The 288358-nt window shown below is 41.0% G+C and overlaps 1 protein-coding gene across 1 annotated transcript; it reads left to right on the plus strand.

Annotated features, from left to right (window-relative positions):
- Positions 1-26391: 26391 nt before the first annotated feature.
- On the plus strand, positions 26392-201984 carry LOC310965456 (metabotropic glutamate receptor 4-like; the record flags this gene model as incomplete). The annotated part of the gene is made up of 10 exons (XM_083939061.1): positions 26392-26952; positions 91378-91594; positions 140445-140580; positions 140770-140924; positions 141230-141370; positions 154308-154508; positions 171578-171714; positions 172999-173934; positions 182320-182566; positions 201935-201984. The coding sequence occupies 10 exons, from the start codon at positions 26392-26394 to the stop codon at positions 201982-201984; spliced, it is 2781 nt and encodes a 926-aa protein (XP_083795187.1).
- Positions 201985-288358: the final 86374 nt, after the last annotated feature.

Here is a 288358-nt window from a genome sequence, read left to right on the forward strand (position 1 = left end):
AGAACAAGAGAAACATGAGTTTGGCAGATTCGTCTCGGTGTCCAGGCTAACATGTTAATGTTGTTGGCTTGAAACCTTGAAACCCCAAATGCTAGTGTGTTTTTGATTATAAAGCAGTTTGAGGTGCTAAATAAAAAAAGTGAAAATATCAAAATGATCAGTCCAAAGGGAAATGTACAGAGGCTAGTATTCAGAAACTGTGTCTTTAAACGAGCCGTCAGAAATTCTGTATGGTTGTGATGTCACAAATTGACTATATATGGGTACAAAGTGACGCTGTAGTGCCGTTACAATCATTCCCTAACTGCAGTGATTGTGCAGACACGCCCAGAGAGCACAGATGCTGAGGACCTGTAAACCGTAACGAATCAGAGCAGACTGGGAGGGGATCTTAAAGAGAGAGGCACTTAAACAGAGCGTTTCAGACAGAATGTCAATACAGGTGTATTCAGACAGTGTGAGAAAAATAATGACATATGAACATTAAAGCATGTTCTAGCAAAATATGTTCTTTTAGACCCAAAATACAAATATGATACTGAAAATGAGCATAATATGGGACCTTTAATGTTTACTGTGTCTGTGGTTTCAGAAAATTGTAACCCTTCAAAATATATTTAAAAATACATGGTTGTCACATAAAAAAGTAAGACATCATCTTTGTTTCCCTTTTCATGGCAGCCTGGTAATCCTTGTGGAGATATAACTCCTGTGCTGTCAAAAACAAGGTTTCCTTTTTGTGATGATTGTCTTTATATCCTCAGTTGAAATTTGGATTTGAGGTTGTCATGTTTCTTTATTGTGTTAATTTTAAAATTCTGCAGCCCCCCCAAGACTTTGACAGTGATTGAACAGACAAAAACGAAGAAGGTGAAATTTTGGAGCATATATGTTATTGTTTTTCCATGTGTCCTTGACAACATTTAGCATTCACTGCAGATAATACATTTAGCTGCTATGATGGCACAGCAGTTTCAGGGCCATAGTTCATGTTTACATGCATATTGAAAATATCATTGTAATGTGATCAAGCCAGTAATGTGAGTAAGGTAAGGCTTTTGTACATTGTGCTGTAATTGTTGACATGGTCTTAGCAAGAGGAGGCATAGCTTCAGTAAGATGTGGAGTGTTCAGCTATTACTGGCATTCACAGAGTGAGACCATTCAAGACATATTATTTACCTTGATGGGAAGTTTGATCAATGTGTGCCTGGCGTTCTCTCATGACACGCAGACGTGCTCGTTGGTATACAGAATCATATAAAACAGCTTAAATGCACTGTTTTTTCACTTGGACTCTAAGTAAGATTGGTTACCTCTGTATATTGTACCTCTGTGTTTAATTCCCATGATGGAAGAAGCCATTAAATAGTTTTTTACGTTGGCTGACATTGTGAGATAGGGCACGACCTTGGCAGAGGTCTATGGGCTCCGAGTGCCACTCTCGTCATTATATTTTTTGTATTAACATTTATAAATAGTTTGATGGTATTTTTTTTTTAGATACATTAGCTGTGTGACTCTTAGATTTAAATATCTTAATTCATCCTTATCATAGCATGGATTGTCAAAAAAATGTCGTACAGACATTAATGATCTCCAGAGGATGAATCTGGCTGCCTTTTTAGGATTTACATTTTATTGAAATATTTAGTTTTAAACAGACATAACACTAAAAACGGACATTAAACAAGGACAGCAAAGACAGCATACAGTTGATGAAATGGCGTCTAATTTGCATTTCTATTTTGCAACATAGCAAAAGTTCACTTAAAATGTGCTTGACAGTTGATGGAAACATGGCTTTAGTCTTGTTTTATTAAAACATCATAAGATACATCATTTATTATGCAGTTAGTTCTATAGCAGGCTACACAGTCCTGTCACATTATTCAAGTCAGCTCTAACTCCAGTGAAGCAGAAATTTCTATCACCAGGAAGAAATGTAGAACTGTCTGTTCAGGACAGTGTGAGCTTGGTCAACGTTTCTCTGTATTCTCTGTATGTGAACAGCCTGGTGTCCCATACAGTAAACTAAGAGTATGTCTGGATTTATATCTTTCATTCATTCTGTCATAAAAATTTGATATGAAATATTTTGAGGTAATGTCATTTGAAGAGTGCATTTTGTTTTTACATCACACTATTTGTGTGCATGAAATATGTATTCTTGTACTCTGTTAGTTCACTTCAAACTGTTTTGTTCATTTTGCACTAAAGTTCTTAATACAATAAGAAAATATTTGTCATCCATCAAGTATTTAACTCGCACAGTGAGTGTACAAAAATAAGCATTACCACCCTGAAAAAACGGACTATTTGGTGTAGTAAAATGTATTAAATTAATACAAGTTATTTATACATAGTAAAATTAAAATTCAGTGCGAACTAGAACATTTTAAGTACTGTGTTTTCCAGACTATAAGTCATACTTTTTTTCATGGTTTGGCTGGTCCTGCGTGATACTCAGGTGCAACTTTTATATTAAAGTATCTAATTTCACAGCTGTGAGAGGGCGCTCTAGGCTTGTGTGCCATAAAGGCGACAGAATGTAAAGTCGTATCCTCTTGTTAAAGAGTTTCTCATCCCCAGGCTGAAAATCCGTGTTTTACTTCCCTCTCTGGTTGAAATCAGTCAAGCCTGTTTCACCTTTGACCAAATCGAACCTTCAAACTCAACAGTGAAGTCACAGGGTCCTGTAGTACGCCTGTACATCACTGCAGCAGCAAGGTGAGGAGATAAACCACTGGAGGTGTAAAACCAAGCCCCCACCACAGCAACTTCCTGGTTGATCCAATACGGAAGTGCCAAAAATTGCGGTTCTCCGAGTGTCCACTAGGAGTAGTTTGCACAATAGAGCAGTTTCTCATGGACCCTCATGTTAAACACTTAGGGGCCCGCACTTATATTATAGGTCAGCCAGACAGAAGTATATCCCTCCCCCCAACATCACATCAATGCCCTTTTTTGGTAAAAGGAAATGAGACGGAGTCAAAGTCTGACAAGATGGCGACTCCTGAAGGCGAGTACGATTGGATCAAGTTGAGGGAACGGACCCTGACGGGTATGCTACATCCATTTTTTATACAGTCTATGATTTTATCAATAACAATGCATTTTTCTCACCCATAACGCATCATAAACACCAAGTATGATATATAACTGTGTTGGTCTTGATATCATCTTTCAGAAAATATATTATTAAAAATGTTCCCATTGTGACGTATAAGTCTTGTTGACGAGACTATATCAGATTGGAAGTACACAGACTGCACGTTATTTTGACGCACTAACAGACACCGTAGACAGCGATATGCTGGCTGTAATGAAAATACTCATTTTAAGCATCATTGTAATGCAAAAAACAGGAGTGTGTTAGTTAGTATTTATACAACTAATTGACTGAACAAAAGTAAAGTAAAAGTACTAAAATCTACTTATTAACATTCATTTCCTTTCTATGACAAATGTTTTAGACTTTACGTAGTTAATTTAGATAAATATAACTTAAATGTTGAACAGAGATAAGTAACATTTACTCAGTTTCTCCACAAATGTTACACTTCACATTGTTGAGTGATTTTATTAAGTAAATCCTACAAGTATATACAACTATTTTTTCAGTGTGGTTGTTTAATATAGAATATTTATATAATGAATTACCAGAAAACATGCTATATCCTGATTTTATTAAATAAATGGCAATGGTTTCAGAAATCTGTTATAAAAGGTGTTATTCTACAAGGTTGTGGTAATAGAGTCCTTAGTGTGACTATGTTTTCACGTATTTAAAAATGTACATAAATTATTTGCAATCACTCTCACATTGTGCTGAAAGACCATTTCAAGTTTTTCTGGAACACATTATACCCTTATATCATGTACCATGAATTTATGCATATCTCATCAGCCACACTTCGTTGCATGAGAAGCACTTTTCATACCCACAAGCATTATTGTTCTGCATGTGGATGCAGGGCTTGAGTTGATATGCTTGTCTAGTTAAACGCAGATGCTCGTCACAGCAAATTGGATGGCAAGTTTAATAAGTGGCTCTAACTTTTTAAAACTGTATTGATTTCCAGACAGTCATTTTCTTGTTCCCTGTCAGATACAGACAATATAGTACCATCTTCCAAATTAATTCTCTGCTAAATCTTTGTCGGACATAATGGGCTATGGATGGAAAAAGAAAAGTAATCACAAATTGGTTTCTAAGGTTGTGTCAGTTAATTAACACCTGATTAAGCGGTCAGTGGAAAAGTCCACATCCTGCTGTGAGATGAGGCTGCGAGCACCATCAAAGGAAGGTCCATTAACCAAAATGGTTTTAAGGAAGAGCACAAATTATTAGAAATGTGTCAGAGGGGCACTCTGAAAGCTGTAATACAAAACAATGTCACACAGTTCCAAGTTACTTTAACAAACACAAATGATAAAAAAATATATATATGGAGAATTGATGCCTGCCCATTTAGTTTTACACAACTAAAACAAATACTTAATCAAAAACACTGCCATGTTGTCACGTCATGTTAAGACGTGATTTGTGCAGGAAATGAGTTGTCATATTTGTCTCTGGTGGAAGAAAAAAAAATCTCATTAGCTGTCAAGATTTGCACTCTATAAAATTGTCAGTGACATCCTTTTCTCCTGCCCCTGAAGACTTGTTACAGTGTTCAGGGCAACTTGTGAAGTCAAGGCAGGGTAGACTGATGTTTGAATTGTGACATGAATGCAGAGTGAGAGTCTGTATTATTTTCTGGAAGAGACATCTTTCTCCTGTGACAATGTCCCTTTCTTTTTAATTCAGATCAGCTCATTTGAGATTGCATTGTTGTGCTGTCCTCCTAAGTGTCACATAGCAATTACATTCTTGTAAAGACCTGCGATAGTCCACGGAGTTCAGACAAGTGTGCATTCTTCTCACTTGTGGGCTGAAATGTTGGGAATTTCTGATTATTGGTTTTTCTTTGTTCCTGTCTCTTCTTCTGAAAGATGCAATGGGATTGCTTGGGTTGGCCTTGTGTTTGTCTGAATATCCCTACCGTCAGTCACAACAGTATTACTCTCTGAATCTGAATCTTTATTCAAATCTTTACCAGGGTACAGAAACACTTATTCTGGCATTTCTTCCACGACAGAAATGTTGTAAAATCCTGATTATCAATCCAAAACAGTAGATCACACTGTGATAGTACGTGCTTTATTGGCCAGCAAAAGACAAGTGTTAGAAATGAATAGATCAAAATTTCGTTAGTCTTCACATAGATTTTATAGAATAATGAAAAAAACTCATCAAGCCTCAGTTGTGCTTACTTTAATATTTAAGTTTAATACAACACTGATTTGGTATCAGAAAAGATCTTGGTACAGCATGTATGCATTGACACAGTCTTATCTAAATTTCAAAGTACAGAACAATAATTTCCCATCATGCAGAATCGCACGTAATCACGCCACCTTGGAGGAGACATAACAATGTTGTGTGTAATCTGTTCATACTGTTTGAGTCAGGAATATCTACAAGGTCCTCATCTTATCTTAACCTCGAGACACTCAGCGTCTATGGCATGAATACGGCCATAGATAATACCACACACCCATATATTTATCTATTGTAAATGCATTTTTTCCCAATTGTTAAAAAAAAAGCTTCATGGGCAATTTACCAGGTATTAACTGCACAATCGGACAAGCCTCAAAACGGATATTCTCTGACCCAAAGTGCAACCAAGATTTTATGCAAATAACCTGTAAAGTCGTTGTTATCACACAGTACAGGGGTCTTTAGCAAAGATTTGTTAATCCCCTATTCAAGCAAAACCATCCTCTTATCCAATCGCATGTCCCCACAGAACCAATAATGTCAGCTTACATTAATGGCCTGCACTAAATCTGTGTGTTTTCTTTACACAGCAACTTCCAGGATTTTCTGATGCAACTCTCACAATCCATTTTACAAAGCTTGAATTGGGTGTGTTGCTGTCACATTTCACGTAAAAATGTGTGGAACATTTCTGAGTCCTTACTGACAAGCTCAATCAAAGATTCCCATAGCTGTTTCAATGCGACAAAGACATCAGCTATGACTTAGAAACAGCTGCCAGTTACTATTTTGCTGCATGTGTGGAAATAAAACTGGTGAACAGAAGGCTTTCCAGCATACACACTGACCATACATTACATGGTGCATGCCCATGGGCCCACCCACAGCTTTGGAAGACGACCCTGCGTTGCCAACATCTGCTGCAGGTCCCATAGGACCTGGGGGCTGTTGACCGCTAATCTGCACCTCTGAGTGTGTTTGTCTTTGGTTTCACTTCATGAGTTTAAAGGATAATGAGAGCATAACGAGTTCATAAAAAGCACAAAAATTAACATTTTTCTCAATGCAAAAAAACCCTGTCTTTCTCTTTTTTTCTTTTTTAACTTGACCAATAGTTATCCCGAAGGTGTCTGAAAAGCACATTTAGGTTAAAGAACAGGTGTTCACACTCATGAGCTGCAGTATAATTTAATAAATTATGCATAAAAAAGAGTCCTCACATGCAGTGTGTCCACAGTAGTGTAGTTTCTACACTCTGTCCTACAGTAGTGTAGTTTCAACACATTTTTAAAATGCAGCGCAGCAATGGGCTGAAGTCCTGATTAAGATAGTCTAATGGGGATCATGGTGCCTCTTTGCATCAATGGGATAGTGGTGTTGAATTGTGAAAAACCATCCTAATTTATTGGATTATATCATTGTTTCTTTGACATTTGTTCAAACTTCTCTGGTGGGCTCACAGAGCATCATTATAGAGTTGATGTTTTCTCTTCAGTTTCACTGCTTTTTAGGGCTATTGCACTATTAAAAACGCACAATACATAAAATCACCAAAAATGAAAAAGCAGCCAGATTATCAAAATTTTGAATGGATTGGAGACGCCATCATGCAAAAATGTGTGTTGTTCATTTTACTTTTACTCATAGCTGAATTCATTTATTTGGTCACAAAGGGGCAAAATATATTTTGGCTACATAGACTTCAAGCAGACTGCAACTAGTTACAACTTTCACCAACGTGTAATTATTTAATTAACTGATTAACTAATTTGATTTATAAAATATTTAAGAAAACCTTTATTTGTGAAAATACAGAACAAACAAACACCATTTGCACAACCAAAGAAGAACATCAGAATAAGCAGCTATCACAACACCTAAAGAAACAAAACAACAAAACAAGAGACTAATCACAAAACAAAAGTAGGGCTGCAGACATTTATATATTCTTAAACAAAACAAGAAAAGCTAGTAATTTAAGGGCTTTCTTATCTTTATTTATCTTAACATTGCGGTCCTCTTTTCACAATATTTTAAGTGAGTTTTGTGTTTCTGGTGAAACAGCGCCCCCTGGATGAAACGTGTAGTTGCTGCCAGACAATTAAAGCCAAACATGTCAAACCTGACAGAAGGCCACTAGGTGGAATAAGCATGCCTTAATTCAAACATACAAATGGTAGGATGAAACAAAACAGACAGGGCTGCTTAGAAACAGTAAACAGTCACGACTCGGGATAAAGAAAGTCTGCTACTACAGGTAGAAGAAGAGGAAAGAGGTGAACTTGTTAACAAAATATAAACAATAGACTCCCGTATTTTAGAAGAACTGAAACAGACAATCATGAGACTATACAACTTTTTTGCGCCATGAAGGATGTTAGACTTCACCCAGAAATAGTCGGTGAGTGAAATGCTCCCCTCAGTTGCCCTTTGTTTGTTGGATTAACCGATGACAGAACAGTGGCACCGTCTATGAACTGGGCGGTTTTTAATGCTGTTGAGGCTATATCGCTTAATTCTGGGGTTCCTTTGGGCTGGATTTGTGCCTCCATAGCAACTAGTAGTCTCGCTTTGACACAACCTCCTCCAGCGATGTAATAGGTGACTTACTAACGTTGTATAGACACAGGAAATGGCTCCTTGCAGGATGAAGTAGTGGTCAAGCCATGTGTTAGTGTGTGCAGGTTAGAGATGTGTTGATCCAGTTTTTTCCGATCTAATCCAACCTGGGCTGAGTGTACCCGTTGATACCAATCCGATACTGTAGAATGAATGAATCGTACACCTGGGCATCAGGCTTGACATAAACATTTAGTCTTGTTAAAAAACCTAAACAATTAACACAGATGCAAATTTACTTAATATTATTTATTAACAAATAAAGTGTACATTAGCAGCAAAAAAACCCACTTCCATGTAAGGTGCACTACAAACAGATATTTTAAAATGTAATATAAAACCCTAACTGGTGCTGCAAACATATAATTGATGTAACTAGAACGCTGTAACTGTATTGTTGTGTAGGATATTAATAAAAAAGAAAAGACTGGATCAGCCTCATTCATCCAATATCCGATCCAGCTAATTAGTCAATATCAGATCCAGGTATCGGATTGGTGCATCTCTAATGCAGGTCATACAGATGATCTGGTAGTTACATCTTGCATTTTAGTTTTAATCAGAGGTGATTCTAGAGTCTTTTGGGGCCTATAGGCAAAAATTCAAAGGGGGCCCCTCGAACCAGTATTCATCACCATTATGTTATAAATATTCTAACACCAACAAAAAAAATGTGAAATGTAAACATTTCAAAAGTGGTTTTATCCTTCCATTTGTCCCTGAAATCCAAGTATCTCCACAGTCAGTTATAAGTAAAAGGGTGGGTCGGGACACTGTTGGATATAGTGAAGCTCTGTGGGACAGCCTCAGCTCATAACTATTAAAATAGATGAGCAAGGCTACTGAAAGATTTTGATTTTTTCTGCTATATTTCAGAAAAGATGGTTTAGTGAGTGTCTGTTGTCTTGTTTTTGGTTGTTTCTTATAGTATTTTTAAAGGTGTGTTTGACATTATGAAAACGAGGAGTTGTTTGTTTGCTTGTTCTCTGTTGTCTCACAAAAGCTCACCCATGATCTGCTCTTGTCACGGGTTTCAGGCCTAGTGTTTTCCAATTAAGTAATAGATGCAGACACTCTGTAGTTAAACAAGTTCCTTGCTCTGTATGTTGGGAGACAATAACAACAAAAGGGAGGCCCTCTGGTTCGGGTTATACTCTCTGGAGTCCCTGTGTTTTATGCATTTCATATCAGCTGCAGGAAATTAAAAGAATATGGTTTTGTAAAGGTGACAGCTCTGCTTTTATAAAACTTTGATTTGTCGTGCTTTTTTTTCTTTACCCAACAATTTATGTAAAATGGTTTGATAACAGACCTGATAAGATGCAGATTTGAGGTTGGACAGAAGCACAAACCTCAACTACAGCTTTAAAACTCAGGGATTTGCTGTCTTTGCAACTGTACACAGCCTTGTTCCCATTATCTTGAAAAATCTAACAAAGATTATACTTCCAAACCACTCAGTCTTTCTGATATGCCCTACTTTTCCATAGGTTGCAGCTTCAAGAGATTCTGTTGGAAATAGGCCTCTCAGGGGTACAGGTTTGATAAGACATAAATTCCTTAATCCTGACAGGCAGGCAGGTCTAGCTCAACAGATACAGTAAATCAATCAATGTCTGAGAAGTAGCAGCCTTCTGTATCGACTGTGACCTCCCCCTCCCCCCTTACACAGACACTTTCTAGGACACTTCAGTGATGGCTTGGCTCGTTATACGTTATAGTTTGCATGCTAAAAAAACAAGTTTGAAAAAAAAGTGTATTTGACCCAGAAGATGAAGTATGCTAGGCATCATTACCAGGCGCCGCTTAGAGTCAACAGGAGGCTGGAGATGGTTCCCCTCATGCCATCTTTTCACTGGACCATTAACCAGTTTCACAGAAGGGAGCGGGTGAGTGAGAGAGAGCAGCACTCAGCCACGCCAGAGGCTCTGAGACACCAGTACGTTTGGATATATTTGAACTTGTAGATTCAAGATTCAAGTCTGCCCTCTGAATCATATTCAATCCAGGCCCCGAGGTGTGCATGTGATGATAGGTAGGACCTGAAAGCTTTATAGGGAGGAAACCTGGTAGCGGTGATGAATACCAAGTAGAGATGGTGCTTTTTTTTCTCAAAAGAAGAGCCCAAACAAGAGAAGGAGCCTCAGTGAATAAGGGATATGACTGTAAAGAAGAAGGGTGGGAACTGAGGAATATTGGGGGGGGGGGGGGGGTGTATTTGATCATTATAGCAAGATGTTAGTCATTGAATCAGTCAAGTCAGTAAATGGGAAGTCAGCCATTTTTAATATGATCCTCTGACTTCCCCTCATAGCGTCCTTATCCTTTTTAAGCAGTATGAGATTTCTTCCTCCACTCTTCCAGGGCCGAAGAATTAAGGCTTGTTCTCACATTTCAGTCCATTTATCTCCTGCTAGGTGCAGCTCAGTGATCTGAGCTTCTCCGTTAGCCTGCACAGAAGCATCCAGTGCAAGTAAACAAAACATTTAGGGATGGCCTATTTCTTCTTGCCCACTCTGTCGTCCAACCTTGTCTTTCAAATGACTTATGGTATCTTCAAAACACCACAGTACATCCGCCGTGTTTGAAAAAAATCACAGTTTTGACCTTCGTGTTAATAAGCCTTGTTTGCGTGTCTTAAAAATTCTGTAGCTGGCCCAGAAATAGAGCGGCTTTTACCACATATTTCAGCTTTCTAAATCAATCACAAATACTTCTGCATTTTTTCGGTTTCTGTAATTAATGCGCCTCAGAGCTGAAATATTCAAGCCCCTTGCTCCCATCTCTTGTTCTATCCAACAGTGACAAAACACATCAGATGTCAAGGGAAAGATATCACGCTTTTCCCACTAGACACCTCCAATAACAACAATACGGCAGATCCCATCAATTTTTATTAAGCTGTTTGATTACTTCTTGAGGAGTTCACATGTGGCCACATTTCTATTTATCTGCTCATCATTTTTTTTTATCTTAAGCTGCAATGACTAGCAGTAATAATTGTAATTTCTTAAGAAAAAAGTAACACTTTTCTGGTTCCAGCTTCTTCAATGTAAATATATTGTGCTTTCCTTACTTTTGGACAGTGAACTGAATATCTTCCACTTGACATTTGAAGATGTCATCTTGGTCTTTGGGAAACGCTGATCGACATTTTAACAATTTTCTGACATTTTATAGACCAAACAACCATTCAATTAATCATTAAAATAAGCGTCAGATTAATCGACAATAAAACTAATCATTAGTTGCTGCTCTATTTTTATCCTACCACTGCGAAACAGCAGAATCCAATGACTAATTGATTAGTGTACAAACAGAAAAATTAATCTGCCCACATTTTGATTAACACTTATCGATGAAGAAATCCAAAAGGGAAAGCTTCAAAGGGGAAACTAACTATTTTTACATAATTGTAATGTAATATCTTTGGTTTTCGGACTGATGATTGGACAAGTACAACACCAGGGCTTTTTGGAAAATTGTGAGGAGCCTATGAGATATTTAATAAATATCATAAGTTGTATCCCTACAGTCCTTTAAGAGACTTAGAGACTTAGACTTCTCTTTATCGATCCTTTGTGATGACTCCCGCAAGGAAATTGAGATTCCAGCAGCTTACAAAAACACAAGGGAGGTATAAAAAATATACAGTAAAGGATTACCAGTTAACCCTTAGTAAATAAATACAGATAGTATAAAAAAAACAAAACAATAAACAGCAAGCAATGAACTCTTAGTAAAATATATGAGGTAGATGTAAGAATACAGGTAAAAAAAAAAATCACAGAAAGTTAAATTGGATAAGTTAAATGTAGAGGAAATGTTTAAGATAAAATATGTATGACTGTATATGACAGAAATGAGCAGTAAGATTTAATTATTGAACTTAAGTGGTGGATAAAGTTATTGCACAAAAAAGAAGAAGATAGGAGTCCACGTATGTAAGAGTAGATTATTAATTGCACAGTGTGTGGCTCCCACTCCTTCCCTTCTGTCCTCTTTATTTCCTCCTCCCCCTGAATGAGGAGTTGTAGAGGATGATGGCCTGAGGGACAAAGGAGTTCTTGAGCCTCCTCCAGCACTCAGGCTCCTCTGGGTGCTGATGACAGTGTGCATGGGGTGGCTAGCAATGTCCATAATGTCCAGCAGTTTGTCCAGTGTCCTCCTCTCTGCCACCGTCACCAGCAAGTCTAGTTTCATGCCGTGTTAAAGGCACTGGAGAAGTCCAGGAAGAGAATCCTCGCTGTGCCGCTTCCCTTATCCAGATAGGAGTGGACTCGGTGCAGCATGTAGAGGATGGCATCCTCCACACCAACATCTGGCTGCTACGCAAGCTGCAGGTGGTCCTGGGCGTGTTGTACCTGGGGTCTGAGGAGGCTGAGGAAGAGCCGCTCCAACTTCTTCATCAGGTGTGAAGTGATTGCCACCGGTCGGAAGTCATTCAGCTCGCTGGGCCTGTTCTTCTTGGGAACAGGAATGATGCAGGATGTGTTCCAAAGGGTAGGCACTCTCCCTAGCTTCAGACTAAGGTTGAAGAACCATTGTAGTGGTTCCCCCAGTTCTGCAGCACATGTCCTCAGTAGTCTCTGACACACTTTATCCAGGCCTGTGGCTTTCCTGGGCCGGAGGTTCCTCAGCTGTCCTCTGAGCTGGTCTGTGGTGATGTGAGGCAGGGATTGTGTTGAGGTGGAGGAGGAGGGGGGTGTTGTGGTGGTGTCGGGGGGAGGTGTGAAGAGGGAAGAAGGAGAGATGGCTGCAGTGAGGGTGGGGGGTGGGGGGGGGGGGCAGGGACTGGTTAAACCTGTTGAAGAAGTTATTCAGCTCATGCACCTTCTCCATTGTCCTCCCTGTAGCTCTGGTCTTTGTGTTGTGACCATGTTCATCACACCTTCCCAGACCTCCCTCATGTTGTTCTCCCTTAGCTTCTGCTCCACCTTTCTCCTGTAGCTGTCCTTAGCTTCCCTCACACAGTCCTTTTGCTGTGCTGCCTTCATGGCCTCCCTGTCCCTGCTCCTGAAGGCAGCCTTCTTCTTGTTGAGGACAGTCTTAACTTCCTGTATTACCCATGGCTTTTTTTTGGGTAACAGCGGACAGTCTTGACAGGGGAGACCACGTCCGCGCAGAAGTTCAGGTGTGTCATCCCCTCTATGTCCTCGGTCGATCAGCACATCCCAGACTGTGGTGTTGTAAAAGTCTCTCAGGGTCCTTTCCATCTCCGGAGACCACCTCCTGATGGTGCAAGTTGTCACAGGCTGTTTTTGGACAAGAGGGGTATACAGTGGCTGAAGGTGAACGAGGTTGTGATCAGACTTCCCCTGTGGGAGTACGGGAGTCGCTCTGTATGAATCCCTTACATTAGCATACAGGAGATCAATTGTCCTATTGTATCTGGTGGGGTCTACAACCTGGTGAAAAACAGCCAATGTAGAATCCAAAGTTGCATGATTAAAGTCCCCAGAGATGATCATAAATACCTCAGGGTGCTGTGTCTTGTACCTTGCAGTAACTTAGTGGATCTTGTCACAGACAGTCGCTGCGTCCGCTCTCGGAGGGATGTAAACACAGACTGTGATCACGTGACTGAACTCCCTCGGCAGATAATATGGCCGCAGGCTAACAGCTAACAGCTCGAGGTCCCGGCAACATGAGACTTTCTTTACGGAGATGTGAAATATCCATAGGATATATATAACACATACAATCTCTTCACAAGAAGAGTAAAAAAAGTAGAAAGAAAGAGGTAAAAATAAGGTAGAAGAGGTAAAACTGGAGAGCTACTGGAGAGGCAGCCGTCTCCTACAGCGCCATGCAGTATTGGAATTTAAGGTGAATTCAGATCTACAGAGACACATAACACCAAGACAAAATATTGAAATAATATTACGCAGTAAGCTTGGCCATTATTAATTTCTTCATACCTTCCAGTTTTATATACAGTATCTATTGAAAGAAAATCTTACTTTCTTGGTTTCTAAATACCCTGGAATAGTGTAGTACTTTTTTGCTGCTCAAGCCTATATGTCCAGGATTTATCAACACACCAAGAAATTAGGACATCTGTTACAATGCACTTCAACTTAAGTAGTAAACTTGTTGTAGTACCTAGACATAATTAGCTGTCATCTGCATTTAATTTCAAATTGGAAATTATCCTTGAATTATAATGAAAAGTCATAAATCAGATTGTGCCGAGGAGTGCTGTAGAAATTTTCTAAAATTGATACTAATGTACCGATTATTATTGCAACAGAAACACATATTTTGCTGATTTCCCTCAGGTTTGTAAAGATGGTCATACAGAGAAAAATATGAATAAGGAACAAATTGATTTTGATTAGTTGTAGACTAGCTCCTCAGCAATATTTATATATATGTATATAAATAAATATATATATATATATATATATATATATATACTTATTTTGAACCACACAAGTGTTGTAAATAAGAGCAAACATAAGTCAGTTTGTGGTCAGTTAATGTGACAATTGTGTTGAAGCTTAAGCTGTAATTTGTATGTATGGCCAGTTATAGTGAAATGTTCAAAAGTGCTGGGAAACACTGTTTAGCTGCTGCAAGGCATGTCTGAGATTCTGCAACTTAAAAAAATTTACATACATAATATATAAGAGCAGAAACCCTGCATTCAGGCTGCCAAGATCTTTGTGAATGGAGACTTCTTTCTTATGTGAATTCTGACACAAACTGGTATCAAGATTGCTCTTTGTCTGCATAGTGTGACAGCTGGCAATAAAAACTCTGTTCATCAAGGTTTTTTTGTATGATGCACAGAGGCGTATAAAGGCCTGAAGATGTACTCATGCATATAATTATGCACATCCTGTAGCAGCAATTGTGCAGTGATGGAAATGTTTATACTTTAGACAGTACAAGAACAATATAGACCTATGTAAAATATTTTGTAACATTTGCATGATTATGAGCTTTGCATTGATGATCTTAAATTGTTGAACTATATAGCATAATGATTTTGATAATCATTTACTCGTTCCGGTCATTTTTAAAACAAAAAAACACCCTCTAGTTTTTGTTTCTCCAATGTCAGGATTTGCTACTTTTCTCTGTTTTATATCATTGTACACTGAGTGTCTTTGGCTTTTGGACTTATGGGTAAACTAAATTTCCATCAATCAAAAAGGGAAAACTGAAGACCGACTCTACGGTTCAGGACACCACGCCAGTTAGCACAGTAAGAACAAAACTCAGTTTTAAAAAAACAATTGACAAGCAGCCTAGAACTGATTCTGTTAAAGAGCTCAATGGCTAAAAAGAACCTCACTTGATGATATAACAAGTTTGTTTTCGATGTCACATCCTCTTGACTTTAGACATTTGTTTACTGTCCTCCCTTCCTTCTTGTTCACTAACTGATCTGCCAATCAATCTCTCACTGACGCTGATTTGACACACTATGAATCATCCAAAAAACAGCCAACAAGGCCTGACACCTGCCAAAGGTGCGGGACACACTGTGCAAACTAGGTTGGTAGTGATTCAATCTCAGCCTGACTTGGACCAACTGTGGACTTGGTGTAACCTTGCCTGAATACACAAGACCATTAATCTAGATATCGAGAAAATAAATGGCAGGCTAATCAATTATAGACATAAAAGTTCAGTGCAGCCTAAATAATTTACTAGTTTTACTTTATTCAACTATAGACACTAACTGTAGATTGGTACAGGGATGCAGTGTATAATACTGCACAATATATTGAAAATGTGTCAGCTTAGAGCAACAATACAGTAAAATTGCTGTTAAAACTAAACTTTGAATGTTTACTATTAGAGCGGTGTCAACATTTCAGGCCGGGAATAGCTTGAATGACATGCTGAAAATCGGTGAAAGGCTCAGTTGAGTGTATTGCAAAAATTGCAAAGATTGTATTGCAGTTTACTGGTTTTGCTGCTCAAAAAAATAAGTATTATCCCCAGACTAGGGCTTGGGGTTATGACCAAAATCTCATATCAGGATACTAGGGGTGGAACGGTTTATTAAAAAAATCCGTCCCCTTTGGTACGCTTGTCACGGTTTGGCACACGTGTTTACCGTTCGGTTTATGAGGTGCAACGTAGCGTAAGCCTTCATGCCCGCTGTCCTTTCTCATATCCATCTCAGCGCTACGTCTCAGCGCGTCAAATACTGGCGAGCTGTGAGACTTGCTCCACGCGCACCTACCACAACACTACTCACGCTCCTGCTACACTCTTCTTCGTGGGTTTCTGAATCCTCTTGGCAACAGCTCGCTAAGCATCGCTCTTTTGTTGTTCTCAATCGTTTCTGTCTGGTTAAATCCATGGTTAAATCACCACATCAATGTCTCTTTCTACTGTGAAAAAAAAGAAAGGTTGTCACAGAAAACCACCAGTTCCCCCGAGAATGGACAGAGAAGTTTTTGTTTCTGTCGCTGAGAAGCCTGTGTTTACTCTGCAGCCATATCTTAGTGTAAAGAGGAGAAGTTAATAAGGCATTTTTTTAAAAGAAATCATGCTGCATTTATGTTACGTTCATTTGTTTCAGTCCAGTTTTTGATGAATAAACTAATGTTTCATATGTGCTTGTAAGCCTGGTAAAGTAACTAGTAACTGAAGCAATCAGATAAATGTAATAATATTTCCACTGATTTGTTGTGGAGTAGAAGTATAACGTATCATGTAAATAAAATACTCAAGTAAAGGACAAGAGCCTCAAACTTCTACTTTGGTCCAATAATTGAGTGTAAACCTCTGGTTTACAGATTTGTTCATTCAATAAGGATCGATTTTTGACAAGCTTGTTGCACTTTGAGGTCATGACTAATATTTACATTGATAAAATAAAGATAATATATGTACACCAATGTCGCTGCATTGTTTTACAATATCCATTAATGTGATGCTCAGATTTTTCCAGCCCCTCATTTTGGATCATTTTCGTCAACCGGCCTCAAATCCAAATGAATTGAACAGCCTTTATTCAGTGAGTTCAGTGATCGCTGTTTGTGCGTATTTTAGTGAAAGAAAACCTATTTTCTTAATTTTTTCTAAGATTTGATAATGTAAAAGTGTTTATATTCTTACCTAGAAGGCAAACAATTGTTTACCTTTTTGCCAAATAAATATATAAACGCGTAAATGTAGCAATGTCTCTCCTACTGTTTCAAAATCTCACTTCACTTTCATCTAAGATTGTTACAGTAATCCCTAATGGATATAGGTCACACACGAGTCCAGTGCTGCACGGTCCCGCAGCCCTTTTCTGATATGGGACTATTATTAAAAGAATGTGTTGTCATAACATAAATGTGTATTGTTTGTATCTTTCTTTGACAATAGCTGATGGTATATTTAGAACTGTAGTTTCCCGGTGCTGTGTCAGACTGTCGGACTAACCGCGCAGCCATAATAAGCCCATCATTTATTAATTCAACTAAAACACTGCAGCCTATGCATGTCTTGGTGATGTTTTCTGGCGATTTTAATGAAGAGAGAAACACATTCTATGACTGCCTATAATAAAGCACGGAGCGACTCACCTCATCTTCACACACCCCTCAGCCTGTAAAGTGCATGATTTATGAGACCACAAGATAAATGATAGAGCAAACTATGAAACAATAGATGTTTTCTATCGTCATACGATACATATCATTATATCACACAGCCCTACCCAAGAGCACTTACAAATGTGAACAAAGAGCAGCATTAACAGTTTGATCCATTCTTGTTGATGCATCCTTTTCAGGCTCATTTCAATCGTTTTTTCTCTTTTGCTAGAAACATAGTGGCAACCTCTTCTAAGCTCTCCAGTCCTTGTGTGCAGCTTATCCCCCCTGTCTCCATTTGTTTTCCTCAGGGCAGCCTCCCTTTACACTACCTTCCTATTGATCTGCTGTACAGTATCAACATGCTGGAGTGTCAATTAGAAAGTCCCTCCTGCCCATCTGTAAGAGGAGAGCTAGAGTTTCTTCCGCTGGCTTTGCCATTCAGCAGCTGCTCAGGTCTCAGAAGCTGAAGGGGGGGGGGGGGGGGGGGGGTAATCGGCTGAAAATAAATATACATTAGTTTCAAATGTATTCTTGTTTGTATGTCTAATGTTACTTTTGCAATACTGATTGTTGCTGCAGAATTTCTAAATTCAAGGTGTAGGGGCTGTTCTGCACAACACACTCTTCACTTCAAAGAAAGCAAACTTTAAGTTCTTTTAGGTGAAGTGCATTTGTAAGGGCAGGCAGGTTGAGGAGAGTGGAAGCAAGGCATATATTTATGAATGAATATATATTTCTTGCGGAAAAAATTATCTCTTTGTAGCATTGTTACTCTTAGCATCCCAAAGTCTAGTGCAGAGTATATAGTATGTTCTCACATCTTTCTGAATCACACCTTCCCCATTGACTTAGCTGCTTATGTTCTGTTAAAACACAAGTTGTCTTTATACCTCCTCAAACATTTTGCATGTTGCAACTCTTCCTAAATATGAAAATGGCCTGTTGTTGACAGATGTGAGATCAGGCACAATTGAAAACGACACCCAATATTTTTTATTTCACATGAAAATAGTAAGGATAGATGATCCTACATACATCCAGATTTTTTCAGATTTATTATTGTTAACAGACAGGTTCTGTTCTTATCAGAATTAAGGTGTCATTGTAGATTCAGCTGTCGCTGTAGCTTGCATTACCATGTATCACGCTTATTTGCCTGAAGGTTATTGTATGGCCTTTTGGAATTAATGCATAGTCTATTCTGAAACTTTCTGCTTAAAACGTGCTTTGGCACCTGAGGAAAGGTTGTTCTCCCGATGTGATTCTCTAGTAATTCTTGCAGCTGTCTTTGACATTTTTGTTGTTTTTCTCAAGTCTGTGTTGTACATGTTTATGAACAATGCCATAATACTTGTTTTCTCTTTGAGCAATGTGTTCATCGCGGTGCCTCAAAAGCCACCCCAAAACCAAGGTTGGTTTACAGTGTGTCAGACTTGGAAATTGTAATATGAGCCCCAGAATCAAGTTAGAGTTTCATGCAGTATCTTACTGCTGAGCTCTTGAAATAAGATATACAGTGAAAACAACCGGATTTCATGCTAATAGTCTACTCTCAATTCTGTTACTACATGATTACATGTCATGTTGAAGAAAGCTATGAAAGGTAGCCTGTCTTAACCCTGATGCTTACTTAAAATGTGAGTCTTAGGTTTGAACAGAGTTTTTATGAAATGATTTATTCAGTGGATATAATCAGCACTCACCTAAAGCATTGCAATGTATAAAGCCCCTTTCACACATGCACTGCAAACCTGAAATTATTTTGACATTTTCTAGTGGGTTTCTATGTCAGAAATCCGGTTCAGCCGGATTGGGCATCAAACAGAGCTTACCCTCCCAGCCTAGTACAAAAACTGTGAAAAAAAAGTGAAATTCCGTTGTAAAATCATCTCAGGGTCTTTTTAGACAAAGTCTGTCATCAAATAAGCCATCGAGACAATTTTTGTTCGTGTATGAATTATTGACGTAGATTTTCCGGAGAGACACCAACAGCCTGTCACGGCTAACACGGATAAGCTCTGGCTCCAAAGCTGTTATTTGCTCCAAATAACACCAAACCTCTGCAGTAGCATGATAAGAGTCCTGACACATTAACCAAAGCACCAACAACATAGTATTTGAACACAGAGTGTATTAAAAGAGTGTTTTGAAAGACTTACCTACTGGCCCCAGCTGCTCCATTCAAGTCAATTACCAAATGCAATCCAAAAGGAAAAAGCTCATTGATGATTTATTCCACCAAAACACGTAAACGTTGTGGTTTGTGGCAGACACAATAATCCAACTGCCTAAGCATCTCGATCAGCATCTCAATGTCCAGATTTAAAACAATAAGCCACTGGTTTATCAGAGCATGTTCATCGTACCTCAATGGCAGCCTATGGAAAGTTTCTGGGTTGTAAGCTTTCATTTTTATTTTGCAGCTGGTAAAGATACAAACACGAACCATTCTATCTCTCTTCACTTCAAGTTTCAGGCTAGTCGGCTTTACCCGTGCCTGTACTCACTGTGTGTTTTTACGGCAACAACACACGCCCCCCTGCCCCCTGATCATTGATCCCTGATCCCTGAGATCTGCAAAATGTTTTGGTGCTGCTTTTACCATCTATTATTAACTTATATTTCACTAAACTGCCACAAACCCCAATGTTTATGTGTTTTGCTGGAATAAATCATTAGTGGGCTCCTTCCTTTTGGATTGTAATTGTAATCGACTTGAATGGAGCAGCTGGGGCCACCTCTCCCAGAACCATCACCATATCGTGGTGGAGAGGTTTGTGTGTCCCTGTGAACCTGAGGGCTGTGTTGTCTGGAGCCTAGTGCTCCTGGTAGGGTCTCCCATGGCAGAGTGGTCTCAGGCAAGGGGCCGGACTAAGAATTGTTCACAAAGACGAGGATGAGGAAGAGGAAGAGGAAGAGGAAAAGAGACCCTGCCCGGAGGAAGCCTGGGGCCCCCTTCTGGAGCCAGGCCCAGACCGAGGGCTCGCTAGCGAGCGCCTGGTGGCTGGGTTTGCAACGGAGCCTGGCCGGGCACAGCCCAAAAAAGTCAGACACCTGGAGAGCCGTGATTTGGAGGAACGGCCTCCCTGATCTAAATCTGAGTGGTTGTCTGTTATTAGACTTCTGTGCTGGTCACGGGTGTCTATAACTAACACCATGTTCGAACATAAGGATGCTCATAAGTGTATGTGGTACCAGAAAACCCTAGGCCAAAGGTCGATGATCAATTTTGTGATCGTATCATCTGATCTGAGGCCGTATGTTTTGGACACTCGAGTGAAGAGAGGGGCAGAGCTGTCAACTGATCACCATCTGGTGATGAGTTGGGTCAGAGGATGAGGGAAGATTCTGGACGGATCAGGTAAGCCCAAACGAGTACTGCGGGTGAACTGGGAATGTCTGGAGGAGGCCCCTGTCCGAGAGATCTTCCACTCACACCTCCGGCGGTGCTTTTCTGGCATCCCTGTGGAGGTTGGGGGCATTGAACTGGAGTGGGCAATGTTCAAAGCTTCCATTGCTGATATTGCAGCGGTGAGCTGTGGCCTCAAGGTCTTAGGTGACTCAAGGGGCGCTAACCCTCGAACACCATGGACACTGGTGGTCAAGGAAGCTGTCCGACTGAAGAAGGAGGCCTTCTGAGTTATGTTATCCAAATGCAGAAGATTCCGGAGGCAGTTGCAAGGTACCGACAGGCCAGAAGGGCTGCAGCCTCTGCTATGTCAGAGGCAAAGCAGCGGGTGTGGGAGTAGTTCGGAGAAGTCATGGAGAAGGGCGGCACCAAGGTGCTTTTGGAAAACCATTCGAAATCTAAGGAGGGAGAAACGGGGAACCGTCCAAGCTGTTTACAGTAAGGACGGGACGCTGATGACCTCAGCTGATGAGGTAATCGGGCGGTGGAAGGAGCACTTTGAGGAATTCCTTAATCCGACTAACATGCCCTCTTTTGTAGAGGCAGAGCTGGAGGCTGATGGGGAATCATTGTCAATATCTCTGGCGGAAGTCACTGAGGTAGTCAAACAACTCCACAGTGGCAAAGCCCCAGGGATTGATGAGATTCGTCCAGAAATGCTGAAAGCTTTGGGTTTGGAGAGGCTGTCTTGGTTGACACGTCTCTTCAACATTGCGTGGAAGTCTGGTACAGTGCCAAGGGAGTGGCTGACCGGGGTGGTGGTTCCCCTATTTAAAAAGGGGGACCAGAGGGTGTGTGCCAATTACAGGGGTATCACACTACTCAGCCTCCCTGGTAAAGTCTACTCCAAGGTGCATGAAAGGAGGGTTCATCCTATTGTCGAACCTCAGATTGAAAAGGAACAATGCGGATTCCGTCCTGGATGTGGAACAACGGACCAGCTCTTCACTCTCTCAAGGATCCTGGAGGGGGCCTGGGAGTATGCCCATCCAATCTACATGTGCTTTGTGGATCTGGAGAAGGCATATGACCGGGTCCCTCGGGAAATACTGTGGGAGGTGCTGTGGGACTATGGGGTGAGGGGGTCACTTCTGTGGGCCATCCAATCTCTGTACACCCAAAGCGAGAGTTGTGTCCGGATCCTCGGCAGTAAGTCAAATTCGTTCCCAGTGGGGGTTGGCCTTTCATGGACAGGATATCGAGGCGTAGTCGTGGTGGGAAAGGGGTTGCAGTTCGGTGGGCTGAGGATCTTGTCACTGCTTTTTGCAGATGATGTGGTCCTGATGGCATCGTCGGTCAGTGACCTTCAGCGCTCACTGCATCGGTTCGCAGCGTTTGAGTGGGAAATGGCTGGGATGAGGATCAGCACCTCTAAATCCAAGGCCGTGGCTCTCAGCAGGAAACCAGTGGATTGCTTACTCCAGGTAGGGAATGAGTCCTTACCCCAAGTGAAGGAGTTCAAGTACCTCAGGAACATGTTCACGACTGAGGGGACGATGAAGTGTGAGTTTGGCCGGAGAATCGGAGCAGCGGGGGCGGTGTTGCAATCGCTCTACCGCATCGTGACGAAAACAGAGCTGAGCCGGATGGCAAAGCTCTCGATCTACCGGTCAATCTTCGTTCCTACCCTCACCTATGGTCATGAAAGCTTGGTCATGGCCAAAAGAATGAGGTCGCGGGTACAAGCGGCCGAAATGGGTTTTCTCAGGAGGGTGGCTGGAGTCTCCCTTAGAGATAGGGTGAGAAGTTCAGCCATCCGTGAGGAACTTGGAGTAGAGCCGCTGCTTCTTTTGCGTTGAAAGGAGCCAGTTGAGGTGGTTCGGGCATCTAGTAAGGATGCCCCCTGGGCGCCTCCCTAGGGAGGTGTTCCAGGTGCGTCTAGCTGTAAGGAGGCCTCGGGGAAGACCCAGGACCAGGTGGAGAGATTATATCTTCACAGTGGCCTGGGAACGCCTCTGGATCCCCCAGTTAGAGCTGGTTAATGTGGCCCAGGAAAGGGAAGTTTGGGGTCCCCTGCTAGAGCTGCCGCCCCCGCGACCCGACCCCTGATAAGCGGTTGAAGATGAGATGATGAGATGAGCTGGGACCAGTAGGTAAGTCTTTCAAAACACTCTTTTAATACACTCCATGTTCACATATTACGTTGCTGGTGCTTCAGTTAATGTGTCAGGACTCTTATCATGCTACTGCAGAGGTTTGGTTTTATTTGGAGCAGTATTAGTGGTTAAAAAAGACGTTTTATTGCGTCTAACTCGCTGCCCCGAGCTTATCCGTGTTAGCCGCGACAGGCTGTTAGCCACTCTCTGGAAACGTTAATAGTTCATACACGAAAAAAATTTGCCTCGCTGCCGTATTTGATGACAGAATTTGCCAAAAAAGACCCTGGGAGGAGTTTATACCGGAATTTCACTTTAATCTCAGAGTGAGCCCATATGTGATAACTACTGTCAATTTTCCAGTTCATTCACACTCACTGAAAGCCAATGGGTGTGTTGACGACGTTTCTATAATGCTGTGGCCAACAGCGCCAGGAAAAAAACCTCCAAAGGTGAAGAAGAAGGGTGATTTACACAAGGCGGCAACAAGAATGTCTAACTGGAGAAGGAATTTCTGTTGCTAAGGACTGATGCCAAATTTCTCAAATTAAAAAATCGCGAGAGACTCGGTTGTTTGTGACCAGATTAAGAACTGGCTCTGTCAGCGTGGTGTAACAATCGTCATGTCCTCCCTCCCTGCATGTGTAAAAGACAAACATGAGAAACAACGGAGAACATGTCCAGACTTGATTCCTCATTATATTATTACAGTACACCAGGTTTATATGTGAAAACATCTTAAGATTAAAGATTAAATTGCCTACATCCTGGTCAAAGAGCAAACACAATCTGCCTGAAACAAGACAAAACAAGCTGATAAACATAATAATACTCGATGCAATCTTGTGAGGTATAAGAGTTTTTTTCTTCAGCTGCACTTCAGGTACTTCTTCAGAGTGACCTACTGTTTTTCAATCTGACATATAAGCTCTCTTGTTTGATGACATACAGCTTTCTTAAAATCGACAGTCTTGCAGACCAGATTTTGAACTTTACAGTTTTTACAGCTGTAGTTTTTTCTTTTGCCTATGTATACTGAGATATGTTGGCAGCTCTCTGCCTTCTCCTTCAATGTGTGCTCTGACATTCGATATGCTAGTGCATTGTTTGAAATTGGTTGCATTAGCTAAGGTGAGTTGGCTGGCTTTCCAGCTGTCATCTGCTCTACAGAAGTATATGTGAACCTGCAGTGAATCAACTCTGAAAAATTTACTTCTCACTCAGTCGGAGATAGTTGGGTGTATTCAAAGGACCTTGTCACTTCCAATATGCTTCCAATGAATCACAGCTGCTGCTGATCCAGGGCTTCAACCCACTCCGCTGGAAAACCAATGTCTACAGCTCTATTCTGTTACTGTGTGCAGGGAGATTGTTCCTTCAGAGCCTATTTCAGCTTCAGGGATGAGCAGGGTGTAGATATGTTCATACAAGATAGCTTGTAGTGGCACATTTTGTGTCTATAAAGCATGCATGTATAGTATGTGTCAGAGAGAGAAAAAAGAGAAGGTAGAGAATAAGTGTATAGATGTGCGTGACAAGATGCAGGTTAGAAACCCAAAATCCAGCTTTAAATCTTCATTATGCACCTCACCAGCATATTTATAACACTTGATTCGCTACAGTATCTGCTTCTAATAACTTTTATAGCAGTGAAACAGTAAACAGAGCTACATTAAAATGAATGTAGTTAGTTAGCGGAAATAGTTAGCTGAGCTCAATTTTTTGATCTACTGATGGTTCCACCAAAGTAAAATCATCAGATTAATTCCTTATGAAAATGATAATTACTTGCAGCCCTAGTGAGGTAAATCTGTCATCAGAGAGGTAAAAAATGTTTTCAGTGTATTAAAGATCTGTTTCTATATGTGACCAGTAAATGTAAAATATTGAAAATCCCTTCATGGGCAAAATTACAGGCACCAGTGATCAGGATGATAGTTCAGTCATCCTCAAAATGTACAGTATCTAGTGCTGTGTTAGTGGCTGCTTAGAATCAGAAGTCAGCTTGGTTACTGCAGTTATTTCTTTAAGTGAGTATTTTTCTTTTCGCCAACTTTTGGATATGAAAGCTTCCCTCCGTCTTCAATAGCCTAATAACAATTTCAAACAAATTTCTTGACTTAGACCATACCCCCTATTGGTTTGTTGTACCTTTCTAACCTGCAAGGCACATACTTAGACAAGCTTAAGAGCCCCTGGGACCCACATATGAATCCCATTATAATATATGTAATTCCTCTTGCATGTAGTAAGCAAAAATACCTGGGAACTGCTGGAGAGGTCAATTTGGCACAAAGAGATATCAGCTTTATCTCTAGCATATTTAGTCTCTTGAACTTCCCTTGTAAATGCCTCATGTTTCGTATGATTTGTCAGGCTTTAAGTAGTAATGTGGCAGCAATGGTGATACATTTTCTGGAAAAAAAAGAGTACAAACACAGAACAGCAACCAAACTACTACTGCTAATGTCAACCAATAGCTCTGGAACCATGAAGCAGCCAGTGCTTTTCCAATTTAATGTAAAATCAGTTTGATATAAAATCAACAGCAAAAATGTGAAACTTAATCGTCAAAGAAGGCCACACAATTGTGATAGCGGTTGAGTCCCTCTGCTGACAAGGCTGATAGATGAATATAAAGCGTAGGGATCTGACTCTCAACCCTGTCAACCTTGGGAGTCCATGGCAACCTTTTGAATTCAAACTGGTAGACGTAGGCAGAGTATAAGAGAAATAAATTAGTTTGGAAGCAGAAAAGTCTCTTCAGTCCACATAATGCTGCACTAAAAAGGTTAAGCAAAAAAGGAGGTATTGAAAAGCTCATACCAATACAAATCCCTTTTGCCTTTTTTTCTGTTTTCTCTGTGCACTGTCTCACAACTCTTCTTTTTTTGATCTTTCAGGAATCCACTCTGAAGCCCGTGGACCTAAGCAAGCCTGGGGGCTCTGACAGATACCAAATCCCTGCCCAAGGGAACAGGAGATTAAAAACTTCTGATTGAGGTGGAGAGGAAAGAGACGCAGAGGGAGGGGGGGAGGGTGAAGAGAAAAAGCTCATCGTTCACCTTTGTTCTTACTAATGCCCCCAATGAAGGATCTCCATAGGCAAGTCTGTGAATAACAACAGACACAAGAGCAGCTGCCCACCACTTTGGTCAGATGATGGAGTAAAGGAGTGAAAGAGGAGAAGAGAACAGGATTACATCCTGTGAAATAGCCACACTCCTATTTTACATTAATTGAATGCCTGGGAGAGAGGAGAGACATGAGAGGAAACCTTTTCTGTGCGAACTGCTTCAAGAGGTATTCCAATTAACACTCTGGCCATCATAAAATAATACCTGGCTTTTGTGTTTTCTGATTGCTGGGTTTGGTTAGACCGTGTAGATGTGTGCTCGTGCTGTGGCCATGTTTCAACCCCTGGCATTTAGACCAGATCGGACCAGCCGAATTCTGCCGCTGCTGCTGCTGCTGCTGCTGCTGCTTCTAACCAGCTCCCTCAAGGCTGCTCAGGCTGCCAAACCCAAAGGAGCAGGACTCACACATTTGAACTCCATCCGCATTGACGGCGATATCTCCTTAGGTGGGCTCTTCCCAGTACACGCTAGGGGCCACGATGGCAAGCCATGTGGGGAGCTGAAGAAGGAGAAGGGCATACACAGACTGGAGGCCATGCTCTTTGCCCTTGACCGCATCAATAATGACAATAATTTGCTGCCTAACATCACACTGGGGGCCCGTATCCTGGACACCTGTTCCAGGGACACTCACGCCTTAGAGCAGTCTCTGACCTTCGTGCAGGCTTTGATCGAGAAGGACGGGACAGATGTCAAATGTCTGGGAGGGGGTGCACCGATCATCACCAAACCCGAGAGGGTGGTGGGCGTCATTGGAGCTTCCTCCAGCTCCGTATCCATCATGGTGGCCAACATACTTCGCCTGTTTAAGGTAAGACATCAGCACAGTCCACTTAGTATCTATGAAATGCACAGAACAATGAACATGAGCTGTGTCTGCTGTCGTATAATGCTTATACCTGTGATTTGTGATGTTTTTGCTTTATTGATCCTCTTATGTATGTGTTTGAATAATTTATAACATTTGCTAAAAAACAACAGCATGGAGCTTCTGAACAGTGAGGGAACAATAAGTGTTAGAGATCTGCTGCCACACAATGGACACTTTAGAGAGAAGATAACATTGGTAAATCTCATCACACTGACTGTTGCCCTGAAGGAGTTGGTTGCTAAGCAGTGAGAGGTATTGCCTGTCACAAAACAGAAGTGATTAATAGGATACTACTTGATTTAATCCCCCCCCCCCATAGCCTCCCAATCAGTCTGTGCTATACATTTGCTTACATTGTGGAAAATATGTTCTGCTGATATACATTCGAATATTTGATGAATTATTTAACACATATTTAGTTTTCTATCCAGCCAGCCACAGCAAGCACAATGGCTCTTTCTACTTTACTGAAAGTGTGATTGCTATTTACTGCTCGACTCACTGCAAAATAGTACACCCTTTTCTGACTTAGAATGACTTTTTGTGAAGTATTGTCATGTGCTTGAAATTGTTTCATGGGCAATTGCACATCTTAGTACATATATTACCTAAATCACCTTCATTGGGACCGATGAAGCAGTGGCTTATTAAAGTTCTGTTGGTTGAATAATCAGACTTTTGTTGTCACTGCACAGAATGGGCAATGAAAAATTGTAAAGGCCTTTTTGCTACCAAAAAATGAATGTATTAATTAAAAAAACAAATAAAAAAAGGTTTATCAATCAATAATGAAATTATCATGAGTTGCTTTTATAGGTGATGGAAAGGAAAGGCAGAGCAAAGCAATGCATGCCTGCATGTTTTTTCATCCTCGTTTCTGCTCGCCCCTGTGGTCCTCTCGGCTCCGATGCTGAATGCTAGACTAGTCTTGAAGTAGACTCTGGCAATGCTTCCTCTACAGCCTTCCAGTGCATTCAACACTATGCCAGTGCCATGCTGGCAAGATGCTCTGCATAACTGAGCTATGATTAGAGTATGCACTTTATATTTCATTGACTGTGGGAGCCTGGTGTTTTCACACCACTGATGATGATCATGTTACATGTGAGTACAGTGAGTCTTGAGGTTAAACATGAAACTTCGCATGTGGGCTTTTACCCTGTAGGAGTTTAGTGTGGGGTGGCTTGTCTGTAGGTGTGCTGCACTGTAGTATAACTGGGCCGAGGCCATGAATACTACAGCACTGGTCATAATTATTGGTAATGTGTTGAATATTTTTACGAACTAAAAAAATATAAATTGATAAAAGTAGGAACCACTTCACTAAATAAAATCAGTATCAAATATTTAAGCCCAAATTGGTGAATTAGCTACAGCCCGGTGAGGTGGATATGAGGCTTTTATTTTGTTTTTTTGATGCTTTTAAGTTAAACTTATACTTAACAGCAACAGCCTGTAGTTTATGTATGATTTGAAAAGCTCCCTGATTCCAGAGTGTTACAAACCACATGGGATGTATCCTGCTTGTGGAGGCCCCCAGTGTTAACAGAAGTGAATCCAGTGTGACAGAACATTTTTTATATGTTCTAACGTATGTGTGTTATTCTTTTCTTCATCTGATTCATGCCTCTATTCATGGGTGTGCTTTATATATACCCGTTGATAAATACATAGAGCATGCAAAGCCCTGTGCATAAACTCTATATTTATTTTACTCTTACACATAAAACATGTGTATATGCACGCTCACACAGGTAGGAGTCGGTATGGGCCACCATAATGAGCCTCCAGCAGCGCGTTCTCGAGCTCACTCTCACATGGAAACCTTAAATCCTTCGTCATTAGCACAGTGCTCATTCCCTCTTCATTAATGCATATAAGAGATGTCCTTGCATATTTAATTTAGATTTCTCTGATCTTCTTTTTCTCTATCCTCAATGTATATATTAGCATTCCCCTCTTCTGCCTTTTAACATTCAGGAGATTAAGGAAGCAGCTTCAGTGGGACTGCAGGTTGAGTAGGTCATCATGGGGAAATTTTACCTGTTCAACTTCTGTTATTATCACTTGTGTTTCTGAGCAATTGTATTGAAAATCAAACACTTTCCAAGTAAGTCACCAATCAATCAACATCCACTCTGATTGAATAACGATCATTACAACAATCAAAAAAGAAAGAGAAAAGGCTGCTGACGTGATGTAGAGCAGTCTGATCAGTTGTATAGATTAAACAGTAAACCTTTAATGGAGAGTGGTGTGTGGTCATTTAGGCAGGGTCTTGATTTATGGCTTCCCAGGGATCCCCAGGTCAGTCAGATGCCAGCTGATTTTCCTGGTCCTGTCCTGATGGACCTACTGATGGCCCTGGAAGATAACCAGCTTAACTTTACGACCCTCTCATAACACGTTCTGTGCCATCAAGGCATCATTTGCTGCATGATCTAGTATGCAGAGAGAAGAGGAATAACCACGTCTACTAGCACTGCGGCTAGACATAAATGTTTGCTTTAAATGGAGGCAATGCATGCACACAAGTACAAACTCAGCATACTGATGAAGACAACCACACTCTTAGGCATGTAGACATGCACATTACTGTATGCTTGTACAAGCACACACACGCTTACCGTGTGCAATACTGTACCACTAAATCTCACATATCATGTATATAAACATCTCAGCCACAAAAACACAAGCGATAACAAAAGCGATCAAGCACATTTGCACGCTAACCACGCTAACCACTAACCCAGAGGCAGTAGCCACCCTGTTGTAGTTAGCAGGTTTACAGAAAAGTGTTTCCTCAGCACTCAGCTGCATACAGATGTGGTTCAGAGCATCTTGATGAATATTTTACTCTTATCTTATGTAATGGTAACACCGGGACCAGGAGCTGCACCTCAAGGACATTTTAGTTTAGAAGTGGGAGCAGATGTAACGAGCAGCCGGGAAAAAGATAATTAACAGACACGATATGTCAAATGATAACATTATTCATTTACGCAGAATGTGCGTTCATAAAGTAGACATGGATCACCTACAACACAGATACTCCCAAATCTGCCTTTTTGACGAATATATCAGCAGGAGATTCTTACAGAGGTTTTCTTTTCAACTGAACAATAGCAAAAGTTTAAGCCTTTTTTCATTGAAAAGAAAATTTATTTTCCTTAATTTTGTTTGTTTCAATCTATGGGGTGCACATGAGTTGCACAATAGAGAGGCAGCGACCTAGGAATAAGAAGCCCAGAGTGTTCTAGCCTTTAATGCTCTCTGGAAAGCATTTTGGTGGCTCCTTGTTCTGACATTACAATTTACTGCTGGCTGGATAAGACATCTCGCATTCACTGAAGTAGCTATTTTCAGTAGTAAAGAGGGCCATGGAAGAGTAAAAAAAAAAAAGAAGATCCATTTAAAGGAAGAACAGGCCTTCATCCTCCCACTCATTCTGACATCTTCCCCTCACTCTTAGTTCATGGTCTTGTTTTTAGGTGACCAACTGAATTATTGTTTATGCACCTTCACATTATGTAGGAACCGTCTTAACTGTCTTGCAATGGCAAATCATCCATTTGTGGTTTATAAAGCCCTCATTTTACATCTATTCCTGATCTGCACTGTTACTCCACAGGTCTCACAAGGCATTGTTGTACTTAGTATTCGGCATTTAGATTAGTATCAACACTCTTGGATTAAGTGCTTCAACAAAGAATAAAGCAAATTATGTTTAGTGCTGCATCAACACCTTATATTATGACTAGTTTATTAGAGACTGCCCTGAGCTCACATCTATGAACCTTATTTTCTCATGAAGTCATGTGGGGTTATGTTCATGATAACATTGCCTGTAAGTGAATGTAAATTATGAACAGTGTTGAATAATACATTTTTAAAGAAAATTAGCTATTCTGAATATAATGGCTGGTATTCCAAGTACTGTGATCTAATACAGGGGACCAAGACAGCTCAGATTTAATTAGGGATTATTGCTGTAGTTTTTTGGCAAATATACAGCATCTTGATAGATGTAGTGAAAGAAAAGACACAACGTACTTTTTAAAAATCAAATTCACAGTGTAAAGTTGCTATTGTTTGATTTTACTGACGCTTTTGCTACTACCATGACTCATCTCTGAGCTATCAGTGACGATCCCAGTCCAAGTATATGCATAAAGAGGAATTCTGACCACATGGCATACTGTGAGGATGGCAGATATCATTAGCAGTTGACAGTTTCTTTCATGATGCCTTGAATGAGTGAGCTCCATTCTGCAGCTGTTTTGTGGTCAAAGATCCACCACATCCCTCGTTCCCAGAGGTGCTCACCATCTGCTTTGTTGAAATCTCTGTCAGTGAGTTAATGGTTATCTCCCCCCAGTTGATCCTCTGCTCCTGGTAAAACTCAAGCTTCAGACCTATTTTGTAAAATATGTAAATGTTTGGTTAGTATGACCTGTTAATGCACTACAAAACCTCAAACATCTTTTCTCTATTTGGCAACAGTTGGGGACCTTACAGCTGCTTTCAGGTCTAGAAAATAAAGAATACATTTGTATAGTTTGTCTTTGATGCTGAAATCCAAGTCTGGCCTCTGTATTGAAGAGCTATCTATTGATTGTTAAAAGTTTAAAAATGGACCTCCCAAAGGCAGTTGTTGTTTACATGATTCTGTATAAAAACAAAACAAATAGAAAACATTATTGCTAGAGTATTGATTGATCTGTCTCCTAATGCATGCTCGGGATGACATCACCATGTTACGTTTCAATTAACTATCAAAATGCCTTTACACTGATGCAAAAATGATGCATCTCCAAAACAAAAAAAAAATACATACATAAGTTATGGAGTGTTAAGAAATATTTTGTTCATGTTTAACCATTAAGGAATATTTTTGGATCAATATTTTTTAGCCACTATAGGCTTACACACATTCAGAAGGAAACAATAACCTCAGCAGAGATATGGAAAACTTAATCAGATCTACTAATTTAAATGGACACGTTTAGAATTTGAACTCTAATCAGAGGTTAAATAATTAAAATAGGGTTTGCTTCAGAATTGTGTTTTATTTCTGTCCATGTTCACCTGCAAATATAAAAGGAATTTAGAGTTTTACAGTCCTTGAGATCTAGCATAAGTGGTTCTATTTTATATTGCACTTATTCATTTCATCTTTATGTTTTTATCACTGCTTGGTTGACTAGTGGCCCTGTTAATTGCATTCCATCATTGTGGTTGTCCACACTTTTAGAGACTGTGGATAAACCTGACAAGTGGCACAAGCGATAAAATTGTTTCTTTTATGGTAGTCAATCATTTAATATCTGTTAGATTTATTTTTATTTTTACCTTGTTGTGGCCCTTGTACAGTGTTTGCTTAAAACAAAAAAAACGGGTTCATGTCATGAAATTTCATGCTTCATCTTGTTCTGAATGATATTTATTCCCCTTATAAACCTTCCAGTCACACAGTAGAATGACGGCCCCATGTCACAATTGATTTAGGTGCTCATTTAGGGGAATGACAGCTAAATCAAGATAAACTAGTATCAGTTCATCGATGCATTTCACTTTTACCAAACCCACATCGTTCAGTGAACCAGTAACAAAACGGTTGTTCACATTGACTGCTTCCATGAAGCCCTTATTTTCTTCCTCAAAGTAGATTCACTTTAATGTGAGAAGGCGACATGTTTATGAATGTGAGTCATATACTACACAGTTCAGTGGCATTGCTATTATTGTTAGATGTTCATATAGGTTTCAGTATAAGCACCATGAGCATATATCACATTATTTATTAGACAGGAAGCTGGACTGTATCAGTCAGTATTGGTTCAAAATGCTGCAGCACAAATGGAAAGATAGTATAGAGCATTGTTACTTGTGTAATTTGTATTGAGTAATATTGTGTATTGTGTAATTTTGAAAAGAGAGTCATTTTGCCCAAAGTACTGTAAGTCATTGTGGGAGCTGCAGATAATAATCCTGCTCAGTTCAGGAAGGTGATCATTTTCCATTTTCTGTATTTTCCTTTGCCATGTTTTTCCCTGCCCTCTCTGTACTCCAACTACTCCATTAACAGAATGCTGACGGTCTGATTGTGCAGCTGTTAAGCCAACACTTTGTTCTCCGCTCTTTGATATTTAATATACAGTAATAGTATCGATGGGTCTCGTTTTTTGATTTTGATCAGTTAAAAATGATAACACTTGGTAACCTGTTGTTCCACCAGTGTTTTTTCAGCAGCATCCATGTCATTTCATTCTGCTCATGCACACACTGGCTGCACCTACAGTGTAAGGCTCTGTCTGTCTCAAGACATGAGAGGGGAATTTTGTGGAAAAATCCTAAATAAGGCACCCTGAAATTTCAGCTTTTCATAGAATGGCTCGGATTAGATGGATTGATATACGGCAGAGAGATTTCTGCAGGTCTAGCAGACCTGTGAAGGTGTTTGATACCCAGTATTGGTACTGGCTTTTGATTCATGCCCTTAGTTCCCAATCTTTTAGGATTGTGACTCATTAAATTGTAGCAATGTCTAGATGCGATCCTTGGTCTCCAGTTACAGTTACATACATCCTGTGACCAGTTAAAAGCAAATGTTTTTTTTCTTGTGTTTTGGTAATAATAATAATTTGAGTGCTGACAAAATTTAAATGAGACACAAAGGAAAGAATATAGGAATGTTTACAAATGATTAACAGTATTTTTGTTGTGGGCCGGTAGTAGTTTTTAAAGTTTAAAGCCCAGATTGAAAACCACAATTTGAGTTATTTTTCTCTCCTGAATTATGAAGTTCAGGTTCATATAGATCAGTGTAAACAGCCTCATGGTAACCTTGACTCATATTTGATTCAGAATCAATTAATAAATAGTTAAAGTATCCCTTTAAGTGACCAGAATCTCTTTTTTACAAGGATATGGTATATACATAACCATACACCCTATACATCGTATAAACAGCCATGCTAATTTTTCTTTTATTATAATTTGGAGTGCTATTTAGCCTCCTTCTCGGAACCCAGTACATCCTCTTAAAGACAGTAATATTGTCTGAGATCGTCAGCGGTCACAGGGGTCTCTTAGAATTAACGATTCGATCTCTGGATGTAGTTGGAACATTAACAGGGAACAAAACCTTCATACTAGGAGGATATGGATATTTGTCTTGTGTACCACAGGAGACAAAACGCCTCAATAGGCCGATAACGATATACATTAATGTACACATAGACATTTTTCCGTGTGAGCAAAATACATACTAAGCCGAACATAATTTGCCATTGCTATCCTGCAATTTATCTGCAATAGGCCAAGGGCGAGAAATTGTTCAGGCCGACATATCGGTCCAGCTCTGACACATGACACACTAAGTATACATTTTCGTAACATGTTGTGTTAAATATGTTTCATGAATGGTGTATGCCATCCCCACACAGTAAAATGTGAATTAGAATACATTTTTTTAATGTTGAAAAGTATTGTTACAACCATTCTGCTTTGATGTAATGGACAAACCAATGGAGTACAATCTCACTGCTATCTTAGTGCTTAATGTCCCACTTGTGTTATTTTGCTTTTAGATGAGTAAGTGTTGAGTCATTGACTCATTTGTCTGAGAATAAGGCCGCAAGACTTATTTAATAACAACTGTAAGCATATATGACAATTATGCCTCTGAGGTTTTACGAACATAAAATATTGGATGTGATTTAAATTATTTTTAAATCGGGAACAATTCCTGATGACATTTCTTGTGATCTTTTGTGATAGGTGTTTTCTTTTTCTGCAGTCTGTTTGTTTTGTTCACTTTAAAGGAGACAAATTGCTGGTGGCAGGTTTTGGCCTCCCCTTGTAGGATTTCTGTATGCTGTAGATTATGTGTTCCCTTATAATTATATTGTTTTTCTCTCTTGTGATCTCATCTTACCATATCCCAATGACTGATTCTCCATGCACATCAAGCCTATCAACATTTCTGTATCATCAAGAGTTAACAAACGTCCATCCAGAATCCAAATCTAGACCTTCTACCATCTGTCAGCTTTCTTCACATACAGACACACTTGTGTGTGTCTGTATGTGTGCGTGGGCGGGTTTGAACACATATGTGCACGTTTGTCTTACAGGCTGTGTATTTACAAATTTATCTGTGTAAATCGGTTTAGTAATATGAACATTCTTCCATTTCAATGGACACATGTTACTGTTAAAACAAACAGCATGAAAACTGCCTGTATTCCCTCATGGCTCATCTTGCTGCCAACAGAAAGCAAAGTTACAATGTTGATTAGTTTGGATTTTTCTTTAGTAACAGCTCTAGCGGTGTATATTTACTGTATGTTGGTGTAGTGTAGTGTAAGTCACTCACTTCTGTTTCACAATTCTTCAGTCTGTGGGGTTGAATCCAAAATTAATCCACTCATTACTTCTCAGATGGTTGGGTGTCATGATTATCTGAACCATTTTTTCGATTACTGAAAGGGCAACAGGGCATGCAGTCGATACATTTTACATGCACCCCTGCTGGTGGACAAGGCATTGCCTTTAAATATAGATTGAATATTTAAATTAACATCACATTTATACCATAGGTTAAGTTATTTCATAAAAGCAAAGTTCACATGGAGCCTTGAAACTAAGTATCTGTATCGCTTTCAGTGGCACAATGCAACTTTGGGTCGACATCTGTGCACAAAGACACTACAAAAGAAATGACTGCTTTACAGCATACGTCAAGTGTGCCCCCCCATTTCCTCAAATTCGAATGCCAGAGCCCAGCTGTCTAGTGTAGCGTGTGTACTGTTGGCTGGTACAGGGTGTGTGGACTGTGTATACTGTGTTGATGTCATGGCTGAAATTTAAACTAAACCGAAGAAAGCAGAGGTTTTGTCGTAGGAAAAAGGGATAGTGACAAAATCCAAAGGCTGATGAGGATCAATATTGGCCCATTATATCCATTTGACATTCCATGCTAAAAATATAGGCCACTCTACTTGGGATGAAGACATTCCACTCTCTGGTAATTCTGGCTTTGGCTTTGAAAGACTGCGCTGCGTGTATCCTTGGCTTGTCAAAAAATGCACATGTGACCCCTGATCATGTAACCACGACCACTTTTCCGACAGTAGTCATGTAGTCAAATCCTACATGTTGTTGCTTTTACACTTAATAAAATAAACATGATAACACATTTATTTTCACTCAAAAATCACTTTTGTCTGTTTTATGTATGAAACCATTCTTTTATAGGGACAGGGAATTTTTAGATTTTTGTTTTGTTTCTTTCTTACATATAACAAGTTAAAAAACAAAAAAAACAAACAAACAAGAATATCAAATAAAATGCACAGTACACAAAACGATAAAAAACCCCTCAAAATATACATTTTCATACAAACAAATAATAAATATTACATACACTGAAACCGTGAGATAAAATGTATCATATATGCATATCAAACAACTTTCTGAATGCTATTATGTACAACCAAAATATCTACCCAGTGTCAATCATATACCTAACGTTCATCCTACCAACCTTTCCTCATCCCTGTACCTCTTAAAAAAAAATTCCAAGAAATTGATATTCACATACTTTTTATTGAGGTGCAAACATGTTTTTTTCTAATTTAATTTTCCTCTTAAATTCTGCCTGTCTGAGAACATCTTTTGTATGTTACCTAGAATTAAATTGTTTCTTGTTTTGTACATTACATTTGCAGTCTTGAATCCATGTACATCAGAGCATGTGACTTTAAAAACAGTGTGTTGGTGTATGTGCGATACCCTAAATCCTAAAATGAATGGCTGGATGAATGGTTTTTGTTCAGCCTAAGAGACTCATTATTTTGTTTTTGACAGTTTCAATGAGCTGATAGAGAAAGAAGCGGACATATTTCTCCACTGATCATAACTTCAGTAGGCTGATTGGTCAGAGCGAGTCGTCAGAAGAAGCGACATCCTGCACAGCAAAGCTCTCGTCATTGCAATTTTTTCTTATTCACTTGGCCCGGATTTTAAAACATCCCTGCAAAGCCATGCTGTACGCTAGGGCTGCCATACACTGCGCCGTACAAATTACTAAGTGTAGACATTCCTCTGTTTGGTTGCTGATGAAAGGATTCAGCAAGTGTTGCATTGAAGATGATGTCACAGTAGTTTCATGCCGCAACACTATGGCGATCAGCTGAGAATTCCGCCTATACTGAGGGGGAAATTATCCCCAGTGGAAAATGAAATAGAGAAAAGTACTGGTACCAAAAAAAATTGTCAAGCAGAGCCGTACTTTACTGTCGAAATTAATTTTAACAGCAGAGCACTGCATTCTCTCTCGGCTTGTTTTCGAAGTGCCAGTAAACATAACACACTATCCCTCTTACTCAGTTTTTTTCTCACCATCTACGATACATGCATCATACACAGAGATCCCATGTTTGTCTCCAAGCAATGTTGAGAAACGAGGTAGAAGTAGACAAAGCTGGCTGTGGCATAAACAGATTACAACACTTCAGTGTAGTGGTGTAGAAAGGACACGCAAAAAAGACTACTTCACTGATGCAGAAAATAATCGGCAGACAAATTTGTAATGAAAAATATCATTAGTTACCATAGCAGAATGCCATTTTACAGAGATATATAATTTGCGCAAAAAAACCCACTTCCATACTATATTTAACTTTTTCTTCACTGAAAAATGTCATTCGATTGAATGCAGATGGTACCATTCATAGTGTGTCAATGCCCTGCCTGAAGCCATGGTGATCTCTGGCATGTGCTAATCTGGCTGTAAAAAATTGGAATTGTATTGATTTGATATTGAGCTTCACCAGCTTGATTAAATATTTTCATGGACAGATTTACAGATCAGTGAACTATGTGATTGCATCATAAGGTCTGTCCTAATATTATTGAATAAAAACTATGAAACTCAGGCAGTGTGTGAGTTGTCACACCTTATCATGAGAAACACATCAAATGCTTTGGATGTGGAAACATGTGGATGTAGCCAAACTTCTGATTGCAGATGTCAATTTATCATGAAAGGACCGTGTCAAACTTTGCCCTCATATATCTGTTGACAGCCAAAAGTTCAATGTGGTTTATTATTGGACAAGATGATGTATTGATCTTTGATGGTCAGGGCCAGTCCTTATCATACGCACAACACCTATACAGCTGATTACAAATGCATACAGATCACTGCTGTAATAGGTGTCAGATAGGGAAAAGGCCAGGCTGTCACCACAGAACATGATCAGCTGTCTGTTGTAAGTCTATGAGCACTTCTCATCAAGCAGCTTGGCTGAGCAGCACAGATCGATTGTCATTATGCTGTAATGTAGGATTGACCAGGGTGGAGAGAGAAGGTATATCCTGTTATGGCATTTTATTTTTTCACACTGATGTATGGTTCACCACATCGGACATATCATATCTTCTATAGACATAAAACAACCCAGTGTTCCTCTGCAGGCTGCTGGAATACAATTGAGTGAGTAATTATTTAGGCAAGCTTGTTTTCAAGACACTTTGGACAACAGGTAATTTGGTTTGACCTATAGTGATTGTCAGTCTGACACTGAAGTCGACAAATGCCAAACAGTGCAGAGAAACAGCAAACAAACTCGCTTGTGTGTTTTACCTAGTGTGCAATGAGAGAAAGTGGGTGCTTGCGTTTGTGCTTAAGTGCCTCCAACCTATGTGTGAAATCTGGACGTCTATTTGTGCAAAGGCCACGGGATATGTCGGGAATTGTGGAAGAGTGTTTTTTCAACCCCCCACCATCCAATTTTGTTTGTAGTTTTCACAGACTGAAGACAGTTTGCAGTGAGGCATGAGAGGGACCATTACACACGTGTCTAGCACGCTCTAGATGATAGAGAGATCTGGGAACCCATCCTCCAATGGAAACTGCCTCTGGCCGAGAGGCTGCATGTAGTAAATACAGGCCACAGCCAAGATCTGTCAGGCTCTGCTGGAATAACATACACAGGTGAAAGCAACCCTGAGATAGCCCTGTGTCACACGCAAGTGTTTATTATTTTATGAAATGGATAGTGTTCAAATACAAAAGTTGTCTTTATAAAGGTTGTATGGACACACCAGGAAACACATTTTATATAATATTAGCAGGGCTACAAATGAGAAGCCTGGCATCGCCAGACTATTTGTCGGAAACATCTCTTCATTTTTGATTTCTAAGGGGCGTTTTCAACGATGCAGACCAAAATGCCTCTGGATGTAATCAGATCTACAACCAATTAGAGTAAAGAAACGTGACTTAAAAACAAACCACAGTAACAAAATAGCATAGCACTGAGCGACCCATGCAAGATGGGCCGGTGTTTGGTCCATTTTGAGGCTTGAAAAATCATTAGCCAGGTCACAAACTTTCTCAAATTAAAGCTAAGCCGTACACTAAAATGTGTTTCTGAAAACATTTTAGGTGAGAAATGGGCAATACAGAAACATAATTTTGAATTCAGATTTGATCAGTGTTGCCTTTTTTGACAGTTCAAGTTTCTGGTGCCTGGTAAGCTGTGCTGGACTAAGAATGCCAGTTAGGTTCAGTAAATACATTAAGAGTGATGCTCCTCTGTCAGTCATCGTCCTAAACGTGCCCCACATGAGATTAACAATTGTAGTTGATCTGGTGAGGACCAGGTCTGGTGGAAATCTGTCAGAATTGGATGCAGGCCAGAGCAAATAAAACAAGAGCTCCACAGATTTGTCTGGTTCCCAGGCTTACAAAGAGAGAGAGAGCATTGAGAAAATATTTTGTCCATAGAGTCAGCTTTAAAACCTTCTCTCTCATCCATTTTAAATATTTGATGATTAAAATAATTATTTTTGAAAATGTTTCTAAGTTAGCATGGACTTGCTTCAGTTACTTTTTACATCTATTTGGAGATGGCAACATGCAAGTTTCAACTTTTTAAAATACTAACACATTATAAATATAGTGAAGGCGTTGACATATTGTGAGTGTTGAGAAGAAGAGAGAAGACCTGTTATGACAATTTCCTGGGTTTCGCTTACTTTTCTGGTGATGTAAAATGCCAGGCTCATATTCTGTGTGATAGAAAAGCATCAATGAAACAACTAGGGGAATTCGGACTGCTTGCGGGTGTTAAGTAGTTACATAGCAAATCTGTCTAATCAATTCTGACCAATATCTTTTCAGCTGCTTCAGTAGAGGCAAAATCTGTCCTGTGTGGCATCTTGATGCATGATGATGTCCATTTTTTTAAATTTACACTATGATGACAATTGAATTAACAATCAATCGAGCTAATGCCTAATGAAAAAAATAAAGATGAATGTACCGCTTTATCTGTACCTGCACTAATCTGAAGAACATGCAGACACAACAGTTAATAATTTGTGATGTCATTCACAACAGTTCAGTTCACAACACCTTCTATCTATCTCTTAATTATTAGGTCTCAATAAACTTTATGAGAGGTAGCCAAATTGAAGAGATGATTATATGTTAATTTTTCCAATAATAAAATCTCCTCAGTTTGCTGCAGGCACAACCTAATGGTTGAGCTTGTATTAAAAACCAATTAGGACAAAAAACATTCCATGGCAGAATGACCAGTTATAAGAATTATGGTTTATTTGTCATTTTTTATAAACTGAACCAATCTAACATTTAAGTAAATATGAAACAGGAGTCATTTTAAATTACACATAAAGAATGCATTTGCTCTCATGATGAACTAATGACGAAAAAAAATGCATATTCCAACTTTACAGTCACATTTTCTACAAAGGTATTATCATTTACCTGGCAAAACAACGATTCCAACTGGCATTCCAATGGTATGGCAGGTTTACTTCTCCATTTAGTGGCAATATTATGAACCTTGAATATGCAATGTCAGTGCAGCTGTTGTCTATGAACAGAATCAACTTATTTTCCAACAAGCTGTTCCCTCTTCATCATTCGCTGCTTTTCTTGCTTTTTCAACCATGACGACTGTCGCAGCTCAGCTGTCACTCTGAGAGATGTGGTGTTGCGCTACATCATGTATTTACAATAACGTGTACACTATTGGACAAGACACAGCAACAGACCAGCTACAGTCCAGCCTGCTGTTGACAGCTCAGTCTCAGTCTGATAGAACAGCTGTACACTCGCCCCTTGTCTCGTCTTTAATTAAAAAAAAACCCAACTCAGACATCAACTTCACCAGAGGGTGAGAAACAGGAGGAGTAGTGTGTGTTTGGAGTCAACTATCAGGGACTACAACTTATGTGCACTGTATCCCTCAATTGGTTTGGTTTAATTGTAAAATGGCAAATGCAAAACTTGCAGTTAGGGGCATTTTCACATCTTTAGTTTGTTTGCTCTGTCAGAAACAGTTGATGAGTAAACTTGCTTAAGTCTGGAGCAATGATAAGCAATCATTTTTATGTTGTATGTTGAATGTCATGAGGTTTTTCTTTTGTTTTGACAGAGCATTCAGTTACTGTGTGGTTGATGTTTGGTGTCTATTTGCTCCTAAGGATGGAGCTTAAGAGCCAAACACCCAGGCAAATACATACTTAAACTGGGTCCAGGTTGAAATTTCATTCATTGTTATTGACGCCAAAAATATTCTAATTAATTGTTCATATTGGACATAGTGTAGATTATAGAATAATATCTTTGTTGAGTCCAAAAAAATCTTTCAATTTTTTGATTAGGTATGTCCCACATAAGAACTTTTAAGACTAATTATTTTCTAAAGCATGAAGAAAGCTGCACATTTCAGCTGGCATCAACTAAACCAATTATTGTGGAATGGAAAATCACCATATTTCTTAGCGTCAGCATGTAGTCAAGAACGAAGCTACAACACAAGATGTTTTTGATCTTATTGTTGTACATATTTGATTAGAAGAAAATGGGAAGACCACATATAAAAGCTGAAACAAAGTGAGCACCATAATCCAAAAGATGGCGGAAAGTTAGCCACCAGGACCTCACCTAGATCAGGCTGTCCCTTCCAAGATAGATTACAGTGCAAGAGGAGGGCTCATCAGGGAAACCAAGAGGCCACAGCAACCTCAAAACAAGGGCAAGACTATATGGTAGAGTCTGCCCTCTCTGTGTGTTTAAAAAATCATTTTGAGTGTCTTGTTTGATCTTGGCTGAATGGTAAGATTGTAAATGTATGCAGGTCCAGTCTTAATTTGTACAAGAAGACATTTTCCATCTCAATAAAACAATGAGGGAGCATGTTCCATAGCTCCATAGCTAACATTTTGTATTACTAAATACAAGATTGTCATGAAGCCCATCAATGCACTGTGACTCTGTCGGTGCACCACAAAAGATCGTCATCAACATCACCGAACACCCTTCAAATCCACAGAATATAGTTCCTAATGGTAAGCAGGATGATGAGAGTGTCATGCTGCGTGCTTCTCTTCAGGAGGGACAAAAGTTCAGGTCAGAATGCAGGGAAGAACAAACTGCTCCAAATACAAACATACCCTAAGCGGTGAAAAAAATGCTGCTTCCATCTGCAGAAATTTAACACTGAATAAGGATTTACTTTTCTAACCTCACAACAAACTTAAACACCAAAATAATGGACTGTAGTGCCCTCTAAAATTATAATTTCGGTTTATTACAGTTTAGATCTTATTGTCATCATTTCTGTCAGTTATGATAAAATTCTAATGTCCAATTTAATTGCAGAGATCTGGTAGTATAGCGACTAGGGTTGTCAATACTTGGAAAATAATCAATAAAATTAGTATCGGATTAGATACTAACTTGCAAAAGTATTGATACTTTTGCCGTCAACAGTGCAGCCTCCACGTTACGTCACACAGCAGCTCTGCAGACAGAAGAAAAGCTTGTCTCTGAGGACATGGACGCTGGTTTATCACGTTAACAACACTGAGCTGACTGAACACAAATAGCACTCATGCTGGAGGACCTTCACCACCAGTTTTAGTAGAAAATGAACAAAGCAAAAGTGCCGTTTGGAATTTTTAGCATAAGAAGCTAACGACCAGAGAAAGGCTAAGGATATAAACAAGCTGCTAGCAGCTAGCGTCTAATAATAAACATTAACGTTAAAGGTGGAGCTGAGCACCTAACATCATCAGTTCTGCCCGTCAAACTTTAAGACACGTTAATTTAATAGGAAGACACAATAGTGTGTCTGAAAAGTCAACCAGCAACGAGACAGAAACAGTGGCAGCTGCTATACCAACTTTGTTTATTCAGCAGTGATAATATGGAGCCAAGTCACCAGAAACACAGAAGATAAACAGGACTGTAACTATATACATAAGCATGGACCATATCTCTGTTTACACTGTGGAGAAACCTGACTAACAACAACTTATTCATAAACTGAATCCAAGGTTTCACCTCCTTCATGGAATCATTTAATGTCCACAGAAATCCCTGGGCTATACAACACATTACAATAAAACCCACACACATACACACACAAGTATTTTGATAAAACTTTAACACTTTCAGTTCACTGTATTTTCTAGTAGTTCTTCTAGTTTTCTATTGCTACTTTATGTCGTTTATTCTTACTCCTCACCTGTGAGCCCCCAGCCGCTCCTCCTTTACCTCCTCCGGCCTCTTCTCCATCTCCTCCATCTTCTCCTCCTCTACCTCCTTCCGCCTCCTCTCCTCTCCATCCTCCTGCATCTCCTTCTGCATCTCTAATATCCGTCACCTGACAAAATATATTGATACATGACAATTATCATCAACAATCATCAATTTTGATGATACGGTTACAGAGGAAAAAACTTAGTTTCACAATTATCAAGAGATGGATGTATAAAATCAAATTTGTAATCTGAGGTTTTATTTTATTTTTTAAATCATTGCATTGTTGAGGCTCTACACTTATAATAATAATAATAATAATAATAATACTAATTATAATTATTATTAGTAATATTACTAATATTATTTTCATTATCATTATTATAAATGCCCTTATTTGATAAGCTTGCTGCCAAAGGGCACTTCCCTTCTTCCTACCATTGCCCTTGCTCAGGCCAAACCCATCTTTGAACTCGGCCCTCATTTTGATCTCAACTACACACTTGTGAAGTATTGTGACTGTATCTTGCATGGTTATCAGACGAGGGGTGTAAAGTGTGCTGACCAAAATTAACTTAGTCTGGTTTGATTGTTAATAAAGCAAAATAAATAAATAAATAAATAAATAAATAAATAAATAATCACCCAACTTCATCCCAACTCTTTGCCACATGAATTCTGAACTGGTATACAATATGTCAAATGTTAGCCAGGAATTCCCCAGGTCAAAAGTGACTCATTTTATTCACAAATAACAGAGAACAGAGAGCAAAAAACAGAACAAAACAAAACAAAACAATTTCACAAAGAACTGTCTTTTTCTCATATAAGGAGAAGCACTAGGCCCATTAAAGGTTTGATAACAACAAGTTTACACAGCTGTAGCATTGAACTTGTGTTTGTGTATCTATTTGTGTGTGTGTTCATCTGCTGGACAGCTCAATAGTTTGATCCATTGCACCACATAAATGGGAAAGCCGCTGCCGCTGCTGCTGCTGCTGCTGCTGCTGCTGCTGCTGCTGCTGCTGCTGCTGCTGCTGCTGCTGCTGCTGCTGCTGCCGCTGCTGCGTGCGCGTGTGTGTGTGCGCGCGCACGTGTGCATGTGTTGTTTGGAACTTCTGGTCCCCATGTTAGGAAAAGTTTTGATGAAATCACGTTAACACTGCTGTAGTATTGAATTTCTGTGTGTGTGTTTATGTTTAAGAGAGAGAGCAAGCCAGAAATTAAGAAACCTCAGAATGCCCCTAAAAACGTGATCATGGGGCCCCAAGGGTATAAAAAAGTAACACATATGAAGTACTGTACAGTAGACTGACTGATTGATTTACCAGTTTAGGCTAATATTGTAACATTATTTTCATTCAATCCATTTTATTTCTATTTACGCCTCAAACACACACTCACACTCACAGCACTGTTACATATAAATGTACTGATAATGGCAATATTATGCTTTTTATTTAGTCATGTTGGCACAACGTGGTGATTACAGTATGCATTTAAAAACAGTTCATTCCACATTAAAAATAGCAATCTTGCAATCTCTGCACTAATTACTGTCTTTAAAAATGCTCCCAAAATTTTCAAAGCATTTTTTTTATTCCCTACAGTGAGTGTGATCCATTGCCCCATTGGTGGGTCTAGCTTCTGTGCTTATGTGTATGTGTATGTGTATGTGTATGTGTATGTGTATGTGTGCACATGCATGAGTGTGCATGTGCGTTTATCTGCAGGAGAGCACAACAGTGTGACCCATTGCCCCTTTGTACCACCAGGTCAAAAGTGAACAGGAAAAGACCACAGAGGCTGTAAAGTTGAATTAAACAAAATTAACTGAAAGTAGTGATCATTCATTTAATTTACAAAGAGCGTAATATGGAACAATTTTTGGGGTAATTTGGTTGATATAACTGATACAGAAACATTTAATGACAGGTAAGTTTTGACTCGAGCACAACAGGAGGGTTAGAACATGACACAGACACAAGCCAAATGTTAGTCTGACTTTGAACAGGTGAGTTTGTGATCTTTGATAGATGTGGATATAAATAGTGTACAAATATGCTATCTTTTAGACTCAGAAGTGAAGCTGTTAAATCTGAAGTATGTTTGTTTTAAAATCCCCATACTCATCCGTAACCTCCCCTTCTTGATACCACAGTCATTAAGGCTAGTATCTAAAACTAATATTTTTTAATTAATATATTATTAATTATGTTATGTGGTGTTATGTGTTGGCTTCTATATTTGTTCAAACAGTGCGTGAGTGTTTGATTTTAGTGTCAATATGGCATCACAAGGTTCTTCCTCTGGCAGATGGTGTTATGAGAGATGACAGATTTAATTTCTGACAAAAAAATGTTGTGCTGGAACCATTCCCTTTAAACATGCTTATCAGCTGAGACTATTGCTATTGCTCTGTTATGCCTGATTTTATAGTCGTTTCATATAATAATTCAAAGATAATAAACAGTTTAATCCTCAAGCAATCATTATTGTGCACAAGGTCTTACATTCGTCCAGCTCTTTTTGTTCATTTAAATTATAATTAATAATTGATAAAAATCTTTTAAATGAAAATGTCGCCTCTTGCCGTCGCTTCCATCGTTTATCACAACATGGTACGCTTCAACAACATCTGATAAAGTATAAACAACTATGGTATCAACAAAAACAAGATCCGACTTGTAATAAAATGTTATAAAATGTAATATGTTTTAAAGTAATGGAAATTGCAGATCCTACACAGCCTCAGTAATTTCTTTGAGTACAGTGGGATTCATTATCTGTGAAATTGAGAGAAAAAAATCATATGAAGCCTAAACTGTGAGGAAGCCTTGAGATTTGACTTGGACCAGCACATTGTGACTCATAATACATCTCTGCTCATCTCTATCAACTGCATTAAAAACATTTTTTTTATGAATTTAAAATATAACTTACCCTTTATGATGAAACATTGTTGAACGTAGTATAAAAGTATTAACATTTTAAGTGCTGACATATTCAACAATCCTCCATCCCACACACTTGGCTTCAAACTACATTGCATCAGAAGAATTTCACTGAAAATTAATAAGTAATCAAAATAATTAGCCTTTTCATGAAGCAAACAAAGGCCAGAGGTCCAAGCTGCTCTCCATCTGAATCAAGCATGCTGAGAAACGTTTGATACAATCCACCGTTTTTCTCTTCTTAAAGGCACAAAGAAAATCCCAAAAATAAATCTAGATATTCAAAACATTCAAATAATACTCAAAACAAAGTCAAGAGCATCTCTGTTTTGAACACACAACTTTTAAAACCTGTTTGTTTTCCAACTCAAATCAAGAATCAGGAAACTTAAACTACTAAGCCTTTATTTGACCATTATTAAATCCCTTTGGATAGAATAAACCATTTGGTCTAAATCTGACCCTAAATAAAGTTGGTTTACCTGACAAACATTAAAGGATACATCTGCCGATATTCTTTTTTAATTTTATTGTCAACAACCATGACCAAAACCAACAACAAACTTTGTAGCCAAAGCCTGATGGGGCTTATCCCTCTCTACCAGATACCTCCATTTTTATTGAACACACTCACACACACACACACACACACACACACACACACACAAACACACACACACACACACACACACACACACACACTGTTCCGCTGTGACAAATTCCTCCGTTACAATGAACATGACACTGTAGTTTATTTAGAGTCCATCCCACACAAACCATCCTGCTGTTGTAAATACCAACTAGTGCACCAAATGTGGATTAATCCACGGACAAAATAGTTATGAATAGTTAATGAACTATTTACTCTGTTTTAGTAACGTGTGCTAGAATTTGAGTAATTGTTGACAATAAGAAATGTGTGATATAATAATGCCAGCCTTATCGTTTTAATTGTAATTATTTCACATAACAAATGAGTGAATGGGTGGTGTCCAGTTGCATTTGCTACACAATCCAATTAGAAGTGGCGGAGTGTAGTGTTCACATAATTTGTGTGTGGAAGTCTCTGCTGATTTCTTAAATGTGTGTGTGTGTGTGTGTGTTGCCTTTTGAGGATAGACAGAGCTCATACCATTTTCTTTACACTCGGAGGGACAGAACACACATTTGTTTTTCCTTTATGGCTGCCATAAATGTTTTATTGATTATCAAGCAATGTCACAAAGAGGGATATTTCTTATAATTTCAAGAAACATATGAAAGCAATGCAAACATTTCCCTTAAGTGGAAATTCAAATTTAGCACACATGGAATACAAACTAAGATTGGTCAGCTTCACTGGCATCACAGAGCCTCACTAAACCTACAACCCAACCCAACCCAACCCTGCTCTCACAGATGTGAGCTGTTAACTCGTTCCGTTTACTCGTTCTCCATGTTCCTCTTCAATTTACCACCATAAGGACAAGAGATGGAAACCCCCGAATAGCTAGAAGGAGACATGTTTATCACTGTCTTGCAGATACACGCACCAGTGAATTAAATATCTGTGTGATATGATGCAGAGGAAGGAGATTTTCCTGTAGTCGCTGCTAACACTGGCTACCTCTGACACAAGTGAACATTATCTGAGGTGGGATTGCTTTCTATCCCTTACAGTCCTCAAAGCCTTTATACCTTATGTCATTGAAATACAGGCCTTAATGTCACAGGAGAACTTTTTGTGTTTTGCTGACGGGTATGGCTCCTACTTTTCCTAATGTTGCTGTTTTTTTACACATTATATAGCATTGGTAGCCGATGGTGTCGTTGAAAATGTTCTCTTCTGTGTGTGAAATTAAGACTTTATATGTTTGATGATAATTGAATTGTCAGGAATACGTGTAGCATATAATTGTATTTTTGACGTTTTGCAGGGAGGGCTTATATTTAAAAAATTGAGCTCAGAGGTGAACAAGATGCAGTTAATTAAGCGTCCCCTCCTTGCAGCATGTATCTGAACCTGTGGGAAAAAGAAGATGAGGGATTTAACTTTTTAAGAATAGAAAATCACTCCTCTCAACTTCTGCATCATTGCCTTCATTTTTCTTCCTCATTTTTGTGGCTTCAATAGCGACCTTTTCATTGTCTTTATCTGAAAATGTGTCAGTTTCCCTTTCCCTTTAAATCGACAACCCCCTCACCATTTCTATTTCATAGTGTTTTTCATGTTTTAGTTGATAGGGCTCTTGGTAGCTGAATGAGTTCACTCCCATTCTGTTATCCTCACTTTTCTTCTGCTGACAATGTCCCTTTAGCTCAGGAGTGTCCGAGGGGCCAGGCGGTGAAGCGGCTGTCTGATGCAGGCTGCCGTATTACAGAGATTGATAGCATTTGTTGAACCATAGCTTCTGCCGTGCAATAATAAAAGTCTGATGCGTGAGCGAGGGCATTATTCGAAATACACCACTAAGAGAAGAGGAGTGATTATATTTAAAAGGAAGATGAAACTGATCATACCCCTCTATAACTGATGAGTTTTGGAGAGTTCTTCATAGTTATTCTAATTAATCTGCCCTACTTTGAAAGGTTCCACTTCCATCACGCATATTCATCTTCTGTGGCCTTTATCAGGGAGCAATGCAATTTTCTCCCCTCTACCACATACCACAGGCACAGAAACCAAACCCTGATGGCGATTATAGAACGCAGTCTTTCAAAGGAACTCCAGTGGGTATTCATGAAAAATGCATGAGTGCCGACTGCACATGGATGCTCCCTTAAGCTGAGGCTCGGAAAATATGACAATGACAAACAATGGTCTGGTATTTCAGTGTTACTACAAGGAAGAGAAGTATCCGAACGAATGTGGGGGTGTGTTGCATGGTTATATGTATATTAGAGACTCCGTGGGGCTGGTCAGAGTCCCTTAAGCCCAGACTGCTGTATGCAGACACCTCAGAGGTACTTTACCTGCTGCAACTCCAACTCTCAGTACAGTAACACCAAAAATGTACAAGAAGAAACACTCAGACTGCCTCTTGTTCTAGTTTCCAAGCTTAATCAGGGATTGTTTGAAATTAACATTGTGAGATAAGACAAAAGACCAATAAAACCACTCAAAGAGAATATTATTATTTCTTTGAACATGGCTATCCATGTAGTCCTTAGATAACTTGGATAAAGAAAGAAGATAGAGCAAATCATCAATATATAATCACTGGTGGCGCATGTTGCTTTGTATTCCGCAATGAAGCTCAGCCGATTAACACTATAATTGGAACACTTCAGGAAATAAGACCTTTCGATCTTGAACCTTTACCCCTATTCTCCAAAACAAGGGCCTGTAAATCAAATTAAGTGATTGAAGTATGAAATAAGGCAATAAATTATTTCTTGTAATGTCTTCCTGTAATGCTGTTTTGTGGTCACAGTTATCAAAAGGGTGACGGCATGGGAGGCTGATAAGCTTGAGTCATGCTCACATGAAAGACACAAACAGCTAACAGGCCGATGTTAAGCCCGTTTCCCCTCTAATGCTGATAGTCACGGTCTATTTTAACCAGACCTCGCAGAGCTGATATCCTTGCTGTTACGTGTTTGGTCCCATAATGATACAAGCAGTAGTTACAGGAAGTAGGGAAAGACGGCTGGAAGGTGAGAGAGGAGATGCTGTTACAGACATTATCCTTGAAATAAATGGAATAAGACAGATATTCTTAGCTATTTTACAGAAAATCAAGAGAACAATTGAGTAAAATTAACTCAAAATAATAAAAGGAGGGAGAGGATATGAAAAGTTATTATTATAAATGGAATCAAATGCAACATTACATTTTTTTTTGCCAGATGTCAGAAAATGCATATTTTACCAAAGGGAGAACAACACAACTGTTGGGCATGGGTCTTTAATCAGCTTGCAAAAAAGTGTCATGCATATAATGTTTTCCTTTTTTATCAGTAGTACCTCATTTTCAATTTTTTTTAAAGCCTCCTTGGTAATGGAATTTGAGCCGCCCTTTTTGTGTGACTCATCTCTGTCTCTTGAAAGGAAAGAAGGTCACATTAAATGGGGATTTGCATAAGGCTATCTGCACAACTATGAATTCCCACGCTATTATGGCAGATTTGAAAAGGCACATAAATACTTTTGGAGAAATATCAAAATGATTGAGGAATCTGTTGCAAGACAGTATCCTGTCTTGTCTTTTGTATGTCTTGTTGGAATGCACACCATTTTATTACGTGGGAGAAGAGATGATGTCATTGCAACAGCTTCAGGGATTTGCTTTCAAAATATCTACTCTGTAACAAATTGATGCTCAAGTAAAACCAAAAGACAAATTTCTACCTCGAAAATAAATCTTCTTGAAGCCTTAGCCCTTCGTTGTAACTGTCAAAATCTGTAAGGCTTCCCATCACTGAGACTAACAGAAGTAATGTTTTATGTTACAGCAGGGGACACCGCAACAAAATAGAAAGTTCTCACTTGCCAATATTTATGTTTGCTCTAGCTTGTCGAGCTAAGTGTTTGCACCCCAATTTTACACACAGACTACAATATTGTACAAAGATTTACATCCCAGGTGGCCCTGTTCCCGATATTGGACATATTTGTAATATTGGACAGCACATAAAAGATACTGATCTATTTAAGCTTGTGTGATTCCATGTAGGCAGGCCATTGATAAGAGCTGTCTAATTGAAACAGCAAGTTGAGAAAGGGATCGATGGTTACATTGGTGCAGAGCGCTCTCCTTGTGCGAGTCGTATTATTAGATTTCATACAATCTGATAACCCTTTTGCTTTTGATTGATCTTTTCCATTTCAAACAGTCAGACCTCGGATCAATGGTTCTGCCCTGCAGCCACCACTGTCAAAGCAGAAAGCTGGCCTGAAAAAGCAGGACATGGCCATTCTCCAAGACCCTCATTCCAGTAAAAGTGTGTCTTGTTATGACGTTCTAGGACACATAGCTTTTGTAAACAATCCTTGTAGTACACATCATAAACACTATTTACACCGAAGCATCAAGTAAAAGCTAAGCCTGTACAGTTTTATTTTGTTTTTTTCTTGATATGCATCTGTCAAAAATCATTATGAAGCAGTGATGATTTCATAGAGCCTGTCAGATGAGAATCTAAAAGAGGCTTTCACTCTTAGGGTGATCTGATCTTTCCAGTGTGTTTCTAAAGAAGTGGGATTTTACAGTAAAGGGAGGAGAATATGTAACCAGAGCTAAGTGCCCCTCTCTAATTCTCTCAGCCCCAATCTCTTGAGATAGCCTACTGGAGCTGGTGGGCGTAGCTATATGAACGGAAGAGCTGAATGAACTGTAATGAGATTAGTAACTATAGTACACAGGACCAACCATTTTATGGGGCTGCATGGCTAGTATTAAATATCCTTCTTAAGCTTGTCCTGCTGCTGAGCTTAGTCTCAGTGTATGTAGTGTATGAAAACATAATGTATTAAAGACGAAGCAACACAGCATAAATACAGTATGTCTTTCTAAAGGCTTTAAAAGAAAGCTTAAGCATCCACAGACCTTGTGTACGATCACAGTTATTTACACATTGCGAAACCATTACACTGAAATATACCCAGATGGTGCAGAATAGACAGGAAGAGCACAAAAAGATGGATAAATACATTTGTAGTATTTTTGCAGTTGATGCCTCTCTCCAACTACAGACGCCTGTGGTTTGGTTCATTTGGTCCAGGCCAAGAAAAAAACATAGATTGTGGATTTTCTTTGGTGATGCCATCCTGCACAATAGCTGGTCCACCTTAAAGAGTGGTAGTGAGCCAGAGTTTGTTGATTAGAGTTGTTGCTAGCTTCGGGGCTAACTCTCTTTGCTTTAATCTGCCGGTAGCAGCAAAGACACAGACTTGACTTGAGGAGAACTTTATTCAGTAACATTTGTTCACCAACAATAAACTGTACACACACTGCACAGCTGCGTTCACAATGTCACCACTAAGTAACTTCATACTCTCTCTCATACATGGCCTCTCCATCACTGTGTGTGTGTGTGTGTGTGTGTGTGTGTGTGTGTGTGTGTGTGTGTGTGTGTGTGTGTGTGTGTGTGTGTGTGTGTGTGTGTGTGTGTGTGTGTGTGTGTTTGTGTGTCTGTCTGTCTGTCTGCCTGTCTGTTTGTCTGTTTGTCTTTCACCATGTGTTCTGGCAGGTGCTCATTAAAAAGTAAGTGAATCACACAGTGACCACACAGCAACTATTAATTATCACCTCCACCAGGAAGGTTATGTTCTCAGCTCTGCTTGTCTCTTTCTTTGTCTGTTTCAGCACGATTATGTAAAAACTACTGAAAATGTCATGAAACCTGAAATCATTACATTTCGGAGTGGATCCGAATTACGCGGTGATTCACGCACGTGTTATTTTTTTTTTTAACATAACTGAAAAAATGTACATTCATGTGGTGTAGGAATAATTGGATTTGTGACACCAGAGAACACAAACGCATAAAAAAGTGCTGCATGACTTTCCATCAGTCTTTAGAATTGAACTTACCCACGTGGGTCCATGTAGTGTTGATGATGCTGAATGATCACAAGTCTGGTCACAGAATCTGTCAAATCAATGAGCTGAACTTTAGGTCTAAAAGTGACCCAAGAGTAATTTCCAAAACGTATAAAGTTGCATCCCCCCCCCCCCCCTCCAAAAAAACAAAAAAAAACAACAACCACTAAACAGAAATACAGCTTGTTACTAGTTCTACAAGTCGTAGCATTCCTGCCTCCCTGACATTTGGGTTTTATACTAAAAAGACTTTGGTTCTCACATTGCATGCTTTTTACCCTTGAATTCATCCTCATGAAAAATTAATGCGTTCTCATACACAAGCAGAGAAAGATCACCAGCTGATGAGGGGAATCCAAGCAACATGCACTCCCCAGTGGACATCCATATTTAAAAAAAAGTGAAAGCAGAAGCAAAAATAACACTGTTACGCTCATTCTTCTCATTTTACCGCGTTAAATCCGAGCATACACACACCAAAATAAATACTATTTATATAAACAACTTAATCTTGTGAACACTTTAGGCTGGAGAAACTGTCATGAACTCTTTTTGTGGTCGTTAGTGACACCATGAAGGAGGCCTACTCATCACAAATTATATTGTTTACCCTCTAATCAGGATCAACTTCCACAAGGACCTTTTAGTGTTTCTCTGAACACCTACACAAATCATTCAGACAGGCCGGCCAGAAGAAATCCTCCCATGGTTCTTCTTGTTGCTACTGTGCCTCATTTAAACCCTTCTCCAGGTCATGGTATCTAAATTAATGAAAAAGCCATAGGAAGGCTTTCGCTGGCTACAATTTAGACTTCACTGCCACTCTCTGCTACAATGCTCATTGTGATAATTGTTCCTCTAGTAACGATAAAGGATGGGAAATCCAAGGTGGGCTAAGATTCTGATTTAATTTGTTTGGTAAAGTATGACTAAATTTGGTACTTGGAATTATTAGCCTTTATAACTTGAAAAAGTTTGCCTAAAGCTATTATTGATTAATATATTTTTCATAAGATGGCTTCTCCACTTGTAGCATGATAATTGCTCACCCCGACTTCTATGATCTGCGGTGCAATCACTAATGAGCTTAGGATAATCACAAGTTCCTGGCAGGAACAGCACTCATTAATGAACAAACTCTGAGCTGATTTAGAATATGAAATTCAATATGAGGATATCTACACCCTATCTTGAGGTCTGGATGTATAGTTCTTTTTGTTACAGCTGACCACCATCGCAGATCCTCCTCCACCGCCTTCGAAATATTAGAGAGAGGAGAGACAATCAGAGAGATTGGAGGGCAGGATCAGCCAGATTGAAGAGAAGGCGAAAGACAGTGTGGGGAAGAAGGTCAAAAACAGCAAGACTGAGAAGCGGTCTCCATAATTAGGTAGATAATTTAGGTTGTATTAATCACTCGTACAACATTGTAGCAGAGTCTTGGAAGCATCTCCTGAATTATGCAGTTGAAGGACCAATGTAAAACGGCAATGCCTTTTGTTAATGATTTGAAAAGATGAAATGTTGTTATGAGAGTTAGTCAGTCAATTGAAACTATTTTCACAATTGTGTAATCGTTAATGTAATTTCAACCAAAATGACAAACGTTAACTAGTTCCTGCTCCTCAAATATGATTTATTTTTCTTTGCTGATGGGCAACACAACACAAGGAACTTCATTAATCTCTCAATTTGCAAGCAATTTAAAGGCGCTACCTTGGGTTTTGACGTTTTTCTGTATTCCAATATTTTATTGATGTAATCCTGTTGGCCAGTAAGGGTCAGGAGAAACAAACTGTAAACACAGCATTGACATTAATACCTTTTAAAGTTGGCAAACAGTGGTCATTTTACAAATCCAACAGTTACAAAGCAACATAGGGATTTATTTAAAGTTGTGTTTCAGACTACAAGATTTACTTTTTTACTTTTTTTTTTTTAAATTTCCAACTCCAGAGTAGGAGTTTTTCTTGCTATTTATCCCCCCCTTTCTGTCAGGAAAACAAGGACATCTTTATGAAAAAGTTTTTGCTATCTTTTTCTGATTGCAGTCAACAAGGCAATTATTGTATGATACTGATGTTAAGATGACACATTCCTTTCCTTAACCACATTTTAATATATGTTAAGGTTTCCAAATCCGTATTTGTGCTAATAAATTAATACTTTGTAGACATGACTGAATCCATTGCAACGTGTCAGATTTAATATCCATTCCTTACATTATCATTATGAATGGAATAGATACATTTTAACTTTCCTCTGCCCGTCAGATCTAATTAGCCATGGGTAACTCTCTGAGTGGATTCAATTTTACCCCCTTCTTCTTTTTCTTCTTCTTCTTCTTCTTCTTCTTCTTCTTCTTCTTCTTCCTGTCAGCGAGTGTCTCACCAGCCCCCTGTGACTATGTCCGTGCTATAAAGCTGGCTATCATGCTGTTATAATTATTTATCAAACCAATCCACCATGTGCCAGGCCGCCCAAGCCTACTGATCAAGGAGCACATGCCAGAAACAGAGTGCCCAGAGGCACCATCTCAGGGCAGAGGGTTGTTGTGACACATTTCCAAAACCACCCTTCACTAAACTGTCTGTAGTAGAACCTAACGCCTGTGGGAAAGATTTCTCTATATAGGTCTGCTTCTATATGTTTTCAATCCTCGTAATTTGGTCCAAGTCTCAAAAGTCTCCATTAATTTTTTCTTGATCAAGTCACAGGTTATGTCAAGTCAAGTCACTTACCTGTAGTATCCAGTCTAATAATATTATTGGCCAGTTTATCTAACCTATTCAAAAAGTATGACAATAAATTGAATTTGTATCTAGTTTCAATCTAGTTTCTATTTAGTGAAATATCAAACAATAACCAAATAACTTCATAAAAACATATTTATTTCTTAATTTTAACAGTTATAATACTGACAGACTTCAACGTTATCAAACAAAAACATTTAAGCTTATTTATTTATTAATTTCTTCTCAATCAAAATGCCAAAATTTTATTCTGGTGATGGGTTGATTAGTGATATCAATCGTTATCATTACGTAAGCTAACATCAGCCCTCACAGATAATAATGTCAACACTGACAATGTTGAACATTTTTAATATTTTATCTTTAAACTGAATAATGTAAAATAACCACACACAAGTAATTCGAGTCATCATGTCTAAGGTCAACTTGCAAGTCTGAATCCAAATAACCAAGTCTCAAGTCCTTATCTCTACTATGATGGTCTATTCTGTTCTGGTCTGCCTGTCCGTCTATACGGAGAAGGATCCCTCCTCTGTTTCTTTTGCTGAGGTTTCTTACATATTTTTTCCAGATAAGATTTTTTTGGGGGAAGTCGAAGATCTAAAGACAGAGAGTGTTTTATACAGTATATAATTTAGAGTCCCTTGGGACAAATGTGTGATATTGGGCTAGATAAATTAAATTAACTTGACCGCCACTGATATGGAAGGCCTCTGCTGTGTGCAGTATTTAGTTTTTAGTCTTCGTCTCATGATGAGAGTTTTAAAATCATATACTCAGAGACAGTGCAACTATTTTGAATTGACAGTCTTCTCATAATCAAAAGAACAGAGGGCATCGATAACTCACACATCTTGACAAGTTCATGCAGGCTGAACAGAAGAGACTGTACGTCATACTGAATGTGTTAATTACTTTGTGAATTCTGACTTGAAGCGTGATAGAGGGATCTCATTAGAAATAAGCCACACCTTTCTAAAGGGGAAAAGCAGGATTTCATGGGAGAAGCTCACAACTCTGAGACTTCCATTTTCAATGACTTGCTGTGACCAATAGCATTTTCCCCAGCTGTTACAATTCTCTAGCATATTCTTGGGGCTGGGGAGACTATCTGACTTTCTTGCCAATAAAATGTCTGCTGCCACTGGGAAAGAGCAGGAACTGTCAATTGGTTTCACCTTATCTACCTTAAACATGCCTCTACTGACTTCATGCCTCTTCCCATTTCTTTTTTATTGCAGTTTTCATTGTTTTCTTTTACCCCATCCTCCTGCTGCACTTGCACGTAACAAAATTAGTCAATTACTGAAAAATTATTATCCAACTGAGACATTTAACAGAGACATCAGACAAAGTTAAAACAAGTTACTTTCCTTTAGTTCTTTCATTCAAGTTCAGCAAGTTCATTAAACAGTTGTCCGGTTTTATAATTTGTGATTTTTGTGATTAATTTAAACATCAAAACTTTATTTAAGAAGCCTTTGATTTGATTCAGTCTCTTCACTGCAAATTAATTTGTGTAATATAAACAGCTTTGTAGATAATTGAGCATGCATTCAATATTTGGCAGGGACTCTCTCTCTCTTTTTCTCTCTTCATTTTGCGAGATGAGAGGTGGCCAGGGGAAGTAAAACCGATGGCCCCTGAGTGCTCCTCAAACTCACAACTGCACAACTGTGGAAATATAGATGTCAAAGGCTGGAAAGGGAATTGCTCTCATAGAGTCTGATTGAAAGCTCATGTTAGGTAGGCTGAAGCAATCAAAGGACTTGTGTATTTCAAGTTGAAGGAGGTCATGTTGAGAGCATGATAAATCCAGCATTCTGATCTACCATTCAAAGGCAGCTGTTTCTATTGTTGGTGCTGCTTGCTGGTGTTTTGCACACTGAAATATTGTCTCTTCATCTGCTTTGATGTGCAACAGTTATTTCAGATGTCAGAAGAGAGGCTAGGCATTGTTGCTTAGATGGTATCTAATTTTATTACCTGTCATATACACTATGAGCCTGTTACATTGTAGAGACACTAATCTAATATTATGGAGAAAGAATATTTAGTTGCAAATGTTATTTTTTTGGTTGAGGCAAACTAAATACACTGAGGTTCCATGCTGGCAAGTTTGTCAGGGAAACAACCCAGTAAATGAGAAGATGTCTGTTGGCTCGTAATGCTGCCAAAATACCAATTAGCAAAAGCACAGAGCACCTGCCTGCTCACAGAAAGAAAAACAACACTTGCTAAAAATATTGTGCTTCTGCCTTGTATATACACATATATAAACAGTATCAGACATTCATGATGTGATAGGGATAGTTAAGATTTATTGAAGTGGAGTCGTATGAGGTACATAACCATAGCATATTACCTATTGGTGGTGACGCATTTACCTACAGTCTATGGTTTGAAGAAGCAGGGAGGAGTCCTGGCACAGAGGCCAAAAGTAGGGCTGTGGACAGGGCCACGCAGCAAAACCTATTGTAGCGACCTAGAAAACAAACATCCTAAAAATATCAGTCATATCGACATTGAGTGTATGCTATATTTAGAATATTTTCTACCTTGCCATTAAACAGCTCTTTCTGATGGGGAACTGAAGCAGTTTATATTATATATCTCTCTCTTTAAGGCCACCGGACTCCTTTGACAAAAACAGAAGTTTCACCTTGCGGAACACAGGAGTTGCTGATCTTCCGCTGCTTCGATCTGTTAGTTTGTTTGTAAGTTCCTAATCCTAACCCTTTTAAAACCCCAAAGTAACACATACCATGAACAAACTAACCGATCAAGGCGGCAGTAGACCAGCAACTCCTATGTTGTGCAAGGTTTGTCAAAGGAGTCTAGTGGCTCTGAAGAGAGAGTAGATGCACAAAACAGTTATAGTTCCCCCTCAGAAAGGGCTGTCTGATGGTCAGGTAAAGCAGGCCAAGCAGTTAAAATATTCTTAATATAATGTACACTAAAACCAATAATTATCTTTTTTGGTGGTAAAAATAAGTTTTGCTGTCCACAGCTGTACATTGCTTAGCTGTTGGGACTCCTGCCTCCTTCTTCAAACTGGGGGTCAATCAACCATAATTCAAAAGTTCTGAATTATCCCTTTCTGTATCCCTAAAGTTTCTTCAAACAATATCAATCCCAGATCATCTGGTAAAACAGTGACTGCTGTGAAAGTGCAGCTGGCAACAAGGGAAAGACCTTGCAATGGCGTGGAAAGACAGCTGACAGGAGGGAATAGGGTGAGCTACCCGTGGTGGCGGGATCCAGCACAAGCGATGTATGGGTCCCACCCTAATCTGCTACGAAAAAATTTGAAGAAGAAAACACCCCTAGAGCCTGCCAGAGCGGGGGCGGAAGATGGCTCATCAGCAGATAACACGGTAACAAACACAGGAATGAAAGACTACGAGATTGATGATCAGCACACCGGAGGCTCCGACAGCTACAGCAGGACACACGCCCCAGAACTGCATATGTATAGGCATATATATATGCATAGGCAAGCGGTCTACTCCATCAATTCCCACCAAGTCCAGAAGGCAGACAGAAATGGGCAGCGTAGTCAAGGGGAGGAGGCAGCTGAAAAAGCAATGGAGGAAGGCCACAGAGGAGGAGAAGGAGGTCATAAACCTGCTGCAGGAAGAGATCCAGAACAGGCTTGCAACACTTAGGAAAGCTGAAAACCTCCTGAAGAAAAGCTGAAGGTAGGAGCAAACAAGATTACGCTTCTACAAAGACCCCTTCAAATTTGTGAAGAGCCTCTTCACGAAGGAGAAGAGCGGAAGTCTCACAGTGTCAAAGGCCAACCTGGAAGAACATCTGAAAAAGTCCTGTACAGATGAGCAACACCAGGAAGAGGCTACACTTCCATCTGACATTCCACCACTCAGTCCACCAGAGTACGAGCTAGACATCAGTCCACCCAGGTGGAGTGAAGTGGGCCAAACCGTGTGTAGAGCAAGGGCTGTGTCAGCCCCAGGCCCCAACAGAGTTCCATACAGGCTCTACAAAAATGCGCCAGATGTCCTGCGATGCCTCTGGAAACTGATGAAAGTTGTGTGGCAAAGAAGGAGATTCCAACATCCTAGCGGCGAGCCGGAGGGATCCTCATTCCCAAGGAAAATTACTCATCAGAAATCAGCCAGTTCCGCCAGATCAGCCTTCTAAATGTCGAGGGAAAAATTTTCTGTGATGTGATGTGTGGAACACGCTAGTGTCATCTGGCATCAGATTCAGGTTGCCAAGAAGGAGGGGAAAGATCTCCATGTCGTGTTCCTTGATCCTGCGAATGCCTTTGGCTCAGTCCCTCTCAACCTCCTGTGGACAGCCTTTGGGAATCATGGCCGGCTGCACCATCTCCCCGCTGGCCTTCACCCTAGCCATGGAGGTCATCATACGGGCCTCTCGATGGGTGGTTGGCAGACAGCAAATAAGATTTGGGCTGAGGCTGCCGCCAGTCAGAGTCTACATGGATGACCTCACAACATTGACCACGACCAAGGCTTGCACAGTACGGCCGCTAGGAAAATTCCAGGACAACATCGAGTTGGCTCGCATGAAGATCAAGCCTAGGAGCATCTCCATTGTCAAGAGGAAGCTGTCAGACCACCGCTTCCACATTGGCGAGGAAGCCATTCCAACGGTCTCCAAGAAACCTGTGAAGAGCCTAGGTCGCTGGTATGATGCGTCCCTCAAAGACAAAGAGCAGGTATAGCAGCTCAGGAAGGAGGTAGCCAGTGGTTCTGGAGAACATTGACAGAACCCTGCTTCCGGGCAAGCTGAAGCTCTGGTGCATGCAGTATGGACTACTCTGATGTCTTCTATGGCCACTAACCCTCTATGAAGTTCCAATCTCAAAGGTGGAAAAGCTGGAGAGACTGGTTAACTCATATGCAAGGAAGTGGCTTGGCCTTCCCTGTCTGAGCAGCATTGGGCATTTACGGCAAAGGGATGTTACACCTGCCCATTTCCAGTCTGACAGAGGAGTATAAGTGCGCCAAAGTCCGACTGGAGATGATGTTGCTGGACTTGAGCGATCCATTTGTAGCCCAAGTGGCACCCATCCTACCCACCGGAAGAAAGTGGACCCCGTTGGCTGCAACTGAGCAGGCTGAGGCAGCACTCAGACACCGTGGGCCGAGTTCAGGAGGGGAGGAGTGGTCTTGGTCTCAGGGCCAGTACACCGGCCTGGAGTAAGGCTAATCTGGCTGAGAGACGCAAGCTGGTGGTCCAGGAGGTACAGCGGGAAGAGGAAGCAGGAAGGTGTGCACAAGCTGTGACGCAGACAAAGCAAGGGCAGTGGATGGCATGGGAAGGAGTGGAGAAGAGGAAGATCTCCTGGAAAGATCTGTGGGGGATGGAGACTTCAGGGCGAGCTTTACAATCAGGGCGGCCTCTGATGTATTGCCCTCTCCTGCAAACCTAAGCCAGTGGTATGGGGAAGACCCCACGTGCCCCCTATGTCCAAGTCCGGCAGCACTGTGGCACATCTTGCTGGGATGCAGGACCAGCCTCACCCAGAGACTCACCAAGGTGTCTTGCACCGGTGCTGGAGGGTCAAAGCAGAGGCGTGAATGCCCTTCCTCCCCCGTCGTCCCGTTGGCAGCCAACACCAATTGTCCGAGAGGGACAGGCCAGCCTCGCCACCATAACAGCTGGGGAGAGCACAAGACTGGAAGCTGCTGGTAGACCTGGAAAAGAAACTCTGCTTCCCACCTGAGATCGCTTCCACCAACTTGCGACCGGACCTTGTGTTGTGGTCACCCTCGCTCAAGCTCGTTTACATCATAGAGCTCACGGTGCCCTGGGAAGGTGCAGTGGAGGAGGCCTATGAGCGGAAGAAGCTGAGGTATGCTGACCTCGCAGCAGAGGCTCAACAACAAGGCTGGAAGGAGATGGGACGCCCAGTGGAAGTAGGCTGCAGAGGGTTTGTAGCCAGCTCAACATCCAGATTACTCAGGGAGATGGCAGTCAAGGACCTCTCTCAGGCTGCTGAGAAAAGCAGCCAGTGGCTGTGGATGAAAAGAAAGGATCCGACCTGGGCCTTCAAGTTAGCTGATGGCATCTAGGGAGTGAACCTGGGACGCTGAGTCTCACTGCTGAACCCTCTGGAGGTATCGTGGGTCAATCAGTGAAACACCAGTGAAAGAGGGCACCCACTTGACAACCCGAAGGATGCCATAGCTCACTTGACTTCCACAGAGTCCCTTCGGTGCCTTAAGTGTGAATGTATTGAGGGATAGCAACATCTAGTCCTATACAACAGATCTTATGAAACAAATGAAAATGGAGAATGTGAAACTCTGCTGCTCTGTGGGGGCATATTCACCTCATTAACTACATTCATAAAGTTGATCTTATTCTAAAGCTTTTAGATAACTAGTGCAACTTTTCTGTGTTAGTTCACTTTTATTGTTGTTATAAACAGCTGCAACATGCAGGTATTTTATCATTAGACATTTTATAAACCCACAGCACATTCCTTTCTCTGCACCAGATAATAGCCTGACAAGGTAAGTGACAAGCTAGTGAACATAGTGTAGCATTTAACAAGTCAAGAGCCAGATATTTCCCTCAGGAGATAATGGAGAGCAACATGGAGTTGAAAGGAGAATGAATATTGGACTTAACATTTATCAGGTGGACAGAAACATGACTCCAGATAAATGCTAATGTTGCTTTGTGTCTGCTGGATTTGTAAATGGGCGATATTTGCTCACAAGTTCGCCATATATACCCCTTGAGGTGTTCCAATACCCCGTCAACCCAAAAAAAGGAAAAAAATCAATCAATCATTCAATGAATGCTGGTTTAACTTTTTTTTTAAAATACTGAACATCAAGACATAATCTATCCATACTTTAATGCAAACAACACACTTTCTGTATATCTTTACTTTACACCCTTTATTTGTTTTCTTTTCCTTAATTATTCCACCTATCGACAACTGTTCCAGATCAGTGCGCACCCAGTGCTAATCATAACAATTAAGCAGAAAGATTTTTAGCTCCAAGCCACTATATCACCCACATTAACCCCAGCACTGCTTTCAACTACAGGCACATTTTAAATAATTAAGGAACTCCAAGATCATCAATAATTGAGTCGTTTATTCATTAAACAACAAAAGGAAAGCAGCGGGGACAGAGTCGGTAAAGGAGACTATGCGATTTATCCCGCGCTGACAGCGAAGCCTGATCTTTAGGCTGAAGATTGGACTAAACAAGTTTATGAATTACAATGTGGGAGTTATGTATTTTGCGGTCTGCAGACAGGTTCTCCAGTAGGATGACAGATGTGTGGTATGGATAATTGGGCTGGCGATAACTGTCATCTGGGCACTTAATGAAGATAATCTGCTTTTGGTTTGACAGCTCAGTTAGGGCTATCCAGCTTTTACTCCCTCTATATACATTTAAAAAAATGTAACAGATCTAACTGTCAATTAGAGTTTAAAAAATATAAAGTTTGATATCTTAGTTTTCTTCTTTTGCTCATCCCAATGTTCACATTGCCCAGAACTGAAGCTTTTCTTTGTATTTTTGAGTGTTTTATTATGTGAAAAAATACTAGTTTCAATACTCTTAACCTCCCTCACATACTCCTGTTCACAATCAAGACAAAGGCTGGCCAGGATCTGGATTTTTTATAGTAGACCTATAAAAAAAAAAAGTACCCCTCCATTAGTTTCTCCTAGGCTTTGCAAACTGTTGGGATATTGTTAACAAATGCAGAGCTGCTGCCATCAGCACCTTGAATACTAATGAAAATCATGGGAAGAATTTTTATTATTTCACTCCCAATTTATTCACTATTAACAGCTAGCAGCTACCCATCCCATGAAAAGAAGAAGATAATAAATAAAGAAAGCAGCCTTTTATACGCAAAGCTTTGCTTGCACCTGCCTACACAAAGTGATACTTACATTTGAGGGGAATACTGGGCAATGTTGTTTAGCTGAATTAATTAATTAGCGATGCATTCAGTGATGAACTTCATGATGACAGTTTTTCAAAAGACCCTACTTAGAAGTATGAGTGGAGGTGTAGAAATGGCAGCAGTCTGCCCACCATGTTTTTTTGTGTAGTCAAATTCAAAACAGGAACTTCACAACTGTTTTCTGAAATGAAAAATGTTCAGCCCCAAACCATGTTTCAATGCAAATGTCACCGTACGGTTATTTGCGGTAGTATCACACATATTATAAGCTATATTTCTTACAGGCCAAAACTTCTAACAAGGTCATTGTAATTGTGATTGATCTCAGTGACCAGAAAGAGAAAAACAATAATTTTCGTGATTATAACCATACAGGATTTCAGTTGCACACCCTAATAATGACAAACAGACCCACTGGCTGTTCTTATGAAATTCACATGAGGTTATTTATTTTCATTGTTTGACTCTTACAAGAGTGCTCCTCATTGAGACAGTGTGTGGTATATGCAATGTTTTTGTTTTGTTGTTGTCTATTACCTCCTATAGAAGACCTTTGCCTTGGACACTGGATAGGCCACGTTTGGTATCAGCCAATTATTTTCTCTATTAAGGCAAGCCACTACATGCAGAGAGGATGCATTTTTAATATATATATAATATATTTGCACTAATATATGTTACAATTAAACTTCCCCAGTTGATTATTTAAATCGAGACAATTATTTCTTGGTATTAAACGTTTTCTGAAATGTTTATTTGAATATGCAAACTAGGCATTGGCTTATTAAATAGGCACAATTTGCATATAAAAACAAATCTGAACATTGGGAGAAGCCAAGTTAAAACTTCTTGTTTTATTTTGTTTACATTTTAATTCAAGGTTTTTACAGAGATGATTTTGGATATCTCTTTTTTATGATAAAACAGCCATAAAACAAAGTCCTATTCCTCATGTTTCAAGAGGAAAATGTTATATAAATTAGGCAATGAATGATATATTACAAACCCGCCTGTACAAACCTTTACAATATAGATAGGAATAGATAGTGCTAGATAAAATTCCAAACCACTATTTACAGACAAAATATATAATTAAATCCTTCACATCTGACGTAAATGGATCAAATGTAGTAAAATAAACACCTAAATGTGTATTTTGGTTGTTTTCTTTCCACTGGTCTGAAAGATGACATGTTATAGAAGCAAAATACCCCAAAATCACAAAATTGACCAAAAATAACAAGAAATGTTTCCTGTAGTTTCTGGCTTTAATGGATTAATTGTTTGGTCTAGTATACATGTCAGAAGACGTGAGACATGCACATTGCCATTTATGCAAGCCAAAGGTGAAGTCTTCAGGTGTCTTGTTCAAAAACCAAAGATATTCAGTTTGCAATGACATAAAACAGAGAATAGCAGCACACTCACATTGGAAAAGGTGAAACAAAGAAATGTTTTGTATTTTTACACATAATAGTAACCTTTTAACAATAAAATCTATTGCACCTTTGGTGTTGACTAGTAGAGACTTTTGGTCATCATAGTATACTTACATAATGGGAGAAATACAAGCTTTAAGTATGTCGTGAGGAATCATAGTGAAATCTTACTTACGTGTGACATTTCCAGAAGCTAATTGATGTAAATAAAAAGGAAAAACCAACAGACTTTTTTTCAAACGTACGGTATGTGAACTTTGTTTAGATTTAATCATGCCTTGCATTCATCAATAAACTCTAAATAAAGACACAATTTAAAAAGTCACACAGAACAGTAAACAGCAGACTAGAGCAATGATTTGTAAGCAATCATGCATGTCCAGTAATTTTAGAGAGGGCCATAATAGGTTATTGACCAACAGTGAAGTGAGACTGATGTTGCTGTGAACGCATTTATAATGATAGACTCTCCATGTCAAATTCACCACCTCTCATTGCTAGTTTTATTTCACAAGACAAGTATGAAATTATCATAAAAATATCTATAAGCCGGTGCTTGCTGTTTGCATATGTGCTGTGTATAAATAAGTCAGTGCATGTACTTTATAGAGTCTACGCAGCAGAGACATTTTGAGCATGTTGGGCCTTTTTGCCCTTTTTATGTTTGAAGCAAAGGATGACTGTGGCATTTTAATGTTTGTTCAGGAACACGTCGCCACAACATGAAAGTAAAATCACACAGAAATTTAAATAAACCCTCAAATGCAGCCGCTCCATTTGAATTCCCATCCGGTTGATGGATAACTGCAAGTTGAAATTAACTCTGGAGTGATACCAATATAAGCACACACAAAAGGAGAACATAACCTCATAACAAAAAGAGCCACAGCCAGTACCCATAAAGCTCTACTATAGATTCACTCAGGATTGTGTTCAAAGTTATGTGGATTAAAGGATGATAAACACGCAACTGTCCTTTTTTAACGGTCAGTGAATGGGACACACTGCAGCTTTGTGGTCAAGGCAAAACATCTTGCCCCTTCCTGTCACTCTAATCTCAACAGTGCAATAACCTTGATGGTTAGGTATTGATGATATCGCCGGGTCTTTATGAGGACTTTCTGTGCCTTTCTTATTAAGTGCCATTTATTAGTTTGTGGGTTTTCTATCTTGAGGTGTTTTCTCTGCACACTGCAAAGAAAAAGAGCTGGCAGAAGGATGTTCCCACTATCCATCTTTTTTTGATTTTATAACCATGATTAATGATATCTGCCAATTGTTGTGGTATATCAGTCACTTTTATTTAAGTTTGGAGTATCTTCACACTATACAATTTAATATCTAGTTGGAAATCAGTGGGTCTTTAGAAGCCAAAGAGGAGTCTTGAGGATTTATCTTCAAAGTTGTGCTCCCACTGTCAAGTCTTAGTTTTGTCTTTTATCCAGCCCAAACATCCCTAAAATGTCTTACTCATTAGCTACCTGCTGGACATATTGGCAGAGGGTGTGTGTATGTGTGTGTGTGTGTGTGTGTGTGTGTGTGTGTGTGTGTGTGTGTGTGTGTGTGTGTGTGTGTGTGTGTGTGTGTGTATGTGTGTGTGTGTGTGTGTGTGTGAGTGTGTGTGTGTGTCTGTGCGAATGCGTGTGTGTGTGTGTGTGTGTGTGTGTGTGTGTGTGTCTACCACTGTATGGTTTCAAATGGTCGGTTGTCATGTGCTGCTGCATGTGTCAGTCGACTTGTGAATCTCTGCTACTGCCGTGTTGGGTTGGGTGTTATATTTTATGCTTGTGGCTATTTTTCATCATGCAAGGCCCATGTTGATGTCTTACCGGTTGCATCAGTGTTAGTGACAGACGATCAGCCATGCACAGCAGAGGAATCCCCTGATGTGCTGTATGTTATGGAACAGGACACAAGAATGTGGCTTGTGTCCATTTTTGTACTCTGACGGCTCGGATTGTTTTGATTTGTAGAAGAAATACTGGAAGCGATTGAAGCTTTGCTGCATGCTGTTCCTGTCTTTTACTCTGGCAAATAAAATTACGTACTGGCTCTGGTAGGGGTCGACATGTGAACAGTTAAGGATCTGGCCACTGCACAAGTGTTAACATCACCTTTTTAATTGTTCATTAATTTTTTTTTCTCATGGGTAAAGTGTATGCGGCTCACCTTTTATAGACCTTTCTCATAGCGTTGGATTTTGACTTGTCCTACAGAAAAGGCACAGATGTAATTGATAACATTAATGGCTAGTTTAGTTTCAGGACCCTGGCACAGTGCACACTCATTGGGATGGTTTCCTGTGACACTTAAACATGATCATTGTTAATGTTAGTAGTTCCATCTGTGCGTCCACTGTTAAGACACATGGTTAAGACAATATGGATGCCATGAAAAGGGTAATGTTTAAATACCACTGAATTTATAGCAATGACATTATTTCAAAATTTATTTTCAAAATCATGTCTCTAAATCGAATTTCCCTCTTTTTTTAGATGATTTTAAGTTGTGCATTTTCAAAAATTAAGTTTGTTTGGTTACAAAAATTCAGAATATACTTCAGCAGTCCAATACTTTACAAACTGTATGTTTTTTGAGTTTATTGAATAAAAATTCAAGGCACGTTTCAAAATCAGTTTTCTGAAAATTGACTAGAATTAATAAAAAATCGTGTTTATTTGCATATAGAGCAGAGAAGTGAGAAGTCCAATCACAAGTGGTCATTCAAGAAGCATGTAATCTCTATTAACATATTCTGCAAAGGAATGTAGAACCTGTAGGCAAAGGGACAAGATTTGGGTAGCGGAAGCAGTCTGGTTTCCGTTTGTAGTGAGTAGTATTTACCAATCACCTTTGAGCAGGATTTGATGATTTGATTTTATGTAGTAATACCCATGTATAAGCAGTAGGCACTATTTTACAGTGGAGGACATGCTGAGATCAACAAATCGACTACTCTGTCGTCACTTGATTAGCATAGATGTATGGAAAAGATTGGTGAGTAGTTAATTTAATGTTTATCAGACCACAGTTGCAAGTGCACAACCATCACTACTAGTGCTTATCCGCTGCATGAAAGCATGGTAAAAAACAAGCTAACTAAAAAACTGGCTTTTTTAGCTAGCATGCTAAAGTATGCCAATCCCAGCTAACTTAATCGAGAACAAGAGCAAAACAGCATAACCAATCGGTTTTAACAGACTATTCTCCGGTTGAGCTCACCAATAAACACTAACACTGAATCCATCAGCATCTTAGTGTGTTATTCACTGTTGTAGACAAATATGCTCAGGCACCTTAATGTTCTCAGTGGTTCTGAAATTATGCATACATCAGTATCCAAGGGCTGTACAAAAGGTTGTTTCATTACTGTTCTTTGTTCTTTGTAGGGCTGCCCTTGAAACATTTTTTTCCAGGTCGACCAGTAGTCATTATTCAGGTCCATTAATTAACGGATCCTCTGGCCTAAAAATATTTGCACGTCACACACTGAGCCAGACACGTGTTAATTACGCTGTCAGCATTCCATCGCCAATAGGCACAACCCTATTGAGTATCTATTATTAGTCTAGGCTGCTATTAATGAAAAGTACACTCTCAATCAATGCATCAATCAATCAATCAATCAGTCAATCAATCAATCAATCAATCAATCAATCAATCGTTCACAGCAAAACGGGACCAGGAGTGACACCTTTCCCAGGAATTTTGGTTCTTGATTAATAATGAATTTGTTAAACAACTAGCAGAGGAAAAATATAACATCTTGTTGATTTTCACAACTTAATGACATCTTATTAACTTGTATCACCAACACAATAACTTTAAATTAGCTTACAAAGTTACCACATGCACAAAGCATGTCGCCTTTTAACAACACCGCCAGACAATAAAAGTAACTCGTGAATTTGTCCTGAAAAAAAAGCAAGGGGGACATTTGGTTAATGTATTAAAACAAAAACACAGCAAAACTTAACTTCCTTAAAGTGTAAAACCAACACAATAACACAATCACCCTGTTAAACTATGTTTATAATAAAACATGTAAACAAACAATATAAACATAAATTGGCACAAAGCTAACTTAATCACTTCATAAAAAGATATTAGTGTAAAAACTAAATAAACAGACCAATGTATATGCCTGCCACACTTTGCAGTTGTGCATAAATGCGGCTCTGAACAAGATCCACTCTGTCAAGCCATTACTGCTGCCAGGTTCAACAAACTCTGAGTCTAACCCTGAACTCTGAGTTGATCTACTCTGAGATAGGAAACTCTGAGTTTTCGGTTCCAGAACAGCAGATTTGTGTTAGGTTGATCAACTCAGAGTAGTTTGACCTGGAGTTAAGCGCATGCACCACAAGTAAAAAAAAGACAGCATCAATGGAGCCCTGATTCGACGAGTCACCATGGCAACGGGGAAGCGGAGGGCTACGCTACAACTGCAACTGTAAATATTAATGCGCTCATACGGTGAGTTTGAGCAGGTTTACACCGCTGCAGCAGCAAAAGAGAGGGAGAGGGCGTGGGAGGACATTGCTGCTCCGGTCAATGCGTAAGTTTAAATGTAGTCCAGTTGCAATCACAGTAATATCACAGGGGAAACTGCTTGAGGGGTAGTCTATTAATTTATTTCATTTAAGTGCAACCCCGCGGGGGAGAAGCGCACTTGGCAGCAGCTTAAGATGAAACATAAAAACATTGTTCAAACAGGTAAAACATTGGCACAATCTCATGGTGACGCCTCATTTTGAGCATGTTTTACATTGTAAAGTAAATATTACCGTAAGTGGCTGTTTTATATGTTGTATAAAAAAACTCCCATTTCCAAAAAACGCAGCGCAACATACAATATCTGCTGGGATGTGAGAGCATGACTTTGGTTGTTAATGTTGGAAATGTAAGGATGGATGAGGTTGTGTATGTAAATGATGGACTGTGACATGAAACGGTGTTGTGCCGTATTCAGCACCCCTGCCGTGAAATGCACCCCCTCGCATTATAGGTGATATTCTGGATCAGAAGGCTGTTGTTTGGACCTATAGGAGTAGTTTATATACCGGTAACCCAATTAAAAGCTCACACTTTTGAACGTATGAATTGCAAGAAAAGCTGGGATTATATTTAGGAAATGTTGAGTCAAATACATTCAACTTGCTCAAAAGATCCATTTCATTCATTTTGTAATTATGGCTGCAGTATATTAAGGACGTTAATTCTCTGTGCGGTAATGCGTCACCTTCATCCACGGGATCGTTATCAAAAGGACATGCCATGGTAGTGAAATAGTCACCACCTAATATAACATCTAATGACTGATGTTTGCAATGATTTTCTAAAAAAACAGACGACAGAACTATACTACGCCAAAACTCGCCCGCTGACTGAATGAATGAGGAAATAAAATGCCGTGTTCGGCTGAAAGAGGGCGGAGACAGAGAGAAACTGGAGGTTTTCTGAGAAAAACCTGGTCCCGACCAGGTTAGTTTCAGAGAGCATGTTACTATGGTAACTGACCGAGAGGTTAAGTTACCTCTTTTTGTGAAACAGGCTAGAGTTACCCCTCTTTCTCTGGTTTGAGTTACCTCCCTTTGTGAAACAGAAAACTCAGAGTTTCCCTCATTTCAGGGTTAACAGACTCAGAGTTTTCCCTAAACCGGCTTTGTGAAACGGACCCCTGCTCTCACTGACAAACAAAAGCAACAGAAAGCAAACTAACATGGACTGCTGCTGTCACTTCCTGTGTCTGTCTTTTCAAAATAAAGTCGCACATGGCCAAACTGTAGAGGATTTGATTTATTTTGACATGGCACAGTTCCTTATAAAGTTTATCAGGGTTTTTTTTTTTTAACACGCGACCAAGGACATCTGATCCGACCAATGACCTTTCTGGTCGACTAACATTTGATCGACTATAAGGGGGCAGCCCTAGTTCTTGTATTCTTATTTATGCATACATGCTGTACCTCTGTAGGCTCTTGGAGTTGTTCTTTATTCATTGTAGTGAAGAATAAGTATTAAGTACAAGTTTTCCACATCATTCACTACCAAGCCGGTTTGTAACAGGTAGACTACCAACAACGGTATCTTTACTTCACCTGTCAAACTGACTCTAGTTTAGATAACAGACACTCTGCTCTCCTGCTGTTATTAAAGAGACCTGAACTAACCACAGATAGTTGCCCTGTTCATGGACTCATGGCATCACTGCAAATGAATATAGGGGAAAACAGTGATGAAAGAGATTGAATATAGTTCAAATTTTATAGCAGGTGTTGCATAATTGATTATCGTTCCATAATCGCAGACATGATGATTTAAATTTGGCAGATGATTTAAGTAAACTAAACGGGTCAAAAAGGTGGCTGGCCCCGTCGGCAGAAATCTCTTTTCCTTTTTCCTTGCTATGTTATTGCGAAGGTGTGTGTGTGATGCATTGCAGCCGGGACTTAATAACCCCCTCCGAGGTTTGAATTACATACTTCCCTCTGAGCTGTTGGAGGCAGAGCCATATCAGACTGTGATGGATAGTTTAAGAATGCTTTCAATGATGGATCTGCAGGACTGGACAAGGTCTGACTGTCACACACTAAGCTACCAAAACAAGGGGCTGGAGTTACATCCTCTGTGGTCCGATTGGAGACATCCTGCTGCCTCAAGAACTTTGAGCATACCGCCTTGTGTTGTGTGTTCCATAAGTGATTACAGATAGAGATGATGCTGCACATTCCCGGGTTATCAGTCCTCATCTGCACCATATAGAGAGTTGTTTTGGGCTCTCTAAAACAGCAGTCAGCCCTCTAATTTTTCATCAATAGACTCGGTTATGTTTTTTCTTTTTTTTTTTTTTTTTACAAACTTCAGTAGCTTGAATAAAAGGTCACTGGAGGTGCCATATTTGGTGCACACAGAGAGGAGAGCAGAGAGATAGAGACCCAGATAGCAGGGAGTCAATTCCTCACACACTGTCATAAAGTCTTTAACAGATGGGGGGTGCTATGTTTAGAGCAGAGGAGAAGTGCTTCAAAGGACCGTGGAGCATCTTAGATATCCAAAGGGACCTGAGAGAACCTATGTGACAGAGTTTGGTTTTCTTTTGGAAGCATGGGGTTAGTTATTGTGATTTAAATGTGTTTTTTGCATTGAATGTATCAGGATGAGAACAGAAGGTAGGACCTTTGTTAATGCAATAAGATTTTCAACATGCAAGCTGGGTTGGATACTGAAAAAAACTGACATTGCAAGGCTAGATATATGAAGACCTTTGTGCTCTTGTAAAGGGTAATTTAATCAAACTGTGAACATGTTCTCATCTTGTTTCATTTTAATTAATTCATTCATTAATTTATTTCATATTTATGTATTACCCGAGCCTTTTCAAGCCGACTTGAACCGCTCTACCTTCTGAACCACAGCTGCCTTAGTATGTTGTACTGAAGTGGCACTGCAACTTGACTTAAAGTGTAATTGCGGCATAAAATCATCCGATGGTCTTTTTCGACACTTGCATACATCAAATAAGCCATCGAGACATTTCAATTATTGGATAACATCATTAGAAAATTGAAAAAAGTATTTGCTTCTAACAGTGACGCATGAAATCGTACAAAGTACAATTCTAGTGAAATACAGTCCGGACACAGCTCCTGACCTTCCGCTGGAAACCAACACAGACACACAGGCCGCCAAGCTCACCATAGACATTGGCCAGCAGGATGCCCGGCAGAGAAGATCCATGAATCACAGTCGGTGTTAAATTCCTTCACCCTTTCCTCTGTGCCTCTCTCTGATGTAAATGTTGGGGATATTGCGCTGTTTAAAATATACATTTTGAATGTTACTGCTGATTATATTGAATAGCATATTGTGTTTTTTTATTAATTCATCAAAACAGTGTTCCAGCCCTGATGTTCATCATGTAAAAGGGTTTACATTGGTATATTTCAACATAGGTAGCTTTTCTTAAGACAAATTAATAACATTTGGTCACCATGAAAAGACCAAATAAGGGATCCAGACATTTTCCAGATTGACATAAAAGAAAAACAGGCCAAAAGCAAACTTCAAAGAACTATTGTGCTGATTATGGTGTAAATCCATATGCCATCATCTGTCATTCTTCCATTTCAAAAAGTCTATGTAAATATCCAACGTAAGAACATTTTTTACAAGTTCTTGTGCAGGAGAAATTAAAGTACCTGCATTTAGTCGCTTTTAACTCAATTCAATTCAATTCAATTTTATTTATAGTGCCAAATCATAACAAAAGTTATCTCAGGCGATTTACAGAGTAGGCATAGACCCAACAATTCCCCCGTAGAGTACGGTGGCAACGAAAACCTTCCCTATAACAGGCAGGAACGTCGGACAGACCCAGCTCTGTGGAGGACGGACATCTGTCTTGACTGGTTAGGGAGGAAGAAAAGTAGAGAGAAAGACAGAAAAGACAAAAGCAGACAAAAGCCAGAGAGACAGACACACTTCCAGAGATGCAAGCAGCCAAAGAGCAACAGCAACCATAACAATATCTATAGTAATGTGAATATGACTTATATGTTATGGCAGTTAATACAGCAGAATAGTAGGAACACACACATCAAAGGCAACAGAACATGAAAATGATAATAATTATGACAAACATGATCAATGATGAGGAGGGCCAAAAGCAGCTACGATACAGCAAGACATACCACTGTTTTTATGGCTACACATTTTATAATTTATAAGACTAGTTACAGTATAATTTACTAATATTTATGGAAGTAACAGGAAGCGTCATGCAGGACCACGGCAGCAGGCACCACCACGATCAGCAGAGACCTACACACAGGACCACGGCAGCAGGCACCACCACCATCAGCAGAGACCTGCACACAGGACCACGGCAGCAGGCACCACCACCATCAGCCGAGACCTACACACAGGACCACGGCAGAAGGCACCACCACCATCAGCAGAGACCTGCACACATGACCACAGAACCACAGCAGCAGGCACCACCACCATCAGCCGAGACCTGCACACAGGACAACGGAAGCAGGCACCACCACCATCAGCCAAGACCTACACACAGGACCACGGCAGCAGGCACCACCACCATCAGCAGAGACCTGCACACAGGACCACAGGACCAGGGCAGCAGGCCTCACCAACATCAGCAGAGACCTGCACACAGGACAACGGAAGCAGGCACCACCACCATCAGCAGAGACATGCACACAGGACCACGGCAGCAGGCACCACCACCATCAGCAGAGACCTGCACACAGGACCAGGGCAGCAGGCCTCACCAACATCAGCAGAGACCTGCACACAGGACCACGGCAGCAGGCACCACCACCATCAGCAGAGACCTGCACACAGGACCACAGGACCAGGGCAGCAGTCCTCACCAACATCAGCAGAGACCTGCACACAGGACAAGGGAAGCAGGCACCACCACCATCAGCAGAGACCTGCACACAGGACCTCGGCAGCAGGCACCACCACCATCAGCAGAGACCTACACACAGGACCACGGCAATAGGCACCACCACCATCAGCAGAGACCTGCGAGACGACAAAGCACTAACAACTGCGGGGAAGAAGTTGAATTAGTAACATGCATTGATGAGACATGAATGACACAGACAGAGAGGAGAGAAGGTATTAGGAAAAGTATTATCCCCCGGCAGACTAGGCTTATAGCAGCATCATTAAGCTGAACAAACTCAGCTTTAAAAATAACAACATAGTTGAGGGCTCGTAAGACGTAGCTGTAAGCTTTATCAAAAAGGAAAGTTTGAAGTTTACTCTTAAATATGGAGACAGTGTCTGTCTTCCAAATAACACTTGGGAGTTGGTTCCACAGGAGAGGAGCTTGGTAGCTGAAGGCTCTGCCTCCCCTTCTATTTTTGGAGACTCTAGGAACGACAAGTAGCCCTGCATTATCAGAGCGCAGCAATCTAGTCGGGTGATACGGTACTATGCGCTCTTTAAGATACGATGGAGCCTGACCAATAGGAGATTTGTAGGTGAAGGAGAAGGATTTTAAATTCTATTCTAGATTTTACAGGTAGCCAGTGCAAAGAAGCTAATACAGGAGAAATATGTTCTCTTCGGTTTGTTTTAGTGAGTACACGAGCTGCAGCATTTTGGACCAACTGGAGACTCTTAACATACTAGGTATCGGAGTTGCAGTCGTCCAGCCTAGAAGTAACAAATGCATGGACTACTTTTTCTGCATCTTTCTGAGACACAATGTTCCTAATTTTTGCAATATTACGCAGGTGAAAATATGCAGTCCTTGTCGTTAGTTTTATGTGAGAATCGAAGGACACATCCTGATCAAAAATAACACCCAGATTCCTTACTGTGGTGCTGGAGGACAACACAACATCATCAGTTTCTTCTGGTTTGATCGAAAAATATAATTGTGTATAATCAGCATAACAATGAAAGTTTATGGAGTGCTTCCTTATAATATTTCCTAAGGGAAGCATATATAAGGTGAATAGAATCGGTCCAAGGAAAGAACCCTGTGGGACTCCGTGACTAACTTCAGTGTGAATTGAGGATTTGTCATTAACATGTACAAACTGAGATCTACCTGATAAATAAGACTTAAACCAGCTCAGTGCGGCTCCTTTAATGCCGATCAGATGCTCTAGTCTCTGTAGCAGGATGTGATGGTCAATAGTGTCGAAGGCAGCACTAAGATCTAGTAAAACAAGCACAGAGACAAGTCCTTTGTCTGAAGCTATTAGAAGCTGTCTCAGTGCTATGATTCGCTCTAAATCCTGACTGGAAGTCCTCAAATAACTCATTATTATGTAAAAAGTCAAACAGCTGATTGGCGACTAATATCTTGAGGATATTAGAGAGAAAAGGAAGGTTAGATATAGGTCTTTAGTTAGCTGGTATCTCAGGATCAAGACTGGGCTTTTTAAGAAGAGGTTTAATCACAGCTACTGTAAAAGACTGTGGTACATAACCTTCTGATAAAGACATTTTAATCATATTTAAAACAGGAGTGCTCACTAAAGGTAACACTTCTTTAAGTAACCTAGTTGGAATAGAGTCTAGGAGACAAGTAGAGGGCTTCGATGCCGAAATAGTAGAGGTTAATTTGTTAAGGTCTACTGTAGAAAAGCAGTCCAAGAATATATCAGGTCGTACAGTTGGTTCCTGGGTTCCTGGGTTTGAAGAAAAATTGGTGCCAAGCGAGTTTTGTCTCTAATAGTTATAATTTTGTCATTAAAGAAGGTCATGAAGTCATTACTACTGAGGGTTATAGGAATACAAGGCTCAATAGAGCTGTGGCTGAAAAGAAATCTCTAGGATTGTTCTTATTCTCCTCTATTAAAGATGAGTAATAGGCTGCTCTGGCATTACAGAGGGCCTTCCTATATGTTTTTAGACTCTCTTGCCAAACTAAGTGAGAGTCCTCCAATTTAGTAGAACGCCACTTACTTTCCAATTTTCGCGATATGTGTTTTAGTTCACGGGTTTGTGAGTTATACCATGGAGCTAACTTCCTGTGTTTCATTATCTTCTTTTTTAAAGGAACAACTGAGTTGAATGTTGTTCGTAGTGAGCCTGCAACACTGTCAACAAGGTGATCAATTTCAGGGAGACAAACGTTAGTGCAGGAGTCTTCAATATTAGGATAAGGATATAAGTAAATGCAGATGGAATCGCTTCCTTAAATTTAGTTATAGCACTATCAGATAAACATCTAGTGTAGAAACTTTTGCCCAGAGGTGAGTAGTCCTGTAATACGAATTCAAAAGTTATTAAATAATCGTCTGATAAAATAGTATTCTGTGAAAAGTCTATTAAGTCATTGATTTTCACACCATGAGCCAAAACAAGGTCGAGGGTGTGATTAAAACAGTGGGTAGGTTTATGTACACTCTGAGTAAAACCAATTGAATCTAGTAGAGAGATAAACATAGTACTAAGGCTATTATTAACAACATCCACATGAATATTAAAATCTCCTACAATGATTACTTTATCAGATTTAAGGACTAAATTTGACAGAAACTCTGAGAATTCAGATAGAAATTTAGAGTACGGACCAGGAGCACGGTACATTATAACAAGTATAATTGGCTGCACAGTTTTCCGGGCTGAATGTGAAAGACTTTCAAATTAATTATAATTTAGTTTAGGTTTAGGGTTTATTAATAGGCCTGAGTCCTAAATAGCTGCAACGCCTCCTCCTCGACCACTGCCTCGAGGAATATGAGTATTAATATGACTGGGTGGAGTGAATTCATTTAGGCTAACATATTCTTCATGACAGCCAGGTTTCAGTCAGACAGAGAACATCAATATGGTTATCTGATATCAAATCATTTATTAATACAGCTTTAGATGACAGAGGTCTGATGTTTAAAAGTCCACATTTTATTTTCTGATTTATTTGCATTATCGTAGATTTGGTGTTGATTTGTATCAAGTTTTTCTGTATAGCTCCTCTAGTGTTCATTTTTTATTTAATTAATGTAGATGATCGTGAGGCACACAGCGTTTGTATGGGATACTGAGCTGTAAAGTGATCCACAGAGCGCGCAGAGAGGTGTGTAAGACTGCAGCTATGCTTGCTGTGCGTCTGTGGTAAGGGCAGTGCAGAGAGGTGTGTTAAACTGGGACTCTGCATCCTGATCCCAACACTGGGTTTTTGTCAGGAGGTGGTGGAAATGCTGGACTCGACAGTCAGGTCAATGTTGACAGAGAAACGTCTTGACCCCTCCTTGTTAGGGTGCAGGCCGTCGTGTCTAAAAAGCCTGGGTCTGTTAAAGAAAGCCGTAAAGTTGTCCACAAATGCAATACTTTTCCCCAGGCAGTATCCTTTAAGCCACAGGTGCAGCTGGCGGCTGCTTGAGGACCTCGGACTGGTGTTTCTTTGAGTCGTTGGTGCCGGCTTGCAGCACCAGCGTGGAGGCCGACCTGTGTTGTGAACACAGCTGACGCGGGCTCCAGGGTGGCAGAAAGTCTGGCCGCAGCGCACCTTCACATGCCTGACCATCGAGGTTCCGACAACCAGCACGGAGGGAATGCGCTGCCTCTCGGCTGCTCCTAACCGGGGCGGACCGGGGGGGTTGCTTTGGGCGAGCATACCCTGGCTCCTGGGTCGGCGAGAGCCACGACCGGCTGTGTGGACGAATCCCAGAGACAAGCTGGAGCGCTCACCGAGCGGGCAGGGGGGGGGGGGGGTCCTGCAGGCTTAGGACGTCAAACCTGTTATCCAGTGGTAGATCCGGAGGCGGAGGAGGGAGAGATGGGTGCCCCTGTTCACCACTGACCAGGGAACTCCTGTTCATGACTAATTTTTAAGCTGAACTATATACAGTAGGCTGTAATACTGAGACATTATCACTGACTACCATAAACAGAAACAACTTTCACTTATAGAATGCAAAAAAAAAACCTATATTAAATATTACTGCACTGTGACAACTTGGTTTATCCATCATTATTGTTCGGGTTAATTGACTTCCATCTTTATATGAAGAATTGACAGCTCATTTAGAAGAGTATGGGGTTCTTCAACAGGCTTAAATAACCATTCTCCAAATTCAGTTTTCCCTGCAGCACAAAGCAGAGTCCAAATCAGCCAGAGTTTTTAGTTCACAAGCTCATGTGAGGAACATTTATTTGTAATAAATTTTCGGTCAAACTCAAAGCTATGCTCAGTAATACTATAAGGTCTCATCAATTCTAGACCAAATCGAAGGGATGAAAATTTGAAGAGTTAATCTGAGCATGCACAAAAAGGCCCAAAAGTAATATCTGGGAAGTCCATCGACAGAAAACACACCAAGGTAGCTTTTTACTGCTGACCTTTTGCTAGTGGTGGAAGGAATACTCTATTTTATCAAGTAAAAGTATCTATACCACAGTGTAAAATACTGAAATCCTGCCTTCAAAATCTTGGTTAAGTAAAGTACAAAAGTACTTGTTCACATAAAAATATGTGAGTACCAGAAGTACTCATTATGCCGGATGGATAATTTCAGAACAGTAGCTGGATTATTGTAAGCATCACTATTATTGTTGGGTTAATGCAACTTCTTTTATATACTGTCAGATATCTTAATCTATAATATTACATCATAAATTATAAATCTATTTATATTTTGTATTAATAATGTGAACCTGCAAAGTAACTAATGTTGTCAAATAAATATGAGTAAAAAGTACAATATTGGCTTCCAAAATGTAGTGAAGTAGAAATATAAAGTAACATAAAAAACTCAAGTTCTAGTACCCCAAAGTTTTATATAAGAATTGTACTTAAATAAATGTTTTTAGTTACATTTCACCATTGCCTTTTGATTTGATTAAACTGGTCTTTTCATTGTACCATCCACAGGTATGTTGATATTGATATTTGACCAAACATCAACCATACCTCTGTTATAAAGGTGATCATTTGGAGAAAATCACATTCATTTATTTATTCTGACTTATCCTGGCAGCTATACTGTATTTCTAACATCACTGAGTTAGATGGGTTTTTTTTTCCAGGTTTGAGGACAAACATCTTGAGGCAACCTCCTGATCATGCTTTATCTGTAATGTCAGCAGCAAGTTCAGCTCGGTTCACAAATCTTTTTTGAACTGAAGAGTCACCATCACTCGAGTAGAGCTGAAGTAGGCAGTGGAGGTTTCTTAGGTTTCCCAGAGTGATCTGCGTGATTAAAGGAGGTCAGGATGATGTCAGTCCCAGTGATAGAGCAAAGCAGGATGAGCTCAATATTATTGGCTTTGTCTTCTTCCCTCAATTCAATCGAATGTCAAAATATTAGAGATGTCAGATCTGAGAGATGGACATATTGTGAAAAGGTCCAAAACATGCCATGAGATTTTATCTGCAGCCCCTTGGGGCTGAACATTTGACAGCTGACAGCACGGCTATTTCTGACTTCACTGGAATTAGGCAGCATTATGTAGGCTCACAGTTTACCATTTAGGCTCAATTAACTGTTGACCTAAACCCATTAGAACTATGCAGTGCATCAAAATAAACACAACGGTAGAGAATAAATGAGGCACTGCCTTTTGAAAGTCTAAGAAAATAATAGAGATAGTGAATTTAGTTTTACTACTATAAAGGCAGTTTATATATTATTGGATCGGTCTGAATCATAGCCAAATGTCTCCATTGTGTTCAGTGCTTCGTTGTTCATTCCCAGAGCAGTGAGAATTTGCTTTGTTATATCATTATGCAGGAATTGGTTTTCTATTCAGGAGGCTCAGCTATTTGCTGCTCCACTTACCCTGACAGTTACAAAGTGAAACTTTAATCTCCCCTCAGTGTCAACAGCAGCTGATAGCAATTAAGGAGAACGCCTGGATACTGAAGTGGTGTGTTTGACTCAAAGAGTTCACCCGTATCCCTCAATGCAAAATTTAAACAGCTTCTTTTTGTCTGCAGCCGCTGCCCAGACCCAAATTTCTTTTCAGGCCTCAAATTGAATTAAGAAGCCATGTGAATGAAATTATTGACTGCGTTTCTCTTGTCTGTGTCTGTGCAGATGCTAGGCATGCATGAAAACAATATTTTAGTTATTGTTGTTTTCATTGCCGATTCTATTCCCGTAGTAAGTGGCCATTATATAGTTAAACACCATAAATGAGATGCTGCAATTTCAGTAAATTGAATTTGCATGAAGTTGTTGCATAAAACTGCAGGCATTATCTCTGTCTGAATGTAGTAAGGACACTGCCATTTTGCCCAATGACACTAAGGTATAATGCAGGCTTTGCTGTTCTTTAGCCAACACACAAAGATCCTGCTGTGTGAGAGCGAGGGGCTTATCCCAATGCTACAGCTGCTGTTCTATAGCTCTCTGAAACAGAGCTAAACAAAGCCAAAACCGACTGTTCATGGCCTGCAAAAGCAGACCTTAAACTGTTTAGACTTTGGAGACGGGAAGATGTTTTAATGTATGATTATTATGACTGTTTGAGTCTACATTTACTCTTGTAGACAACAGGCAGAGCTGCTAAATATTGATGATGTAGGTGTAAATGCTTTTACGTATTGGACAATATTTTCATGTCGCTCAGTGAAAATGATAGATAATCTGATGAGGAAACTGGAGAACAGTCTCACCTCAGAGAAATTTTAGGCTGATTTTCATTTTGTTATAGACCAAAACATGTTGAGTAATGGGATTCCCTGGAATACTTAATAAAAATGCTATATCTTAGCCATTACATAATGAATGGTTAAACTGATTTAATCAGCTAGTCTCATTGAGATCAAGAACTTATTGAGACTAAAAGACTACTACAGAGAGAAAGAAACAAAGATAGCCAAACACAATAAATGGGCATAAAGCATCAGTGACATCATTTGATAAAGTTCAAAGTTTGAAATTGGCATTTAACTTTTAAAATAATCTGTTAGGCTTGGTTGCCACCAACTGCCGATGCGCTGCGATTGGCTGTGAAGCATCAGGGGGAACTGCCTACTTCCTTTCTGTGCCCAGGCTAATCTATTACGCCATTGATATAGGACGCACAGTGGAGCTCCACCAGCGGCTCGCAAAAAAAAATAAAACACACACCATAAACAATATAAAAGACACGTTGTGTGCAATATAAACAATCTGATAAATTATAAAATATGAGTCTTCTGCTTGCCCAGTCTTTTAAATTCCCTGCCCCTTTTCCTGCTGTTCTGCAATTCCCCTGATTTTTACATGAGGAAATAGATCAAACACTGTATATATTTTGGGTGCGATTTATATGGTGCAATATAATGGAAAACAGTTGAGTTCAGTATTTACCTGTTAAACAGTCCTGAGATGTGATTTGGTGAGCAGTGGTTTTAAATTTGAGAATACAAGTGATATACTGAGGAAGTTTTTTCAGGAAAACTTCATAAATAAATACATATAATTGAGAGTTGTAATCTTGCTGTTGATATTGAAGAGCAGCCTACTTTTTCATTCAGTACACAGTGACGATTACCACATTTTTCTCCTATAATGAAATGCAAAGCACAATGATAAACTGTACAGCCTGCAGCATGAGAATAAAAATATCTCCAAAGTCAAGCACAAACATTTTCCTGTCCTCAAGACAGAAACATGCTTTATTCTGATATAAGAAATGTCAGAAGTGTTTTTGTTACTGCTGCAACACTAAAATTCAGTCTAAAATGTAAAAAGATGTGTCAATTACAATTAAGGCTGCAACTCTCGATTGATTTTGTAGAAGTACTACATGCAGAATCTAATGAATTAATTAATCACCTTATTAGTACTATTCCTTGTTAAAGGGGGGGACCACGCCAATATCTACAGGATTTTTACTAAACTTTGACAGAGGTTTAAAGTAGAAGAATACCTTTAGCAATTTCTCTTATCAGTTATTTAATCAATTAAGTTTATCAATCTCAATCTGAAAACGCTTGTTCTAATAAAACAGTGACCTCAAGACTCTTTGCAAAACAGAATGAAAGATCACAGACAACAACTTGGGTTTTGGGCATCTCAGCATATCACCAAATCTCACCAAATACTCAGCTGTGAAGAGAGGGAAACCAAGAGGAAGGAGGTGTATTTCACATCTCAAGGATTTGTCAGAGGCCAAAGAGTGGACCGGCTGCCCAACAGGGCGGCACACGACAGTCTCTCGATAGAGGACGCTTCACCTTAGCAATGGATGTTCAGTGTCATGGGTTACTTTTGTTGTTAACCCCTATTCTTCAACTTTTAAGCCAAAAAGTCCTTCTTGATTCTTCAACGGGGACAGCTTGAGTTAGGTGGATGAGAGTTGGTCTCTTCTTGCGAGCTCTTGGTTAATACTGGATTTTGATATAAACTTTAAAGGGTAACTTTGCGCTGTTGACTAAAGTTTAATTTAAGAGAATTTAGCTTGTTCTCAAAAACACGAGTACTAAGTTAAAACGACGTTTAACTGATTAATAAAATGTTAATATTCAAATAAAACACTTCACTTCTTTGAAACGAAGTCAGGCAAAAAAGTTACTTGTAAAAGATAACGACCAAATTAAACTAGATGTTACAAAATAAAAGACTGTACAATAAAGAAAACAAGACAAGACTAAAAAAGACGCAGAAAACAAAAACTCAACACAGAGACTAGTAGAAGGGTAAGGGACTAACAAGACTGAGACTAAGACCAGAAGAGAAAAGAGAGTGAGGAGACAGCCTGGATCTGCTATATTTAAGTCCTGTGTCCACTGTGGCCTTGATAATGATTCATTTTCCCGCTTAAAGTGGGAGAAAAACTCTCCTTCATTGTCCCCAAAGAAAGAGATCGGTTTTGAGTAAGCAAATCAGACCAAATGTATGACTTGACCAGTGAACAAGCACAGTAACGCATAATGTTAACTTTCTCTTAGTTCATAATCCTGTGGAAGTATTTGTCAGTGACACAATTACATAAACACATTTATTTAAATAATCATTTGGTGATAGTGACATAATATATTTTGATAATGTGTTGTGTGACTAACATCTAATATGATAATATGCAGTATAATCACATGACACATGCATACAGACGGGGATAAACTTATTAAATATAATCCTTGGTTGATTTCTTTATGTCAGTAGTTATAGTATCATTTAATATCACATTTATATAAATGCTATTTTTGATTGTAGAAAAGTCATATCATCATCATATAAGAGTCTGTGAGCTGTGCTCAGGGTCATAACAAGTGTCAATTTTTCTGTGAGAGGAATCTAGGGGGAGTCTTGAGTTAGAGTCAGGGTGCAATAAAAGTTATCTCTTGAGAAGGGGGGTGGTCTTTTGTACTTGTACTAATATTTGACAATGTATGTTTGTCTTTCATAAATTAGCCTCTCAAGGTGTTTTATTTCACAACCTTGACGTCGTTTTCTTCACTCTATAATGAGCTCCAGGTCTTCTCAAAGGTGAAAGGGTCATGAGAATGATAAAGCACAGTAGACCATAGCTGGGCCAAGGAGAGGGCCAAGGCACAGACAGGCCAGAGAGAGAGGGAGAGAGGCCCAAAACACATGCCAAGTTTCCCATTTGGCATGAGGGGTCTCTTATACTGTATATCAGACGGGCATTTATGGGCGTCATCACAAATAGTGTCCCCTTACTTTGATGACGACAAAGGGCAATATGTTTTAGAATTTGCAGATTGTTTTCTCAATAAATAAATAAATTATTTGGATTAACTACTGATTTTCCATTAAAAGTGGGGTGGAGTTTTTCTTTTTGTTAACAAATTAACAAGGACTAACACATTGAATGCAATTCCTTCCATATAAAAAATTGGCAAAGCTCCATTGCTGCATAGCTTCACATTTAAGAAAAATCTGTAAGTCAGTGTAATAATGTGAAACCAATGGTAGGACTTTGTGACATATGTGTGTGCACATGCATCCCTAAATGCTGGCCTTCTTTTTCTTCTTTTCATATTTTATTGAGTAATTAACAGGATTTGTTTTGTTTTGAAATTGATATGTAATGTGAAACTTGCAAATTGGAATACAGTTATTGGTTTTGTAGTAAGTATATCCCCTATCATATGGCTGGGTCATGAAGAAACAGCTTGGTTGAGCACATGCTGTTTTGAAAACGGCATTCTTCTGAAATGAGACTACCAAGTAGTATGAGTATGAGGATAAATTGCATTTACCTATCCATGTTTTCCGTATACAACTTGATTGAAGCAGATGCTCTGCCTTTTGGACCACACTGCAGGTTGCAGGATCTGTCAGGTGCCTGAATTACAGATGTATATATAGTCAGCTGTTTTGCATGCCAGCATAATTTGCACAGAAAAATACTGCACCTACACCTCAGGTCCCAGTATTATCATCATTAAGTTGCTCCTCATCTCAGGATGCTCAACAAAGCAAGCAGTTGAGATAAATGTGGCGCCAGACAATAACTAAAACATCTTAAATGATGCTGTAAAACATCATGGCACGCAACACTATATTTCTATGCTAAATTATCATATTCTGAAAGGCTTCAAGATCTTAAGACATTTGAAAATGTCAATATTAAATGTCTTTATATCAGTAGGGCAACATTTTTAATTAGAAATCAGACATTTCAGAATGAGATGTCAAAACATGGAGAGTTCGGATGGGACTAGTGCACAAAACTGTTCATTTTAATATCTATGTATAAGAGATTTAGTGTAAATATTACCTTGTCATATGAGTTATTTGTTTTCCAGTGAAGTAGTCTTGAGACTCAAAAGTTATAACAAGCAGGTGCTGCAGTAGCAATTTTAATGGATATTTTAGCACATGGTAAGTGACACTAACTGAAATATAGTGGTGCAAGTTCCATCACATGCACTATTTTATGCCTCCTCAAGCATTATGTTTTCAGGTTGTCCGTCCCATTCTTGTGAATGCGATATCTCAGGAACCCCTGGAGGGATTTTCTTGTAGCAAGAAATGCCCACTTGGACTCACAGATGATCTGATAAGTTTCTTGGTAGTCTTGTTCAAAACTCAAGATTTCTACACTGACTTTCCACACAAATGTCTAATAGGATAAAATGATGAAATGATGAAATATTATATCCTAAAGGTCAAAGGTCAACCATTACTCAGGAACAACAACTCCTGGACATGCTTTATTGTATATTAGCATATATATATATATATATATATATATATATATATATATATATATATATATATATATATATATATGGATGTGCTGTGCAGCCAGGTTTAAGATGTTTGCGAAGCATTCACATTTCACCAAAAATACATCTTATAAATTCCTTCAAAGTCTTCACTACATATATTATGTAAGTTTGGACAGCATGGATATAAACTTTAACTTGACTGGTTGGCAGAGGCATACAACTGCAAGGCAGCAATTCTAGTTCAATATAAACTATAATCTAGCTTAATATGAGTATTTTCCCAATGCACTCACAAGCTCAGGTGATACAGTAGATTGATAAGTGAGATCATGCAATAGTTTGGTCGTGGAGGCTTTTCACATCTCTCTCAGCGAACAGCAACTTGTTACCTTTACAGAAACTGTTACAGAAAATATGCTATTCTGGGCTCCAAAGTGTACCTGATAAAAGTCATAACAATTAAACAGCTTTGCAGACAACATGCTGGGTCTCTTATCTGAGAAAGTCACATGCCAGGCAGTGGAACCAAGTTGTTCACTCTCTCACCCATGAATCATTTTTTGTTGAAAGATCTCCTTTAAATGATGCACTTTTGTTAATTTCAGAGGCAAGGTAGATAACAAGATGCTAGACCATAATCTGTGCATCATGTTGTGCATACTTAAGACTTATCCCATATTCAGCAGGCTGCCCTACCTGGTTTCTGTCAATATCATTTGATGAAACCCTTGATCATTTGGTGCAGTGCGGGTCCAGTATGATAATCTAATATGGGAGGGAATAATAAAAGGGCAGCTGGATGAAGAGGAGAGCAACAGACCCAGAAACACGTCCTTAATGAGTAGAGCCATTTTTGAACATACAACAATAACACAGACAACTCATGTGTTAATTTAACTGAACAAAGCATTTTAAGTATCTAAAGTGTTCACACTGATGATTATAGATCTTATTAGGAATGTGAGGAGCCTTTTAGTTACATGAAGTTTTCTTTTTTGTATTCCCTAAATAACCTCAATCAGCAGTACATTGGGCTTCATCATGCAAGCTTTTAAAAATTCCAGTTCCCGAATACACTGTTCCATTATTACATTTTCCATATCATTATATCATGTTTTTTTCTCCTGCCGAGGCAGGGAATCATCTTCAGGCCCTGGTACTGAAGTGAGTTACCTCAGGGACTCTGGCCTCTAACCAGTCTTCATTGATACATTTCAAACCAAGCTGGGATAGCTTGGACGTGCTTTGGATAAGACTGTGGTGGAAGAGACTGCAAATACCACAAACAAACCGTATATACCAAACAAAGAAAAAAAAACATCTCTTTTTTGTTTTTTTTGTTTCATATAATGGGTCGAATAAATCAGCACTGTTCATCCCAGACTCTGCATTGAATAAGGTTGACATATTAAAACTATTGGTTTGAATTCTGTCATAAAACAACCTACACATAACACCAAATATGTCCAAATATCCAATAAAAAACAAACAAAAAAGCACAAACTGTATCCCAAATCCATACTTATTCTACTTATTGTATTACCTGACAATATGAGACAATATATTGTCAAAACAATTAAAAAAATGTCTATTGTATGTATTTATTAGGGCTACCACCAAAAAGTTGATCAAAAAATAATTAGCAGGCCAAAATGTCATTAGTATATTGGTCGCAGAAATAACGAACAAACATTTAGAGCCGCATCTTGTCAAAATATAGTGAAAATCTATGTGAAAGGCGGCTGGCCTAAAAGGCTGGAGGGCTTTTGATTTGAAGGACCAGATACAGGAAGTCGTGACCCTCACTCACTGTCAGTGACACTTAACATTTAATAGCCAATCTGGTCTGGAAAGACGTCTAAAATATGGGATCACTTTGAAAAGAACAATCAGTTCTGAATCTATTCTATTTTTAATTGATTCTAATCTAGTCTAATCTATATTTAATTCATGCAGGAATAAGGAAACAGGTTTGAATATGTTGTTATTTCATATAGACTTTTTTTTTTGGCCATATCACCCAGCCCCAGTGCCTAGCTATTTAAGGCATTTACATTGCTAAAAGCTGCCCCCTGTGCAAAAGGTTGAACTATTTTATTGATAATATTTATTCTACTAATACTAGTCTGCGTCAAAGATACGCTGATCAGCTATGGAGCCATCCAAGCTCTTAAATAATCCACCCGCCATCCACCCAAATTAATTTTTTTCTCCACTTTAGAGACCCGCAAGGAAATTTCACTCTCCCACTACCATTCCCTGTATGAGTGTTTATTGTTTTGTGGAGCAGCGTATGTTTGCTTCATGGACGCTCTGTGCGATAGTGTCACTGAAGGAAGACAGACACTGTTCATCTGTTCATAAAGCTTTTGAAATAATTACTGAAAACTGATGTTCCTGGTGCGTAAATGCGAACACAAGGTTTCTCTTAATAGGACACCGACACTCATGTCTGATGAAAAATGTACTGCCGCAGTTGCCAGCAGCTCTGCAGCTCTTTGCACATTTATAGAATGTTAATTAATATTTTCCTTAATGATGTATTATTTCACAAACCTACAACCCATCTGCTGTTAATCAGAATGATATTTATTAACAGTTAAAAGACAAGTATGATCATAAGACAAAGAAGATATGTGAAATCAAGATCTCATACAGTACATGTACCGTATCAGGCAAACTGTGGCCAGTCAATTCATATATTTTTACCCAAATAAGTGAGATGGAACAGAGTGGCCATAAAGTCGGATGTTTAATATCAAGGCTTATTTTGTGTGTGTCTGTGTGTGTGTGTGTGTCTGTCTCTCCAAGCCTACAGGTCTGCTGTCTGTGATAATGAAATGCTGAATGTGGTAAAGAGGAATCTAGAGGGAAAACCAGGTTGATTTTCATAAGGATCATGTTTCACTGAGTGGACCTTCTCCTCATTTTGTTAAGAAACACAAAAACTTGACGCCAGATCCTCATCATAGAGGCACATTGTGTTTCATTACCTGAAAACACCTCAGCCGTCTGTTTAGTGAATCACTGTGTGCCATAGCTATGAAAAACTCCATTTACAAAAACACAATTTACCTAGTACAAAAAACTGAATGAAAACAATCCCTGTGTTCAATTCAATTCAATTCAATTGTATTTATAGTGCCAATCATAACAGAAGTTAACTCAGGAAACTTTACAGACTAGGTAAAGACCACACTCTATGATAACCAAAGACCCAACAATTCCCCCGTAGCAACAAAAACCTTCCCTATTACAGGCAGGAACGTCAGACAGACCCAGCTCTGTGGAGGACTGCCATCTGTCTTGACCGGTAGGGGAGGAAGAAAAGGAGAGAGAAAGAGAGAAAAGATGGACAGATGGACAGAGAGAGACAAAGACAGACACAAAGACGGAGACAGACACACTTCCAGTAACTATAATAATATCTATAGTAATGTGAACATGATCTATATGTTATGGCAGTTAATACAGCAGAATAGTAGAAACAAGCACAGTTAAGGTTATAGATTATAAAAGCAGCAGGAAGCGTCATGCAGGACCACGGCAGCAGGCACCACCACGATCAGCAGAGACCTGCGAGACTACAAAGCACAAACAACTCCGGGGAAGAAGCTGAATTAGTAACATGCATTGATGAGACATGAATGATACAAACAGAGAGGAGAGAAGCTCAGAGTATCTGGAAAAGTTGTATCCCCCGGCAGACTAGGCCTATAGCAGCATAATTAAGCAGAACAAAATCAGCTTAAAAATAACAACATTGCTAAGGGCTCGTAAGACCTAGCTGTAAGCTTTATCAAAGTGGAAAGTTTTGAGTTTACTCTTAAATATGGGGACAGTGTCTGTATTCCGAATAACACTTGGGAGTTGGTTCCACAGGAGAGGAGCTTGGTAGCTGAAGGCTCTGCCTCCCATTCTACTTTTGGAGACTCTAGGAACGACAAGTAGCCCTGCATTCTCAGAGCGCAGTGATCTAGTCGGGTAATACGGTACTATGAGCTCTTTAAGATACGATGGAGCCTGACCAATAAGAGCTTTGTACATAAGGAGAAGGATTTTAAATTCTATTCTAGATTTCACAGGTAGCCAGTGCAAAGAAGATAATACAGGAGAAATATGTTCTCTTCCATTTGTTTTAGTTAGTACACGAGCTGCAGCATTTTGGACCAACTGGAGACTCTTAACAAGCTTATTGGAGCAGCCTGATAATATGGAGTTGCAGTCGTCCAGCCTAGAAGTAACAAATACATGGACTAGTTTTTCTGCATCTTTCTGAGACACAATGTTCCTAATTTTCGCTGAGACACAACCACCAACCGTCCTGCTTTCGTTGACCTATTTATTTTTCTATTTAAGTTTTCTTATGTAATATTTTTATTTCTTCAGCACATGCATCAGTAAAATCTTCGGAGCAGTGGGAGTCAAGTTTTTGCATTGACAAAGCTTTACTATTATAAAAGCTACTATTGTTTACAAACATGCTGTGCTAAGATGTAAATAGACATGTAGCAAGTGACCCCTACTCCTGAGTCTGACATGCTTATCGTCTCAGCTTGTGAAGTGTCCAGCCTGCTACAGCAATAGGAAGCACTGAGGCTGCATGTTTAAAGGCTTGGTGGGGGTTCACCATCAGTCACTCTGTTCTGAGTCTCAAAAGGAGGGACGCCTGTTGGATTTTGTCGGAAACCTCTACGGAATTCCAGTTTTAATGTCTACTTATCTCATGCTTTTTTTTTCTTTTGTCAAAGATGAAACAGAAATGCTTGCTTTCGGAGACAAAGAAGAGAGATTATAAGTCAAAGCCCAGCTTCAGTCGCTAATGCCAGAGACCAAGGCTGAAATCTTGGTGTAGTCATTAACTCTTCACTAATCTTAACTAATGTATCACTGTCTTTTAAAAAGTCAAACAGCTACTTGAGTCCTTAGTAAGACCAGAAAAGTGGATCACATCACATTCCTCATATCTTTACACTGGCTTCCTGTTTGTATAAGAATTTACTTTAAAATACTGCTGCTCTAGTACGGGCAAAAATACATTTCGGACCTGCTGCTCCATTAAAAATTGTCCCAGACGTCTCAGATGATCTGGGACAGGTCTGCTTATTGTCCCCAGAGTCAAAACTAAACACAGAGAAGCAACATTAAGTTTTTGTGCTCCATATATCTGGAGCGAAGTCTCGTTTAACTTCAGTTGCAATAACTCTCAGTTCTTATAAATCATAAGACCTTTCTGTTTGCCAATGCCTTTTATTAGATTAAAGGTGAGACCCTTTATTTACATATTGCAGTGCACTGTCTTTTCCAACCTGCTTAATTCTATTTGAACTTATTTTTGATCTGTTTAATTGATTGTCTTTTATATTGCTTTGATTTTATTTATGGTCTTAATGCCTTGAATATCTTATGTAAAGCACTTTGAATGATCTTGTTTTTAAAAGGTGCAACACAAATAAGCTTGCCCTGCTTTTAAATTCTTCACTCACCTTCCCGTAACTATGTTCACTAGAAGACACTTTAAAATATGATCAATATTCTTTCCTGTGCAGATACCCCAGGTGAGCTACGCCTCCACAGCTCCAGAGCTCAGTGACAACACCCGCTACGACTTCTTCTCACGTGTTGTGCCTCCAGACACCTACCAGGCCCAGGCCATGGTGGACATTGTCAAGGCCATGCGTTGGAACTACGTCTCCACAGTGGCCTCAGAGGGGAACTACGGAGAAAGCGGCGTTGATGCTTTCATTCAGAAGTCTCGGGAGGACGGTGAGTACACTTAACCTCATCTATTATTACTGCATTACAAGCACTTGGTGTGGGAATATATTACCCATACAAACTTTCTGTATTCTAGAAAATTTGGTGAAGCTGATTAGTGAGGTCAAAGGTTCATTTCAATCCCAGAACTTGCATGCAGCCAGAGGTCTATTGCAAACTTTATTATATACTGTCACAGCACATGAAGAGACCTGAAAACACAATGTCTGTTTGGTCAAACTACACATCTGCTAATGATGTGAGTAGCTTTAAAGCTCCATTAGATCCAAAGATCCACTGCACAATCTTTGGTCACTTTTAAATAAGAAACATCTCAAACAACATATTTCATTTTGAAAGTTGCAATACCCTGTCAGTATGTACACTGGATCTGTTCTGCCACAGTACTGCTGTATTATTATTATTAAAATTAGATTTATTTTTCCTTTATTTAACCAGCCAAACCTTATTTTAAATAAAATAAACAAGTTCAAGTATCCTGGCCAAGATGGTCAGCAATAACAATGAGGTACAGAAAACAACTTGCGACAAATAACCACAATATCACAATAAAACCGAAATGCAATAATCATCTGATACTATGCAAAACATTTATTCCTGAAAAGAACATTGGACAGAAAAGCATTATGCTTCATTCATTTATGGTTACAGTACCATAAGGTTGTTGTTATGGTGGTAGAGATTTAAAATGGGAGTAGGGTGCAACCTATTTTTTTTGTCCACTGGCCAAATAGCTAGTGCATGTTCAAATTGCACCAGAGATTACAATCTGGTTTAGTGGTTGAAGGAAATCTACTGGCCACATGCCTATTTCACCAGCATTTGGCTTGTGGATGGTACTAATGTTTTACCCTGAATGTAAGCTTTTCTGTTCTGTCTGATTTAAATGAGATGATGGCTGAAAAATTCAGAGTTTCCAGTGGAGCAGTAGCATGGTGCAACTGGCATTCCACAGATGATTGTCCATTTCTGGATTAATGTGAACTTTCACTTTGGTTCAGACAAGGCCTCAGCCTTATCAAACAAAGGACTACTCAAGGCCCAAAACCCTTTTTCTGGCCGCCTGGTCATAAACAAAGGGAAGATGCCTGGTCACAACCAGGCCAACCCTCCCCCCAGCAGGTCACACCCAGGTGTGAAAAAACCCTACAAGGGACCCCACACTGTTAGTCCATTGGCTGACCTGAGCTCTGACTGATGACACCATCATGTGACGTCATCAGCGCTGCGACCGCGGCATTACAGACGAAACACCCCGGAGCATTCGTCATCATCACAGGTGACTTCAACCACGTCTCTCTCTCATCCACTCTCCCAACGTTTCACCAGTTTGTCAAATGCACAACAAGGGACAATAAAACCATAGATCTGCTGTATGGAAACGTTAAAGAGGCATACAGCTCCACTGCCCTCCCTCCCCTGGGAAGGTCAGACCACAACCTCCTCCTGCTCTCCCCATCATACACTCCTGTGGTTCAGCAGCCATCAGTGACAGTAAGAACTGTGAGGAAATGGTCTCCTGAGGCCATGGAGTCACTGCAGGGTGCTCTAGAAGCCACTGACTGGGATGCACTGTACAAACCACACGGTGAGGACATTGATGGCATTACTGATTGCGTCTCTGATTACATTGGGTTCTGCATTGACAACACCATCCCCAGTAAAGAGGTCCGCTGTTACCCAAATAACAAACCATGGGTTACCAGCGACCTGAAGGCCCTACTTAACGAGAAAAAGAGGGCCTTCAGGTCAGGGTACCGTGCAGAGCTCAAGCGTGTTCAGAGAGAACTTAAAAACAGCATCAAGGAGAGTAAGGAAAACTACAGGAGAAAACTGGAATCCAAACTGGAGAACAATAACACCAGGGATGTATGGAGGGGGATGAGTGAGATCACCGGCTTTCAGAGGAGAGGAGGAGGAACAGCAGAGGGAAATGAACAACGTGCGAACGAGTTTAACCTGTTTTTCAAGAGGTTTGACCCCAGCTCCCCCAGCAGCCCCCCTGCTGCTCCTCCGAGCAACTACCTCTTCTCACAACCCCCCCACAGCTCTACACAAGCCCCACAACCCCGCCCCAACCCCCGCAGCAGACACCAGGTTCCACCACCCCCACATCCTGTTGCACTGGATGACTACAGGCCGATTGCACTGACCTCTCACATTATGAAGGTCATGGAGAGGCTGGTTCTTGCACACCTCAGACCCCTAGTGTGCCCATCACAGGACCCCCTACAATTTGCATATCAGCCCCATGTTGGTGTTGATGATGCACTCATCTACCTGCTGCAGGAAGCCTACTCCTCCCTGGATAGACCCAACACCACTGTCCGCGTGATGTTCTTTGACTTCTCCAGCGCCTTTAACACAATCCAGCCCAAGCTGCTGAAGGCCAAACTGGAGAACATGCAGGTGGATTCTCCTCTCGTCACATGGGTAAATGACTATCCGACGGGCAGGCCGCAGTATGTGAGATTACAAAACTGTGTGTCTGACCGCCTAATCAGTAACATCGGCGCCCCCCAGGGAACTGTGCTGTCGCCCTTCCTCTTCACCACCTACACCGCAGATTTTAAGTACCGCACTGAGTCGTGTCATCTGCAGAAATTCTCTGATGACACGGCCATTGTGGGGCGTGTAGAGGGGGGAAGGGAGGATGAGTACAGGGACCTGGTCGGCAATTTTGTCAAGTGGTGTGAGGAGAACCACCTGCAGCTGAACGTGGCAAAGACGAAAGAGATGGTAGTGGACTTTAGGAGGAACAAGCCCCCGCCCTCTCCAGTCTGCATTGGTGGGACGGACATAAACATTGTGGACTCCTACAAGTACCCGGGTGTGGTGCTGGACAATAAACTGGAGTGGACCACAAACACACAGGCAGTGTAAAAGAAGGGCCTGAGCCGGCTTTACTTCCTGAGGAGGCTTAGATCCTTCAACGTCTGCAACCGGATGCTTCAGATGTTTTATCAGTCTGTTGTCGCGAGCACCATCTTCTTCGATGTGGTGTCCTGGGGTGCGGGCATCAAAGCAAAAGACGCGAACACACTGAATAAACTAATGAAGAAGGCAGGGTCTGTTGTTGGCTCTAAGCTTGTCCCCCTGGAGGAAGTTGTGGAGCACAGGATGCTAGCAAAACTGCTGGTGATCACGGACAATGTCTCCCATCCCCTCAGTAAAAACCCTGGACAAGCTTCAGAGCAGCTTCAGCAGCAGACTCATTCAACCCCGCTGCCTTAAGGAACGGCACAGGAAATCATTCCTACCTGCTGCCGTCAGACTTTACATCGCTGCACAGCAACGCTGAGCGACGCTCAGGGAATAAACTCACACTACTCGTAGTGATCACTGACATGCACCTCATCTCACTTGCACATTAAAATCCACATAGGACAATTTAATATAGAGTTTTATCTGCGATACTGTACTTCTATCTTATTCTATTTTATTGTTGTTCATATTTTGTATTTTATATTTTATCTTATTTTTAGTACTTCTGATTGCTCTGTACCGCTGCTATGATGACCTAATTTCCCCTCTGGCATAAATAAAGTTATCTATCTATCTATCTATCTATCTATCTATCTATCTATCTATCTATCTATCTATCTATCTATCTATCTATCTATCTATCTATCTATCTATCTATCTATCTATCTATCTATCTATCTATCTATCTACCTATCTATCTATAACACTGGAGGACACCATCTTGCTCTCTCTCTTCTTGGATTCTCTTTCTTGGAATCTCTTCACTTAACTTTCTCCTGCTGGATCTTGTATTCAGCCTATTTTGGACCGGCCGCCCCGGCCTTCCTGAATCCTGGAGCCTCACTGGCCTGCACAGACCAGAGCCGCCTGACGAAACAACAGACTGGCAGAGACGCGAGTGCCTGCCATTTTACCTGCTAAAGACAGCTGACGAGATTCCACTCTGGCAAAGCTGCAGGCCCTGATGATGTATTTCTCAGGGTGTTTAAGCCTGTGCCCCCCAGCTGTGCAGAGTACTGAGTCAAGTCTTCAGCCCGAGCCTGCACCTCCAGAGGGTCCCTGACCACGATTTTACCCGGGGTATGGTGTTTGAGGAACTGCAGGTTTTTAAACTGCATGTAAATGCACTGTGTTTTGGTTGTCAGAGTACCCGTGTTATTAAAAGGATGAGACTATAAGATGTCCCGGTCATGTTTCAGTCTTGCACTGTGTTTGGCTGTGGTTTCTCATTAATTATGTCGGTAACTCTCTGAACACTTAATCACCTGGGTACAAGTCAGGGACCGCCGAGGGATGGAAAATAAGTGATACTGGGTAAAACATCTTAGGGATCCTATACCTCTATATAAAAACTAAGACATGCATGTCTCTGCAAATTAAAATCTGTCTGAGTGGAAAACATTGCCCAGGTTGAGGCACAATCATTTGATCATGCTTTACTTGGAGATCATGTTTTGTGCAAACAAAGATCTATAAAAAACTGTAAATGATCATCCTTATCTGATGAGTTTAGCTCCAGGACAGAACTATGAAGGGTAAATCCATGAGGAACTTATGTTGCTTTGAATACATTTTTGTCCAGTTTCTGAATCATTCTGTCTGAAGAAAAGAGACTCTGGACAATTATAGGAGAATCAGGGCCAGAGTTTCCCTTTCAAACATGTAACACACAACGGGAGATTGTCCTCGTCAGATGTGTCAGATGCAAGGTATTGCGCCATGCAGCAGGTATGGTTAGCAGCCGGTTAGACATTTTCGTTGCCATCTTTATGTAAATCATTATTCATCGTCACCCTCAGAGGTATGTTTTCTTCTGTTGTTGGCAAGTACATGTGTGAAAGGGGCTTTATATGCACATCACTAATGAGACGTATGGCTTTTTGAAACCAACATTAACGACATTACCTGAACAGAGTCCAAGCTACACATTTGTTTCAGTACTACAAACATTTTTCTTCAAGAAAAATCTCTATTATGCATACTATTTTTAATTTTAATATAATATCTATATATAAACATATATATATATATATATATATATATATATATATATATATAAATGGGTTTTCTCAGGAGGGTGGCTGGAGGTGTTCCAGGCACGTCCAGCTGGGAGGAGGCCTCGGGGAAGACCCAGGACTAGGTGGAGAGACTATATCTCCACACTGGCCTAGGAAAGCCTCGGGATTCCCCAGTTAGAGCTGGTTAATGTGGCCCGGGAAAGGGAAGTTTGGGGTCCCCTGCTAAAGCTGCTGCCCCCGTGACCCGACCCCGGATAAGCGTATGAAGATGAGATGAGATGAAATAATATAATATATGTAAAATCATGATAATATTAATTAATCAAAGAAATAACTGACAGATTAGATGAGAATAATCCTTAGCAATACTGGTTAGCATTACTGGTTAGCATTGGATCTCTTAATTGGAATGTCCTCCAGTGGTTTACTCTTGCACTATTAAGAAAATCCCTTGACTCTGGAAAGTTTTTATGTCGATATATTAAATTGCACAAATAATTTAAATTCACTGCTGCATTTGCGCACTGACTTTGCCAACATTGTTTTGAGCAAAATGTACCAAGGAAATGATCAGAAAAGGCAAATTATCTGAGTGAGCTTCCACAGCAGCATCAACTCTTGCAGCCCACCAGCCACCTGCTTGGATTTCCAGCAGCACAGCTTTGCCCTCTCTCCCTTAAGAGCGCTAGCAAATATAAGTGAGTACAATGTGGGTAAAAAGCAGATGATGAAAGGTAAATACGAATTCCAGGTGGGGTTTTTTGATCTATGCCTAGAGCTGGGAATCTGTTGCCTCCAGTGTGTCTCTTCTTGGGTTACTTGAGTGAGAGCACCTTCTCATTTCTCATGCAGGATGTCAGGATGTGACCCCTCCTAAAGGGAGATATAAGAGCATATGTAGGATACACAGAAATGGAGACAGAAATAACTTTTCTTTGTAAAAACCACTTAAGGAAACATCAGATGTGTGAAAATGTGTCTGTTGTTCTACAAACGTTAATTCAGAGCTTACCTACTGCGAGTGTAATACATTTTAATTAGTGTGTGGTGATATTGGACAGAAACCTTGTCTTGACCTTTTCTTTCGTGCTAGACACAAAAGAGATTTCCTGGCAATGCACACCGTTATTATATTAAAATGGTGAAGAAATCTAAGCAAACAGCCAGACAGTGAGCACTTCTATCACAAAATAATTCAGCAGGAACACCTAAAGAGATGTATTCCTGGCTGATGGGTATGTACTCAAGACTATTTATTTTTTAATTTCAAAGGTTTTTTTTATGAAACACACACACACACACACACACACACACACACACACACACACACACACACACACACACACACACACACACACACACACACACACACACACACACACACACACACACACACACACACACACACACACACACACACACACACAAACAGTTTCTAAAGTGGAAAGTTCATGATGATCATCTCAAGTCTACTTAATGCTCTCTCACTGCCTGCTATGTGATTTTTAGGAATTTAAGATTATCTTTGAGTACAAACAAACAGGATACAGAGAGGCAAGTCAAGTGTGGTCAAAAGCTGACCAGAGTCACATCTTTGACTGCAGACATCCCCTCTCTGCAGATGTTGATTACTGTGGAGCGTGCCCCAATAGATGTCATTAATCAAGTTAATGAAACACAATGTCAATAAGAACCCTAACAAGATTTCCTTGCAGACCAATGGCCTGCCTGATATCAACATGAGACACCCTGCTAATAGAGTAACTGCTGTCCCTATTTGAGGAGGAGGATTACAAGCATTAGCCCCTGAGTTGGGATGAATCAGCGCATGTGGAGAACGTAAAATGAAGGAGAAGAAAAGGGAAACACAAACCACTCTGCGTTGCTCCTGGGTGATTTATTTCTACCTACGAGGAACAGACATGAAACCACGTTGAAGTTATGCCTGGCAACCAAAAGTAAAATATGAATGAGCCGGAACCTAATTATACTTTATTAATGTTTACGTCCATCAGAAGCTGTTTTTTTGACTAATTGATTATGGACACAGCTGGCGATATTTCACTTTTTTTTTTTTTTGCTATAGTCAACAAATACTCTGGACCATGCGCGCAGTTGGCACTAGGGACAGGGACGGGGGGAGGCATGACCCCCTCAGTATCACAGTGACACCCCCCTTTCCCTACATAAGGCGATGAACATCGCCGGTAAAACGAAGGATTAATGTTCCGTTCGTTGGACTAATTTACATTGCAGCGCACATTGAGAGCCTGGCGTTTGTGTGCTACAACTAATGGTACGTTCAAGCTGTGCATGAATGTTGACATTTCCGAGCTTCAAGTCAGAATTTTAATCAGAACCCCCCGTGCTCGTGAAGTCGGATCTCCAACTGTGAAAGTCAGATTATTCTCACCAGCCAGACATTGAATTCATGCTATCTGCTTTTCACGTAAACAGTAGTTACATGTTTTGTTTTACGCTTGTGAGGACGGGAAGCACTGGGAGCACTCAACTTCTGGGTTACGTTGTTCCAAGCTCCAAGTTCAGTGTGAATTGAACACAACGTAAGGCACGTCTCTCACTCCCCAGGGTCCTAAAGAGGAACTTGTAGCTGCACCTGTGCCTGATCAGATTGTCTACTATGACAGAGCGGTTGATTTCAATTCAATGAAGAACAGAAAACAATCAGAGCGTTTCTTCAAATAACAAACAATGTAAGCAGGCTATCCTAGTCTGTGACCCTCCCAGATGTGGCAGCTGACTGTTTTGTAATGTTGAGTAGCTAGTCTGACATTAATAAATGGCATTTGCTCTTACCTGAAGTAGGCTAAATCTAAAATAAGGGCGCAACTCACACTGTCCATCCGTACCGTGCCCCGTGCTTAAGGGTGCACACATGCGCACACTCGTGCGCACGTGTATGAGCAAATGCGCAAACGTGCTTTACAAAAGCCCAACTCACCCAAACGGGTACCGCTCCAAGGCGCGGTGCGGTTGCACTCACACTGGTCAAACGAACTAGACTTAAGCCGTGTAATGTCCTGGGGCAAGGTACGGATGGACAGTGTGAGTGCGACCTAAGAGTCTTTTTAGGCCGTAATGGAGGAACATGTGTAAAGACGTGGCTCATTGATGTGTTTTTGGACTACACGGGCGATACTTGTTAACAGGATCAAGTCGTTGTTGGTACGGTTCTTTTCATTAAATTTGATGGCATTGGGAAAAATAATAATAAAATGAAAAAAATGTATACTTTATTCATACCTTTTAGGGTATTTTTTTCACATCACCAGACATAACCGTCAAAAGGATAAAGGGTAAATTCATGTACAAATGTTTCTGGATGTGGTGATTGGATTACTAAGTAGCTTCCCAAACAGAGCAATAGGGAGGCATTTGAACATCTGTATTCTAAATGGCGGCAGTCACCCGGGGAAGCAATCACAGCACACTCAGCGAGGCTCCTGCTTCTATCCATATGGCCTTTTAATCTCCAGTTCACACCCGTGTGTGGTGTGTCAGCCAGTTATGTCTTTATTTATTAGTTGACATCACTCAAATGACCCCTGAGTGCCTCAGATATGTCCTGTTGCAATTTGTTGAAACAATTACTTGTCATTGCTTAATTGGGCAAGGCAAATGGCGGAATGAACATCGCTCATCTTCTCTCAGTTTTTTCTCTCTTTCACTCTGGGCCTGTCAGTGATATAATGGTTATATGCTCTCTTAATGCGCAGATACCTTAGAAGGCGATTTTCTTAAGCAAGTACTGCTATTAGATCTTTAGACATAGAACCCTCAGGAAATGGTGTGTAACCTTTCATCATGCTGCACTTAAGTTAAAGGTACATATGGCGACATTTTCCCATATGGGAGTATCTACTTTGTAATTTAAATGTTCATTAGTAAATATTCAAGTGAAGAAGAAAATGATAGAAGCTTTGTGCTGATCCAATCAAGAGAGCAGGAAACCAAAGTAATGAATTAGGGTGTGGGGGATGTTACAGGGAATGCTGCAGCTTAATTCATCCCAAAGTACCTGGTGAATGCACCACAAATTGGCCACAAACAGCAAGGACGAATTAGCACAGATAAGGTTGGTGGCTACTAAGCTTATACAGTATATGAATAATCACATGGAAAATAAAAAATAGATAAAAAGACGATACTGACTTCAGATCAATACTACATTTGTTTCCAATTGATAGGCTTTTCTGTTGTCACATGCCTAAAAGTGGAGGTTGCATACAATTTGTTGGGTGTCATGTTGCACTCGGCAACAGGTGATATTCAATTTACGGTACAAGAATAATTATAAGCAACAGCTTAAGTAAATTAGTCGAATAGGATCTGAACTAACATTTAATTCAGGTGTGTAATAACTCCATGCTTTGGACAATTTTGGAAAAAGCTGATTTACAATTGTTAACAGGGTTGCAAGGATAAAGGATTGGATTTTGAACGATAATTAAATCTGCCATTGTCTTACCCTACTGTTAAGAAGGAAGGATTTCCATTAGACAACATGAGACATTTAAATAGCACAGTTCATGCAACTAATCTGAATTAAAATTCTGTAACCAACCCATCCAGCTCCTCTCCATTAAAACACATCAATATATTTTATATTGTATATATTGTATATATTTGTCAAAATATTTCTGTTGCTTTGACAAACGCAACACCGTCACTTCTTTCAGTTGTCAGACAGGACAACACAAATGTCAAAATATTTCTGTTGCTTTGACAAACGCAACACCGTCACTTCTTTCAGTTGTCAGACAGGACAACACATTGGAGACTTCATCAGATCAGAAACAAGAGACACCTTTAACGTATCCGACACGGGGAGAGCAGAGGTAATCGCACGCACAGGTCCGGTCCTCACAAACCTCTCCAAAGGCTCCATTCTCCCTCGTGTCCTTTTATTGAAGTTTCACATGCATAATCATAAGTACATGAATAATAATTACTTTATCACGTACAGATACTATTTTCCACACAAGAATGTCTACAAGGTCACAGTTGCTTTTGCTCCCACAGTTCTCTTCTAGGGAGGGAACACGTTATCAAAACTTTCCCCAGATGTGGAAATATAATTGGTTTAGACCTGCAGGCACATACTTTGCAACAAACACTATAAAAGAACACTTAGTATTATATGCATGAAAAGAACATTTCTGATAATGTTTTATACATTTCTTTAACATTTCCCTCCTGTTTATCAGAATTGTTATTATTCATTCTCATATCAGACACATACCATTCTCTTGGCAGAGCTTTCAGTACAGTCGTCAGGTTCGAAAACAACATTTCTTTACACTCAGAGGTAATCAGTTTAGACAATATATTTTATGTCAGCCAGTGCACACTCCTCACAGCCATCACAGTATAAGTGTGTGTCTGCTGTGGTGGAATCTTCGCTATGTGCATGTGCAGTTATCAGGGCTAGGCTCTCCTGCTGATATAACAGAGCCTCAGCCGTGGTTCTGCTTATCATCTTGGACATCAGGGATTGGAGACAAGGCACGATGCACGTGATGAATACACAGCATAGGAGGAGAATCACAGTTATGGGTGTCAGAAACTTCAGCAGAATCTCACACCAGGCCCCTCCAGTAAGCCATGCCCTTTCCCGCCAATGAGGTTACGATAATAATCACCCCTAGGATGTCGTATGCGGAGTGTACATGGCTCAACAATAGGTGTCCATATGCTATGATTACGGAACAAGTGTTTGCATGTCGTCATTGATTTAGTGAGAACCGGAAGTGACCAAGTACCTTCTGCTGTGAGAATAAGGTAATCACTACAGTATATCAAAGTCTTACAATGACCCTGCTCGCTGTCTTGATAACATTTCCTACGTAATCTGAGATTTACAGACCTCGTCATACCAGTACTGTTACGGAGAAGAAATTAATCATCACAGTCATCAATCACAGTTTTTACCATTGGAACCATTTCTTCATCCTTCGGGTCTTGAGGTGTTGTCCACATCCACGGGGCGAAGGCAGCGAAGATCTTTAGTGCGTCCATCGTTGCACCTGCAGTCCAGGAGGCCAGCCATCTTTCATGGTATTTTGACATGGTTTCACACTTATGCTCTCGTTCCACTAACCTGAGAGGATCGTTGATTTCTTCACTGACGTTGAGACGAATGGACCTAGGCGTTTCCAAACCCCTTTGTAGTCAGACTTCCCCTACTCAGCGGTTGGAACGAGATCACTAAGTGTCCTCACTTTGCAATGTGAGAGATGTATCCAGCTGGACCTCTCAGCGATCTTCACAGCAGTGGGCGTGGAGAGAATAACTTGGAATGGCCCCTCCCACCTTGGACTGGACCAGCACTTCCGCTTTATCACTTTCACGAACACGTGGTCACCAGGCGTCACAGTTTTGTCCTCCTGGGGGCATATAGGAAAATCAGGCAGATTATTGGTTTCTTTACATTTTCTATGGCTCAGCGCCTGTCTCATATAGTCTGCCAATGTCTTCTCAGAGTCAGGCTCGTCTTTTATTTTTAAATGTCAGTCAGGTAAATAATATGGTCTACCATACAGTGTTTCAAAAGGAGTCAATTTACATCCGCCTGTAGGCATAATGTGTAAACTTAGTTGTACTAAATCAACACATTCAGGCCATGGTCGTCCAGTTTCGTTCATGCATTTGGTTAGCTTATTTTTAATTGTGCCATTGAACCTCTCAAGTCCAGCTGAGGCCGGGTGATAAGCACTATGGTATTTTAAGTCTATTTTTAGGTTTTTTCCTATTTTATTTATTGTGTCGTTTACAAAATGTGAGCCATTATCTGATCGTATTCTTTTTGGTATCCCAAAGGTTGGGACAATTCTTTTACATATAGCTTTTGCTACTGTGATTGCATCAGGGTTAGCACATGGAAACATTTCTACCCATTTGGAAAAGGCATCTATTATAACTAAACAGTATTCTACACCTTTGCTTTTGTTTAGTTTAATGAAATCCATATGTATTTCTTCAAAAGGATATTCTGGTTTTGGAAATGCACCTCGTTTTGGACGTTGTTGTCCTTGCGAGTTATGTTTAATGCATGTTAAACATTGATTACAAAAATTTTTTGAATATGTATTAAACCCATAAGTAGTATAGTAGCTGTTCACTAAGTCTATCATCCCCCCGTTTGAGGCATGGCAACGCCCATGGCTCATTATTGAAGCCCATTTGAACAGCGATCGAGGTAACCAGGGTTTACCATCGGGTCCAATATAAATATCATTTATTTTGTAGCTCCTTTTTTCTGCCACATTGATTTCTCCATTTGTGGTGCTTGTTGTTGTCTTTGTCGTAATATGTCACACGTCACTGGTGTATTTTGAGAAGTTGAAACATGCAAGACAGGATGTGCGGCTAATTTAGCTTCTTTGTCTGCCATTGCATTGCCGATTGAAACCATATCTTTTCTTCTAGTGTGGGCATCACACTTGCACACTGCAATAGATTTAGGTAACATTATAGCTTTTAAAAGTTCTTGTAATAACTTGTCATGTGTTATTGGTTTTCCTGTTGAAGTTTTAAAACCTCTAAGTTTCCACTGTTGGCAGAATAGATGTACTGCACCATATGCAAATTGGCTATCTGTGTAAATTGTTACATCCTTATTTTGAAATAATTTACATGCTTCAGTTAATGCTACTATTTCAGCGGCCTGTGCCGATAAATTAGATGGTAATTTTCCTGTTTTTAGGCATTTATCTACAGTTGTTACAGCGTAGCCTACACAATTTTGTCCTTGTGCATTCTTACGTGCAGAACCATCAACAAATACTATATAGCCATGTGTCAAAGGTGTGTCTAATAAATCAGGACGTGGTTTATACACTAACTGTGTTTCATGCAGACAATCATGTTTAGTGCCATCTGTTGATGCTGGTATCAGCGTGGCTGGATTTAATGTTGTGCTTCTTTCTATATTTAGATGTGGTTGTGACAAAAGTGTAGTCATGCATGACAGATGTCTGGCAGGTGATAAAAAGGTCATTTTTGTTTGTAATAACAGTGCTGCTACTGCATGTGGCACTTGTAGTGTTATTGGGTGAAATAATACTACTTCCGCAGAGGCCTGTACAGCCATTGCTGCTGCGATCACGGCCTGAACACAGGGCGGGGATGCTCTAGCCACTGGGTCCAGATGCATTGAATAGTAGGCTAAGGGTTTGTGTTTTTGCCCATGTATTTGTAATAACACCGACGTCATAAATCCATTTTTACAGTCTACAGTTTGGATAAAATGTTTATCATAGTTAGGTAAGGCAAGTACCGTCGTTCCTGCCAGCATTTGTTTTATGTTACAAAATGCTTTTTCTGCCGTTTCTGTCCAAATTATTTTATCTGTTAACGCCATAGGTGTAGAGTAAATGAGATCAAGCAGAGGTCTTGTTACTTCTGCGTAATCCATTACCCACGCTCTGCAGTAGTTGCAAAGTCCTAAAAAGGACATCATGTGTCTTTTTGTTATTGGTCTTGGTGCAGACAAAATGGCTGTTTTTCTTTCTTGATTTACTGTTTTGCCATTTTGGGTCAACGTGTGACCTAGGTATTTTACTTCTTCTTTCCACAATTGTAATTTACTTTTACTTACTTTGTTGCCAGTTTTAGCAAGAAATTTGAGTAAAGCTAACGTGTCTTCTTTACAATCCTCTTTTGTTGTGGAGTTAATTATGATATCATCTACATATGAGAGGATTTGGCTCCCTCTAGGGGGGTTGAAGTCTGCTAGACAATTGGCAATTGCTTCAGCGAAAATTGTGGGACTTTCGCAATAGCCTTGTGCTAGTCTTGTGAATGTATATCGTTTATTCTTAAACGTAAATGCGAACCAATGTTGGCTATCTTTATGTATTGGAATCGACCAGAACGCATTGCTTAAGTCTATGACCGAGAAATACTTTGCATTAGGATCCATAGAATTAAGCAATGTGTGTGGATTGGGGACATTTGGTGCCCTTTGTTGTACTGCAGCATTAATTGCTCTTAAGTCCTGTATCATGCGCCAAGAAATTGATGGCGCAGCTTTTCGGACAGGAAAAATAGGTGTATTACAGGGTGAATCTGGGCACGGAATTATAATTCCTGCTTTCTTTAGATCTTCAATTACTGGCTCAATGCCTTCTTCTGCATCAGGTTTTAAGGGATATTGTTTAACTTTCGGCCTATATTCTGTTTTTCCTTTAATTACTACTGGTGGGACGCCTTTCATTAATCCTACATCAGATGGACCTTCAGACCATAATTCTTTGGGTAATGAAGCCAGACTTTGTTCTTCTTCTGTTGTAAGAGATAACAGATTTGCTTCTCATGTGTTTGACTCGTCCAACTGGACGTTTGGAGTGGTTGTGACCACCCACTGTAGTTTTTGACGATAATATTGCGTATCCTTATTGTATTGAACTTTAGGATCGATTGTATTCGTCCAGCTGTGAGCTGCTTTTACTCGTCTTGCTTCATTATCCAAATCTTTCCATGTTTGCTTTGAGGATTTAGTCAAAGAAACATGTGGTGTGCGTCCACCCTGCATTAAATATAATGCATAATTTGTTATATCTACTGTACAGAAAGAGGTTGAGTCTTTATAAAGGGATGAAAAGGGTACAATGTATTATATTATTAAAATATTTATTGTATTACAAGTTCTTTGAAACTTTATGTTTAAAAATGCAAATGAGGCATTAAGGTATAAAATATAAAGTATTATTTTTCTTACATTTCCAGAACAGAAAAGTGAACATTTGATAAAACCAAGTTCAACGTTCTTGTTTAATTTTGACATATTTATAATATAGAGATATATTTACAGAAATCACTTTTAACCATAAATCAGAAAATACTGTTAGTTTTGTTTTCTGCATGTTTTTATGAATCAAACGTAGAAACCAGGCTGAGATCACCATGAAACTTCCCCCGTTCTTTACTGACGTTAACCCCCCTGTTGCCCTCAAATTTTACTAACACTGTTAGTATTAAGTGAATTTAAACATCCAGAAAACGACCAGAATCAAAATTTGTATGTCAGGTTTTCTGCATGTATTTGATGATTACCTAAATAGCATTTTGAATTAAACCCAAATCCCCAAACATTATACATCCAGAATACCTTTAGACCCAGTTTGATTCCTGTTGAATGACATCAGCTGACAGGAAGTTAACGAGGACCAAGGCTGTTGTCTAGATTGATCTTAAATTTGATCGAGGGATATGTTTGTATATTAAGTATATAAAAATGTCAAAATATTTGTAAGTACTATTTTGTATGATTTATAATATATGTCCCCATAAAATTAAGCTTGTTTTTTATAATTTGATGTTTTATCTAAAGTTAACTTTTGATGAATTAAGGAGAAATCTACAGCCACAAACGGACAAAGTGAAGTCAAATTAAATGTTTTCTTAAACTAAAAAGCAACTCATTCATTTATTTATTATTTGTTTGGCAGCTTTTGTCCTCCGTACTGTGCGTCTGTGCACTGCTTTAATGGTATTTCTATCTATTTATTTATCTATTAGTTATCTGCAGGTAGTCCTGCAGGCAGCTATGTCACATAAAAAGGTAATAAGTTTACCGTTCACATACAAAATGACCTCTTGTTTTATACTATGCATAAAGATCAGTTTAGCAGTTAGTTTAATAGCACTTCCCCTGTCCCTGTCTGTTTCGCTCTATCTGAAACCTCCTCTACCCCTTTTTGGTAGTAAATCAACTCTTCCTATCCTGAAAGAATGTACTTTACATAATCCCTGCACTACGACCTTTGGCTTTGCAGCAACCATTGGCTTTGCAGCAGCTCCTTTTTCTTCACTTTTCTCATCCCTTATGTCTCTCCTGTCTTCCCGTCACTGGCCCTGTCTCTTCATCCTCTGTCATATAAACCAGCACCTCTTTTGCTTTAGCTTTCTCTACACTTACAAGTATCTGTCTTTTACTTTTTATTTTAATTGCATCTTACTACAACATGAAATGTTTTATTCAATTGCATCACCTTACTGAGTGATCCAGGACTCAGGGAAATTTCTCAAGGACCACAGATAATTCCCACTGTGTCAAGCTTCTACAAAGAACTTATTGTTCCTTGCGGACACAGTCTGGGGGTTCTATCCCAGGAATAAATCTGCGTTTTAGATCCCTAGTCCCTTCACCTAATGTCCTTAATGCAATTTAATCTATTACAGCAAGCAAATAGGCTTTCTGTTTACACCGTTAGGTTTCGGGCCCAAATACTGCCGAACAGACCAAATTCCTTTTCATACAACAATTATTCACGCACACACATACACTCTTTGCAGATCTGCAATCAGACACACTTTTAAAGACGTCTTTCTGTGGAGCCGTAATGCTCCCTAGTCTCTCTAAATCTCTGACCTTTTCGTGATGAAAGTCTCCCCTCCACTGGCTCGGATCTCGTCTGCTGCGTCAAAAGGATGGATGAGGGGTTTTTTCGTCTGGCCACGTTGAAAAGTGGTCTTTGTCCAGCGGCAGGTTTTTCCGCCAGACTTTGCTGTGCACAGTCTTTGCAGACGTCCCGTCAGTCACCCTTTTTTCTGCAGTGTTGAGATCCGGCTCGAAGGACCAAAAATGTCAAAATATTTCTGTTGCTTTGACAAACGCAACACCGTCACTTCTTTCAGTTGTCAGACAGGACAACACAAATGTCAAAATATTTCTGTTGCTTTGACAAACGCAACACCGTCACTTCTTTCAGTTGTCAGACAGGACAACACATTGGAGACTTCATCAGATCAGAAACAAGAGACACCTTTAACGTATCCGACACGGGGAGAGCAGAGGTAATCGCACGCACAGGTCCGGTCCTCACAAACCTCTCCAAAGGCTCCATTCTCCCTCGTGTCCTTTTATTGAAGTTTCACATGCATAATCATAAGTACATGAATAATAATTACTTTATCACGTACAGATACTATTTTCCACACAAGAATGTCTACAAGGTCACAGTTGCTTTTGCTCCCACAGTTCTCTTCTAGGGAGGGAACACGTTATCAAAACTTTCCCCAGATGTGGAAATATAATTGGTTTAGACCTGCAGGCACATACTTTGCAACAAACACTATAAAAGAACACTTAGTATTATATGCATGAAAAGAACATTTCTGATAATGTTTTATACATTTCTTTAACAATATTGTAATTTATTTTTTGTCAGAGGGATAAGATTTTCATAGCTTCCACTATGCACTTTCTAAATGGTTTCAGATTATCAAAATTGGAGTAGGTTTACATATTGTATTATTCAATATTATAAAGATTTGATGAAAATGTGTTTCAGACCCTGATATCTTCAAATAGAACACCATGATGTGGTTTTATCAAGGTAATGACTATATTAATATATTGGTATTATATTGGTATTTTAACATGAAGACACTCCCTCACACTTAAGTAGGTACATCTTTACAATTCAATGCAATTTTACTGAAACTGTCAGATAGTTGTTGATGCAACTATGCCCATTCCATGTTTGTAAATGTAAAACATCAGAATCACATCTCGATATAATACAGTCCAGATCAACACCACTGCAAACTACAACCTTGATAACATATAGTATAGTTATAGTTATGAATCCTTCTGTGCCAGTGTTTACAAAAACTAAACATTTTGATGTTTGTAAAGGTAGAATTAATGCTGAGCTGTTGACTCTCTTTATATTAAAAACAATGTTTTATGGGCCTTAAAAGGAGGATGGTGGCAGTGGGCATTGTTTTTGCATTGCTTGGAAATATTTATAAAATGACCCCCTCTAGAACATATATGCGTTATAATATTGTAACCTCTGACCAGATTTACATAACTTTTTGTTATCTCAAGAATCAGTAATGTTGCTATGAGTAAGAAACTGCATCCTTTGTATTAATATTACCCTAGAGAAATGTACATTTTTTTTCCTCAAAGCAATTTCAGTCAAAAGCAACTGGACTGGTTATTTGTCTAGGAAGACGTTTCACCTCTCATCCAAGAGGCTTCATCAGTTCATGTATGCATCTGACCAGACTGGGACTGGTCCAGACGATGACCTGGACGAATGAGAACATTCACAGGCCTACATTTTTTTAGTTTAGGTATTTCTTGCACTTAACCTCCCAGAGGTCATCTGGCAATTAATCAGGGTGGACAGAACTTTGACACCTGTTTCCTTTGCTTTTTCTTGCTTTGCATCAACCAAAAATATTTTCCTAGTCAGCTGTGGCAGCTTTCACTACTTAGGCTAGGATATTGAATTCTTAATTGATAAATCCATATAAATGTTACTATATCTGAAAATAATCGGGGATCACTTGGATATGATGCATGTAAATTATAATTCATATGTGACATAATATTATTTTCTTTATAAATTAATTTTCAAGCTTAAGCACAGAGTGCTTTCCAGATTAAAACATAGCCAGAATAAAATTAAATATTAAAGCATGAAACATAAAAGCACATATACTAAGATGCACGGAGCATTTACAGAACACTGCAATTGAAAAGCTATAAGTGCATCTAAAAATTCTAAAAACTTTTATAGTGCTGCCTATGTCGAGCTGCCAGAAAAAAACTGTACTTTTGCAGAGAAATGTGGCCAGATAATACCCAGAGAGAGTCCTGTGACTCCTGTGACATGTTGACCAATGTTTACAAATAATTTCTTCCCACTTGAAATACATGAACTCGCCTCCCGGCCACAGAAAATAAATAATTATTGTGAGCGGTGCTTCACTGCTGCTTAGTGTGTTCTCAGCGTAACAGACAAAAACAGTGACAGACGAACTGAATGTTGCCACAAATGTTTTCTGGGAACAGTACCTAAACTTGATTATTTCTCCCATCCTGATGATGTTTCCAGGAATTCTTTTTTCAGTTCATGTATTTTTCCCTATCATGGCAGCATAATTACTGGGAGACATCTGACATCGGTAATTGTTACATTTGGAGCCCCGTCCAGGTAATAAGCTGTCTACACTATCAAAAACTACAACTGGAAAAAAAATAATTTATTTTATTTCAGTCGTGGCATTCTACAGGAGTCTTTTTCAAAGCAACATCTGTAGTTTTTCCTTATTTGCACATTTGGCATCTGGATTATCAGGCCTGTCTCGCCGGTGGCAGAATAGAGCAGCATTAGTCTTCAGATTAGGTTGAGTTAGAGTTATTGATTTCTTCGGGGAAGTTAGGTCATTACAACAGCAAAAGTGATAAGACATAGCATAGGCAAAGACAAGGAAAATATCATCTCACACAAATGTAAAATGATGAAAAAGTGGATCAAGGTAAGGTGTGTGTGTGTGTGTGTGTGTGTGTGTGTGTGTGTGTGTGTGTGTGTGTGTGTGTGTGTGTGTGTGCGTGTAAGTGTGTGTGTGTGTGCTTAAAAAAGGTTGAGAACCAGTGGTTTACATGTTGGTCTACAATCCTGCTAATGTACACATTTTTGCATCAAAATAAGACTTAAAGTGAAAGTCCGTTGTGAAATCATCCTGGGCTCTTTTTAGGCAAATACACTCATCAAAGAAGCCATTGAGACATTTTTTTTGTGCACGAACTATTAACAGAGAAATCCGGGGCAGGCGCTTACAGTCAACAGCCAAATGTGGCTAACACGGATTCGCTTGTGGCGTTGAGTTGAACGCATCAAAACGGCTTTTTTAACCACTAATACTGCTCCAAATAACACCAAACCAAAGCCCCAACAACGTAGATATTGATATCAGAGTTTATTGAAAAAGTGTTTTGAATGACTTATCTACTCGACCTGTAGCAGCTCCTCTCATTGTAAAATCCATTCAAGACGATTACAAATACAATCTAAAAGGAAGGAGCCATTGATGATTTATTCCAACAAAACACGTAAACCGTGAAAAGTCCCACACAGCTTTCCCTGCAGCACAGAAACATTATGCAGATCTCAGGGGTCAAGGGGCAGGGGTCAGGGGGGCGCGGGGAGTGTGTTGCCAGAAGACACACAGTGAGTGTAGGCACGGGTAAAGACGACTAGCCTGCAACTTGAAGTTAAGAGAGACAGAATGGTTCGTGTTTGTAACCTTCCCGGCTGTGAAAGAAAAATGAAAGCTTAGGACCCAGAAACTTTTCATAGGCTGCCATTGAGGTACGATGACCGTGCTCTGATAAACCAGTGGCTAATTGTTTTAAATCTGGACATTAAGATGGTGATTGAGACACTTAGGCAGAGAGATTACCATGTCTGCAGCAAGCTTCCAAAAGGACGACTTCATAATTCCTAGAAGAACTTCTGACCCAAAGAAGGTGTACTTGAAGAAGAATTCATGAGGGCAGCAACTAACTACTGATAGAAGGGAGGTAAAGATCTTTCACTAAACTGCCACAAACCACAACGTTTGAGAATACAATTTTTTACAAGAGCACACCTTTCTTGATAGATTTAGAATCTTAATTTGGCTCTCAAAGTGCACCAGATTGATGCATTTAACCTTTAGAAAGTAAAAAAAAATCTTATGGGGAAGCTGGCTCCCAGGGCCTTGGAAACACAGTTTAAAAACATCCTCAATGCTTATTGGACCAGGCGGATTACCATACCAGATTATCTAGCACAGGATTTGATTTGCAGCCAGATTTTTTTTCTATGAGAAGAGAACATATCTCTATCATTCATGTTAATTTAATGGTGATCATGATTAATACTTGATTAATTATGCAGCCCTAATAAGTAAATAAAAAAATGCTGAAAAAGACTTTTATGAACTTAATGTAGATAAAAATCCCCATTTTTGGTAATATAAGGGACTTTCTGCCATTTACAGTATCTGCATCTGAGCAGATTGCTTCACTGCTCTGTTTGTAAACTGTCTTGTGTGTAAAGCACTGCACAGAACGGAGCCTTGTATGACAAAGTCCAAAAAGAACGCAAATGCTTCTGTCAGGGTATTTTCCTTCAGAACTATTGTTTCTTTCAAGATGGTTCCTGCTAATGAGAAGGTGGGAGATAGTATTGTTTAGTCAGCTTCTCATCTAATCTAAATCTTTATCCTGAATCAACACCCTTTTCCAGAGACAGCAGGTTTAGCTAAAACCTACAAATTCCACTGTCACATCAATTCATGCAATTTCCTTTTTCATTCACAAACCCCATTTTTACCACAGATTAGATGAACATACCTGTATTCTTTTGAATTGGAAATGGCATATAAAAGCGCAGCCACAGATTGAAAGTGGTTCGGAACAGATTGGGATTCAAAATCCAATGAGTCATAAGTCATCTACACTGTTTGTATACTATAGGCTATATTAAATGGTGACCTTTAAAGGAATGTGGATATAAGTCATTAATTGTACCCCATCATTCAAAATGAGCAGCATTTGACACCTTAGTGATTTCTGTTTTTGTGTCTGTGTAACACTGACAAACACTGAAAAACCTTTTGTAATCTTGCTTCCATAATTATTGTATTACTCTACAGTGTTTACCACTGTCACAAAGTCCTAACAATTTCTTTAAAACCTAATGCTTCCTTTAATGAAAGATAAATGCAATTTAATTTCTGCACAATGACCTTGAAGGGTCAATTTGGAAGCAATGGGATGAATAGGGGCTTGGTGCCTTATGTGAGGGGAAAACACTGACATGAACCAACGACCGACTATCAGGGACAAGCAATCTCCCTACACAGTTTGTTAAAATATCCCTGATAGTGGAAAGTGAATTTGATTTAGCAAAAAAAAAAAACTGTGATGCTGTATTTTGAACAAGATTTCCATACAGTAATAGGTTGCACAGTGAGACACAAATAAGATTCCAATTGTCCCATTAGCTCAGATGAAATCAGGAAAATGTCTAGGCTGGGCTAAACATCCAGAATTGATTGAAGGGGGATGTCAGAGGAACCTGACCAAACACATTGGCTTTTCTGACCACAAATGCAGAAACATGTTCTGTAATGCATTAATGGATTGTGGATGGAGATTTTCCTCAAAGCATTTGGTTAAAAAAAACATCTTCTTGAGGATAAGCACAAACCCTTGGGGTTTATGTTCCACAATATGCTGATTAATGTTTTTTAAACTAGGACTGTGTGGTTTGCATTTCTGACCAACTGGGTATTCACACATCCATGTTTATATTTTCCATTTGGCTTCCCTTTTCACTGTGTTAGACCTAGAAGAACGTAGATTAAAGAAAGAGAAAAATAATTCTCAGTTTCATAAAAATGTGACGCTGCCCATCAGTCTCCAAGACAAACAGCAGGAGGCTGAGGCAATGCCATAAAAGTCTTTACTTTGTTCAAGTATAAGAGGAGGCCATTTCAGTGGAGCTGAGAAAGACCAACAGCCTTTCATTTGTTTGTGGCCACTTGAAAGTTGAACATAATCCCCCCATTTTCTCTGACAGATTTCAAACTCACTAAAGAGCTATGAAAGTTTGAAACTTTCTCTCAGAGAAATTTAAGTGAAAACATTAAGAAGTTCAAGTGTTATTGAAAACGTTACACTGGGGTTGTTTTTTTAAGATATGGGGTCTCTGTGAGAGTGTCTCTAATTTGATTCTGAATAGGGAATAGAGCAAGAGTGATTTAGCCTGGCAGGAATCACAGGATAAAACTTTGACTTAATGTCACTTTGACTCTGGGTGTGTCATTTCCATTACAAATGACAAGGCACTTAACACTCAGTTGAAAGACAGAGAGGGAGAAGGAGAAAGAGAATAGGAACATGCTTGTGGTTAACACAAAGCAGGATCAGATTTAAAGGCAGGAAAAAAAGGTTGTTTTTGCAGAAAGCAGAGGAAAAGTTGTTTGATCAATCGGTAATTAGAGCTGCTGGAACCCTGAGATTACATCACTAATTTATTCTTTTGTTAGTGTGATGAAGAAGTGATCAAAATGAAACAATTCATTCTTCACGGTTTGTTCGAAATACTGCAGGATTTTGTTTTGAAACATAAAATAAATTTCCTGGTTTCTTGTAGTATGCAGGTTAATCAGTTGCAAAGGAGTGGGGTGGGATATTGTTCAGGAATAAATCTATAATTTTTAATCTCATATATCCATTTTTCCTCTTGTATTGATCCATTTTATACCATCAGCAAGCTTTGTGGATGGATTAAGCTACCACAAAAACAAAGAGAATGTGGTGTCCCAACATCAACGGCATGATCAATGGCAGAGACAGCCCGGGTCAACAGTTCCAATGCCTGTGTTTACTGAGGCAAAGTATTGGAGCAAGAAGGGCCAGTGGAACAGAAGGTGAAAAGTAGAATCAATACAACAGCTATCATCATTTGCAAGGTTTATTAATGGCTTTGCCCCCAGCTGGCAACAAGAGAGAGAACACTCACTTGCATTTAGGGAACCAACACTCCAGCGTTTATGCAGTTTGCCTCCTATCAATCATCACAGTGGAAGTTGCTCTCAGCAATGGTCTGGCTACCTCTACTCACCTCAAAAAAACACCCACACCTCAGTCATGTAATGAATGGCATCAATTATGTGGAGAGGCTGCCAAAATATACAAATGATTCAGAATGGGTCAAAGTCTAAAGGCTATAAAGACTGACTATAATGACTCTTTAAGGCTCAGTTTAATTCACTTTCTTTCACTCTCCTCCTTGCTGCGGCTCAATAGAGATTCTATTAATTTTAAAAGGTACATGCACCTGTTCATGACTGACAACAGCATCAATCACATAGGATACAGCCATAAGGCAATGTGTGTTTCAACCAACAGGTGCTGCCTATCCTTGTGGTAGTCAGTAAAATTCCTGTCAGTAAAAAACTGTCCTAATTTGAAACCACAGAACATGTTATCTGGTACATCACACTACTGAGAAAAAGAAAGACTGCTGTTTATGTCAGATGAATTGTTTCTACAAGATGTGGCAGCTCTGTTGAGGAATCAAGGTTCTGCTCAGTCAAATATCATGGTAGTATTAAGCAAATGAACAATCATTTTTTCCTACTGTCAAATAAAACTGTCCGGGTTATAGATTATTAAAAAGAGACATAATGGTCCGCTATTTTATTCTAACATTAATATGGATGAGAAGATATTATTTAAAAAATTGGACTGCAATCAATCCACAAGCGTCCACAACCAAAAGCAATGACATAGAATATTGAATCAATATTGTAGGAATTTCAAAACAACAGAATGATTGAAGGATTATCACCTCTCATGATCCAGAAAGTGCCAATTGATGAATTTGGCTGAATGTGCAAGGTTATTCTGGTCTTACTGTATGGTTCTCTGGTCTTCAGGTTCTACACGGATTAGAATGAGGTGCTGGCATTAAGGTACAGTCCGTCGGATTATTCCACTTTAACACAGCTCCCACTGCGTTGACAGACTTGAACTTATAGTCCTGCTTGACACAGTCGGCTCCACAGGCCACAATACAGAATCCTGGATTACCATTTTTTGGCCCAGAGCTCTGAAGTACACTGACAGGAATGGTGCTACAAATATCTTAGAGTGATCGTGTTTTCTCTTCTTTCACTATTATCTTTATGCTGCAACTTAAGGCTTAAGTGTATCTGCATCACCTTGCCTCAGACTTCAGTAAACTTGTAGTACCAGCAGAAGCATAATGATGTAGGAGTCCGTTAAGCAGTCTGAAGCCAGGCTCAAAATACAGGAGTTTCAAAATCCTAACTGATTTTGAAATCGGGTTGCATCACACACATAAGGAAAATCTTTTTCTCAGATTTTCTTTTCTTTAATCTCAAACATGCGCACACTACAATATTAGAAAATAGTGTTACATCACACACTGCAGGATATTAATCAAGATTATCCTGCCAGAGGGATCACTGCACCACCTCATGTGAACTCTGTCACATGCTCTCACAAGGAAGCAGATGTAAATAATATGGAGCAGGTGTAAACTACAGATTTAAACAACATGGGGACTGACGATGAGCAACAATTTGGGGTTGCATTAATATTGATTTGCAGTGACAAAAAAGAAAAAGAAGACAGAATGAGTCTGAATCAAATAAAATGGTTGGGGAGACGAGTTCAACATGTGCTTAGTTTTAATATCTTTCAACAGTAGTATGCTAGCTGTTAGTCACAAGGACTATAATGTTTAGCGTTGGTTGCTAACACTATCAACTGCTCCGGGACTCTCTCTTTACTTATTGTGAAAGTACAGATGCAATCATAATCATATCAACCAGATTTCTACAACTCCTAAGTAGGATGGATTGGTTTGGATGGATTGATAGACAGCTGATTGGTTAGATTAAATTATTAATTCCTGGAGGGAAATTACATTATCATGGCAGCTTGATACAATAGCATACAATAACAGTTGGTACATTAAACTATAATCAGATAAAAATGTATTAACACAGGTGCATTAATAGGCATAAGGTGCTGAGGATTAATAACAAGTTACAGTCAAAATGCACTAGTGTGAATAAGACGTATTCAGGTCTTATAGCAGATACTATAGAGTGTAATACACAATCAGTTTGTTTAGTGAATTAAAGAGCTTTTCAAATTATTGGGGCAACGGAGGTCAACAGAGGTTTAACATAGGATCTGTTAACCATTCACGTTACCAGATAATCTGGGCCGAACATTGGTACCGATCAAGGTCTTGGAACAGATTTCTCCAGCGTTTGTTGGGAGGGGTCAATTATATGACTGCAACTTAGTGGCGGCTGCTGGTCATTCAAGGAGGGGAAGCTAATTTTTTCCAGCCTACATCATAAATTTGTTTGTTTATGTAAATTCTACCCTTTGTTCCTTTTTAAGAAAATGATCCGTGACCTTGTCGTACCAACTAGGCGTCCAGTGTCCTCTCAATGGCCAGCAGAGCTAGGCTGCTTAAACGGCCTTGGTCCATTGTGTTGCTGGTGTAAGACTTGAGCCGCTTTAAACAGGAGAAGCTCCTCTCTACACCTGCAGATGTAGCTCCAACTGTTGCTACTAATGACAACAGTGTGTACAGCTGAGGCATTGCACTGTCCAACTCCATGTCTTTCAGAAACAGAACAGCAAGAAATCACACAGCTTTCCCTTGTTGCCCTGCAAGTCCTGGTTTGAATAAAGGACCTGAAGTTCAGACCTCAGTCTCCCTGAATCAAAGAACTGGCCATAACTTTTCAGGACACTCAGAAAGGCTTCCTCTGGAAACACTTGTCTCATCTCATCAAATTTCCCTGCATTGACTAATTCTAAGAAGCGCATGCTTTCTAAATTTCCAAAACGCTGAGATATCTGCTCTGAAAGATTGTCTAGGATGGCCATGTACAGATTTTTGTACATGGATTCTGTACATGTAGCGCTCCTTGGGATCCTGTAGTTGTGACAGACAGCGCTTTTTAGGGGCTCAGTTTGCGGGTCCGATGTGAGATCTGCTGCTTTGGCATAGACAGCTTGGAAAGCCCCCACTGACCTCTTCTCTTTGACATAAGCAAGAAGAGACTCAATTCATTGTTGCAGTACAGAACATCCATAGATTTCTGCTGGACAATGTAAAACACCACATCAGTCTCAGAGAAGATTTGTTCATATGTGTACAACATGAACACACACTCAAAATCCTTTTCATTAGAAAGTCTTTGGCACAATCTAATATGTCACCATCCATGGTCTTATCTGCAATCATCTTCTCAAAAGTCTCCAGGAGGGCATCATAATTGTTTGCCACAGTGCTCACTATCCGTGATGTAAAATTCCATCTAGTAGGAGCGTTTCTGGGCAACCTTGAGCAGCCTGCAGACTCAAGAAAATATGTCCTTTTTGTGGATTTTGAGAAAAATGTGGCAAACCCAGAGAGGGATGCAAAAAACATTCTGCTATCAGATAAGCATTTAGCCCCCTGAGACAGCACCAGATTCAATCTCTGTGCATAGCAATGTACACACATTGCACTGGGGGCTATTGCTTTAACTTTGGCCTGCAAACCATTAAGAGCTGAAGCCATGACAGCAGCCCCATCATAGGTTTGTGCCACAAGTTTCTCCCTGAAATCATAGCCCTGCATGTTCTCATTCAAGACTTCAAAAACAGACTGAACATCTCTTCCCCCAGAAACATCCAATAAAGCACTCCTGAATTTTACGTGCATTATCCACATAGCAAACAATGACACAGAGTTGGGCACAGCAAGCTATATCAGTTGCCTCATCCACCTGCCATGCAAAAAAAGGAGAAGCCTGAATTTCATCTTTGATCTCAGAAACGGTGGCTGAAAGGGCAGTGATCAAGTCATTTTGGATTGAATGGGACATCCCAGAAAACACAGCTAATGACTGGAATTGTGTGGCCAGGACAGAGTCATATTTTGCTAATGTTTCTGTAAACTTTCTGTAAGGCGGTTTAGGAAAGCCCTGTTTTGTTTAATTATGTTTTGCTACTCGAATGCAAGCACCTTCATTTATTGCATGTTCACCCCTGACTCTGCCCAGGCAACCTGGCACATGCACTCACATGTTCATTGCTTTTTTCATGCCTTCTGTGTGCCCTGTAAAAGTTAGATAGATCCCCAAAACCCACTTTTGACCAGACAACACATCCCTGAGATGTTTTCATCTAGAGGCATGGCCAACAGTACATTTTATTTGTGACAACACTTCCAGCCAGCTCACCTTGTCAGACCAGGACACCTGAAAAGACCTGTTACTTTCCCCCCACCTTTTGCACTAAATCAATCTTAGGAGTTGACCTGCCCTGCTGTTTAACTCTAATTTTCTCTTCGTAAGGAAGACTATTAAATGGCTTCGACAAAATCCGGTATCAGCTATGATGTGCAGCCTGCTAAAACACCAGAATACTGTGAAGTGTGACCGCCTGTGAGTGTGAGTGATCATGACGAGGGGAGAAGCTCCGAAGCTGCCGCTGCTCGTTGGGGAAAGAAACTGCAGAGTGACAGAACAAAGTCGCCAAACACAACGCTAGTCGTTTTTAACAAAGACAAAGTCGCTGGGGATCAGTAAAGTCTCTGGATCAGTTCAGAACAACAGAATGAAAAACTTTTAAAATGCTGGATGTTTATTCTTCAAGATCGCTGATTTGCTCATTTAACTGTCAATCAAAAAAGGATTCTGCCTCAGACAGCTCATCCAATCATCATGCAGAAGCCGAGAACAGGCCAGCCCACTGTCCCATAGACCCCCAGAGACGCTGAGCGTCCGATGGGCGGGACAAAGCCCAGCATTTATCCGATGGGCATCTAGTTTGGTTGCAGTGGAACAACCCGCTCTATGCTTCCCCATTGAAGTCAGTAGAAACTGAGCGTCCGACTGTGTAAAGGGCTGTGGCGATGTGGGGATGAATGAAAAGGAAGTTGGAAGTTACCTTTGATAAGAAGCTGAATCTGAACAAAATATGAAGGCTTTCTAGTGCATATTTCGTCAATGAAATGAACACACAGCAGTATATATTTCATCACTTTTTTTTAATGACATTTTAGGGGAAGCTGAGTTTCTCTTGCAGTCTTTAGAGCGATCGCCACTGCTTTAACTGCAGTAACACCTTCACTGAATTAATTTTACAACTCAAACAAGACAAAAGCTTTTAATTAAAAATTCTGATGAGAATCTTGGTTCTTTGCTTCATGTATTTTTCAGGAATAGAAACATTATTTCTTTAGAGTAATTTGCCATAGGACAAAGATGTCACAGAGTCATCTGTATTGCTCCTCCAAGTGCTCTTTTATTGTAGAGCTGGGGAATGAACATTGTGTGCACTCTGCTGTGAATTCTACACAGAATTCTTGACAATGATTGGAAGATAAGGCAGGCATCAAATAGTCGAGTCTCCATGTGTTTGATTATGGAAGTAGGATATCTGCCTGCATGCAAATCAGGATGCCTTTTTCTTCTAGTAAAAAAAAGGTTCTTGCACTTATTTGTCAATCTCTTCAAATTATGTTCATAAATGTAAATCTACAGGAATTATACAAACCATTTTGCAAGTATTTATAAGTATGGCATATTACAATGACATCAATATTAAATCTGGACGGTAATGCTTGCTTTATAAGGGCAGGCAGTTTTACTTATATTTAACTAGACCCTGCACATTTAATTCCCAATTTTAAACAAAGCTACAGCAAATCTATTTTTCACATTAAGTTAATCCAAATTATTGTTAAATACAATGCTCATCCACAGTTTGCCCTCAGTCATAATATTGGGATATTTAATACATTATGCATACTAAACACAAATTAGCACATGAAAATAGACAGGCTGGCTCAGTGGTTGATATGCCATGTCTTTCAAAATCTTCAAGTAGCGGGCCCTGAGGCCACGGGCAAATTCAAGTCTCATTATTATCTGACTTTACTCATATTGTTTACCATACAAAATGAGTGTTGGTAAGGAATGGGTGAGGTTTTTCTAGCTCAGGGCACTTGTTAATGTGCCAGCATGCATTAAAAAATAAATAAAGTAACTAAAGAGTTAGCCTGGAGGTTAAAGAATCCTTCTCATAACAGAAAGTTTCCCAGTTTGAAGTTTCACTTGAGGTGGGAAAGACTGGCTGTAGGGGGCTATATTGACTTTGTAACTAATGTAAGCCTGAGCAAGGCACAGAAGCAGGTTTCTTTAGCCCTAGAGTGATCCTCTTGTCTCTTCTGAAGGCTAGGCACGTGCCACTATTACAGTATATGCATATATGACAATAAATGCATGTATAAAAATGTATGCCCCTGCGGCACTCTAAGCCATTCAGTGCTTCTATGGTGGAGATAAGTTGTGGGAATCTAACTCAGGATACCATCACGATTCATTGCCCATGATGAAATTGGTATCACAATACAGCAATTCTGTGATACTCAATAATTGCAAGACAATCGTCTACAATACATCACAATATCTGTGTAACTGAGGGAGAAAAAATGCTCCAAAAACCCATATTTTGGTTCAGTGTTACGTTGGAGAAATCTACTTGCACAAAATTGTTTTTACTTGCTCCCGTACAAATTGCATTATAAGTCGTTATCAAATGAAAACAAAGGTTAAATGCACAATATGTAACAAGTATTGCTTACCCTCCAGTGGTGCAGTGGTGCAGGGAGGGAGAGAGCTGAGATGTCTGATAAGGCATCATGGATCTGATTAGACTGGCATCTAGGGGCGTAATCACAAGTTGTGTCCCCATTCTTTTATGAAAACATATAGGGCAATGTCTCCTACACTCTCAACTGCCAGTAGCTCCTCACAGGACGCTGATTGGTCGGCAGACTTCTAGCCAAAACACAGACGCATTACTTGGAGCCTGACAAGATAGATTTTTGTGTGACTTGAACCCGATTCTCATGTGATCTCATGTGATCTTATGTGATCTCATGCTATCACGAGAATCCAGCTGCTGTGCAAGGTAAAACAAACACAGCAACAGGACAAGAGTCATTTCAAACAAGCTCTCATCATAGAAAGCCTAGTCGTCACTGCAAATATACCTTAATACAAAAGACCTAATAGCACACACAAACATGTTTAGGCCCTCAGTTCAGAATTGTTTAAAATTGAGAGAGAGATGTTTGCAAACACACTGCAAAGTGCTGTCATGCTTTCTAAAGAAGCATTTTCTCAGCATACACAACTACAAATTAAAATATGGAAGACAAGTTTTGTAGATAATTAAAATTAAAATGGACATCAGCTAGTACAAGCACTTTACAACGGATTATTTATTATTAACTGAAGGTCAGGCGTGGAAAGTGATAAAGAATACAGTGTTTATAAATTGCATATTTGTGTACAACACTGTGATATATATTGACATTTTCTGAGCAGAAAAACATGTGATTTGTTCCAAATCAAGAATGCTGCATTTGTCGAGGAGATGTTGCTGCAAGAGATTTTGGGGGAAATTATATCACTGTCACTTTGAATTCTTTTCATCCGGCTTCTTTGATGCCAAATTGGTTTGGTGCAGTGCACTTAAAAACATCACAGGGTGTGTGAAATATTTCCCTTTCTGCACAAAATCCTGTTTTTGTAAGAGACAACATAGTATTTGTTTAATGTTATCTGCAAAGTGCAATATTAAGATCAGTGTGTACAATGGCGATTTTCCACAGACAATTTCAAAGGCTGTTCTTGGACTTTTATTAAATCTATCTCAATTATCAGTGAATGTCAAATTCTGTCTGCATAATCATCTACATCGACATTAAGCACACACCAAAGCTCAAATATGCACAAAAATACATTACAGCAGAATCATTTGGAAAGGAATTATCTGGAGACCATTTGTCATGCCTGTACAAAGTGTACCACTCCATTCAGTAGCTGTTAAGATATTTCACTGGATAAGTAAACCCTCTCCTGCTGGTGGCACTAGGTGATAGATCAGGTGATCACCAAAATAATGTACAATTCATCCTCTGTGAAACATAAATATCTGAACCAAAGTTGACGGCATCCAATAGCTGTTGAGATATTTCACTCTGTATGAAAGTAGTGGGCCAACTGAGTAATACTGCCTATAGCTGTGCCACTAGCATGACTAAAAATTAACATATCAGGCTTGCTTATTAGTTATTATTTTTCACTAAACCTGAATATCACTGGTGACCGAAATGGGTCCCACAGGGCAGCTGTTGAACCAGGGATAACCCCAAAATACTTAAAGAAAGCCCCACTACGGTATTTTGAGCTCTCTTTATGGGTCTGGCCCATGTCTGTTTCTGGCATTATAACTGCAGAGCTCTGCTTTTGGAGTGAGGGAGCTGCCAAAATGCTTTGTGGGTATTCTGAACTGAAATCGACAACTACTGACTTTCCTGCTGGTGCATTTAACAGCTTTTCCAAGTTTGCATGCACTGTGACTGTTCAAAACCAAACATGCTGCACTGACAAGGTAAAAGGTGGATCAAGTTTTCACAGCATGTCCTGGTCACCAACCAAAGGAATAATTAGAACGAGTCTTCCAGTGTTAGAGTTGGTTTTGTTTATGTGAAGTGACTATAACTTGTACAAACAAGACTATTCAGAGCACCAAGAATGTGGTGAAATACTGCATTTTCAAACTAAATCTTCCCAAATACTGTATTATTTTAACCCATTTATGGTTGGTTGCAAGCTGTGGCATTCAATTGTATAGTTTTGTGAGGTCTTTCTGTTACGTTGTCCATCCCTGTATGTTTGATTCTTAATAAATCTTTTTGCTAGTTTATCAGCTTGATATTTTGTGTCTAACGTCCCATACTGAGACTTGGCCACACTTTGAGAAATCCATCTTTATCTACAGTATTGTGTTATTTAATGGGTATTTATGTATTATGTTCTGTAATCAGTGCTAGATGAATAGATAGGAACACTATAATTTTCATGATTTTATGGATGAATAAATCGAACCATAAACCTTGAAATAACATTGTTGTGTAGAACTTTAGCAATAATTATCAAATTTAAAGATACCAAAAATCAGTGCAAATATTGATTATGGGTCCTCTAATCTGCAAAAAAACAGTCATATAAAACAATTTTAGTAACCACTAATTTCATAGAAAACTTTGTATGAAATGATTTATGTTTTTCCTTCTTGCCTCAGAGAGGAACATGAAAAATAAAAACTGTTTTTATGCTTCACATGGCATCAAACTTTTCCTTAACCGACAATGGCGAATAACTCTCTAATAAAAATAATCTTATCAATATCTATTCCATGAACACCAGTTGTTCTGAATGGTGGGGTAAATATAGATCTCATATGAATGAAAAATAAATGAACAAAAGCCCATCCTTAGGGCTGGAAATATCTTCTCAAAACATGAACCAGACAACAGCAAAGTCTTTTAAACAACTCCCACACACGTCAGTTTCAGATTTATGATATTTATAAACATATTCAAAATGTTAACAGTTTTACATGATTTCTGTCCACATTTATGTCTATTCTAGAGGAACTCAACAGCAACAGCAAATTAGCAAAACAAAACACTTGATTTTTTATTTATTTTTTTGCTTTGTTTCCTCTGCAGGAAGTTTTTTTTTTACCGTATAAATTCACAAATGGTGTTTATATCTTTCCACATCAGTGTGCCTGCATTCTATAAATCAAATGAAACACTGTTGAGGCTGAATCCTAAAAACACCTTATAGGGTGATAGCAAAACGGGCATATCAGTCAGTCAATTAGAAGATGAAGCACCTGCATCCTCTGCAGTGTTTTGTCCATGTATAATTGCACTCTTGCAATTCCAGCAGCTGAGGTTCTCTTTAGGACCGGCAATACTGCAGGCTTCGTCTCACTTCGGGCACATTATTCAGCCATTTTGAAAACACTTTACTCAACACATCAGTCTTGAGGTTGAACTTATTTTGCACTATTTTTTATGAAAATGTCCCTCCAGGTCTGCATTCATTATCTATAACAGAATGCTTGATGTGATTTTTCCAACCCAGCATAATGAATGGGCAAAATGTGCTTGTTTGTTGTCCGCATATTTTGCCCATATCTCTGCAGTTGTGTTTCTGCAGCTCTGTTATCTCTCAGGCCTGGCAGCTTAAGGGCTTGGATTTTCCTCCTTGGAAGCTCCTGTGCTCCCAGGCAACAGGTCCCTCTAATGATGGGAAATTATGCTTGTGGCACGTCAATTATGGTGCAGAAATACTTCCGAGCAGCTGTGTATCATTTCTCGAGGCTTAGCATTTTTCTCATAAGAGGTTTTCTGTTGCAGGTCCCCACCCACTCACAGTATCTCTCACAATAGCACCAATAAAATATTAAGCAAAAACCCAGACCAGTTAATATCATCTCTGAGTTCACTCTATAGGAGTTACTTGTCAATAAAACAACATTGTTTTTTTCTTTTCAGGGAAGAGACATTTGATTTCACAATTTGAAAAGAATAAAAGGTGAAACGGCACCGCTATGTTTGATCCAACATAGCAGATTTTAAAAAGCCCAAGCACCTGTGAAGACCTATTACCCAATCATTGTCAGCCTGTCACTCCAGATGACCTAATCTCCACAGAAACCCAGAGAAGATCAGTAATGTGAAATTTAAAAACACAGTAGGAACCTGCCATTAGGTAGCCTCTTGTATATGACACCTGGATTTTTTCCCTCTTTAATTAACACCGTTTGAGTGTGAGAAGCAGCCCCCTTTTCTACACAGGCCAGTTTAGAGGTGTGAAAACACTGGCTGTCCGGGGATAATTAACAAGAATATCCAAGTGGTCTGAAGTTTCTTAATCTCCGTCTGAGGGGAAAAAATATGTAAAAATATCAATTAAACATAATAAGAACTAAAAAATGTTGAAATATCAAGCATATCAATACAATATGTAGTTAATTTGTATCACATTCATCATATCTAGCATTGCAAAGTGGTTAAGAACAAACACATAATAAACAACAATAAAATAGACAATGTTTGAAAAAGTAGGCAAACACAAGGAAGAAGAGGGATATACTTATAAATATTGGATGATTACACTGTACCCTACTGTCAATGTCAAAAGTAAAAATACAGTGCAACCGTGTAAAAATAAACCTAAAATTTAAAGGAAAAATCGCAAGAAGGCCTTTCGATAAAGATAAGTCTTCAAAAAGTATTCAAAAGAAGCTAATGATGTAGCAAGCCAGGCTCCTCAGGAAGGTTGTTTCATAGCCGAGGAGCTCTTACAGCAAACGCTCGACCCCATTTAGTCTTTAACTGCTCGATGGATAGACTCAGCAGGTTCCTGCCAGAGGGTCAGGCTGTGCACTGGTTAAAGTGCATATTTTTAGATAAATATTTATGATGAGTTAAAGCAGCAGCATTGTTTTCCTTCCCTTGGCCACTTTGGCATAGATCTCCACAGCAAGTCGAACATCACATAAGTTTTACATACTGAATGATAGCCTTACAAAGCTGCTGTTGCCGGTCTGGCTTTAGCAAAACTGCATGGGCTGCAGCCGCTCATTGTTTTTCCATTCATGTGCTTAGGCAAAAACTCTTTGGCACTGCACCTAAGCTGTAAAATGGCAGGGAAAGACATGGTAGATGTAAAATGATCGAAGGTAGACATAATCCATTAATATTCACTTAAATGACAGCACAAACATCTAAACAAAGTGTCTTCAGTAACCAAGGCAACAATACAATAACTGCTCTGCGTTCCATTGTTACAGTTGCTGTGGCAACATTAGTTCCATTACATAAACCATATATGACATCTCCCCCTTTAAAGTTGTTATTAACAACTAAATATATAAATAGCTTTGTTTATCACTCTCTCAAAATTTAGTCCTTCTGTTTCCCGAATCCTCCCAAAGGCCATATGGTTGACACATCAGTGTCAGAACTAGCCTGTTAACTGGTCTGCACAGACCAGCTCTGGATTGATACTGTCCCGATGTCTGTGCAGGGGTGTGTGTGAGCCTCGTGACTTCCTTTGGACTAGAAGAAACAGTCTCTGGATTGATAACAGTTTCTGGCTGGGAAATCACTCCTGTACTCTCAGCTGATAGAGATAGGGTGTCTTGGGCAGGTTGTGAAGACAGATCTGCCCGGAGAAGGTGGCAGTTCCATCGCAACGCTGCTCCTTGTGGTGAGTTGATGATGTATGACCTTGGAGTCATACATCATTCTTTTGAAACGACTGCCGGTGTCATCCAGGCCTTTTCCTTATCCAACTTGGATCCAACAAGGGGTGGCCATGGTTCAGTGGCATTGGGTCGTCCTCCAATTGAGAGATCGGCAGTCCAATCCCCAGCTTCCCCGGTCCACATGTTGAAGTGTTGGGCAAGACACTGAACCCCGAATTGCTCCCTGTGCTGTGCATGGGTGTGTAAATGTGGTGTGCATGGTTCGATTAGATTAGATGGAATGTAGATGTCCACTGCCATCTGTTTGAATGTCTGTGTGAATGGGTGAATGTGACAAGTAGTGTGAAAGTGCCTTGAGTAGTCAGAAGACTAGAAAGGCGCTATATAAGTACAAGTCCATTTACTTGGTGAGGACTGTGTCTCCAGGTTGTAGTGGTGGATGTCCACGTCCATGTCTGCGATTCTAGTAGAAAAGCTTGTTTTGCCTTCTCACCAGCATCTTTCTGTTTAAAAGTCTTTCTGTTGGGGCATTTAAGTCGAAGATTCTTCTCTAATGTGGGGAGTGTTGTTCTGATCTTTCTCCCCATTAATAGTTCTTCTGGGCTGACTCCTGTGGTGGCACAGAGAGTTGACCTGTAGCACATGAGGGCTATTACTGGGTCTTCTTGATTAAGGATTCTCTTTGCAGTCTGTACTGCTATTGCCACATGACCATTTCCTTGAGGATGGTGAGAATGAGATGTGATATACTTGAAGTCTAGCTGTCTTGCCAGCTCTTGGAATTCTGCGCTGGAGAAAAGAGGACCATTGTCACTCACCACCTCATCCCAAACCTTGCAAAGGTTGCTTTAAGCCTCTGAATGACTTGAGCACTTGTAATGGATGATAGGTGCAGCACCTTGAGCAACCGTGAATAATATTCTGATATTATTAGGTAGTTATTTTTGTTGTGCTCACAGAGGTCAAGAGCTATTCTTTTCAATGGACGGTCAGGCAGAGGTGCAGAGATGAGTGGCTCTTTTTGTTGGGCCCACTTTTGCTTTTAGCATGAGTGGCATGACATCACTGTATTCTTGACTTCTGCAGAGAGTCCTGGCCACCAAACCGAAGATTTTGCTTTGTCTCTACACTGTGCTAGCCCCTGATGTCCATCGTGTAGTTTCTGTTGGATATTGGCCCTCTGTGACAGTGAAATGGCGACCCTGCTTCCACGTATGAGCAAACCATCAGCCTCTGATGCCCCTTCATGTATGCTCTGATGTTTGGTGGTACATTTCCCCTGTATTCTGGCCATCCTCTTCTAGTGAATTTGATGACAGACTGCAGCTCGCTGTCAGCTGCAGTGGCCATTTTGATGCTTTCCATCCTGGCTAGGATGCCTTGTACCACTGAAGCTACATAACACTCCACCTCGCTAAGAGTGTCAGTCTCTTCTTTTGTGTAAGTTTGTGGGCTTCAGGACAAGGCATCAGCGACGAGGAGAGTTTTTCCTGGCACCTATACAGCAACTGATTTGTACCTCATAAGCCACATTAGGAGTCGCTGACATCTCAAGGGAACATTATCGAGGCTCTGGCTGTTGATGAGCGGCACCAATGGCTTATGAACACTCTCAAACCTGAATTCATCTAGGTCACACAGATACTTATCAAACGTTTCACAAGCCCACATGCCAGCCAGACACTCCTTCTCTACCTGGGCATAGCATGTTTCAGCTTCAGATAGACGTCTGGAGCAGTAGGCTACTGGCTTCCACTCTTATCTGTGGAGCTGAGCTCAGCTCCTAGCCCGTAACTACTGGCTTCTGCAGATACAGGTGTAGGCAATAAAAGGAAAGAACAGGTGCTTTAGTTAGCATTCTTTTAATGTCCTCAAAAGCTGACTGCTGCAAGTGTCCCCAAGTCCAGATGTTAGTGCTCTTTAGCAGCTCATATAACGGCTGTCCAACCGCTGCAAGGGCTGGGACGAACCACTCCAGATAATTCACCATGCCAAGGACTCTTTTTAGCTCCTGCACAATTTCAGGCAGTGGCAGCTGGTGTATGGCCTCCACTTTGTCAGGGTCCGGTTTGACCCCTGACTGGTCGGTGAGATGACTCAGGAAGCGTAGCACGCTCTGCCTAAGATCCACGCAGATTCGGACTGTGCCTGTGTTCTTCTTCAGGACTGGTACCATGGGAGCAAACCATTTCAGTAGGTTGTGCCACCCGCTCGATGACATCATCCTTCCCCATCCTCTGTATTTCCACTTCCACCTTCTGTAACATTAGAAAGGGCACACGAAGTGCAGCGTCCAATGTTCTACGTAAGCTGTGAATGGATTATCTTTTCCTTTGTGACTGGCTGTTGCATTAAAGTGTCCCAGACACAGCAGCTCACCTCCAGGTCTGTCCAGAGGAATGTCAAGTGGGTCCAGTGTTCTCTCATACCCCTTTTCGGCCAAGACATTTTGAGGGCAGTTTCAGAGCCGATGCCCAATCTTGAACTGGTTCTTCCTGTTTCGAAAGACAAAGAACCGCTTCTCGGCCAGGAAAACCGGTTCCAGACCACCACCAACTATTTGCTGGTCTAGAACGGCACCACTCCTTGCATGCTTTAAAAAATGTTGTGATTTTAGATAATTTGTGTATTTTATTGTTGTTTTTTGTCAAAATTAACAACTTTTCTAAAGAGACATGTCCTCTTTAGTATGGTCAATCAACAGAGAAACACAGTTTAAGTTCAGTTTTTGAAAATGTTTATTCACATTTATGCACAATAATTATACACTATTAAAGAAAACATAAATATGTACATGTCTGGTGTAATGGCAGTTTTTTCTTAACACAGCTCCAGCTGCAGTCATTTTATTCTGACGTTGCCTGTGAAGACATGAATAGTAACTTTAAATGGATCATTAATTTTAATAAATGATCAATGTGATCAATTGCAGGTAGTCTGTTCTAGGTAAGGCTAGCTAACATTAGTGCTGTACAGTGACGTAATGACATGGCTCTCTTGGCTCTCTAGCCTCTGGAAAACCTAACCTAACAGGTTCTGAGAAGGTTCCCAAGTTGAACCAACAGTGAACCAGCACCAGCACCAGCCCACCACTAGAACCAGGTCTTGTTTGTTTGAAAAGGGGTAGATCATACAGGGCTCTGATGAAACATTCTCCCTTCTAACCCAGGCGTTGGACACGCTGGTAAAAACATGCCCGTTTGTGGATAATATTCTTCCTCAGAAAAAAGTATTCGCTAAACTTTCCCATAAAGACAAAGTCATTGCGGTCCTCCTCTTGAGAAAATGTGAATGACTTTACCCATGGCATAAATCAGGCAGCTCTCTTGTACTTGTGCCTCATCTCTGTGAAGTTTTGTTCTGATTCTGTTTCGCTCAAACCGTTGCTTCCACTCGGGCCATTTCTTTCTGCCGTTTTTACAGTATATGCCATGTTCGTTGAACTACTTCTGACATCATGTGGAATGATTGAGGGTCAGCTTGATCTGTTAATATTCACTTTAATTACAGCACAAACATCTAAGCAAACAGGCATGAGAAAAGCGTCTTCAGTAACCAAGGCAACAATACATTAACTACTCTGCGTTTCAATGTTACAGTTGCTTTGGGAACATTAGTTCCAAGTTATATATTAAATCTATTGACATGTTGATGTAATTGGCTTGGAGTGATGAATCCCAAATGCAGCTAATATCGAGTGCTTCATTGACAATATTCTGTTGCTCCTTGTATTGAGGGAAATAAACTTGGATTTGCTCTGGAAGGCCTCATTTTTAAGGGTATCAATGTTGCCAAAGTCTGCTTGAAAACTCAGTCAATTTGGTGGCACTGAACTATGACACTATTACAGAGTCAATTAGGTAGGCTGCAGTCTAAAGCACTCCTATTCTTAGGACTTAGTGTGCGGACTCAGCTTTGCCTAAGGCGTTTCTAGACTGTAGTCATAAGAAAGAGGTCAGACAGAAGTCAATTGGTTTGATTGAAGCTGCTGCCCCTGCTTTAAAGGAGAGGTGAAAAATAAAATATAACATTATGCAGCCATGTAGTTCTTTTTTGTCTCTGAATTTATTAGGGATTAGGATGAAGGCATTGTGGTAAAGTCCATTTGTTTGAGGCATAACTGGGGATATCTCAGTAGAGAGAATTGGAAGGGCTCTTTAATAGATTTGACATTTTCTTAACTTAAATGTGATATGGCAGACACCACCTCCGTTCAAGGTTGCTAAAATGTTGAGAGATGATTTATTTCGGCACTCTGTTCTGATGTTTAAAAACATTACCGTGATTAGCTTGATGGAGGTGATATGAACTAAAGGTCAAATTTTAAATGATGACTGGTTTTGACTGCTCCACCAATGAGGTCATTTTGGTTTACTACAATTTTGGAAAGCCACATTTCTGTTCTGTTTTGTTTGGTAATACAGTGGACAGCACAAACGTATTTTGAAGTTTGATGTTTGAAAGTCAAAGCCGATAGAAGTTTTATCCCAAAGTGCTGTAGCTGGTCATGTTTCTCAAAATGTCTCATTCATCTAAATACCACGGATGGGTGGAGTTAGAGCTCCATTTTATTGTTTGCTAAAGTACCATCAAACTTAAAAAGAGAAACAAAAGAAGCAATTTAACTTTTTTCTTTTTTTGACATTTCAATGTAGACAGCAAACTTGAAAAGTCTAAAAAACTGACTGAAAATGGCAATTTGACACTTAACTTTTTCTATAGATGTTTTATTGTGGACTTGGGTACAGGCTTAACATGTACTGTTATCATGTAATCGTGACTAGAAGTTCAATTTTATTATATATATAAATCAATCAAAACCACAGAGGACACGATATATGCTCCAAGTATTTCTGATAGGACAGTATGTCATTTGTGGTACACATATATCTACCAATCAAGTGTCAAATAAACAAATAAATAAATATGAATAATTATGTTGTACTCCAAACTCTCCAATAGAAAAAAAAACATTAAGAGAATCAAACACCAAATATGCACATTATGAAAGTTCACTGTTCAGCTTAGCAAACAGCTCTTTTCCATACGTGTATTTCATTAATTTTAGGGTTTCCATCCGAAACTGTAACTGCATGTTATTCTTTGTAGAAGATAGAGATTTTAGTATATGACTTGTATATGAAAAATGTTACAAACACCGTAGTTTGATGTTATGTTTAAATTAACTCGCATTGACTTGTGAATTTGTTTCAGAAGGTCTGTGTAAGGAAGAGTTTGTGTATTTATTTTTAAGAAGAATAATAAGAAGCTGGTCAATGCGACAAAACAATGAGACAAAACATGGAAGTAAAAAGCAATATACATATATATATATATATACTATAACTACTAGATTTCACACTGACATGTCAAAAAGCCTGAAGCCAGCGGTGCATTAACCATTCCAGGAAATATTTTATTTTTATTTTATTTTTACAATGGCCTGTAAAACAGGCCCCTGCATCGGTGCATTAACCATTCTAGGAAATATTTTATTTTTACATTGACCTGTAAAACAGGACCCTGAGCAGTTTAAAGAAGCAGACAGAGTTAATTTAAAAACAATAAATGTTTCAGTGAATAATAATCACATGCACAATCTCATATAATACAATAACCTATTAGTTGATAAGATTGTTGAGGCTTTGACAGAAAGGTCTTTATAGGTATAACAAGTGGTGTTGCTGTAATGACTTGTCCACCATGTTATTTTCTGCTACACAAACACCTTAAAATATCACACCCATGAAATACAACACCACACTAGCCAGTAAGAGCACACTATGTTCAGTATGGAGCTGTGCAGTGAAGTGACAAGAGCAAACCAAAGGAGAATAACTAATATACATAAGTAGTTTAATTATACATATATAATTATTTATTTCCATTAAAAGCTCTGTGGTAGTCAGTTTAGTCTATTTTCTTCATACATGCTGTTCTTCCCTCCTTCCCTTGAAGTGTAAATGAAAGTTTTTCATTTACACTTAATCAACTATGGTGATGGAGCTTCCACAGAAAGTGGGTAGATGTGTATGTTACATCTAACAACAAGTGTGGGAAAGATTGAGCGAATGAGTGAGCCAGAGAGAGAGGAGCTAACAACAAGTTATATACACTGGAGATCAAAATGAGAAAACAAGTTATTTTTTATTGTTGAGAATTTAATAGACTATGGCTATACCACTGCTGTACTAGTTTTCTAAAAAATAACTAAGGCACTTTATTTTGTAGAAAAAAAACAGTGAGCAAAATAAGAGAACAGTAACCACTGTGTCAGAAAAGAAGATTTAAGGAATGTTTTACAGCAAGGGCAAGGATCTGTCTCTGAAAACAGTGTCTTGTTTTATAAGACAATTTGGAATGAAAGTCCCATTGACAGTGACCAAACCTCTCATCAGCAGAAATAATAATAAGGCGAGACTTGCCTTTGCTGAAGAGCATGTTGTGTGGACACAGGAGAACTGGTCCAGAGTGACTTCAGTGATGAGAGTATGTTCACTTTATTTGTCTCTGATGGGAAACATTATGTATAGGACTGGGGAAAGACTGAGAGTCAGTTAAATTTGGAGGAAGTGCCGTGGTTTGGGAGATGTTTTCTGCAGTAGGAGTTGGGCCTCTTGTACAGCTACATGGTGAATGCAAATGTGTATGTGAGCCTCCTTCAGCAACATGCAATACATTCACTGTAATTGTCTCCCAATCAGCTGCAATTTTCATCCACAACAATGCCCCCTGTCACACTGCAAAATGGGTTACGCAGTTCCTTGAAGAATATTGAAACAGTGAAATGGCGAGAGTCCAGATCTAAACCCCATAGAGAATCTCTGGAAAATCCAGTAAAGACAGAGAGAAGGCCGAGTAAAAAATGTGGTTGATTCTAAGATGAGTACTTCAACACTAACAGTGCTCACAGGCCGGGTGGAGACTGTATACAAAGACAGGGGAAGAAAAGAGGGATAAGGGATTCACTAAAGCTAACTCGGCTTTCATTACACAGCATTTCTTTGACAATCTACAATTCTGCCAACAAATTGGATGAACTTCAGCTGCGGATCACCTCTCATAAATGCAACATGGACTGCAACATCAGGCTTTTCTCGGAAACATGGTAGCAACAGTAACATTCCCAATAGCACCGCTGAATTTATGGGACGCTAACAGAGTAACCATCGGGCCATGCTTAATGTTGAACCCTGCTGAGATACTTGACCTCTTTTGCTTTGAGCATATATATTATGTTATTGTAGTATTATTGTTGTTATTATTATTATTATTATTATTATTATTATTATTATTACATCTTTAACTATTCATAGTTATATTTATAGTGTTAAACCACATTAAAGAAAAGAAAATAAAATCTTTTATACATTACACTTTGAGTAAGTGCAATGATTAATGAAAAAGAAGTGAGGATGTTTGTTCCTGGTTTTGTGCCTGAATCCTGATTTGCATCAGGAAAATAACAAACATTTGATCGTTGGCCCTTGGCTTAAGTCTCCACTAAGTTGCATTTAAATCTGTCAGTGAATTTTGGAGATAGCCTGCCAACAAACAAACAAGGCTGAAAACAACCTCGCTGACAGAGATAAAGATGACTAAATCTAATATTGATTTTTAGTTCTCACTTATTTTTCCTTGGTGGTGTTTTAAAAAAAATGTCATAAAAATGTCTCAGCTGTGTGTGATATTGTTTTAAATATTACCAAATATTTGAGCGTAAAGATTAGAAACTTTGTAAATAGACCTTATTTTATAGCACATTATTTACCTTACAATTTCTGAAAGTGTATTTTTGCCATCTGTTGTACATCCAAAATTGTACTCATTTTACAGTATATGCCACACATCATTTACTATAATAAAACGGATTATATATATGACTAGCATTGGACTGTTTTTTTTGTGCTGTCACTTGATCTAGCACAATATTGCAATCTGAATTCTCAATCCGTCTGAGATCAACCAACTTTTGCACACCCTGAAAACACAAATATGAAACAACCCTTTTAAAGACAGAAGCATCTGGAGCTTTAAAAACAGGGAGGAAGGCAAGATGGTGCATTCTAACTGGTTAATTATTTACTTGAGTGGCTCCACTTACTAAACACACAGAAAGACATGTGTGGTGAACAAATAACAGGGGCAAGATGTACAATTAGGAAACTCAGTGGACCAGAAACACAGACCATTGTTGTTTTCAAACTTAATACTATTGTATTTCCTTGACTTAATTGAACATGGACTGAGCATGGACACAACATAATAATGTCTACTACCAGCTCCGCTGATGGTGGAAAATATGTTTTCAAACTGATTTTGAAAAACAAATGGCACCATTGAATGGGAATTTCTTTTCTGGCACTTCAGACTCACAAAGGATGTTAAAGTTACACACTTGGCTAGAAAAGGGAATAATTGGAAAGAAGAAGTTATCTCAAATCTTCCCACATATCCACGAAAACAACCTCCTGATGCAAAGCAAGCCAACAGCAAACCTTGATTCCTCTTTGTACTGTAAATGCAGCAGGAATTTAAAACCATCACAGACAAAGTTACTTTCCAGCATCAAATGGTTTCTCAGGATTCAGTTTTCCTCTTTGTATATATATATGAATATGTCTTTGAATATGTTGTCAGTGGAACTCTTCCATGAACTTGTGTGACTTCCCTGCAGATCACATTTCATTTGTAAAACTGCAGTACAGCTGTTGAGAACATTATAATGGTGAATAGCTCACACATGTCATTTTAAATGTCACATGACGTTAGCCCTGATCATATAAGATCTACATAATGATCAAATTCCTTGCTGACAGATGTCCTCATTAATCCAGCAATAATTTATCATTATTGGTGATTTAGTCCATCAGTATTCACCATGAAGACATCTGTGTCTTCTTGTGTTTTTTTCTCCAGTGAATAACTTTACTCCCTGACAAGTAGGTTTTTACATAATGCATTTAAATTAGAGCACAGCGCAGGAATACTGTTTTCAGTGGAATTAAAAAGCAGATTTTTTTGAACTGCTGCAAGGTTAGCATGCTCACTGCTGCTTTCATAACTCCTGATTTAGGCAGGGAATTACAATCTGTTTTACCTTGAATTATTACATGGAAGCTGTGAAATGGGCTGTTGCTGGTGTAAAATACAGCAAAATGAAGGAAATGACACCAATGTTCCTGTTGAAATGGAAAACTTCAAGTTCAACATCCTTAAAATTGAATCCCAGATTTACGAGGAGATGATACATACATACACATACTCATGTAACAGTAATTAATTCATACATGATTGCATTGCTATATGTGGTTTGTTGTTTGTGTGAGATTGTGTCATATATACAGTCTGTGTCTCAATAGTCAGGTAGTTTATTTAAAAAAATAAAGATGTATGGTGGCTGAGAAAAGTGCTCACAATGCATTGAAAATGAAAGCAGCATGTTGAGCAAGTGATATTCCTGGTCACTTATGACATATTAAGTTCATATGGTGAACTTGTCAGTACGGATTTGCCTATTTGCACATTGAACAGACATGGAGCAACATAAGAGTTTATTTGGAGTCATGCTTATGTCCAGTATTGACTCATCTCTTAACTGTGGTTTAGTCTCTGCCAACTGCTAAAGGGAAACATCATTTAGCTATTAAATAGCTGCTAATTGCTTCACTATGTTCATCAGCTTTTCATTATTTTTATGTGTCTCTCATTCGGAACAGGTAGTCTGTGTTTATCAGAGCTTTTTTTGCTGATAACAGCTGTCTGAGTCATCTGGAAACATTGCTGACAAGAGCAATGAGACTGAACCAAAACAGTAAAACTGCCGGCCGTAAAACCAAAACAATGAGCTGGAAAAAAACAAAAAACCCTGGATGGTGGAACTGAAAGATGGGGGGAACTTCAGGGTTGGTGATAAAAAGCTCTGTCACCATGCCTCCTTCTGCATTACAGACAAGCATTTGATCCATTCTGAATGTAAAAATATTGATATGTACATTTTTGAGGAAAAGTAAACCAAACTGACAACACATATGGTCTATGAAGAAACACTGAAACACTGAAAATGCAAAAGAAACAAAAAAAAACAAATAAAGAAATGCTCCATTACACTAAACTTTTAACTTTCTGATTGCATAATTCAGTTTTTACCATAGACCTACACTATTATTATGATATCTGCATTAATTGCAGTGTGTGTTAGCTTTAGAAAATGACACTGCACTGGAATTTAGTTTATTATGAGTTGCATATCAATATAATTTTGCAATAAATATGCAGGAAGCACAAAAGAATCCTCTTAAATGGAGCACAAATGGATAGGGACATATTCAGTGTTATGGGTGAACACAGAGAAGATGCTGCACGAGTAGTCTCTGCAGTTGCAAAGCTATATCAAGCAGTGGTCACGTGGATCGCATGCGAGAGATAATCTGGTTGACTGAACCTTTTGGCCCCTGATGAACCTATGCCATTAAAAACATAAATCAGTTCACAATTTGACAGTTTGTCATCTTTTATGACTCAGCTCGACTTCGTTCTGCGGTCAAAACCCAATCGTCAGTTGGTGTATGACTTTGACATAAACCGATTTTCTGGTGTTCACATGATTCAAATACAAAAAAAATGCACTGATTGTTGATCTCAAATGCAGTATGCCTGTTGTTATCTGGAAGGCATCTAAATATAAATGAAAAGCATAAAAATAAAGCTGCTCAGCTGTTCTGGCAAAAGTAAATTACATGACTGCGTCTGTCCTGACACTGCAGCAACAATTTGTCACGATTAATTTCCATTAATTTTAGTAAACACATTGTTAAGATAACATCATGATAGTCCTCTACGGTGGCATCTCAAAAACTAAAAAGTGACGGCGTAGTTTGCATGTTTTTCACTTATATAAACCCATCAATTTAAGTAAACACCCAAAATGACTGATATTAGAGCATGTTGGAGACAAGTGGGTCATCACACACAAATGGCTGAAGTGATGAAATGCGGTCACGACTGCAGTCAAGACGCACACTCCCTGCAGCAGTCTACCATAAACTAAAAGATGACGAGAAGCATGCAGACGATTAAAGTGTGATTTTTAGGGACACCAAACATCACTTCTAGGATCAAACAAACAATGCACTTCCTACTTAAAATATGCAATAAATGTCCAAAAGGAGATGCATACGAAAAACTTAAAAAAGAAATGAAACAGCCTCAAATGCCCCTATTTTTTTCTAACAACCTTGTCAGAACATGACACTTGGCAGTGCAACACTACAAAACATTAATTCACTACCTAGTCATGTTTTTCTATAAACAATCTACAAGTTCTTTAACTCTGTTGCGCCACTGAATCCCCAGCCAGCTCTTGTTCTTGTGTCATTGATGGCTGTTTCTCCCAGTTGTTTTGACCAGTCAGAGCTTTTTTGGGAGGATCGTCAAACACATAAGACTGAATGAATGAAGTAAAACAAAATGGCACTCCTATCTATTAAACAGTCTATACATTCTAATGTGTTTTTTTGGCATTTAACACAGTGCATCTTGGCACTAAACCTGGTATGTAACAGTGGTGGTGACCAGTGTTAATGTACTGTATATGCTCTTAGTACTGTAAGCATGGTTTCTACTCTTGTAAATAAATGACAGTTATATATAGTGTTATGTTAAAGCATTAAAAGCAGTGGTGCAATGTGTTCCCCTTAGTCTGAGACCAGAGCTAATTCAACAAGTCTGCAAATTTATAGTTCATTTTCAGGCTGCAGTAAAAGTATCTTTATTGGAACTGTGGAACTCCCAAAGAATGAAAAGCAAAGTACAAAATTACAAAAAACCAACATACCAGAACAGCTGAAACTGGGGGCCTTTAAATCTAGTTGCTTCTCTTTTTGATGTACGGATAAACATATTAAAAAGATACAGCCTATGAGGGGGCGTCACATATTAAAATATTTCGTTTTTGGATTTGGATGTGAGGGATCTTGATATCCTGCTGCTCTGCCTTTGTCCTCCTGCTTTTGTTTTCTACATTATTAAGTCAAAACTGAGTTTGAGAGGAAAGAAAGGCTTACAAAATGTGTTTCATGTGCACTGATCCATGCTGAAAAGATGAAAATTACAGGGCTGGTGATGATACATTAGGGGGGAAAAAAGTTGGGCACAGGCAGCTTCTGTCAATTTCTTTTGTCTAAAACTGTTATTAGCTATTGCAGCCCGTCATTCTCAAAATTTGTCTTTACACAGCTCTCTTTGCAGGATTGTTGCATGATGTTTTTTCCTGACCAAATTTAAAATCATTGCATGTGTGACGACTGGGTCAAAATTTCTGTCTTCTCTTCTCAAGCTCAACGAGGTTCCATGACAGTTGTGCGAGAGTGAGACAGTTTCATCAAACATGGGGACTCTGTCTTAGACCTCAAAACATTTATTAGACAGCTAAATTGGGATTTTGCTGCCCCCTCAATGAGCTGGGCACCAGGATGGAAGACCCCAGAATGACATGAGTCTAGACCACCACGTTTCTGCCTGTCGCACACACACACACACAGGACAATAATCTATGCTACAAGGACGAAAGTAACAAGGTTAAAAGCCTTTTTGCTGTTGTATTTGTTATCTGTGTGAGCTTCAACATTGGGCTGTTGACATGACTCAGCTGATAGAGAGGGAGGTGTAACTTTAATTAATTTCCAGTTAGTTGCTCAATAATTTCATTGGTTGCTTCCTCTGATTGCTTTTTGGAGAACAACTTGTCAAGCTTCGGTTATTAATCTTTCGTGTGAATAAACTCACTTTGGCGATTCCCACTGTCCTGAGAGCTGCCGAATGCTAAGAAACAATTCTTCAGAAAAACATGCAACACTGTGGCACTAAATCTCACCCAAGTAAATTCTGTTGGAGAAGCACTGGACAAAACACATCACAACATCCTTTTGATTTGTTTTGTTGACTGTTTAGTCTGCTTTTGCTAGGACTCAAAGCGTTGTTCATATTTTGAGTGCATAATGGGTCTAAGCGGTGATTTAGACCAAACGCATTCACAGGATCTCTCATGCATGAACGTTCTCTGTGCCTGTGTAATACCCTGAGCAGTTTTATTAAATGCTCCATGCTAGCCAACAAGGTCATAACAGTACGCTAACATCACAAGCTACATAGCAGCCCTGAAACAATCCTCTTATGAACAGGTTTATGCATTTATATTAAATTCACACTAAGAGCCTTTTTGATGTTCATTATATGTTTCGTTTCTGTGATTTTATTTGATACTGTAAAGGTATTGAGCTACAGTTTCTCTAAATTATCACACTGACATATCTATATCCTTGTGTGTGTTTAGGTGGTGTATGCATCTCCCAGTCTATCAAGATTCCCCGGGAGCCTAAGCAGGAAATATTTAACAAGGTCATCCACCGACTCAGAGAAAACCCAAATGCAAGAGTTGTCATACTTTTTGCCAATGAAGACGATATAAGGTATGTCATGTTAATAGCTACTTAACACTTCTTTGAAGATTAGAAAAATACTGCAGAAGACGGCACAGAAACCAGGGGGACCACAGCTCTGCCAGATCACTTTGTAATTATTTGCAAAACAAAATCAAAGTGAAGCTGGTCAGGATTTTGACCTTATTTGTGGCAACATCTGTTTCCTTATCTTTGCAGGCGGCTACTCCATGCAGCTAAAATGGCCAACCAGACAGGTCATTTCATCTGGGTGGGTTCCGACAGCTGGGGCTCAAAGATCTCTCCAGTCGTGCACCAGGAGGAGATGGCAGAAGGAGCAGTCACCATCCTGCCCAAGCGGCAGTCCATCAAAGGTACAGAGAAGAGCACCATGCATACATCGGATTTCCATGTATGATCAAACCATGGACATATGTTCATTAAAATTTTCTTTTCATGTGACACAGGGCCGTTGTAAAGCACTGTAACAATTAATCACTTGATCACCAAAGGTCTAAAATCTTGTCTAAGCAACAAAGTCAATTAAACATACTGTATGCAATATTCAATCTATTATACTGTTAAACACAGCAGAGCTCCAGCTCACAGACTGTACCAACACTGTTGTTTACACTGATACTTGCTATGTCAATGACAATGAACCTATTGATTTATCTAGGGTTTGATCGTTACTTCATCAGTCGCACACTGGAAAACAACAGAAGGAATATATGGTTTGCTGAGTTCTGGGAGAACAACTTTAGCTGCAAACTCAGCCGTCACGCCGTGAAGAAAGGGTCCGGGCTGAAAAAGTGCACAAGTAAGATACTCTCTTGTTGTGAAAAAAAGCTATATTTATATATATATATAATTTCCTTTTTGTACAAACTTTTAACCAACATGAAAACATTCTTCTAATGTTTTAAAGTGATGACAGTATTTGTTCCCTGTATGTCTTGACAGCATTGCCCTCTAATAAGAAGAACAGCTGTACATTTACTATTCAAACTCACAGTAAATCTCACAGCTCATTTCAGTGCTGCACTATATTTCTGCTGAGTTTATTGTGTTTACCCACACGGTTATAACAAGTGAATGGCTCAGCTGGGCTGCATGGTTAAAGCTTCAGGCTCAGTGCCATACGTTAAACAGCTGTGGTGAACACAATCTGTCTTGAGGTGGAAAAAACACTGCACATTTTTTAAGATTTAAACACCAATTAAGTAATACAACATACATTTAATAGATAAGGGGTACCATTGTTATCTGGGGTTTTCCTTAGAGAGTTTTCCCTTATCTTAATAGTTAAAACTTAATATATATATCTTACTTCATAGGAATCTACAGAAATCAATTACTCTTTGCTGCACTGATAGTAGTCAATATGTCATAATGTGAGACACTTGCTTATTACACGAGTGGCATAATTATATACATTGTGTGTAATTATTCACAGATTATTACTACTATACTGGACCATATTATTATTATTTTTATTTATTTTTTTTTTCTTATCATTTGTGCTTAGCCATGTCTGACTATTAATATACAGAGCAGGAACACTCAGCATCTACAAAGAAATGTAAATACTACCAGCATTTTCACCTTAAAACTAGCAACACAGCTAATGTTAACAGCTCACCCTGTGATCAGTGTTTTTCTAAGCTCAGTTCAGACTAAAGATTTGCAAAGAGACTAGATGTGTAATGCGGCAAGGTTTTGATATCTTTTTCACCAGTTGACGAAACAGTGTATCATCTTTTTAACAGTTGTAATTAAAGTGAAATTCTGGCAGTAAAATCATCCCAGGGTCTTTTTTGGCAAATACACTCATCAAATAAACCATAGAGACAATTTTTCTATAACTATTAACGGAGATATCCCGGAGAGTCACTAACAGTCCACTGTGAACGCATTAAAACGGCTTTTTTAACCACTAATACTACTCAAGATAACACCAAACCTTTGCAGTATCATGATAAAACAAATCATCAATGGGCTCCTCCCTTTTGGATTTCATCCTGTAATCGTCTTGAATGGACCTTACTATGAGAGGAGCTGCTAACGCGGCCAGAAGGTAAGTCTTTCAAAACACTATTTTAATAAATGTAAATGTAAATGGTTCACTATCTACATTGTTGGTGCTTCAGTTAATGTGTAACAACTCTTATCATGCTACTGCAGGGGTTTGGTGTTATAATGAGTAGTGGTTAAAAAAGCTGTTCTAATGCGTTCACCGCGGTGCCCCGAGCTATTCAGTGTTAGCCGCATTCGGCTGTTAGCCACTGTTAGCGGCTCTCCAGGATATCTCTGATATCTCTATTAATGAGATTCTACATTGTGTTTTTCATAACAGTACAAGGTTTGCATTATGTCGCCTAGTTAGCAAGAATGCTACCAAAAAAGTAGCCTACCAATTCCTTCAGACTCTTTTGTCTGTTAGTAAAGTAAAACCTTGAAGTTCCTGCACACTGTACATGCCCAAGTACAGTTAGGACATTCGTCATTTGGTAATGTTCAACATATGGGCAAGAAGGTCCATTTAATGACCTTTACATTGTTAGGCAACATTCTGGGTATTTGCAAACTTAATGTCTACTGATGTCATTCACATGAACTGCAACATGAAATAAACTGGGACATGTCGAACATTTATCTATAATTGTGAAATGACCTATAGATTCTCGAGATGGTCTTTGCCTCATGTTGGGATGTGCATACACTACCTTGAAGCATTAAAACCACAGAGTTTGTTTTGTGTACATTACAGAAAATAGTATATGTAGCCTGGCGCTACATTGTCGTTATTTAAAAGAAATAATGTTTGCACTCAAAAAGTGACGAGGTCAGCTGAGGACTGCGCTCATACCACAACCTGAATGTAATTCTAATGTAAAAAACAAATGTTTGTGTTTACATTTATAAACAAACAATTTCCGATTCTATTTATTTTTCAGATATGACCGGATCACACTTTGGAAGTATATGTAACTGGGCCGTACAGTATACACAAAATATAAGCAATATTTACAGTATTTGATAAGATGGTTTTCTTTTCAGAGAGGGCAGAGCAATGTGCAACGCGTAAACATAATGAAAATCATTATTACAGTTTGTTACAAAACATAATTATGGTCTGTGCATGCCACATTGACAGGAAGGCAAGACACCAGATGGATCAGCATATCACTACAGGACACAACATCTGAAAATGACCTACTCTCACATTTATACTTAAAGGCCATTTTGATTCTCTTGTCCGACTGAATAATGTGTCTTTAGCTGGAAACCACACACACACTCCAGGGAATCAAAGTTATGACCTTCTTGCTGTGAGGTGACAGAGCTATCCACTGAGCCACCACACTGCCCTGGAGCCAGATCTATGTATGCACAATCTGCATATGCTCCTTTCCACACAGATACTGGTATTTATTAACAAGAATGTAAAGTGACAGCATGGGATTTCCTGAGTGAAAAACGAAAACATCAAAGAGGGAATCTGCGCAAACATTTTTAGGCTTTTATTTTTTTTTGAGCATTACAGAGTAATGAATGTGAAGTAATTTTTATCCACACTATAATACGGTATGTGGTAATAGAAATTAACATATATATGATGATGAGATATATATATATATAATATAAATGTAAATTGGGTTTACAAAATTTAAAAAAAAATACCTCAGTGTCAAGCAATACAATTTAACAGCAAAACAATCTACATCGCACAAAATGACAATGAAGTTGAACCAACACCTCTCAAAACAGTTTCAGCAAGAATTGAACATGACCAACCTTCAAGAATTCAGGATTAATTGCAAAGCTCTTAAATTATAATGTGTTACACTCTAGGTGTACTCTGAGTGTACATTGTCTCACAATGTTGCATGCACCACTAATGGCTATTCATTAGGATTGGGTGATAAGATGTAGATGCCACAAGCTGACAGTAATGTGTTGCTCAGAGATTTTGCTGTACGATTAATACCATTGGCAGCTTTCCATTTAATAAGATGATATAATATCCACCGAGTTAAATTCAGATGGCATAGTAGCAACAGCGATGAGAATGAAACACAGGAGAGGTACAGGTAAGAGAACACCAAACCAAACCAGTAAGAATATAAGTAAATAATGTGAAACCCAAGCCTGGCTTTAAATATGGATATCTAAAGGAGCGAACATATGTATGGTATGTCAATAAATAGTCTCAGTCAGTCAATGTCTGTTATCCAATGGTGTAGTGGTTAGCACTGTCGCCTCACAGCGAGAAGGTTCCAGTTTCGCATCCCGGCCTGGGCCATTCTGTGTGGAGTTTGCATGTTCTCCCCGTGCCTGCGTGGGTTTTCTCCGGGTACTCCGGTTTCCTCCCACAATCCAAAGACATGCATGTGTTAGGTTAATTGATGACACTAAAATTGCCCGTAGGTGTGAATGGTAGTCTGTCTCTGTTCGTCTCTATGTGCCCTGCGATAGACTGGCGTCCTGTCCAGGGTGTACCCGCCTCACGCCCGATGTCAGCTGGGATCGGCTCCAGCCCCCCGCGACCCCGACCCCGGGAAAAGCGGTTGAAGATGAATGAATAAATATTCAAGTCCATGTGCACCAGAATCCGTTCATGATTCAGTAGCCTGATGTCTACTGGCACACAGGACTGGTCTAGGAGCTTTGTGGTGTGCAGAGGGGGGATAGGTCTGCTGCTGAACATAGTCCTCATTTTCGCTAGCTCATTATAGAGGGGGTGGGAGGGGTATCATCTAGTGTCTAATATCTCTGATTGAAATAGTCCAATCGGTTATTTAATAACCCATGAGCAGACATTCCGATCTCATTGTTGGGAATCCTAAAAATGTTTCTCAATCAAGCTTCCAGAAATTGTATGTTTACAATGTATTATATTGAAAATTGCTATATCTAAAAGAAGATTATCACTATTGCCCAATCATACTGTGCACAACAACACAAAGACTGCTTGGACAACGTTGCCAGATGAAACATAGTGACTAACATGCATGTCCAGTTCTAAATGGGTTTGCTGACATCCGTTTGTGTATAATTGTTGGGAGTAATCATCACTTGTATATTTGCAGTAATGATGTCCAAAGAAGTTAGCTGCAAAACCAACAGCTGGTATCGTCTTCACAGTCCCAACACTAAGCACAAGAGACAAGACAGAGGGTTATACATACGGACACTCTGATAAGATAATACTGATAGATGAGTTAGTCTCGAGATTGGAAGGAGTGACCCCTGGTCCCCTGCCAGCGTGAAAATTGGCAAGAACACAGATGAGCTCCTTAGGGAGCTCCAGTGATGGTTGAGGAGCATGCTGTCTGATCAGCATTCTGGATAACAGTCAAAGCATGTAATTACATTTTCACTATAGCTGTGTAACATATGGATCCGTGTGTATGTAGGGTTTTTAAATATATATATATATATATATATATATATATATATATATATATATATATATATATATATATCAAGTTAGGGGTGGGCAATATGGCAAAAATATCATATCACAATTTTATTTACAGTCAAATGACGATCACAATTTTATCAAGGTTTTTTACTTTGATTTGTAATTATTTCGCAAGTTACTGACCAGTGCAACGAAGTATTTCCCTTTGAAAAAACATAGTCCTAAAAGAGAAAATATATAACAAAGCAATTAAGGCCAAATAACCTTTCTGAACAGATTTTTGTGAAATTTTGCCAACTTGTGCCAAACATAATGGACATTAAACAAAACTAAAGCAACCTGCTGCCTCTGCTGGCTGCGGTGTGGCTGGACTTTTCGTCGTTTCACTCTCAGCATAGTACCTGGTTTCTATTTTATTCCTGTTGCGCACATTGACGGCTGATCATGAAGTTGACATGATTATTATAATTATTGTTATTTTTATTTATTATCTAAACATGACCTCCTCATTTCACTACAAAATAAATAAATACATGTGTTGTTGAAGCTAAACAGGTCAGATAAGGTACATTCAGAAGAAGCTTGGAGGAAATGACTCTCACTTCAGTGTGTGCCGGTGCCCGTTCTCTCAACTTGATCCAATCATATTCGCCTCTGGGAGCCGCCATCTTGTCAGCCTTTGACTCCTCCTCATTTCCTTTTACCAAAAAAGTGCATTGATGTGACGTTGGGGGGAGGGAGATACAGCTGTCTGGGTGACATTTACAGAATAAGCCACATTAGCTCACATTAGCTCCATCGCCCGGGAGCGAGGCTAACAGAACACGTTACTAGATAAACAGGAGTGGGACTCCCGTGTCTCTAGTGGCTCTGGGAGTAAAGTGCAGCCAGCATTTATGATCTATGATTTAAACTGATATTCAACACAGTACGGTGCCCAGAGACTGTAAAACACTGACCCTCACAGTTTGAATCCTCCCGGTGCTCCAGATTAGCATCTTGTCACGGGAGTTGACAGGGAATTCACGGAGGATTGGACCTAAATGCAGACACGGAACTCAAGAGTCAGTTTTAACAGATTTAATAAACTTACTTTAAACAAAAACGTGCATAGAGAACAAAGGCAAACACGAAGAAAACTGATACAAACTGACACGAGGCATGAACACAAGAGGCAAGGTACGCAGCAAGACATCTGGGTGGATAGAGTGTGTGGAATTATGATCCAGCACAAAATGAGGCTCAGGACTGGCTTAACATACAGAGTGGCAGGTGATCAGTGCCACCAAGAATCACCTGCCAGAAAAACCAACTCGAACCAGAGAAACAGGAAGTGGAGCACATACAGAATCCCTGACAGAGGGAGACAAAAACAACGACTAAGAAAGGAGAGTAGGACTGTCCTGATCCAATCAGGACACATCTACTGTATGTGTCATAGATAGCAGGCTATACTGAAAGTCATGGTGCAAGTGCGGCTATTTAACTAGCATAACAGAGCTAACGTTAAAACGATGTGTTCCTAAACCATCTGTTGGTACAGCTGATCGAAGAGAAAACCATCTTGTCACTTATGGAAACACCACCACACGAATGACCGCAGTCCAGGTCGAGATGACGGGGTTAGCACGCTAATGATGCTAATCCTGACAACTAGCCTCCAAGGATAAGTGAGAGCCAGAGGCTAGCTGTCACTCAAGAGAGCGCGCCTCCAATAAAATAAAAACTATCCCTCAGTGTTGTGTCATGGAGATATGACTTAAACATACAGACTAGAATGTTATTTGTAAACAAGTCCTAAATAGGTTTAATTATGCTGTGAAAATCGGCCTGTTTAACATGGTGGTCAATCAGTGTGTGGCAGGTTTGGGCAGAAAGGCAGTCTCTGTGAAGTCGCGCTCCGCGTCCGCGTCCGCTCGTTGTTAAACACATTAGGAGTCCACTAGTGAACGGGACATTTAACAGATTTTTAGGTGCATATTTTACAGCTTGTTGAACACATTCTATGAAAAAGTGTGGACAGATAGCGTCGATGTATTGCGATAGCCTGATGCTGCTAGGACACGATGTAACTCCTCCATTCGGTTTACATTTTCAGCAATGACTTCCCACTACTCTCTGAATCAAACATGATGGGGGATGAGATAGCCATGTCACTGCCTTTAGTTCACTATGATTGGTTGATTGTGTCTTTAGGATGGGGCATGAGGCGGACTAGCCAATAGTGTGATTTTGCTGAGGGGAAAAAAACCCTGATGTATCTGGGCAGAGCAGGGAACAACAGTGGATAGAATGTGCCCTATAGACGATACTACGATCTCTCAGCTTTGGCAGATCGTCAACAAGTTATAATCCTTCATGATCTAATATTGTCATACCGCCCACGTATCTATTTAGAGTTAATGGAATATTTACCAGTATCAGTGAAGTGAGAGTATATCAAGTATCAAGTTTTGAATTTAAATTAGAGGTTTGTCACAGCACACTATGCAGTCCTCCTTACCTGAGCTGTAAGGTTAGGAGTTAGCTTTAAACTAATCTCCACAAGCTAGAGATGATGGACCACGACACTCTCATCCATGAGTCCCTTTCTACAATTTTATGATATGGTTGGCGGGTGTAGTTTGTTAAAAAAAAAAAAGTTCATACATGAATCTGTGCACAACCAGGATTTTGGATTATCTTGAGTTACCATGTGATGGTTTGTGGAAAGACATTGTGTTGAGATTTCAAATGTAATATTTTGGTTCTTTGAGGACCACAAGCCAAATGCCATCTAGTTCCATTATATTAGAGAGAAGGCAGACATTTTTATGGCAGATATATCTAATAACTCACGTCAAACGCTAGATTAACAGGGAGGGTTGACTACACAGCTAATTACAAGCTTACAACACGTACGGTAATAAAAGCACAACACTGACCAGCAGCATTCAGTGTCCGGCCGATCGGCTCCTACAAATGGGATTTTCTGTCTTTGTTGTGATAGTTTCCTGAACAAGAGCTACAGTGACAACACCAACGCTTTTCTGAAAAGTTCTGAAATTTTCAACTTGAAAGTGCTTGAAGCATGCACTCTCAAGTCGTTGGTAACAATTAAATAAAGAAGCTGGCACTCGGCCACAGGCCCTAAGAAAAGTATAAAATATGTATATTTTAAATTAAATATGGGCTGCTTCAATATCTGAGGCTGTAGGTTTGTGAAGAAGTAATACAAGAAGCCATAAAACATTATGAATGAAACTGACAAAAGAAAAAAGAATTTATCTGCCAGGATGTTGAATAAACTGATTGAGACACAAAGTTCTTTAATCTTGAGCAGTCATCCAAATAATTGACTGAAGTGAGCTATAATGCTGTAAGACATATAAAACCCAATCAAAGTTAATGTAATAGTAAATGATCCTTTACTGATACTTTGACTCATTCTTTGTACTCCAAATGTCTGTGTACTTCACATCATTTCCTCTTCAAAAACTCGGTGCAGGGGTTAATTTAATGACTCTTTACAATGGTAAAAATTGATTGGGGACTGCTCTTGGCCGAGGTAAATTAGCAATCATTTTATAGTCTCTAGTTGATTACTGGTCAAACCAAGCTCCATAGTCCTCCCATTAGATGATCGGTCTTCATAATACTCAAATGAAGGTTGAACTGACCAAAGCGTTGTGTGATTAAATATTTCAGCAGTAAGCAGACTGTGCAGGAGTTCTTCTCATTGTGTTTGAGATTGTACTTTCCTCAGACACACCTGTCACACATTCAGGTGTGAGGACATTTTCTTCTAAATTATTTTCTAGTCTAAGAGAATACACATTTAATTAAAAACATATTGTACAGATTACTAAGTAATGAAAATAATAGTTTAGCCTCAGACATAAAACAAACAAACATGAAAAACAGCTTTAGCTGTTAATTCTGATCAAAGAAAATCTAAAGTAAATTTTTAAGATGAGCCAAATAATGAAATGTGAGAGTAGCACACACAGCTCCCGTGTCAGATTAATTCAAAAGGCAGCCAAACTATTTTGGCAGGAAAAAACTGGATGGCTTGTGGCCAGTCGCAAGCTGAAAAATGGTCAAAGGTCTAAGCTCACACACACTGTCACACAACGTCTTGTGTGACACCCTAGAGTAGAAGACACCCACATTTTGCTTGTGCTTTGCTTAATCTAAATGGATTTCTCTGAAAGCAAAATGCCAGCCTGGAAAATGTGTGTGAGAGAGCCAAAATGCCAATGAGGAGGGAGCTAGAGGGAGAGACAAAGGGGGAAAAGGGAAAAGGTCTTATAGAGAAGACAATACAAAGTTAGTGTGGGTGGCCTGCCAAGCCTGCAAGAGACATATCACTCTCACAGTCATTCTGGCTTGCAGGATTCCCCATGGCATAAGCATGGCGGCCAATCTGTGACAATCTCTGTCCAATCTAGGCCCTATGGCCCTTAATTACTGAGCCGTGACCTCCAACAATAATTCATGCATTTCAAAAGCTCATGAGATAATCAGGGGCATTAAAACGCCTCTGGTCTGCAGCGAGGAGCAAATGAAAGATGGCTAACAGAAGGAGACCTTTGCTGATTTGGGGGCTGGCACTCTTTCAGATTGAAGTGGCTATTGAAAATTACTTGAACCTTAAGAGGAAAGATGTTGCATGAAAAATGACTGTTCTGTCAAAAAGTGTTTGGTTATGCATTCCTAGATCTACATGTACAAAACATTAACAGAAACCATAGTAGAAACTATACATCAACTCTACCACTACACTGATAGTAAAAAGAGAACATAATTCTGTTTACACAAATGCAAATTAAATTATTAGTTTGAGGCTCTCTGCCAAAATATGTGACTGTGTTTTCACAGAATACACTCAATATATCATAATAATGAATCACTTAACATCACACCACTAGTACAGTACAGGTACAAGGCTAAAAAAAAGCTCTCCTGGTGTCACCTTGTTCCATTATATATTTGGGCACTTGATGAGTGTTTAGGGCAGGTTTTTTCTATTGAGTTTGTATTTTCCTGCTGTTCTGTGAACATGCTGCTTTCCTGAAATGTGTGTGCTATTAAGGTCTCCCAAACTATAGCCAGCAGATAGAAGTTGGACTGCAGCACATTGTACATATACATGTACATTGTACATATTGCATGTTAGAATATTAATGATCCCAGCATCAAAGTTGAATGGGTCATTGTGTTTTCTTTTATTATTTTAATTGTGCAACGTAAAGTGCATTTGTGTCAGAAACCTTTCATGGTTGAAATTATAAATTTGAATTGTTAGGGAAGGAAAATCAAAACAAACAAAAAATCTCAGATAAGCTACCTCTATTTATGTCAACAAATTTGGTTAATTACTTCCAAATTGTGAAACCTTGAGCCCGATGCAGTCCAAAGATTCGCAACGAGACGAGTTGAAACTTGCAACTACTTGCAACGTGCATGTCTTCTGAAACCTGCCAGTTCACAACAGTGAGGGTGTATTTTCTCCATGGCAAGGCCTCTCTGTACTTCTATTCTAATCTCCGACTTTCCAAGGTTTTTTTTTGTAGCTGGATATAATTTGTAGCATTATAAAATAATAATGAGGACAGCGAAAGTGAGATACTTGCTACAGCTGCATTTCTAGTTGTCATAAAACGACGAATACCGATTTATTTCCCTGATTCACTGCTTTGTTCTGGATTACGGAGCTCACTCTCCTTCTTCATTGTAATGCTTGCTCGACCCTCGCTTTCTCCGTCACTTTCTCTGTCTTGCGCACGCTTGTTGTAACCTGACTCTCGCCAGGTGACTTTCATTCCGCCTTGATTCTGTCTTGACTCCGCATAGCTCCACTCAACCATCTGGATTCGCTCCATAGGAAAGTGATCTCAGGGGCCGCAAAAAATGGTCAGGCAGGTCAGCAGGACCGCCGGGCGGAGTTTTATAGATGTGACGTAGCAGAGAAACGACTGCGGAAGCTCGCATCGAGGAAGCAGGCGTCAACATCGATGCTGCCATTGCATCCGTGTTGTCCAGTCTAACGGATAAATATTTTTCTTTTTTTTTTTCTTTTTAAAAGAACACCAGAGAACGGCTCTGAAGGCTTTTGTTGGCGGAAATTATGCCGGCTGTTCTATTTGGCTTTTCCCTGAGTCGCTCTCATCAGCATCACAGGTTAGTTTCGATGTGAGTGGTTGAAGTAGCACATCAATAAAGATGACTGCTAAGTGGTTTATCCAATCATATGCAAGGATTTTTGATAAGACCCAGCCTGCTGAAATCACTTCCGAGTCGAGTGATCCCTGATGGATGAGGGAAGCAAGGTGGAACGAAATTCATCTGGCGAGAGTAAGGTTACGTTCGTTGAGCCTCCATCCATAACTTGCATTTCTAGGAGCTTACAGTTTGTAAGTGACTTGCCCAGCGGACTGAATTGCAACAGGTGACATGAGTTACTATCTAAAACTAGCTGCTGGTGCTGGTGGTCTGCTTTTTCTGATAATGGGCACATCCATTAAAAATTACCTTTTCAAAACAAAAACATACATTTTTGAACTACACATACTTTTACATTTTTATTTTTTAACCAAGTTCAGGTTTATAAAGTACATTTATTTCCCAAAAGACTGTGCACTTATATTTTATACAGTGTACATTTAAAAAAAGATCTCTAGCTTACCTATACATTATCAAAACACATATACACAGGCATATGTATTATGTCAAACCACAATATTTTAACAACTTTGACCACAATTTGATTAATCTTCTGGGCACCGTGGATATTGGTATCACATTGAATGGTAAGCCATCAAATAACTGTTAAGATATTTGATTGACCATGATAAGTGCTACTACACATTTTTTGCACAATGTGTTGGAAACAGCTCTGCACACTATTAGATGAGTTTGCACCCAAAAGTATGGCAATTGTTTTAGAAATGTCAGCAGCACATCCCCCACTGTGAGTTTATTAACTTGCCAAGCTTAATTAATTATTCTATTTAGCATGTATATAAATATATGCAGCTCTATCATTAGCTTAACCCTAGTAATTGGTCTACTGTTAATCTCAACTGAGCACACCTGCTATTTATAATCCTGTTGCACATACAGCAGAGTTTTATTGAGATGGTTTTCAGATTTGATGCTCAAGGAGAAGTTGGGATTGGCATGTTGTATCTCCTTCTCAGACACCACCTCCTCAGAGCAATTAACAATCACAAAAACTGCTAGAACAACCTCAGCCAGGATTAAAAAGCTCCTATCACAACTCGTTACTAAGCCTATGAGCGGATTATCCCTGTCCTATGAATGGACGTCTCCATTACCTGCCTCTCTGATTCCTCGCTGACTTAATTTGCAGTTGGACACTCAGTCAAGAAGGTCAGGATTCGATCACAATGGAACACAGGGGTTAGGAAAAGGGCATGAGACATGTAGGTAATAGTGATTGGAAAAGACATGACATAATGTGTACAGAATCACTCAGAGGAAAGTTCATGTATTCCTGCTGGAGAGACCCGAAAGAGTTTTTGTTTTTAACTGATGAGATTTTCCTGAGGAGAAAACCTTGCACTCCAAATATTGGAATTGATTTGCTCCTCTGCAGCGATCCAGATATTTACTTTCTAGCTAATTACAAGAGGCAAAACAATTCAGTGTGCAAAGAACAAGACTCACCGAGGAGCAATGTGTTTCCTCTCTGCCTTCTGGACTGACACCACACCCTCCATTTAAAGGGTTTAGGTCATTGCAAGTGGTTTCTACCGAATTGTCCTGTCCAACCTGAGCTGCTCTCCGAAGTGGCTTTGACATGAGGGTAGAAGTGTCGAAAAGATAAGTTTTAGTGACTGCTGGCAAACATAAGTAGTGTCCTCAAGTTATTCTATAATTGAGTTTCAAGATAGATCTCTTCAAAAGTCTTTTTTGAGGGTACTGTTATGGATATTACTTGTCTGGGACAAGCACTTAATATGATGCTTCATCATCAGCCTACTTCAAATGAGGGTCAGAGACAAACTCACAAGTAGATAATTCTTTAAACTGGATCCTTTCATTGAAACCACTTGAATCTTTAACTGAACACATTTTTCTTGATTGCATGATGTGGCTGATTACTGATTGAGCATTTCAGATACACTCGTGAAATCCTTTCCAGTTTCCCTCAGGGTTGTTGAACTACATGGATATTAATAATGAGCCAAATGAGTGACCACACAGAACACACATGTATTACCCAGGATTTTAATGCATGTACCCAATTAAAAAAAAAATTGGAATACAAACAGTATAATAATTCATGTGATGTGTCTAACTTACACCTGCCTGTGTTTTACAGATCAGGAGCGGATAGGAAAGGACTCAAACTATGAGCAGGAAGGAAAGGTGCAGTTTGTGATTGATGCAGTGTATTCAATGGCTCATGCCCTGCACAATATGCATCAGGAGCTTTGCCCGGGGAGAGTCGGCCTCTGCGCTAAAATGGATCCCATCAATGGCACTCATCTGCTCAAGCACATCCGCCGTTTAAACTTTGCAGGTCAGTCACATTTATTAATACTGGAATTCATGTTTGTTTCAACTAGTAACTTGAACTTTCAAAAGCACTCAGGTCAATAAGTTTGTGGTTTTACAATACTGACAGAGTTAATGTACAATTCATAATCAGCCTCATTCAAAATCAGCTCTTTATTGTTTAACTATTGTGGAAAAACAAGACCAAGATTATGAAGCCTCACTAGCCTACCTGTGAAGCTGCCATTAGAAAAACTAGTCCATGCATTTGTTACTTCTAGGCTGTGCTAGTGCAACTCCTTATTATCAGGCTGCTCCAATAAGTCTGTTAAGAGTCTCCAGTTGGTCCAAAATGCTGCAGCTTGTGTACTAACTAAAACAAATCGAAGAGAACATATTTCTCCTGTATTAGCTTCTTTGCACTGGCTACCTGTAAAATCTAGAATATAATTAAAAATCCTTCTCCTTACCTACAAAGCTCTTATTGGTCAGGCTCCATCGTATCTTAAAGAGCTCATAGTACTGTATTATCCAACTAGATCGCTGCGCTCTCAGAATGCAGGGCTACTTGTCGTTCCTAGAGTCTCCAAAAGTAGAATGGGAGGCAGAGCCTTCAGCTACCAAGCTCCTCTCCTGTGGAACCAACTCCCAAGTGTTATTCGGGTGGCAGACATATTTCATATATCTCCCCATATTTAAGAGTACGCTCAAAACTTTCCACTTAAAGCTTACAGCTAGGGCTTATGAGCCCTTAGCTATGTTGTTATTTTAAAGATGATTGTGCCAGGACAGATGACTGTCCTCCGGGAAGCTGGGTCTGTCCGACGTTCCTGCCTGTTGTGGGGAGGGTTTTCGTTGCCACCGTACTCTATGGGGGAATTGTTGGGTATGTGTGGCTCATGGATGGGTCATGGAGTGTGGTCTATACCTACTCTTTAAAGTGTCCTGAGATGACTTTTGTCATGATTTGGCACTATGAATAAAATTGAACTGAATTGAATTTCATTTAATTGAATTGAATTAGGACATATAATTGATAATATTCTACGCCTCTATGGGATTTATCTAGAAGTCATTCATTTTTTTCTCAAATTGCTATATCATATTTCAAACACCTTTTACCACATATAAGCACCCAATTCCCCTTTTTATTTTATCCTATTTGAATTGTTTGCTCAATTAATCATCATTATCATGATCACTTGTTTAACAGAGAATTATTTTCATTACATTCACTTGTCAGTGGAGCCTAATAGCAGAGGACTTACAATATGGAAAAAACAAAACAAAACAGGCTTTGTGTAACAAACATCTAATCAAATAATTCAATATGTACCAAACATCCAGTCAATAATCCAAGAGTACCAATCTCTTAGTACAATACTTCAAGAGTACCAAACTCATATTCTATAATTTCATGAGTACCAAACTCATATTCCATAATTCAAGAGTACCAGACTCGTTCTCCATATTTAAGAGTCCCCAACTCTTCAACCAAGCTGTAGCTGCTTGAGAATGTTCTCATTTGTCCAGGTCATCATTATCCCCAAAGCAATTTCAGTCAAAAGCGGTGGTCAGATGGGTACATGAACTGATGAAGCCTCTTGGATGAGAGGTGAAACATCTTCCTAGACAAATAACCAAGTCTAGTTGCTTTTGACTGAAATTGCTTTGAGGAATGTCAGTGAGCTCTTTCTGTGAAATAAATACAGAATCCTCCAGCCTCTCAAACTCAGTGTAATGTTTAAAGCTAGTAACGCAGTTGAATTAAGATTACATGGTCAATAATAAAGCTGTAACCTAAACTTGTCTTTAGCTGACATTAATAATTAACGTGTATTTCTCCCGGTTTAATGGCGTTAGCCAGCAGATGGTGGCAGCACCGGCAACATTACTAATTAATTTATGCAGCTGAGCTTAACACAGAAGTTACATTCTGTGATTCTTTTGTTTTGGCTGTGCCTGAAGTTGTTAAAGCCAAACAATATAACCAGTAATATAACAGCAGCAGCAGCAGGTGACGTGCTCTCCCTGTCATCTGCAGAGTGTGGCCACTCGTGCCTCTTTGTAGGAGAGAATGACTTTCTGCTCCTGATGTTAATGCTCTAAAAAGTACATAGATAAAAAGATTGCGCATGAGTCTCAAATCTTGAGTCCCCATCTCTGCTGGACAGAAATGCTCTAAAGCGAAACTAGCAGCTGGTGGACCTAATAGCTCTTCCTGCAACGCAAATGGGGGAGGAAATGGGCAGCGAGCAACGTGCCAGGGGGATTTGAATGGGACTTAATGTATCAATACTTGCGGTCAAAAAATCGATACTTTGTGTGGAAACAAAATAACGATTTATATCGCAGAATCGATAAAATCCTACAGCACTACCCTACTGTAGCTTCACTTCCTGGTGGGCTGACCCTCTCTCATCTGACTGCAACTAGTTTCAACCTGGGGTTTATCTGCAACATCCTTTAATTATGCCATCTGTGTTAAGTTGATAATAATGTGAAAGCATGCTAAATCATTTTTATTTAACCTCTATACATGCACAGTGAGTAATAACAAAACTTCAATGATATGGTGACAAAAATAAACACTTCATGTATGGTATTAAGGATTAATTATGATCTGGGATGTTAGTTCAAATTTCCATGGCAATGCATCAAGCAGTTGTTGAGATATTTCAGTCCAGATCAAAGTGGTGGACAGGCTGACATTGCCGTCCCTACAGCCATGCCAAAAACTATTGTATATTACTTTACAATGGCATAACATTGGAGAAAGGACTAAATTATTGCAAAGATAATACACAATAATAATAATATATGTGTATATATTCCAGCAACACTGGAAGGCTATACAGTTACTTAGCTAATGTATTGTATGTGTTTTACATTACCTTGAAGGTATTGGAAACACATTTTCTCCATGAGGAGGTCATCAACATCTCATGGGTCACAACTTGGTGCCTTAGTTACTAAGGTCTGTTGTATAACTTTGGGTTACTTAACGTAACCTCGGTTCTTTGATAACAGAGTGAGGTGTTTCACTATGGGAATCGCCTTGGTGTGACCAACTATGGAAGCTCCAATGACACAACGTCTGTCTGTGACAGACATGTCAAACTGTGCAGGGGTCACGCCCCCTCATACTACCACAGATGACCGGCCCTTCCTAAATCATTCAACACTGGTTTCTTTCCGTGTCTATGCAAGGAGGGAAATGATGGTGAAACACCTCACTCTGTTATCAAAGAACCGAGGTTACGTTAAGTAACCCAAAGTTATTTTTCTAACTTCGTTCGGTGTTTCACTATGGGAGATATAGACGCCTCCCGGATTGCATCCAATCTCCCGAAGCCATAATAAAGCTGAGCTGGAAAGTTACTATCACAGGGACCCTGGCGTGTTAGCCCTTAGCACTGCCTGTGCCAAAGAAGGTCCAGTGACATCCAGCCTGTAAAACAAGTGTGAGGCGTAGCCCAGATCGCCGCAGCAAAAATGTCCCCTACAGACACTCCTCTGAATAAGGCCCAGGAAGTGGCCACACCTCTTGTAGAGTGAGCCCTCAACCCCTGGGGTGGCTGCATGCCTTTACAACTATAAGCCAGAGATATGGCCTCCACAATCCAGTGTGACAGCCTCTGGCGGGACAATGGCCTTCCTCTATGGGAAGTAGCCCAAGACACAAACAGCTGATCCGTTCTCCTGAACCCAGCTGACCTGTTCACATACACATGTAGGGCCCGGACCGTGCATAATGTTTTAAGCCTCTCCTCCTCACCTGAGGAAAAGGGAGGAGGATGAAAAGCCGAAAGCTCTACTGTGGGACATGTGTAGGCAGACTCCACCACCTTAGGCACAAATGCTGGATTTGGCCGCATGCAGGCCCTGGTGAGTCCTGGTGCAAACTGCAGGCAGGACGGGCGGATGGAAAAAGCCTGCAAATCACTCACACACTTTGCTGTGGTCAAAGCTTAGAGCAACACTGTTTTGAGAGAAACAAACTTAATCTCTACCGCCTCTATGGGCTCAAATGGGTGATGAGAGAGGGCATCCAACACAACTGACAGGTCCCACAAAGGAACCAGGGGCCTGGAAACTGGAAGCTTGCGGCGCGCACCCTTCATGAAGCGACCAACTAAAGGATGCTGCCCCACTGGCTTATCTCCGAAGCCCACATGACAAGCTGAGATGGCCGCTAGGTATACTTTAATTGTAGAGAAGGCCTTCCCCTTATCTACCAATTCCTGCAGGAAACACAACAGGTCAACCACCGAGCACTGAAAAGGAATGGTGTGTTTAGAGACGCACCATTCCTCAAAAACCCGCCACTTTACACTGTAAAGAGAGCGAGTGGACGGGGCCCTTGCACTCTGAATGGTGTCAATAACCTGTGCAGGCAGGCCTGCAATGTTCAGGTTCCACCTCTCACGGGCCAAGCCCAAAGAGCTATGCGATCTGGGTGAGGGTGGTAGATCTCTCCGCGTGCCTGGGACAGAAGGTCCCTGCGTATGGGGAGAGGCCATGGCTCGCCCGCTAGTAGCTGAATTATTTCCGCTACCCAATGCCTGGACGACCATCGTGGTGCTATCAGGATTAGCGACAAGCCCTGCTCCCTCACCCTGGCTAGAGTGGGGGAGATCAGGCTGAGGGGGGGAATGCATAGAGCAGCCCTCTCGGCCCCGGGTGGGCCAGAGCGTCCACACCCAGAGGTGCATTTACGTCCGACAGGGAGAAAAACAGTGGACACTGAGCGTTTTCCTGCGAGGCAAAGAGCTCTACGGCTGCCTGGCCGTATTTCTGCCAGAGCTGCTCTACCACCTGTGGGTGGAGAGTCCATTCTCCGTACAGGGGGTTCCCTCGGGACAGAAGATCTGCACCCGTGTTCAACACGCTCGGAACAAGGGTTGCTCGAAGGGACATGAACCTGGTGCTGCTCCACAGTATGATCTCCCGAGCTAACTTGTGCAGCTTCAGAGAGCGATTGCCGCCCTGACGGTTGATGTATGCCACAACCGTGGAGTTGTCGGTTTTCACCAAGACATGGCGGCCTTGGGCAAATTGGTGAAAATGCTTCAGTTCAAAAAACACCGCCCAAAGCTCCAGGAGATTTATATGAGCTCGAGCCAGCCTCGGGCTCCACGTGCCATTCACTGCCCTGCCCAGCAGGTCGCACCCCATCCTGACAGGGACGCGACCGTCGTCATGGTTACTCTCGACGACACCGCCCCCAGCGGAACACCCGACGCTAGCGCCGTCGAGTCCCTCCACGGGCGGAGAGCCGCCACACACGCCAGCGTCACTTTCACCCTGTGGCTGAGGTATGGCGTGCGCACAGGCGCAGCACTGCGGCCGAGCGCTGCGACCCAGCGCTGAAAATCCCTCTTCATCAGAAGCCCCAAATGTACAACAGATATTGTTGCCGCCATGAGACCGAGCAGGCGCAGGCACGTCCTGAACAACACTACTTTGCCCCGCTGAAAGAGGGAGAGACACTGCGCGATAGACGCCAACCTCCCTTCTGACAGCGTGACTCTGTAAGAGAGGGAGTTTATAGTGAGACCCAAATACTCCGTACATTGCATGGGTTCAACTCGGCTCTTTGCCCAGTTTATATTGAACCCCAGATCCACGAGATGATTTATCACCATAGCGGAATCTTTGACTGCGAGAGAGTGAGAGCATATTAGATAGTCGTCTATGTACGTATCATTACAAACCAGTCTCCCGGACGAATAGATCGACAAAGCACCCTGTGTGTCAACATCCTGAATGTGTATTTTCCGTAGGTGTCTGTTTAACACACGGAGATCTAGAATGGGACGGAGGGATGAGCTCCCTTTCTTCGGAATGAGGAAGTAACAGGAGTAAAACCCTCGCTGAGCCTCCGTGCTCGAGACTGCTCTGTTGGCTTGTTTGTGTAACAGGGACGTTATTTCGTCCTCTAGGACACGTGCTGAGTCTCCCCTGGCCACTGAAACTAACACACCGTTGAATCTGGGTGGTTTCATGGCAAACTGAAGCCTGTACCCTTGTGAGATAGTGGACAGGACCCATGGGTGAACTGCACATGCGTGCCGGCGGTCTGCGCGGACGGGAAGTGGGCCCCTGTAGTCGCACTGCAGTGACGTCTCCCTCCTGAGGAGCGCGAGCTCCCCCTGCGGGGATTAAAAGGCCATGGCAGTCTTTGATTTTGTTTTGTTTTGGGGAAAGCACTTCGCCCTTAGCTGTGGGCCTCGCTGCGAAAGTGCCTGTTTTATTTTGGAACACTGTTGTGCTTGGTGACACTGTGTTACTCGTTGCCCCTGAGTCTCTTCCCCATGAACATGAGGGGAGAGAAAATGAGAGACCACACCTGGAGAACTGGAACCTACCAGGGTCTCTGAACAACAAATTGCAGATCTTTGTTGCACCTCCCTTGCCCTCCTCCTTTTTGCAGGAGGGGGAGAGGGAGAAGCAGGAAGCGTTAGGCTGGACGCTTCTTCTTGCCGTCCCCGGGGTGGGAAGGGCGGTTTTTCGCTGCTACTGCAGCAAATGAGTGTTTGCCCCATGGTCTAGGGTTTTCTGAGCGAGGCTGTTGGTTAGACTGCTTACCAGCTGCCTGTCTCTGTGGTCTGGCACCGCCCTGTCTCCCCCTTGCTGCTGCATAGCCCACCCTTGGAACAAAGGGGGGCGTTAGGGATTTGTTTCCGGGGCAGGCAGAGGTCAAAGGCTTCACCTTCTTGTTTTCTGAGGGTGCTAGTTTCCCTCATCTTTTCCAGAGCTGGACCAAAAAGACCTTTGGTGGGGTCGTATGCTGCGTCCATAACCTCTGCCTTCTGTGCATCACTCAAGCCTGAGTGGTTCAGCCACATGGCTCTCTCACCTGAGACTGCCAGTCCCATAACACGACCACAGCCTTGTACTGCACCACGTGAGGAGCGCAGGATGAGGTCATTCACTACACAGATCTCATCCCAGAGAGCTGGGTTAGGGGCCCCACCATCCAGCTGCTGGCCCATTTCCTCCAGGATTTCCGCCTGGTACGCAGACAGCAAGGTCATAGCATTCAGAGAGCACACTGACTGCGCTGCATACCTGTACATCCTCTGAAAGGTGGAGGCGGTGAGGCGCTCCATCTTACTGGGCAGAGAGATGCTGGATGAAGCTGAGAGAGAGCGATGGTTAGGGTGGAGGTGATAAGCCACTGAAGGCTCCACCACTGGGGGTTCGGCCAGCCCCAGAGCCCCCATTCCATGAATCTCTAGCTTTGAGTAGCCTTTGGTGGGGAGCTTACTCTTAAAAGGACTGGACCAGTACCTGCTCATTTCTTTCATGCAGGCAGGCCCTGCTGGCAGGAGTTTCTTTGATGGCGGTTGGGCTGGTGGGAGCCTCTTACCGTCATATAAGTCTCTCTCTGCGCCCCCAGCATCCTGGGCTGCGGGCCACTGAATCCCTAATTTGGATGCGGCCCATCTGCAGACCCCGTACAGGTTGCCGTCCACTGTGGGAACAGCGTCGGACGCACTGGGGGGTCTGGACTGTTGAACAGGAAAAGTGGAGTCGCCCTCCTCCTCTTCCATTTCGTCCAAGCCGAGGATGTCAGAGTTAGCGTCGCCCTCTGCGTCCTCACAGCCCGGTCCCACTTCGAGGAGCTCCTCGAAAAGCGGAGGCATAACCGGGGATTCAGCGTCCACCATGTCTGCCCAGCTCGTTGTGGCTCGCGGCAGATGGGAGCTGGTTGTGGCTCCTGACAGACAGGGGTCCTGGTTGTTTGACACAGCCACTCTCAGTCTCCTTTCCAATACTTTCTCTGGCATTGACGCACAGTGAGAGCATGACTGGGGGTCAGCCAAAGATGCCTGAGCGTGTTTAGCGCCCATGCAGCATATGCACATCGGGTGAGGGTCCTTGCCCGAGTTAGAGGCCCCGCATGACGCAGGGCACAGGCGGGATGCAGCCTCCTTAGTCTTCGGTTCCGACCCTTTGGCGGGGGTAGTAGCCGAAGACATAGTGCCTGGAAAGGGGGATATTGTATAAATATTCAGCTGTACAAGCCGCGTCGTAACACGGTGGCCTGTCGGTCAGTAGCGCTAGCAGACGGGGTTTAGCCCGAGCTACCTGCGTACCGTAAGAGAAAGCTCGTCGTAACACGTTAGCTTAACTTTAGGTATTCGGCTCAGCTAACAAGCTAATGCTAACTGAGACCAGTCGGCCCGCGGTAGCGCGTTAGCCGGCGGGTATGCTATCGTTACACTGTCCCCAACCGCTCCGGTAAACAAAAGTAAACTTCTTACGAAGTACGTACTCAGCAGATCCAGATTTAAGCCAGGAACTGCGTTCGACGACGCTATCCTTTACGGTTCGTCTATGAACAGTTGAGCAGATATCCAAGCTAGCCTAGATAAGCTGAGGGAGCTTACCAAGATTCTTCTTGGGAAGAAAGCGAGAATGATTTAGGAAGGGCTGGTCATCTGTGGTAGTATGAGGGGGCGTGACCCCTGCACAGTTTGACCTGTCTGTCACAGACAGACGTTGTGTCATTGGAGCTTCCATAGTTGGTCACACCAAGGCGATTCCCATAGTGAAACACCGAACGAAGTTAGAAAAACAACCAGTTTTCCATTTCCTCCATGTAGTCTTACATTAAACCTGGTTGTCAGTGAATTTAACATTCATGACTGAAATATTAATATTTAACTGTTTTCACACAAAGAGCAGTGGTCCAGAGTTTCATTATATAGACACTGCATTTTTGAAGCAAAGCAATTTAAGACAATTAAAATTCCTTCTCAGAGATTTGAGTATGCAGTGTTTGTTAAGATAAATGATTAAATTGAACTCCTGCTCTTCACACTAATTCGTCATTCTAACAACTACTTGTTGCATTGGCAAAATGTCAATTCAATGTTTAATTCATATCTAAGAAATAAAATAAATATATATATTTTAACAGCTTTCACATAACAAAAGATTGGGGACATATTTTATAATGAAACAAACGGATGCCACTGTTTTAAGTACTGCACCAGGCTGCTAGAGCCAGCCAATCTCAGCCCTTCAGTCCAATGCATCATGGTCTAATGGATACATGAGCAGAAAATCTTACTGCTTGATCTTGTACTGGCTCTGCTGATTTAACATAAGTCATCTTATTTTTGGCAGATAAACTTGAATGTCAAGGCTGAAGTTCAATTGTGAATGTACTGATATGTGTAAAACATAGTTAATCATACTTGAAATGAACAAGCCTGGCACATTCCTCAGATTTTTTTCAGTGAGTCAAAAGGTTCTGATCTTGTGCTTATTGATGTGAAGAAACATTCAACCAAAAAGAATTGCCACAAAAATGATGATAAGCATGACGCAGCTATCCTGCTTGTTGTAAATCGACTTAAAAAAATACTTAAATTGACAAGTTTTTTTGATCATTAACTGCTCCTGGTAACCTCTACTGCAGCTTCTGTGTCAACTGATGTTAGTGGGTCAGATACATTATCCTTTTTTAATGACTTAATAGTATAAAACTAAACAAATAAACAGGGTCTCCTAAATGGAAATTGGCTTATATGGACACCAGTGGTGGCTGCTGGTCTTTCAAGGAGGGGAAGCTATTTTTTCCGGCCTACATCATAAATGTGTTTGTTTAATTATATGTAAATTCCACCCTTCATTACTTTTCAAGAAAATGATCTGTGACCTTGTCGTACCAACTAGGCGCCTTTTCCAGGGACTTGACCAGTGTCCTCTCAATGGCCAGCAGAGCTAGGCTGCTTAAACGGCATTGGCCCAGCTGGAGCTGCTGCGCCAGGCTACTGTGAAGTGTGACCACCTGTGAGTGTGAGTGATCATGACGGGGGGATAAGCTCTGCAGCTGCTGCTGCTCGTTGGGGAAAGAAACCGCTGAGTGACAGAACAGAGTTACCAAACACAACGCTAGTAGTTTTTAACAAAGACAAAGTTGCTGGGGATTGGTAAAGAATCCGGATCAGTTCAGAATAACGGAAAGAAAAACTTGGAAAATGCTCCGGTGGGTTTTTATTCTTCAAGATCGCTGATTCGCTCATTTAGCTGTCAATCAAAAAAGGATTCTGCCTCAGACAGCTCATCCAATCATCATGCAGAAGTTGAGCGTCCGGGTCAGCCCACTTCCCCATAGACCCCAGAGACACTGAAAAACGAATGATGTGTTCAGTGGTTCCGATGGTCTGTTGTAAAACAGTTTATTTTTCCCCAGACAAAACGTCTTCTATGTGTGATAGTCTCTATCTAGAAAAATGAGCTTTATATAAATGTCTATAAAGCTACACACCAGTTTTCTATTTGCATATTCCGTCGTGTAATGTTATATATAATTTTGTTTTTACATCATTGTGTCAGGCATTAAGTTCAGACTTGTAGTTTAAAATAAAACCACTCCGAGAGAAGTTGGCAACTTTTATTCCTCCCTTTTGGAACATATGTTTGATTTCTTCTCCAAGAAATGTTTATAGTTTTTGACCAAATAAATCAAAATATTGTAACAAAAGATGACATACAGTAAGCCAACAATAAGTGCACAATGAATAGAATATTAAAATAATACAAATACAGATTTTACAAAAGCACCAAGTAATAATGGGGTACAACAATGAAAATCAGCCTCTTTGTGTAGATTGTAATTGCATCCATCACAGAATTTCTTTTTTACGTGATTGTTTGCACAATGAGGACTAAGTGGTGTATTTGAAGTGGCTTCAACATGGTTTTTGACCTGTAGCCTCAAACATGAGGTTCCAGTGCCGCTGACCCTTTTGAACTGAATTTTGTTCAACCAGGCAAACTGTATTAATGTTAAAACACCCTCTGACCAGAGGTTATACTACATTCCATCTAGTTGCATCAGCAAACAGCAGTACATTGAACTTGTCCACATATATAAAACAACATAATCGCAGAGACTGGACTTGCTGGATTGTGCCAATATACAATATTTATGTCTTTGTTGTGATATTAGTATGATATGCACCGGTAAACATACAGTGTAGTCACCCCTTTTTTTTCTTACAAATAGCAATCACAAGAAATTGATGTAAAAGTAGGTCATTCTTTTGTTATTGTGATGAATCATTGTTGAGGCTGAGCCAGCAAGAATCTATTGTTACACATTTCTGTTTACTGTCAGCAGTTTTAGTAGCCATCTGCTAAAAATAATGCACATTTCTTACTCTTCAGAGCCGCACAGACCTCAAGAGTCCAGAAAGACAATATCCATGGCAAATGTATAAGCTAAGGTCGCATATGTGATGAAACTTAGTTGATGAAGGCCAAATGTCAAAGAGCTTCTTAAAACACAAAGGCACTCTTAGACCTGGCGCATATATCTATAATACTGAGTGGGCTGTCAGGGTCTCTACAGGGGACACAGTAAGATAGTAAGTGACAAATAATCTTTTATAAAATATGAAAAGTAATCTGACAGAAGTATCTGCTTGAGTGGGATATTTTCAGAAGTATTTCCACTCAAATGTCTCCGAAATTATAGCTTTTTCTTTATTCGAAACCCTAGACTTTTAAAGCGCTCATTTGCTCATTTGCTCATTCAGCAGCAGCCGACAAAGCAGAAGAATCAAACCACTCCAGTCCATCTTCATGCACTGACTCTCTTTAGAGCTTAATGCTTTCTCGTTTCCACCTCTGCATGTGATGTGTCTAATAGTTGTTCATACTTCAATAAGCCGCAATTGAATGAAGCTTCTCATCAGTGTTTCATGTCTCTAGCTATCACATCAGGGAAAGTTGTCTTTGCTCTGCAGCAGGATAAAAAGCAGTCGCCCTTCTGCCTCGAGCAAGTCTTCATTGTGGTGCAACTCAAAAGATGCTTTGCATGATCCAAAATGTCTGTTTTTCTTTCAGTGGCTTGACACCCAGCTGTTGAGTCACAAAAATATGAATGTATGCATCTTACTATGATAAGAATGGACAGCTCTAAATATAAAAACCCGCTCATCATAGTGTGGTATCCCAAAACCTGCTGTGCACACACCGGAAGATTGGCAACTACAAAAAATATAAATATGTTCCGTAAATTCTCAAATAGTGACTGAGGCCATTATTTAACTCAACAGCAGAAATATAAGTGTGCTTTATTTAAAGAAAGCCATCATTCTAAGGGACAGGCCTTTTTTTGAATTTTTACAAATGTTTATTCTCATACTTTAGTTAATTTTAACAGCTCCCTGTTCTGAGAGATGGCTCCCCTTTAAAATATAAAAGCAAGACTGTACATTTTGACAGAAGTAATAACTCAATCCTCCTCTTAGAAAAGCAAAGTTAAATTCAAAAGAAATAAAATTAGTTTGCTGACTCATCTCTGCTTACTCGGTTACACTGCATTTTTTCATAGCACTGTATTCAATGGTTTTAACGCAAAACTTAAAATGAATCTTGAAAATTAAAGGGGAATTGATCTATCTTCACCTAGTTATTTTGATGAATTCAAGATACTGTGCATTTCTGTACCACGACCCACCAAGTCATACTGACTGCTGAGTTTGACAGAAATACTGTTTGTTTTATTTTTTATTATTTTCACATTACTTTAGCAGTGTTTTTAGCACTATTATCTTCACATCAATAAAACTCAACAATTCATGTGCTGATGTTTCTTTTTTTAATATTTTAGCTATGTTTTGGAGCTTTCTGTTGATTCAAATATTTAATTGTGATTAATCACATGATTGTCTATAGATATAGATTAATCAAACTTTTTAATCTTCTTAATGTACTTGAAAGGAATATTTTTTAAATCTTTAATACTCGTATCAACATAGGAAGGGACAAATATGCTTTCTTTATGCAAATTTATTTTTATTATTATTCCAATCCAAAACAATGACAAATATTGTCCGGAATATTCTCCAACCTCAAAGGTACTGCATGCAACAACAAAAAAGTGCCATTCCTCAAAAATCATTTCCCCAGATCCCTCACACTTAAAACAAATAATCTCACTCAATGTAATTGTTTCTAACCTCACATGGGGTAAAATAAAGGCTTAAAAAAACATCCCCCCCTTCTACTAAGTCGGACCAAAACAGGGTGATTCAAAAAATAAATTAAAACCATAAATAAAGTGTTTATAACAGTAGGGACTGTAAAACAGAACCAAGACTCAGCTTATATAGTGCAGTTTAGCTTATACTTCAATTTCTTCAAAATTTGGAAGAAAAAGTTAGGCATTTGAAATTATTGAATAATTTAAAAAAAAAGAGAAATGATGAATAAGGGAAACTGAGGGAAATGATCGATGAAATTAGTGTTTATTTAGTATTTACAGTACATTATGTTGAATTTACTGTGTTACATATGCTTTGCCCAGTCAGAGAGGACTTGTACTGTAGATAGCAGAAGCTTGTGATTGAATAATCATGCAAATGTCAGTATAGTGACAGAAAGACACAGACATACTTGTTTGAGTGAAGTGTATCTTCGCGAAATTCTGCATGACTTGTCCATGTACAGGTCATTAAGAGTTAATGACCTGTGTCGAGGGCAGCAAGCTGTGCTGCCATTCACCAAGGTGTCCCGGTTGTGCATCCATGCAGAACAAGCACGTTGGATTAATGATCATACTCGGCTAATTCTTAAGGTGTGTGTGTGTATGTGCGGTGGGGGCAATACAACAATCATTAAATATTATCACAAGCACCTCATTAACCTCAACACTTCTTTGAGAGGAAACAAGTACTGTGGTACTCGCATGTGCATCCCCTGGCTACCCCGTCACATTAGTGCACAGCAGAATGCAGCGGTGGCAGGAGCCTCTGTGGAACTCATTATGTCCCTGACTAGTGAGAGGACTGTTTAGACAAGCAATTTGTGCCACATGACAGGCCTAATTCCTCAGCTCAAACATTGACCATACTGCCCCAAAATGCACCTCTCTCTTAATGAAGAGGACACTGTCTCTGGCAGAACGACAGAGTCTGCAAGCAGTATTTCCCCATAGTGTCTTAATGTGTCAATTCATTACCGGAAACAAAACAGCCAGATTTGTCTCTTACATTTGTTTTATCATTATACATACCACTGGAGAGGTATGGAGAGCACACATTACCATCTGGTTACTTATCACATGTCAAAATGTTAAAGTTGGGTTTAAGTGTAATTCCGGCGCAAAATCGTCACATGGTCTTTTTCGGCACTTACATACAGCAAATAAGCCATTGAGACAGTTTTTTCATGTAACAACTATTAACAGAGTAATCCTGGAGAGTCGCTAACAGCTGAATGTGGCTAACACTCATTTGCTTGGGGCAGTACGGTGAAGGCGAAGTGACTTTTTTTAACCACTAGCATTGCTCAAAATAACACCAAACCTCTGCAGTGGTATGATAAGTATACCTACACTTAAAACAAAGCACCAACAATGTAGCTAGCGAACCCAGAGTTTATTAAAAGAGTGTTTTGGAAGACTTACCAACTGGCCCTGGTACAAGCTCCTCTTGTAGTAAAGTCCATTCATGTATGTACTCATGTATGCTCCCTTCATGTATTAAAATAGATACGTTCTTTTCACACAATATAACGTCACTTTCTACATACTTCCATGCATCCTTCACGATTACTTAGATGTTAATCAATGAATCCACAAGAGGATAGTAGAGCTGCACCTAATGGTGCTTTTCATTATCGATTAATCTGTTGATCGTTTTTTAGATGAATCAATGAGTTGTTTGCTCTATAAAATGGTGAAAAATGTCGATCAGTGTTTCCCGAAGCTCAAGGTGATTTCCTCAAATCGTTTTGTTTTGTCCACAACTCAACAATATTCAGTTTACTGTCACAGAGAAGGAAATAATTGATTATTAATTGCTACAGCTCTGGAGGTAGCTTCAAAAGTTTTTTAACAACAACACATTTTGCGCTGGTACTCACTGTTTCACCCGCATCCATGAGCTTTTTAGATAAATGCAGAAATACGGACGAAATGAACGCAGAGTATGGACAGAAGGCTTGTCAGTGTCTAACATTATGCTTAAATGAGCCTTCAATGGGAACTACTGAATTCATTATTTTAGTCTCATTCTGTTGTGTCGAGATGAATAAATATGTTGTATGTTTGAGCTATGATTCCTAAAAATCAAAACTCCAACAGCGTCATCAGTCCTGTATTCAGTTCATGGTGGTTGCTGCTGTTGCTGAGTACTAATCGTGCACATGTATAGCTGTGAAGAGGATTGTTTCCCAGGAAAGATGTTACCGACATCGGAGCTGTCACAATTTGGTTGGTGTTAGAACAACAGTCTTTATCAGTCTGTAATGGATGAAAAATTAAGAAAAAAGATTTACAACAGTGGTAAGAGAGCTATGAAAGGTCGTTATTTAAAAAGAAAGCATGACCAAAAGACTAATAAAGCTTTTAAATACAATCATTAAGTATCAGCATTGCTAAGTTGGTATTGTTGCTGCATTATTCGCTCAAAACCCCCAGTGTGGCATTTAGGGTCCAGTTTCCTCTTTCAGAGACTTCAGTGAATCGTGTCCATGTGAGCACTTACAGACTCAAGCACATAACCCCAACCGTGACAGCGGAAGGCGGACAGCTTCAAAGTGCTTTAAAAAGCTCAGGAAACTGGAAAAGAAAAAGCAACATAAAAAAAAACTTGGCACGATTAAAATCTTTTATAGAAAATATGACAGCTTACCCACTAGTGTTGATGTGCTTAATATTTTTTTGTAAACACAATGCCTCTCTGCTATCCACAGTAACTGTAATCCTCCTATGATCACTAACTGCTTTGTGATGTGGGCGGCATTGTCACAGACGCAAGGCTGAGTGAAACGGTAATGCCGTAATCCAACAGGGCCGACGCATCGAGATGTGGATTAGGGCGATGCATCCACCAGCGATGAAACAAAGAGCAAGAACAAAAACAAAAACTCATCAGCAGAAATCCATCAGCAGTAATTGGCCACGTTTAACTTTTTGTTCTTAATCGGGATGCTCATTGTGTTTTGTGGGACTTAATAAAAAAACAGCTTTCATCAGTGTTTGAAGGTATAGAGGTTTGTAAAGGTTGATGTGAAAAGCAATTAGACATAAAGTTTCCCCCTTCTCCCTCTAAGGAGAACCTTTCCGAATTCTGATTAAATGGATCGCTAGACTGGAAGTATGGCTTGTGTAATTTCCATTAGGGAGCTTACAGAGAAATCTTTGATGTGCTTTTCTTTGTAACGCATCATCACAGCTCGTCTTAAAACGGCACACAGAAATACGTTGTTGTACGTTGTTTATCACAAACATGAAGCAGAACATGAGTTGTGAGAAAAGTGTTGAGGTCAAAAGGGGGTCAGTTATGAAGAGATCCAGATGCCCAAAGACCTTTTAAAAGATTTGAAAACCCAGATAAAATGTTGATAAAGTAGATGTTAATATTTGGCAAAATTATCATTTAATGATTAAATTATTATTAAAATCTTCAATGACACTTTTGAACTGTTAAAAAATAATTTCACAATAATTTGTCTTCTATCCAATCATTGGCAATTCTTACATCCCTCCTGAGAACATAATTTTCACAGAAGCTGTGGTAGCGTTTGTTAGAAGCAATTAACATTTTTTATAGGTAGGTTGCTTGCAGGAAGATGATGTCTATATCTGATCAGGGGAATCTGTCGTCAGTGAGAGAAACACCAGACTAGGTAAAAGCTTAAGTCAATTATTGGTCTTTGACGGTTTCTGGCTTGAAAATTAGACAAGCCCCAAACCCATTGGCAACCCCCACACCACAAAAACTTTCCACATCACAACATAACAGCCAAATGACTTCCTGCAAAAGCTCTGAAAGTCGGCACTGAAAGTAAATCATATGCATAAGAATAATTCAGTTTGAACGTCAATTCCAGTGTGAATATGTTCTCGTAAGGACACGGTGGTTGAGAATATGTTCTCAGCCATCTTGCTTGTTCACAAGCATTATTTTGGTTTATTATGTAGTGGGATTATAACTTGAGTATCAATTACAGCACATTTTTTGCTTGCACAGATTCATTCTCACTACACAGAAAATAACTTGATGATATGCAGTAAATGATGATGATGATGATGATGATGATGAGTGTTCTCTCATTTAGGCATCGCTGGAAACCCAGTGCTCTTCAATGAAAATGGCGATGCTCCTGGACGCTATGAGATCTACCAATACCAGATCAGAAACCAAACAGCCGAATACAAAATAATTGGCCACTGGACGGATCAACTCCATCTCAATGTGAGCATTGCCTTTTCTATTACATGCTCACACATCTGCTCAAAAGGACTGATGACATTCAGCCTATAAGTGTTATATTTGTGTTAGTGTCTGAAATGAAATCCTTTTCTGAAAAGTTGTTTTCTCCAGCTTTGCAGCTGCGTGTTAGCTCTCAAACGCCTCCCAAACCATTTGATAGCGCTTGGTGCCATCTTCAAAGGTGTAAATATCCAGAGGGCGCTTTAAATGATTAACAGTGCAGACTGTGATGAAAAGAATGCCATGAGAGCTTAAGGACAGACATATTTAATATTATCTCTCCAGACGGCATCACTGATTTCCAAAAAAAAACAACACTGTGGGCAGGGTTTTATGATGAAGTAACAGTATTATAACAATAAATTACATAAAGGAACCAAACAAATTATGTTTTGACCAAACGAAGAGGAAGCCTTGGGCAGGCAAAATAGAGCACAATTGAACACCTGAACCTCTTTTAACAGCATATGTTGTGGAATAGAAATGAAAAAAGCAACATTTACAGTGGGCTCCTACTGTGGAATGTTCCAGTTCTGACTCTAAAGCTGTATTTAATTAGTGTTCTTTGAGTTCTTAATTAAATGCACATTTAGAGACACATTTACCGGCTTTGAATGAACAGCCACAATTGAATAAAATTGATAAAATAGCATCACAGAGAGCAGACCCGTTTGAAATTACATATTTAATTTATCTATACAAGAATGCTTGTAAAGGAGAGAAATCCACAAGGAGATAAGTATCCTGAAACAGAACTTGTCTTTTATTCCTCTGATTGCAGGCAGCTGAGAGTATTGATTATTTTCTTTTTAAAACAAACAACTATTTACGAAAGCCAAAAACAAACAGAAACACTGTATGGGTTCCCTGCATAGCAGTGGGTTGTACCTTTTCTCTTGTGTCTTGCCCTTCAGATAGTTTGACCTCCCACTGGAAAATTTTGCTGAATCTATATGACCCTCTTTATTTGACCCATAGTTTCCCCTTCCCCACCCCCACCCAGATAAATAAATAAAACCACATAGCATTGGAGCATAGAGAGTGGTACTTCAGGCTAGGTTCAAACACCCACTCAGCAAGTAACAACCGTTCAGATTGTCCTTGACCTCCTGGGGTGCAGGGGATCTTTTTGGATCAATACAGCATCACTACCTCTATATGCCACCATTTTACAGGATACAGACAGTTTAGCCCTCCACAAATCTCTATCTTTGTCTCTCTTTCTACCCATTCATGTCCATCTGTGTTCCTCTGCCTCCCTTACAGGTTTGTGTGATGCAGTGGCCTGGCGGTGTCCGTCAGATCCCTTCCTCAATCTGCAGTCATCCCTGTCAGGCCGGTGAGCGAAAGAAGATCGTGAAGGGTATCCCCTGCTGTTGGCACTGTGAGCGGTGTGATGGCTATCAGTACCAGGCAGACACCTACAATTGTAAGATGTGTCGCTTTGATTTGCGGCCCAACGTGAATCACACGGGCTGTGTTCCAATCCCCATTGTTAAGCTGGAGTGGAGCTCTCCATGGGCAGTCATCCCTGTGCTTATTGCAGTAGTTGGCATCATGGCCACTGTGTTTGTGGTGGTCACATTCGTCCGCTACAACGACACTCCGATTGTGAAAGCATCAGGTCGAGAGCTGAGCTATGTGCTGCTAACTGGCATCTTCCTCTGTTATGCCACTACGTTCCTGATGATTTCTACCCCTGATGTAGGAATTTGCTCTCTCCGAAGGATCTTCTTGGGTCTGGGCATGAGCATTAGTTACGCCGCCCTGCTCACCAAGACCAATCGTATTTACCGCATCTTTGAGCAGGGCTCCATGTCCGTCAGTGCACCCAAGTTGATTTCTCCAGCCTCCCAGCTGGTTATCACGTTCAGCCTGGCCTCAGTGCAGCTGCTTGGGGTGTGCATCTGGTTTGGCGTGGATCCCTCCAAGGCCATTATTGACTATGAGGACCAGAGAACGTCCAACCCAGTGATGGCTCGTGGTGTGCTCAAGTGTGATATCTCGGATCTGTCTCTCATCTGCCTGCTGGGCTACAGCATGTTGCTCATGGTCACCTGTACAGTCTACGCCATTAAAACCAGAGGAGTGCCGGAGACCTTCAATGAGGCCAAACCCATCGGTTTTACCATGTACACCACCTGCATTATCTGGCTAGCATTCATCCCAATCTTCTTTGGCACTTCACAATCCACTGAAAAGGTAAGCTTACAATATATATATATATATATATATAGATATTTTTTGTCTTTTGTCTTTTGTCAAATTGCTTTTCTTTTCTAACTCATGGCAATACTTCAAGGGATTTTAAGAAATCTTCGAAGCTAAAGAAGCTGCTTTGATACTAAATCTATTAGGTTGTTCATTCAGTCTACTGCTTATTGTTTTCTTGGTTTGTTCACCAGAACGTTTGGAACATTATTGCGGGAGTGTTCAGGGTCAGATAAAAAATGACATATTAGCAGTGGTGGAAAGTAATTGAGTACATCTACTCAAGTACAGTACTTACGTAGCCTGGGAATCAGACGAATCTGCCAAGCTCATGTTTTATTTGCTCTGCTCTCTGGTACGTCTGGCATCTCTCCTATTCAGACAGATTTACAGCAGAATAATATCTGATGGACCAATCACAACCATCCATCTCATGTGGGGCGGGTACAAGATGATGACTCACATTACGTCTTCAGGTCCAGGATCAGCGGCAGTGTATTTTGGCCGGGAAAAGGGAGACATGCATGGCTGGGTCAAACAAACACATGACTTTGACCCAGGAGGCCGGACCTTGGTACCAGGCAGCCCTCAAATGCTTATTTTCATATTCAAATATTACACTATGCCTTTATTTTATGACAAGACCCATTTTAGAAATAATCCCAGCAGCAACAAGGGATGTCATGTGGAAGCCTCAAGTTTCAAATATAGTAACACCCTACCAAATGCAGACGCTCGCATATGTGTGATGGCTGCATGCCACAGTGCATTAGAGACCCCTGAGCTGCACACAAAACAAGCTTGCACTTGTATTCCCGTGTCAAATCAATATGCCTGACCTTTTGGACCTGGATCCGATCCAGTTGGAGCTCTGGGAGGATATAGGTCAAGAGAAATCCAAAGGGGGTTCGGAACTGGACAGTCTGGATACAAAGCAAAAAGGGTCCAACAATGACAGTAGAAATGTGTAGATCTAGTTCAAAGGGGTCTTTTGGCACGGCAACAAAAGGGGTTCAGTGGCTACAAGAGAGCAAAGTGGTGAGGGAACAGCCTCATACTGGCATGGACACTATTAGCGGTGCCAACGTGGTTCTGACAGATGCAACAAATTAATCCTTACCTCCTTCGCTCTGGGATTAAACAAAACAATGCATCAAAACACTGGCCTTGAAAACTGGTTATGAAAGTTACCTTTGTGGAAAAACATTCATGAGAGACCCCTTGTGTGCATTGTGTCATGCTCAGCATCCCCCCCAAATTTTTTACAGCATTGCAGAAAATCTGCAAATGACTGCAGCCAAATGAATGACATTAATAATGCAGTATGTGACCAGCAGTACAATGACTTACTCTCATATGCTGCATGTTGTGTTACCACCACCAGAGTCTAAACTACTGTGAATCTGCATATTGGCCTTCTCTTGCCCCATAAATCTCTTGCTGTTAACACTAAAAATGAGCAATAGCAGCTACATGTTGAAAACACTGAGCTACCTGCTGAGTTTAACAGACACTGCTTGTTATGTGTTACATTTACTAAAATAAACACAGGGAAACGTACTGAAATGTCAACCACCATCACTATTAAGTCTTGATCTCCACACAGTAAAGAAAAAACAGTTCAAGTTCAAGTGCATCATATTTTTTAATGTGACTGTTCTTAGGTCGCATGTCAGCAGCAGCTATGGATATCAGCGAGTTATTTGTTTAATCATTCCATCTCCTCTCTCTGAAGATGAAAGGGAATTATACAATCACAGAGAGTGAACTGCTTTTTTGGGGCATGAGGTAATCCATTAGCTAGCATGGCTTTGAATAGTTAAATAGAAGTGGGAAAATAATATTTGAAGTGTAAGTGAAGGCCTACTTTTTGTTTCTTCCTCTATACCTCAGATTAATTTAATTTACAAACCCTGGAAAAACTTCTCTCACCCAGCTTTAATGCAAGGCACTCCAAGTTATATTACACTCACTCATTAATTATCATTTCCTGTAGAAATCTGTACACACAAAGTCTGGGCGTTCCATTTTTATCATTCTGAAAACTTCTACCATTGCCTTGAGCGTTGTTAAGGTAAAACATGAAATGGAAGACAAAATGGAAATATTGCTTCAGGGAAATGTTCTACTTTTTTTTTGTTTCTCATTTGAGACAGAAAAAATAATATTTGATATAGAACCAAAAATGCCTTTGAGTGTCGAAAGGAAAACTTCATTTAACTTAAACTGTAATTATGGTTTAGTCTAATCAGACCATGCAGCACTTTGTTATTGTAGACTTTCGTCTCAAAAAACAAGACAGCATCTGTCATTTTTACATTCATGTTGAAGGAAGTAATGTGATGCTATTAAAGAGGCTGCTGTTTCAATAGAACACCTTTCTTTGGTTGCTTTTAACCACATCCATAATTGTTACCTAACCTAACCTTTAATGGTTACGATTGTAACAATGAAGAAAAAGCAGGATCTTTATCATAAACATTTATCATAGTATTTTTACACTGTAGAAATGCTACTTTTACTTCAGTTTAAATCCTGAGCATTTATCCATGTCATCCAGAAAACATTTTGTATGTAATATGTCTTTAACAATGTTTAATTAGTAGGACTTTAGGTTGACTTTACAATAAAGTAGCCAGTGCTGCTGTGCTGGGCTTTATTTAGAAACAAACCTGCGTGACTGATTCTCTGAGCTGTTACATAAACAGTGTTCTTATTTAAGGAATTAACATGTTAAAGCAAACACAACTCATAATCATCTTACTGTAAATGTCAAGCCACACAAAGTCTCACAGCCCACATTGAATTGTCTTTCAAAGCAATTAAATGCTCCACTTCCTCCGGGTCTTGATTTACCTTATTGAGATGCCTATGCGCCCAATCCCACGTTACAGCCAAGCACAGTCATTTATTTGTCATCTGGTGCCAGGATGAATGTAACAAATATCATGGGAGGCTTACTCTATCATTCAAACAATGACATCTGGTCTATCTATGGAGCGTGATCACCGAGCGTTATGCTAGCTTCAGGAATAGATGTGATACCTGCTTACCTGGAGAAACAGTTTAAATCAGCGGCTGCCTCAAAGAAAGCGGGCAGGAGGAGAGGTGTTGGACAAAAGTATGCATGGGAATGAGGCTTCAGCACAATAGGCTCAATTCAAATTCAATCAGCCCACACAAAGAGGTCCTGCCACTACAATGCATGAATGGACTGATGAATTGAGTGGTGCTGTTTATTTTTCTAAGAAGTCTCCATTACACTATTGACACTGTCAACTCGACAACAAATAACTGCTGTTAGTGAACTAGTCAGACACAGAGTGGGAGTTGCGGTGAGTTCAAGGAGACCAGATGTCAGACAGAAGGGTTCTTCTCTGCTACCTGTTACCACCTCCCCCAGTCCCTCTCCATTTCTCTCTTTGTCTCTTTTCGGCACAGCAGATAAACAGCATTATTCACAGTAATGTCCCACAGGCCCAGTAATGCATAATGAAGATTTATGCTACAGAGAAGAGGGAGCTGCACAACATCTTGGACTTCAGAGAGCAGTTGTTGCGTTCATTAGGTCTACAGCTGAGTGGTCCTCACAGCCCTGGCTGTTGACCTCTGGGTGCTCCAATAATCGGTGAACAGGCCAAGAAGCTAATCAAGGCCAAAGAATTGCAATCTTTATAAATGACATTCTTCCATGAAGTAATATTATGTCAACCCCCATCCCCCTAAGGCTTCTGTTTGTTTATTAGCTTAATTAGAGTGCAATTATAGAGAAATCTCATGCAGCAAGCCCCTATGCTGAACATTTCCATAGCATGCTGTGAAATAAGACAGTAGCTTAATTTAGAAAAAAAGAGTTATGCTGTTTAGATTTGATAGTTTGCATCCTGAAGGTTGCATCTCTAGAGGCCGTGGTTGAAAATAGAATCTGTTTACATTCATTAACCCTCAAATTAATCTTACATCATCAGTCATCACAGACTTTCTCACTGCATTGTGTTGCACCCTCTGTAGGCAGTTACAAGTGATTTTTTTCTCCTCTCGCTATATATGGGCCTGTTGTTTTCCTCTGCATCTGCTGTAGATTAGCCTTTAATGCTGACATACACTGCTTCTCATATGTTGTGTTTTGCCTTAAGCATCTGCTGATTGTAGAAGGATGATAGGTGTGAGAAACATACAGCAACTCGCTTTCATGAGCTCGGTCTGTGCATGCTCAGGTGTACTGCAATCAGGAGAAAACAAGTGGTTTTAACGCTGGACTTGGTCTGATGCTGGAAATGGGAGTCCATTTTGTAAGCAAACACACTGTAGTTCCACGAGCCAGTACAGTCAGAGGTGTGTTGGTGCTGTGTGATGAAATACAGTATCAGACAGAAATATACTGATTTCAAATTAGGGCTGGATAATGTTTATTCTTGGTGGAATTGCACTGTGGCAATGTGGTCAAACTGTGTTTTGAGCTATACTGGCAAATTCACAGGACGGGGCCAATATACAAGCAAAGATTAGTTTATTTTAGTAATTCCAGTGGTGATTGCTCTAAGACTAAGAAGCTCAGCTTCCCCTAAAATGGCACAAAAAAGAGAAAAGGAGTGCAATATGTACTGCTGTGTGTACATTTCATTGACTAAATATGCGTTAGAAAGCCGTCATCTTTTGTTTAGAATCAGCTACTTATCACAGGTAACCGGCGCAATTTCCTTCTCATTCATCCCCACAGCACCACAGCCCTTCACAGAGTCGGACTCTCAGCTTCTACTGACTACTGTGGGGAAGCGTAGAGCGGGTTGTTCCACTGCAGCCAAACTAGACGCTCATTGGATAAATGCTGGGCTTTGTCTTCTGCATGAGAGTTGGATGTCTGAGCTGGAACCCTTTTTTTTTTTTAAATGGACAGCTAAATGAGCGATTCAGCGATCTTGAAGAATAAACATCCACTGGAGCATTTTGCAAGTTTTTCATTCCTTTGTTCTGAACTGATCCGGAGACTTTACTGATCCCCAGAGACTTTGTCTTTGTTAAAAAATGACTAGCGTTGTGTTTGGCGACTTTGTTCTGTCACTCTGCAGTTTCTTTCCCCAACGAGCAGCAGCAGCCCGACACTCACAGGCGGTCACACTTCACAGTAGCCTGGCGCAGCAGCTCCAGCTGGGCCAAAGGCCATTTAAGCAGCCTAGCTCTGCTGGCCATTGAGAGTACACTGGTCAAGTCCCTGGAAAAAGACGCCTGGTTTGTACGACAAGGTCACAGATCATTTTCTTGAAAAGTAACAAAGGGTAGAATTTACATGTAACTAAACAAACATATTTATGATGTAGGCCGGAAAAATTAGCTTCTACTCCTTGAAAGACCAGCAGCCACCACTAATCAACACATATGTCAGTTGACAAATGACAACAAATTACAGTACAGGAATGAGAAAGATACTGTACTTTTGAGATACTTTAGAAACAGTGTTGTTCCATTTCACAGAGTTTTTAACATCAACACTGTTTGAAAGCTTTGGAAACACACCTTGCAGATGATTGGTCGACATATGTCAATCAAACTCTTGTCGAAGTAAATTAGGAGAAGAGAGAAAACATCTTTTCTATCAAGAAAAGCCTTCAGATACGTTCTCTTCTCTCAGTGAAGAATAACTCTAGAGTTCTGATAAAACTTATGCTATTGTGCGGCGTCTAAGCTAACCTCTTTAGGAGCCGCCATTGTTGTTTTGAACGAGCGGTCAAGTCTTCTAGTTGTTGTGTGAAAGAGCCGTTGGTTGCAGTCTGTACTTTTTTATATTAAACTTTAAAATGATCCTAATTTTGTATTAATTTTATTGTGTTGTATTGTTTTATATAAAAAATATACTATTTCAGTTCTGTCCCCTTGCTCTATTTCAAATATGGTTAAATAACTCCATAAATAAGTGTTTATTTTCTTTTTATCTTACAGTATAGACTAAGTGACTGCAAAAATGGCTTTTGGCAGCAGAGCGATTTTTTTTCTGTGTATGCTAGTAACAGCTTGAGTTCAACAGTCCATCTCTGAGGCAGCAGTGGACCCAGCACAGAGCAGTTCACTGGTTAAAACTCCTGAAGCTGGGAGGGGACCACTGCAGCTGCTCTCTATCATACAGTCTCCATTCTACCATTCTTCTCTCCAGCCAGTGGTCCCACATGGTACCAGGACTGGCTGAGATGAGATGCAGCCGGTCTGGAGGGAAAGCACAGGGTAGAATCGCAAATAATAAAAACAAACAAGATATTCAAGCAGAGGTCACATCTGGGGAGCTAAACGTTACCCTGCTTTGATGAAAAAGCAGCAGCGGTTGAAACCTCCCCCAGTCAAAAGGAAGATATACCACTAACGGCAGAGTTGTATAAAGATATATGCAGTTTAAGCTGCAAAGTCTTTGAAACAGAGAATGTTTTAGTTGCATCTTACATCATGGCCCCAGAAAACAGTTGATCCCAATCTCCAAGCACATGTTAAGAATATTTGAGTCAATGGTGGTCTAATTACAGTTGTAAATCCATTCTTGTGGTAGCCTGAGAACAATAATACACCCGCTTATTCCCTTTGAGATTCAGATCATTCTCGCCTGCAGCAGTGTTTTATATCTGCTGGTCCCATCCTACAGAGAAAATTAAAAAAAATGTAGTCCTCCTGGGAATTGTTTTTTAAATGACGTCAAAATTGCACTGCATGTATGGAATGCTTAAGTAAAAATAAAATGTTAAATCCAAAAATAAATAAAAAATACTGTTACTGTACTATTCAGTTAACTCCCTTAAGCAGGCAGGAACTGCAAGTATGCCTTATTAAATGCCTTTAAAAGTAAAAAACAAACAAAAATGTTTCTACTTTAAGCAGTAGTGAAAAACTAAAGTAAAAAAGAAAATGTAGCGATAGTTTGTTGTTTCTCATAGAAACAGATGCAGAATGTCAGGCTAAAGAGCAGAAATAATTTTTTTAGGCTATCCATTGTCTCTTAAAATACTGATTTTGAACTACAGACGTAATAGGCACACAATGAGTCAGTACTCACTCAAGATAGTCAATCTGCCACTTTTGCTGCATTTGCGAAATGTTGGCAAAATTGGAAAAAAATGGAATCTGAATTATTCTGAAGTTTATAGTAGTTTAAGATGTGTAACCACATAAAACACCTCTATACAATAGTGATTGGAATATAACTGCTAGTGGTTTTTGTGAAACTTAGCGAGTTTCATCAAGTGGCATATATTAGTGACTTTAATCACAGCTGTTAGAGGAACAGACAAAGCGTCCATGAAACAATCCAGTTGGTTGCCATAGTAGTTGAATTAAATTAATATTAAATCTATAAACAAATTAGCAGATATCTTATGTATATATGTATATATATATATATATATATAATAATCCATGAAACTAATAACAGTAGAATGTAATACAAAGTAAATTAAACACCTTTACACATTGTTGGATAGAGACATTAATTCAGTTGTTCTCCAAAGTACAGTTTTTTTCTCTATACGCTGTAGCCATCACTTCAACAGGTGCAGCTTAAAGTCCATATTGTAGCTGTAAGATATTCAGAGGTCAGAGGCTAAAGTTTTGTTGGTTTTTTTTCACTCGCATACTCATAATTATAGTCTGAACGATTTGACTTGAATGCAGCATATAAGGAGATAGCAAAAACCGTAAAAATACTGAGTTTGAGAGAACTCGAGAGTTTCTGATATAGAGAATGCCAAAATGTTTGGGGGCATTAAAGTCTGCAGTATATTTAAAATGTAACTTTTGTAACACAACCTTCAAGTTAATTCATCTCCGATGGCCAGTCAAGCACTGCCAACATAGTATAATGTATAGAAAATACTGACTCATTAATTTGCTGCAGCTTTGTAAGCAATTCAAATGGAATGATTGAGAATGATACTCAGCATTGCCCTTCCCCGTAATTCAGAGGATTTGACCATGTGTAAAATTTTCACAAGCTTGTTTCTTTTTTATGGGCCTGTTTGTTATGAGTCAGAATGGGATCCAATCGACTGCTGTTATCAAATGTGTGTTCAGGTTGACATGATGGCCATATTAAAACTAGTATGGCAGAAAATTAAACAAGGTTGCCTTGGTTGCATATACCGTAAAAGCAAATGAGATGCTAATTTAAAACAAGTTTTATAACATCACTTGCAGTGAATAGTCTATTGGACACAGTTGAAACGACTTCAACAACAGATTGACCAACTAACGGGTCATTGGATGCTCTAATTAGAAAGATACACAGCAGATGTCACTTGAACTGTACAGGGGTCTACACATTTAGAAAAATCTGCAAAATCCAGTGCCAAATATAGGACTAAATTGTTTGTGTTTTGCATGTTTGGTCTTTGCCTCTTGCAGATGTACATCCAAACAACAACGCTGACCATCTCTGTGAGCCTGAGCGCCTCAGTGTCTCTTGGGTTGCTCTACATGCCAAAGGTCTATGTGGTTCTCTTTCACCCCGAGCAGAATGTGCCTAAGCGCACACGCAGCCTCAAGGCTGTGGTTACCGCCGCTACCATGTCCAACAAATTCAACCCCAAGGCCGGACTCAGACCCAATGGGGAAGCCAAGACCGAGCTCTGCGAAAGCCTCGAAACACAAAGTAAGTGCACATGCTAAACAGGAAGCCTTTGACTAAGAACCCACTATTTTCTATTTTAAATATTTATCACCCACTGCCACAGGGTTATCTCAAGTATTCTTGTTCACTGTTGGGTCAAACGGCTTTACTGAAGCTTAACACTTGTCATAGACAGATTAACAGAGGTGACCTGTATCGATAGAGCATGTGCATTCTAACCCAGGGTGGTGGTGGGGCTTCATACAGGCATTTTATTCATCTTATATGATGTAGAAATTTATTTTACATAGTATTGTATTTGTCTGCCCTGGAATATCTTCAGTTTATTATTTTTTCTCCTTTCTTGGGGTGAATTAAGGGGCCAAACACTGTTAGTTAAGGGAGGAGACCCCGGAAGCTCAGTTTAGCTGTCAGTTGCGAGCTGGAGAGCTCAGACCTTTTTTTCTATGGGAGTAGCCATGAGATTGTTCACAATGTGACTGTCTTGTTTCTTTTATGTTGTTTTGTTGTGTTCTATGTGTGTTTGGGTTGATTTTTTCTTTTTTTCCCTTTTTTTTCCTGTTTTACCCTCCCTCCACACTCTCTTTCTCCACTACTACAGAACACTTCAGGTCATGCAGTATCATTCTAACTAATTATTATTGTTCCTACGACTAATGCTGTAAAGACAGGTACTGGAGTGTGTCTGATTTCCTGGAATACTAAGGGAATGAACAACGCAATCAAAATCTGTAAGGTCCTGACACAGTTACAACACCTTAAGGGGGATGTGATGTTTCTGCAGGAAACACATCTCAAATCAGCTGACATTCCACGTATTAAGAGGGCGTGGATTTATTCCATTTAAGAATTAACAGATAGAGTTAGAGGGGCAGCTATCATCATTCATAAAAGGGTCCTGTTTGAGCAGACAAATGTAATCCTAGATAATGACAGCCGTTTTGTCAGAGTTTTGGGCTCACTCCAAAATTTTCGATTTATGCGCCCAACTGGGATGATAAACAGTTTTTTACATGGCTATTTGCAAAAATCCCAAACGCTGATAGTCATCGCTTTATCATTCAAGATTCAAGATTCAAGAAGCTTTATTTATCCCGAGGGAAATTATTTTGCAACAGTTTCAATACAAAGGTGGAAAAGGATCAGAGTAACAATAAGCATAAACATAAATCAAATCAAAATAAAGCTAACATCGGATAAATCAAGCAATGAACTAATGTGACAGAGTGCAAAAGACATCGTGGTTAAGCGTAGGTATATACAATATACAACAATACGCACATAGGTGGAGACTTCAACCTGGTGCAGGATGTGACTCTTGACAGGTCTTCTCCTACACAGGTTACGCTATCCAAATCAGCACACATAGTAAAAACATTTTCAGTTGGGAATTTCGGATCCTTGGAGGTTTAGAAACCCCCATGGGAAAGCTTTCTCCTTTTTATCCCATGTACACCACACATTCTCTCGAATTGATTTCCTTTTACTCTATAACAATCTCCTCGACTGTGTGAATGCATGTGAATACTCCCAATAATCACCCCTGACCACGCTCCTACCACAGTCGACATTAGTTTCCCACGGGATACAATTCCATGTTCACTATAAAGGTTCAGCTCACACTTACTGTCGGATAGCCAGTTTAAAGATTTTGTTGCGACTCAAATCCGCTCTTACATAGAGTTTATTGACACCCCTGACATCAGCAGTGGCACGCTGTGGGAAGCGCTTAAAGCTATCCTATGTTTCTCAAATGAGAAGGACTGAACGAGCTAGGCTGGTGGAAATTGCAGAGTAACTGGTGAAATTCGATGGAACCTACTCCATCTCTGTTGGAGGTGCATGAAGTGACCAAGTCTATGCAAAACAGGAAATCTCCTGGCCTCAATGGTTTTACAGTCGAGTTCTTTAAAGCGTACTTGGAGCTGTTGGCCCCCATCATTGTGATAATGTTCATTGAATCCTTTACGCAGACTGCAAGCGACCTTGTACGAGGTATCTATTTCATTGCTCCTGAAGAAAGCTACAGACCGGTCTCACTTTTAAACATAGACTTTAAGATCCTTGCAAAGATCCTCACCCTCCGCCTCCAAAGTGTGATGTCATCAATAATTTTGCTAGACAAGACAGGCTCCATATTAGGGAGACATCCATTCTTCAATACCAGAAGGCTGCCAAACATTATATTCTCGCCTGGGTCGGACACTCCCTAGGTCGTGGTGGCGCTGGATGCAGAGAAAGCCTTCGACCAGGTGGAATGGGGCTTTCCATTTTTCATTTTGGAGAAATTTGGTTTTGATTCAAATTGTATTTCTTGGGTTAAGCTTCTATATGTAACCCCCTCTGCATCTGTAAACAGTCAGCTCAGCATATTTGCCTCTCAAAGGTGGGGGCTGTCCGCTCTCACCCTTGTTGTTCAACATAGCCATCGAACCATTAGCCATCTGGCTTGGAAACCAGAATGAGTTTGAAGGCATCACTCGTTTGGTCTAGTCCACAAACTTTCCTTATTTTTTTGTCAACAACTTGGCGAGATCACCCCCACAATCCACATTTCCCTTTAAAACAGCTGACAAGGGGATCAAGTATTTTGGGGTGTTTATCACCAGCTCCTTCAGGGACCTTTTTCAAAAGAACTTCCAGCCACTATTAGATAAATGCAAGTCAGACTTGTCTAGGTGGGCGGGCCTCCTACTATCTCTTGCAGGCAGGGTTAATCATATTAAGATGGTAATTTTACCAAAGTTTCTATATCTTTTTTAACATATCCCAATTTGCCTTGGTAAATTAACTTAATGCCTTTATTTGGCAGTAAGCTTGTGAATGTTCTCAATTGTCCAGGTCATCGTTATCACAGCTTGACTGTTATGTTAATCAACATACAGGAATGAAGGATTTACACCATAAACTAAGAAACACTAACAAAGAAAGAAGGAAAACCCTGGTTATTTTCTACATTTCCCCCTTTTTACACAAAGTGTCAAATCATTTTTTGGAAATAACCTGGTAACAACTAATTTGTTCTATGACTACACACTGCAAACATTAGTATAGGTTAACTTCTAACTCTCCGAATATAACAAGGAAAATTTCTATTCACACCATTTCTTCATCTGAGCCACAATATAGGTTTCTGTGCTTTATTTTGCCTCATTCGATGCCATGGACGCCATTTTCTTCTCCCTTCCATGTTCTTCTGGTGTCAGAGGTTACCAGCATTTAACACACCATCGGAAAACAAGTCTTTACCACTGTCTCATTTCTTTTCTTCTTTAGCACCATCATCTGCAATGGCATTGCCCTGTGAAAACTGAGTTGTTACAGTCAGTGTGAACTCTTTTAACTGTAAACATGTAAATGTGTTGGAGACAAAAGGTTTTCCTGTAGAAGTGAGAATGCCACAGTTTTTCCCAGAGTGTGAAAGTTATGGACACTCTTAAAGCATATGGGGACTCAATGACATTGTATCATCTGTTGGGCCTAGAATGAAAACCACAGATTAATACAAATAACTCTGTCGCCTTAGCAAACAAGTTATTTGGCAGTTTATTTCATAGGCAAACACAGAAAGAGCAGTTAAATGGATTCCTCGCAGAACCATCTATAAAGAAAAACAGAATCATCGTTAGACACTATGTATCAAACAATGCATCCCATGGTTTTGATCCACCGTTAAACATTTCCATCCAAGAATGGTTCTCCATCATCAGCTGTAGGATCAAAAGCTCAAAAATTTAAGACAGTGCAGCGCTTCAGGCTGACATAAAAAGTGTGACAATGAGTACTATGCAGAACGTGCACACTTCAAAAATACAATAGGGTCAGCTATTAATTTGTTAGTATTTGTTAGCCGACGTAAAACTGCTGACATACAACTATCATGTAACAATTAAAAAGATTAGTTTGTTGAAACAATCAGAGCTCAATCAGGTAGGTCAGTTTAAGTCGGTAGAGGCTGTTTGCCTCAGCAGTCACAGTCTAAAAAGTCAGTCATTGGCCAAGTTTCTGTAAAGTCTTCTTCCTGCTTTGCTACAGTGCGGACGCTTTTCTACTTGCTCTCGCCTTTGCTTGCATTTTTTTGCTACTATCTGCTACTATTTGCTTCTCCTCAATAAGAAACAAAGAGCAACAGCTCCTGGATACTTACAAAACCAGTGGGATTATATTTCTTTTAGATAACAGAGGCATTTTTCAATATTTTTACGACTTCCTCAACGCTAGGCAGGGAGGCCTACCATTCAAGATAAGCCTGAGCCTCTGCTACAGTGCTAAAGGTAATCACCAGAAGATGCCTCCCTTCTCTATGGAAGATTACCACAAACTACTACAGAAGATTTTGCTGCTGGAAACAAAAATTAATCGGTTAGAAGTATTTATAGAAGTGAATGGATATTGTGACAACAATACCACCCTAGCACTGACTGAAAACAGTGGACAGGGGCATGCCAGAACCCAGCAAACTAGCAATGATGAAGCTACGAGGAAACGGGAGGTCCCTGTACAGGGTAATAAATCTACCAGCGATAATCCTCCCTGGAACACACTTGGGGCAAAGCCAAAGAGAAGACCACCTCCCTGCGACAAGGGAGAACGGATAACCGGGAGGACCCAGCGCCCCGATATCTCTGATCTGACCGGTTGGCCTGCGCTACCATCTCCATCCAGGCATAGCGCTTCATCAACTCCCCTGCCACGTAGGACACAGCAGCGGACAGCTGAGAAGAGGAAAAGTACCAAGAAACTTCCCCAGCAAGCAAGTGTTCAACTAAAGAACAGGTATGCTCCACTGTTGCCTGACAATGGATCCCCCTCTGATTGCCTGAATAACCCACCATCACCACGCAGAAGGGTAAGACCTGCTAACTTAAAACCACCGAGAAAGCTAACAAGTGGGCCTGAAAATCTGATTGTGGGTGACTTTTCTGTAAAAGATATGAAAAGCAATAATAACACCAAAGTACTCTGCTTTCCGAAGGATACGGTGTCTGACTTGGAAAAAAGAATCCTGGATATTGTGGCTGCACACCCAAGTGTGAAAAATATCATTCTGCACATTGGTTTTAATGACATTGAAAAACAACAATCAAGGGAGCTGAGAGAGCACTTCAATAAACTCTTTGAAACAGTCAGCGCTGTGAATGCTGAGGTGTTTATCAGTGGTCCTCTACCCCCGATCAGGAGAGGAGCTGAGAGATTCAGTCGACTTTACTCGCTGAATGAGTGGCTCGCCAGCGTTTTTCTTGCTCGTTCGATGCATTTTATTGACAATTTTAGCTTTTTCTGGGACCGCAGGCATCTTTTTAAGGCAGACGGACTTTGTCTAAATAAGCTGGGAGTAAAGCTTTTCATGACCAACATGTCTTACTTCCTGCGTCATCCATCTATCATCACTTCCAAGGACAAGAGACAAGAGGAACTAACGGAAAAGACAGACACAACACAGCTTATCATGAACGTCGAAGGAGGACCGCCATTGCAAAAGGAGAGCGCTGACCATGAGAGACACTGGAGCAAAGAGGAGACGTGTCCATCCCCCTCTACCTCCCCTTTCATTTCAAATGGGCATGAAGATCCCTCCCCCACACCCCCCAAGCCTAAATCCAGGTCTCCATCCTTCTCCCTTCCTCAAGTAAGCCTTTCTCCCCCCTTATACCCTTTGGAGTTCCGGGAGCTACCCCCACCCACTCCCCGCCCTACCCCTATTTTTACCCCCCTTGACCGACCTCAGCGATCCCCCCCTCAGCGTCATCTCAGTGGCACCTCCCTCCCACCCCCCCCCCCCCCTCCACGAAGGCGTGCTTCACAAACCCTCAGCCCTACTCCGCCCCTCTTACGTAAACCCCCTCTACGCCCTCAACGTCCACCTCCAGTAGTTCATTCCAGCTCTGACGCTGCCCACTCCTCCTCCCCCTCATGGCCACCCCCGCCCCGCCCTGACAGCAGTCCTGTATTGATACAGAACAGGGTTCAGCAGTAGACCACATTATCAGCTGGGCCCAAGGCTGCCTACGTCAAAGCTTGGCACCTTCTACATTCCTGTTGTGACTACCAAGAGAGAGAACATTGGGAAACGTAGACACCCTGCTAACCTAAACAATCTCATTCCTATCCTCTCCAAAACAAAGTCAACATCGAAGCCTGTCAATAACACCATTAGGATGGGTCTGCTCAATGTTAGGTCTCTGAATAACAAATCATTTTTAGTCAACGATTTCATTACTACTTCCAAACTTGATTTTATGTTTTTAACTGAAACATGACTGGAGCAATATAACAGTGCAAGCATTCTGATCGAGACAGCACCCCCCAACTATAACTTTATTGATGTATGTAGATCTGGGAAAAGGGGGGGAGGGGTTGCTGCTATATTTAAAAACATATTTCAGGGGAAACAGATGTCACTTGGTGATTTTACATCATTCGAATACCTGTGTGCTGTGTTGAAATGCTCTCCCAAAATTCTTCTGTTAATTATTTACAGGCCACCTAAATACTCAGCAAATTTTTTCGATGATTTTACCGAATTATTGTCTAGTATCTCCACTGACTTTGACTGCCTAGTTATAACTGGTGACTTTAATTTTCATATTGACGATTCGAATGGCAAAGGTGGAAAAGAACTTTTTACTATTTTAGATACATTTGACCTGTCTCAACATGTGAAAGAGGCTACTCATTGTAAAGGACACACCCTGGACCTGATTATCACAAAAGGTCTCAATGTTTCTGATGTTCTTGTGACTGATCTTTCATTGTCTGATCACTTCTGTGTTTTCTTTAATATTTCTTTAATTCCGGAGACACAAACAGAATCAAAGAATGTCAAAAAGCGCTACATCAATGAACATGCTAATGTACTCTTTAAAAATGCCATCTCCTCGCTACCACCTCTAAACCCATGCCATGCTGATGATCTTGTAAACAACTTTAATTCCAAAATTGTGAATATCATAGATGTCATTGCACCGGTTACAGTTAAAACGATTTCTGGTAAGCAAAAGGCACCCTGGAGAAAAGCTGCTGTTGTAACAGCCCAGAGAAGAGAGTGCAGGAAGGCTGAACGAATCTGGCGAAATACAAAACTTCATATTCACCATGACATCTATAAAGAGAGGCTCCAGGCCTACAATTTAGTCTTAAAAAGCCCTAGAGAAACATTCTTCTCCAATATCATAAACAGCAACACTAATAAGTCCAAAACCCTATTTGCAACTGTCGACAGACTGACCAACCCCCCAACACAAATACCAGCCGAACTCCATTCCACACAGAAATGCAATGAGTTTGCATTCTTTTATACTGATAAAATTGAAGGCATCAGACATGCCATCGATATCTCAAACAAAAAAGTTGGATCACCAGCCCGTTTAGGCCAAAATATCACAGCAATGATGGCAAGCTTTAATGCCATAGACTCTAAAACTCTAGTGGAAACAGTGACAGATCTAAAGCCATCCACCTGCTGTCTTGATGCTTTACCTACCAACTTCTTTAAGAATGTTTTTGACTGCCTATCAACAGACGTATTGCAAATAGTTAATAACTCTATTCAATCGGGGAATTTCCCAAAGGCCTTCAAAACTGCAGTCATTAAACCTCTTCTAAAAAAGCGGAGCCTAGATGCCTCTATTATCAACAACTACAGACCAATTTCAAATCTACCATTCATAAGTAAAATAATTGAGAAAGTTGTACTCCAACAACTAACTCACTTCTTGGCTTCTACTGGCTGCCACAACAACCTCCAGTCAGGATTTAGACCTTTTCATAGCACAGAGACGGCCCTTATTAAAGTTATAAATGACATCCGTCTTAACACAGACTCTGGCAAAACTTCAGTACTAATGCTATTGGACCTCAGTGCTGCATTTGACACTGTCGACCACTCAATACTTTTGGACAGGTTGGAAAACTGGGTGGGGCTCTCAGGCACAGTCCTAAACTGGTTCAAGTCATATCTACAAGATAGGAACTATTTTGTTTCCATTGGCGACTTTGTATCAGAACAAACCAACGTAACGTGTGGAGTCCCCCAAGGTTCAATCTCGGGGCCGACTTTATTTAACATCTATATGCTCCCACTAGGACAAATCATGCAAAATAATAACATTGACCACCATTGCTATGCCGATGACACCCAAATCTATGTAGCGCTATCACCAAATGACTATCGCCCCATAGATCTACTGTGCCAGTGCATTGAGCAAGTCAAACACTGGATGTGCCAAAATTTCCTTCAACTAAATGAGGATAAAACTGAGATAATTGTTTTTGGTGCTAAGAAAGAAAGGTTTAAAGTCATCCAACACCTTCAATCACTGTCCCTGAAAACCTCAAATAAAGCCAGAAATCTTGGGGTTATTATGGATTCTGATTTACATTTCGACAGTCACATCAAATCAGTAACAAAATCGGCCTACTATCACCTTAAAAATGTAACAAGACTTAGAGGGCTCATGTCAGCTCAAGACTTAGAAAAACTTGTCCATGCCTTTATAACCAGTAGACTAGACTACTGTAATGGTCTCCTTGCAGGTCTTCCCAAAAAAAACGTCAGGCAGCTACAGCTTGTTCAGAACGCTGCTGCTAGAGTTCTAACAAAGACCAAAAAACCGTGATATTCAAACTCTACAGGAATTACAGACAGCAGACCACGCAGGTTCTCGAACTGTCTACCTAGGTTACCACACCTTCTTCAGAGCCTCAAAATCACACAGAAAACGAAGCTAGTCTTCAAAACCACAAAGGACATATGAAGACGGTCACGACCTCCACAAAGGACTCATCGGACCCTATATTCAAACCTCACAGAAATTACAGAATATCTTGACAGCAGACCATACAGGTTCTCGAGCTGTCATCCTAGTTTTCACACACCTTCTTCTGAGCTTCAAAACCCCACAGGTAAATGAAGCTTGTCTTCACAATTACACACGAGATATGATCTAAAAAACACTGAACTCACGTTTAAAATGGATGGAGCGTCCGCTGTCCAGCACCGGTTCCTGACATCAGGCGGAATCCTGTTCTCCTTGGTGGAGTGGAACTTCCCTTACCGGTTTAACCTTCAGTCAGGACTCAGGCGCTGTCAGCGGAGCGTCCATCCCATCCTTGTCGTAAAATTGTGAAAGAAATTATCTGGAGTCCTCAGTGTTTCTCAAATAATGTCTTTACTAAACTGCATGCATACAGGAGAGACTGCCTCAAACAGGCTCAAACGATCTCTCCCTTTCTCCAAGTCACTTCAGCATATATACATTCACATCAAAGCACCTTACAAACACAAGGACATCAAAGTAACAAAAACACACTACACAATGTTAATGACCCCAGTGGATGTTATCAGTGTTTTACGACCACCAAATGTCACCATTTGCAAACCATGTGACTCCTCTCCGTATTCCCCCAGGACTCATTCACACTTTGACTGTTATGTTAATCATCATACAGGAACCAAGGATTTACATCATAAACTAAGAAACGTTAACAAAGAAAGAAGGTAAACCCTGGTTATTTTCCACAATCCCCAAGCAATTTCAGTCAAAAGCGGTCCCAGCCTGGTCAGATGCATACATGAACTGATTAAGCCTCTTGGATGAGAAGTGAAACTTTCTAGATTCTTGTGGTAGCCTGAGAAAAATATTTCTAGACAAATAACCAAGTCCAGCTGAAATAGCTTTAGGTATTTATTTGGCAGAATAAACCAGCCCTTATCAAAAAAACATATTCTTCAACTCCCTAAACCTGAAGGGGGACTGGCACTCCCTAATTTCAGCCACTACTTCTGGGCTTGCAACATTAATAAGCTTTTACATTGGCTTCGCAGTGAAGTTATAGATGTCTGCCCACCCTGGGCTCACACTGAAATAACATCTCCTTCCTGCTCTTTGCATACTACAATTTGCTCACAGCTCCCCATAACCGCTTATAAGGTCTCATCTAATTCGCTTGTCGCCAATAACATTAAAATTTGGATCCAGTTCAGGAAGCAGTATGGCATGAAAAAGGGCTTTGATCCAGTTTTGAATAACTTTGCGTTTCTCCAGCACAACTACATGCTAATATCCGCTAACAGACACAGCGCCACCTACTGGCAACAGGAGAATGACAAATATTAACCAATTTAAATTCAACTTACATTGAGGGTTCTACACATGATGTAGGGAAACACAATGCATGTTTTGTGTATGTTGGATAATGGCATGGCAGCCATTTTGTGCTGGCCGCCATAAACAGGAAGTCACTCTAACTTTAGCATGAATTGCCCAAACTGCACTTTATTTCCCAGAGATTGTAAGAGTCAAGGCCTCAGGACAACTACATGCCAACATCGACTAACAGACACAGCACCATCTACTGGCCACAGGAAATCAGAATTATATGGCAAAGGTGTAACCCACGTTAAAAATCTGTATTAAAAATAATTCATTGCATATTAAAAACCAAGATGTTTGAATTAAAAACGCTGAAATTTCATAGTGGAAAAATCAGTTCATGAAATATAATGTTTTGTTTATTATTGAAAAACAGATGTTCGCTTAAAAAAAGAGAACTAAAACTGTTATAAAATATGCTATCTAGAGTTTTAATTTGTAAGAGCTGGGTTGGAGATGTTCCTTCATAAAATCGGAGAGTAGCTCCCGCCCATTGACCTGAGCGGACCGGTTTCACTTCCTATGAAGCTGCTAGGAGAGAGAGAGAAAGAGAGAGTAGCCGCATTGAACACGAGTCACGATACACACACTTTGGGACGGTGAAACCAAATGAGCAATATCAACCGGTTTACATGAAAACTTACATTGTGGTATCTACACTTGATGTAGGGAAACACAATGCATGTTTTGTGTATGTTGGATTTGCATGGCAACCATTTTATCCCGCCCGCAAACAGGAAGTCGCTCTAACTCCAGCATGAATTGCCTAAACTGCACCACATTTCCCAGAGATAATTAGAGTCGAGGCCTGAGGACAACTACATGCCAATATCGACTAAAAGACACAGTGCCATCTACTGGCAACAGAAAATCAGACTTATATGACAAAATTAATCAGATTTACATGAAATTCTCAATATCAAAGGCACACTGTCGCAAGTGCCGGCAACCAGCCATCTCCCTCACATCCACCGGGTCGGAGGGCCAATTCATCGCTGCTTGCAGCTTTAATTTTGAATTTGTTGTTGTTGTTTTTCTCTTTCTTGAATTACTTTATTTATTTTTTGCAATTAGTTGTGTTTGTTTGTTTTTAATTTACTTTACCTATCCGCTTATGTTACATGTTATGCGATTACTTGGTTGGTTAATTTGACCGTGTCTGACGTGGGTTGTTGGGAGGGATAGTGTGTCCATGTTAGGGTTTTCCTGTTTTTGCTATTCTTTTCACCTTAAAGCAGACACCCTGTACAATTATTATACTTTTTCCTGTGTACCTGGGGGGAAAAATGGGGGAAAAAAAGAAAAGAAAATGAAATCGTTGTTCTAAAGTAAAAGGCTGTAGAAAAAGATGAAAATACTGATGAAAAACTCAAGTCATTTATGAAGCCAAATATCTGCCCGCTTCTGAAATGTAAGAATTTGGACGTTTTTATTGTTTTCTATTCATGGAAATGTAATGTCTTTAAGTTTTGGACAAACTGGTCAATTGAAAGACCTCACCTTGTGAGGTCTTTCAATGAGAAATGTGATGGGTGTTTTTCACTGTTTATTGACATGCTATAGATGGAACTATTAATTGAAATAATCAAAGCGATTAATAATTAAAATCATTCTTTGCAGCCAGAGCTCAACACATTGTAAATAATCAAACATCTGACACCCCGTTCTGAAGCAACTGAATCTCTCAGCGTATCTCCTCCTTATCTCAATACCATTAAAGTGCCCCATTCTACTGTATCAGTGACACACCAGCAAAGTAAAGAATGACTTCAGCAATTGAGTCAGCAGAAATTACTCAAGTGTTGTCCAAAACACTCTTCCTCACCTCGCCTCGGGCAGGAGGAAGTTTTAATCGGTCATGTCTGTCAGCAGAGAAGCATTCCCTCCTCCGGGCCTGCATTAACATGGGAATCAAGCTTATTGTCAGAGAATTTCAAGCTGTGTTTACTGCTTTTCGACAGTAGTGAGGAATGATTCCCTTCATAGGAGAATAAAATAGCTGACAGAGTATTTACAGTTAACAGAGAAAACAAAAATCAATATAAACAGTATGACAAAGCACTGTAGTAACAATGGCACACTGCAGTGAGGCCCATTAGAATAGCTACATGTAAACACAGTGCAACATACATTTGTCCTATCTTTTCTTTTCCGTGGGGGGTTAATAGGGCCTTTTGTTACAATAAGTGGCTGGAAGACAAAGACACAGAATTGATAGCCAGCAGCAATTTATATATTTACTGTTTACAGGGGCTGTACAGTGCATGGTTATTTGAATAAGCACCATTTGTCATTGTCATCGCCACTGTGGATGTATGGCTTGATGAAATTGAAAAATTCCTGTCTGGGCCAGCTCCCACGACTGAGATCTGGTGGCAATATGTCAGGGTTTATCTGCTCCACCTCAGCGAATCAGCTAACACAGTTTAGGGAGGCAACTGGAAAGTTGAGGCCTGATAGCTGAAGGAAAAGGGGGGTTGGTGGATGGCAGTTGGCTTTAATCAAACCACCCAGTTGCTGTAGGTAATAAAAGCATGTCTTGAGGTTGAAAATATAGACCAAGTTGAGGATTTTCAGAATCAGAATCAGAATCAGAATCAGGTTTATTGCCAGGCAATTTTCATTGCAAGGAATTTGACTTGATTTGACCGTGGCAAACTAAACATATGGCATTGAATTATATACATGCAATATAAGTGACTGTATTTGTATGACCAGTGCAGGTGGTAGTGTGCAAGTTAAAGTGTCCAGTGAAAAAAAAAAAAGGGGGGGGGTGTTAATATAACACCTGTGATTTGGGTACGTTAATATAACGTATGAGTTCCAGATGTCGTTAATATAACGAATGACAGTTAAGTGTCTTTAACAGAATTCCAAAGCCTGATGGCAGAGGGGAAGAAACTGTTCTTGTGGCGGGAGGTTTTGGTCCTGATGGACCGCAGCCTCCGGCCAGAGGGGAGAGGTTCAAACAGATAGTGTCCAGGGTGGGAGGGATCAGCAGCTATCTTCCCTGCTCTCCTAAGGGTCCTTGAAGAGAAGAGTTCTGGGAGAGAAGGGAGGTTGCAGCCAATCACCTTTTCTGCAGAACGTATGATACACTGAGAGGCAGCAGCGTACCAGACGGTGATGGAGGAGGTGAGGATGGACTCGATGATGGCGGTGTGTGAACTTCTTCAGCTGCCTCAGGAAGTACATCTTCTGCTGAGCCTTCTTGATGAGGGAGCTAATGTTTGGCTCCCACCTGAGGTCCTGGAAGATGATGGTTCCCAGGAAGCGGAAGGACTCCACAGTGTCCACTGGAGAGTCACACAGGATGATGGGGGAGGGTGGGGCTGTGCTCTTTCTGAAGTCTATAGTCATCTCCACTGTTTTTAAAGCAAGTCACCAGATGGTCGATCTCCCATCTGTAGGCAGACTCATCCCCACCAGAGATGAGTCCAATGAGGGTGGTGTCATCCGCGAACTTAAGTAGCTTGACGGACTGGTGACTGGAGGTGCAGTTGTTAGTGTACAGGGAGAAGAGCAGGGGAGAAAGAACACAGCCCTGCGGAGAGCCGGTGCTGATCGTCCTGGAGTCCGAGGTGAGGCTTCCCAGCCTCACGTGCTGCTTCCTGTCCGTCAGGAAGTCAGTGATCCACCTGCAGGTGGAGTCGGGCACGTTGAGTCGAGAAAGCTTGTCCTGCAGACGAGCCGGGATGATTGTGTTGAATGCAGAGCTGAAGTCCACAAACAGGATCCTGATGTAGGATCCTGCAGAGTCCAGATGCTGGAGGATGAAGTGTGTAGCCATGTTAACAGCATCGTCTACAGACCTGTTGGCTCTGTAGGCAAACTGCAGGGGGTCCAGGAGTGAGTCTGTGATGGATTTGAGGTGGGACAAAACCAGGCGCTCAAAGGATTTCATGACCACAGAGGTCAGGGCGACAGGTCTGTAGTGGTTTAATCCAGTGGGTCCTGTTTTTTTGGGGATTGGTATGATGGTGGAGGCCTTGAAGCAAGCTGGCATACGGCATATCTCCAGTGAGGTGTTGAAGATGTCTGTGAACAGAGGAGACAGCTGGTCTGCACAGTGCTTCAGGCAGGATGGCGACACGGAATCTGGCCCAGCAGCTTGGCGGGGGTTCTGTCTCTTGAAGAGCCTGTTAACGTCTCTCTCAAGGACAGACAGAGGTGTCGGGGGAGGGGAGGTGGGGAGGGGCAGCTGGGGTGGTAAGAGGTTTACAGTCTCTATTGTGGTGGTGGGGGGAGAAGGGCTGATGGGCTAGAGCTGGTGGGTAGTGTGGTGGGGGGTGGTGTGAGTACTGTCCAGGTGATCTTCAAAGCGACAGTAGAAGTCGTTGAGGTTGTTGGCAAGGCGTTGATCGTTGGCAGCAGGGGGGGCCCTTGGCTTGTAGTTGGTGATCTGCCTAAGCCCCCTCCAGACAGAGGCAGAAACCTGTAAACCTGTACTTGGCCTCTATGTACTCTGCTCTGTTGCCACTTTTGAAAGCCCTTTCCTTGTCAGACCTCAACTGTCGCAGTCTGGGTGTGAACCAGGGCTTGTCATTGTTATAAGTCACCCTGGTGCGTGTTGGTACACAGCAGTCCTCACAGAAGCTGATGTAGGAGGTCACAGTTTCTGTGTACTCATCCAGACTGGTGGAAGCAGTCCTGAAAACATCCCAGTCAGTACAGTCCAGACACGCCTTTAAGTCCTCTGCAGCTTCACTGGTCCACTTCTTTGATGTCCTCACCACAGGTTTAGAGAGTTTTAGTCTTTGTCTGTAGGCAGGAACCAGGTGGACCATGTTGTGGTCAGAGTGTCCCAGTGCAGCGCGGGTGACGGCGTGATAGGCGTTACTGACTGTTGCGTAACAGTGATTCAGAGTGTTCCCCTCCCTGATTGCACATTTTATAAACTGTCTGTATTTGGGCAATTTGTGATGGAGGTAACCTTTGTTAAAATCCCCGAGGACAATAACTAAGGAGTCCGGGTTGGTCCGCTCCACTTCCAGTATCTGGTTGGCGAGCGCGCGCTGTGCGTCCTGCACGTTGGCCTCTGGTGGAATGTAAACACTGACCAGAATGAAGGAAGTGAACTCACGTGGGGAGTAGAATGGTTTGCAGTTAATAATAAAAGTTTCCAGGAGGGGAGAACAGTGCCGTTGTATCACCGTTACGTCGTTGCACCAGCCGCTGTTGGTGTAGAAACAAATACCTCCACCCTTTGTTTTGCCAGAGAGCCGCATGTCACGGTCCGCTCGGTGAAGCTGGAATTCATCCAGCTGTAGCACAGAGTCCGGGATGTTCTCACACAGCCATGACTTGGTGAAGCAAGTCCTTGTCTCTCCTCAACAGAAGCTGAAGTTCGTCCATTTTATTGCCCAGTGAGCGCACGTTAGAGAGAAATATTCCAGGTAGCGGCGTGCGTCTTCCCCTCTGGCGAAGGCGCAGGAGCGCACCGGCTCGTTTCCCCCTGCGACGGCGTAAAGTTGTAAAGGCGAGGGCACCTTCGACTAAAAAGTTCACCAGAACCGATGTGGGAGCCAGAAATTCGGGAAACAAATCCCGCGGAGTTGTAACCCGAATGTTCATGAGCTGTTCTCTGGTGAAAGACAACTGTGAACCCAAACAAAAAACACTGTTAACAAACAAAACAAGACAAAACAAAGCGCACCAACAAATCGAGGCAGCCATCCGCGGCGCTATCTTGAACATCAACATTTTGGGGGAATTATTGGTATTTATGTTACACTGTGGCATGAGAACTAAAGCCAGGATATATGCAATAATCCTTAAATTGAATACATTTAATTACCTTTTTTTAAAACCCTTTTCATACATTTCAAGATACATACATACAATTCCAATTGCCACCTCAAGTGAAGTAACAGTATATTATACCATGATTTAAGTATGGTGCAGTGGTTAGCACTGTCACCTCACAGCGAGAAGTTTCCCGGTTCACATCCCGGCCTGGGCCTTGCTGTGTGGAGTTTGCATGTTCTCCCTGTGTCTGCGTGTTTTTTCTCTGGACACTCCGGTTTTCCTCCCACAGTCCAAAGCATCCATGCACGTGTTAGGTTAATTGATGATTCTAAAATTGCCCGTAGGTGTGAATGGTTGTCTGTCTCTGTTCGTCTCTATGTGCCCTGCGATAGACTGCCGTTGTGTCCAGGGTGTACCCCGCCTCACGCCTGATGTCAGCTGGGATCGGCTCCAGCCCCCCGCGACCCGACCCTGGGATAAGCAGTTGAAGATGAATGAATGATGATATATCAATTATTATTAAAAGATCTAATCAATCATGTCAATACAAATAAATAATTTGGAATCAAAATGTCATAATAATTCATAGTGAATTATCTTTTTTTTAAAAGTCATAGTATGACAAAAAATATTAGGTATAGTATTATATAACAAATGCCATAAGAAAGTCAAGTATGTCATATTTAAGTATGTCATAAAAAATGTAAAAACAAACATCATAGTATAGTATTTCATTAAAAAGTCAAAGTATAGTATGCCATAAAAAAGTGTTTAAAAAGTCATAGTATAGTATGTCATAAAAATGTAAAAAAAGAAAACTCATACTATAGTATGTCTTAAAAAATGTAAAAAAAAAAAAAAGAAAAGTCAAAGTATAGTATGCCATAAAAAGTGTTTAAAAAAGTCAAAGTATAGTATGCCATAAAAAGTGTTTAAAAAAGTCATAGTATAGTATGTCATAAAATGTAAAAGAAAAAAGAAGTCAAAGTACAGTATGTCATAAAAAAATGTTAAAAAGTCCTATTTTAGTATGTCATAAAAAGTCATAGTATGTCAAAAAAATGTAAAAAAAAGTCATAGTATGTCAAAAATGTAAAAAAAAAAAAGGCATAATTTAGTATGCCATAAAAATGTAAAACAAATTGTAATAGTATGCTGCTGTGTCAGAGGCAAAGCAGCGGGTATGGAAGAAGCCATGGAGAAGGATTTTGGGAAACCATTCTACTCCTCAGGAGGGGGAAACGTCCAAGCTGTTTACAGTAAGGACAGGACGCTGGTGACCTCAGCTGACGAAGTAATTGGGCGGTGGAAGAAGCACTCTGACGAACTCCTAACCCGACTAACACGGCCTCTTTTGTAGAGGCAGAGCTGGAGGCTGATGGGGAATCATTGTCAATATCTCTGCCGGAAGTCAAACAACTCCACAGTGGCAAAGCCCCAGGGGTTGATGAGATTCGTCGTGAAATGCTGAAAGATTTGGGTTGGGAGGGGCTGTCTTGGTTGACAGGTCATTCAACATTGCATGGAAGTCTGGGACAGTGCCAAGGGGGTGGCAGACTGGGGTGGTGGTTCCCCTGTTTAAAAAGGGGGACCAGAGGGTGTGTGCCAATTACAGGGGTATCACACTACTCAGCCTCCCTGGTAAAGTCTACTCCAAGGTGCTGGAAAGGAGGGTTCGTCCTATAGTCGAACCTCAGATTGAAGAGGAACAATGCGAATTCCATCCTGGACGTGGAACAACGGACCAACTCTTCACTCTCGCAAGGATCCTGGAGGGGGCCTGGGAGTATGCCCATCCAGTCTACATGTGCTTTGTGGATCTGGAGAAGGCATATGACCGGGTCCCTCAGGAGATACTGTGGGAGGTGCTGCGGGAGTATGGGCAGAGGGGGTCACTTCTGTGTATCTCTGTACACTCAAAGTGAGAGCTGTGTCCGGATCCTCGGCAGTAAGTCGGATTCGTTCCTGGTGGGGGTTGGCCTCCGCCAGGGTTGCGCTTTGTCACCAATGCTGTTTCTAAAATTTCATGGACAGGATATTGAGGCGTAGTCGTGGAGGGGAGGGGTTGCAGTCCGTTGGGCTGAGGGTCTCGTCTATGCTTGATGATGTCATAAAAATGTAAAAAATAATTGTCACAGTATAGTTTGCCATAAAAATGTTTTTAAAAAGTCATAGTAAGTCATAAAATGTCACAGTTAAGTATGCCTGTGAATGTTCTCATTTGTCCAGGTCATCGTTATCCCCAAAGCAATTTCAGTCAAGAGCAACTGGACTCAGTTATTTGTCTAGGAAGACAGTTCACCTCTCACCCAAGAGGCTTCATCAGTTCAAGTGACCGTCTTCCTAGACAAATAACCAAGGCCAGTTGCTTTTGACGGAAATTGCTTTGGGCATAGTTAAGTATGTCATAAAAATGTGAAAAAACAACAAGTCATATAACCTCTATGATCAAATAAACATAACACAATAAACAGTAAAATTGAATATCTTAGAAAATGTTGTTTCTGACTTTTATGAATTCAGTTCAATTCAATTCAATTCCATTAAATTTAATTTAAAGCCCAAATCCTAGCAAAAGTTAGCTCAGGACACTTTAGAGAGTAGTTAAGACCACACTCTATGACTTATTTCTGATTTACATAGATCCAACCATTCTCCCGTTGTACACTGTCGCGACGAAAACCTTCCTTTTAACAGGCAGGAACGTCAGACAGACCCAGCTCTGTGGAGGACGGACATGTGTCTGCACCGGTTGGGGAGGAAGAAAAGAAGAGAGGAAGAGAGAAAAAATGGACAGATAAAAAGATAGACAGAGAGAAAAAAAGACAGAGACAAAGACAGACAGAGACACACTTCCAGAGATGCAAGCAACTACAAAAGTAACAGTAACTATAATAATACCTATAGTTATGTGAATAATACATGTTCTGGCAATTAATACAGCAGAATAGTAGAAAGAAGCACAGCTAAGGTGACAGAATATGACAATAATAATAATTATGGTGTTAAATATGATCAATGATGAGTAGTGTAGTAGTAGTAGTGAGTAATATTACTAATGATGTTACTATGGCTAGTAATTTTATAATTTGGAAAACTAATGAAAGTATATATGAGTAATTGTAATAATAGCAGCAGGAAGTGTCATGCAGGACCACGGCAGCAGGCACCACTACAATCAGCAGAGACCTGCAAGATGGCAGAGCACAAACAACTCCGGTGAAGAAGTTGAATTAATAACATGCATTTATGAGACATGAATGATACAGACAAAGAGGAGAGAAGCTCAGAGTATCAGGAACATTATTATACCCCAGCAGACAAGGCCTATAGCAGCATAATTAAGCATAGCAAGATCAGAGCCCTAATAACAACTACACTTTTTTACATCAAAACAAGGACAAATAAAACACTTACATGCCCTTCAGAAGTCTTCTACCGCTTATCAGTTACAATAAATCACCTTGAGTCTCTCCTTCTCTTTCAGATTTCTCAACAAAGCAAACCTACATCAGCTACAGTAACCATGCAATCTAAAGGACAGAGGTTCTCTTCATAATTCAGTGTGCAGTGGAGTTTCACACAGCTGGCTTAAAAAATGGATGTGATTGTATAGGTGAAGATCACAGAAGCGTTGCCCAAAGACGTGACATGGCAAGGAAGGACCACAGAGATGGACAAAACAGGGGACCAGAACAGATAACAGTACAATTGCAAGGTTCCATCTTCTGTCTCCCTCACAAGAATACACACACAAAAAAAGAAAAATACTTGCATGACTGATGGATGGAGCTTTCCTTATGAGTGTTTACATTTAAGCTATGCCCTCTTTCAAAGACTTCTCCATCATCTTGGGCACTGCTGACTGAAACTGAACTAAAATCAAGAATATGTTCAGGTGTTCTCAATGTCGTCTGCCAGTTTTGAAAACTGTAATTAATCTTAAAACCCTCAAGGCATCACAAGGGATTAATCAACACCAAAAAGGCATGAAAACATGGTCTATGGATTTTTTGAAAGATGGAGGGTTGTGTTTGTTTTTTTATTTCTAAATGTATCCTAGTGTCATGAGTCAAATGACTGGAAATGACTATCATCACAACAATGCAACAAATCTGTACCAGACTTTTTCCCCCCTCTTCCAGATTTCACTGAGTCAGTAAGAAAGACTATACATAAATGATGGTCTCTGCCAGTTTTGAGCATGCCAGTTTAAACATCCTGTGTTGTGTTGTTAAAAAAAAAAAGAAGAAAAAGAAAAAATAATATCTTTGGAATGCGTTTACACTCTGTTGCAGCGTTGTTAACAATTGTTTGGACCCGGGCCTATTGTACGTTAAAAACTGTTCTCAAATGGTGAAGGTCTAGTGAGTGATTATTTATCTGTGCTTAAGTGAGGCCATGATTTGTATTACCAGCTCACCCAAGGCTGCCACTGCCCTCTGCATACCTGTATGTGCTTTGAAACAAGTGGCTCGTGGTTAAAATAAACAGTATTTTGTCTAGGAGATGTTGCTGTAAGCTGTCGTCCAGGATGAGCCACCCATCACTGCCACCAGCTATTCTCTGGTCACACATAGTGTAAGGGTAAAGCTTAGCTGTGGAGATCCATTAGGAGAGAAATTAAGATGAAGTATGCCCTTGAGAGGATTGTGCAACATGACCTGAAGGTGATATCCATAATGGACCAGCTACTGAGAAAATTCATTACTATATATGTCCTCCTCAGGCACTCATGATAAGGAGGAGGTGTCGGGAAGTTGTAAGGCTTTTCAACAAATGAAAATCTAATTGCAAAAGTATACAATATCTATATCAATCACCCTCAGCTCGCTGAACAGATTAATAGTTGGCTTCGTACCGTATAAAAGCCCTCTAATGTCTTGGGGAATAACACTGTGGGGTCATTTGTGTTGTGAATTCAATGCTGCTCTTCTCTCGCTCTGTATTACTTTCAACACCATTTGTGTTGCAAAATAAAATGTGAGTGCTGACCAAATTAAATGGCAAGTTAATGTATGTTATTAAATAGATTGATGATGTCTGCTTTATGTCCTGACATATCCTAAAATTGGGGAAAATGTACAAAAAAGATACAGTGCCTGGCTATCTGACTATGTATTTGTAAAACCTCATGAAAACTAATGAAGTGTGTGAAGCATGTTTAGTTTTTTTTTATACAAAATTTTATTTCTATTAAAAATGTTTTCAAACTTCAGCATCTGTTTTAAGGTTTGTGTGATTCAGTGGGGAAAATGGGTTTCTTTTATCAGATAGTTTGTCCATTTGACCCTTAGAACGTTAAAAAAAATAAATCAGTGCTTAAAAAAATGCTTAAATCAGTCATAGGAGAGCCAGTCTAAAGCAGTCATGGTATGATTTCTTGAATACAGAGTTCCTACACATTTTCCATTTCAAAATTCCAGACTTTTCCAGACTTCTCAGAGGATTTTTCAGTCAGTATTAAACATCTGAATACCAAACCCCCGGGACCTGACCCCGGATAAGCGGTTGAAGATGAGATGAGATGAGATACCAATTGTTGGATGTGTATGTCAATAAACGGTTTAAAATCCAACTTAAACACGTATTTTATATTTCGACTACGTATGCCATTATGTTGCCAAGTAATTACAAGACATCTATACCTACATATTGTAGCTCATATAAGTGAATTAACTCCAAACCGAGAAATATTCTACGCACAGCATTTTATTCAAGCTAAATGCTTTTCTGTGAACCTGTAACCCCTACAGACAGTAACAATAGAGATGAATAAGGGACTACAAAAGAAAACAAGACAATTTGCTTCATTGGCTTTAGATGGAGTAAACATACTTGTAAATGAATAAAATAATGATGAATAGAAGTTGAACGTATTAAAACATCTCTTTTAACTACTAATACTGCTCCAAATAACACCAAACCTCTGCAGTAGCATGAGAAGAGTCCTGACACATTAACTGAAGCACCAACAACGTAGTTCTGGAACACAGAGTGTATTGAAAGAGTGTTTTGAAAGACGTACCTACTGTCCCTGGCACCAGCTTCTCCATAGTAAACAGAGACGGTAATCCCGCAGCCTCGGAGATCGGAGTCTCAATGTCCAGATTTAAAACAATAAGCCATTGATTTACCAGAGCACGGTCGCTGTACCGCAATGGCAGCCTATGAAAAGTTTCTGTCTCTCTTCACTTCAAGTTGCAGGCTAGTCTTTACCCGTGTCTGTATTCACTGTGTATCTTTTGGCAACACACGTGCTTCGGTAAATGTGTCTAATCATGCTACTGCAGAGGTTTGGTGTTATTTGGAGCAGTTTAAGTGGTTAAAAAAGACGTTTTAATGCGTTCAACTCGCCGCCCAAGCTAATCACTTTCAGCCACATTTGGCTGTTAGTGACTGTTAGCTTTTGTCCCGGATTGCTCAGTTAGTTGTTCGTACATGAAAAAATATTCCTGATGGCTTATTTGATGAGGGTATATGCCTAATAAGAGCCTGGCATGATGATCGGAGATTCACTTTAACATCCTTTCAAAGACAATTTAGACTGGGAAATGTTATTTTGAAAGGGGTTTACGTCAGACTTAAAGATTCGATAAAGAACAAATAGTATTGGATGTGATGTGAGGCACTAATCTGAGTAAAATAATGCAAAGTAAGCAATTAAAGTATTTTACTATAATCACAAATGCAAAAACAGTAAGGCTCAGTATCAATTTTAAATTTTAATGCTGCAAATAGTAATGAATATTCAGTTGATTCAAAAGCTCACATTAAAGCCCCTGAAAACCCACACAAGTGTATTCAGTTAACTAGTTGATTAGACCTCTTCTTAGGACTGTGTGGATGTGTATACTGTGCTTTGTTTCACCTGTTAAGGCGGGACAAAGTACACCTTTATCATTCTTATTGGTAAACGGACATTTAAGGCCTCATAAATCCTCATCAAATTCTCATCAAAGCCCCGCCCACCTTCAACCCAAGCAGAGGTCTAATCATCCAGAATAACTGAAAACACCTGTGGGGGTGTTCAGGGGCTTTAAGGCACCATGTGTCACTTTCAAATGCACTGCTATAAACTTATAAAACAAAGACATATTTAATGCAACAGTAGAAACTAATAACAGTTTTTGGCTGGCTGCCGCATAAAAAAATCTATATACACTGTGAGAGACACTGCAGGTAGGATACTAACCTAAATAAATCAGTGAATCAATTTATTATTAATAAATAACACTTGGCAAATGCCAAAACAAGCTGCAAATAACCTCCATGTTGTTACTTGAGACCCACAAACTGAAATAATCAGTCCCCCCTGGATCTTACACATGTGATTGTTGGAAATCTAAATAACTGGATTTGCAGTTTTCTCTGGAAGACATGTTGAGCAGAACTTTTGTAATAACAAACGAAACAAAAGCATATATTTTTTTTAATATACTCTCTCTTTCTATTAAAGAAAACACATTCATTAAAGTTAATGTAACCTTTGAAACAACTATAACGTAAACAGTAATACACATACCAATAACCTCATGCGACTATTACTACTTTATATATTTTCCCTATTGGGACAACTCTAAATGACCCAACATAAAAGAAACATACTGATGGACACTGATAGTATACATCACTGCCAGGGCTGGACTTGAATGTTTGATTATTCTGATATTAATTTCGTTGGGTGGGTGGGTATACAGTTTTGGGAGTTGGATATTCATTTTTTAATTTTCAAAACTATAGAATAAAATCCCCCCAAAATAATGCTTTTAACCAAACTGAAAGACACACGGTCCATTTCAGCTCCGTGTGAGAGTTTACATGACATGTCGTGGAGTTTTTGAAGGATAATAGCTCTTATTAATCGTGTTTGGAGTGGGTCTGCGTTTGGCTTGTCTATCCTGCACACGCACAATACACAGTCCTGCAAAAGCTATTCGTCTTATCGATAATTTGTGGCAGTAACATGCTAGTGAATACATAAATTGACCAACAGACGCAAGGAAGAAGAAGCCTTATCATAATTATCATTTTCATTTTTTTGACATACTATGACTTTTTATGACATTTGTTTATATAGTATACTATGTTTTTTTGTCATACTATGCTTTTTTTATTTATATATTTTTACGACATTAATACTACACTGGGATTTTCATGATGTTCATGCTATACTATGAGTTTTTTGACGTACTTTACTATGAATTTTTTTACACTATACTATGATTTTTTTTTGTCATACTATGCCTTATTTACATTAATACTGGGGTTTCATGATATTTTTTACACACTATACTATGCCTTTTCATGACATTTTTGACAATTATTATTCATTACAATTCATAATATACAATGACTTCATGATTTTTTGAGAAATGATACGATAACTTTTTATGATTTTTTTTAACATCATATATTATGACTTTTACTATGACTTTTTATGACGTTTTTGACATACTATACAATGACTTTTACTATGGTATTCATACTATAGTATAACTTTTTAATTATTTTTTGAGAGACTACATTATGACTTTTTTATATCATTTTCATGACAACTACTGATGCTCCACCTTTTTCCCCTCTTTTGGATTAACCGGGAGAAAGGCACTGCCATGAGGGAGTGGCCGGAGCCACCCACACTGAGCTTCACAATGGCTCTTCAGAAACCTATTAGTGATATCATTGAGACTACGTACATTATACAGCCTGTTTTGAATTCTCTAAGTCAACTCAGCCACAGCCTTCACCGTCCTGCTCTTTCCTCCCATCCGGTTGCCATTGGACCAGAGGATCAGCAAGGAGCAGCAGCCACAGTGAACCAAGGCCAGAGGGTTACGTCCCAAAATCAGAGTATGTATACAGTCATGCGTAGCCCGAACCCAACCGAGCTGCTTAATACAGGATCATTGAACAAGCTAATGGAGTCCATCTCAGAGAGCGAAAGGGAGGAAGCCATCAAAATAGCTGAACTCACCAGCAAACTAGCCCAGTATGAAAGACGATGATAGTGGCGCCAGGAGTTAATGGGACGTATTACGTATTTCCTACAAAAGGAAGAGGCCGAAGAGATGGGGGGCAAGACAGCAGGACTATCACTTATGGAGCCATCCACTGGTCCTCGTCTAAGCAGCTTGTCTCCAATAGGTCAGGTAAATATTAGGGAGCCTAACAGTGGCCAACAGCCAGCCAGTCAGCCATCCCACGAAACAGTCAGACCGAAAGTGGGACAGAGGGAAGGAGCGAGGAAGCAGGCCAGTTTTTTCATTATCGTCTAGCTCTTCTTTAGGCAGCTCAGAATTTATTCCCATCCATTTAGCTCCACAGCAATGGGTGAGGAGTGTATATATGAAATCATAGGGGCATGTAAACTTTGTCAACACACGAACATCAGTATAAAGTGAAAGACTGGAAGGAGACATTTTGGGATTTGTGTGACGAAGGTGTAGTGAAAGCCAATTTGTGTTAATAAAACTCCCACTTGATGGCTGAGACGGTCTCTGCTGCCTCATTTGTAGATATTTCTATTTTTATAATGCATCGTTCTGCAATATATCCTACCACTGCTCCAGTACCGGCCTACCAACACCTTGCTCAGGCTGCTAGTCACCTAACCATGGGCTATCCTCAACTGCACTGCAGCTCATGCCCCGACCAGTAATGTTCAACCCTACTATGCCACTCTTGCCACATTGGCTCGGCCATCTCAGAGTCTTCAACCAGTTCCACAATATGGTGGTCAAGGTACAACCTTTCCAGCTCAGTTGCAGATCCAGCATGTACTACCAACAACAGGGTATGACATGCATCAACCGTCGCTATATGGAGCACCGAAGCCCTCTATCTCGGATTTCAAAACCGATAGTGAGAAAGACTTTGCATATCTCAAGTTAGCCTTGGACAACCTTCTTGACGCTCATCCGTACCACGTACCAAGTATCAGGTCCTATTGGAGCACCTCAAGCTTCCTGAAGCCCAACTGATAGACCAGTCCTGTGGCCACCACCTGTATCCATACTCTGCAACTATGCAAGCTCTACTGTTGCAGTATGGACAGCCACACCAGTTGGCTCACAGCGAGATCGCAGAGATCCTAAACTCTCCTGATGTGAAGACCAGCGATGCCAAAGGCTTCCAAAGCTTCGCCTTGCACATCCACCTCTTGGTAAGCATTCTTCTCTCTCTAGAGGGACCTAGGGGCATTGAGCTTAACTGCTGCTCCTATGTTGATCGCTTATTGAGTAAGCTACCAAGGTATCTACAGAATAGCTTCATTGAGTTATTGCAAATCCAAGGGAAACTCAACTCTATGAGTCTCAACCCCTACAACCTTCAGGACTTTTCTGGATGGCTCCAAGCTAAAGCCCACCAACAAAGGCTGTTTAGTAGGCTGGTGCAGTGCTACCAACAAGAGAAGATTCCTACTGGCGGTAAGGAGAAAGCTCCACCCTAGCCCAAGGGTGCAAGCACTGCCCTCTATCTAGGGTCAGACTTAGCGGAAGCTAAGTTTTCAGACACCCCATCACAATCTGCCCAAAATAAGAAGTTCAAAGTGCATTGCCTCTTTTGCAACAGCAGCAAACACTTCATCACTCGCTGCACTAGCATTCGAGAACACTCAGCAGAGGGTCTGGTCAAGTGGATTAACGAAGGAAGATACCTCATTTGTGATGGCGAGAATAGTCCGTTCCTCGACTAGAGCTCTGTGCTGCGCTAGCAGGAGCTCTACTGGCAAAGCTCAGCTGGTAAAGCTCCTCCAAAAAGGGCTTATAATTACCATCCACCACACAATGCTGTGGACTGACTCTACGACAGTCCTTGAGTGGCTCCAATCCAACTCAATTCATTTTTATTTATTGTGTCAAATCATAACAAAACTTATCTCAGGACACTTTACAGAGTAGGTAAGGACCACACTGTATGACTTATTTATGATTGACATAGACCCAACAATTCCTCCGTCGAGTACGGTGGCAAAGGAAACCTTCCCTATAACAGGCAGGAGCGTCGGACAGACCCAGCTCTGTGGAGGACGGCCATCTGTCTTGACGGTTAGGGAGGAAAAAAAGGAGAGAGAAAGATAGAACAGAGATAGAGAGACAGACACACCTCCAGAGATGCAAGCAACCAAAGCGTAACCGTAACTATAATAATATCTATAGTAATGTGAATATGACTTATATGTTATGACAGTTAATACAGCAGAAAAGTGGAAACAAGCACAGCTAAGGTTATATATTATAAAAATGATAGTAATTATGGTGGCAAACATGATCAATGATGAGTAGTGGCAATAGCAGCTACGATACAGCGAGACATACCACTGATGTGTTTTTATAGCTACAAATGTTATAATTTATAAACTAATGATAGTTTATATGAGTAACAGTGATAATAGCAGCAGGAAGCGTCATGCAGGACCACGGCAGCAGGCACCACCACGATCAGCAGAGACCTGCGAGACGACAAGCACAAACTGCTTCGGGGAAGCAGTTGAATTAGAAACATTCATTGATGAGACATGAATGATACAGACAGAGAGTAGAGAAGCTCAGAGTATCAGGAACAAAATCATTTGAAGAATAACAACATTGTTAAGGGGTTGTAAGCCCTAGCGGTAAGCTTTATCAAAAAGGAAAGTTTTAAGTTTACTCTCAAATATGGGGACAGTGTCTGCCTCTCGAATAACACTTGGGAGTTTGTTCCACAGGAGAGGAGCTTGGTAGCTGAAGGCTCTGCCTCCCATTCTACTTTTTGAGACTCTAGGAACGACAAGTAGCCCTGCATTCTCAGAGCGCAGCGATCTAGTCTGGTAATACGGTACTATGAGCTCTTTAAGATAGGATGGAGCCTGACAAATAAGAGCTTTGTGGGTAAGGAGAAGGATTTTAAATTATATTCTGGATTTTACAGGTAGCCAGTGCAAAGAGGCTAATACAGGAGAAATATGTTCTCTTCCATTTGTTTAAGTTAGTACTCGAGCTGCAGCATTTTGGACCAATTGGAGACTCTTAACACACTTATTGGAGCAGCCGGATAATAAGGAGTTGCAGTAGTCCAGCCTAGAAGTAACAAATGCATGGACCAGTTTTTTCTGCATCTTTCTGAGACACAATGTTCCTAATTTTCGCAATATTACGCAGGTGAAAATATGCAATCCTTGTTGTTCATTTTATGTGGGAATCAAAGGACTTATCCTGAGGACAACACAACATCATCCAGAGTAACAATATCTTTAGTTATTGAGTTTCAGAGGCCTTCGGGGCCAAGTACGATGAGTACAGTTTTTTCTGAGTTTAACATCAGAAAATTGCAGGTCATCCAGCTTTTAATTTCCTTTGAAGTATAGCTAACTGATCGGTTTCTTCTGGTTTGATCGACAAATACAATTGTGTATCATCAGCATAACAATGAAAATGTATGGAGTGCTTCCTAATAATATTTCCTAAGGGAAGCTTATATAAGGTGAATAGAATTGGTCCAAGGACAGAACCCTGTGGGACAGAACTCATGTCGCTTCATGGTGTTTGTGGGAAAACGCATGTCCGAAATCCACACCGCTGTGTTAAGCGGTAGCCAGCAACAGCGGTAGACAGCAACAGTTGCTCTCTCTCCTTTCCGCACTTTTTAGCTATTTTATCTATCATTTACTGTCTTTTTATTAGTGCTTTTTTTCCTGTAAGTCGTCGACCTAACCTTAGCCAACTATGTTTTATTTTCGTTTGTCTCATTCTTGGGACTATTTTTGCCGACCGTGTCTGTTAAAGAAATGTATAAAATATTATCAGAAATGTATAAAATATTATCAGAAATGTTTGTTTCCATGCATGTAATCGAAAATGTTATTTCTTCACTAGGTTTGGTATGTGAACCAATTATATTTGACCCATCTGGGGAAAGGCTGATAAGACTTTCACTCCCTGTAAAAGAAAATGCTGAATGAGCAAAACCAACTGCGACCTTGTGAAGATAAGATATACTCTGTATGTAACTAGTTAAAGATTATTCATGAGTGACCTTGCGTGATGAGAAATATTCTGTATGTAACTGGTTGATTATTATTCATGTACTTATGATTATTCATGTAATCTTCAAATAAAAGGACACAAGGAAGAATGGAAGGTTGGAGAGACTTTGTGAGGAACGGGCTAGCGGTGCTCTATTACCTCTGCTCTCCCCGTATCAGATACGTAAAATTATCTCTTGTCTCTGATTTGATGAAAACTGCTTATTCTTGAATAAGGAATATCAGGAAGTCTCCATGTGTTGTTTTGTCAAGGCAACTGAAATATTTTGACAGCGTCTCCGTCTGGACGCAACAATGCGGCGGCTCCATTGTTTACAACCGCGAACAGCTGTTGTCGCTAACAACAACGGCGCTAATGTGGGAGAGGCCCGAAATCCTCATAGAACTAAGGAGAAAGTACAGGGGATGTAAGGCTGGACGTAAACACCGGGAAAAGAAGAAGAGATATAAACCATCTCTCCCTTCCATCACCATGGGGAACGTGAGGCCTCGGCTAATAAGATGAACGAGCTGGCGGGCCTGGTGAAGACTCAGTGGATGTATCGTGTGAGCAGTGTGCTTTGTCTCACGGAGACGTGGCTCCACGAGGACATCCCGGACTCTAACGTAACTGTGGGCGGCTTTCAGACTGTTCGGGCGGACAGGAGTCACCGTGAGAGTGGCAAGAGGAAAGGTGGGGGACTTGCTATTCTTAATAACAACAAGTGGTGTCATCCTGGACACGTGACTGTAAAGGAGCATGTGTGTAGCCCGGACATTGAGCTGCTTGCCGTGAGTCTGCAGCCATACTATCTGCCGAGGGAGTTTTCACACGTAATCGTCCTGGTTGTTTACATTCCTCCGACCGTAAATGCGGCGCGCGCGAGTGACGTCATCCACACCGTCGTCGCGGGTCTTCAGACACGGCACCCAGATGCATTCATTGCAATATCTGGGGACTTCAACCACATCAATCTGGCTGCAACACTGCCTACTTTCAAGCAGTTTGTGGACTGTCCCACCAGGGAAAACAAGACACTGGACCTGCTGTATGCTAATGTTAAGGAGGCTAACAGCTCCACTGCCCTTCCTCCTCTTGGAAGATCAGACCACAACCTCATCCACCTGCAGCCCCTGTATAAGCCCCAAGTCCAGCGGCTTCCTGTGACCACCAGTACTGTGAGGAGATGGTCTCAGGAGACTGATGAAGCTTGACAGGGCTGCTTTGAACTTACAGACTGGGATTTGCTCTGTGATTCACATGGAGAGGACCTTGATGATCTCACGGACTACATAACAGGGTACACAATTTCTGCGTGGACAGTGACTGTACGCTGTTTCCCCAACAACAAGCCCTGGGTCACCAGAGACATCAAGGTCCTGCTGAATGAGAAGAAGAGGGCCTTCAGAGATGGGGACAGAGAGCGGATGAGGCAGGTCCAGAGGGAGCTTAAAGAGAGGATTCAACAGGGCAAAGACACCTACAGGAGGAAGCTGGAGTACAAACTCCAGCAGAACAATTTAAAGGACGTGTGGAGCGGAATGACGAGCATCACTGGCTATAAACCATCTGGTAGCCAGACAGTAGGAGGGGGTACTGTACGTGCCAATGAGCTGAATCTGTTCTTCAACAGATTTGATGAAAGGGCTCTGGACCACCACCCCACGGCTCCTTCAAAACCATCCACCTCCAAACCTCCAGCCCTGCTGACAGCCCCCCCTCCCCCTCAATTCCTTCCTGATTTTGCCCTACCTGTCCCCCCCCCCCCCCCCCGCCATCACCTTTCTCCACCCCCACCAACGCACACAGCAGACAGACCTTCACTGCAGAGCAGGTGAGGAAGGAGCTGTGCAGACTCCGCCCAGGCAAGGCAGCATGTCCCGACGGTGTCAGCCCGAGGGTCCTCAAAGCATGTGCGACCCAGCTATGTGGAGTCCTGCAGTACATCTTCAACCTCAGCCTGAGTCTTGAGAAGGTCCCTGTGCTGTGGAAGACATCCTACCTGGTACCAGTACCAAAGAAGGTGCGTCCCAGCACCTCAGAAGACTACAGACCGGTGGCGCTGTCGTCGCACCTGATGCAGTCCCTGGAGAGGCTGGTCCATTCACTTCTTCGGCCCCTGGTCAGCTCATCACTGGACCCTCTACAGTTTGCCTACCTGCCGACACTAGGTGTGGAGGACGCTATCATCTTCCTGCTCCACCGTGCCTGCGCCCACCTGGACAGACCACGGTGTGAATCTTGTTCATGGACTTCTCCATTGCGTTCAACACCATCTGGCCTGCTCTGCTGGGACGTAAGCTGACGGCGATGCAGGTGGACCCTCCCCTGGTTTCCTGGATTACGGATTACTTGACGGGTCGACCACAGTATGTCAGACTGCAGGACGGAGTGTCTGACACTGTGGTCAGCAGCACTGGAGCTCCACAGGGAACTGTTCTTTCCCCCTTTCTGTTCACCCTGTACACCTCAGACTTTCAGCTCCTCTCTGAGTCCTGCCACCTGCAGAAGTTTGCTGATGATTCTGCAATTGTTGGCTGTGTCAGTGAGGGGAAGGAGTAGGAGTACAGGGGCGTTGTGGACTCACTCTACAGTTATCCCCATCCCGAAGAAGAGCGCCGTCAAATGTCTGAATGACCTCCGGCCGGTGGCCCTCACCTCTCTTGTGATGAAGGCCATGGAGAGGATCATAAAACAACACATCATCGGGGAAACCCACTCCCAGATGGACCCGCTCCAATTCGCTTATCGAGCTGGCAGGGGCGTCGATGATGCAAAAACATTCATAATAGACACTGTTCACAAACACCTGGAGCGCCCCAACACCGCAGCCAGACTCCTGCATTTAACACCATGCAGCCCCACATCCTGGCTGACAAACTCTCAGCCCTCTTTCATCTGGACCAACTGCTAATCCTGTGGATACTGGACTTCCTGACCAACCGTTCACAGAGAGTCCTGGTCAACAGCACCTTCTCCGACCTCCAACAAACCTCAACCGGCTCCCCTCAGGGCTGTGTGCTCTCACCTCTGCTCTTCATCCTCTACACCGATGACTGCAGAACCACACAGCCTAACTGTCATCTGGTGAAGTACGCTGACGACACCGTCCTCCTGTCCCTGCTGTCAGGCCCATCTCTGCACCACGGACCAGCTCTTCAGGAGTTTGTGGAGTGGTGTGACAGCTCCTGCCTGGAGCTGAATGTCAACAAAACCAAAGACATGGTGGTGACCTTCTCCAACAAGCAGAGGGAACTGGCTGCATCAGCAAACACCGTGATCCACGGGAAGCCTGTTGAAGCAGTTGAGGAGTACAGGTACCTGGGCACCATCTTCGACAGCCTGCTGAAATTCTCCTCCAACACAGAGGAGATTCTCAGGAAATGTCAACAGCGGAAATACCTCCTTAGGAAGCTCAATTCCTTTGGAGTCAGCAAGAACATCCTCCTGACCTTTTACTACTCCTTCATCGAGAGCATCATCACGTTCTCCATCACATGCTGGTTCTACTCCACCAGCCTCCAGATCAGAAACCGCCTGCAGAGCGTCGCCACGGTCTGCTCTAAGATCATTGGACTTCCTGTTAGAACTCTGTCGACCATCCACGAGCAGCAGACACTCGGGTTAGCTGGTCGGATCATGCAGGACCCCTCTCACGCTCTCTTCTCAGCGTTTGAGTGGCTCCCCTCAGGACGCCGTCTTCGCTGTCCCTGCTGCAGGACACAGAGGAGAAGAGCAACCTTCATCCCCAGGGCTGTCCAGCTCCTCAACTCCTGACCCCTCCGACCATCCCCCTCCCCACTCTTGACACCCTCCCCTGGACACTTCACCCCGCCCCCCCCCACACTCCAGACACCCTCCCTGGACACCTCTCCCCCCTGGACACCCCTCCCTTCACCCCTCCTCCTCCCCTCCCCAGAACACCCTCCCTGGACACCATCACCATCACCCCCCCCTTCCCACCCCTGACACCTTCCCTGGACACCTTCACCCCCTGGACACCCCCCCCCCCCTGGACACTTACCGGACATGTGAACTGGCTATCTACCTCCACTCCTGTCCTCAAAGCTGTGAACTACTGGTTTGATGCACAATTCCACTTATGCTGTTCACTCGGTTTATAATGTTACTGGACTGTTGCACTACGCCACTTACTTATTTATTCTGTTATTATGTTCACACCGGACTTATTCTGTTACTCTGTTCTTACTGGTCCACTTGATTCTGTTAGTTATGTTAATTTATGGTATTAATGCACTACTCATCTGAATCCGATCACTGTCCACTTATATCTTCTCTGCACTACAGTTCTGTTTATACCTGTTTCAACAGTCTACTGCATGTTTACATTGTTTACATCTTATACACCCGTTCACATGTCTGCTTACATCTGATACACACATGTCTTTCTACATCTCACGCCGACGATGTTCTCTGTATCTAACCTGTACTAACACACTAACATCCTGACACTTATCCTACCTGGACTAACACACTAACATCCTGACACTTACTCTTCTTTTACACTTTATTCTTGTGTTAGGTTAAAATGTTTTTTGTATAATTGCACCGTCGTGATTTGCTGCTCTGTGTGCCTTGAATTGCCCCCCGGGGACAAATAAAGTTTTTTGAATTGAATTTAATTGAATTGTTAACTGGTGTGCAGCTAATCACCTGATTCTAAACGCCACCAAGACTAAGGAGCTAGTGGTGGATTTCCGTAGGAGTAAATCTGCCCCCACACCCATCTCCATCAACGGCGTGACTGTGGATGTTGTCCAGGATTACAAATACCTTGTAGTATACCTGGATAACAAACTGGACTGGTCCAAGAACACTGAGGCTGATTACAAGAAGGGCCAGAGTCGTCTCTATTTCCTGAGGAGGCTCCCGTCATTCAATGCATGTAGGATGTTCTACCAGCCGGTGGTAGCCAGTGCCATCTTCTTTGCTGTTGTGTGCCGGGGCAGTAGGCTGAGGGCGGCAGACGCCAAGAGAATCAGTAAGATCATCAGGAAGGCTTGCTCCTTCCTGGGGGTCAAACTGGACTCTTTGGTGGCGGTGTCAGAGAGGAGGATGCTGTCTAAACTGCACAGCATCCTGGACAACAACTCTCACCCTCTCCACCAGCTGCTTACCTCTAGCATAAGTACCTTCAGCCACAGACTCATTCTCCCCCGGTGTAACACTGAACGCCGGAGAAAGTATTTTCTTCCGCTGGCCATCAAACTCTATAATTCATCTCCCCCCGGTCAGGTAAGGAACAGTGGAGACACTGTATCCTGAGAAAATGTCACTTTGTCACTTTATATCATCACTGCATCACTTTATTCAGTTGTACTATCACTTATTTCAGTAAGAAATGCTTCTACACTTTACTATACTTTACTGTAACTTACTTCAGTAAGAAAGGCTACTACACTCCACTTTCACTTTATATCACCACTACATCATTTAATTAGTGGTACTGTTACTGCTGCTACACTTTACTGTGCTTTACTGTAAGTTAGTTCTGTAGGAAATGCTGCTACATTTTTAACACTGCTATCACCTATCGCTCCTTACTACTTATTTAGTTTGTACTTATTTTATTTCAATATGCTGCTAAACTGCACAGTGCGTATTGTTGTATATTGTATATACCTACGTTTAACCACAATGTATGTTGCACTCTGTCACACTTAGTTATTGTTTGATTTATTTTATGTTAGCTTTATTTTGATTTGATTTATGTTAGCTTATTGTCACTCTGATCATTTCCCATCTTTGTATTGAAACTGTTGCACAACAATTTCCCTCGGTATAAATAAAGCTTTTTGAATCTTGAATCCAGGAGTTGACGGACCATCTAGCCTGGCATTATGTGGATTCCCAGAACAACCCGGCTGATGACAACGAGAGGCAAGACACTCTTGGAACTAGTGAAACCTGGTAGGTGGAGTTAAGGCCCACTTTCCTTCGACAGACCACAGATCATTGGCCCAAGAAACCAGACTATGCAGCTCTGGCAGAGCCTTCAGAATTGAAGAGCGTTACATTCTCTTGTATGACCACAGTCGACACAAGTTCTACTGTCCCAGATGCCACCCATTTCAGCTCATGGACAGAGTTAGTGGAAGCAACAAAGAGCGGAGCTCAGGTGGCGGCAGAAAATCCTTCTAAGGACCGGACGATCACCCTTCGAGAATTAGAGCTCATACTGCTAAGAACCTGCCAAGCCAAGCGGTCACTGCCCTCCAAGCACATAGGCCTGTACCGCCTATTAGTCACTTGGCCAGTCTTGCTCCAGAATGAGATCCTACTACAGGGAGGATCCGAGTTGGTGGCAGGCTGTGGAAACTACAAGACGCAAAGCCTGAAAAGATTCATCCCATCGTCCTGGACTCACAACACCCAGCAATCAAGCTCCTGATTAAGAGGTTTGATGAGAGTTTGCTGCACCCAGGCTCAGAACGAGTGTATGCAGAAATCTGTAGACACTATTGGATTCTGCGAGGACGCCAGGCGGTAAAGCATTTGAGGGCAGAACTGACATCTCTTCCTCTTACTTGCCCTAGCTGGGGAAGTGGCTGTGGTAGCTGGATCCTCAGGTTGATCAGGAGCTCCTGCACTCTGAATAGCTTTGACAACTGCTGCTGAGGCTTCTGTGCGGGGGACATGCTTCCTTCTTTCAATGAGTGGAATTACAAGTGCCTTTCCCAGCTGCTCCAGGAACACCCTTGTGTTCACTCTTGTTCTGCTTACGAGACATCCAGGTCGGGTTGATCTCTCTCCAAATCACAAAGGCATTGTAGGAGGAAACATCAATGATGTTGTGGAAGATGACCATGGGCCAGCGGGCAGTCATACTTCTGCAGCTGTATGTTCCAATCACCTTATCTAGGTTGTCCACACCTCCCTTGTTGCGGTTGTAGCCTAGGATGATGACTGGCTTCCTGTCCTCACAATCGCTAACATCATAGTCTGTGTGCAATGTGCTCAGAAGAACTACATTCTTGTTTTTCTTTGGGAGGTTAGAAACTATAGTGGTGGTGGGCGTGAAGGAAAACTTTGATGAGAAAACCTCTCTCTCCTTTGACGCGAACTGTATCAACCATGGTGATCTTCCTCTTCAGGAGCTGCTGTCCGAGTTCATAAGATGTGAAGAAATTGTCACATGTCAGATTCTGACCCCTCAGTCCCTCTGTCACATCAAGCACAACTCGCATCCCCTGGTTCTTCTCTGGGCAACCACTGGTCGGCTTCCCGGTATAGACTTGCATTTTCCAAGCATAGCTTGACTTGGCATTGCAAGCCACCCATGACTTGATTCCATATTTTGCTTGCTTGCTTTTTTTCTATTGCTGGTGTGATAAACAGGTAGAATGTAAAGACAATGTCATGGGCATGAGAAACGGCAAACCATCTGGGTCCTGGTGTCATCTTTATGACGTTTTGTTCTGCATGCCTGCAGTGTTGGTCATATGCTGCTTAGGACCATGTTATCTTGCCATTTTTTGAAAGGAAAGTCTCTCTTTCAGCTTCAGGGTTTTCTTCTTCTTCTGAAAATGATTCATCATGCTCTGGGTTGTATTCCTACCCATCTTCTTCTTCTGATACATCCTCCACTTCCTCTTCTGAATCAGAGTTGTCTTGCTGGACATCTGAAAAAATCCGCTCTAGAGCCTCTTCAGCGTTATAACGCACACTCATGGCTTCAGCACAGACAGAATTTGGGGCCCTGTCATCTGCAGCACCTTTATAATCTCTGGAAATCCACAGAAAAAGAGCTCTGCAGTCTGCGATAACGCCTTTGTGTTGTTTACTTCTGCTACTGTCTTGTTCACGTCTACTACTAATTGATCTGAGACTGAGCAAAGGCACAGCAGTACGCGAGAAGACCACATGATTTGTCTTGTTTAGGTCTGCTACTTGTAGGAGAGTAAGCCTACTTTTGTTATGGCTAGAATATCGTAGACGCTGAATTAATTATGAATTAACTCGACTTGTTAAAATTTAGGATTTATTTTACCTCGAAGTAAGGGCACCACACCAAATTAAGACAGGATGTTTATTAAACTTTGGTGAAGGTTTAATACCTGTTAGTTATTTAAGTAATTGATTGTTAAATTTTATCAGTCTCGTCTTGAACGCGTTAATTCGTACCACAGCCTTATCAGTGACCAACACTTTCTGCACAGAACGGAAGACTCTCACACGACGTAAGGTTATAAACATTTATTTGACTACATAACAAGGAGAATACAGGATAGTGCGACATTGAATAGACAAGTGAAAAAAGGTTAAATGTGGATATAAGAAGCTTGAGGCTCGAGGGGGGCTTGTTTATAATATCACTGGCGGATACAAAAACTTGCTCTAATTAGCCTGCCAACAGAACTCGGATCAGAATCTAACTGTCACCAACGTTTAACTAAGAGTTGCATTAAAAGGCCAACCTTATTTTGCCGTTGATGTTACAGTCGCCCTGGCATCTTACAGTACCGGTGCAGGTTTCTGTGGGTCCGCGTCCCGGTGTTTGGCGGACCTCGGCTCGGTTTGTAGACTGGGTCAGCTGCGCGGTTGGACTGGCGGCTCTCGTCGAGTCCCGTCGTGGCCTGGTTTCGGTACTTCAGGTGGCTGGCCTCTGGAGGTGGTTTGTGGGTTGACAAAAGTTCTGACCGGTTCTGTGGGGCTGGAATCGCGAGTTCGATGCAATTTGCCGGCCGGACAAAAAGGCAAAGACACCACGAGGGGTTTAACTATACTTATAAAAGATTAAAAAAAACGTGTCGTAGAACACTTAAAAAGTCACGCGATAAAAATAGATTAATAAACGAAAATACTTTAGTAAGGAACAAAATATAAAGTAACGTCTCTTGCTAACTTTGGGTTAACAAAGGAACGAACAGCAGGAGGGGTGGTCAGAGGTGCGAAAAGGTGGAGATGCACGAGAGAGCAAGAGAACAAGAGAGGTGACAAGAGAGAGTTTTGGACACCTCTGTTTGTTCCTTTATCTCACAGTTGAAAGAAGAGGTGGGGTCTTGGTTTAACCCATCCCTTTGGCTCTGAGCGAATCAACTGCTTTTTACGCCGGAATTCTAATTCTGAGATTAAACTATCTTTGGTTGATTTTCCATTATTAAGCTTTCTGATATCTAATTTAACCAAAATATTTAGGCAGACAGTTTTAACAGATACAGATACTACACATCATCACACTCTCCTGGATATAGTGACAGGTCTATTATTAAAACACAAATTATTTCAGGAATTAGACAGAGACTTTGCACTTCTGAAACCACATAAACATAATCACAACAAGATACAAATAATGCATATACTGTTACACACTTGCGAGAATGTCTTTATACAGCCAGTTGCGATGAAACATCGAACTTTAACTGTTTTTCCAAACATCTGCACAAAGTTCTGTTGCTTAGATTTTATTAATGAAAGTCCATCTGTCTTCCAGAGACAGCTCCTCCAGTTCGAAGTGCGGCCAGATTTGACGTTGATTTAGGTTAAAAGGGTCATTTTCTTGAGTTCTGGGTTATTTTATCACCCCAGGAGGTTTATCTCCTATTGACATCAGTATAAAAATGTCTTCATCTACGACTCCCTTACTGGGAGTCTGAGCAGACCAACCAGACTAAAAGAATTCCTTAAACATCACTTCCCCTGGGGGTCCTACATACTGATTGACTAAAACATTGTAACATTCTGTGGTTTGTAAATAACTCTGTGACCTTGATTTAAACTCTTTTTGCTTTTTGCCTCACGGGTCATTTTGAACCGAAGACCACCTTTGTACCTTTTTTTGTACAGCTTACATGGAAATGTGAATAAAAGCAACATTTCACCTTTTCTACTGTTGGTGCCAATCTAGGAAAAGTCATAACATTTCAAGTTAAAAAAATATCGTTTAGGGGATTTTTTTTTTTTTTTTTAACACAGTGGCGGGTCATTTTGACCCGAAGACAACAGGAGGTTTAAGTTCAATCCACCTAACGTTCCCCACTTTGGTGGGATGTGGGAAAGGAAAGTGCACTCGATTAAGAATGCTCTGCAGGTGGCTGTAGGCAGTTAGGCTGCCTCACAAGATGTCCTGCATACGTTCCTGGTTGAAGTGGAGGGGATTATGAACTCTAAGCCACTGGTTATGCCTCAGCAGATGTGGCTAACCTTGACCCCATCGCTCCTAACATGCTTCTGATGGGGCGGCGGGATGCAACAATGAGTAAAATCAGTAAACTCTCACTGGTGACTCTGTCCTTCCTGACCGAAGCTCTGAAGCGGCGTAAATATTACCCTGCCAGCTCATCTCAATCAAAATCAATCTTAACACAGCCTATGGTAAATATAAATGTAACCAAGTTTGGTTTCAAGTTATTCCAAAAAACAGATTTGCAGATGTTTTGTGACGAATGTATTAGACCACAAGGGTGCATAAACACACACACACACACACACACACACACACACACACACACACAGATTGATAGACGGACAGACAGACAGACCAGGTTGAACAAAACATTTCTTGAATCACTTTTTGAAGCACCACAATTGTCGCTGTGTACTTCTGTTCCAGCCAGAGACTTCAGTTTCTATAACTAAGGACTTCCTTCCCCACTGTTGAGAAGACAGGAGAGTATGTACAATTTCTAGAATAACTGGCTTCTACACATTCCATCAGAGTCTGAAAGCCAGCAAATTTTAATAAACTTGAAGAATATTTAGGACAACTTGAGATGTTGTTCGGCAGCATAACGGCAAAACACATTCTGAAACAAATTTATGTGGGCAGTTATAATAACACTGCTACTAAGGGGTTCAATGCTGCCTACTCAACTGTGTAATTACATATAGGGAGATACAAATGCTCAGATAGACGTTGAGAGATTTATCCACACAAGCTAAAGACTTCTATGAACTGTTGACACTATACATTTTACAACTACACCACGTTGTTGATGATGTGGTCTCATGATGTGAAAGCAGACAAAATAATATAGAAAGAAATATCCTCCCGAGCGGGATCCCCTCCTCATCACTATGTGATCACAGAGACAATGACAGCTCCTTCAGATTAGTGGAGTAAATTAATTAATATACTGCTCCCATGTTAGCTGGAAATATTGAAATGAGCATAGATACTTACAAAACAAATCACATGAGGACTGAATCCCAGTGCAATTATAAATCCTTTCATATGTTCTTGAAATGTCTTGGCACACTTTCCTAGGACAATTGGATCATGTCAAAGTCCATTATAAGTGTAAATGGAAACGTTTTTTTCTTTCAAGAAAGCTCTCAGAAAGTAATTCAATTTGGTTTAACTTATCAAAGAACTTCATTGCATTAATCATTTAAAGTCTGTCAATGGACGGGAACGGAGTCAATGCCATCTTCCGCAGTAAAGCACCAATGCTCAGACAAACCTTGTGCAAGTAAAAAGTGTATCCAGTCCTTCCTGGTGCACACCTGAGGGTAATACAATACGACTGCCCTCAGGTGATAGAATGAACACAGGAGCACATTTGTCTAGAAATGAGCACTAATATACAGCAGGATTAAGAGAAGCAATGCAGTGATGTCTCTCCAAAGGCTCCTTTGACTGGGCTCTCTCAGCTGTACAGCGTTGCTATTGTATACCATTATAAACAGACAGAACACTGACAGTGCCTGCTTTGCTGTAAAAACTGATCTAGAGGAGTGATCTTCCAGCTGAATCGACAGCGCTCAACAGTTCACTGTGGACAGCAAGAGAAGAGCACATCTAAGCAAAATACTCTGTATGTAAGAAGCAAAATAACAAGCAAACTATAATTATTTGTGAAATGAAGTGTCTCTTAACAGTGCAGTAACGCTATTGAAACAACATGTTTGTGCTTAAAGAATATAGACACACATTTTTTCAGCTATTCAAATATTTAATTCACTTTTTGTCTTTGATAGTGATGAGTGATCAGAGACGGGGTACTGTAGCTTATACATAGTGCATACACGATGTTGCTAGGTAACAGTAGCTCATAAATATCCTGCAGTCATTGCATAATCAAAGGAGTAATGTTCTGATGGTTCAGTGACTGGGTAAAAAAGTAAAATGGTGGTATGGTAAATCCCTGTAGGACAAACATACATAAATATTTACGTGCTAAAAACACAAATGCACCTTTCAATAAAATGGTTATTGCTAGAGTCGTACGAATACCAATATCAGAAATGCTTGGGATGCGTAAAATGCAGGTATTGGTCTCGGTGAGTACACAAGTCTAATCACAATACCACGTAACCCCCCCCCCCCCAAAAGGACTTTAAAGTAATTTATTCATGTTCTTTTTTTTGTTATTACTAAAACTCTATTATCAAATAAAGTTCTATGGAATTAATTTTTTATTTGTATAACCTGAACCAGGCCATATAACAATGAGAGCAATCATATCACATCCATACAGGCTTAGTACTAGACAGATTAAAAAATAATAATTATATATATAGTCAGTTTTACTGACATTGTTCTCTATATTTATATTAACACTATACTGTTCTATATTTTCTTCTCAAAATAATTCCTAAAACCAACATTGTGTTAGTCTGACTCTCAATTAGGGATGCCATGTGTGATTTTGATATTACAATTATATCATGATTTCACAATTATTAATCAGGGAATTAACAATTCAACATTACGGATGATTTTAGATGGCACACTTTGCAAATTGGATATCCAGCTTCTAAAAAAACTCCCTGGTAATTTTGTAGATGTCCAAAATGCTCCCATGCTGCCGATTTATGGCGCTTTTTCGGTAGATACAATGTCATCAGTTATTGTCAGTTATCTCTGACATGTTTTGAGCTCTCATGTTTGAGTTGAGTGGCACGACTCTCACACACAAAACATACATGTTGTTTGTTGTTTGTTCATGTGAACCGTGAGATAAATAGGTATCGTAGCTTTTACAGTTCTTACTGTTATGAAACTGTGACGTTATGTAACCGCTGTTATGGCAAAAATCAGAAAATCCCAATATCCCTACTCTCAAAACTTGCCATATTGCCCCATATGTTTGTAGCACTTATGAAGACAACATCTTCAATACTTGGTTTAATAATTTAAAAAAAAGGCCTATGTAATTTATTAAAACAGCTGGGCAGTGTAGCTTTTAGCAAATGTTTCTGTAGGAGTAAATAATGCATTTGTTGTTGTAACTAATGTTGTTACTACTGTTACTACTGTATTGTATGTGAATGTTCTCATTTGTCCAGGTCATCGTTATCCCCAAAGCAATTTCAGTCAAAAGCAACTGGACTTGGTTATTTGTCTAGGAAGACGTTTCACCTCTCATCCATGAGGCTTCATCAGTTCATGTACGCATCTGACCAGGCTGGGACTGGTCCAACTAACTGTTGTGGAGATCCAGGTATATAACCTCTCACAAGGCCAATGGTGTCACTGAAACCCTTTTTGCTCCAAGTGCCAAGGACTGCCGTTAGAGTGGCAGTCGTTGGTGGGAAGTTGGTTTCGACTTGGTTAGTGCTCTATTGAGTCTGAACGACAGTCGTTGGAGTCACAGGAGGCCATTTGTGAACAGTTGTTCTATGAGGTTAGATTGTTGAATCCCCGAGGAAGGGATGAAAGGGCAGCATTGTAAATTGAAGATAAGTGGTGTCTCAGACCTCCTCCTCTGTTTAGCGATGGTTTCTCTACTTTTGCATAGATGGCTTCTTTTACTCCTCTTTCAAACCATCTGTCCTCTCTGTCAAGGATGTCGACATTGTTGCCATCAAATGAATGGGCTTTCTCGTTAAGATGTAAGTGGACAGTGGAGTCCAGGCCTGAGGAGTAAGCTCTCCTGTGTTGGGCCATGCGTTTATGCAGTGGTTGTTTTGTTTCTCCAATGCCTCTGCCAGCTGCACATGTGGCTTAAAGGATACTGCCTGGGCAAGAGTATTCCATTTATGAACTTGAAAACTTTATGGCTTTTTTAACAGACCCAGGCTTTTTAAACATGACGACCGGCACCCTAACCAGGAGGGGTTTAGACTTTTATCCGTCAACATTGACCTGACTGTCGAGTCCTGCACCACCACCACCTCCTGACAACAACCCAGTGTTGGGATCAGGATGCAGAGTCACATTTTAATACACCTCTCTGGGCTGCCCTTACCACAGATGCACAGCAAGCAGAGTTGCAGTCTAACACACCTCTCCACGCTCCCTGTGGAGCACTTTCCAGCTCAGTATCCTATACAAACGCTGTGTGCCTCACGATCATCTAAATCAATTAAATCCAAAATTAACAGAAGAGGAGTTATACAGAAAAACTTGTTACAAATCAAAACAAAATCTGTGATAATGAAACAAAATCAGAAAAATAAAATGTGGACTTTTACACATCAGATCTCTGCCATCTAAAGCTGCATTAGTAAACAATCTGATATCAGATAACCAATTTGATTTACTCTGTCTGACTGAAACTTTGATGTGTCATGAAGAATATGTTAGCCTAAATGAATCCACTCCTCCCAGTCATATTAATACTCATATCCATCGAGGCAGTCGATGAGGAGGCGTTGCAGCTTTGACTCAGGCCTATTAATCAACCCTAAACTTAAACTAAATTATAATTTTTTTGAAAGTCTTGTTCTTAGTCTTTCACATTCAACCTGGAAAACTGTGCAGCCAATTATACTTGTTATAGTGCACCGTGCCCCTGGTCCATACTTCTCAGAGTTTCTGTCAAATTTAGTCCTTAAATCTGATAAAGTAATCATTGTAGGAGATTTAAATATTCATGTGGACGTTGATAATACCAGTACCAGAGTGAGTTTAAGCCATTCAAACCCCCTGAGAGGGGTCAGAGTCAGGGACAGGGGACAATTAGGGAGAGATAAATGGTCAACAGTAGATGCCATATCGGAATGCTATACATCATCTGAAACCTGAAGATTCATTTCAGGTGCAGGTCAACACTGTATCAAGATTTTCTAGTCATGAATCTGTAATAAACATTGTTTTGGTTAGGTGCCTATTTATTTGTTTTGATTGATAGGGGCTAAGAACATTGTGGTAGGAGGTTATAATAACCATTATCATGCTCTATATAATTTATACCATGTGATAGAGATTTTGTGCTAAATTTAACCATTTTTACCACTTGAGAATTGATACCTAGACGTTGAAGAGCACTACAGAAAATTCTACACTGTGATTTAATATAAACAAATTATCATTTTGGGATTTCTCTAAGAATTGCATTTTTCAGCGAATGGAAAACAAGCATTTTTTTTTGTGTAAAATGCCCAGAAAGTTTCCCCCTCATTGTCAATATACCTGGGAAAGTCATCCACACTCTCAATGCCCTAGGTCTCTAGTTTGTTGTCGTAAAGTTTCATGAAGCTGTGATTATTCCAGAGGTCAAAACGGTTCATTTTATACAAATATAACTTTTTTCATGATTTGACACCATAATATTGTGTAACAGCATTTATGGCAAAATCAGTTAATCCTGACATCCCTAGTTGAGATACCGTGTTCCTGTGTCATAAAACTCAACTTCTCCTCTCACTCTACTAATAAAGTTGATTTAGCTTCAATTCATTGAATTAACTATTGTGAAGCACTTGTCTCTCTCCATCATAATGAACGCTATGTAACTGTCATCCACAGCAGGCAAAGATGTCATTAGTCGTCTTATCTTAGAGGTTGTGGTTTTTAAAGAGAACATACTCAACTGCCTGTAACATAAAGCCAGTGATCATCTCGACTATTGAGTCCACTGACTGATGCTTCTAATTGTGCCTGAGGGAAGGATGGAAGCAGAGGAATACTGTATGTAGAGATCCCCAGGTTAAAGACAGATACATGGGTAACATGTTTCCCTCAGGGAGAGGAAAAATACAAGTGCGAGGAGGTGGGTAGAGCCTTTACAATGAAACTAGGCCATCCTAACAAGGACTGGGAAAGACTGTGACAGTAGAATACAGAGCCTGGTATACCACAGCCAGGGTCTCTCATATTCACTGTCAATATTGCTTTCATTTGCTATGCACCATTTCACTCGCTTCTTTAAGCTCTGCTGACCTCAAATTCCTAACGATGTTGTATCATCAATATACTGTATAGAGTATATATATATCCTTTGGTATTCTGTTGGGGGGCATGTTCCACTTCAAATATCTGGATCTTGGTTGTTTATAAATGACAAAGAACTCTAGTCTTCACCAAATATCACCTCTTACAAGAAATGTATTTAATCAAGATATAATGAAAATATTTAAAATGGCCACAAATTTCCCTCAGTAATTTATAGATAACAATAACACCATTAATAATATGGATGATGTGGTGAGATGTTTTAATCATATTTTTGCAAGAGTTGGACCTTTAGTGATTACACGATGGACATGTAGCTGGTTAGTGTTTTGGTCAAAACAAACAAGTTTCTTGCCGTTCCTTGAATTTGCCTGATGATTTCAATCATGCCCCTTACTGACCGAAGTGTCAGGTGTGATGACAGAGAATACACGGAGGAGGGGACCCAAATGCAGACACGGAACTCAGGAGACGGTATTAACAAATTTAATAAAACTTATTTACAAAAGGTGGACTAAACACAAAGGAAAAACACAAAGAGAACTGATACAAACTGATACGATGAATGGACACAAGAGGAACAGGTACACAGGGAGACATCAGGGTATGTTGAGGGTATGATCCAGCACCGAGTGAGGCTCAGTACCGGGTTAATATACAGAATGGCAGGTGATCAATGTTAACAAGGATCACCTGCCAGGAAAACAAACTTAAACCAGAAAACAGAAAGAAAGCACATACAGAAAAACACCGACAGAGGGAGACAAAAACAACGATTAAAAAGGAGAGTAACTGTCCAGAACTAATCACAACACTTACAGTTATAGTGGCGGCAGTAAGTAAGAAGCATGAACACCAAGGAGATTAATTGTTGCACAACAGAGTGAGTTAAGATAGCTTACTGGAGCTGGATTGGTGTGGGGATTGTGATGAATAATAAATGAAACGAGAAAATGGACAATGAGTATTCAAGAGAGATCCACATTTTCCTTTGCTCGCAGGGGACTCTATAACAACTTAGTTTGTGCGGACTTTGCTAAGAAGTAGGTCAAGTCTAGATAGAGGTGAACTCAATCCCTGACACTGTTAAAAATCATGATTTATTGCAAGCCATTCAAACTCCCTTACCACTTGTGACACTGTGGACGACACTGTAGACGACACTGTAGGTAAATGTGATGCATAGGCTAAAAATGCATTCTGCAGAGAAGAGTATCTGGTCAAGGAGGGGATGAGAATCTACAAAATGAGAATCTACAAAATGTACAAGATGTACAAGAGAAAACTGTTCCTCATTTTTAATTTAGTTCCACATTCCAGGCAGACAGTCAGCCAGCACATTTATTGAAATGTGGTCAACACTGAGCAACACTTTGATTACGATAATAAGACTTTGTTCTTTCCATCTGTAATTATTAATGAGAAAAAGATATTGTGCTTTTCCATTGAGGCAGGCTGGCAACAAACTATACAGATTAATAGCTAACAGGGAATCTCCAACAGACTCACCTTTCTACCACAGAAACTATAATTTCACTGGATTGATTGGGCTGTTAAAACTTCTACTGAGTTTAATATTAAATCCACTTATTTCTAGACCAGGAGAGGATTGTATCCATACACAATGCTCCAATTAAAATGGCCATGCACTCTTTGAGCAAAAAAATCTTCTTTGCTTGTAGCTCATCTCACAGACTGGGACGATATTCTACATAAATTATTATTATTTCACATTAAGGAATAATTTCCTCACTAGAACCTTTGGTTATGTTTTGAGCTCCAGATTGAGTTTGAAATTCTGCGTTATCCTCTTAAAACAGTGAATAATCACAACATGTTAAAGCTGAAAGAAAATACCTTAATCTCTAAACGTGTTTTGGATGTGTGTGTCTGGGAACTAAAGATCACAAATCACAGCTTTCGGCTTTCATGACTTACTTCTAACCTTTTAAAAAGCAAATCTAGTTTTATAATAAGCCTGTGAATGTTCTCGTTTGTCCAGGTCATCCTTATCCTCAAATCAATTTCAGTCAAAAGCAACTGGACTTGGTTATTTGTCTAGGAAGACGTTTCACCTCTCATCCAAGAGGCTTCATCAGTTCATGTACGTATCTGACCAGGCTGGGACTGGTCCAACTAGCTGGTGTGAGATCCAGGTATTTAACCTCTCACTAGGCCAATGGTGTCACTGAAACCCTTTGTGCTCCAAGTGCCAACGACCGTCATCAGAGTGGCAGTCGTTGGTGGGAAGTTGGTTTCGACTTCGTTAGTGCTCTATTGAGTCTAAACGACCGTCGTTGGAGTCACAGGAGGCCTTTGTGAACAGTTGGTCTTTGAGGTTAGATTGTTGGATGGGATGAAAGGGCAGCATTGTAAATTGGAGATAAGTGGTGTCTCAGACCTCCTCCTCTGTTTAGCGATGGTTTCTCTACTTTTACATAGACGGCTTCTTTTACTCCTCTTTCAAACCATCTGTCCTCTCTGTCCAGGATTTGCACATTGTTGTCATCAAAGGAGTGGGCTTTCTCCTTGAGGTGTAAGTGGACCGCGGAGTCCAGGCCTGAGGAGTTGGGTCTCCTGTGTTGGGCCATGCATTTATGCAGTGGTTGTTTTGTTTCTCCAATGTAGAGATCTTTGCATTCCTCGTTGCATTGGACAGCATAAACCAGATTGCTTTGGTGGGTGTGTGGTGTTCTGTGTGTTACCGGGTTTAAAATACACAGGGATGCAGTGTTTGTTGAAGATCCTCCTGAGTTTCTCTGATACCCCAGCCACATACGGAATGACTATGTTGTTTCTCTTGTTTTCTTTTTCTTTCTCAACCACTTTTGTTTTCTTTCTGGAAGCAGCTGCCATTTTCACAAAGGTTCAGCTGGGGTAGCCACAAGTTGTGAGGGCGCCTCTCAGGTGCTTGCGTTCTTCCCCCTGGGCCTGTGAGCTGGTGGGCACGTTATCAGTTCTATGCTGCAGTGTTCTGATAACTCCAAGCTTGTGTCCCAAAGGGTGGTGAGAGTCAAACAGTAGATATTGATCTGTGTGAGTGGGTTTTCTGTATACCCCAATGTGGAAGCTCCTGTCGTTCTCCATATGGACGCCACAGTCTAGGAAAGGCAAACTATTGTCCTTGTTCACCTGTATTCCAACCAAGAGAGCAGCTCACGCAGGACAACTCCTTAAACAACCGAACAAATCTAAAACCAGACCACATTTGCCAACTTCTGGAGTTGTGCCTGAATACCACATATTTCCAGTTTAACTGCATTTTTTACAGACAGAAAAACGGCTGTGCCATGGGTTCACCAGTATCCCCTATTGTGGCAAATCTGTACATGGAGGAGGTAGAGGACAAGGTTTTGAACTCCTTCAAAGGAGTAACCCCCAGCCATTGGTTCAGATATGTGGACGACACATGGGTTAAAATCAAATCCAAAGAGGTGCAAACTTTAACGGAACATATAAACTCTGTGGACAGAAACATCAAGTTCACCAGAGAAGACATCAAGTACAATAGTTTGCCTTTCTTAGACAGGAGCCTCCACATTGGGTGGTATAAAGAAAACCCACTCACACAGATCAATATCTACTATTTGACTCTCACCACCCTTTGGAACACAAGCTTGGAGTTATCAGAACACTGCAGCATAGAGCTGATGACGTACCCACCAGCTCACAGGCCCAAGGGGAATAACGCAAGCACATGAGAGGCACCATCACAACTTGTGGCTACCCAGGCTGAACCTTTGTGAAAATGGCAGCTGCTTCCAGAAAGAAAACAAAAGTGGTTGAGAAAGAAAAAGAAAACAAGAGAAACAACATAGTCATTCCGTATGTGGCTGGGGTATCAGAGAAACTCAGGAGGATCTTCAACAAACACTGCATCCCTGTGTATTTCAAACCCGGTAACACACTTAGACAGAGACTAGTACATCCCAAGGACAGAACACCACACACCCAAAAAAGCAATCTGGTTTATGCTGTCCAATGCAACGAGGAATGCAAAGATCTCTTCATTGGAGAAACAAAACAACTACTGAATAAACGCATGGCCCAACACAGGAGACCCAACTCCTCAGGCCTGGACTCCGCGGTCCACTTACACCTCAAGGAGAAAGCCCACTCCTTTGATGACAACAATGTCCAGATCCTGGACAGAGAGGACAGATGGTTTGAAAGAGGAGTAAAAGAAGCCGTCTATGTAAAAGTAGAGAAACCATCGCTAAACAGAGGAGGAGGTCTGAGACACCACTTATCTCCAATTTACAATGCTGCCCTTTCATCCCATCCAACAATCTAACCTCAAAGAACAACTGTTCACAAAGGCCTCCTGTGACTCCAACGACGGTCGTTTAGACTCAATAGAGCACTAACGAAGTCGAAACCAACTTCCCGACAACGACTGCCACTCTGATGACGGTCGTTGGCACTTGGAGCACAAAGGGTTTCAGTGACACCATTGGCCTTGTGAGAGGTTAAATACCTGGATCTCACACCAGCTAGTTGGACCAGTCCCAGCCTGGTCAGATACGTACATGAACTGATGAAGCCTCTTGGATGAGAGGTGAAATGTCTTCCTAGACAAATAACCAAGTCCAGTTGCTTTTGACTGAAATTGATTAGAGGGCTAGTTTTATAATTTGTTTGCGCCACTAGTGGCCTGTCGTTATATGACCTTCCCTCCAGTTCTAATGAATCTGCCACACAACACTGCTGATACAAAAGTGACAGCTTTAGCTATTTTGCTCTACATAATATTATTTAAATGTACACCTAAAGCTGATGTTGCTGTTGGGAATCACAATGTATACACTTAAACAGGGTCTGAACAATGTCTCTAAATGCAAAGCTAAAGATGTTTAATAACTTATGACACATGCTATTAGACACCAAGCCCTTCTGATGTCAAGGTCTAATAAGGGGTCTCATCAAGTCTTACACAATTCAATCACTTGGAGTTTCTTTAAAGTCTTGATAAGAGTACAAAGGCACAAAGTTCCTCCTCCAACGCCCTCCGTTTGTCACCTCAAGGCCTCACACTGTGTTCGTGTCTAGAAACAAAAAAACACAAGAGAGAGAGAGAGAGAGAGAGAGAGAGAGAGAGAGAGAGAGAGAGAGAGAGAGAGAGAGAGAGAGAGAGAGAGAGAGAGAGATCCAAACGTCAATGTTTCTGTGTCTTCTCACATGGGAGGACATACTGAACAAAACAACTAGAATGCTGGGTAAAGGATAATGGCTTATGAAACGACATATCCTGCACCAATCAAAAGCCAATACAAACAGCTGATTAGGCTATAAGCTGAGGTGCTGAACCAGAATGAGAAATGTCCTGTGGGCACTATCACGGTACACACACTGTGTCTTTCATCAGGATGTTAACCACACCAGTCTTCATAATGTGACTATTAAGTGTGAGGAATAAGACAGTGCATTCTGGTTTCTGGGTTTCCACAGCAGAGCCAAACACAACACTAATAAAAATGACACTAATTATCAGCCACCATCTGCCTAGTGTCTGAGGGATCATGATGATTTGTTGTTGATCATACACAATGAGCTCCGACTAACAAACTGTGGCACAAGGAAATCCAAAAATATATATCAGATATACATAAGGAGTAAATATTTTTGTTGCTGCATTAATAAGTTACTACTATTACAATGAAGATCTGAGTTGTTGCTCTCCATGTGACAAACGTGATGCACATGACATCCTGTAATGGGTAGAAGGAGACTAGTTCTCAGCAAAGGGCTGGAGTGTAATGTGTCTGTAGACATTAAGCGTCATTATCATGTTTTTGGCAACCTGATGAATGCTTTTAGCTCATTTTAGGTCTCCATCAACTTTTAAAGAGAATATATGGCTCTTTAGTTAATAAATGCTAACCTAAACAGTCAGCTGAAAGAAACTCTGCAGAACTGGCCGGCTCATCACTGCAAACAACCCCTTTCACAAGACATACATCAAGATTTAAAAAAAAAAAAAAAATGGGTTAGTGCATGCGTTAAATTAATAGTTTTGTTTTCTTGCAGATAGTTAGATAACAAAATTGTTACAACTTTAATGTCTCTGCAAATTGTGGTGCTGGAACATGTAGGCAATTAGCTTAGCATAGTATCATTTTATCTATCAGTCCACCATTTCTTTACTCCCTTAACTGTGATGACAAGACTACAGGAAGACACAGCATCCTTGATAAGTTAAAATCACAAAATGTTGTTTGTACATTTCTGTTTGTGAACGGATTAATAAAAAACAGATTTTGATAACAAGTGTGCTATATAGTTCATGGTAGTTATTTTGTCTGACAGAGTCAGGCTAGCCGTTTCCCCATGCTTCCCCCAGTCTTTATGCTAAGCTAAGTTAATAGCCCTCTGGCTCCAGCTCCATACTTGACTTCACACAGAAATGGTGGTATTAATCTTCTCATATAACTGTCAGGTAAACTTAATACTTCACTCTTAGTTCTACTGTGAAGAAAAAAAATCATGCATTTTTTTGTCACAATTCTAAAACCAGTCCCAATGTTCAGCTCCCCATACAAGCCTAAAAAGTGCAGGGCCGCGATCTGCAATATTTCAAAAGATTCTGAGACAAATTCATGAGTGTAAGCGAGTTCAAAGAGAACTCACTCTGCACTCTGAAAGCCAAACACATCTCACAGAATTGTTGAGAGCACTCAAGGAAATTAGTGCAGGGGACTGCTTTGCATTTGTGTGAAAGTTTAGACAGGTTAGAAAATCATTGTAGATCACTCTTATATGGTGTGACAATCTACACGTTTTCAAAACCAAAAGAGAATTGCCTGGAAATGCAGGAACATCTATAATCAATAGTTTGATAATCATCTCCTGACAAATATTTAATTATCTGCGCAGTAATGCTGCACCTTCATCCACGTGATCATTATCAAAAGGACACGCCATGGTAGTGAAATAGTTGCCACCTAATATAACTTCTAATGTAGGCCTACTGAATGATTTTTGCAATGATTTTCTGAAAAACAGACGACAGAACTATATTACGCCAAAACTCGCCCGCTGACTGAATGAATGAGGAAATCAAACACCGTGTGTGGCTTAAAGAGGGCGGAGACAGAGAGAAACTCGAGGTTTGCTGAGGAAAACCTGGTCCCGCCAGGTTAGGTTCAGAGAGCATGTTATCATGGTAACTGACCGAGAGGTTAAGTTACCTCTCTTTGTGAAACAGGCTAGAGTTACCCCTCTTTCTCTGGTTTGAGTTACCTCCCTTTGTGAAACGGAAAACTCAGAGTTTCCCTCATTTCAGGGTTAACAGACTCAGAGTTTTCACTAAACCTGCTTTATGAAACGGGCCCCTGATCTGATGGGACACGTCCGACCTTCTTACTGATACAGTAATTGAAGGACAGGTGATAAACTTTGTGTCAGCCTACTACCACGACATGTATGCTTTGTGCTGATAGGAGAATAGATAAAATCAGCTGTGGAAAACAGTCGATAGTCTGGGAGCATCATCACTGTCCAATTAGAGGTTATAAATTACTCACCACCCACGTGGACACCAGCTCTGCTTGTAAACAGATTAGTTAATCAACGCTGCTTGTGTAGGGATCTTTTAACCTTTCATTCTAACTGCAAAAAAGTTTTGAAGACAATGTCCAGTATCTGTATATAATAGAATAATAAGAATCATTATTGTTGAGCAAAACAGATAATTCATCTATTTTCTTAACTAACAATTAAACTCTATACCAGTAATACTCAGTTTTTAATCTTTAAACTTGTTTTAAGACCTATATGCAGATATCTGTGTTTTATGACTGCTTATCAGTACATTGTCCTGTTTTTATGTTGAGCCATGTCAAAGAAGATTTTCTGTTACAACAGACAATGAGGTTTTTTGAATCTGAATCTAAGTCTGAATCTGAATCTGAATACTTGACTAACAGATAGGGTGCTGGTTGCCCAAACATTTACTACTTCACAATGATAATAAATTGATTCATACCAGGACTATTTAATGAATTTCCCCTCGGGGATGAATAAGTATAATTGATTGAATGTAAATACAATGCCAGAGTGCATAAAAAAGCATCAAAACTGAGCATAGAGGAGCAGCATAAAGGAGCAGCATACTGTTGCGTCGTGGTGAGAGGTGTCCTGTCTTGTTTTTTTTTGTCTTTGTGCAGAGGCAGAACGACAGGCGGAGGTCCTGCATGCCCAGGAGTCTCGTCTTGGCCGACAGGTGGAGATTTAGACGTCGATGGCAGCGAACATGGGCCACCTCTCTTCCCAGCTGCAAGACCTACTCGGGCAGATTGCTTGAGTGGTTTGAGTAGTCCAGCCTCCCACTATAACCGCCGCCCCTGCCCCGACTTCACCTCTGCCCGGAGCCGAATGCAAGTTGGCACCTCCGACTTTTACACTGGAGCTCCTGGTTTGTGCAAGGCATTTTTAATAGACTGTTCTTTTCACTATGCCCCACTATTCACCTCATGCATTCCCCACTGACCGGTCCAAGATTGCATTCATGATTTCTTACCTTGCGGATAGAGCTAAGGTGTGGGCTTCCACTGAGTGGGGACGGGGCCTCCCACTCTACAATTCTTTCACAGACTTTCGAACTGCCCTTACTAAGATTTTTTTAGTCATTGTCCTCCAGCAGGGAAAAGGCACAAGAACTGACCTGTTTAAAGCAGGGCAGTGGCACCATGTGCGACTGCGCCGTCCGCTTCCGCACCCTAGCAGGAGAGAGCGGGTGGGATCATAGGGCCCTTTATGACGTTTTTCGGAAGCGGCTCGCTGCTTCCATAGAGAACCTCCTCGTTCCCATGGACCTACTCGATGACCTAGATGCCCTCATCGCACTTGCCATCAGGACAGACAACTGGCTTGCCCAGCTCAAGCGACAGCGAGATGGAGGGTCGGCTGCTGCAGGGAGAGCAACCCGTCCTTCTGCACCTAACTGGTCATCCACCCAGTGTTCTTCACTGGAGCTGCTACCTCATCTCCCCACTGACTGAAGGAGGAGACTATGCAGCTGCTAAGAGCCTGACTGACCCCAGAGGAGCGTCGAAAGCGGCTGATGGAGGGGAGATGTTATTACTGTGGAGAGGGCGGCCATCTTGTCTCTTCATGTCCGGTAAAGGGATGCCAAGGGGTTAGTTACGCTCCGGCGGCTAGCCAGAGGCCTCGCACCCTCACCAAGATCACAGTAATTCATTACACGGCCAGAGATCTAGAGGCGCTAATCAACTCGGGGACAGACGAGAGTCTGATGGACTAGGGCTCAGCTAGGAAGCTAAGCCTCAAATCAGAACCGCTAGCTAGACCCATTAAAGCCAGGCCATTGATTGGTAAGGAGCTCTTCACTATCAAACACATCAGCGAACCAGTCCAAATGAACATAGACTGTCACCAGGAACACATTCGTCTGTATCTAGTCTCCTCATCCTCTCATTCTCTGGTCCTGGGACATCCATGGCTGTGTCAACATAACCCCCATGTTGACTGGAAAACAGGAAAGATAAGAGAATGGGGAACGGATTGTACTAAGAACTGTGTGTTTGATACTAACAGGGGGGAAAATGTCAAGAGATTAACCTTTTTTCTGCCAATCCTGCCACAGACCCAGAATTGCCGGACCTGAACTTGGTCCCCTCCTGTTATCACCACCTCCGGCAGGTCTTCAGCAAGACAAAGGCTCTTTATCTTCCTCCGCACTGACCATACGACTGTGCCATAGATTTGCTACCCGGTGCCCCTATCCCCAAGGGACGCCTGTACTCCGTCTCTGGTCCTGAAAAGGTCGCCATGAATAATTACATCTCGGCGTCACTAGAAGCGGGCTAAATTCGTCCCTCATCGTCTCCAGCAGGGGCAGGGTTTTTATTTGTAAAGAATAAAGATTGGTCCATGAGACCCTGCATCGACTACAGCCCACTTAATGATATAACTATAAGGAACGAATTTGAGTGGGTGACGAGTGGAAGACCAGATTCAACAGCCGTGTTCCAAGCCATTATAAATGAAGTTCTGAGAGACTTCCTTGACCATTTCGTGTACGTTTACCTTGACAATATTCTGATCTATTTTCCCAACCGTTACACTCACCAGGACCATGTAAACCAGGTTTTGAAGAGACTCTTGGACAATGACCTTTATGTTGACTGACCATAAGAACATAGAATATATTAAGAAGGCTAAGAGACTCAACTCACGTCAGGCCAGGGGGGGCGCTGTTCTTCAACCATTTTTTCCTTTTTTTCCCACTCCTACAGTCCAGGGTCCCACAACGTTGTGCTGTCACGACCATTCGACCCAGAGTCTGAGGCCAAGCAACCTGAGCCCATCTTTCTACTTAACGGTGTAGTAGGAGTGGTAACTTGTGTAACTCCTGTTCAGTAAATCATGACACAAGGTGTTCCTCAGGTCACAGGCAATAATTTAAATTAATTAATTAATTTAAATGAACTTAAATAGTATAACTTACTTTTATGGCACCTACACTCCCACCAAATCACTGGTGATTTCTCTAATGAACTTAAGATAATTATTCAAATAATAATTCAGATAATGTTTATGATATTTGGTGTGAGGAAAGGCAGTGAGACAACAAGGCTGCATTACTTAGCTTCAAGCAGGGTGACTGTCTTGTGGATTGGCCTGACTAGGTAGACTGGCTTTTTGAATCGCTTTCCTTGGTCATCTAAAGCTGAGTCACTGATAAGCAATTGCAGCTTCCTCATACATCCATCTTCACCAGGGTACACTTCAGTGACCTTGGCCAGTTTCCACTCATTTCGTGGTGCAAGGTTATCTTGTATTATCACTACATCATTAACTCTTGCATTCCGATGTGTCTTGTTCCATTTTTGTCTCTGTTGCAGGTTTAACAAGTACTCTTTTTTCCTTCTCGAACAGAACTCATTGGCCAAATGTTGCACTCTCCGCCATCTTTTGCGAAGATAAAGGTCTTCTTTCACAAACTCTCCCAATGGTGGCAGGATTATGGAAGACTCCTTTGTCAGGATGTGATTGGGCGTGGAGGCTGTGGCCCAGTTGGATCATTGAGTAAATGTGCTGTTAAAGGTGTCTTGCTTTTTCCACACACTCTTCTCTGGGAAGTGATGCAAGTACCTACTGGTGATTGGAAATTAACTTGTGGGACTGATCCAGAATGGATGTCAACACATTTCATATTGTCCTGATTTGCCTTTTCCCAGGCTTCCCAGGCTCCCTTCATATGGCTGGCGGATGGAGGATTCATGACAAACTCGCAGCCCAGTTGCTTGAAGCACTCTTGATTCATCTCCTTCACAGCTTCCAGGAACTCATTTTTCGCACCAATAAAATTTGTCGCACATACAGCATATACAGCATTAATAAAGGCGTCTGTTGTCATGTCATCATGCATCAGCAGTTCAATGTGCACAGCACGAGAACACATACAAGTGAAAAGCAAATCATAGCGTTTCAGCTCTCTCCGACCATCCTTGACGTAGAATGGACCAAAACAGTCCATCCCACAATAAGTAAAGGGTGGAGTTGTTTCCATGCGTTCACAAGGTAAATCTGACATTTTCTGTTCTTCTGTAGAATGTCTAAATTTTCTACAGTTCACACATTTGTAAATGTAGGACAACACAGTATGATTACATCAAATTATCCAGATGCCATTTGATCGTAGTGCATTTATTGTTATGCCTCGCCCTTGGTGGTGCACTTGCTGATGATAATGCTTGATCAGTAAGGTCGTTATGTGGCTAGACTTTGGCACGACTGCTGGATGCTCAAGTCGACCTCCCACTCTGAGGATGCCCCATTCATCCAAAAAAGGATCCAGTTGATGCAGCTTGCTGGTCTTGTCCTTAGGTGTGATCTCCTTCTTAGATTGAATATTTTGGATTTCGTCTGAGAAGGCTGCCCATTGGACAATGCCGATTATGTTAAGTTCTGCCTCCTTTTTCTCTCTGAGACTTGTGGCTTCATTGGTTCTGGATACCAACCCTTTCAGCTCTGTGACCCACTGCACAAGCCTGGCGATGGCTTGAACTAAACTTGTCCAGCTGGAGGACTTAAGGAAGCGATCGAGCAGTGAATCTTCAGTTGTTAAAGTCTTGTGTACAAAAGCTTTACGCACTTCTGGATCTTCAACTGCAATTTCTCCCACCTTAATATCTCCGCTGGGAAGCTTGTCACACCAGAGAAAGCTTGGACCTGTGAACCATTTGGAAGCAATAAGCTCCTTTGACTTAAGACCCCAAGATGCGTGGTCTGCAGGATTTTGGCCACACATCTCCATTGACTTGGATCGGTACTTTCCTTGATTCACTGAATGCGATTTGCCACAAATACGTGGAATCTTCTGGCCTTGTTGTTGTCCAAGAATGACTCTTGAGTCCGTCCAGAAGATTTCCTGGCCTCCTTCTAGCTTCAACTCTTTTTTAAGCAATCCACTAGTGCGAACAGCAACAACAGCTGCTGAAAGCTTGAGTCTTGGTACTGTAGTAACCTTCGTGGGGGCCACTCTGGCCATGACCAGCGAACAGTGGGTTTGTCCTGTTGCACTATGAAGCCGAGTGGATCATAGACAGACGCTACCATTGACAAGATGCCTCTTCTAGAAAGTGGTTATTCACTCAGCACTACTCTGAAAAGGAACTGATCTGAGGAGATGCACCACTTAACACCTAGGGTTCTCTCAATCAGTGGCTCACTCAAGGCTAAGTCTAGATGTCTTGCTTTTTCCGCACACTCTTCTCTGGGAAGTGATGCAAGTTCCTACTGGCGACTAGAAATGAACTTGTGGATGTGTAGCTTGCCAGCGCTGTAGTGCGGCCAGGCCTCTCCAATCAGCTGTATCGCTTCATCATCTGATGACACACTTGTCAGGCCGTCCTCCACATGAAAGTTCCTTTCAATGAAGCGGATGCTTGCTTCACTGAAACGACCCTGTCCTTGAGCTGCAATGTGCTTGAGGCCGTAGTTTGCACAGCCTGGTATAGGTACTTTAGGTTAATTGGATCAAAAGTGTGACTATCAAATTAAATATTTGAAAAAGAAAATTGATAAAGAAAAATTACTAAAAATGAAAAACTTTAATTTATTAAAAACTTCACACGGAGAACCAATTAAATGTAGGGCCTTGACTCACGTTCAGATTGATATTGAGTATTCTCAATAAACTTATCGTTAATCAAGTAAATATTAGCTATCACCAATAATTATCAAGGATAAAAAATAAAAATTGCACATTCCTCTGTTCCTCTGGGCACCAACGTCACATTCAGATTGACAACTAATATAAAAGTCTTAAATATATTAAACTACTAATTTAAGGGTTGAACACCGATAAATGTAATAGTTTACTCAGTACTCAGTTTTAAAAGTTATTTTCTTAGTAGAGGCTGGCTCATTCATCTTTGTGTAATATTAAATAAACAGACATTGTAATCACAAACATTTATTAACAAATTAATAAATACAACAACAAAACACACAATAAACTAAAGCTAAACAACAAATGTGTGTGTGTGTGTGTGTGTGTGTGGGTGTGTGTGAATGAGACAAGGGGAGAGAAAGGGGAGGGGTGTGGAACTCATGGAAAAGCCAGCATCTTCCATCTTCCAGATCTCAGAAGTTATACATTCAGGTTATATGTGTGTAGTCTGTTCAAATGCAGTTAAAATTAAGAGAGTGTTAGTGCGTGCAATAACTGAGTGGAGCATTGCTGACAAAACATCCTCAACTTAACGGAATCAACCCAGTCACGCATAATCATCATTGAACATCAGTCAGAACATCATCACATTTCTGTGTTTAGCTGTTCATAAAGTCTTATAACATGTTAATGCCCAGTTGGTGATTAGTTACCAGTCCATGAGATGGGAAAGATAAGTTGTGATGCTTCGATGCCACTGTCTGGTCCTTGTGAAGGAAGCTGGTTAAAGAAAAAGTTCTTGTCCTTGTTGTTTGTTCTTTGACAAAAGAGGAATCAGATCACTCTTTGTTCTTCTCAGTTGGGTTGGTAACCAGTTGGTTAACCTGGCTGATGATCCTACTCCATACAGGCCATGTTTAGGGCCTAAGGACAACTGGCAGCTGGTCCCTGGATCCAGCAGAAGACAGTCAAGTTGAGTGAGGAGATTCGAAGAAATGAGGATCCAAGAAGAGGGTCCAAGAAAAAGAATCATAGAAAGAGAGAACAGGAGGGTGTCCTACAGTTTTATCGACATAATGGTGATGTCATCACCAGAGGTCAGGTCAGCCAATGGACTAACAATTTGGGGTCCCTTGGAGAGTTCACACCTGGGTGTGACATGTTGGGGGAGAGTTGCACGTCAGTTGTTCTTTGTCTGTGACCGTGCGCTCCTGAACAAAGGCTACCAGGCTTCCGGGTCTAGTTTTTTTCCTTTGTTTGATCAGACTGAGGCCTTCTCATAATCAAACTGAAAGTTCACATTAATCCAGAAATGAACAATCATCTTTGGGATGCCGGTTTCACCTATAGAGGTAAAGAAAGCTAACGGTGTGGCCCCACCACCAAAGCACACCCCAATAATTAGTTGTTTGTCCCCACTTAGCTGCATCCCCAGGTGATTCATTGGTCTCACACCTCACTGCTTTCATGTCATCCGGAAGTAAAAAGAACAATGTTTGTGATCTTCCGGCGGTTATGGTGGCCGTCCATGGAGTCGGGGATAGAGGCGTGTTCGGTCTATGCCCGGAATAAGACGTCGTCGAGGTTCCGCATGTGTCTTTTCTAGCCGCTCCCCATCCCTTTCAGACCATGGTCAGATATCTCTGTGGACTTCGTCACGGGTCTCCTGGTCTTGCAAGTTCCAGTTGGCGGTCCAGTCAACACCTGTTCCCAAGTTCCAGTCAGCAGTCCGGTCGACACTTGTTCCCGAGTTCCTGTTGGTGGTCTGGTCCCCACCCGTTCCCGAGTTCCAGTCGGCGGTCGGGTTGAAACCGGTCCTTTAGTGTTCACCCCACCTTCCATGTGAGTCAAGTGCAGCCAGCCAAGGAAAGCACCTTGATCCCGGCCGCCACATCCCCACCAACGCCCTTCGCCGACCCCACCCTTATTAAGGACTTTGACAGGGAGCATCCTGAACAGCCTGGGCAATCGGGTGTTGGCTCTAGAGGAGGGGTACTGTCACGCCTGTTCATCCATCCATGATGTGGCGCTAGAGAGCCCCTGCCAAACATGCTTTGCCTTGCTGTGCATCAAACGAAGAACACGCATTGAAAAGTTGATGTAAATCGGACAACGTTTGTCATATTAGGCTGTGGCTTTGGCTGTGAGTTAATATTGAGATGTTGGTGTGTTCAGGCTGGGGGTCATGGCATGTCTCAGAAATTCGATGAAGACTGGACAATGTATGCTAAAGTTACAGCGACTTCCTGTTTCATAACCTGCTCCACTTCCTGCCGCCACTGTGTGGTGCTAGAAAGCACCTATCAAACTTGCTTTGCCTTGCTTTACATCAAACAAAGAATACACATCGAAAATTTGATGTGATTTGGATGAAGTTTGTCATATTAGGCTGACTTCATGTTACCAACAGGTGGTTCTGTGGTAGTGTGTTAATATTAAGACGTTGGTCTGTTCAGGCAAGGTCTTGTCCTGCCTCAGAAATACGTTGAAGATTGGACCATGTTACAGCAACTTCCTGTTTCATAACAATGCCAATATTCGCTGCCAGGCCACGGCCAGATGCTCCAGAAAAACAAAACTCTATGAGGTAACTTTGTTTACTAATGTCCTTAGATGGTACAGGCCGTTTTTGAAGGTGATAGGATTCAATCTCTAGGAGGAGTTCGTAAAAGTTGGATTTATTGTTGCTCATACGGGGCGCTCTGACTATGAGTGAATATTGAGATGTGTTTCTGCTCAGGACCAGACTCTCAACAACCATCAGAAGTTTAGTAAGATTGGACGATGTATGCTCAAGTTACAGCAACTTCCTGTTTTATAATGTGACACCAATATTCGCCACCATGCCACAACCACATGCTCCAGAAAAATGAAATGATATGAGATAACTTTGATCACACAGGTCTTTAGATAATACTGGCCGGTTTTGAAGTCGATCAGGTTAAATCTCTAGGAGGAGTTTGTTAAAGTATGACACGTGCAAATGTCGGAGAATGGACATAAAATCCAAAATGGCGGACTTCCTGTTGAGTTTAGGATTTTGCTCAAAGAGGCTTTTTTGTACATCTGGAGATGTTATATATGCCTATGTAGGTACTTTGGGTTTAATTGGATCAATAGTGACTATCAAATGAAATATTTGATAAGGAAAATTAATAAAGAAAAATTACTAAAAATTAATAACTTCGATTTATTAAAAACGTCACACGGAGAACCAATCAAATATAGTGCCTTGACTCACGTTCAGATTATGAGATTGAGTATTCTCAATAAACTTATCGTTAATCAAGGAAATATTAGTTATCACCAATAATTATCAAAGATAATAATAAAAATGACTCTAGTCAAACCAGAGTTCCTCGGGGCACCACCGTCATAGACGGAGTGATAACTAATATTAAAGTCTCATAAAATATATTAAACTACTAATTAAGGGTTAAACACCGATAAATATAATAGTTTAATTAGTTGAAGGATTTAAGAAGTTCTTTTCTTAGTAGAAGCTGGCTCATTCATCTTTGTGTAACATTAAATAATCAGACATATGGTAAACACAAACATTTATTAACAGATTAATAAATGCAACAAACAAGACACAAAAAACTAACTAAAGCTAACAGCAAACGTATGTTTGTGTGTATGTGTGTGTGTGCGTGTGTGTGTGTGTGAGAGAGAGAGACAAAGAGAAGAGGTGGGGGCTCGGAGAAGGTGTGAACATTCTCTTTGTTACACAAAGGCCAGAAGCCTGATCTCTCAGTTCTTATGACAAAGTTACATTGGTATCTAGCCGTTCATACAGTCCTATAACATGTAGTAATGCCCAGTTGGTGATTAGTTACCAGTCCATGAGATGGGAGATGTTGCGCATTGCTTGATGCCAGCAGCTGGGTTGAAGAAAGAAAGCTCCGTGGTAGTTCTTGTCTGATTGTGGCTCTTAGGCAAAAGAGGATTCGGATCGCTCTGTGCTGGGCTCAGTTGAGGATAACCGGTTGGTTAACCTTTGTGGTGATCCCACGCCATAGGCCAGGTCCAGGGCCGAGGGGACAGCTGGAAGCTGGTCTCCTGGAGTTGAGTGATTGCGTAGAGATGGAGAAGAGTAGGAGGATGATCCGGTAGAAAAGAGAGAGTGCAAGTTGTGTTCTTCACTTTATATAGGCCCAGGTGATGTCATAGTCCGGGGGTCAATTCAGCCAATGAACAGTTTGGGTGCCTTGGAGAATTCACACCTGGGTGTGAAGGCATAGCAGATAGGCTTTCGGCCTAGCCTTTTGAGGTCTTTGTTCCAGCAGGCTGTGGGTTCTACTTTTAATCAAACTGACAGTTCGAGTTAATCCAGAAAATGAACAATCATCTTTGGATGCCGGTTGCACCTACACCTATAACATATAATCTCTTGGAGGAGTTCTTAAAGTATGACACCTTCAAAAAGCCACATATTTCCTGTCGCAAAGAGGGGCTGCTCTGACTATTTGGGAATATTTAGATGTGGATCTGTTCAGGACCGGACTCTCATCAATCATCATAATTTTGCAGGAGATTGGACAATGTATGCTGAAGTTATTAGCTACTTCCTGTTTCATGGAAAAACGGCAATATTCACCTACACGCCATGTCCATACGCTGCAAAATTAGGTTACAAGATGAGGTAACTTTGATCACAAAGGTCTTGAAATGGGACAGGCCAATTTTGATGTTGATTGGGTCAAATCTTTAGGACGAGTTTGTTAAAGTACAGCAACATCAAAAGGCCAAATATGGTCTAAATTTGCACATTTGACTCAAAATGGGCAACTCGCTGGTTGGTTTAGGATAAGGCTTCTTGAGGCTTCTTGAGACTTTTTCGTGCGTCTCCTTACTCTCCATATGCCTACTGATTTTCGTAACTCTAGATGAGGGGCTTGAGGGGCTCAATTTAGCAACTTTCTAGGGGGGCTACTGAGGCATTTTGCCACACCCATGCATGAGACCCATAAAATACCTAAATTTACACCAGACTTGACAAGTTTGCAAAATTTGGGGACTTTTTACATATGTTGAGGCCCTCAAAAAGGGAATTAATTTGATAAAATAATAATAATAATAATAATAATGATAATCACTAGGGATACAATAGGTCCCTTGACAACGACTTCGTCGGTGCGCCGCGGGCCCTAATAATAATAATAATAATCACTAGGGATACAATAGGTCCATCAACAACGACTTTGGTGGTGCTTGGGCCCTAATAATAATAATAATAATATTATTAATAATAATAATAATAATAATAATAATAATAATCACTAGGGGTACAATAGGTCCCTCAACGACAACCTTAACAAGATGTTTCCTACTTCACTGAAAAGTCCACTCTCTGTGGAGCTTTCAAGTTTTCAAATCACACTTATGCAACTAGCATTCTGGACCACAAATGGCACACGTGAAATACCGATGGATTTTCAAAGCCACATGCACTAACACATGCATGCAAATAGTTGTTTGCTGCTATATTAATGTTCTGAATATTGAATGCAGTGCATTTAAGGTTAGAAAAAGATCATGACAATAGAAAATGAACTATGGTTTAGGTTGGGCAATTAAAACACTTGGTTATATTTAGGATGAACATTAATTGCAGGTTTGTGACTGTAGGTTTAGAGTGTCAACTCTGTCTCCATCAAAAGTCTAGCATGTTACATGGCCATCTATCACCCAGCCCTCCAGAACTGCCACTAAATAGGCTACACACTACTTCCTGCATTGGCACTGGACAGAATCTACAGATTATGGGCTGTAATTAACTTATCTTATGGCCCTATATTATAGTGTCAAACCAATCTGACACGGGGCACTGTCATATTCCAACAAAGGCGTACTGGAGCTTCAGGCACATTATAATGAAGCTACCACATGCAGTCTGCTTTGTGCGCCACATGACGTGTACTTGAAGGTGACATATACAGTGCAGAGAGTGTGAGAAACAGGAGGGAGATCAGGGGTGGAGCCACAACTCATTTTTGCCCTGGGCAGTGGAGGGCGGGTAAATCCAGCCATGCACAGACCAATGCACACACCTGTTTTGGCGGCCAACTGCTTTTTGTGTCAGGAGTTAGATAGACAGAGTATTTAAACATATATTTGTGAATGTATTAATATGTTAGATTTAGGCTAAATAGACTGGCAGCTGGATAGTTTGCTTTCTGGGCGCTGTTGAGATGCCCTTGTGGAATTATTGCCCTAATATGTCGTCATCAAAGTAAGGGGACACTATTTGTGATGACATCCCTAAATGCCAGTCTGATATATCAAAGACCCCCATGCCAAACAGGAAACAGTATGTCCTTTCTGGCCTCTCTGTGGCTTGGGCCTCGCTTTTGTCCTGAACTGACCCTCTCCCTGCTCTTTTCTCTTGATCTTAGATAATTGAGTGAAAATGGAACTCATTATAGAGTGGCGAAAATGGTGTCAAGGTCATTAAATAAAGAACCTTGTAAGGCTAATTTTTGAAACAGAAACACTGTCAAAAGTGAAATTTATCACGCAAATAATGGACAAAAAGGCCTTTCTCTCCATTTCCTGAGTGAGAGATATGTTTTATTGCCCTCAAGAAAACCCCTGTCACAGAAACCATGACACTTTTATGACCATGCATTCCTTCCCACAGGATTCATACATTTGGTCTGATTTGCTCTACTAATGTGGAAACTGTGGACTCAAGTGAACTTAAAGAGAGCAAACTAAGCTGGCTCCTCACTTCTTTCACTTCTGCTCCTTCTTTTGCCCTCCTCTACTCTTCTTTAGTCTAGTCTTGTCCATTGTACAGTCTTTTTTTTGATAACATCTATCTAGTTTAATATTTTCTTTATCTTTTACAAGTCACTTTATGACTTTGTTTCAAAGAAGTTCAGCGTTTTATTCATTTAATAACATTTTATTAATCAGTCAAACGTTGTTTAACTTAGTGCTTGTTATCACAAACAAGAACAAGCTTATTTTATCTTGGTCGGTTAAATTAAACTTTAGTCAACAGCGAGAAGTTACCCTTTAAAGTTTATATCAAAATCCAGTATTCACCAAGAGCTTGACAAGTGACCAACTGAACCTCATTCATCTAACTCAAGCTGATGAAGCTAAATAATCCTAAAAAGACTCTTTTTGGCATAATTGCTGAAGATTTAGGGTTCACAACGAACGTTACCCATGGCCCTGAACATCCATTGCCACAGTGAAGCGTCCCTTATTGAGAGTGCCGTGTGCTGCCCTGTTGAACAGCCAGTCCCTCTGACGGATCCTCTGACAACCTGGTTCTGCCAGCCCTCCACCTCGGGAGAGACCAGGTGTGCTGCACGTACTGACGACTGCTCTGGAGCTGTGAAATACATCTTCCTCCTCTTGGATCCCCCTTCTACAAAGCTGAGTTGGTGAGATGACATTGTTGGTACTTTAATGAGCAGATCTGGTGACCACTGATATTAAACTTCACTTTCCATAAAGGTATGATTAGAAATTGCATTTCCATATCATAGCTTTGCCATGCCCATTCATTTTGTGTGTTATTCTCATTTGTGTCATTTCATGTTATAATCTATCATGTATATATTATGTATATAAATATATTCATATTTTTGTAGTAAAACCCCCAAAACCCCAGCTGTTGTCTGTGAGCTTTCATTCTGTTTTGCAAAGAATTCAGTGGAGACTGTAGAGGAGTATAAGAACCTGGGGGTGTACTTCAATAATAAGTTGAACTAGACTAGAAACGTTGAGGCCAAAATCGACTCTTTTTCCTGAGGAGGCTGAGGTCCTAACATATGCCCGGATGATGCTGAGGAGGTTTTATGAGTCTGTTGTGGCGAGTGCGATCTTCTTTGCTGTCACATGCAGGGGCAGTTGGCTGAACAAACTGGTCAGGAGGGCCGGTGATGTCGTGGGGGAGGTGCTGGACACCCTGACTACCGTGGCAGAGAGGAGGATGCTGTCCAGGCTCCGGTCTATCCTGGACAATGTCTCCCACCCTCTCTATGACACAGCAGAGGAGCACCTTTAGCAGAAGATGTCTCGCACAGAGCGCCACAGGAAATCTTTCCTGCCTGTGGTCATTAAACTATACAATGCCTCCCTAGGAGAGTCTGTCACCCCGTCTCTGTAATTCAGACTCAATCCTAAACAATCTGTTCTTTTGCACGTTATCACAGTACTTGATCTGTATATATTACCATCATAGTTTTGATATTTTATATACAATATATATATATATATATATATATATATATATATATATATATAACCAAGTCCAGTTGCTTTTGACTGAAATTGCTTTTGGGATAACGATGACCTGGAAAAAAATATATATACCGTATTTTCGCGACTATAAGGCGCATATAAACGTCTTTTTTTTTCCTCAAAATGTGCGGCGCGCCCTATAGTGCGGTGTGCCCTATGTGTGTTGCGAGGTGACCCGCGTTGGAGGAAAGACTCGTGCTGTGGATCATCGAGCAAAGAACGAGTGGGGCGAGCGTTTCGACGTTCACTGTTCGACTAAAAGCAGTAACGCTAGCGGAAGAAATGAAAATTGAACATTTTCAAGGAGGTCCGTCGTGGTGCTTTCGTTTTATGAAACGGTGCCATTTTTCCATCCGGACCAGGACTACAGTAGCGCAGCAACGTCCGGCGGATTATAATGAAAAGCTGGCGAGCTTCCACTCCTACTGCAGCAAACACATCGCCGACAAACGCATCCAGCCAAGCCACATCACCAACATGGACGAGGTGCCGCTCACTTTCGACATCCCGGTGAATCACACGGTGGAGAAGAAGGGGACCAGCACGGTAGCGATACGCACAACGGGGTATGAAAAGGCGTTGTTTACTGTTGTGCTTGGCTGCCACGCAAATGGACAGAAACTGCCGCCTATGGTGATTTTTAAGAGAAAGACTTTGCCTAAAGAGACTTTTCCAGCTGGAGTCGTTATTAAGGCAAATTAAAAGGGCTGGATGGATGAGGAGATGATGAAAGAGTGGCTGAGGGAGGTGTATGTAAGGAGACCAGGTGGTTTTTTCCACGCATCACCATCGCTGTTAATCTGTGACTCCATGCGTGCCCATCTCATAGCCGATGTGAAAAACAAGGTGAAACAAATGAACGCTGTGCTTGCTGTTATTCCGGGAGGTCTGACAAAGGAACTTCAACCGCTCGACATCGGTGTGAACCGGCCGTTCAAAGTAAGGCTGCGAGCGGCGTGGGAGCGATGGATGACCGACGGAGACCACAGTTTCAAGAAAAGTGGAAGGCAGCGCCGGGCAAGTTACGCCACAGTTTGCGGATGGATTGTAGATGCTTGGGGTAACGTGTCTGCTGGCACTGTTGTTCGAGCTTTCGCAAAAGCCGGCATCATTTCCGAGGAGCCGCACGGCACGGAAAGTGACTCTGACAGCGAAGAAGGGGAAACTGGCATGTCTGATTTAGCGCAGCTGTTTAATTCAGAAACAGAGGATGATGACTTCGATGGGTTTGATTAATACTTTGTAATAAATACATGAATAAAGCACAAACATACTCAGTTTTGCTCCCGCTCTATTTTTAAATACGCAGTAGAGGTATTTAAACGTAGTAGAGGATATGTACCGGTATATAAAACCCGCGCCCTATAATCCGGTGCGCCTTATGTGTGTGTTAAATACAGTAATGGCACACATAACTGAGACTGCGCCTTTTAGTACGGTGCGCCTTATGGTCGTGAAAATACGGTATATTGTTTTATATTTCTGTTTTTACAAATATGTCATCCGTATAATATAGTTGTTGTTAAATATATGTTGTTTGTATAGCTGGAGTTTAAAACAAAAACAATTTCCCCCTGGGATTATTAAATTATTTCTGATTCTGGTTCCAATTCTGATTAATGCCATCAGTCTGCTCCCGGCCTGCCCTGTCAAAAAAACAAGCTTGCCACTCAGTCTAACAACCTTTCTGGGGGAAATCCTGCTCTCCAAACATAATGCATGTGTATAGGTCCTGTTGGTGCATGTTTGTATTTCGGCCTGTGTGTGTGTCTGTGTGTGCGTGTGTGAGTATATATAACAAGAGTTTACACAGGCTTAATATACCATCCTCTGAAAAATGTGGATTTTTGGGACATACTGAGCTCATGGGTAGTCAGCAGTAGACTACACTGCTGGGTGGTCAGACCCATTTGTTTTGAGAAATTTATATGGACTTTTGCGCTGACCCTAGCCTCTGTTCTCCATGAAAAAGCACACTGAAAACTTTAACTGCCACCCCTCTAGTCTAGAGTGTTTCAAAAGACACTGTATGTTTAACAGCCTCCAGGTGCTTGGGTAATTCACTGTGCTGCCGGTCAGGTCTGCGGAGAGACTTCCCTGCTGCTTTTGTTTTAGCACAATCATGAGTCCTTCAAGCTGACAAACTGCTTCAATCCAGCTCTAATGACTGAAGACATTGACAGGGAAACAAACAGCATGAGAGGAAGGTGTACCTTCTATTGCGTGTACAGCAAAATGAATGAATCTTATCAGATGGACTTATAGTTTACAGACAAAGGTGGGCGAAGTGAATGAGTAATATTGTCCCCCTTATCTGAAATTACTGTCAAATTGCCTGTGATGAAACCCATGAAGTTTGTATTCAGCAGAGCGACCACAGAACAAATAGATGAGATCCGGGCGATTTTATTTGCTTTGTAGTGTAAACTTAAAATAGAATAAATAAATACCTTGTTGAAAAAATCCCACACATGTCTGATTAATATCACTGTGACAGTAATAAGTGGTGCAGAGCATAGGCAATTTATTTTGTTAAAAAAAGAGTGATGCTAAATAATCACTGATGACAAGGAATATGATAAAAAAAATCAAACAATGGTAAAAACTATTTTGAAACTGAATCAGGAACACAAAACTGAATTCATACCTTACCAGTACCAAGTGTTGATAGATACAGTATAACAGTACTATTAAATGTTTTTGTTGACATTGTATTTACTTGCTCATTATTTGGGACCCACTGCTGTGTAAATAATGTATTATAATAATATCAAAAACGTTTTAACGTTTATGGCCCCTAAAATCTGCCTTGTATCTGTGCAAAGTGTGTCACTAGAGATGTTTTCACATTCCCACCGATGTCTGTGCATTGTTCTGTAATCTGGTATCCCACGCTAATTTTAGGTGGTATGTCACTAATCCATAAACCAGCAAAGAAACCTGAAACCTTCAGCGTATTGGGGACTGTCGGTACAAGGAGAAAACACATTGTCATCGTAGCCACTGCCAGTTACAAGCTAAAAAGCAGCACAGACAAGTAAGAGATGCTTACTACGGAGAAGGGCGGATCCAGAATTTCTCTGTAAGGGAAAAAAACAGATGTGCTTCAAGCCCCTTCTGTTTAAAAAAAACATATAAGAAATGTTTGTATTGGTTCTGGAACCGTACTCCTGGATAGGGGTTGGACCCTATTCTTCTCTGGAGTTGCCCAGGGTGTGAGGCGCCGGGTGGGTGTGGGGATACTCACAAACCCCCGGCTGAGCGCCGCGGTGTTGGAGTTCACCCCGGTGGACGAGAGGGTCGCCTCCTTACGCCTGCGGGTGGTAGGGGGGAAAACTCTGACTGTTGTTTGTGCATATGCACCGAAAAACAGTTCAGAGTATTCAGCCTTCTTAGAGACCCTGATAGGAGTCCTGCATGGGGCTCCGGTAGGGGACTCCATTGTTCTGCTGGGAGACTTCAACGCCCAAGTGGGCAATGATGGTGACACCTGGAGAGGCATGATTGGGAGGAACGACCTCACTGATCTAAATCCGAGTGGTCGTCAGTTATTAGACTTCTGTGCTAGTCACGGATTATCTATAACTAACACCATGTTCGAACATAAGGATGCTCATAAGTGTACGTGGTACCAGAGCACCCTAGGCCAAAGGTCGATGATCGATTTTGTGATCGTATCATCTGATCTGAGGCCGTATGTTTTGGACACTCGAGTGAAAAGAGGGGCAGAGCTGTCAACTGATCACCATCTGGTGATGAGTTGGATCAGAAAATGGGGGAAGATTCTGGACAGACCAGGTAAACCCAAACGAGTAGTGTGGGTGAACTGGGAACGTCTGGAGGAGGCCCCTGTCCGAGAGATCTTCAACTCACACCTCAAGCTTTTCTGGCATCCCTGTGGAGGTTAGGGGCATTGAACTGGAGTGGGCAATGTTCAAAGCTTCCATTGCTGAAGCTGCAGCTGTGAGCTATGGCCTCAGGGAAGTTGTCCGACTGAAGAAGGAGGCCTTCCGGGATATGTTATCCCAGAAGACTCCAGAGGCAGTTGCAATGTACCGACAGGCCAGAAGCGCTGCAGCCTCTGCTGTGTCAGAGGCAAAGCAGCGGGTGTGGGAGGAGTTCAGAGAAGTCATGGAGAAGGACTTTCGGGCAGCAACAAGGTGCTTCTGGAAAACCATTCGACATCTCAGGAGGGGGAAACGGGGAACCGTCCAAGCTGTTTACAGTAAGGACGGGACGCTGGTGACCTCAGCTGATGAGGTAATCGGGCGGTGGAAGGAGCACTTTGAGGAACTCCTTAATCCGACTAACACGCCCTCTTTTGTAGAGGCAGAGCTGGAGGCTGATGGGGAAACATTGTCAATATCCCTGGCGGAAGTCACTGAGGTAGTCAAACAACTCCACAGTGGCAAAGCCCCAGGGTTTGATGAGATTCGTCCAGAATGCTGAAAGCTTTGGGTTTGGAGGGGCTGTCTTGGTTGACACGTCTCTTCAACATTGCGTTGAAGTCTGGGACAGTGCCAAGGGAGTGGCAGACCGGGGTGGTTGTTCCTCTTTTTAAAAAGGGGGACCAGAGGGTGTGTGCCAATAACAGGGGTATCACACTACTCAGCCTCCCTGGTAACGTCTACTCCAAGGTGCTGGAAAGGACGGTTCGTCCTAAAGTCTTCACTCTCGCAAGGATCCTGGAGAGGGCCTGGGAGTATGCTCATCCAGTCTACATGTGTTTTGTGGATCTGTAGAAGGCATATGACCGGGTCCCTCGGGAGATACTGTGGGAGGTGCTGCGGGAGTATGGGGTGAGGGGGTCACTTCTGTGGGCCATCCAATCTCTGTACACCCAAAGCGTGAGCTGTATCCGGATCCTCGGCAGTAAGTCGGATTCGTTCCCGGTGGGGGTTGGCCTCCGCCAGGGTTGCACTTTGTCACCAAACCTGTTCGTGATTTTCATGGACAGGATATGAAGGCGTAGTCGTGGTGGGGAGGGGTTGCAGTTCGGTGGGCTGAGGATCTCGTCTCTGCTTTTTGCAGATGATGTGGTCCTGATGGCATCGTCGGTCAGTGACCTTCAGCACTCACTGGATCGGTTCGCAGCCGAGTGTGAAGCGGCTGGGATGAGGATCAGCACCTCTAAATCTGATGCCATGGCTCTCAGCAGGAAACCGGTGGATTGCTTACTCCAGGTAGGGAATGAGTCCTTACCCCAAGTGAAGGAGTTCAAGTACCTCGGGATCATGTTTACGAGTGAGGGGACGATGGAGCGTGAGTTTGGCCGGAGAATCAGACCAGCGGGGGCGTCGTTGCAGTTGCTATACCTCACCGTTTTTAACAAAAAGAGAGCTAAGCCGGAAAGCAAAGCTCTCGATCTACCGGTCAATCTTCGTTCCTACCCTCACCTATGGTCATGAAAGCTGGGTCATGACAGAAAGAACGAGATCGCGGGTACAAGCGGCCGAAATGGGTTGCTGGAGTCTCCCTTAGAGATAGGGTGAGAAGTTCAGCCATCCGTGAGGAACTCGGAGTAGAGCCGCTGCTCCTTTGCGTTGAAAGGAGCCAGTTGAGGTGGTTCAGGCATCTAGTAAGGATGCCCCCTGGGCGCTTCCCTAGGGAGGTGTTCCAGGCACTTCCAGCTGGGAGGAGGCCTCGGGGAAGACCCAGGACTAGGTGGAGAGATTATATCTCCACACTGGCCTGGGAACGCCTCGGGATTCCCCAGTTAGAGCTGGTAAATGTGGCCCAGGAAAGGGAAGTTTGGGGTCCCCTGCTAAAGCTGCTGTCCCCGGGACCCAACCCCGGATAAGCGGATGAAGATGAAATGAGGTGAGATGTATAGGAAAACCATGTTAAACAAAATATTTATTGTATCAGAGTATTTTTTTTACAAAATTTAAAACTTGTGGGACTTGAAACATTATTTTAATTAAAATAATGTTTCATGTCCCACAAGGCCAGGTACGTGTTACAGATTAATCGATAAATAATCACACTATGAATTGTAAGAATGTTTTCTGTAAATTGTTTGCAAAACTGTTATATTCAATTGTCAAAGACTAGATAATTTCATATTATTCACAACACCATACGCTTCTTGCATGGAAAGAGTGTGTTTACACTATGTCTTTTGGAGTTCAATGTAGTTCAACCTACGGGTGTTTCTGGGGGTTCATGTAAATATAGCCTGGTGGAAATTTATTAAGAATAAAAAGGGCATATGTTTAAATAAATACGTTAATTGCATAATGCATAGCAGTTAAGATTTAATAAAGTTGAAGTTTATTGTTAATGTAATTAAAAGTTAAAATCATTCAGTGAAAAAATAAATAGGCCTACAGGGTAATGTTATTGGTGTGTTGAATTATGCATTTAATATGTTAATTATTTGTTGTTTATAAATGTCTGTAACTATGTCTAACTATGACTAAAAGTACATCAAGAAATACACAAATGTTTGTGAATGTATTTCATTGTAGGCTAAGAGGTGCAAGAGTGAGGATAGGACCTGTAAAAAACAGGAAGAGAGAACGAGCGAGCGAGAGAAGCCTGGAATCTTGGTGTAAAGAGTTATGGAAAAGAGACTGTCGAGTGAATGTCTGTTACCAGGGTCGTGGATGTGTTCAACCAGGGCGCTTCGGAAGACTTTGAGGTGAAGTTACTGTCTGTTTGAGTGGACAGCTCAACTCAAGATACGTGAAAGAAGTGAAGCTAGCTGCTGAACAAGTGGCTAGTAGTTTGCACGGACTTTGCTAACAGAATAGCGGTACATTTGAACGGTCGGCTATATTGGAACAACTGAGTTTTATTTTATTGCAGGCTATTTTATTTCGATGGGGCCCATTAAAGTGTCATGGTGATATTTATTATTTTTTGAGAAGGTCTTTAAAAAAAAGTGTATGAACCTGCTGAATATACTTTGTGAGTAAACAATATTTTTTTTATTTACACTAAACAGCTGTGGTCACTGAGTTTAATATTTTAAGTTCATTAAGCTCAAAAGGAATAATTTTACGTTTAAAACGTACTGGGATTCAAAAAGTATTTAAGTTAATCCGAGAGTAAATTTAATGGTTAGAAACTTGATTTAAAGGGGAAGTCAAGACAGCATTTAAATAGTATATAAAGTTGTATACTTTTAAGTCTATTACAGAGTTCCCATCTTATTGCTTGATAGTAATAAAGAGCTCAGGTTAGCCACCTTTCACTATAGTTCCATACACGAGAGAGGCGCTACATAGCCTAAAGTGTTTACTGCAAAGGTGGAAATCAATCCCTGACAATACTGCTGAAACAACGGGGACCAAATCATCCGTCAAACAGCAAGGAATTACCACTGTCCAAAAAAAGAAAAATGTAGGAGAGAGCGTGTGATAATGGCTACAGACAGTTTTAATATATTTTAATGGAAGTGTTTCATGTTATACTTTTTTGTCTTATAATAAGGGTAATATAACATCAGGCCAATACAGTATATTTTTTTTCTTATTGCTGTTACTAGATCTGGAAAAAAGTATATAACTTGACTACGCAATTTGAGAAAGAAACGTGAGAATATGCATGAACATATACTATATATGTATATATATATATATATATATATATATATATATATATATATAATAGTTTATCAATAAGGTACAAAAAAAAGATGTGATCATATGTGGTATTATATTTTGGTCAAAAAGACCCTTTGTAAAATTAGGAAACGTCACTAGGAAGTTCATGTTCTGCATCTAATGTATTATTTGTTGTGTGTATTAAAGAGAAAGCAGAGTTTCAGGAGCCCAAACAGAACATTAGGGTTCATAATACATTCTAAATCCCTACACCGCAAACCTGCTGAAAGGTGTCACTAGACTCCTCTTCACTAATGATGCTCATGTAATCGTGCTCCACAGGAAATGTGTCAGAGGTAAATATCAAGGCTGCGAGAACATTAAAAAAAAAAACCCACTTATGTAAAGTGCACGCAATGCAGACTGGTAACATCATGCCCAAACACTAATAACAAGATAATGTACAGGAAGTGTGAATTATACTGAAAGGGTCGACAATGAAGGTAGTTAAGGCTGGGTTCTTTTTAATATACAGATTCATCAGCCTTAACAGTGCCATAGATATAGTAGTATTATGAGTCAAAAGTCACTTTCTACAGGGGGATCATCCGGTGGAATCCTGGATTTATGGGAGTTTCTCTATTAATGTTTTAGCTCAAGTGCTTAAAATAAGTGAAGAACCACTGTTCATACAGTGTGACAGTGGAGAGCCTGGAGAGATGACTTTTTTCACTGCTGTCTACAATAACGTTATATTGTAGCTTCTTACCCTCCAACCTCAGGACTACACTTGTCACTCTCACCTACCCACACTGAATAGATGTGGATGTAATAAATAACATCAAAGTGCTTAAAGCAAGACTGTGTAACTATTTTACCTTAAAATAACAGCTTTAAAATCATCTTTGATGGTACACTGAGAATTGTCCCTCCATCATTCCCACTCTGCTGCACCCTGATTGCCTGTTCTTGTACTTTGACGAATGTTAAAACCCAGCTCGTGAAGGAAAGGGAAGCAACATAAAACCTGCTGTTTTTGTTCAAATAAATTATTTATTAACAATAAAGTTTAAAGGTGTTTAGGAAAAACAAACAAACATTCAGAACTACAACATAAGGAGAGGGCCTATGGGTGCTAATAAAATATTGAAACAAATATAACCTAAAAAGGACTCTTTACGACTAGAGCTATAACTACAAACAAAATGTAAACAAAAGATAACCAACTAAAATAAATCTCATAAAATGAAACATAGCGTGAGTACCAATCACAGACGGGAGGCCACACATCCGACTTTGCATAGGGGGAACTCGCTCACCCAAACACTTAAATTCAGAGAAAGAATAGCGACAGCTATAAACCCATTTACTAGGTTTGACCAACCAGACGCATAACTATATACTTACAACCTAGACAGTGCATCTGCCAACACATAATAATGCGTGATAGCAGAGACTTTGGCCTCCACTGGACACACCTGTTCCTGTCCCACCTGCTTTCCCAGATAAGTGACCATGGCCTTCTCAAAGTCACATTTTGTCAAAGTCAGCGTGAGAGACGCTCAAGCAAGTCGCGCTAACACTTGCTCGAGTGTCTATAAGTGCTCTTCCCAGGTCTTGGTGTGTATAATAAGATCGTCTATGCATTACAGTTAGGCAGGCCAGCCAAAACCGTGTTCATCAACCTTTGAAAGGTGGCCGGACAACCATAACCGTGCATTGCAGAAAATGATCCAGAGTATCAAATGCGGCAATTTTAGAGGCACAGTCTGTTAAAGGCACCTGCCAATAGCCTTTCAGTAGATCCAGTTTACTAACGTACTTGGCTGTGCCTAAATTATCAATGCAATCCTCGATCCGGGGCAGGAGATAGGAGTCCTGAACAGTAACAGCATATACCTTACGGAAATCGGTTATAAACCTGGGGGAGCTATCAGACTAGGCCTCTAAGGGCGCACTCACACTGTCCTTCCGTACAGGGCCCAAACCGTTTTTTCAGCTAAAGCCTTGTGCGTTTGAGCAGTGTGAGTGCACCCGCTCCGCGCATAACTGCGGACAGCTGGCCGTCCACGGCCCGCCTGAGAGAGGTGGGCTTTTGTAGAGCCCGTTTGCACATGTACGAGCACGAGCGCGCGCACGTGTACGAGCACGAGCACGAGCACGATGCCTACGGCTGACTTCATTTATGTGCGCCTGTTCGGACATAGAAATTAGAAGGACGGACCATGCGCGGACATTTAACAACAACAACAATGGCGGCGAAAGGTTCACGTTGGTGTGATGCGGAGGTGGAGTGTTTACTGCAGAATTGGTCGGATGAAAATATTCATAAACAGTCGACAAGACGCACAAAAACTCCGAGGTCTATGGAAATATTTGTAAACAAAGAGACGCATGGCGATGACATCAATCAATGCGTGTGACGTGTTACGGCGTGATGACGTATGGACAGCGAGAAGCATTTGCGCGAGGCCCAGGCAGTGTGAGTACAAACAGGCCTGGGGCGCGGGGGGAGAGGGAGGGGGGACAAGTACCCTAAAGCCTGGGGCGCGGTGCGGAAGGACAGTGTGAGTGCGCCTTATGAGACATGGGAAACTCCAGGGGCTGGAGCTGGGTGTGGCTAAGCAGTGTTGCAGAAGGTACTCTGCTTCAACTCATGTTTTACCTGGTTTGCGCGGTAGGAATGCTATTTAATGGGCCGTGTGTCTTTCACTTCGATGTAAAGCAGAAGAACAGTAGTTCTAGTAGGTACATCATTAAATAGACAGGCAAAACAGCCTATAACACCTGCCACATCACTCTGCTGCTCTGTAGTCTGGGGATGCAGCTTAGACGGCAGTACTTTCAATAACTCAGAGTTTGAGAGCCAAGCTCCTTGATGGGAGATATTATGCGTCATCAGGTTATCGCCGTCGGGCAGATTGTAGTCAGCGCTGAAATGCCCAGGCTACCCAGCAGCTGAGTTCTCCCAGCCTCTACCAGAGTAGCAACTTTTCGCCTGGAATGATAATTTCAAAAGGTTAACATGACAAACTCTGGTTTTCCTCCTCTTCTCAGGAGTGGCAATAACATAATCTGTGTCACTGAGACAATCACGAATATCATGAGGACCGGAAAATTTGGCCGATGGGGTAGATCCAGGTGTAGGTAACAAAGCCAATACTTTGTTACCCACTCAGAAATGCCGCAGGAGAGCGAAATGATCATAACGGCGCTTCATCCCTGTCCGTGAACCTGAAAGAACTGGCTAACATAATCCAACACATTCCTCTCTGGTGAAGTACTGGGCGATAGGAATTTATCATGTAAGGATTTAAGTGGACTGCAGGGCATGTGTCCAAAGAAGAGCTCTGCGGGACTGAATCCCAAGGATTCCAGAACGGCTTCACGTGTGACAAACAACACAAATAAAATACCCTCATCCCATCCCTTCTTGGATTCCAGGCAATATTTACGGAGCATGGACTTAAGCGTCTGGTGCCACCATTCTAGCGCGTCATGCAATTTGTGATGGTACGCACTACAAACAGTATGGCGGGCATTTAAAGTTTTCAGAACCTGGTTGAAAAGCCTGGACTGGATATTGGAACCTTGGTCAGTTTGAATCACACGAGGGAGACCGAAGGTGGAAAATAATTTTCAATTAAATTAAATTAAATTTTATTTATGTGCCAAATCATAACAAAAGTTATCTCAGGACACTTTACAGGGTAGGCAAGGACCACACTCTATGACTTATTTGTGATTTAAATAGACCCAACAATTCCTCCGTAGAGTACGGTGGCAATTTTTGTCAAGGCTTTTACTACAACGCTGGCTGTGATGGTGCGCAACGGAACAGCTTCGGGGAAACGAATGGCAACTCCCATAATGGTGAGCAAATACTGATTTCCGCTTTTGGTTCGGGGCAAAGGCCCCCATGCAGTCTAGTATCATCCTTTCAAATGGCTCCCCTAACGCTGGTATTGGATGTAGTGGATACAATCTGGCACACATGGCAACAGCGACCATACTTTGTAACATCTGTTTTCAACCCAGGCCAAAACAAATTGAGAATGAGCTGATTAACTAACTCTGGCACCGTCCCATTGAGTTACAACAGCGGCCTCAGTCATGTTCTCTGATCCCGCTTCTTCTGAAAAGGCTGACATGAATATGCTGTCAGATAAATAAACATCACTTAAATTTTTGCGTGCCTAGGTACACAAATAGGGAACCATTCTGAAGGTGCCTGTACTACCTGAGATGCCTCAGTGCACTGAGGGATATCAAACACTTCCAGTGCAGGTGTCACTTTACCGCTGGCGATATCATTACCAATTAGCAACACAATACCTTGAATTGGCAACGCCGGGCAGATGGCTAAGGGTAAAAAGCCAGTAATTAACTTAAACTCAATAAGTATGCAATGCACCGCCCGAGGAACACGCAACCCACTTCAATGCAGCGTAATACAGACCCATAACCACAGGCGGATCGTTCCTTAAAAGGCAACGCTGAGGCCAGAATGACTGATTAAGAGCAGGCTGTGTCTCTCAACATGTGCACCAACCGCTGATCAACAGGCTTACCTAACAATACTTAACAATACTAACCCGTCAAAAACAAATGGTTTAAAGCAATCGTCAAGACTGTCACTATTCCCCATCTCAGTGTTTGTGCATGACCCCACCCTGAATAACCCAATGCCCTTAGGTGTTGGAACATGGGAAGACTGTTCTTTCCTTTTAAGGTTTAAACAGTTAGCGATAACATGCCCAGGTCTATTACAGTAAAAACACTCCTGTATCTCTTTCTATGAACTTGCCAGTTTAAACAGACTAGGTGGTGCAGCCGGTGTATATTGGGGCTTTTCAACAGAGACTGAAAAAGCAGGATTGTGAGTCAAGACATACTCATCGGCTAGTATAGCACCACAAGACAGGGTGTCCACCTTTTACTCATTCAAATATACAACAATACGATCGAGCAAGCACTTCTTTAAAATCTTCTAAAAAAATTAATGTACAAAACGAGTTGAAGTTATTTGCCTGACATGTCTTGCTCCACTTATCAAATAGGGTTCCCTTTTCCCTAGCAAACTGAGCATTAGTCTGATTCTGAGTTTTCTTATGATGTCTGAATTTTTGTCAGTAAGCTGCGGGGACAGCCTCACTGCTTTGTCAGCTTCAATTTCCAACTTTTTTCACTTCCAGCTGAAATTATAACTGAGCTTGTCTGGTATTTGTCTTTTCCTAGGATTCCATTTGGAGACGGGCAAGGCAGATGTTCAGCGTGAACAGCATTTTCCTTCGCCAACCTACCTCGCCTTCCACCCTAGAGGCAGCTTGTGCCTCAAGAATTTGGCCACCCTTCCCTGCGGACAGGGTGCCAACCACAAGCGCAGAAAGGTTTGTGCAGGCAACACAATAATCTCCCATTCCATCAATTTACAATCAATTCGAGATTTAAGATCTTTTTTAAGCATCTGCCTAAGGAGATCTCACAGTGATTCACAATTTGGATTAAATCCTCTTTTCGGCACTTATCTATCTAATCAAGTGAAGGACCAGTCACAAAGTGCTCTAAATGCAAACAATTGCCTGCTAATTAACCAATTAGGTTACTTACAATTAAACCCGATGCTAACAAATAACTTACCCACGGGAGCCCCCATTTCTGTTACAACCAAGCTCGCGAGGGGAAAGGGAAGCAACATAAAACCTGCTGATTTTGGCAATGTAAATTATGTATTAACAATAAAGTTTAAATGTGTTTAGAAAAAAACAGAACAAACACACAGTACTACAACAGAAGGAGAGGGCCTATGGGTGCTACTAAAATAGTGCACAAATATAACCTAAAAAGGACTCTTTACTAGAGCTATGACCAGAAACAAAATGTAAACAAAACATACCTACTATACTAAATCTCTTAAAAGGAAACATAGCACCCCTATCCCTAGTGTTTCTAAACATCCAATATCTATGGACACAGCAAAATCAGTATTGAACCTATAGTGGCCCAATTCCTGAAGTAGCCAAGTACGGAACAGACAAAGGAGCACACAATGGAGCATGAGGTGGGCTGATCAAGAGAAATCACAGCACACACCTGATTGCTAGACAGGCAAGTCATTTATGGGGTGAGCTGCTACTGGATTGGTTGAAACTGCTGCTGGCCGCTGCACGCATATGTCTGTGGCCGCACCAATCAGGATCCGCCGGTCACTGACCAGGAAGTGGGAGGGGCCGGAATCGACTCACCAATAACCGACGCAAGGCCACACATCCTACTTTGCATAAAGGAAACACGCTCACACAAGCACTTAAATACACAAGAAAGAATAGCGACAGCCATAACAGCGATCAGGTTGGATCTCCAAGAGACATGTTAGAATTTTTTCTCTGCTAGAATTTTTTTTCGTGTTTTCCCTTTGATATCCGCTAGGTGCTCTGCCTTGACTCTCAGTGATTTACAGCGTTACCAGATTAACAAAAAGTTTTACCTGTTGTTAATCTCGGACTGGCTTTTTTTAGTCTTTGCAAAGTAACAGGCTGCAAGACAGACTCCAAGCTGGCCGTAAGAACCTCGGTGAGATCTCCTTTGTGACCTTTCATTCTTTATTTCCCCTTTGGCCATCTGCTAAATCGCACAGGAGAGCGATGTGAGATGAGGAGTTTTACAACCTTTGCCCTGTGCGTAGGGTGAGTAAAAAGTGCACCCCAGAACACCTCCTCCCCAAATGGAGACCCCCTTAAGTGTGTAAATCAGCAGGACATCTGACCGCTAATTGAACTAAGGGACTGTCTTGCCCAAGGAGATAGAGCGATACCCAGTGGTAGGACGGGGTAAGGAGAAGGAAAAGACGTTTAATTAAGGAACAAAGCCAGGAAAGACTCCTGATGAATTGAAAAACAGCTAAGTTCATTGTTTCATCACAACTGGCTGTTCAAAGACATTCTCTTAAATATGTAACTGTGTATGCGTTACTAGTATCTTGTTCATGATTTTGTTTATGTAGTTTCAGAAGCGCAAAGTCTCTGTTTAGTTCCTGAATATTTTGTGTTTTAATTAACGCTTCCATTCACTCAGCAAGGTTATCTGTTAAACTGCATTTCTAAAGGTTTTGGTTAAATTGGATATGAGAAAGATTAATGACGAAAAATCACCCAGAGATAGTTTAATCTTCCTTGTTAGAATGCTGGATAAAGACGCTGCTATCTTATTCCGAACAAGAAAGTCGATCCGCCCCGAAGCCACACCTCTGTGCCTCTGTGGATAAAATCACAAGCGAAGGTGACTTTTACTCTCTCTGCTCTATTTCTTTTCTTTGTTTGCAGCACCTAGTCTTTACTCCCCGTGGAGAACACTTCTTTAACTTAAAAGTTATAATTTTCCTTTCTTCAACTTCATTGCTCAACAGTTCGCAAGAAACGTTTATATATTTTTTCTTACTAAATTGTTTTCGTGTATTAATCTTTTTTTATCGCGCGACTTTGTAAGTCTTCTATGTTAAGTTTTTATCTTCCTTTGTAACTATAGTTAAGCCACTTCGTGCTGATCTTTGTTGCATCTGAAGCAGCAGTCCCGCTGCTCCAACTGCGCCAGTCCGACAGTTGACCCAATCGACAGCCGAACTGCAGAGCCGTCAACACCGAGCCTCGGTGAACCACGGACCCAGCTGCTCTCTCACTGTGAGACACCTCGGCGACTGTACCACCTCAACGGCGAGAGTAAGGTTGGCACTTTTACTACAGCTCCTGGTTAAGACTGTTGGTGATAATTAGGTTCTGATCGAAGTTCTGTTGATAGGCTAATTAGAGCCAGTTTAAGTCCGCCAGTAATGTTATGAACCAGCCCCTAAGTTTCGAACTACTCTGGTCTTAAGCTTGTTATTGCCACATTTAACCCATTTATTACTTGTCTATTCAGTACTGCATTATTCTGTATTATCCTTGGCAGTTGATCAAACAAATGCTTATAACTTCACGTCGTTGTGAGAATTTTCCCTTCTGTGCAGAGTTGATGGTCACTGTTCCGGTACGAACTAACGTGTTCGAGACGAGACTGATAAAATCAATTACGTTAAGTTCTAGAAGTATTCTTCTTAGTTGGTGTGGTGCCCTACTTCGAGGTAAATTTTGATTAGTCCAGTTAATTCACAATTAATTCGGTGAATAATCAATTCGCGCCATAATACGTGTAGACTTTCCTACATATTAATGCTGCCCCGCGTGAGACCTTTCAAACCATCCTCTCTGTAAGAACGGAACTATTATTTTCAAAATATCAGCGGGTATTTACTCCGTTTCCATTGCAAATGTGGAAGTAAGAGAAATGAGCTGCTCTCTTCATGTGGCTTTAAACTGAAGTTGTACACAGTACCCCTGGAATAAGACTATTCCTTGCTGATTGAGCAGATACTAAACTTGCAGCACAGAGCCTAGAAAGTGCAAGGTAAGATATCTCGGCCCATCCTTCCATCACCTCGTAAAGATTCCAACAAACAGAGGAAATGCTCATTTCCTCATTTTAGGCACACACACACATATTCCTTAACTAACAAGTTCGAGTGTTGCAAACACAGACACATCTGTCTCTCTAGATAGCCATATAGGGACATGCACTAAATTCCTTCTCTCAGCATTTAGTGTTATAAGATGTTGCTAGGCAGATTAACATCTGTTGCCACCTTTTTTACCTTGGGGGCGTTACCATCAGTCCACCAGTGTATTTAAAGCCGCTACTCTTAGACCACAACAGACTCGTCTGATGTATGACCTGGTTTGTGTTGTATCAGAACTTGTCTCCGCTTTGCAAAGTGCGCCAATAAAGATATTGGTGTGATCTCAAGCCATCGTCTCAAGATCTCTTCTTCCATCCTCCGATCAACGAACCCGGGGAGGCAACTGCAGGTTGATCTCAACAATTTGGGGGCTCGTCCGGGATCGGAAGGAGGAGAAGGTAAATTTGACCCAAAAGGTTTCTTCACGGGGAACAGCGTGAGACACAATCCGGCACATTAGTAAAGGTAAGCAGAACCTGTTAAATCGAAACTCTGCACATTGGGCATTCTAAAACATTGTGTCTTGCCTGCGCCACAGTGAGTAAACTATTTAAATTGAGATAATGGCAAAACTGAGAATGGCAAAACTGAGAATGGTAAACTGAGAATGGTCCTGGGTCGTGGTTGACCCCACCGTTATTCTGACGAGGATACGGACAAAACCTAGGAGGTTACTGGGTTAGAGGCCCGGGGAACTGAGGACACCCCGAATTCTATAAGTGGGTTAGAGGCCCGGGGAACTTAGGTTACCCCGAATTCTATAAGCCGAGTCTGGGACTCATATGTGAAGGCATCGCAATTTTGCTATAAGCCGAGTCTGGGACTCATATGTGTGTTTAAAGAAGTGTGGGAGGTTTGTGTGTATATCCACTTTGACATCAGACTCAGGTTCTGAGGAATACACATTTCTGTGGGACAACAGAGGGTGGTATAGTTCTGTAGCTGTTTTTATCTGAAATGGGAAAAGTGGTGCACGTTCTGGGGTAACCCCAAGAGTGAAGGCGCACAGACGTGAGTCTGTGTAGAAGCTTCCTTTACTAGAACGGCACTACCGGCATTGACCCCCGTTGACGAGAACAGAGAAGTGTTTTGGAAAAAACATAAGCATTTAGGGAGAAAATGAATGATCAATCAATTCATTAAAGGAGTAGAAATTTTTAAAAATGCAAATATAATTTGCATGAGTGTAGGGATTCCCAACTACAATAAAATGGGCGTATGAATGTGGTAAGAAAAATAAACTTTGTGTTAACTCATTTCAGTGTCTAAATATCCAGTTTGGATATTAAAAGGGTGCGTTGTCTACAGACCACCTGGCTGAAAGATTATCCAAAGTTAGTGTATGTGTGATAAGATCTAACCATATTCGTATGGAAAGATCAGCATGTGTGAAATCTGTCTGAGTGAACAATAAGCCCATTGAAAGTAAAAGCACATCCCAGTGAGTCAATAGAAAAATGGGAAACAAAATGGGAAAGTTAAAATTTTTACAGATCCTGCTAAATTTATAAGCAGATAAATGGGTTAATGTGGTTGAGAGCTTCCATTTTGGCATTACTAGACTAAGAGGTTTTTTTTATTTTTTTTATTTTTCGTCTTTTATTAGGCACATGTCTAGGTACAAATGTAGTGAAGAGGGTAAAGTGATGAGAGAGAAAGGGACAGCGAGTAGGGAAAGATAGGAGGAAAGCAAACTCAGTTATAGAAAGGCAAGAAATTAAAGAAATAAGTATGTGTGAATGATGAGGAGCAGTTATTAGGGATAAAAGACAGGGCCTCCTCATGCTGTCTCCAGGCCATGCAGCCCCTGCATCAAGCCCATATGCATATTCCCAGAAGGACTCTGACAATGAGGGGGAGGGGAGACTGAACCTGCATCTGATGTGTCAAGTGTCACAAAACCAGTGACAAAACCAGTGACAGACTGAAACAAAGAAAAAGCTAACTTTGCTTCTCCAGAAAAGTTCTCTCTCCAAACAGCAACTTCTTTTTTGACTACTGGCCTGAAGAAAAGGAAACGGATGGCCACGGCACCAGATGTTCAGTTGAATTGAACACTGAAGAGCTTGTGTTCAGGACATGGCAGCCAGAGGAACTAAAAGATTGCAAGGAGGTGGGAGCTGGAGAGGTGTGAACTCGGATGGGCAACATTCGACTGGCCATTTGGTTCGCTATACCAGCAGAATGGGGCACAGAATCCTGGACAAAGATTGCCTCATCAAGAGAACAGCAGAAGGAGAGAAAGAGGGAGACTGGGACAAGATCCAGAGAAGTCCTGGTTGCGTGTTTCTGCTTGGGGTTTTTTCATGGTTCCCCCATGAACAGGCCATACAGACAGCGGAGGAAGGTCAGAGCATTTGAAAATCACAAATAAGAAATTAAAGATAAAAACATCCACACTAGATGACACCGTTAGTTGAACTTAGAATGAACAGGATGTTAATGTTCAACACATACATACACTTGCATATACATATAGGAACACTTATTAAGAATAAGTATTGGTGTCAATAGGGACAATTAGGGTTTTGCAGTGAGAGTTGATCATTAGACACAGAAAGTTAAGGTTTTGATTACTATGCTCAGACAAAATCTTTTTTAGCTCACATAAGAAAAAATTCAAGTTATTGAAAGCAACACTGATTATTTCTTATAAAACAAGCATGCCATTGTGGAATGTCTCAAATATAACTCCCATTTTACCTGAATAGGCATCATAGATGTCACAGGTTTGAGTTTCTGGTGATTGATTTTAGAAAATGCAATATTGATGCATCACTGTAAATCCTAACTCATTATTCTGGGTTTTTTGCTTTCACTCTCAATGGTATTTTAATTTTTGGAATTTAATGGTATAGTTTTCTGGGAAAACCTGGTTTAAAAAACTGCCATAGTGATGGTGAAGTTTTCAGAAACATACGTCTTGTTTTTGCAAATTGAAGCATTAGATATAACAATAATAATAAGGATAATATTATTAATAATGATAATAAGTGGGACCTGACTGCATCCATAGGAACTGGATGGGTTTTTAAAAGAAAAAATGAATAAATAAATAGATTAAATTCTATTGTCACTTATGGATTATTTTATGTTTTTGTGGAGATCTCCCAAGCCCTGTATAAAGAAACTTGGCCAATGACTGACTTTTTAGACTGTGACTGCTGAGGCAAACAGCCTCTACCGACTTAAAATGACCTACCTGATCGAGCTCTGATTGTTTCTTTTTAATTTTGCATGATAATTGTATGTCAATAGTTTTATGTCGATTAACAAACATTAACATCTGACCCTATTGTATTTTCAAAGTGTGCATGTTATGCATGATACTCATTGTCACACTAATGTTTATATCAGCCTGAAGCGCTGTACCGTCTTAATTTTTGGGCCTTTGATCCTACAGCTGAAGATGGAGAACCATTCTTGAATGGAAATGTTTAACAGTGGATCAAAACCATGGGAAGCATTGTTTGATACATAGTGTCTAACGATAATTCTGTTTTTCTTTATAGATGGTTCTGCGAGGAATCCATCTAACTGCTCTTTCTGTGTTTGCCTTTGAACTAAACTGCCAAAATAACTCGTCGGCTAAGGCGACAGAGTTATTGTATTAATCTGTACTTTTCTTTCTAGACGCAACAGATGATACAGTGTCAGAGTCACAATATGCTTTAATATTGTCCATAACTTGCAGACTCTGGGAAAAAACTGTGACATTCTCACTCCTACAGGAAAACCTTTTGTTTTTAACCTTTTGTCTCCAACACTTTTACCTGTTTACAGTTAACAGAGTTCACGCTGACTGTAAAAACTCGGTTTTCACAGGGCAATGCAATAGCAGATGATGATACGGTGTGAATAGAATTGTTTTTGTTTTAAGGTTTTTCGTTGTTTTTATTTTTCCTTGTCATATTCGGAGAGTTATAGTTAACCTCTACTAATGTTTGCACTGTGTAGTCGAAGAAGGAGTTCGTTGATGATATTGTGTTATTTCAAGAAAATTATTTGACACTTTGTGTCAAAAGGGGGGAATGTGAGAAATAACCAAGATTGACCTTACTTTTTTTTTTGTAACTCTTTATTTATCTATGATGTAAATCCCTGTATGTTGATTTAACTAACAGTCAAGCTATGAATGACTGCTCGGGGGATTGTGGATAGAAGACATGGGTTCCCGGAGAAAATCAGGTCAGATAACGGAACACATTTCAAGAATCAATGTTGGGTTTGAAACACAAGTTTGGTACAGTTTACCATCCCCAGTCACAAGGGAAAGTAGAAAGAATGAATCAGACTATAAAAAACAAATTGGCCAAAATCTGTGCACAGATCAAAATGAATTGGGTTGACGCCCTACCATTAGCTTTGATGTCTGTTAGGAGCTCTGTGAATCAGAGCACAGGTTTCACGCCTTTTGAGTTGCAAACGGGAAGGGCTCTGCCAGGGCCAAAGTCTAGGCTGCCTGGTATGAAAAATGATGACCAATCACTAACCAACAGAGAGTATTTCCGTGAATTGCAAAGCCTCGTTTCAGCATTCGCCAAACAGGTGACCGATCGACTCGGCAACGCGGAGGCCCAGCCAGCGCCGGAGACAGACTGGGTGGTTCTGAAGGTCATCAAGCGGAAGTGGTCCGAACCTCGCTGGACAGGTCCATACCAGGTGGTGGAGCGAACATCCCATGCCGTCTTACTGAAGGGGAAAGCCGACACTTGGTACCACTGGAGCCATTGTGCGGCAGCAGCAGAACCACAACGCTCCTTGAGTGAGGTGCATCAGGACCTGAAAGCATCGTGCACTGTACCGGCTGGTACAGAAGAAAAGACCACCGACCAACAAGGGGCAGAATAATCCCCTGGTGGCACTGGAGGGAAGGTAGTATACCTGAGCTCGTTAAAACCAACACCCGAAGAAGACGACGTCGCCAGACCCACCATCTCCATGACAACGTGTCAACTGAACTTTTTCGTTTTTCTATCTGTAATATTTGCTATTTACTTTGCTTTAGGTTTGCGACTATGGGTCCATAGACTCCTCCTGGTGCAAAGAAATCAGAAACGGAAGTGAAATTGGCACGTGGGCTCGGGCAGGATTGTATTACTATTGCGGCACTAACCGACTCTATGTCCGTCTTCTCCCACATAGCATTGGGAAATGCGCGATGGTAAGACTGAGAACACCTCTCCTTTTGATAGGTGACCATTTGAGACATCTGTATGCCACCGAAACCGCTAGACAGGCACTCACACAACGTCGACGACGTCATGTGCTCGAGAAACGACACACCGGTTCATTTGATACGTCATTAAACAATCCTACGTATATTGATGCAGTTGGAGTACCACGCGGGGTCCCCAACCGATACAAATTAGTGGATCAAGTAGCAGCAGGTTTCGAAAACATCCCCCTTATCAGTGCTGTGTTCCCGATCACGCCTAACAAAAATGTCGATCGCATCAATTATGTGCATTACAATGTCCTGCGACTAACCAATTTAACCAGGGACGCAGTCGAAGGTCTTTCGGCTCAATTAGCCCCGACTTCACTTATGGCAGTTCAAAATAGGATGGCCTTGGACATGGTTTTAGCCGAAAAAGGGGGTGTGTGTGCAATGTTTGGGAACATGTGTTGCACGTTCATTCCCAACAATACAGCGCCGGACGGTTCAGTGACCAAGGCCTTAGAAGGATTGCGAACCCTCTCTAAAACTATGCACGTACATTCTGGATTGGATAACCCCTTGGATGAATGGTTCACCAGAGTATTTGGAAAATGGAAGACATTGATTCTGTCATTGTTTCTGTCTATCGCTGTTTTCCTGGCTATACTAGTAACTTGTGGATGCTGTTGTATAGCATGTATCAGATCTTTGATGATTAGGCTAATCACCACCACCACTGAAGGTAAAGCTCCTGTCATGATGACCATGCCTCTACTGTTAGCTGAAGAACAGGAAAACCAGGAGAATAAGGATGGTGACTATGTACGGGATATTAGACTGGTCGATGTCTAGACCCACTACAGATGTGATTCCAACGCTTTTTCTTAAAACCCATGTACGGCCGAACTATAGCATACGGCCGAGCTATATTCATGTTTACTAACAATGATTGTCTGCAATTGCGAACACTTGATGTTGAGCTCTTTTGAGAGCTCAAAAGGGGGAATTGTGGAAGTAAGAGAAATGAGCTGCTCTCTTCATGTGGCTTTAAACTGAAGTTGTACACAGTACCCCTGGAATAAGACTATTCCTTGCTGATTGAGCAGATACTAAACTTGCAGCACAGAGCCTAGAAAGTGCAAGGTAAGATATCTCGGCCCATCCTTCCATCACCTCGTAAAGATTCTAACAAACAGAGGAAATGCTCATTTCCTCATTTTAGGCACACACACACATATTCCTTAACTAACAAGTTCGAGTGTTGCAAACACAGACACATCTGTCTCTCTAGATAGCCATATAGGGACATGCACTAAATTCCTTCTCTCAGCATTTAGTGTTATAAGATGTTGCTAGGCAGATTAACATCTGTTGCCACCTTTTTTACCTTGGGGGTGTTACCATCAGTCCACCAGTGTATTTAAAGCCGCTACTCTTAGACCACAACAGACTCGTCTGATGTATGACCTGGTTTGTGTTGTATCAGAACTTGTCTCCGCTTTGCAAAGTGCGCCAATAAAGATATTGGTGTGATCTCAAGCCATCGTCTCAAGATCTCTTCTTCCATCCTCCGATCAACGAACCCGGGGAGGCAACTGCAGGTTGATCTCAACACAAACTACTCTGTATCTTGTTGAATGTGATTATATGATTAGGCAACTGCGTCGTGTTATTTGTCTGGTAAAGCCGCCGCGCTATACCACGCTTTCCACGTCGCAGAACGTGAAGAGGCTGCGAGTAAATCAATTCTGCAGACTGTTGTTGTGCAGGTTTATAAACCGGTTAGGACCGTTCGAAGCCAAGGTCCAAATTTTTGATTGTATTTTGCCTGATGTGCTGAGCCAGAGACAATAATAGCCAGAAATAGCCCGCCCTTTTGGAGAACAGCTGACTCTATCGGACCACTGCTCGCAGCGTGAGGCTCGTATTCCTGCATGTGATGTAAACAAAGCCACATCGCAGAAGAAAAAACATTCTGATCACTTAGAAACAAATTGAAATCTAGTGCTTAAGAAACATTGTGAAAGTTCCCTGCGCATTCTGAGGTCTGATGTTTAGAAACATTGCGTTTGTGTGTTTTGTGAACGGCTGCAAGCTGTGCTGCGGAGCAAACTGAAAGAGAAAGTTTGACTGACGGCCAGCCTCATTAGAGGAGGCGGAGCCAAGGAAACTCTTCCTAAAAACCACAGGTCGGCCCTCTTCCTGTAGTCAGTGAGATTCTGACAGGAAGTTAAGATAGCGCCCCTAGCGGCCAAAGCTGGTACGACTGTGCAAACTTAAGACAGCGCCCCTGGTGGCTAGCTACCCTAAAGTAAGAACTAGTACCCCTAGTGGCCCAATTGGATAGTAAACTGTAAAATCTGGTAGTGACTACATCTAGTGGTGACATTCGGTATTTACAACCTGGACCATCAAGTCAGCAGACTGAGGCCCATGCAACACTGAAGTCAATTGAAGCTTAACGTTATAGAAACACTCTGAAATCTGTCATACTGCATTGTTGAACTGATGTGCTTTGTTGTGAAATTGAAATCATTGATTTAGTTTGTAAACAACACTTTAATTAATAACTCTGGTTCTTTTTAAAAACTGTATCAGACCTGAGGTCCTGAAGGAGCTGCAGAGGAGGAGTGAAACGGAGGGTGAAGAGGAGGAGAGACAGACTGGCTGTATCGGCGATCGTCATGGGAAACGTGAGGTCTCTGGGAGCAAGACGAGCTCGCAGCGCTGATAAAGGCTCAGAGGCAATATCGTAAGTGTAGTGTGTTGTGTTTCACGGAGACATGGCTTCACTCACACATCCCGGACCACAGCGTGGCGATTTCCGGTTTCAGCACTGTCGGACAGGGACGTGACAAGCAGCGGAAAGAAAAAAGGAGGAGGGATTGCACCGTACGTGAGTGAGAGGTGGTGTAATCCCGGACACGTTCATGTGAAGAAACGTCTCTGTACCCCGGACATTGAACTGTTGACTGTGGGGATGAGGCCTTATTATTTGCCCCGGGAATTCACCTCCGCCATCATTATCGGTGTGTACGTTCCTCCTTTAGCTTATGCAGCGCTGGCCTGTGACGTCATCCACTCCGCTGTTGCCCAGATACAGACGATGCATCCTAATGCATTTATTGTCATCACTGGGGATTTTAATCACGTCTCACTGGATAAAACCCTTCTAACAATTCACCAGTATGTTGACTGCCCCACCGATGACTGTTACACACTGGATCTTTTGTATGCAAATGCTAAGGATGCATACAGTCCCACAGCCCTCCCCCCTCTTGGAAGATCTGACCACAACCTGGTTCTGCTGACCCTTAAGTATATTCCCCTTGTTCAGCGGCAGCCTGTCCACACTAGGAGCATGAGGAGGTGGACTCAGGAGGCTGCTGACGCACTACAGGACTGCTTTGAGTCGACAGACTGGGATGCACTTTTTGAGCCACATGGAGAGGATCTGGACAGCTTGACCGACTGCATCACAGAATACATTAGGTTCTGTGAACACACCACCATGCCAACCCGGACTGTACGCCGCTTTCCTAATAATAAGCCATGGATTACCAATGACCTGAAAGCCCTTCTTAACAAGAAGAAGAGGGCGTTCAGGTCTGGAGACAGGGAAGAACTGAGGAGAGTGCAGCATGAACTCAGGGACATGCTGAGGACCTGTAAAGACGCCTACAGGACGAAGCTGGAGGCCAAACTCCAGCAGAACAATTTCAGGGATGTGTGGACTGGTATGAAGCAGATCACTGGGTGTAAGGTGAGCGGCAGACAGTCATCAGGCAGCCTGGAGAGGGCAAACGAGCTGAACAGATTTTTCAATAGGTTCAGCTCACAGCCTTCTGCCCAAAAATGCTTACTCCCCTCCCCCCTCAATCCCCTGCTGTGAGCTCTCCTGTGCAGCACCTCTCCTCCTCCTCCACCACCTCCTCCTCCACCTTCACCTCCTCGTCCTCCACTGAAGACACCAGCAGCCTCCCCAGCATGACTGTGACTGCAGGCCAGGTTAGGAGACAGCTGGAGAGACTCCACCAGCATAAGGCTGCAGACCATGACGGTATTAGCCCAAGGATCCTGAAGACATGTGCCAGCCAGCTGTCTCCTACAACACCTCTACAACCTGAGCCTTGGTCACCACTGACTTTCAGTACAGCACTGGGTCGTGTCACCTGCAAAAGTTTTCTGACGACTCGGCTGTTGTTGGGTGTATAAGTGAGGGACAGGAGCAGGAGTACAGGGCACTGGTAGACAACTTTGTGAAGTGGACTGGACAGAATCACCTGCTGCTGAACATCAGCAAGACCAGAGAGATGGTGATAGATTTCAGGAAGAAGAGGATGACGGCTTTCCAACCTCTGTGCATTCTGGGAAAAGATGTGGAGGCGGTGGAGGATTACAAGTACCTGGGTGTTACCATCAACCACAGACTGGACTGGAGATCTAACACTAAAGCTGTTTACAAGAAGGGGATGAGCAGACTTTACTTCCTGAGGAAGCTGAGATCTTTCAACCTGTGCAGCAAGATGTTGGAGATCTTTTATCAGTCTGTGGTGGCCAGTGTACTTTTCTTTGCTGTGGTTTGTTGGGGAAACAGCATCGGAGCCAGCGACACCAACAGACTCAACAAACTGATCAAGAAGGCTGGCTCTGTGATTGGCTGCAAACAGGACACTCTGGAGGCTGTGGTGGAGAGGAGGACACTGATAAAAAAACTGTTATCCATCATGGATAATCCTCTCCACCCTCTCCAACTCACACTGGTCAGACAGCGGAGCACCTTCTCCAGAAAGCTGCTTCAGCTTCGCTGTCGTAGCAACAGATACGGGAAATCTTTCCTGCCACAATCCATCACTGTATATAATAACTCTCTCACCTCTGCCTGACAGAGAACTCTGCTCTCTCTACTGTTTTGTTAATATATATTAGTAGTTATAGTATATTTGCATATTTTGTTGTATATATTATTATTGTTTATAGCACACTGTGCACTGTATATATACACTATGTATATATTGGATTCTATTTATGTTATGTACAAAGTTTTTATTTGCTGACCCACTACTGCTATTACAAAATAATTTCCCAGTCTGGGATCATTAAAGTAATTATAATTCTAATTATTTTGAAGGTTTGACTTTAAAATGCCCTTGTAAAACCTCTTAGGTTTAGGACAATTGCTTCTCTTTATTAGAAACTTTAGATTTCTTAAAGTGAACAAGTCTAAAAACACTTAACACCCAAGACAAGCTTTAGGAAGGTGCTGTGTCAACTGAAAGAACATATTCAAATAGCAATTGCAACACACACTTGGAAAGTATTTGCAAATAAGCATTTGATATTGACTCTTATCATAATACTGATACAGTGATTGAATTAGGGATTATTTGACATTCACTGTCACACCTTTGCTTAGGTTTTACCTGAAACGTTATTGTCTCGTGAAGCTGATGTCAGGTGTTTGAAACCCAGGTCTACTCTCCCTCCAGCACTGACTAAAGGCACACTCTTAATTGAGTTCAACTTTTTAGAGTTTAGCCCAGTGACGTGCAGCGAGGGTTGGGGTTGGGGAGGCACTGACTCACAAGACAGATTTAAAAACATACAGTAGGATGCCAATAGGATAGGATGAGAGAATAGGAGCGAATAGGATGCTGAAAACCATTTTAAAACACCAGTGCAACTGTATATTGCAGTATATCTTACCTTTACTTTTAAATGACTTCTTGCTTTGACTGAAAGTCCCACTTTGAAAAATGTCTTAGTTTAGAAATCAAATCCTCCATTTTCAGGGGGAGAAATGACAGCTTGTCACTAAGCTCTACAGCGTCGCACAGCACACTTCTTGTGTTTACTTTTTGCACACAGGTTAGAGTCCACCGTAACCTGGTTGCTGGCAGGCTGCTCACTATCGCCCTCCTTGAGGCAGAGGTACTGCCTGCCTCAAGGCGAGCATTTTCCCTGTGGATTTATGTCTTATCAATAAGATGTAAATATTACACACATACATAAAATACATTACAACACCATGGAGAAGAAGACGTATGCTTTGATTACATAAAACTGTGCTCAACCATCATATTGGAAACATACACAGAAATGGGAACAAGCACGCACCGTTTGCACGCGCTCAATCCAGTTTTTGAGTGATTGCGCAATCTGGAGGGAGGCTCGGCTGTCCATGCCTCACCTCTCGTCTCTGAAGAAACTCTGTTTATTTAAGCAGGAAACACAGAATTTTCTGCCATTTTTACTATAGAAATGGTCAAAATACATTAAGAACCACACCAAAATCATAGTCCAGAGGAATAATATTAATACTTGTGTTATTTTATTATTTCTTTTCTTTTTCCTTTCATGATGACAGGGGAGGCACAGCCTCACCAGCCTCCCCTGACTGCACGTCACTGGTTTAGCCTGCCAGGACTGTGAAGAGGGGACTAGGGAACAGACATTGTGACATAGTACAACCGGACAGTGAAGGCAGGATTGACCTTCACAAGGGTGTCACAAGTGAGACGGTAATCCCATTGCTTTCCAATCTACACGGCCCTCACTTCGATACTATAGGAAGCCCCTGGGAGGAGTGTCCTAATTTTGGTGGTTGTGCACCCGGCACTGTCAGTTAATCTTGATAGTAAACATGGGTCTCAACTGTCCACTTTGGTGCCATTCTTCCAGGGACCAGCTTCCTGGAGATTACTCGTGGTTTGGTCTGTGGTCTGGTTATACAAGGTGCGACCAATTGAAATTTGAAGTTTAGGCATCACAACTAAAACCCTCCTTCAAAACAAATTAGGTATTTAGCCCCTGTACACATGGTGTTCAAAACTAGTTTGCATCACAGAACAACATACAATCATCTAATTTTCTCATTCTCTCTTACCACAACCTTACCCAGCCTATTAGGATTCTCAAAACTAAAAATATTTACACACCTTGATAAGTAAAAATTTCCTAAGGTAAAGTTAACTAAGTCAAAGTGAAGTAAATAAAAGCTTTGTTTCTGTGACCTTTAAACAAAACTTCAACAAAATGAGTGCAGACGAAGGAATGAACCAAAGTACTCGGAGTTCAACGCCAATCAGTGTAACAGATCCCAGGGACCACTTGGAGGCAGCCTTGATAGACCTCACACAGGAGTTGATACCTGGTTATATAGCCAAGATACGTGACACAACACCTCTTGGTCTGGAGGGAGTCCTGTCTGAGCTTTCGTGTACAACCATAACGACACCACTGAAAGGTAAGGCCCGCGAAGAGACGTTGGCATCCCTGGCTGTGGTGTTGTTTCACAAGCTTAAACAGGCTAACCACCTATTAAAACAGGACACGCAAAAACACAAGGTACAGGTACTAAGGACCCAAGTCCTCAAAATAAAACTTGAGGAAACGAAGCAGTCTTAAGTAGAAACCGAGAAACGAGTTTCTGAGTTAGAAGACCAACGTGAGCAACAGCGGGATGAATCCACAGCAGAAAGAAGCGAACTTCAGCTCAAGCTGACAGATGAGACTGAAAACCTAGCTTGAAGTTTCTGAATTAGCTAGGGAAGCTGTACTTAAACAGCAGGAAAATAAGCTGACATAGAGGAGCTTCTATATGCTGTCGAGGCGGCTCGAAGGCAACAGAAAAGAGCAGTCTGAGCTTGAAAATTTCAAGCAAGAGACGAGATCCAACTGGGAGCATATCTTGTATCGACAAGACTCCTCAGCTACCACCCCCTCGTGAGGAGGAGGTAGAAACCAAATCCCCTGAGAACATTCCTGAAACATCTTGGCAACACCCTCTGCCGCCCCCAGCCTCTGTTTCATATTCTCAAAATGGTTTGGAACTCAAAGCCATCCAATTGAATTACAGGACACTTCAGGGGGGTTGACCCAGCCCCACAGACTAAATTGTATATCTAATCATGTGTATTCTTCTCGCCAAGATGACCTGGCTGCTGACACTCCTGACGCTCGGCCTGGTGACCACTGCTGTCCTTCCTGAGATAACAGAGCTAGGGCCGAACTCTGGGATTGTTCTTAAAGAACAACCGGGGCTGCTGATCACCAATTGCCGTCTGCACACACAGAAAGTGTTTGTGAGACTAAACCCCCTTGACGTATGTCGGAAAAATGTGCCGACCACGGTGGAACTCACTAGCTGGGGAGGCGTAAAATGGAATCAAGAAGGGATCATGGATGCCGAAGCAGATGTGACTCACATGCTTCAGCAGCTGCAGAAGTTCACCATCACTCAGTCGGAACTGAGTGGGGTTAGCCGCCAACCAAAGCGGTTTATCGGCGGACGCCTGATGGTGGCTGCTGTTGTGGGCTCCCTTTTTTGGCTTGGGACTCTCCTCAGTCAACGCTGTCTATGGTAAAACGTCAAATGGGTGAATTACAGGCCGAAATTCCAGACCTCAGAGCACAGGTTAACCAACAACAGGGCATGTTACAAATGGTAGGACAGTCATTGAAAGGAACCATCCTCGTGGTGAACACAGCAAGGTCCTCAACAAGACCAACTGCGCCGTAAACGCTCTTTTGTCAGTTGCTGCGGTTGATTATGCTCACACTCAACTAGTTACCCTGCTGATGAACGATATGCTGAGAGACATACGATCGTGGATAGCTTAGCGATGGGTAAGATTCCCCCATACCTCATTCCACTTTCTCTGGGGCAGGACACTCTGGCAACCACCACTAGGGACGTAGTCACCCCTCTTCAGGCCCATTTAGCGTATTTGCTAGGTAGCGCCATTCCCATTCATGTCAGTCCAGAACAGAGAGAGATAGGGTTCATCATCAACCTCCCTATCATTGCTGCTGAGAACATTTACCGACTGAAGGACGTGGTGAATGTGGGATTCTGGCAGGGCGACACGCACGTTAAAGTGCAGACCCTGTCACTCATCGCCTACCACGATAACAACCCTGGACTGTATTTGGCCCCATATTTGAGGATGTGCACCCTTACGAAGGACATTCATTACCTTTATCCCAGTAAGCCCTTTATACGGGATAACACAGATGGTATTTGTGGACTTTGTCGAGAACGCCATCCTACAAATTGATGACGTGGCACTCTACTACATAGACTCTGATCAATACGAGAGTGAGATTGAGGTCTCTGAATTCTTCAGTAAACATACTCTAGAACTCAGCCCAGAGACCATTAAGCAAGTGCACTACAAAGGGAATAGGACTATTGATCTGACTCCGGTAGATGATGTGCTTAAAGAAATATCCTCTCAAAAGAAGGACCCTATCCAGCCCATCACGTATGCCTGATCGACTCAGTGTTCGCCGCCGCTGTAGTGTTATAACTTTCGCCATGGCTTTCTTCGACCTCAAAAGCACCTGAGTCCTACAGTGCAAGCTCAACAAGTGTACCAGTGGGTTAGCAAAGATAGTTAGACACAGAGGGGCAGAACCAAATTATCCCCCTACCGGACTCCTTGTAGTGGAGGAAGGGAGTGATGAGTCACATGAGATTTTTGTCCAGACCCCCTCCATCTTCTAGCAGATTAGGAATAACCGAAGAAATCAGTCTAGAGATAGCCAGGTTTCTTTATTAACTGTATTTTCTAATTCCCCTTTTTATCTTTACTAAAAGTAACACCAACGCTTAACCATAAGCTGTGCCATAACCGTTTTTGCCTCCTCAATGACGATCGGAAGAACTCCGCATCCATGACCAATGGAGCCCTTCCACCAGGACCTGCAGGACTTCTTGAGCCAAAGGTTCCAACCCCTTTGGTCGACCCCTTTGGAGTTTTACAACCTTTGCCCTGTGCGTAGGGTGAGTAAAAAGTGCATCCCAGAACACCTCCTCCCCAAATCGATACCCCCTTAAGTGTGTAAATCAGCAGGACATCTGACCGCTAATTGAACTGAGGCACTGTCTCGCCCAAGGAGACAGAGCAACACCCAGTGGTAGGACGGGGTAAGGACAAGGAAAAGACGTTTAATTAAGGAACAAAGCCAGAAAGGAAAAACAGCTAAGTTCACTGTTTCATCGCAACTGGCTGTTCAAAGACATTCTCTTAAATATGTAACTGTGTATGAGTTACTAGTAATTTTGTCCATGATTTTGTTTATGTAGTTTCAGAAGCGCAAAGTCTCTGTTTAGTTCCTGAATATTCTGTGTTTTAAATAACGCTTCCATTCACTCAGCAAGGTTATCTGTTAAACTGCATTTCTAAAGGTTTTGGTTAAATTGGATATGAGAAAGATTAATAATGAAAAATCACCCAGAGATAGTTTAATCTTCCTTGTTAAATGCTGGATAAAGACGCTGCTATCTTATTCCGAACAAGAAAGTCGATCCGCCCCGAGCCACACCTCTGTGCCTCTGTGGATAAAATCACAAGCGGAGGTGACTTTTACTCTCTCTGCTCTACTTCTTTTCTTTGTTTGCAGCACCTAGTTTTTACTCCCCGTGGAGAACACTTCTTTAACTTAAAAGTCATAATTTTCCTTTGTTCAACTTCGTTGCTCAAAAGTTTGCAAGAAACGTTTATATATTTTTTCTTACTAAATTGTTTTCGTTTATTAATCTATTTTTATCGCACGATTTTGTAAGTCTTCTATGTTAAGTTTTTATCTTCCTTTGTAACTATAGTTAAGCCACTTCGTGCTGATCTTTGTTGCATCTGTCCGGCCGGCATGGTTGCATTGAATTTTGCGCGATACCAACTTAACAGAATCAGTCAGAACTTTTTTTGACCACCAACAAAAGCCAGAGCCAAGCCACCTGAAGGGGCTGAATCAGTGTAGGGCTGTGAAGCAGCAGCCCCGCTGCTCCAACTGCGCCAGTCTGACAGTCGACCCAGTCCACAGCCGAACTGCAGAGCCGTCAACACCGAGCCTCGGTGACCCACGGACCCAGCTGCTCTCTCACTGTGAGACACCTCGGCGACTGTACCACCTCAACGGCGAGAGTAAGGTTGGCACTTTTACTACAGCTCCTGGTTAAGACTGTTGGTGATAATTAGGTTCTGATCGAAGTTCTGTTGATGGGCTAATTAAAGCCGGTTTAAGTCCGCCAATAATGTTATAAACCAGCCCCTTAGGTTTGAACTACTCTGGTCTTGTTATAGCCACATTTAACCCATTTATTCCTTGTCTATTCAGTACTGCATTATTCTGTATTATCCTTGACAGTTAATCAAATAAATGCTTATTATGTCACGTCGTTGTGAGAATCTTCCCTTCTGTGCAGAGTTGATGGTCACTGTTACGGTACGAAATAACGTGTTCGAGACGAAACTGATAAAATTTAAGTTGCTAACGGTATTCTTCTACATTAACAGGTATTTAAAAACCTTCACGAAGGTTTAATAAACACCTTGTCTTAGTTGGTGTCGTGCCCTACTTCGGGGTAAATTAAATCCTAAATTTTGATTAGTCGAGTTAATTCACAATTAATTCGGTAATTAATCTATTCGTGCCATAATACGTGTAGACTCTCCTACATGGCCATCTTAAGCAATATTAGCTGGGTTGCTATGTCATAGGTTTTTGCACTTGCTTGACGTTTGGCAATTTGTCTAGAGTAATGCAATCATAAGTAATTTAAAACCATGTGTACAGTTGTCCATATTACGACAGCATTGTACAAGTGAATTACACTCTGAAAATGTAAGGGCACCATGTCTGGAAAAAATACCAATACTAAGCAGTGTTGCTTTATTATGAGTAAATGTTTGGTTTGTCATATTCTACACACATTCTTTTTTCATTCCTCTCATTCCTTGCTGCTATTTGTATTGTTAGTTTTTGCAATGATGTAAGTTTGGGTTGGAGGGACCAGACTAGAGGATGAATGGTTGTTATGATGGAAGGTGATATATAACACAAACATAGTTGTTGTTTTTTCTTTCTTATTTGCTGTTTCCAAGGTCAGAAAAAGCACATACAGCAGAAAGCATTAAATGAGCAATTCTACTTCACAAATAAAACCTGAGTTTTTTAGTTTTTCTGGTAATCCATCACATTTCAGAAAAATGCAGGCTTCTTTTGCAAAAGTCCATTATGTTAGAGACTGACTACTAAACAGAATGCAGGTACAGGGATTCTTCCTGTTCTTTGCTTTCTTTTAAAGAATAGATGTACAATATGTACATGTAAATGTAAAAGCTGCTATACTTTGCTGCTTTACTGTATGCTACTGTATGGTTATTTCAGCTTTACTTGTCTGTCTGTGCTGAGGTACAAGCTCTGTAACTACCAAAAGGCGACTCATATGCCTACATTTCTCGATGGGTTTCACAGGTCAAGTAACAAAAGGCCATCTGATTTTGCATTTAAATTCCAGTTGCCCTTTTCTCAACCTGATCCATAACAAGAGGCAGAGATGTGGAAGTATCTCACAGGGCCATTACTATGAGGCTTATCAGACATCTTATCAGCAACAGGCAGATGAATGGCATTCAGCGTAAGCAAAAGGCTGAGATGGGGACCTTAAGATATTAGGCTAAATTATGACCACAATTCCCCCTGCAAAGAATAATGTTGTTAAGGACTTGATCGCACAAAATAAAGGCAACAGCAGCAAAAAAAAAAGTGTCTGTTGAAGAGTTTGGCATATGGAGGATACTGCAAGCAGTGACAATGTATGATTACAACAGTAGACTCATTTGAGCTAAAAACAAATGGCATCATGCTAACATTGTCATCTTTAGCGGGTATAATATTAACCATGTTTACTATTTGTTTAGTTTGTTAGTATCCTAACATTTTAAAATTAGAACTTAGGGCAGAAACATGGTCCACGCAAGTACGCAAACACAAATGATACTGTAACATCTGGCCTACAGACACACTTACTCTTACTCACTGGTGTCGGTAACAAATTTCAGTCCTCAAGGGGGCGGTATAATCATAATCAGAAATAATTTAATAATCCAAGAGGGAACTTATGTTCGTTACAAAACTCCAGATATACAAACAACAAATATTATACAGATAACATATATTAGAAAAAACAGAATAGAAATATATATATACATTTACTGAAATGAATATTTATAGTAGTGAAATATATAAATCAAAAATACTAGACTAATGTGCAAAAGAACAGACTGTCTGTAGTTGAGTCTGATTCACGGAGAGGAGGTGAAAGGCTCTCCAAGGGATGCATTGTATAATTGAATAACCACAGCTCTGTGGTGCATCTGTGTGAGAGGAATCTTCTGTTGAAGGTGCTCCTCTGCTGGGCCGGTGTGTCACAGAGAGGGTGTGAGACATTGTCCAATATAGACTGGAGCCTGGACAGCATCCTCCTTACTGCTATGGTTGTCAGGGTGTCCAGCTTTCATCCCCCTTTCCAATACAGTCAGCTGAGGTAAAAAGAGTGAAGGGAAAGGGAGACAGGACAGTCCCCTGTGTGGCCCCAGTGTTGCTTACCAGTCAGTCACCCTGTCAGACACACAGTTCTGTAGATGTACGTACTGATGTTCTGCCCATCAGGTAATCAACAATCCAGGACATGATGGGGGCCTCGACCTGCATTACTGCCATCTTCTCACCCAGTAGAGCCGGACAGATGGTGTTGAATGCACTGGAGGAATCAAGGAGCATGACTCTCACAGTGCTCGCAGGCTTGTCCAGATGACTCTAGACTCTGTTCAGCAGGCAGGTGATGCAGTCCTCAACTCCCAGGCAGTGCTGGTAGGCGAACAGTAGCGGATCAGTGAAGGGCCTGACCATAGGCCTTAGCTGCTCCAGGACCAGTCTCTTCATGGTCTTCATGCTTCATGATGTGGGCGGGGCTGGGGGGGATAGTTAGGTGTGAAATGATGTGGTGAGGGGCAGACAAGGGGTCTGTAAGGAGGAGGAGTGGGGGGAGGTAAAGTGGCAGTGGTTGAAGGGCAGCCAGCAACAGAGTCATGTGGGGAATGGGCTGCAGTATCAAAACTTTTTTATAAAATCGGTTCAGTTCATTGGCCTGGCCCACACAGTCCTCCAATGCTAGCAGTCTTCTGGAACCCGGTGATGGTTCTCATGCCACTCCACACGTCCCTCATGTTGTTTTGCTGGAATTTGTTCTCCAGCTTTCTCCTATAATTGTCTTTAGTCTCCCTGATTTTAAGTTTGAGTACCCCCTGCACTCTTCTCACCTCATCACGGTTGCCATCTCTGAATGCTTTCTTATTTTCATTCAGGATGGCCTTTACGTCTTGGTGATCCAAGGTTTATAATTGGCCTAACAGGTTACAGTCCGAGCTGGGACATTTCAGTCCACACAAAAATTGATGAAGTCGGTGATGCACTCAGTGAGCCCATCGATGTCCTCCCCGTGCGGCTCACAGAGTGCAGGCCAGTCAGTCAGCTCAAAGCAGCACTGCAGTGTCTCATAAGTCTCCTCAGACCACCTCCTCACAGTCCTAGTGGTTGTAGTGTTCCTCTTCACAGATGCACATAGCGGGGTTTGAGGTGCACCAGGTAATGATCTGACCTGCCCAGAGGGGGGTGGGGGGGGGGGGGTGTATGCATCCTTAATGTTAGCATACATCAGGTCCAGAGTCCTCTCATCTGTAGTAGGACAGCTCACGTACTGCGGGAAGGTCATCAGAACTCTATCCAAGCTGACGTGGTTAAAGTCTCCTGACATGATGATGAGGGCACTGGGGTGTTGAGTCTGGAGTCTGGAGATGGGGTATGTATGATGCTGCAAGCAGATGTCAGGTTTGCAGAGGGAGGGATGTGCAGAAATACAGTGATGACATGCAGGATATCTCTAGGCAGATGGTATGGACAAGTCCAATGGCCAGCAGTTCAACATCTGGGCTACAGAGCTGTTCTTTAACGGTGATATGACCACGATTACACCATCTGCTGTTTACTAGAACAGCAAGCCCCCTTCCTTTCCGCTTACCGCTCTCGGTGCAGTCCCGGTCAGCCTGAATGGTGTGGAAGTCATCAACAGAGACGTTCTGGTCGGTAATGTCCCTGTGCAGCCGTGTCTCTGTGAAACACACCAGACTGCACTTATGGTACTCCAGGTGGCTCCGTGTTAGCACCGTTCATCCATTTTGTTGTACAGAGACCGTACATTTCCTATAACAACAGAGTGGAGACACGGCTTAAATCTTCTCCTCTCCATAAGCCCGTCCCGTCTCAATCCTTTTCTATCCCCCCGATGTCGCTTCCCACCTCTGCATCAGCGGTGTGTTTTTCTGGGGTGGAATATCAGCTGGTCTGGCCACTATGCCGGCCGGCTTTAGCACGAAACACGGAAACTAGAGGAAGTAACCTCATTGTAGAGGGCAGAACTTCACAGAAGTTAGGATGAAGAAACAGAACAAACAAAGGGAGAATAGAAGTTAAGACGGTTTAAAAAAAGGAACTTAAAGGCTGGAGCAGTAACAGGCAGCGTGCAGCTTTTCGCACATGCACACTATCACTTTTAATCAGAGCATTTCAATGACCACATTAGTAAACAAATAGGCACTTATTTAGGAACATGTACTGCTGTGCTTTCTGCAAGGAAGAAAAAAGATAACATGGACTATGGGATGTGTGTCTGACTGAAGAGGAAATGAAGTGCCATAAATAAGCCAACTCATAAACAACTTCAAACGGGTCAAATGTGGTAGTTATTATTGGTTCACGGCGTCCAACTGCAGCTTGCGAAAGATTTTCAGTTGACACCCCAGAACGCAACAACGTTTTAAATCAATTTTTTCCGTAGTTCGATGCGTATGTGTTAACGCACGTGTGTGGACAATTTTTCTACCCTAAATACAAACTACAGCTGAGGCTGATGGGACTGTCATTAGTTTAGGACAGGAAATGATTCTGCATAGTGACAACCTTGGTCAGTTCAGACATGAGGAGTGTGGGGATTTCAGTCTCCTGAGTTTTGTCCCCACATGAGACTTTCAGAAGAAAGGACCTTTATTAAAGAAGTGTGTTTTATTAAGAATATATTCCTACAAGCGGGGTGGGGTCATATATCATCAAGGCTGCACAAAGGTCCATTATTATACCAGAGTTATCACTTCTGTCCCTGGTAACACTGCGCTGCTCAGGCGGCTACTATAAGAAAGAGTTATGGTTACCAAGACAGAGATATATAACAGCCAAGCGTCACATGATAAATTACTGCTTGGCTTGGGCTTACTTTACTTTAGTATTTAGGTTTGGCTGTGATATATACAAAAAATCTGTGGCACAATAAAGAGAAGGTTTGAGGAAGTCTGTCAGGGTGGTTGGGAAATTAGACAAACCAACAAGCTAAGAGAAAGGGGAAGGTGTAGGTGAGAAAAACAGAACGTAATGTTCAGATCATATTTGGTTCTAACATATAAGGTGTGCACTTCTTTATTATCTTGTCATATATCACTACACCTCGAAGAAAATAGGAAACCCTTAAGTGGAGATTCATGACTATGGCCACTATTAAGCTGTTTATCATTCTGTTCAGTTCTGCTCTATTCATGTGTGTATATATGTAGATTACCTTGCATGCCATGTGGTGTGTTGAAAATAGACAAATTGATATTTTTAATCCTGATATACTGACTCATACTGAATAATGCATTTCTAATGTATTACAGAAAACACCAAGTACTAGCAAGATTTCCACAGAAATTTAACAGATTATATTTTTTTTAAATCAGTGCAGAGTAGTTCACATTTACATCTACTACCATTGTGTAAATATGAAGAGTTGAGCACATTGAGATCAACAGCTGGTGGCACAAATTCTCCAGTTGGATGCCAATAAAACAGTGCAAAGGGTGCAACGTTATGATGACATTTATAGAGCACTAGTCAAACATAAAACAAGCTAAAACCACATTAAAACCTGAGTCACATGATTCAAGTACCACAGGATTTATTCGCTTAGTCGGAAGCCATTGCATTTTGTTGCATTGTTATCAATATACTGTATGCATTTTTCCATACACAGCCAAATGTAATTGTGATACTTCATCATGATATGGTCATACACTGATTATTATATATCAGATGTGCTAAACTAAAGCAGGTGGCCTACATGCTTGCAGGGCCACACTGTACATAAATGATCAACTTTAAATGTTTGAACATGACAGGTAATGTTTAAAATAAACCAACTTTGACCACAGGAAATGGGATGTTTCGCTACCTTTATGTCTTCAGTACAGTCTTCAGCAAATGGAACACATAGAGGTATGGGAAATGAGAACTGGTTCCAGTTGAGAAGCCGTAATAAACTGGAATTGGAATGGTATTCATTTGAGCTTATCAATACCTTTCATCAAAGTGCATGTTTTTCTGACAGTTGCAGATTGCAAAACAATGCCATAAATTAACACGAATACTATACAAATATTCTCTCATTTCATCTACACTGCGGTCAGTGATAATAATATACCGTAATTTCCGGACTATAAAGCGCACCTGACTATAAGCCGAACCAGCTAAATTTAGGGTAAAATACAGATTGCTCCATATAAAAGCCGCATCCGACTAAAAGCCGCAGGCGTTTTGATGTGTAATTACCGTAGTATATAGGGGTTCCTGCTACCACGGAGGGGATTGTCGGGACAGAGATGACTGTTTGGGAACGCAAAGCGTCCCATTTATTAACAATAAATCTTTCAATCATTCAATCAAACTTTCACATCTTTGACATGGCGAACAGCATTCGTGCAGAGTACAAATAATACAACGGTGCAAAGTAATACAAAGTGCTCGCCTGTAACACGGCAGTAAAAGTGCAGTCCGCGGCCGTTTACGTTATCAAAATAACCAGCCTACTACCGGTATATGAAAAGTCAGTTCTTCATGCTGCCTTCTCCAACATCTCACCATTGATTCATTGATGTCAAGGGTACGTGCAGCAGCTCTATTTCCTTCTTTGACAGCCAGATCGATTGCCTTTAACTTAAAAGCAGCATCATATGCACTTCTCCGTTTGTTTTCCATGTTGAGGGTGTTTGCATGAACACTTCCTTCGCGCAAACTGTCGCTGAAGCTCTCCTACTCTTTGTTTTGCTCTCGTTACCTGGCGCCAGATGTCTGCCTCGGTCTCGCGCATCCTCGGTAGTGCGCGCCCCTGGTTACCGTAAGCCGTAGAAAAGCCGCACCGTTGAAAAAGCCGCAGGGACCAGAACGAGGGAAAAAAGTAGCGGCTTATAGTCCGGAAATTACGGTAGTTGCATTGATGATGAAAACCTTTTTTT

This window comes from Echiichthys vipera, assembly GCF_963691815.1.
Source record: "Echiichthys vipera genome assembly, chromosome: X".
NCBI lineage: Eukaryota > Metazoa > Chordata > Actinopteri > Perciformes > Trachinidae > Echiichthys > Echiichthys vipera.